We start from the raw sequence: 244,680 nt of genomic DNA on the forward strand, positions 1-244,680 counted from the left end.
ATATATTCCATTACATATATTTATATGTCACATCTTCTTAATCAACATCACCTATGCATTCTTCTGCATGTGGTGTGAAGTGGATGGGGTCAGAATGTTTGTTTGGCTGTGAGTAGGGATCATGGCACGTTGATCGCCAGGGCTTGAGCAGACTGCATTGCTGCCAGAGGTCTGGGCTGCCTCCTTTTGAGTAAGCACTAACAATGGCCACTGTTGCCTAACCTCGACCACTCCCTGGGCCCCCTGGCCATCTCTGCATTGCTAAATCAAGTCTTTTTCCCAGGACTTGGCTTCCCTAGGTCCTTTATGAAGCCATGGTGTGGAGTGAGCTTGGCTAGGGTGTTCACCCAGCTCAAACTGAGGAGTGTGGCCAGACAGCAGCCACTACTGCAGAGTTCTCTCCACCCTGTGTGTTGGCCATCCAGCACCCTCACATTCCTCATGAGTGGAATCTAGGCTTCTCCAGCCTTTCTATCTATCCCCAGTGTTTCTCGCAACAGCCAAGGGGGCTTGTCTCCTCCATATAGGAACCCAGGACTGGGACATTCAGTCTGTGGCTTTTAAGGGTGAGAGTCTACCTGTGTGGTCTTTCTTTTCCTTTTGGACCCCTGCCAAGAATACAAGTCCCTGTCCAGTACTTTTTTCCAGCCCTACCTGGTTGCATGGGAATCTTTCTTGCAGCTTTGGTTGCCTAGGAGTTCTGACAGTTTCCAGTTAGTTTTCTATGAGAATTGTTCCATACATAGATGTATTTTTGATGAGTTTGTGGGGAGAAGTGAGCTCCACATCCTGTCACTCCACCATCTTGATCCCCCACATCAGTAGATCTTAGTGGGCTAAGTTGGTCTGTACTTCTCATTACATTGTGGTAGTCCCCAGCATCTGATACAGGGCTTTATTCAGAGTGTTTGCTTGTTAAGTGTCCATAGGCCTCATTGTGATGTATTCCAGTGGGAAAAGAACAAAGTCGCAGTGGATTTCCAATTCTTCTGCAGGTTAAGTTATTGTGTGAACAGATTTGACCTCTCCTTGCTTTTACTAATCTGTATGATGAAGGCACATAATTTATGAGCATAATTCATGTACTCATGGACCACACAAATTTGACACTATAATAGGAAACCCAAAACTATAGCAAACCTATATTCTCTCTGTCTATGATCCCATCCATAGAGTTCAGAAACTCCAGCCACATTCAAATGACAGTTCCTAAATGTAACATATTAGGATGATGTTATTATGCTCAAGTGAGAACACCACTAGCCATTTCCATTAGTGCAGCTTATTATAAAGGAACGTTGCCTTGTGCTCCCTAGGACTCAACCATGGGGCTGTGGCAAAGGGAAGTCTGACTAGCGAATGCCATCCTGCTTTCAAAACTACTTTTCTCCTTTAACAATAACACCTTGTTCTGCACTCAAACTGTTGTATATTGACCCCTCTTACTTTTGGGATAACTCCTTTCCAATAAGCTCCTCACTCCTCCATGTAAATAGAAGCCCAGCTGGCCTGCCTCATGGGCGCTCCAAGCATGACCAGATTCTCTCAGTCCCCAGATTAGTTTAGACTTTGCTGATTTCATTGTTCATGCCAATTCCAGCTGATCAGGCATAGCTGACTGAAATAATCTAGAGGAGAGGAGAGGATCAGGGGAAAGAGTGCCTCGATCAGTGAATGTCATCTGCCAAAGGCACAGGGGAAAGGAATAATAGAAAGAAATCTCAGTGTTACAAAAGTGAAGCATGATCCAAGGGAAAAGGTGCAGCAGGACTCCTCGCCTGCTGGCTAAGAGGACTGAAGATGACAGGCTGAGAGGATGGACAAGACAGTTTGTATGGCAGCTAGGATCATAGTTTTGGAATAAGAAGACCGAAATAGAAAACACTGTGTGATCCATGAAAATAATAAAATGCTTTTCAAATAAATTATTTTTTCTGATTACAAAATTAGTATTATAAAAAGATAAAAGATTGAAAAAATATAAAGAAAATTATTATTACTTATTACCCCATTATTCCATTCATTGTCAACATTTACATGTACTTCTTTCCAGTCTTTTTCTATACATAAACATCATTTTACCTAAAGTGTATGAGTTAAATTTAAGCCAAAAAACCTAAGGTGTTACAACATTTGAAGTAGTTAGGAGTCCACACTCCAGGACTGGGGCTATGAAAAGACCTTCAGATATCAATATCTTAATCTTCACTAGAAGGTTCATGTAATATCACAAAGAACTTTGGAAGTAAGATTTCACTGGCAGAGCAAGTGCTATTCACGCTAAGTTTTTGGCTAGAAAAAAATTGTACAGGCACCTCTGTCTCTGCATAGATGAAGTCTAAAACTCTAGTGATCCCAGCAAGCCACCACTTTCAAAGTAACACCCATGGTCTCTAACTATATTTAATCCTGTGTTCATCCATTTAATGCTGATTTTGTTTCCTAATCCAACTGGGTTAGCTGATACTGCTGACAGAGTATTGTATTTTCACAAAATGAATGTTATATGTAAGGTCCTTGTTGGAGTTTCTAAAAGGACAAGAAGCAGAGGCTTTAGTGGGTTTATAGGAAAAAGGTGTTTCAATGTTTTGTGCCTGCTGGATAAAAAACAAGTATTTGGTTGGAGAAACTGATTTTCACTCTAACAGTTTGTGTGATAGCAGTCTTGTAGAGGAGGAAACATGTTTCCCAGCTCTCTGTAATTGTCAGAGACTTCCATTTTACCAGAGTAACCTGGCAATTGTTAGTAGTCAATTGGCCAAATCAGTTTACAAGTCAAATATGGTACAAGAATACTGATAAATATAATACAATACAGAATTTATCTATTTCTCTAAAAAAGCTGCTAATCAAGTGACAAGTTTGGCTAAATAGGAATCCCATTTATAATATTTAGAGATACTTAATGGCTTTGCTACAACTTCTTCCAAAGTAATGTTTCAGATGTTCTAGAGATTTACAATTCTCAAGTACCAGTACTTCTAAGATTTCAATTATCATAATTAAAAATGAACAGGAATACTATTCAGCCATAAAAAATGACAACATAACGCCATTTGCAGCAACATGGATGTCCCTGGAGAATGTCATTCTAAGTGAAGTAAGCCAGAAAGAGAAAGAAAAATACCATATGAGATCACTCATGTGGAATCTAAAAAAAAAAATAAATAAAAGAACATAAATACAAAACAAAAAGACTCAGACATAGAATACAAACTTGTGGTTGCCAAGGGGGAGGTGCGTGGGAAGAGACACTCTGGGAGTTCGAAATTTGTAGATACTGACAGGCATATGTAGAATAGATAAACAAGATTATACCATATAGCACAGGGAAATATATATAAGATATTGGGGTAGCTCACAGCAAAAAAGAATGTGACAATGAATCTATATATATTCATGTATGACTGAAAAATTGTGCTCTACGCTGGAAATTGACACAATATTGTAAACTGACTATAACTCAATAAAAAATGTTAAAAAAAAATGAACAGCTACACAAGAAAGATCTTTTTTTGCCCCTTTCTTTGCTTGCTGTGTAATCTTAAGCAAGATTGTTCAGCCTTCTAATAATCCTCAGTCTTTTCATGGTTGAAATGAGGAACTAAACTAAATGATTTCTAAGTTTCATACTAATTCTAGCCATTTATAAATCTATCCATTCTGGAACTATTTGCTGAAGACCCACCCACTTGAGCTACTACACTAGGCAGGAGGGGAGGAAGAGTGAAAGGAATATAAGATTAAAGACAAACAGACAAAATGTCAAAGTTTGTGACCTCCAGTCTATGATGTAGTATATGAAGTGTCATGAAAGCAATGTAACCAACATTGGGAAAACTAAGAGCATAGATTGCATTATCAGTTTTTCCCTTTATGTCTGTTAGTATTCTCTTTATATACTTAGGTGCTCCTGAAATGGGTGCATATGTTAACAAGTGTAATATTCTCTTCTTATATTGATCCCTTTATCATTATATAATGCCCTTCTAGGTCTTTTGTTACAGCCTTTGTTTTAAAGTCTACTTTGTCTGATATGAGTATTACTAAATTTAATGATAAAGCTTCTTATCATTTCTATTTGCATGAAATATCTTTTTCCATCCTCTCACTTACAGTCTCTGTGTGTCTTTAGCCCTGAAGTGAGTCTCTTGTAGGCAGCATATTGAAGGGTCTTGTTTTTTTTTTAAATCCCATCCACCACCTTATGTATTTTAATCGGGGAATTTAGTCTATTGATATTTTAAGTAATAGCATTATTGATAGGGATATAATTATTGCCTTTTATTGCTTGATTTCTGTTTGTTTTTATAGTTCTTCTTTGTTTATTTCTTCTTTTTGTTTCTTCCCTTGTGGTTTGATGATTTTCTTCAGTAGTATACTTGTGTTCATTTCTTTTTGGTTTTTGTGTATCTACTGTAGGTTTTTGATTTCTAGTTACCATGAGTTTTGTATATATTGACCCATAATTATATTTGCTTGTTTTAGTAGATCTACCCATTCTAATGGAGCTTTTCAAAGATTTCATGAAGCAAAGGACAGTTGGGTCAAACAATCTTAAAGGGAATATGGTATTTTGACACACACAAATGGAATCAGGAAAAAAATGTTTAAGTACATGCAGCCCACAGGTGAGGGCATATAACAAAGTAATATATTTCCTTCCCATTGAGTTCTCTGGCCATCTCTTGGTAATTTGAATGCATGTAACTATTCTGATATGTGAATAGTTACAGATTTATTTGTGGAAGTTTTGCAAAACTTGCTAAGGATTTGTAAAAGTCTTAATGTTAAAAAAAAAAAAAAGGAGAGGTAATCATGGCCTTAGACATCTTTATATCAGCTAATTATTGTATTCCTTTTTTTTCTTGAGATAGTTGCAGGTGAGACCTGGAACTGCCAGTATTTCTTGGCAATGACTTTAGAAAAAGGGAGGAAGGGAGGAAAGGCGTTGCTAGCAGTTTGTACAAAGTTCAGCATATGCTACTCAGATAGGAGGAAACTAAAAACAAACAAACAAAACCCAAAAAGCTTGTCTTTTTCTGGTTTAAAAGAATGCCCCAGTGGAACATCAAAATTTACTATATTATATTATGGGTAAGAAAGGTAGAGTGCTATGGGCTATCTCTGAATGTATAGTGAAATCAAGCAGATTCATTTTAAATTAACTCCTGTTAGAGTATTCCCTATAGACACACACACACACACATGCATGCACACAAAGACACAGACACACACACACAAATAACTATGTGTATATGCCTTAGTTTAAGCACTTTATATGTGTTAGCTAATTTAATCCTTCTACAACCCTGTAAGATAGTGATTACTATCACTCCCATTTTTTGATGATTATTTAACAATAAAGTTAAATAATCTTCCCAAAGCTACTACTAATAAACAGTAGATCCAGGTTCCAAATCCATGACTGTCTGGTTCTAGAATATGCTGTCAATCCCTCTACAAGTGACTGTCTCTATGAATTTCTCTAATTAACAGAAACAGATGCAAAGTTCAATACCTGTTATGCCACATGTATAAAAACAGTGTCAAGCAAACCAAAGGATGATATGGTCTCATCATACTTTCTTCTCCTGAGAGCCAGAAGCCCTGGTGAAAAGAATCAAAAAATATATTTAACATGCCGTGAGCTTTCAATGAAAAGCTGAATGGCAAGCTGCAGATAAAAAAATCAGATAAAACCTGAATCTTACAGGAGCCATATAGGTATTTCTAAACCTGAAGATATTAATGGTAGCAAAGTGAGACAAATAAGATGGTAATTTTAAACATATCCCAGGGAGACTAAAGTAAGAAAAAGGAAAGCTGGCATCTAGAAAAAATATACATAGTGATAATTTTAAAAGTCTGAGACTGTTAAATACAGTTTTCAGAAACTAAATCTTTACTAGAAAAGGGAAATAACAGGATTTGGCAGTCAGAAAGTAATAAAAATAACAAAAAGTGCCTGAAAAGTGTTACTGGTTGTGAAATCTTCCAAGAATTCAATAGTTGAAGTAAACTGATAAAGAAGACTGGAATATTAGAAAATGTCAGAATGAATAAAATTTTCTGACTAGTATTATAAAATCAGAAGAGTTGGTGAGGATGTTTACTGATTCTTTCAAATCATCCATAAAAGAAAGCTGAAAGATTAGCAATTTGATATTCAAATACTTAGAGGAAAAAAAGATAGAAATTTGTGGAAATATTAGATAATAAAAATATAATTACAGTTCAATGACTTTCTAGTCACGTTTAAATTATTTCCTGTGATAAATAAAAAGTGATGCTAATACAGAAAACATTCTCAGGGGATAGTATTTCTGGTCCTACTTACTAGAAGCATCCTTATAATAGTTGACAGCAATATTACATATATACTTATAACCACAACACTCCCAAAAGAAGTTGTATCAAGACTTCTGGGCATCTGATTGATAATATCATTATCTAATTATCATTTAATCTGAAATTAAAAGATAATTTATAGTAGCAATGAAGGCTAGCATTAAAATAGGAAAACAATCACCCATACTACATACTGAAAAGGGAGGACAGTATCTCTAGATAAACTGGACACTGGGCACACTTTTAGGGTATAGTGAGTCGGCTGCTTAATGCAGTGGTGGCAGATGAGATTGGTGTTTTGTAAGCCTGAAGAAAATCTCTTCATTCTTTGCACAATTCATGTGCTTTTCAGCTAGTTACTTAAACCTCAAAACCTCATTTTAATCATCTATAAATAGGAAGTAATACCACTCAGAAAAAAATTAAAGTAAGATCTCAAGGGCTTCTCACAGTACAAGGCACATAGCAGTGATTAATAAACATTGGTTCCCTTCCTCCCATTCTGTTCAAAGTTCTGTCCTCTGGAAAATAAAACTAATAAAATTGTAGCCTTAAGAAACTTGTAATATTGTTAGAACGATGATTCTTACACTCAGGGACCAGTTAAAGGATGTAAGCAACACATGTGCAAAAATGAGAAATTAAATACTTCGTGTTCGGAAAAGAAAGAAATCAATGAAGGCATAAATTCTGGTTACTGGTAAAGCTTCAAGGAGGAGATGGGGCCTTAGGAGGGTCCTGGTGTACAGGTAGAATTAGGTAAGTGGGTGGGTAGGAGGACTCTCTTCCAAACCAGTTGGAGTAATCAGACCTGGGAATTGGCCCTGCATCTCCATGGGACTGGGGGACTACCAGCCCAGCCAACCCAAAGCTTAACTTGGGGGAGCAGCAATTCCAGACACCATCTCCTTCTCAGTTACTTTCCTTCCGAGAACTATCACCTCGTCTCAGTCAGCTACCAAATTCCCTTTAACTCACCCTCAGCTGAAGTCCTTAGTCTCCAAAACTGTGTCCTGCCCTGATGAAATGTATGAACAGAAGCATCAAAATCAGTTATTCTAAATCAAGAAGTTGAGATGTATCAGAGCCCCTGGGGGACAGTAATGAGCATGTAGGGAGGGCCTGGTATAGGTGATTCTGATACCCTGCACTGTGACTGAGAATACTGAGCATAAATTAGCACTAAAGGAATCAGTGAGACAGACTAGCACAGCATCGACAGAAATCAGACATATGAACAGATCTAAACAGTAGGACATGTGGAAGAGCTGCATTCATCAATGTGTGGGTATCATAAAATGCTGAAGAAAACCTCAGGCCAAAGGCAGCCATGTATGATATTAAACAATTGATCCTTGAGCCCAAAATACTGAAAACTTATTGAGAATTCTTCCGCAGAATGTGGCCTATATGTCTGAAATTACCATATTTCTCTTTCCAAGTGAAAAAGCGAGGCATTCAATCTGTTCACTTTCTAAAACAGGAGTATAAATGGCAACAGATCTCTCAGAATCATGGCTTCAGTTTCACAAAGATTAGTCTTACGTACGATGTGGAATTGTCAGTTGGTACTGTATCAGAGATTCAGCAACAGCCACACAGAGTTATCAGACTACGAGGAATGCCAAAATGCTGATCACGACAGGTGTCTATGAAGTGAGGGTTCTCTCCCCCTGCAGGCAACTGCACAGCCGCATGCAAAGGTAAAGAGCAATGCAATCCATGGCTCCGGCTCGCTGATATGCATACCCAGTGTCATGTTTCAATCCTAAAACAAATCCAAATTGCTCCAAGTACTTTTTAGACTTAAAGTAGGTATAAAAATACGGTAATGGATGTGCCTTCTTTCATTTCTAAACATACCGCTGCTGACCCAGCATTAGAAGGGCCCACACTCAAGGTTAGTTCGCCTAGTGGAGGCGCTGTAGGCTGTCTGTGATCAATAGCACACATTTTTAATTTGACTGGCCGAGGAACAGGGCAGAGTGAATCAACCTAAATAGATTCGGAGCTTATGCCTTTGGCCTCTTCAGAGCTTGTACTGATACTTAGGGGTCACAGTGAGACTACCAACTCCTTCATCACCCTGACCTCACCCCCATCCCACTGCCACCTCCAAGACTTGGAAAGAAGGGAAATAACATTGCCTTTTGAGCATTCAGCTCTAACATTAACATATCGACGCCCTGAGTAGGGAGGTGCCAAGTTACTTTGAGGTAGAATGACCTCTGAGTCTGCTGGATCTGCCTGTGTGTTGGAATCAAAATATACTGACTTAGGAATGTTTTCAGCCTTCCAAACAAAAGCTTTTTAGTTTTCTAGCTCAGCTTCCCTATAGCTTCCTCCTCAACCCCCACTCACTGTCTAAGGAAGTTCTTGACTTCAGGAGATGACTCCTAGGCTTTTAGTTTTATAGAAAAAGGAGAATGGGAAGAGGGAACTGTCCTGGAAGGCCAGGAAGAAAGAGGGAAGGATTTTGCTTGCTGGATGAATGCCCAGGCTCCCAGGCTCCAGGCTCCCTTTATTGTGGAAAATCTGGTTAAAGGATTAAAGTGTTGGAAAACATGATTTTTGAGAAATTAATTAAAGATCTGAGAAGCATAGGGCCAAAAGTCAGATGAAGGAAAGCTTGTTTTGTGGATTTTTTTTTTTTTTTTGGAAGCCTCTGGATGAGTTTGGAAGCAGAGGTTTTGAGAAATATTATCTGAGTTTTGGTTTGAGTCACATTTATTCTGTGAGAGATGAAGAAAAAGAAGGGAATTCATTTTTTAATTACTTCTGGTAACTGAACATTGCTTCTTTAGAGGTGACTGTATGTGTAGGATGAGCCACCTAAAGCCAAAGCCTGTTTCATTCTGAGCACACCGGAAGCTGTGTGCAGCATCGTACACGTTGAGTGGAAGGGAGCATACTTCTGTCCTAGAATTCTGAAGGAACCCAAAGATACATCCAAAATGGACAGCTTAGATAAGAAAATCATATATATATATGTGCTATATTTTGTGTGTGTGTGATATAAGGAATATAAGGATATAAGGAATTGGTTTGTGTGGTTATGGAGGCTGGAAGCTGAGAAGTCCCAAGATCTTCAGTCAGCAAGCTGGAGACCCAAGGGAGCTAATAGGATAGTTTCCATCTGAGTTCAAAGTCCTGCGAACCAGTGGTATAAGTTCCAGTCTAGTGCAAGTTCAGTGACAGGAGAAGATGCTCTCCCAGCTTGAAGATAATCAGACAATGAATTCTCTCTTACTCAGCATTTTTACTCTCTTCAAGCCTTGAGGGCATTGGATAAGGCTCTTTCCCACTGGAGAAAGCAATCTGCTCTACTCAATCTACAAATTTAACAGTTAATCTCATCAAAAAACCTTCTTACAGACATACTCAGAATACTGTTTAACCACAAAGTTGAACATCCCATGGCCCAGTCAAGTTGACATAAAAAAAAATTAATGCTCACAGTTGCTATGTTAGCAATTAAAATTTTTCACTAGTTATGAATGATTACATTTCTGGTGGAAAATTAGAACATTGGACTTTTGTTTTATATATTAATTTCTGTTAACTTGATTAATGTAAAACAATACCTGAAGAATAAATTTGTTTTTAGCATGCTGATAATTTTATAAACTGAGCCTCAAAGACTGGTATTTACCACTAGTGCATTCATGATGATAATGAATGTTGCCTAGAAGGTAGCTGACCTTTCTCTAGAAAGTCTAACTTTGCTGTTGTACATTTTTTCCATTAATACATGTACTAGCTTAAAAAATGCTATTTAAAAGGAAACAAAGAATTAAGCAACTATCCAGTAAATTTCAAACAAAGGAGATATTCACTCTGAATACTTTAAGTGCTATAATCAAAAAGCAATTAATTTTTTGTGTAGGGAAAAAAATGAAATTCAATGTAACAGAAAGAATGCTACAAATACTTTGGTTCTTGTAAACCAAATGGCTCATTGATATTATCCTAAAAGAACAATCCATCCTGTTAAAATTATATGATAATTCTGTCAGAGGGGACAGGTGGATAAATTATGAATTATTTGGAGCCTTGAATACATTTTTTAATATTCCTTGATGTTGTGCTTTGCCACATACTTTTTTTCATCTATAAGACAAGAGATTTTCAAATTTGATGGTCAGATATAAATTATTACATGTTGGATTCAGAATAATTAGAAAAGGTACTAAACCTGAGTTTTCTCAGGACGAAAATGCGTGGATCCTGCGTCTCTTCATCACCTTTTTGGAATCCCTTAGTTCCATCACTAGGAGTTAGAAAGCTTCCTTTTTATTTCTTAGAGTTATACATTCATCAGCCTAACCTAGAAACAGAACCACACTGACTCTGTAAACCCCCTCTTTCCTATAAACTCATTCTTGGTTTATGAATTCCACCCTTTCCACGTTGTCCTCACTGGTCTGTGACCTGATCTTCATTTTCTGATGGCTTTGTCTATCCATGCAAAACTGCAGAAACCTAGGTTTTTCATTGAAGAGAGTTCTTGGAAGAACTTGAGATTTCTCTGGAGCCCAGGATTGTGCATGAACATAAAGACTGATAACAGCTTATCACGTAGAGAACACAAAAGGGTGGAGGTTGGCCAGTGTGGACTCTCAATGGAAAAACAAAGAGAGAGGACAGCACTAGGATGTCTTGAACTGTGATTATTAGTTGGTGTAGCAAGAATGTATGAGTTTTCTGTGGCCCAAGTAAAGGCCATAGAGAGTAGCTAGGCTCGAGCTATTCTGAAATTATTCTGCCCAAGAGGGCAGCTAACTGGAGCAAGAGAATTGTAGTGTGAGAGGTTATGAAATATGTCACCAAGGGCAATCAGAGAGGGGTTGTTGTAAGAGTTCCAAATGGCTTATATCAGGGAACTATAGAGCATGAGCATTTTTCAGAATAGCCAAAGGATCCATGCTTGTATCCAATTAAAGAGCCAGACTTTGGATGCCTGCCACACAGGCAGATGATAGCTAGTGACGTAAGACTGCTACTCTTGCCCCTCTAATGCCCATTCCTCTTGCTGTGTCCTAAAGGAGCCAGAAGAAGCAGGGACGGGACATGAGAAAGTGTGAAAAAATAAACCACACTCCCTGGGTGCGAACCTAAAGCTTTCATTTAGAATGTACAGGACCTCTGAATGCCTGAAAATGAATTATAATTATGGAGGCCATGCTCATAACAGAAAATATCAAAAAAGCTAAGATGTCTTTCCAAAATATCACAAAGGGCAGACAAGGGAGATTCAACAGATACAGTTGAAAGAAGAAGTTGTTTAAAAATAAAGCCATTTTCTGTTTGAACTCCATTAATTTCAGATTGTTCCATTAAAAAAATGAATCTGTATACACACACTCACATAAATACACATAACATATGGACTGTTTTTTGTTTTTTTAAATTTTTTAAACTTTTATTTATTGAGTTATAGTCATATGTGAGTTATAGACACAATGTTGTGTCAAATTCCAGTGTAGAGCACAAGTTTTCAGTTATGCATGAACATACGTATATTCATCGTCACATCTCTTTTTCGCTGTGAGCTACCACAAGATCTTGTATATATTTCCCTGTACTATACAATATAATCTTGTTTATCTATTCTACATATTAACATAAGGACTGGTTTTTTTCATTTAATACTATATAATGAATATTTCTCATGATATTAAATACTCTTCTACATCATTTCCTGGCTTTATAATATCCCTTTTTAATAAATGTACTATAATTTATTTAACTGATTCTCTATTATTAGACGCTTAGATTACTTCCTTAATTTTGCCATTAAAACCAATGCTGTAATAAATAGCTTTATATATAAAGTTTTTCCCATAACCATGATTAGTTTTTTGGGATAAATCTCTATTAGTAGAATTACTAGATCAATGATTGTACACATGCTTAAAGCTTTGGCCAAATTTCAAAATTGATAATTTATTAATGAGTACATCTTTAATTAATATTCATATCAATAATGGCTCAAAATCTTCTAGGATTTATACGAATTTTTATTTGCCAAAATTAAAAGTTGAAAATGGAATATTCTAGATGTCAAAATTATGTTGTGTATCACTTAGTTAATGAAGACATTCAATGCTAAATTAAAATTCAAACTTTTAATAAATGGTTAAAAAATTCAAATTAAACTACAGTTTACCATCTCATTTAAAATAAAAACCCACCACATAGTCATTTAATTTCTGGACTGTCAGGTAAAAGTGATTTAATGATACCTACACCAGGCATCTATTTGAAATGTTCTCCCCAAGAAACCTATGGAAAATGGTTTTTCTTCCATGGGCAGGTGCTTTTTGGGTAGTAGTTAGATTCCATGAATACTTGGGTTAAAAATCAGAGCTACATCCAAATAATCAAAATTAGAAAACTTCAGTATAGTCACCCTGTATTTCTTGGAGAAAGGAAAAAACAAAATTAACTGACATATGTCATGGTTAAACTAGCTAACTATCAAACATACAAAATGCTGTCATGTCTTCTGAGCTTAAAACAGGGCAGTTCAACAATCATAATTATTGGTCTGTGATTAATAATAACAAGTCCCTTTAAATTAATATGGTTTTATAAGGAGTATATAAAGCATTTGCACATATGCCGTCTCATTTGAATGTCATAACATCATTGCAACATAGATTTTTCTTATCCTTATTTTATATGTGAGGAAACTAAAGCCCAAAAAATTAGTTGGCTTACCCATACACATGCAGCTCTGGTACAAACATAGCCAGAAGTCAAAACTGTACCTTAATTTCAAATCCAGAGTTTTTCTACCATGCCACTTCTGCCTCTTGGTTTGTTTGTTGGTTTATTTATTTATTTGATACTTACTGAACATCAGTATATGCCAGGGACTGTTCTAAATACAACTACAGAACTGATAAAGATAGGGAAAAGCATCAGATCAAGTAAATTTCATTCACAATGTTGTAAGTACTTGTTAAAGACATTTACTAAGTGATAAGAAGGGAATTTAAAATTTTAGTCTTGTGTTTTATTAACTGTATTAACATGTTAAAAAGGATTTTAAGCATGTTCCACCAGCGCTGTTAAGTCCTCAGCCTCAAGTAATGAGGTATAGTGTTACTCACTTGCATCTTTATTGTAAGATATTAGCGATCTTGATCATCTCATTATTTAGAGAAATCAAATACATTAAGGAAGAGTTCTGATAACTTTGGAAAAGCCTTATAGAAATAACTGTTGCAGATCCTAAGTGAAGGAATGGTCAAGAGGTGCTTTTAATTTTGTTCCATGGATGACCTTATGACACAGAGTCTGTGGAAGTGCTGAAATCCACCCCTCCAATCATCGCCGTCGTTTGTGGAGCTCTTTCCGTGTGGCTGGCCATAGGCTAAGCCCTTCACATGCATCGTGGCAAAACCCTCTGAACATCTCATGCCATAACTACTATAATAATTCTCACTGTACTGATAAGGAGGGGTTAAATTAGCCCACCCAGGGCCACTTAACTGGTAAATGGCACAGACAGGATTTGAACTCACTGCAAGAGCCAAGGCTCTCAGGAACCCGCTACAGTGACCCCTGCCAGATTCCAGATTATATCTCTGGCCTCTCTGGTGGAGTTGTAACAACCTTGGTGTTGATTAAAGCAGCGTGAGATTTAACAGCCATGCACAGTCCATTCCCCTCAGCTCCAGAAACCTCAAAAATCCCAAGACATCTCGAGCTGTTCAGTGCATGAGAATCAGAAAGATTTAGAATCAGCTTCCTTTGGCAACAAATGAGATTTGTTGAGCTCCTCTTAAGTAGGACCTGCAAACCTGGGCAGATTTGTAAAAGGCACGGCCCTGCCCTCCTACCTGACGGTCAGCCGTGTGACAGCAGACCCTGACTTTGTCCTTCACCACAGTGTGACAATGGCTCACTCGACAGTCGGCACTGATCTGCTGACGAGGAAAGGAAGGGAGGGAGGACAGAAGCTCCTGTGGAGAAGACAGCCTGCACAGAGACAGAGACTTCAGATTGCTTGTGAAGGAAGCCATCACCCAGGGCAGACTGGCATAGGGAATCTCAGCCATCCTCAGGAGCTGACATCAAACTCAGGGGCAGGGATCAGCACCAGCAGGCCATCTCTGACAACTGAGAGGCCATCTCTGACAACTGAGAGTCAACCCAGAGCAGGCCTGGAACAGCTTTGCCAACTCCCTGCTCCGCCATCAGTGCCTGACCTGACGGCGTCTCCTCCAGGCTCTGGGGAAGTGTTCTGACATGTCTCCCTGAAGAGAAATATTTTTCTGACACGTTAAAAACCTCTCTCTGCAGTAAAATGCCTTCGGGCTTTCTGAGCCGTCCCTGCATTTGAAGAAATACCTTCTGGGAAGATGCTACGGTAGAATCTTCCAGTCATTTGTCAGGCTAGTATCTGTCCGTCAACCCGAAGCCGCAGTTGGTACTTAATGCTCAAAGTGGGATATAAGTGTAACCCTTGGCAACCATGCAGGAGTCTTAGTTTCTCCTGTCCTGGGTTCCTGGGCTGATAACGCACAATTCTAGGAGAGAAATCCCAGAAGAGAGAAGGGTCTCATGTGTATGTCTGTGTGTGTCTGTGTCTTGTTTGTGTGTCTACACCCCAGAACATTTTCCTCTACTTCACGTATACTGAAGAGAATGACCGCTATGTTATAAAGTGTGTACAGCCGTATTACCACGTACTAGAACAGGCCCAGAGCGATGTGAGTGATAAACACTGATGAAGACGCCCAGGGAGGAACAGAGACGAGAGAAAAGAAAGGCGCAGGACTGGAGGGGCAGAATATGGTCTGTTTTGTGAAGATAATGAACTCCATAGAGGGTCAGTTAAAAATGACTGTCATGAGCAGGGTGGGAAAGGACAGACTGGGAGTTTGAGATTTGTAGATACTGACAGGTAAAACAAACAGGCATAGTGGAAAAAAAAAAAAAAAAACAACCAGAAAACAAAGGGTCATACCAACTGAAAACAATGAGTGAAATTTAAGTGGATTCGAATAAAAGAAAAAAATCTTAAAATATATTTTGTGGACTACTGGTGAAATTTGAATTTTTTGAGAGTATCCCATAACAGTGCTAATCCAAAGAAAATGTTAGAGTTAAAATCCAATATAACTATTTATATAGGAAAAAAGTGAAAATGCTTTAGGAATTCCACTCAGCTTTAGTGTCTGTTCTGCTCTTAGAAACGACTTCTCAGAGCAACCCTGGACCTGTATTGCCCACCCCACCCCACCACACCTGAATCATAGCTCTTCAGAGAGTAGGCTGTTGAAGTGGGGGAGGGGAGGGGAAGCTGGTGATCAGTCAAATTGAGAGTAGGGCATAAAGACTAGAATGAGGCAGATGTAAATGACTAGACGTACAGTAAAAAATCATCCAGACAAGCCCAGAAGAAACAAAACAATGATTCAGTTCCCATCAGTGCAATACAAGGAGCCGTGGCTCCCTGAACAAGCCGTGGGGTGCATTGTTAGAGCCAGTTGCATCCATAAATAAATGGTGGTTGTAACACATCAAGTTACATGTAAATCCATGATTCATAATGATAACAGAGCAAGGCAAGGGGTGATTTTTTTAAAGGAGAAAATATGTATTGATCTAGAGATACTTTTCCCTCACCCAGCACTGACTCTGGTCAGGCTCGCCCTGGTTGAGGCTGAGTCTGCAGGTGAGAAGGAAATTGGGGGCACATTTGTGAGGAGGGAAGGAAAGTGAGGGCAGAGAACCTGGTAAGACCTGAAACACTGAAGAAGCATCATTCTTCTTCCCTGTCCTTCATCCTTCAACGCTTTTATTCCAGCAGTTACTAAGCAGTGGTGGCAGGCGAAGTGGAAAAAGGATCTTTGCTTTCTTTTCATTTTCAAGTCTGTGCCCACAGAGATGTATAAGGGAAAGTCCCCAGAAAACAAAGCATTGAACACGAATAGATAAAACCCCTACAATAAAGCCTATTGGAGGAGATCCTATTACCTGGGAGCTAGAAAAGCAAAACATTTCCTAAAGACTTCTGTGTATAGCACTAATTATCGTGATGTTAATGCTGCACACAGAAACGTCATTAAATCAGCAGGAGGGAGAGTTCCTCATGAGGCAGTGGGGAGAGATCAGCAGCAAATATTTCATTTTCCACTGAGGTTGGTATTACAGGCAGACTTGGTCTGGGCCAGAAGGAGATTTCTACCAGGAGTAGAAAAGCAACATCTGCGGCATATGTAAGACAAGGCTAAGACCTCACCAGCCAGCAAAGGGCCCAGATGTCTATGTGGTATCATAAGGTACTGTCTCACAGCTTAGAGAGTCTACTCGGTGACCATTAATTGGGCACCTCTCCTATTTGCCAAGCATGTGCTCCTTGCTGGGACACAACCTCTGTCCTCAGAAGCTCATGCAATTTGTCTTAAGTTCCTCATCACAAGGTCTCATTACCATACTGAGTGTCCCCTGGCGGGAAAGTATCTTGAACAAATGAACAGTTTTGGGGAGCCTGTATTAAGCTTCAGTGGTCTTTACATACAGACACACACACACACACATGCACACACACACACATGCACATGCACATACACATTATTTTTGGTTAACAGAGGCACTCTTTTTTCAAACCAAAATACATGTAACCCAGAAACAATAAGCCCCTCCAAAGTCTTTGCAAGAGACATAAGTTTAGTTTGAGCCCCTGAACCCCCCACCCGGTAGCAGTGCAAAGCCCCAGTGCAGACATCTGACTCCCTGGGAACTAGGTCAAACATGGCCTGCTTTACTTGAAGACTGCTTTCCCATACACGCTGCTCCTATTCTGTGCTCTATTGATGTGAAAACATTCTCATCAAGACTTTCAACACTCACCACATTCACACAAATTGTTTGGGGTTAAATTATTTTTTAATTATTTGGGAAACATAAAACTGTATATTTTTTAATTCCCCTCCTAGAAAGTTTTTTTCCCTGCTGCCCCTCCACAGGGGAATGCCCTGTTGGCCCTTCACCCCAACAGAATTTCCAATCTTGTACCATCTTGCTGATTTCTTTCTTTGCCCTATCCCTTTTCTCTTCTCCCCAACCCCCTTCTTACAACAAAAGAATAATAAACAAATAAAGGTTGTTCACATTTTCTCATGCAAAGCAGTTTTGGGGGGCTCCTGCCATCCTTAACCTTCTGGCTCCATGGAGTGTATCAAAGTGTCTCCCTGACACAGGCAGCTCCTTTATACTTCCCTTCTTGGGAGAACTTCTGCTTTCAGCTGTTGAGAATATAATTTTCATCACAGCTCATATAGAAAGATAAACAGTGAGATACTGAAGAATATATGGAAGGCCCAGAACCTGCCTGGTACCTCCAGCCTCAGTTCTACCCCCGAACCACCCTACCTCCAGCTGCTGAGACAGCTCAAACCTGGGAGTCCTGAGCAGGCCATCACATTAGACCTCTGTCACCCACCAGGCCCCTAAGGGATTGAGCCACTGAAGTAAAGACTGAATAAGGGTCTAAAAGAGATCAAGTTGCTGTAAAGTAAAGCAAGGGTGAGGCTGCTGGGAGAAACTGGGGAAGCAGAAACCCTCAAGTGGACCCCAGGTAGGGTGTGAGAATGGAAAAGGGGCCTCCAGCATTTGCCTGGTTCTGCTCCACATCCCAAGTGCTACATAGAGAAAGTGAAATAAAGTCTGGATCCTTAGCCTGTAGGCAGCCATTCCCATTGTGCAACCCAGTGCGCTGTCAACAGTGGGCGCGTATAGCAAAGTTTGGACTATAATGCAAGATATATCCATGTGTGGTAGGAAAAAAAAACACGGTGAAATATGAACAAAATATTTCTGTAATCTTTACATTTTGGTATTCTATTTTATGATAAAAATGATAAGAATAAGAATGGAATAAGAGAATATATTGAAAGAGGCCAGATGGTCTTAATTTCATTGGAAGTGTTTTGGGAGATTTGTTTGTTTTTGCGTTTACATTTTTCTTCTAACATTTGTCATAACCAAAGATACTGTAAACCCTCTTCCCTGGAATCTCATTTGAATTTAATCTGTAGACTATTACTATACTCACATAGATTACTAAAATCTTAATTTATTCTTCAAACATCTGGAGGCAGCCTAAAATAGTAGAGACAACATAGAGTATGATCTTGGAGCACGGATTCTGGAACCAGATGCCTGGGTTTGATTGCCAGCTCTATCACCTATAAGCTGTGTGACCTTAGACAAGTTACTTAATTTCTTTGTGCCTTAGTTGTCTCATCTTTAAAGATGCTACCTACCTTGGAAGATTATTTTGATAATTAAATGAGTTCATGATTATAAAGTGCTGAGATCAGTGTTTGTTTCATAGTAAATGGTACATTAGTGTTTATGTGCAAGGCATTATGTGGGCTGTTGAGAACATGGTACCTGTTTTCATGGAGCTAACATTCTAATGGCTTTCAAGGGTCTACAGGTAACTAACTACAGGAAAAGCTCATTTTCCCAGGATAATTGGGATCAGGTGAGACCTTTCAATGCCGGGAAGAAAAGTTCATAGTAAGTGCTGTTAAAAAAAAAAAATCTGGCCTGAATTTAGTGTTTAAAAAATGAAACTCAAAACTCAAAGTAATAAAAAAAAAAAAAAGCCCAGTCTATTTTATATTTAATAAAATACAGGTTATAATTGCAGCCAAGAGTAAATAATGTATTAGGTTTTCGTGTGTATTTTTTTTCTACAAAATGTACATTATGACAACCACCACTTCCCATTTGAATTTTTATAACATTATCATAAAGAGGACCTCTTTTATACAGATGTTAACCAGCTTCATCAATTTTCCTGTTGCTTGGGCATTAAAATTATTCCCCTTTGATGCTCTTGTTATCATCCTTGTCAATTTTCTCTCTGTCTTTTATCTTGTCAATAGTCTTGTGAGTGATTTTAGCATTTACCTGGACTTTGTGATTTCTTGAATTTTTTTGTAGTTCTTGAAATCTCACAGCTATTTATTCACATTGTATCTGAAGTGTATTATGAGATGTTTACAGCATTCAAGAATCAGAGGAAAAAATGAAAAGATACTTCAGTGATGGATAGCTATCACTTATGATGAATGAGGAGAAATATTAGAAGAGCTGAGATTAATATTATAAGTTGTCTGCGAGTTAGTGAATATTTCCATATTTTATTTTTGTTTTTTCATGTGGACTTATAACTTCAGAGATTAAGATGATTAATAATCATGCTTTCTATATTAATATAAGGCAGAAAAAAGTAAATATAACAACCACAGCACATGCCAAGTTCTGTATGAGTAAACAGGAAAGTGAGTTAGGAAATGGCAGGAGCCAAAGAAGAAAATAACTCTGGTTGCAGCATGAAGATTGAACTTGAAAGACTAAATATTAGAGGCAAGAAATCATATTAGGAAGCTACTTAAATCATCCTATGACATCTGAACCTAAGAACTCTGTTCTTTCTCTCTCTGTTTTGGACTCTTTGCTTCTCTCTCCCCAAATCTCTTTTCTTTTATTTCCCCCGGATGCCATGCCCCACTTTACTTCGGGATATAACTCGGAACCTTCAGCTCTGACTGCCCAGGAGGTACACAAGGCCCAGGCAATGGTAGGAAACAAGGAACAGAGGCTGCTAATGACCTCTGGCCACTATTTTAAGGGAAAAGAAAGCAATATTTTCAAGGGGCATATACATACAAAATTTGAAGCTGGCACCTAAAAAATCTGATTTCACTTAATCTTAAAATCCTACGAGTTAGGGACCTTAGACCTCACTTTGGTGGGTAAATAAACTGTGGCTTAGTTGGGAATCAGGAACTCACGTCCAGTCCACTTGACACCAACCCATGCTGTTTCTACTGTATCTGTACTAAGCAGTGAAAGTGGAATGGGCAAAAATGGGATCTCTGATGTGAAAATAATAGTTGGAAAGAGAGATACAAGCATTAAAAGATCCATTAATGTTCCAAGTCACAAGGTCCTTGCTAGCTTTTTTTCTATTGTTGTTACTGCTTTTGATTTTTGCCTTTTTGCCTTTTTCCCAAGCCACATGGGAGGGAATCATTCTGGGTCACGTATCTGAATCAAGTCCCTGCTGGAATTTTTCAAGAAACCACACCCAGAGTCTGTAGGTAGAAGGCATTACTGTTTGTTAGTTCCTTATTTATCCCAGGCTTACGTTGTTTTAAGAGCTCCTTCCTTTCCTCAAGGGGTGGAACATCCTGAAGTGTGTACCCAGAGTGAAAATTTTGGAGGGAGGTCAGAAGACTACAAAGGGAATATATTACATTTAAATCCATGAATTAAATCATTCAAGGAATGTTTTGAGTGCTGAAAATGGACCAGGCATGACATTAAGCTTTGGGGAAAGAATGATTATAAAATAGTCATGATTCCTTTGTTTGTGGTGTTTATGTCTTAGTAGAAGAAACACATCTCTAGGAAATATAGTAACTCCTTCCCACTATCATTTCATTGTAGCCAAGGAACTATAGCTGGAGAGGCTCTAAGAAATGTCAGTGGGAAGGAGTCAGGAGGGGCAGGTGGCCATCATAAAAAGAGAGCTTTACCAGACAGAATCTACTTCCCCTATTTCCATATTTTCATTTCAAAAATGTCCTCCCCAAGCATTAACATGTTATAGGAACTCCTTAAAAAGTCACCATCTATTTGATCTTCAGGTTAAATGAAGGATCTGGTCAAGGAGAATTGAGTCATCTCTACTCAGAATGGAATAAATCCCAGTCAATGCTATGTAATGTACGAGGGCTCACTGTGCAAGGGATCTCAGACATGGAACCGAGATTGAATCAGTCAAAACCATAATCTTTGAATCCCGGGCAGTTATTTGACGTTTCAATAGTACATCAAAAAAGATAACATAATGTAGGAATAGTAATAACCACTTCTTGTGTCATCATTCCAAGAAGGTAGAGTGGAAGGCTTTCTGCTCTGTGGACACGAAAGACGTACCAGAGGAGCAAATAAATTGTAACTACTCAAGAAGTAATCTCTATTAGGAAATTTAGACACAAACCCAGCAAGCATGAGTCTGTTTCCATTAAGAAAAGGAAAGCCAGGTATCTTACAGCGCTAATGGGAAGAAGTATGTCTTAGCTCCTGATACCCAGAAGATGTTCTTAGCATCTTCTGAAAGTACAAATTAAATTCCTTATTTGCCCTAGATGGTGTTTCTCTTAAACTGAAAAAAGAGTCTGAACCGTCACCTATAAGGCCCTACCTAATCTCCACCTGCCTCCACTTCCGTCGTTACTTAGTTTCAGTGCCCTGACCTCATCACCACTGTTACGCAGATACCCCAGTTCATGCTCCTGCCTTGGGTCTTCTTCACTCGCTGCTCCCTCTGTGAAATAATCCTTCCCTGTCTATCCAGATGGCTTATTCCTTACTTTTTTCAGGTCTTTGCAAAATTTACCTTCTCAGTAAGGCCGTCCTGGTCCCATTATATAAATTGCAACCCCTTTCCCAGCACTTCCCAGCTTTATTTTTCTCCTTAGCATCTGATCAATATTTAACATGCTATTTACCTTATTAATAATCTATCTCCCTCTGAAAAAATGGGCTCCAAATAGGGAAGGATTTTGCCTGTTTTGTTCCCTGCTGTATCATCAGGGACCAGAATAGAGTTTGGCCCATAGCAAACACTCAATAACTATTTGTTGAGTGAATGAATAAATGCCACAGCCAGCTACAGCTGGAGAAGCCACAAGGGAAGCCCTTCCAGTTTGGTGTGAAACCATCTGAAAATAATGGCTTTGGGAACTCTGAACACCTCCTTGAAAAAGGACCCCTGGCCTCCTCCCTGCTCTTCAAACATACCAGAAGGTAACATTTTTTTGAAACCAGCCTAGGATGTCAATATACTTAAAATGTCCGATTTGCACCACTAAGCAAAGTCATTATTAGGAAGCATGCCTCTGTGAGAACATGAATATTTGCCCAACCAGTTCAAAATAAAACTATACTACCCAGCCCTCAAATTATGACTGGCATGAAATACAAATCACTCAATGAGTTCTACCCTCATAAGATCCCAGTGAGCTCCAGACACCAGGGTTAGTATTCTTTATGAACAATCTCAGGCAGAAAAGTCCTGTTTACAGTGAAGCAGTAAATAAGCCATAAAGCACAGCCACTCGCAAAGATAGTTAGGGCACCTCTCAGTGAAATAGGACCATGTAGTTATCATGAACACAGCCTTTTGTCAAAAATGACAACCATTCTTATAAACGTTTTATTTACACTGTTGAGAGCAGACACATCAGTGGAAACATAAATATATATGTAGAATTGATTCATATATCTAAAAAAAAAAATGGTGGTGTTCAATATTCAATGTCTATAGAGGGCTGTGGCCTCCCTCATAGCTATTTTAAGAATCACAGCATAAGGTTACAAGACCTCTACCCTTAAGAAAGTGCAAACACAGTGGTATCTCCAGCCCTTAGTTACCTTTCCTCTGGGTTAGTATAAGTAGGGCAGAATGTAATCAATCCACTAGGTTGTCACCAAAATAACCACTTCATTTATTGTAATCTAAAGCCACTTATTGGGCAGAAATTCCATCTGTAGAGATAAATTCTTTCTTACACAATTAAGTAGAAAGTTTCTCAGCAAATGTCCTGAGAACGGTAACGTTGGCTTTCATTCGCAAAAGTAATGCCTGGTTTCAGATCTTGTCCTTAGAACATGTTTTGGTGATAAAGAGAATACAAGGAGTTCGTGATTCTCTCTTCTTACTCCCACTTCTTGTAATGTCCTGTTGTTGTTTTTGTTATTTTTGTTGTTGTTGTTGTTGTTAGAAAAGTAAGAATACTGGCTATGCTGTTGCTGAAAGAAATTGAAAAATAAAATCAACTCCTGTGAATATTCCAGATGTGTGATTCTGGCTGTTGGTAGGAGACAATTGATGAAAGATAAGACACAGGAGAAAAATCAAACAAAATAATAAATGTAAGATTATGTTATAAAGTATAAATACAAATTTAAGGAACTGTTATTTCAAACGTCAAAGAAGAGACTTGGAAAGCTAACAACATACTTCATCAATTTCACTTATTCTTAACATATGATTGTTTCTTTGTCTAAGTGCCTTAAAACTCTTTAGTTCCTCTGTGGTGAGTAGACTGTATCTGAAGTGATAAATTGGCTTTTCAGACATTCTTTCAGCTATGCTATCTCTTAAGATTTAATTTCTTGAAAAGATGTACAAACAAGCTGATCACATATAAGAAATACTCTATTCTTCAAATCACCCATCAGCAGAGTGAGGGGCTGAGTCATCTGAGAAGCTTACTAACATGGAAGGTAGCTCACATTTTCTCCCACTTCTCTTTCTGTCCCCTCCTCTGCTGTGTCTGTCCCTACATCATTTCACAACTCCAGAGTGGCCGTGTAGGAAGAGTACTGTGTGAGTCTGGTCCCAGCCTTACCCCTGTGTAATGGTGCGAGGATCCAGCAGGTTATTTGTCCCTCCCTGGTCTCGGTGTCTCATCCGTCAAGTAAAAGTTTTCCTTCCCATTGCCTATCAGAAAGAAAAATGATTGATTGTTCTATATTCACTGCTTGTTTGGAATAGGAAACTTTCAGCTTTACAGGAATGGGTATGGGATTTTAAGAAATCATTTTTCAAAAACTTGCCTCATTTTAAAATTTCCTAAGGCAACTCTAAGATGCGAAACAATACAAGAGACCTGAACATGTGAAAATAAAAATGAGCATGCCTCCATTTATATAGTTCAGAGACTTGGAGTATAAACTTCTAAGGGTTATCACTTTATTATTCCTTAATAGGACACTGTGACACAAATCAAGAAAGTGACTGAGATAAATTAATGCTTGGCAAATGAAAAAAAAAAAAAGCTGTTAAGTTTAAATCAGTGCCAACCAAATTCATGAGACATTTAATAGTTTTCAACTAGGGGCTGAAGAATGAGTGTGCAACTTCAAGGCATTTGGGAAAGATGGAGTTTTTGATGCACACCTCTGACTGTCTTCCTCCCACTCACACTAAGGTATAGCACAAGAACCAGAATAGTGAACCTGGTGGAGCCTGGATCTCCTGGGGCCAAAGGTAGTCGGTCATATTCTCTAGGGGAGAACAGGCATGGGAATTACTGAGAGGAGAGGAGCAGTAGAGAAAAATGATGAAGGATGAAAAAAGGATTTTGTTGTTCCTTTGGGCCATTCGGGTGTAGAAGGCCGTGAGTCCCAACAGATGGGAGCCGTGTGTCTACCTGCGGCTGCTCGTGTGTCTCTCTGGACCTGAAGGACGCCTGCAGTGGGGGTGGAACTGCTCTCTGGCTCAGGGTGGGGAGGGGGCTGGAGGCGCCCCCCCTCCACATATACCCCTCACTCAGATGTCCTTTTCCCAGCTCTGAGACCCCACCGGCCTGAACTACTTTCAGAAAACAATGGATGGGTAACGGAAATTAAGTCACTGAATCAGGAAACAAAATCGAATGGAGGAAGACTCCTGTGGTTTGAATGTTTGTGTCCCCCCAAAATTCATACATTGAAATTAACCCCAAAGGTGATGGTATAAGGAGGTGGGGCCTTTGGGAGGCGCTTAGGTTGTGAGCGTGGAATCTTCCTGAATGGGATTAACGCTCTTACAGAAGAAGACCCACAGGGATCCCTTGCCCCTTCTGCCATGTGAGGACACGCTGAGAAGGGTGTGGTTATGAACCCAGAAGAGGGCCCTCACCACAATGCGACCATGCTGGCACCCTGATCTCGAATTTCCAGCCTCCTAAACTGTGAGAAAGAAGTTTCTGTTGTTACAAGCCACCCAGTCTGTGGTGGTTTGTTATAGCTGCCTGAACAGACTAAAGCAAAGACCACGCTAAACAACTAGGAAAGGTGAATCCCTCTGAAGAATTGGTAGAAAAGACATTTGAGAGCTTTCCTTAAAAAACAAAAAATAAATAAGAACCTCAAAAAAGATCATTTAGAACACAAGAAGATTTTCAAAAAATTAAAATTACGCCTTTTTAAACTTGCAAAGTAAATAGGTAAACGAGAACATTTACTGGAAAGAACCAGATTTGTATTTAGGGGAACAAAATGGGAGGAAAAAACTCCCAATATATAATATGCACAAAAATATATAAATTATGAAGGAAAATTCATGGCACTGCAAGGTCAGTTGAAACAGTAATGGAAGATCCAGAAGGAAAAAAAAAAAAGGAAGAATAGATGGGGAAGTAATGACGAAGCAAATAAGCTGGAAAACCATCCAGAGCCTGAGAGGACTTGGTGATGGAAGATGCATCCCCTCTCCATGGTGAGAAGGCACTTGAATGGGAGATGCCCTTTCCAGGCAGGATGGAGTAAGCAGACTTTACCCTCTGCCTCCCACTGATTTCGCCCAAAAACTCTGAACATACTTGAGGACTCTGAAAAGTAAACAAGAACAATCAGTTTAGGGATGTCGACTGAAATAAATACATAGTGTAAAAGTTGAGAGTCATGTTTAATTTGGCAGACATTTCTGAGGACTCGAACCCCTTTGAGCCCAGGATGACAGCCTCTCAGATGGCTCTGAGGTACTGCTCCAAAGAGGCAGGGGAGGAGCTAGGATGTATAGGAGCTTTACAACAAAGACCAGGTATTTGGAACAAGAAAAAATTACTTGTTACCTAAAGAAAACCAGGCATCTCAAGTTAAAGAATTTAGTGCTTTTCTATGTATGGGAGGAAGCAAACATTTGGGCTCATTGAATCCATTCCTCTGACAAGCTTCTAGCTACCTAGGGTCAGTATCCTGTCCTTTCTTATTCTGAGTGCCCTCAGGGTGCACCATTGTGAGTGGCTGCAGAGGCTGGGCTGCAGGCTTGTCTTCTCTGGGGGGTGGCGGCAGCCGCTGATGACTTGATGATTTCAGCATTCTTTGTTTACTGATATGGTTTGCAGTATTTTTCATTTACAGGGAGAAAAATCAAAATACAAAGAATCCCAATATGGCAGAGATTTGGTGGGAGCTTTTTTCCCCTCTTCTATGCCTCCAGGCATAGACTCTAGAGTACCCAGAATTCTGGAACACAGCCGGCATGAATAGAAAAAAACTCCCAGAGAAACTCTTGCTCTGGCCCAAGGAGCACCTAGTAGGCTGAGAAGGGATCACTGCAGGACAGAGGCTCTGGGGCCTCCCTGGGTCGCCCCCCACATTTTTAACATCCATTCTCTGCCTCAGGCAAGCTACAGTCATGCCACACAGATACCTGAGTATCTGTGGGAAAGTCAGAACTGGGAAAAGGAGTCACTGTAATTCAGCGTGTGGGGAGGAAATCCTCATTATTTTTCTCACCCCCTTTACTCTCGCAGTGTGAAGGAAAAGCTGGGCTGGTCTAACAAGATTACTCACAAGTCTAGGAATGTGAAGGAGAGGCTGGGCTGGGCTGGCAGGATAACTCACAAATCTAGGTATTGGAATACTGATCTGAGTTCTGCTGGACTAACTAGGTTAATTAGTGTTGGTTTGCTGTTCATGTTTTTTTGCCAGCCAGCTGGGTTTTCAAAGATACATATCTGGCTTTGGAATGTTGGTTTGCTGCCTCCCCGCCTCCACTTTTGTGATGATAATGCTGCTAAAGCTGTTCCATGCCTATTGGCTGAATACCCCAAGCTTGTACTTTACCCTATAAAACCTCATGCGCATGTCTTGGAGGTGCTCAGAGCTTTGGAGCAGAAGCCCCTCTGAGCCCGCCGGCGTAATACAGCTGAGTACTCCAACCCTCCGAGTGGTGCTTGTTTCTTGGCTGGCCTGCCGTTTCCGTAACAGCAGCTTCACACTAAAGTGGAGCCAGTCCCAGGAAGTCCCTGTGCCTGGCAGCCTGTGAGACTAAACCCCAGCTTTTTAGCCAGAGGACAGGAAAAGGAGCTGTTGAGAGTTGGGGTGTAGGAGAATCACGGTGAGAAGCAGAGAAGGAAAACCCCTAGCATGTTATACAGTCCTGGGCCCCCCCCAGGAGCTCACATTTGAGGAATTGACCCATTTTACCACTAAAAATTATAAAGGCCAGGTAGTTTTGCAGCTGAATTCTAATTTTTAAATAACTGATAAGGAAAAGAAAAAAATGAATTAAGATTGAAAACAGAGAAGATGTGTGAGCTGGCCTTGAGATGAGTTAAGGCTGTGGGACCCAAGGCCACAACTACAGAGCATCTTTATAGTATGCAGTAAATAATTGCTCCACACATGCGTCAATTATACAAGATTTAGAACAAAGAAAATAGAAGCACGCATGTGCTAGAGATATTCTGTAAGCCTAATGAACAAAGAAATTCAGACCGCGCATGTGCTGACAAAAACAGATAAAAGCGGGACGGTGCATCATAGGCGCACCTCCCTGTGGCAACAAAGTGTTGTTAACCCTGTGGTGTCTCCAGCTGAAGTCTGTCCGGTGGTATGGCAACTCTTTGTGCATTTTTTCATTTGGGCCGCTCACCTCCTAGAACCCCACGTCAGCCTCCCTCGGCTGACAAGATGTGAGTGTAAAAGATCAAGAAATTTGACCAATTATTAGAATTAATGAGGTTCAACAAAGACTCTGGATATAAAAATCAGTAAAAAACACCACTTGCAGCCCTTTACACTAACCAAGAGCTGGAAAATGTAGTTTCTAAAACATGTAGCATTTGCAACAAATAGCAACAAATGTTATTCTTATTAATTCATGCATTCATTCATTTATTCAAATAATGGAATTAACAAGAGATCTAAAAGACATTTATGAAGAAATTTTTAAACTTTTTTAAAGAATATAAAAGATCCGTATAATTTGAAGGGCATATAACGTTTGGGAGGATTCACTGTGATAAAGACATCAGTTCCTCCTCGATTAACGTATGTATTCAATTCAGATTAGTTTAATCTAATTCCCACTGGGTTTTTTCATGAAATTTAATGATCTGATTCTAAAATATTTATGGAAGAGCAAAGAGCCAAGAATAGACCACACAGATTTGGAGAAGGATGAGATAGACCACTTGCATACCAGATATCAAAATGTATTATAAGAAATAGTAATTTTCTTATAAGTGTGGTATCAGTGCAGATTTAAACAAATTAATGGAACTAAATAGAATGACCAGAAACAGACCTACACATATATGAAAACTTGATATGTTTATATGTTTCAAAGAATTATAAATCAATGGGGGAAGAATGAACAAGTCAATAATGGTACCAAAACAAAGGGTTATCCAACCAGTGGCAACAACAATATTTTTTATTATTATTTCAACCACACACTAAGTGGATTAATGATTTAATTGTGAAAAGCACAACTTTAGCAACTTTTAAAGAATATAGATTACTACCTCAGAGTTTGAAACAAGACAGAAAAATCATAGACAACAAAGTAAAGGAATACTGCGTTGACCATACTAAAACTAAAACTTCTGCAAGGCAAAAGCAATTATAAATAAAATGAAAACACAAGTCAGTCCCCAGCAAAAGATGTCTGCAATCAACAAAAATGATTATCCAGAATAAAAAAATGACTTCTTCAAGTCAATGAGAGAAAGGAAGCAATACAATGGAAAAAGTAGGTATGAACAGAAAACTCCCAGAAGGGAAGATCTAAATGCAATTTCTCCAGTAGTCAGGAAAATGCAAGTTAAAACTGCAATGGGATGTTATTTCTGATTGATAAAAATTAAAGGAGCTGAACACACCAGATATGGAGCAACAAAAACCCTCATATACTGCTGTACTCCTAGTGAGAATATATATTTTTATGCCAACATCTATAGCCATTCCAGTAAAGCAGAAGAGGTACACCCTACAGCCTAGCAATTCTACTCCCAATAATGCACCCTAGAGAAATGCTCACACTTGTGCAAAAAGAAAAAGGCATGAGTGTTACTGAACTTTACAGCACTTTTTGTAACAGTGAAAAATTGGACGCCACATAAACATCCATCAAGCAGACATTGGAAACCCTGGGAATGATGTCATCAACATGGCAAAATAAGAGTTTTCTACCATCCTCCCCCAAAGAACATCAATTTTGACAATCATCTATGGACAGGAGGCACTTTGTGGAAATCTGGAAGTCTAGCAGAAGACCCAGCACACCATTAGAGGAAAAAAAGAAAAAAAAATTTGAGGCTGGATATATTGAGGAGGGTAAGAAGAACAGTCCCCGGTCCCCGTGGACAGCACAGCTTAGTGCTGGGAGCAGCCTTCTCCTGTAATTTCTCCCAAAGAAGAAAGTGTGAGGGAGCACCTGGTTTCTTCGGCTGTGTGGGACCCTGCCCATGAGGCCCATCTCTCTCTGGCCCCATCCAGAGTACTGAGTCAAGAGCTGCCTGACTTGGGGGACAGTAAGTGGCTGGTGTGGGATTTGGCGGGCCAGTGCACGGGCGATGAAAGAATTTTCCAGAGACAAAGGAGGAAGATGGCAAAGAAATTTATTAGATATGCTACTATAGGCAACGGCGGCCACAAGAGGTTTCTATGTGCCCCAAGGGTCGGTTGCTGAAGTTTTTTATAAGGGACAGTAACCTTTAACTCCTTGTGACATTGGGCACAAAGGGCTGCGCAGGGTATGTGATCAGCTCGTGCACAATTCTGATTGGTTGATGTTGAGGTAGCAGGGAAGGGAGGGAGTTGTGAAAGGGTAGGGCTAAAGATTTTGGTAGGGGGTTATAAGCAGTCCTGGTGGTCAGGCTTCCAGGCATTGAGATCATTATCTCAGCTAAGGCAGGTATGTATTAGGAAAGTATTGGTCTTTGTTATCTATAAAGGGCAGCAGCCAGGCACCTGAGGGGCCTTGGAGCAGGAATCTACCAGATGTCTGGAGACCCCACAGCTGGTAGAACAGTGGCTGGAACTCGGAACTGTACATACCAAGGGGATGCAGATCCTACAAACCACTTCATGGACTCCATCAGGAAGTTCATCCATGGGCCCCCGGGGACTCCAGCCTGTGAATCTCCCCACCTGGCCCACAGGCACCCCCAGCACTCTGGGTTCCTTACCTGCACACCCCCCACCCAGTGGCCAGCTCCCTGTGCTCACCCCTCAGGACAGCAAGACTGAGCCTCTGCAGACCGCTAGTGAGACCCGGCAGAAGCCAGACCAAGTCTTCAGGACTGAGAGCACACATCTCTGTGTGTACGGCACCACCTCAGGAGAGCCAGTGGGCGGCTGTCAGCACCCGGCCTGGCCCTGCAGGCATGTAATCCCAAGAATTCCCTCTCGGGGGAAGTAAGAAGTGTGGAACAGGCGTATCCACAGAAATGACCCGAGAAAGCCTCAGAATCCCTAACAAGGCTGAAAAAATGTACATTTGTTTTCCTCTTTCAGATGACTTAACTCAGCTGGAGACAGCTATTCAACTTGTGCCGCATCCACGCCAGGCACTGTACGTAGGCTTAGGATATAACAAGACCCAGTCCCTGCCTGTGAGGAGCTTGCAGTCCAGCGGAGAGCACCATCAGTGCTATGGGAGGGATCAAATAAGCCCCCCTTATCCATGGTTTTGCTTTCCATGCTTTCAGTTATGTGACGTCAACTTCATTTTGAAAATATTAAATGGGAAATTCTAGAAATAAACAATTCATAAGTTTAAAATTGCATGCCATTCTGAGTAGCATAATGAAATTTGGAGACATTCCACTCCGTCCAGCCCAGGATGTGAACCATCCCTTTGTCCACCACCTCCCGTTTGTTAGTCACTTAGTAGTCATCTTGGTTATCAGATCTGCTGCCTCAGTATTGATTCTTATGATCAGTAAACCGTTATTTTACTTAATAATGGCCCCAAAGCACTGGGGTAGTGATACTGGCAATTCAAATGTACCAAAGGGAGACCATACATTGTTTCCCTTACCTGAAAGAGCGAAAGATCTTGACTAAAGAAGGAAAGAAAAAAATCGTATGCTGGGCTTGGTAAGATCTATGGTTAGAACGAGTCTTTTATTCATGAAACTCTGAAGAAGGAAAAAGAAATGTGTGCAAGTGTTGCTCTTGTACCCCAGACTGCAAAAGTTATGGCCACAGGGCATGACTGCATGGTAAGTGCTTAGTTAAGATGGAAAAGGAATTAAATTTGTGCAGTCAGATACTTTGAGAGAGACCACATTCACACAACTTTGATTATAGTAGATTAGTATAGTTGTTCTATTTTATTATCAATTATTATTGTTAATCTTGTACTGTGCCTAATCTATAAATTGAACTATCATAACTGTATATATGTAGGAAAAAATATGGTATAAATAAGGTTTGGTACTGTCTGTGGTTTCAGGCATCCACTGGAAGTCTTGGGACATATCTTGGGACATAGTAGTCAGAGGTGGGAGAAGAGCCCTGGCAGGGAGTGGAGGTGGGGTTCTTAGGGAAGATCTCCCCTTAAGAAAGTAAAGTCCAATCTGAAACTCAGAAATAAAGAGCTGTTGAGCAAGTGTATTCTGGGGGCAGGGGTCAGAGGTTACAGAGCATACCCACTTCACAGAGCTCCCGTTCACAGTGTGATGGGCACGGAGTGTGCTGGAAGAAATGGCGAGTTTAGGCCAAAGAGTTAGCAGGACTTTGTTAACTGTGTTAAACATTCTAGACTTTATCTCAAAGGCAGCGTAAAACTTAAAATGATCTTAAATGTGGCAGTGACATAGTCATATTTTCCTTTTAGAAAATGACCCTTTTAACCATGTGGAGATAGATCAGCGGGAACAAGACAGTGAACAGTAATCCAGGAAAAAAGAAGATAATGCCGAAACTAAGAAGTAGGAGTGAGGACAGAAAATACTGGGTGAACTGGAGATAGGTTTGGGAAATAGAATTCATTTGATAATTGATTAAATGGGAGAATATGGGGGAAAAAGGCGTAAAGGTTAGGTTTCTGGCTTGGGCATCAGCACGGAGGGTGAAATCATTCACTAAGATGAGGAATACAGATGACAGTTTGGAGAGGAAGTAATCCATTTGGGGTGTGGTAAATTTGATTTGCCTATGAGACATGTAAGTGAAAATGCCTGATACAATAATTTATTAAATGAATGAACGAATGAATGAATGAATGAATTAGTAAAGTCATTTACATTAGAAAGAAAGAAAGAGAAAAAGAAAGAAAGAAAGAAAATGTCTTTGACTCATAAAGAAAACTAGACTACCAGTTCAGTTTAGAAATCATCCATATACAAAGGCCTAAACGATATTTGGTGCATGAGGTCAGAAAGCACAGGAAATATCCCCAAGGAACACCTGGGGAGGAAGGAGAGTTAGGGGACATAAAGAAGAGGTGCCAGGGAGGCCAGAGGAAAAGCAGAAAAGTATTGCACTGTGAAAACCAGAGAGGAAGTAGTCCAAGGAAGGGAAACATAGTCCACAGTACAGAGTGGTTCCAAGAGGTCACAGTAAGTAAGGATTGAATAGTGCTTATTGGGTTTAGCAATAAGGCACTGGCTAGGTGCCCTGGCAAGAGCAACTTTAGAGGAGCAGTGGGGATAGAAATCAGATTGCTGTGGGATGAGGAGTGAAAGGGAGGGAAACCAAGAAGCAGCAGGTTCAATTTTAACCAGGAGGAAGAGCAGTGAGCTGCTGATTGTAAGAGGCTAGGTAAGTTTGCAGTTTAGCCGGGAGATCCAGTTGGCAGCTGCCTTCATACATGAAGAGACCAAGTCACAGAGATGTGATAGGGAATATTCAGCTCCAGCAAGTACTATGTTGCACTGAAATATTAGCGTTCTCTTTATGTTGCTTAACATATTATTTTTGGACCAGTGAGTCAGTCAAGGAGTTGTGTATTAAGCACAAGAAAAAGTGCGTATTTTCCTTCAAGGAGTTTTGACTTTAGGGAAGGAAGGAAGGCAAAATGGTGAGAATTCAAAAGTGGCAGAAATAAGCTGACAAACTTTGTACAGGGAAGATTACAAAATACTAAACAGTGCATAAAATAAAAATAATGACAATAAAATGAGTGAAGATTATAAGGTTTCAATAACGGCTGGTGTCTGTTACTTGGGATCAAGTAGAAACAGTCTTCAACAATTTAAATTAATAGTTGTGAAAACACAACATAGTGCTTTCTGCCTTCAGAGGCTTTTGGGGGACAATATCCCAAAGTGCCAGCAGGTGGGGATAATAGTACAAAAAAGATGTTCGGACTGGTGGCTTGTCAGCATTGCCAACATACAGGAGTGACGTTATGAGATAAGCTATGTGGTGCTCTGTCGGTGTAAGTGTTCTTCAGAGAAAGGGTGACCCTCCTTATTTTCCATGGAAAAGAGATTTTCTTTTCTTTCTTTTGAAATATGTGATACTTTCATTTTGTTGAACTGTATAATTATGAATGTTTGGTTTTTTTTTAAATTCATCCCAAATTTTTGAAATGTGGTTGCACTATTTTTATAATTAATAATAAGTATGTACATTTTAAAAGGTGGAAATGCAATGAGGCAATCCTCCTCCAACACACTGTATTTCTAGAGATTGATTAAAAATTAAAATACCCTTAAGGGTGAGTCAACTCACAGAGAAAAAAATGTGACAATGAGTGTATATATGTCCATGAATAACTGAAAAATTGTGCTGAACACTGGAATTTGACACAACATTGTAAAATGATTATAAATCAATAAAAAATGTTAAAAAAAAATAAATAAAAAATAAAATACCCTTAAGGTAAATTCTGGGCATGTTGGTGTTTCTGATATGTGGTATTAAGATGTGTTTATACTGAAACTATAAAATTCCCAGAAGAAAACATAAGCAGTGAACTCCTTGACATTGGTCTTGGTGATGGTTTTTTTGGATTTGACTCCAAAAACAAGGACAGAAAAAGTGAAAGCAAACATGTGGGACTACATGAAACTAAAAAGCTTCTGCTCAGCAAAGAAAACCTTTAATAAAGTGAAAAAGCAACCTACTGAATGGGATATATATATCTCCTATTAGGGGTTTATATATAAAGAAGTCATACAGCTCAATAACAAAAAAACAAGCAATTTGATTAAAAAATGGGCAGAGGAGCTGAATAGACATTTTTCCAAAGAAGACACAGAGATGGCCAACAGGCACATGAAAAGATGCTCAACTTTACTATTCACTGGGGAATGCAAATCAAAACCACAATGAGATGTCACCTCACACCTGTCGGAATGGCTATCATCAAAAACAGAAGAAATAGTAAGTGTTGGCAAGGATGTAAGGAAAAGGAAACCCTTGTGCACTGTTGATGGGAATGTAAATTAATACAAAAACTATGGAAAACATAAAATTTCCTCAAAAACTAAAGACAGAACTACCATATGACTCAGCGATTCCATTTCTGGGTATTTATCTGAAGAAAATGAAAATGATAGTTTAAAATGACATAGGCACACCAGGTTCATTGCAGCATTATTCACAATAGCCAAGATATGGAAATAACCTAAGTGTCCATCAGTGGGTGAATGGATAAAGAAGATGTGGTATATGTATACACAGTGGAATACTGCTCAGCCATAAAAAAAGAATGAAATTTTGCCATTTGCAACAACATGGATGGACCTAGAGGGTATTATGCTAAATGAAATGTCAGACAGAGAAAGACAAAAATCGTGTGGTTTCACTTATATGTGCAATCTAGAAAACAAAACAAATGAACAAACAAAATAAAACTCATAGATACAGAGAACAGCATGGTGATTGCCAAACAGGAGGGGTGTTGGGGGGTGGTTTAGCAAAATGGGTGAAGGGGGGTCAAGAGATGCAAACTTCTAACCATAAAGTAAATGTCACAGGGATGTAGTGGACAGCAGAGTGACTAGTCAATGACATGACATTGCCTCTTTTGTAACTTTGTATGGTGACAGAAGGGAACTATACTTATTCTGATGATCATTTTGCAGGACATACAAATATCAAATAAATTATATTGTACACCTGAAACTGATATAATATATGTCAATGATACTCAAATAAAAGGTATAAAAATATAAAAATATATCAAGTGTCAAAAAAAGATGTGTTCACAGATGTATGGCATTTATAAATTTTTTAGATTCTTAACTCATATTTGTCAAACAATGAAAGATTTCTCTATGACGATTACTGGAACAATGAAGACACATACTCAAAGCAGTTTTGTTTTGTTTTGAATTTTTGCATAAAATTTAGTGTACTATTTAAAAACTTTCTTCTTTGATTTGACTTTTGGGGAAAAAAATAGAAACAAACTTCATTAAGGATATTTTTCCTGTCAGTCTCTGCCTTTTGTTTTTTTGGAGAAAACAAGAGACACAAACTTCTATAGGGGTATGTTTCCCATCTGTCTCAGCCAATCGAAAGTGAGGCCGTCATCAGCTAGTAAGGAATGTCTGGGACACTCACCAGCGCCTGTACCACTTGTGGCTGTGGAGAGGCCCCACGGACATGTTGTGGCTGAACCACCCCCCCTGGTTCTTATTATGATTGCAAGACGGACCTCAGCAGCAACCACCAGGAAACTTTGAAAAAAGATTTATTACTCATAGTTATTACTCACAGGCACTAGAAGATACACAGCACAACCGAGGACCACACAATGAGATCAAGGGGAGAGGGAGGGGAGTGTGCAAACCGGGGGCTCTGCCTTTATTGGGGGGTACGAAAGTGGGGTGTCTAGGGTTTTGTGGGTCCACCATTTGGGAACTGAAAACGTAAGAGTGGGAATTAAGGCACGGGAAGGGAGACGTAGGGTCACTCAAGCAGTCAGTTCCAGGTTACCCAGGGCTTTCTGCACAGGGGAACTTCCTGGGTGGGGGCAGCCGGGTTGTTTTACTGGTAGCTGTGTCACGTGGCTGGTGGTGTTTATTCCAGACAAATGTCTTTGAAATGGAGGCTTTGACAATAAAAAAAACTTCATGTCAGACCTTTATACTACACAGTATTTGTTCAAGAGGGTGTTTTTTGTCTGTTTAGTTTTGTTACTTGTTTACTGCTTTGTCTAAACAGCTCTTATACAATTTTGTGTTATGTAGGCACAGCTGCAGTTGGCCTTTTAAAAGTTTGAAAGGCTAATGGTTATAAACATACTTTTATTGGTGTGTTGGTTGGTTGGATGGGTGGGTATTTGAGGGCTGGTAGGTTGGTTTTTCCTGAAATCAAGTCTCTGGGGATACTTTAAATGAGCGAATTTTGTGTAGCATTTGAGGGAAGAATTTCAAAAACTATTCTAATTGAATGTTAAAAAAAAAGATCAGGCAGATTACTGCCTGAGTGATGTTATGTGTGGAAAAGCAACTTACCTGCAAAAGCACTCCAAAAGCAAGCAAACAAACAAAAGACCTAGGACTATTTAGTGAATATAAAAATGTATAGATAACAATATTTTTAAGCTAAAATTACTCTTTTGGATTAATTTTCCAGTATCCCCCTTCTATGGGGGGAAGCAATAAATATGTCTTGTTTACTGTTTCTGGACCTGGTCTTCCTGAGAATTGGATCTTTACATTCAGGTCTTCTCATTAGGAGTTTTCCCGTGAAAAGTAGTTCCAGGGAAGGTTTCAGAAAAGAGACAGATGATTTCATTCAACTCCTGGAATCTATTAGAAAAAAATATATATATACACACACACATATATATATATATTTTAATATATTTTTCCATTAGGAGCAATTCCAAGGACTGAAAGATACAATTGTGGAGAGTCTTGCTAACCTTGCCTCTTGAAAGTCTTTCATAGTATGATGGCATATCTGATGTGGTGTCTAAATTTAAAAGTTCTTTGACCACAGTGAAAGGAAAATCAAAATGGAGTCGATTTTGCCAAGACAGCTGTCTATTATGGAGGCAAGAGGCCATTGAGGAAGTGTGAATGATGCACATCTCAGCCCAGATGAAATCTGAATTTTGACCACTTATTATCAACCCAGGCCTCCAGAACATCTGCCCAATGCTCCAGAAATTCAAGATACTTATCAGATTCTCACTCTAAAATAACTCATAACAGTACCTACTTACTGGATCCTCACCTAAGTAACTTACGACAGCCTATCCCTTAAGGACAAATATTTCTTTCGTGCATCAGAGCTGATCATAATTTTTGCCAGACAACTTTAACAACATAATGGTTTTTGCCTTTATAAGCCCCTGACTCTTTCTCTTTCTTGGAACACTCTTCCAGTTTACCCGAATCTGTGTCTCTGGAATTGCAATTCCTAAAACTGCCAAAATAAAGCTCTTTGTTCTCTGCAGCTTCCCAAGATTGCAGTAATTGGTTACTGTTCAACACCATAAACAGAGTATGGAGTGCCCATGCTCCAGGCAGTGGAGGGGAAAAAAAGAATAAAGAATGTCTGTGCATCCTGCTTTTTTATCTTTTTTTTAAATCTAAAATGGGAGTACAGACTAATATCTGGGCCAGGTGTTAGCTCAGCTTTGTTTGATCAAACACAGCAATTATGCGGAATTAGGGTAATGAGGCTACTGCCAGCCAACTGGTGGACATTTTCTTGCATCTAGCTTTTAAAGGAAGTGGGCTTATTATACCAAAGCAAATTCAAATTATAAGGAGGCTTTATTTTTTGCTAATTTAATAAATTATTGTAGTCTCTCCTGATCGTTATTCTGAACTACTGTCTACTTTATAAGAATGTCTCAGGGCATGGGGGATGGAGGGAGGGCATAGCTCAGTGGTAGAGTGCGTAGCTAGCATGCACAGGGATCTGGGTTCAACTCCCAGTACCTCCATTAAAAAAAACTAACTAAATAAATATACCTAACTACTTAACCCCCACCAAAAAGAAAGAATGGGGATAGGATGCTTTCATCTTTGAAATCTCTATGAAAACAGCTAAGACCCAAGAAATGATGTTAAGCTCACTCTCACTATCCGTGATGGGTTGAAAACAGTCATCTTTAATTCTGTAATTTTACCATTTACGTTTCACTTACCAGTATCTGTTAGTGAATCTTTTATTCTGAAGCCATAGGGATAAAAAATAAAATTTCCTTTAAAAATAAATTACCCTGGTGTTCAATATTATCACCACCATAATGTTTGATTTCTGTTTGTCACTTGAATAAGGTAACTCTCTGGTATTTTCATCCTACCATTTAGCTGAAACGTTGGCATCTCTGCGTTCTGTAGATGAAGCAATTCCCTGAAGAATTCAGCAAAAGATCATTTTTGTTTGGTTTCATCAGATAAATGCTTTGGGTTATGGATTTTGAGGGTATTACTCCAAAACCGCTTTATGTTCTGTTTAAATGTGCTTTAAATGTTATATTCTGTGGAAGCTTATGATCTCTTGAGGGAAGGGAACAATCAAAGTAGTCTAATTCTATACTATTTGATCAAGGGATTAATTACTTGTATTTAAAATTCTAGATAATTAGATGGAAAGGAAAACTTGCAGCCATTTAGAAGTCAGCTGGCAGGGAAACCACAGATGGGGAATTTGCGGAGCGTCAAGAGGTTTCATGAGTAGAAACAGCTGCGGTGCCTTTTTAAAGAGCATAACTGAATAATACCAGGGAAGTCTCATCCTGTGCAATGTGAAGTATAACCCCTAACATTCTGAAATGTATTCCGTGGGTTAAATATTAATGCAGAACCACTAAAACTACATCAAATGAGTAGAGCATTGGAATACACCACAATTTGTTTCCCCATTTCCTTATTGATAGACATCTGTGTTATTTCCAGTTTTGAGCTATTATGAATATAGCTGCTGTCAATACTCTTGTACAAGTCTTTTTGTGAACATATGACTTCAGTTCTTTTGGACTAGGATTAGAATTGTCAGACCATAGGTTAGGTGTTTGTTTCAGTTTATAGGAACTGCCAGACGTTTTCCCAAAGTGACTGCATCATTTAACCTTCCCACCGACACTGTATTGTGCAGTTGTCCCACATGCTCACCAATATTTGTTGTTCCTACCCTTTTTAAATTTATCCATGCTTATGAGTATGCAGTGATATCATATTTCACTTTTAATTTGTATTTCCCTGCTAAATAATGATATTGAGCATATTTTCATTAGCTTACTGACCATTTGTATTCTTCCACTGTGAAATGTCTGTTGTTTGCCTATGTTTAATTGAGGCTGTTTTGTATTATTATTAATGAAAGGTAAGAATTATTTTACCATTATCCTCAGAGATATGTGATGTGTATATTTTCTTCCTGTGTGTGGTTTAACTATTCACTATGTTAATGGAGTGTTTTAATGAGTATAAGTTTTGAATTTTGATGAGGCCTAATTTTTTTTTCTTTCAGGGTGAATGCTTATGGTGTTCTATATAAGAAAACTTCCCTTACATCAAGGTAATGAAGATATTCTCCTATGTTTTATTCAAGAACCTTTATAGATTTAAATTTTGTTTTGGTTTATGATTCTCTTGACATTTTTCCTTTTTTAAGTGTCAGGTAGGTGTCAACGTTTTTTTTTTCATATAGCAATTCAGTGGCTCTATCATTATTTAGCAAAAAGGAAAAAAGACTTTCCTTTCCTCTACGGAATTGCTGTAATGCTTTTATTGAAACCTGACAGTTTAGCTGTGGTCTGGGTCTGTTTCAGGATCTTCTCTTCTGTTACATTGATCTGATCTATCTGATTCTATCTGTGTTGATATTTTTCTTTCAGGACTTGACCAGTGTAGTTCCAATGTCTTTTGGCTTGCGTTATTTCTGATGAAAATATGGATCATTTTTGTTGTTCTCTGATATATGTAAATTGCCTTTTTTTTTCCTAGTTTCTTTAAATATTTCACTTTCATTTTTGAATTTCAGCCATTTGACTACAATGTGCCTAAGTGTGGTTTTCCTTATGTTTAACCACTTTGGGATTTATTAAGTGCCTTGAATCTGTGGGTAGATAATTTTTATCAAATTTGGATAATTTTGATCATTAATTTTTTTCAAGTTTTTTTCAGCCTCACTCTCTTTCTCCTCTCTTTCTGGGACTCAAATTCCATGTGTGTAAGACCACCTAATATTGTCCCAAAGGTCTCTGAGTCTTTTTTCATTTTTTTGTGTGTCTTTTTTATTTTCTACTATGCTTCATTTTGAATAGTTTCTATTAACCTGCCTGCAAGTTTCATGAACCTTTCTTCTGTAGTATCTAATGTACCTTTGGAAGTACATTCAGGACATTTTCATTTCAGATTATTATATTCTTTTCTTTCAATAATGTTTCTTTGGTTTATTTTATAGTTTTCATTTCTCTGATGAGATTCCCCCAATATTAACATTATGACCATATTTTCTTTTAAATCCTTGGACATTTTTTAATAGCAGTTTTAAAGTCTTTGTGTACTAATTTCAACACATGTGTCATCTCTAGCTCTATCTCTATTGATAATTTATTCTCCTGGTTATAGATTAAATATTCTTGATTTCTATTGTGTGCCAAGCATTTTGAATGATGCATTTTTGAGAGCTGGAATTTATCTGACTTTACCTAGTGTCATGTGGTTCATATACGGATGGATCAGCTTGGTCCTCCTGAAACACTGCAGTGGGCTTTGGGGGAGCGTCTAGGGCATCCCTCACTCAAAGATGAGATTAGCCCTACTTCTAAGGTCTAGCTTTTCGGTGCTATCAATGGAATTCCAGGGTTTTCAGTGAAGTCTCTACACTAATTTCAATCCCAGTGTCTCCCAGAACAATGTAATATCTAGAATTTATGTTCAGCTCACAGTCCCCCAATAGCTACATTTTTCCAAGTCCCACGGAGTCTTGCTCTGACCTTACACAGCTGAGTATTTAGCCAAATATTCAAGATCCATGTGCAGATTTCTGTACCTTATTGTCTGCATAGCTCCTTCTAATCTTCTGCCCTCCAAATTCCATTCACCTCAGCAGTCCCAAATCCTATCTCTGTTTCTTTTGCACAGCTAAACTCTTAGTTTTTGTTTGGGTTCCACTTAGAAGTACCGCAGTTTGGAAAGTGCCCCCAAGAAGTAAACTGTTTTTCTTCACTCAAGAACCATAGCATTCTACTGTCTGTTACTGGGTCCTGTCCAATACCCAAAAGCAGATGCTTCACACATTTTTCTAGTATTATATTTGTTTACTGTGAGAGAAATTGTCTAATCCCAATTTTAGGTCATGTTTGAAATCAGAAATCTTTTCATTCTGTATTTTAAAGTTGAATAAACTGAGACAAAGAGAGGTTACATAATTTCCCAAAGTTCCCACAGGTTGTCAGAGCTGGAATCTGATGCATTCTATCTGGCTCTGGAGTGTGTGGTCTAATGGGGAGTCTGGCAATAGTGTTTTGAGACTTTTTTTCAGGACCTCAATTTCCTGAAGTTAAAAATGAAAAAAAAAATATATATATAATGTGGTAGGCCATGGGTAGGTACACCACATGCCTAGTGACTAAGAAATAGAGCATGCTGTTCTATAACCATGGTGACAGCAGGCAATAACTTATTTTAGTGTTTTCCCCAGCCAAAAAGTAAAAAGCAGCAATACATGGTTTCTCTGCTTTTCTGACCTTGTGGATTGCTCAGTCCATGCACCACTATGAGTACTGAACATCAGAATCACCTCCATGAAACCTCAGGCATGCTGTGCAGAGCTGCATCAATGCAATCATTTGTTTCCTAGTGTCATTTATCCAGTTTACTGGTCCAGAAGTAAACCACAGTGAGAGCAACTTCAGGCAAGCTGATGTTGTCAGTTTTGTCAGCCTTTTCTCCTAGACCAGTCATTTATGTTTTTGTCTAATATATTTAGGCTCAAAATTGTGTCATCAAGTCTTTTTGTAATCAATTTCTCCATAAACTTCAGATTAACTAGAATTCTGGAGCTTAAACAGTCTGAGTGATTCTTTTTGCAATATTACCAGGCTCATAAAAATTTGTAGTTGCATTGCTAACAATAACATTTATGTTCCTTTTAATGAAACAGCACAGATAAAATAGGACAAAGTTTCCTTGCAATAGGGACTTGGGTTTCTGCTTCAATGTTAAATTTTTAGACTCTGTGAACTCAGATTTTTATTGCTAAGGTGAGAGTACTTTCTTTAATGTACTAAGTATAAATCAATTTATATATGAAGGAGATATTATGTGTCCCAGAAACTATCCTCAGAAAGCAGGGGAATAATTTAACATAGTCGTCAAGATAGCCCAAGACAACATGCATTAATTACATCACTCCTTCATCAAGAAAAACCAAATAGACAACCTTGGTAAAATCCCAACTATGAAAAGATATTATTCCTAGTGTTAATGGAAATAACTGTAGAAAGTTTGTGATTATAAACTCACAAAGGACAAAAATTTTGTTACTTTCAACAATATTTGCAGCATATCTACTGGAGGTAGGATACTGTACTGACTTTATTCATTAGCTCTTATGAAAGGAGGCAATATATAATGCTTTGAAGTCAAATAGGGAGAAACCTTTGTCAAGGGTATCAACCTAACAGGAAATGGACTCATTCTTCAGGTACAAGGAACTAAAGCTTTAAGTGTGAGTAAATGTAAGAGGCATGTGTTGTGGTGTCTGCCTTCCCATACCCCTTCTCTCTGGGAGCTACCTGGTAGAAGTTGCGGGCCACCGCAGCCATATGTGTACCCCGTGACCTCAGCACCACAGCTCATTGAACTAGGAGTATGCACCAGACTTTAAGCATCCAGTTCTCTGACCATCTAGTAATCAACCATATTCTCTATGCTTAAATTAAACTAAGAAGTGATATGGGAAAATACAGTGCTATGTCAGTTGAACTCAATACCCATAGAGGCTGGCCTGGCATAGTCATTTTTAGCGACATGCATACAGACAACTAAGCAGAGAAAGGAGATCTGCAGTGAGAAGCAAAAAGGAAGCAGCAAGCACTTAGAAACAAGCAGAAGCAAAAGGCCAAAACTGCACAAAAAGTAGATGAAGAAGTCATTGTTTCTGGCTTCCCAGTTCCTTGTTTCACAAACCCCCAAGTATTTCCGTTTTTATACCCTTGAGGTTGCCTGTGCAACACTTAAAATTAATCTCTTTTCACCGAAACTAACTGGAATAGCTTCCTTGCAATAAATATTCCCTGACTATGATGCTCAACCATCTAGGTCTGTCTTTAAAAAAAAAAATCAGAACAAACTGGCCTATATTTTAAAAGTTTCTTTGGAAATAATTATCCCCCAAAGTGAAGAGGCGGCCTGTCCACCTTCCTAAGTAAGCTCTGTGGTCCCTTCCAAAATAAATGAGCCGGCATAATTAACCGTGTGCAAGAAATAAGCAGCTATTTTGCATTACTTTGCTGATTAAGAAATCAGGGCTAAGAGACTGGTAATACCAAGCAGCTCTTGATGCTTGAGGATCAGCATAACCAAATCAGACTCAATAAAGTAAAATGGAGTTGCAGGCAGCTATTTGGTTTTTAGGTATCATATGTTAATTAGCTTTTCATTCTATTAGGCCAAGAGCTTTATTAAAATAGCGATGGTTCAGTTCTATCTTCTACTCCTATTGTGACAAGTATATAATCTTTACTAACTGAGCTTTCTATGTTTACTCTCATGACTTCATTAGACTTAGATATTGTCAAATGTTAGGGAAGCAAAACAGACTTTTAAATAATGTATTTCCTTTACCTTATTGCATTTTCAAGCATTAGCAACAATCAGTGTAATTGCCTATTTGCACCAGCAAGACCTCTCCTGAGACTGCCACTTCAACTAGGTCTGTCTTCTAAATCTAATAATACCTATTGTTTGCCCAGCATTTTAAAGTTTTCCAGGCACTATCCCATGTGGCATCTCATTTTGTTCTCCGTAGGAAAGGAAACTCGTGTTGTTCCTAATTAGAAGAGGAGGTGATGAAGACCAGAAAAGTCCACTGTATTTGTTATCTGCAGACTACATTAACAAACAACCACAATCTTCATGGTTTAACAATACAGATTTATTATTTTACATTTCTGTAGGTCACACATCCAACATGGTCTCATCAGGCTAAAATCAAGGTGTTGCCAGAACTGCATTCCTTTCTGGAGGATCAAAGGCACATAGCCTTGTTTTTAAATTCTAGGGCTCTGCCCTATGATTTTCCTGGTGGGACTTTTCTCGTGGCCTCTTCTTCTACCACAGATACCTCTAATACCAACATGCAAATGACTCAGCCCATATCTGCTAGAATCTTTTCTTCTTCTGGACTCTGCTCAAAACTAGCAGACATTCACTTCCCCCTCAAAATGGTCATAGCTGTGATGATGCAAGAACGTGCCATCCTTGCATCCTTGTATTCCCAAGTGCTACCCCAAAACACCAAAAAAGATCACCAGACATTTTGCTTCTCTGTTAATGGTGGGAGGTACAGGGTGCAACATCTTGTCCTTTCCCTACTGAGAGGATATGTCCACATACTTCAGTTCACCAGCCCCCTAACATCTTCATCAGTGTGGCAGACCCCTGAATTTTTGTGGCGTGGATCTCTTCCCTCCTGGTATACCTATGTTTTACCGAGGCATTCTGAGGACTTATAGTTTCTTGACCATCAGGAGTGTTTAACATATTGCCATCAATATGTTGAATGAAGGTAGTGTCCCACAGAGTGTCCAGCCCGCCCTGTTCCCTTCAGATTATGTTGCACAGAGGGTGGAAGAATTAACATTCACCTGGAAATAGACTGTAGTGTACACTGTTGGCTGTTCAGTGTGAAGATAAATCACTTCTTATTCTTTCTGAAGGGTTTGGAAAGAATGCATTCAGAAGATCAACAGCTACAATATACCACAGACTTCTACAATCTACTAGAGACTTCAACCTAGGGCTACTCCTTGGTTAGGTGTGTAGTAATCCACTCACATACATCATGATCCATCCAGTTTTTGCAAATGTCAGACCAGTAATTTAAATGGAGATATGATTGCGATCACCATCCTTGCATCCTTTAAGTCTTTGAGTGCGGCGCTAATCTCTGTAATTTTTCCTGAGGTGAATTATAATTTGACTCACTATATTGGCAGGGGTAGGGTAGGGACAGCCTCGGAGTTTTTACTTGGCCTCTCATGCTAGTATAGCTTGGATTTAATGGGCCAAAGAACAAATGTGAAGGTTCCATTATGAATATATGTTTAGGAACTAAAGACATGACCACCAGGTGGGTCTGTGGGCCGAATGGACCCCCTGCAATATAGATGTGGATGAGAGTTCCGTTTATTACTGGGCCTTGATAGGTCCCTGTTCTAACAGGAGGTCGGTGATAGTTCTTTGAGTTCCCGAGTATCAGTGTTAATTTGGTCCCTGTGTCCAACAGCCTTCAAAAGGTATAGGTATCCTCTTTTCCCTGGTTTATTTTTACCCTGTAAGTGGTTCAAAGTGTTGTTTGGCAGAGGACCAGGAAGATCAAGTGTCTATATTCCTGTACACTTTTGTCATAGTGTCACAGGGTCCTTCCCTGTGGAAAGAGCCTCCCCTTTAGTTGATGGATTCTGGGTGCAGAAATGGGTTCAGGCACTGAAACTGGCTAAGGAGTCATGACTTACCGTTACACCGCTGGCCTCAGCCTTCTGCTCATCCAACACTGATTTCTTCAGGAAATAAATATGGTCTCAAGAAGAGTCTGGCTTCGGCCTGACCATACAACTATGGAGGCTCTAGACCAGTGTGACCCAACTGAAATATAATGTGAGCTATTTGTGTAAAAAGAAACAGATGGAACTATTCTTCATGTAGTTTACTTAACCCAAGATATATGACTAGCCCAAGAAGGGGAGGTGGGTGTGAAACTTCTTAGACATCTCTGAGAGAGGCAGCTGTTACTGGTCAAAGGCAATTCTCCAAAGACGGTCACAGCTGCAAGCCGTCACCCTCAGCACTTGCAGCTATTAGGGAAGAAGTTCACTGGCTGGAAAAGGGAATCTGGCTGGGAGCCCCATAGTATCTACTACACCAAGTTAGCTCAAATCATTTCTGTTACTTGCATCTAAAAACCTTAACTTAGAATACCTGAAGTGTGGCCCTTTTCCCCATGCCTTTATTTTTAAGAAGTCTTCAGAATGTGAGCTACAAGTGCTGAGCCATTCAAAATGAAGAAGGAAACAGGGCAAACCTAACAGATCCAACGGGCTAAGTCTGCCAAGTAAAAACAAAGCCTTAAATTAAAGCAGGGGCACTCAAAATCTGCTCCCAGCATCACCTGAGAGCTCATTAGAAATGCAAAATCAGAATTTCTGGGGTGGTGGTGGGCGTGGGGGTGCAGGAATCTCTGATAGAACCGTTCCTCTCAGTGATTCTGATGGGCACTCAAGATTGAGAACCATAGAGTCAAATGCTTGCTCCCTTTAGGAAGGAACCTCAGTCCTAGAACAGCAAAGGGAGACTCACTTAATACCTATGTTCCTGACCCCTTAAAAAAAAAAGCAGACCAGCTCCTTAGATGAACAACCCTAACACTATGTGCATTTTCCATGAGAGACCTGGATGGGGGAAAAGGCCTCCATATTTGATGCATTCATAATTAAGATACCACAACTCACTGCTTCTTTGCGGCAGAATGTTTGAGGCTAGTGCTCCATTTTCAGAGTTTATAGAACAGGAAATGATTCTGAATTTTTACCTAATGTATTTCTGTGGAAAAGTGCAGCCCAGTATGACACCTGCTGGTGCAACAGACCTAATACAATGTGACAGAGAAACAAAACGACACCCAGCCATGCCCAACCCTTCTGCCAAGCTGCCCTAGATTTGCTAAAGTTCATGGCCAGGTAAATCTGATTGGTTTCCTCCCTAGAGATGCAAGCCTCCCAGCCAAGTTGCAAAGAAAAAACTAATGATCAGGAGATAAAATAAGTTCAATTAGAGACCAGACACAGAAAAGTCATCAAAACAGAGCCAAGGGACCCAAACACTGAAGATTGGCCCTAACTTCAAATAAAGAACTTTTTTTAAAAATTTGGTTGGTAGTTTTAGTCACTTAAAGATTAATCATCAGAACTGATCTATAACAAATAGGACAGAATCGAGACAATGTCTAGGCATCAAATTAAATGAGTATAATGCAAAGTCCTGTTCTCACGGTTACCATCCACTACTATTTTGCTCTAATTCTAATCCATTGTCAAACTCTGCAAAAATTTTTTCAAAAATATTTCTACTCTAAATGTTTATTAAAGTGTTAATTAGGCAATACAATAATCAATACACTTGTCCATGTGCAATAGCTCTGTTATCCATCATGGTGACCCTTTCAGTACAGTGATTCACTGAGCACTGATAACATAAAGCTTGTCCTATGCATCTTGACTTTATGAACAATTTTTAAAGAACTAGAACGTTTTTCTTACTAAAATGCATAACATTTAAAAGCTGTAATGAGTAAGGCAGATGTGTATATATGTGTATATGTGTGTGAGAACTTTGTAGGCACCAGCTGTATTGCTGGATTATGATCATGACCATCTCCTGAGATTGCACTGTTTGTGTGGTGGTGCCTATTAGCAGAGATTACATTAGGGTAGGTTGGAATCCTTTTACCTCCATTTACAAGTTGCATTTGAGCAAGCCATTTAACTTCTTTGTGCCTTAGTTTTCTCCTCTGTGAAAGGGATAATAATAGTACCCACCCAAATAAAACAGTTTGAACAGTATCTGACACAGGATAAACACTGTATAAAAAGGTTAGATACCAGAAATATTTACACAGCATTGTAAATTGAGTATAGTTCAATAAAAGGTTAGATAATATTATTAATAAAATGCCAGGACATATTGTTTATTCTATATTTTTTCATAGAGATGTAGAAGAAAATTTGAAACTGTAAAATTATTTTATAGTCTCTCAAGATACCCTTTTGGATAAGATGAAAGAATTAGGCTAAATAACAGTTCAATAAAGTGAAACCATTTAAGAACCAAATCATAAGCATTTTGTCTAGTGGACTGATGTCAGTGATCAGGGAAATATCTCCTGTGATTTTCAGAATTCTCTATCTGCCTTTGGTCTGTTCAATGTACTATCAATGACCTGAATAAAGATGGAAGAGCATACTTATCAAATTTTCAAGTAAATTTGAAAGAGTTTATAAATACAATGTCTATGTATAGCAGAATGAGTAGTAACAGTAACAATGATAGTAGGAGCTACAGCTACTGAATATACAGTGATGGGCAGTTTCTGTGCATCATCTGTAACCAACAGGATGGTCCTTCGAGTCTGAGATTACAGCTCCCATACCAGGATATCTGTGATTACCTACTTTTCTTTTCTTAATAACAAAGTTCTGAGGGAAAACACCTGCCCAGTATGGGCTCCCAACCTCAACTCCAGGCCCAGGGGTGTATAATATTTGTTTCAGCCAGTGGCTTTTTACCTGTGGTCTCAACCAATGACATCTGGGAATTTGTTAGAAAAGGAAATGGTTGGGCCCCACATCAGACCTCCTGAGTCAGAAACTCTAGGGGGGGAGCCAAATCTGTGTTTTAACAAGCGCTATAGGTTATTCTGACACATACTTGGTTTGAGACCACTGGTCTGAGCCAATCTGATTATCCCATACTCCTTGCCAGGGACTGGTTTAAACATGGTCCTATGATAGACCCATGGACAATGAGACATGAGAGGAAATCTGAAGGACTTCCAGGAAACATTTTCTTCTTTCTTTGGAAGAACTTTCTGGGAAGATGAAGTCCCCCTTCTGCTGGTGGGCATTTTCGACTGTGATGCGTGGAACTGTGGCAGCCATCTTGAAGTCGTGAACGGAATTAGCCTGAGAAGACACTGAATGTAGCAAGATGGGAGGAAGGAGCCTGGGTCTCCATGACACCACTTAGCCACCAAATTTACCAAAACTAAAATTGTCTCACCTCCAGACTTCTTGCTATGGATAATATATCCTCATTAATTAGCCATTTTAATTTGGAGTTTCTAATATCTACAATCAAAAGCACCCTAAGAAATACTGCACAATTTTACAGTAAAGCAAACTGAACCTCTGAGAGACTGAGTTACTTTCTCAAGAGAAAATTCAAAACTGTTTCAATAGACCAGGTAAGTGGATATGTGTCTGTGTAGCTTGGGGAAGTGCTGGAAGTGAAGGTGAAGAGATGGAAAGGCGAGGCATACTCTAATTTAAGTTTGTGTGAAAAAGCCCTAAGAAATTGAGATGTTGTCTAAGCCAACAGGATGGCAAGCTACAAGAAAATGGAAGGAAAGAGGCTGAAGGCAATCGAGGCCTCAGTCAGTGAAAACTGACAAGGGAGGGCATAAACAGGAAGGAAAATGTTAGACTGTATTCCACACTAGTGCATTTTATTCTCATCTAAAGTATTATGCTCCGTTCTAAGTGCCCCATTTTCATGGAAACAATTGAGAGCACATATAGTATAGTATGACTCAGAGATGAAACTGTCTTGACAGTCAAGCCATAGAATTTTATAGAAAAGATAAGACCCACAAAAATATAATTGTATTATTCAAGACTCTTTGGGGGCAGGTAACAGAAACTCACCTCAAACTGTTTAAGCACAATTTTCTGGCTCATGTACCTAGAAGTTCAAGAAGTAGCATAGCTTAAGGTGTGGGCTGGCTCCAGGTGCTCTGACAGTGTGTATGCTCAGGGCTTTGCTTCCTTCCCTGCTTTCTTGGGTCACCCTCAGTCTCAGGAGGGCTCTCTCCACATGCCATGAGCTCATAGTCTAGCTGCAGCGCCAAAAGATGGAGAACTTCTCTTCTCCAGTAGTTTCCATAAAAGTCCCAGTGTAGAATTCTCCTGAACCAGTTTGGATAACCGGCCTAGGACTGAGATAATGACTGTGACCAGGGGAATGGAATATGCTGAGCGAGAGGGTCTCTATTACATGCACATCCTAAAGGGTGTGGAAAAGAAAGCTTTCACTCCATGGTAGACCCCATCAGTGGAGAACAGCATGAAGATGATTTCCCATTTGAAAATTGATTATTATGAGAAGAAAGGGAAATGGATCCTGGGCAGGCAAAAATAGAGATGTTTGCTTCAATAATACTTGTCTTCAAATATTTGAATGAATAACAAATAAATAGACCCAGCTTATTTTGTGAAGTCTCCCTTGATGTAACAAGAACTAATATATAGAAGTTACTGGGAAGTATGTTCCTATTCAACACAAAAGCATTTTATAATTTTTAAAGCTGTCAACAATGATTAGGCTGCACCAAAAAGCGAGGATGTCTATCATAAGAAGTTTTCAGGCCAAGGTCAGATGGCCACCTTCAAATGATATAATACAGGGTTTTCCCTGAATTGGTAGAAAGAGGGAGTAAATGAAATCTAAGGCCTTTTCCAACTCCAAGTCTGTGATGTATTCTATAAACATTCTAGTTGAAAAATCATCTATTGCTCTTGTCGTTCCTTGAAATGACTCCTTTAAAACTGTACTGGTATTTCTGGAAAGCCTCTGCCTGGCTTATAAAGAGACTGGATAATGAATTTTTGACCAGCTCTTCTGTTGTTATGGTAACTAGAGAAAGGGATATAGCAAAAAGGATTGGCTAGTGATTAGAGAATTCTTAAATAGCAATGGCTGCCAATGTAGAGAGAATTCACAGTATGTAGCAACGATAGCAGGGTGGTCGGCCCATCACTTGGAGAGGGAAATCAAGATGGGAGAATCTAACCACAAAGTATGACAGTCATGGCAAGCATGAAATGCTCACCTAAACAAAGGAAGGAAGATGAAAGCCCTATGAGTAGATGCTGGTGCAAGATTAGGGTTCAGGGTTTCAAAAGGAAGTTGCTTTGAATCAGTACGCGTAGTATCTTTTAACCTCTTGATTCATAGACAGCATTTATTTCCAATTAAAGGAATATTTAAAGGAGTGGAGGCTAACTTCAGAAACCATTCAGAAGTACAAGTGTGATGGCTTAGATGATACTGCATGATGTTGACTCCCTCCCATGTGCACAACCTCCCTGTCCAACTGGGGGTGGGGAGGGTGATCAGTCTGCCTCAGTCAAACACATATATTGACCAAGACAAAATACGGCTAGCTCCAATCAATTGTCTAAATGGTTCAAAAGTCATTGGATGAGAGAAAAAAGTACTTTTAATTTAAGGAAAACTGAGATTAAGCTCATTTCAACATAATTGTTAATAAGCTCCCCTTTGAATAAACCTTTTTCCATATGCTTAACTGTTTTCTAAACACAAAATAAGGAATTGGACTAGATTTGAAACTCTTTCACAACTGGGCAGAGGCATCTCTGAACTTTCTAAAATTGTATACAAAATTGATGTCTATTCACTTTTGCTCAGGGAAGATAGATGTTCCATAGTTCCCACCAGATTTTTAAAAGGAATTGTGACCCACCACGAGCCCTAAGTGAATCCCTCTGACATAAGATTAGCTTCAGAAATGTGTACCCTGGACCCTGTGAGAACACCAATGTGCCTATAAAACATGAGAAAAAGGAAAGATAATTAAAGCTCACTGCTGCAATGAACTCCAGGAGTACTGCATGGGTTATAATAGAAAGTTTTCACACATTTCCAGCTGTTGTGGACAAATTAGAGCAGCCTTCCATCTTAGAAGACAGAGAAGGTTTAAATTGTTACTGGACCAGCACTCACTATGGAGTCCACATAAATCTGGCAGATTCCTGCTCCAAGGCCCCGCAGGTGCCTGGCTGCTGCCCTTTAAAGATAACAAAGACCAGTCCTTTCCTAATGCATACTTGCCTTAGCTGAGATAATGATCATCTATACACTGCCCAGAAGCCTGACCACCAAGACTGGCTGTACACCCCTTACCAAAATCCCTAGCCCTACCCTTTCAGGACTCCCTCCCTTCCCTGTTACCTCAACATCAACCAATCAGAATTGTGCACTTGCTGATCACACACCCTGCAACGCCCTTTGTGCCCGATGTCACATAAGCACAAGGAGTTAAAAGTTACCCTGCTTTATAAAAGACCTCAGCAACTGACCCTTGGGACACATTAATTACCTCTCGTCTGTGGCTCGCTGTTGCCTATAGCAGCGTATCTAATAAATTCCTTTACTATCTCCCTCATTTGTCTCTGGTAAATTCTTTTACCACCTGCTTACTGGCCCTCCAAATCCCACACACTCACCATTAGGGGACACTCCAAGTATCTTAAAGTTTGAAAACTCATTTCTGAACTAACTCAAGAAGGCACAGAGGAAAGCAAACATGTTTTCATTATGCAACTTAATAGAAATAAAGTAGGGCATATCTCTGAATTGCCATTTTTCTACAGGTTTATTCAGCCCATAGGATTTCAGAAGATCAAGTAGATAACTATAATTAGAGTCAGGATTACCTACAATACTGAAAACCAGAAACCATTAAAAAATGTATAGATTCTGAAAATGTATAGACTTCTTATTAAGTTCTCTGAATCTGAAGTTATCTTTTAAAAAAATTACATGAATGCTTCTGGTTAGGAAAATGGCTAGGAATGAAAATAAATCTTTGTGTCACTAAACAAGGGGTTAAAAATATCACAGAAAACAATGTTGTTCCTGATGCATATGAATACTGAGCAAATGTGCTTCTGAAAATAAGGTATCCATTTCTGCATGGCTCAGCCATGCAGATGCCCTTTCAAAAGAGTAACCTGTGAACAGGCTTTCCTGGATGTCATGAGATTGTCTTCACCAAAATGTTTTCCAGTGAATTATAGACTATAGATTGCCCTTGTGCCTTCAGCCACAAGTGAACGTAATCTCATTCTAGATGGGTGTTTACTGCTGAAATCCTAAGCTCTGTTGCTCCATTAACAAGTTCTTTTCCTTTTTCCTGTGGCCATTTTTGTTCTCCTCTTGCTCCCCAGTCCCTGTAGTTCTGACACTCCACAGCTGCCTTGAGCCTCCTGCGCCCCACCCCAAACATGCGCCAGCCCACGGTTGCCACTGCCACCTGGGGGCCTTCAGTCCCAAAGCAGGTGAGGCTGTGCTCTCTCTCCCTTTCTGCTCCAAGACCACTTTACTTCTTCCTAGCCCCGATTTTCTAGGTATAGTGGGAAATCTGTCTGTCCCCACTCCAGACCCCCTGTGTAGTGACTCGATCACCATTTAACATTGTGTTTTCTGGACTAATATTCTCAACTACTTTCATTTTTATTATTCTTTCTTTCTACCTTTACCAAAACATCCATCCTAAAATGCTAATCATGAACACTGACTCCGCCTGATCAATAATCACATCACACTAGGGTGTGTTTTTCATATCCCTAAATCTGTACCATTGCTGATAGACTTGATATAGTAATAAATCACTAAAATGTTTAGAATTATCCAAGGCCATTGGTCTTTTTGTACCAGTATTAGTCCCAACAATTATTTCCCATCTTGTAACTAAGTATTCTATTTGTTTCTTCTTAGATTTAAAACATTTGTTTGTCTTTGAGGAATGTTTACTTAAGCTATTCATTTAGCTAGACATTTGGGGGAAGGACAAGAAGATAATGGATTTTTTTTTTTTTTTTTTTTTTTTTTGCCGTATATCCTGTCTTGTCTCTCTGTATGATCTCTGTGTTTGCTTTGTTTTTTCTATGCCCATTTCATAGTAATTGTATATCTAGGTACCAGGTTAGTGAGAATGCAGTGTGAGAATGTAACACAACTTCTTAAAATGCTTTTCTATACTTTGCCATAGACCAGTTTCAGTGGTGATTCTAGGACCCTCTTGTTCTGTTTGGACAAGACAAATTCTGTTTAGATGTGATGTTTGTCCACAGACTTCTAATGCTCTCATTCTGCCCAGGTGATGTTTCATGCCTCTTCTCAGATTTATGGGTGAAGGGCAGAATGAAGTGCACCCCTCCCAGCTGAGCTCTCAGCTTCCTGCAGGCTTTCCTTAGTTCCCTCTGTGCTCCGAAGGAGCAGCATTGCCTACACTCACTGTCTGGGCCTGGGTCACTCTGAACCTCAACCCCTAAATTAGCCCCACGTGTCTCAACTCTCACCCAAAGTACTTTACTTTTTAGTAACAGGTTGCCCAAGGGATACATGCCACCGCCAGTTTTTGACCACTTCCTCCCTCCCTCCCTCCCATTCCTGACCATTTTCTGTTGGAAATATCCTTGAAGGGAGTAGTAACTTGGTAAGAAGGAATAATATTTGAAGTTTGAGAGTGCAACAAAGTGATAGGCAATTTAGCACCTTTATGATAAAGAGATAGCTGCCTAATTTTCTGGGGCTCTGGGTCCAGGAACACAGTAGCAATGGGAGGAACGATCTTACAACTTATTTTTTAGGTGTACTCTGTCTCATAAATCAGAGCCCAGGTACGTCATGAAAAGAACTCTTAATATCACATCGCTTATTGGTCTCAGTTCTTAGAGGTGATGTGTTTACCTTTTATCTTGTTTCTTTCTTTTAGTGGAAAGTTGGGCAAAATGCAGGGAGGCTATAATTGAGGCTGCTAGACAGATGCTGCATTAAACAAGGAGTCTTTCCTTAGGAGCTTAGCTTCTCAAAGTGCCTTTGAATTTTAATCCCTTTTACTCAGGCACAAATAATTTTTCTGAATTTGATGTTATTCATGAACCTGATTAGTATGCATAGCATATTATACTTTCTAAAGAAGAATTCCATAGAAATATCTCGCATTTCACAGGCTCTTCTGCAATATGACCTTGATATTCCCTCACCAAGAGGTAGAATCAGTATCTCCACACCCTTGAATCTGGGTAAGACTTGCATTTCTTGACTGACAATAAAATATAGCAGAATGACTTTCCTGGCCTGGCACTTCCTCTTCTTGTTTCTGGAAAACTTTCTCTTGGGATGTTCACTCGGGGAACCTGGGTACCATCCTATGAGAAAGCCAAGCTACAAGGAGAGGCTACATGTAGGTGCCCCAGGAAGCAGGCTGGGATCAAAGCTCACCATAAGCGTGAGTCTGTAATATCCAGCCCGATAGGACTTTCAGAGCAGCCCTGTGATCTGAACTGATATGAGAGACCCAAAGTAAGAACCACTTGGCTGAGCTCAGTCAATCCACGGAACCATGAGAGAAAATAATAATTTTGTTTTAGGTTGCCAAGGTGTGGGGTGATTTGTCAAGCAGTAAGAGATAACCAGAATCCTGTGTTAAATGGAACCAGACCCTGTGAGTCATCTCTGTTATATTCTCCTCAAGCTGATCTGGAGTTATTTCAATGGGAACTTTTTGTAAAACATACAGTAGGCCCAACATAACTTTAAGGGTAAATTAAACTAATAGTTATAGCAGTGATCCAAATAGTGTGTAAAAGGGTGTGTGTGTGTTGGGGGGGGGTGTATTTAGTGGTATGTAAGTTCCATAGGGCTGCCATAACAAATCAGCACAAACCTGATGGCTTAAAACAACAGAAATTTATTCTCTCATAGTTCTGGAGTCCGTAAGTCTGAAATCAAGGCATCTTTCAACAGGGACATACTTCCTCTAAACCTTTTAGGGGAGTATCCTTCCTTGCCCCTTCCAGCTCCTGCTGGCTCTCGGCATTCCTTGGCTTCCTTAGGCGACATTATCCCAAACTCTGACTCTTGTCTTCACATCTTCTCTCTGTGTGTGGGTCTTCTCTGTAAGTCTGTATGTCTCTACTCAGATAATACAGGATTATTTCCTCTTCTCAAGATTTTAACTTACATACATCTGGAAAGACCATTTTTTGAAATAAGGTAGCATTCTCAGTTTCTGGGGATTTGACATGGATCTCTTTCGGGGCCATTTTTTTGGCTTATCACAGTTGGTATGGAAACAGGAGCAGCAGAAGGAATTCCCTATCACCCTAAGGTCACAGGATAGGTAAATAAAGCTGATAATTATCAAGCAAGTGAATCAGTTCATTGTAGAATTTCAAAAACAGATGGTGGTTTATGCTGCAGTGTGAGTTCTTTCCGTAAGATTGATGACCAAATGTGAGTTACTTCCTTATCTGCCTTCTGTTCAGTTGTTGTGATCACTAACTATATATATATATATATATTAGTGTGAAAGAAATGTAGGCAAAATAAGTATTTGTAAATGTCTTCAAATCAAGCTCAATTCAGGATAACATGGATATTAACAAGGTTAACTTTGTCTAACAGTGAAGGACGACTTTTTGTTATACCACTTTGGAATTTCCCTGGCAAACTGCTTACACTGACCACATAGTAATTGGTATTTTGGCATTATCTGACTTTTGATCATCTTCCTCATATAATTACTGTAAATGTATTGTTTATTTCCTTCACTTGAATTCTGATTTTTTTTCTCTGCACTGTTGTAGCAGTATCCTGGTACTCAGAACAATCTAAGCTTTTTATTTACCCTACAAGCCCTAAAGGAGAAGGTGCAGGGGAAAAGTTAATAGCTCATATTCTCATCCCAAGCATGAGAACTACTTAAGTGAGATGCCAACTAAATATGCCAGCAGTATTGGCAGTGGTATGATGTCTGCTCTCAAATGCACTGAAACACCTGAGTAGTGAGTGTTGGCAATTGTGCTGGTATCATGTTTATGACTTGTAAATTCAATCATCATTGATTGAAACTGTGCAATTTCTGAGCTAAGAACAAGCAGATAATTAACATCCTCTGTGGAGTCATCTATATAATTTATTAAATACTTCCATTGGTCAAGAAGTTGATTTTAAACTTCAGAGAATTCTAATGTTTAAACTCTTATCTCTATCTCTAGCACACACATCACTCACTCATACACACACACACACACACACACACACACAGAGTGGAAGAGAATGTCTATGAGTGAGAGACAGACAGACAACAGATATTTGTAACAGCCATAATGATGTCTGCTGGAAAATGCACCAAAACACCCATCAGTTAATGTTGGCAAGTGTGTTGTGATTAGATGCTTATGATGCAACTTGAATCACTGGTGGGGGAGGGGAGACAATAATCATTATTTTAATTTAGAGAATCCTGCCCTTCTCTAGTATTAGAGAAGAAAGGCAAAATGGAAATATAGACAATATTTGTTATACTATGTTCCTCTCCTAATCCACAAATCTGATTCCTGGGGACTCTATTCTGAATAAAATACTAGGCAGCTTTTAAAAAAATACCAATGCCATAAAATAAATCCACCACTTGTGTTAGAGCATATACAATGAGATTAGTGACACAAATGGATATTTGTAGTGTGGAGGGTCTCAGTTTTGCATGTGTAACCAGTTTAGTGAACAATCTGAACAATCCACCAACTACTCCTTTCAAACATGATCTCTGAAATCTACTTTCCATGCTCCCTAATGACATTCTCATTTTAGTGAGGACGGTTCAACTTTAGGTATTAAAAAAGTCAGTCAAACACAACCAACCTCAAATCGTGTCCCTAATTTCACATACCCTAACAAATCCTGGGGGATGAGATGTCAGTCTTACCTTCTTATTGTCATTCTCTATCCCTACAAGAAGTTTTCCTAGCATTGCTCTTGATTGGAACTCTCCATACTAGTTTTCCAGGACTGTTATAACAAAATACCATAGACTGGGCGACTTAAACATCCGACATTTATTTTCTCATAGTTTCAGAGGCTGGATGTCCAAAATCAAGGTGCTGGCAGAGTTGGTTTCTCCTCTCTCCTTGGCTCTCAGATAACCATTTTTTCACTGTGTTTTTACATGGCATTTCCTCTGTGCCCACACATCCCTGGTAACTATTTTTCTTTTCATAAAGACATTATTGGATTAAAGCCCCACCTTTATTACCTGACTTAACTTTAATTACCTCCTTTATGGTCCTGTCCCCAAATGTAGTCACATTGGGAGTTAAAGCTTCAATATATGAATTTTGGAGGAAGGCAGTTCAGTCCATAACACCATCCTTTCTCTTACTCTCAGTGAGGAAAGGGGAAATCCCACAGCATCCCTCATCACTTGATGGGGGGAGGTGAAGAGTCTCAGCTCCCATTTAGCTAACTTTTAGTCATTCACAGATGAAGCCTAGCAGCTCCTTAGCACTTAGCATTCCATTTAGGTATTTTATGTCTATTTTCTGCTTGAGGGGCCTTAGCTAAAATTCAGAGGGAACAAGGAAGTCCAATCTAACATCCAGTTGTCACGAAAAATTCTATCTTTTCTTCAAGACCTTGATCTTGCAGGTGAGTGCACTCCCTCCCTCCTCCGGATTAGCACAGCCTTTGGCTGGTGCCTTACATCTGACCCTTACCACTCTGTGTCATTTGAGAAAAGACTTGGCTTTTATTGGAAGCAGGAACCATATTTTATGTGGCTATATATATCCCCACAAAGTGTCTGACACAACACCCAAATGTAGTGGCCACTGAAGATGTGTCTCATCAACTGGTGGTTTGAAACTAGAGAAAATAAAATATAATATGGAGCTAGAAGGAGAAGCAGGATCAGGTGGCAGCCTGCAGCTCAAACAGGGAAAGGAGGTCAGGCTTCTTTGCCTTTAAAGTTCGTCTCAGTAATAATCTCTGTTACCCACAGAAGCAGCCACCAAGAAGTGAAACTCACTGTTTTTTGTTTGTTTGTTTGCTTTAATGAAGGAAAGTTCTATTGAGGATGACCTCAAAAAGGAGACCTATATGAGAGGAAAGACTGATTATCTATTTTCTCTGTAGAAAATGATACCACAAAATTGTTGTCATATGATAAAGCCATCACATAGTATGCAAATAGAAAAAAGAATTCTTGTAGTCAGTTAATAACAAATATTATTATTTTTTCTATACTTAGGGCATTTATAGTATTAGTCAGCTTTTAAAAATTTGTACTTTCTTACAGTTTCTTTTATCATTAGAGTAATATTCTCTTTTAAGCCTAAAAAAAATCACTTCCAAATAGCTCATCTATTGAGTGATAAGGATTTTCATATTTCATTTTATGTTTTAAAGAATTAAAACCTTACCCTTAAGGGTCTAAGACAGAAGTACTTACTATGGCTTACTTATCTAATGAAATTATGTCTTCAAATAATAAACAAGGAAAAGTCAAACATCAAAGAGGGAATAAAGGTCAAGTAGTAAGACATAATTTCATCCTTCAAAATGGATGCAATCTGATAAGAAGGAGCCACTCAAATAAACATCTCCCAGATTAATAGCAAGCTTTGCATTTGTGTTTTACATCAGATTCCTTCTTTCATCCAACAAATAATTATTGAGCCTCTTTACAGACAGATATGGGGCTAGAATGATTTTTTTAAATCAACTTTATTCTTTTAGAGCAGTTTCAGGTTCACAACAGAATTGAGCAGAAAATACAGAGTTTGCACATAGCCCTCCCTACCCACATATATACTCCCCTACCCTCAACATCCCTCATCAGTGTGGCATATTTGGTACAATCGATGAACCAACATGGGCACATTATTATCAACCAAAGTCCATAGTTTACTTTAGGGTTCACTCTTGATGTTGTACATTCTATGGGCTTTGACAAATGCATAATGACACATAGCCACAACTATAGGATCATACAGAATAATTTTCATTGCCCTAAAAATCCCTTCTGCTCCATCTGTACATTCCTCCCTCCCTCCCTCTCTCCAAACCCCTGGAAACCATGATCTTTTTATTGTTTCTGTAGTTTTGCCTTTTCCAGAATGTCATTGGGTTGGAATCATACAGTTTGTAGCCTTTCCAGACTGGCTTCTTTCATTTAGTAATAGAATAAATTTTTAAAGATAATGTATTTTATTGCTATTTTAGTCAGGGCTGTTTTGATTGCCACTGACAGAAACCCAATTCAAACTAGTCAATATTAAAAAACCCTTAGTTCACATATCTGAAGAAGCATGCAGCTTCGGTATAGATCTAGCTCCCTGTTATCAGCAATCTTCTCTCTTCAGTTTTTGAACGGGTCTTTATTTCTTTGCATTGACTTTATTCTTAGACAGGCGCTACCATTGCATTAGCTAAATGGCCACCAGAAGCTCCAAACTTACTGTCTGTCAACTTAGGACCTCTGTGGTGCTTTTCTAGTAGTTCCAACTAACGTCTCAGGGCTGGTGGGCCTTGATTTGCTCAGTTTGTGCCATGTGCCTGTCCTTAAACCAATCACTGTGGACAGAGAGAACCAATATACTGATTTATCAAGTTCATGTCTGCCTCTGGAACCTAGAGAGAATTAAAGCCCACCCAAATGACCAAGAATTTAATAGGGGACTAATGGTTCCCTGATTCAAAAGAAAAAATGGATACTAAGGAATAAAAATAACACCTGCCCACTACGTCTAAACTTAAGAAACTCCAGATTAGAATAAGACATAAGTACATAAATAGCTATTGTGTCTGTCTGTCTCCCTTTCTCTCTCTTTCTCTTTCTATCTTTGTCTCTCAATATTTAACTACCTGTCTATCTACAGACACAGGACAGACACACACAATAGTAATGTGATGGCAAATGTTTAACTGTATTTGTAGGGTAATAAAAAAAAAAGCCTTGATTTACAGTGTTTACTGACTTCAATGATGTAACTCCCACAGTAGCTGAGTTCAGACTACCAATACAATGTCACTGTGAGTGTGGAATTGGGAAGAGCTGCATGCTCACATTCAGCACTTATGAACCATATGAACTGCCTCCAGCACACCACTGTAATATAGAAGAGCTGGGAGAAGTCACTTCCACTTGAGGTAATCAGAGGTGGCTTAATTTACAAAGTGGTCTGTGAGTTGACCTTTAAAGAAAGAGTAGAATATTTGCAAGTTTATTGAATATGTGGTAGAATAAAACAGGGAATAATGGCTTACATTGATCTCTAAGAATCAGTTGGAAAATGAGACATTTCCTTAAAGTGAAAATAGTTTGTTTTTCAATGTCTAGGTTAAACCAGCTTGAGCCCCATACCAAGGTAACTTTGACATAACACTCCATGGGGGAGGAGTAGTTATAGTGGAGAAGAAGATTTCTTTATTCTCAGGATCCCATCAGTAGAATTTAGAATGCATTCTAATGCTCTGCTTTCTAAAGGTATCTTGTTTTAGTATTTCAACTCCTCTAATGTCAGACCTGATTCATGTATAAATGTGAATATAATTACTGTAACTTCAATTGAAAAAAACAGTCATGTTGCCTAAGAGGAATGCACTTGGAGAAATAATATAAAATAAAATTTGCATAAAGAAGACTTCCAGTTTCAGCTCTGATATAAAGAGCTTGAAAGTCATCACTCCCATCTTTACAGTAAGAAACAGTTAAACAGACTGAAAATCAATGACGTTTTTGAACCCTCATCAGAGAACAGAAGGTATAGGGCAAACCGCCACCCCAAAATACAGAGAGAAAATTGAATCCAGAAAGTAACAGTAAGATGTGCTTACCTGGAACAGAAGCTGCTAGATCCATAAACAGGTACAAACACTTAGGTGGTCATTTTGATGACTTGCTGGAGATTGAATGTGGACTAGCATGTGAATGAGAAACTCTCAGAGTGCACAGTTTTGGGGGGACCTACACTTACATGCGTTTACCTCCAGAAACTCCGCAGTGTTCTCATGGTAAAGATCTGAGAAAGAGCAATCCATGTGAATTAGGCCCAGTGTTCTCATCAAAGACCTACTTAGTAAGGCCTTTGATCCCAGCTGGGAGAAGGACATTTCTTACCCTCCTGCCCACTCCACTCTGCCTAAGGAGGGAGATAAAAGCTACACTGTGGGAAAATAATGGTGAAGGTTACAGACCTGAGTACAGGACCGCTAATCATATTATAGAATGCTCCACTTTCCTCACATTTTACCACCGCACCAAGAGGGCTCCAGTATAACCGCAGTGGATTATAGCTCAAAGATGTGCAAGACACAGACTGTCTCTGTGGAGGAATACTGAGGGAAGCCCAGAGTCAAGAGGGAAGACAAGCCAAGGGCACTAGAAGAATTTCAAGACACTGGCACCTGCAGCTACAGCAAACATTGAACAGTCTAATTCCTAACCAGATTATCATAAATCCTCATATTAAAGTTCTATTTACCTCTGTTTCCATTACCTATGCAAACACATCTGGCTTTCAACAAAAAAAGTTACATGGCATGCCAAAATGCAAGCAAAAGGCTCAATCTGAAGAGACAAAGCAGTCACAAAAACCTGACTCAGATATGATGCAAAAATTGGAATCATCAGAATGGTAAAGTAACTTTGGTTAATATGTCAAAGGCTCTAATGGAAAAAGTAGACAATATTCAAGAACAGATGGATAATATAAGCAGAGGGATGGAAACTTTAAGACAAAGTCAAAGGGAAATGCTAGAAATTAAAAATACAAATGAAAACTCAAGAACAGAAATGAATATTGCCTTGAATAGTATAACTAGTAGACTGGACAGGGCCAAGGAAAGAATTAGTGAGTTTTAAGATAGGTCAAGAAATAATATACTCAGAGCTAGTTCTAAGTAATGGATAGTTCAGCTCTTACTGAGTATCAGAGAAGGCATCCTTTCACTACCCAGTACCTTCAGGGACCACTACCACTTCTAATCAAAAGTGACAGTGGAAGGGAGTAAGCAAAGTCGAATTCGATGCTTGTCCTAACCCAGTTGTGCTCCACAGGTTCTTCATGCTCCCTTCCCTTCCAGTCATGAACTCTGGGTCTTATACTAGGCATTTATAATTTTTAAAAAATAAAGTAAGTTAAGTTGCTCTATTATCTCTCTTGAAATATATTTGCATTAAAATTTTGTAAAACTGTAGATTTAAGGCCTTGCCTTCTATGAAAGGAAGAGCAGGCTCCAGGGAGTAAAGAGGCAATGGTTAATCTTGAAATCACATCTCTGCTCCTACTCATCAGGTGGCCCTGCTAGGGATTGTTATGCGTGCTCCTCTCCAGACACAGGTGAGACTGGAGCTCTGAGAACAACAGTATGAGGAAGGTGAGCAGTGGGAGGCTGCAGGATAATGGGCAGGTTGACGCCTGGGGGCTAAAAAGCCCGAGGTCCTCTAGTATCAGGACAGCCTCATTAAGTTATTACATCCAAGGGTGGGAAGAATCTGGAGAGAGTTTCGGGGAAGTTGTTATGGTGAGTCCAGGAGTGAGAACATCAGGACCTATGTGAAAAGGTTACATAAATTTGGATTGATCAGCTGAGAAAAGAGATGGAAATAAAGATTTTTAACACCAATAAGTAAAAAGAAAATGATGACCAGCTGGCCCTTTTCCAGAGGACAGAACCCAGAAGAAGGCTTTAGAGCATAATGGGATAGATTCAGAGCTTATACTCTTGCATGTTGAAGTGGGCCACCTGGAGGACTCTGGAAACAGAATCAATTCTTACTAACTGTGAAAGATTTTATCCTTTTCTAAAGGACAGATTCCAGGCCTTGATTAGCTGTGTCCTAGCTTACCTTGTGCTAACAATTTAATTTTATTTCATCAAGAAATTCTGGCAACCAATCTTTTCCTCTGTTAAATGCAAATAGAATGAAATATCTTTCCAAAACCATTCAGTACGGAGTAATTTTCTTAAAGAAGCCAATCTGTCTTATATCCCATCCAAAGAGTGCTTGATTACTGTCAAATCAAAAGTATTGTGTTATAAGAGATTCTTATCTACAAAGCGATCTCCTGGTACACAAATCAAGGACGGTGCTACAATTCTCTTACTGGAAACATCTTACTGATGCAAACAGAATCACAACTAGGAAGTGCTGCCAAGATCTTTGACAGAGAAAGCCGTTCTTACCAGACAACCAGACCCTGTTTCACAGCATTCATCTCACTTTTTTGACAAGTTTCAACTGTAATATCTCCTTAATGCATTCAGAGGACCATCAAGCATTTATCCAGTAACCTTTAAGAATTATTCTGTTTCTTCCATGTATTTTTTAAAAATACTATAGCCATCTTTAGGTTTCAGTCAGTGACTTGATTTCATCAGAAATTGCTCATCTAGTTTTGTCAGTCTTCTAAACTTGTTGAAATTGGAAGGCCCATTTTAGTTAAACACGTGACTATTTCATGCAGAATCTAAGAATTTTTCAAACTTAAGGGTGTTTTTAGAATATCCTACCCAAACAAAAATGTTATTCATCTCAAATGAGTATCTGTTTCATAAATACATCTCTCTCAAGACTTCTAGCCAGATTTTTGAAGAGAAATTCTGATAAAAAAGGAAACTGCAAGTTTTAGAAATCTTCGACTTGGTTCAAAAAACTATTTTCAGCCCTTACCCTTCCATTCTAATGAGAGTAATATATCAAAGGGCCAGTAAAGAAGAAAGAGGCTTGTTAAACCTCAACATGAAGCAAAGGATATAAAGTACAAAATAGTTGTAAGAACAACACGAAGCACTGACTGATGGGGACAAAAGATGGTGAGGAGTGATGTCTGAAACAAATATTGCAGAAATAACCCAAGAAAATTAATTGAATGATTGCTATCTGTTGCCATCAGTGGGTGTAGAGTGGAAGGTGAAGGTAACCATAGATCTGTTTTGGTTTATCATCTTAAAGATACTCTCAAAGAGACACAAAGACATTCATTGTCCATAATAAACTGGTCATGCTTTGGAGCATACATGGGGACTGAGATCCATGTTACATTTGTTCAGAGTATTTAAATAGGAATGTTTCCCTTACTTGGCAGTATAAATCTGGCAGATGTAACCAACATAGCCAGTATCATCAGTTACTAGACACTGACTTAAAACCTACACTTAACCGGTGTAAAAGGAAACAAGCATGTTTATTCTTGTATATTTAAACCCTGTTTTAAATATATATATATCTCTCTATATATTTATTTTAAATATACATTATATATATTCAATATATATTTATATATATATATATATATATATATATATACACAAAAATAGGTATAATAGAAATAAATAAATTTAAAAAGTTAGTGAGACGTAACAAAAAGTAACCACATAAAGCATTTCTTCCAAAGGCTACACTTGACAAGCAAAACAGTTGGAAGAGCATGATGGATGGGACACTTAGTTCCCATCCTAACCTGCTGCTCTGGGCCTCAGTTCCTTGGTGCCCATTATCAGGGAGTTATTCTTAGACTAGACACCCATAAGGAAACTTTAGGCTCTAAAATCCTGTGACCACGGACACTGCTAAGATTTGTGCAGAGTTGTATTATTTCCACTGACTCTTTACAACAATGCTGTGTAATGAGAGGTATCCTCTCCAATATACTAATGAGGAAATGCAACTGAGTAAAACAAGTCAAGGAAGGTGACCAAGGTCCAGGTGTTCTTCAGGGCAGAGATGAGACTTGAATTCAAGTCAGCTGATGTCAAGTCCTGTGTTCTTCTCACTGCATCATTCTGTGTACCAGCCATCTCTGCTAACCAACAGAACAAGTGTTTGCAAGACCTTCAGAGTCAGCGTATTGATTGAGCCTTTAACTTTACTGGGAGATTTTAAGCTTTTGGGATGGGAACTCTCCCAACTTTTTGCTTACCAAACTTGCACACCTACCTTGGGCCATGTAGCAATAGAGGAGCCCTCTCAACCTTATCTTAAAGTTAATTCCTTCACTGAAGCTTTGGGCTCCATCACTTCCTGTTCTCTGGAGAAGCTTACAATCAATTATCTCTTCTCCTCTTTATATATTCATCCTTTCCCCCTCAGCAGGGTCTTTTTCATTTTCTAGTTTTTTAGATATGATCAGTCTGTGATATATACAAACCCTAATTTGTCTACACTCCCCATTTCAGCAGCCCCCTAGCATTCTCCTTCTTTCACATTCTCACTTCTCAAGACACATAATAAAATTTCCCGATTCTACTTCCTGACTTTCTGCTCATTACTCAATTCATTACCAACCAGCTTCCATCTTCACTAATCCAATAAAACCTGTCTCATAAAGGTCCCCTTTGAGCAGATGATCTCAAGTTTTATATTCATTCCTGACCTCCCTGTGAGTTTGACTACTGACCTTGACATTGCCTCAAATTCCTGATATCCATAAGCTCTCTCCCCAAACCCAGTCTTCTATCAGTATTCCCTAAATAAACGATTGTACACACTCCTTAGGCAAACTAAAAGCCTTGGTGTCATCCTTGACCGCCTTGTCTACTCACCCCTTTTATCTAGCCATCTCCAGGTCCTAGAACTCTCACGAATCCATTCTCCTCTCTCTGTTTCCACTACCAAAAATGTGAGAAACACTGGCACTGCTGCAGTGGTTACCTAAGTGGTGGCCCAACATCTGCTCTTGCTAGCTTCAGTGGCCAAATTGATCCTCTTAAAATGCAAATCTTATTACATTTACTCTTTTCTCAAAATGTAACCAAATTTTCCTAGGTCTTAGGATAAAAACAAATCTCCCTATCGCTTCCTACAGTGCTGTATGATTTGGCCCCTACCCATATCTGCAACCTCACTTTGTACCACTCTGCTCCCTCTCATTGTCTTCACTGAAACCACAAAGGCCCTCTTTCAGTTCCTTGTTTGTACCGTGCTCACAACCAGCACAGGACCTTTGCACAAGCTGTTCTCTTATCCTGGGAAGCTCTCTTGTCCCTCTTCAACCAGTTAAAAACCTATATATTTTCATCTCTCAGAGAAGTAAGAATATTATGATGAAAACAATAGAGGATACATTGGACCTATCTAGGGAGGAAGCCAGGGAAGACTTCCTGGAAGTCGTGGACCTCTAGACCCCAGGACCTCCTTCACCTGATTTCACTTCTTTATGTCAAGTCAGGTGAAGGAGGAAGAAAGAATATTCTTGGCAGAGAAACAACAGGTGCAATGGAGCAGAGATTTTGATAGTGCTGGAGCCGAAGGTTGAGGGAGCAGTGGAAAGGAGCATTGGAAAGTTGTAGAAGTAGAAGGGATCTGTTTACACAGAGATGAAAAGTTTCAGCTGTGTTCTGTAGCTTGTAGGGGAGCATTAGAGGGTTTTAGGAAAGTGAAAAATAATAATAGATTTGCTTTAAGTTAAGTGAGTTGCCAGTAGTGACCAGTTAGTTACAGAATCTTGACTAAGACCTCAGTTTCCTAACACTCACACTAAATGTCATTCCACAACCCTAGCACATCAGAATAACCTGAGGGCTTGTTAAAACACAGGTGGCCAGACCCTACCACCAGAGTCAGACTCTCCAGGTCTTGCGTGGGCCTGTGAATGTGCATTTCTGTTAAGTTGCCAGGTGCTAGGGATGCTGCTGGCCCAGGGACTGCACTTTGAGCATCACTGAACTAGATCATATCACTCTAAATTAAAAAGCCATTCAAAGAGATTTAGTTCTAAAAAGAATAAGAAAGAAAACTTGAGGCACAGAAGCACCAAAAAGATAGATAAACTAAGAATCTATACATTTAGTTTGGAAGCATTTTTTTCCCCTTAGCAGCAACATAACCTTGAGCCGCAAATTAATAAATTCCCTTGTGTCTTACCTGTAAAATAAGGTCACTGAACCAGGTGAGCTCTAACATTTCCTCCAGTTCTAAGCTTTTACAAACCTACGATTTAGTTTCTTAATTATATTTTGCTAAGATTTTTATTAAATCACCTTTTACACCATAAATATATATTTGGGTACCAATAAGGAGAGAACAGTCTAAAAGATTCCTGGAAAGTGGGTAAAAGTTAAGACAGGAATCCTCTTGAGAGCTTAAAAAAAGAGGCTAGACCAACATGTTGAACATACTTACCTATAAAAGAGAGTCATCAATAAAATATCATCAAGACAAAAGTGTGTCATTTGCTGACATTTCTGAACTTTGAAACGTTTAACAGCTCAGTTTTTGAGGCATTGCTTCTAAGTGGTTGTCTATTCGAAATATTATCCAAATGCTATTGTCTCTTACCAAACATCCCAAACCATCCTTCTTTACCAGAAATGCTGTCCTATTAGCTGAGATTCCCATGGTGAGACAAAATTTAAAGCACCATACAAATAGTATGCAGTGTCCAGAGCCTATGTAATATTTATGAATAGGTTATTTTCTTTCCAAAAGCAACATCAAAAAATGTTTTAATAAGATTTCACATAATTCCAATTTTCTTACCTTCTTTTGTTTAAGTTTTACTCTTTTTAAGTTGGTTCTTTAAGACCACCAGGTTATTTCTTTGTTATATATTCAATACCTGATTAGGTATTGCCAATTAAGTAGTCAATGCTTTCACTGTGGGTATTGATTTTCGGTCCTATTAATGCCTTCTACATAATCATCTGTTTTTCACATTAAATATTTCAGCTAGATACTAAACAAATGATATTAACTATGTCACAGCCCTAAAATTATACATAATTAATACAGGGCTGGGGGCATGTTTTGGGGGGTGGCAAAGGACGGGTAGCCATGACTCAGGAAATACAGCATTATATTTGAGACTAAACCCAACTTCAGGAGGAATTTACTTTTCCATCAGTGAGATAGATTTGTTAATTAGGTAATGTCTTCTATCTGTCATGAGCACCTGTCTTTGATGCCTTTATCTAACAAGAATTAATTCTTCAGTATTTTAAATGCTTCCCCTTCATGTCCTCTTGTTATTTTCCCTTTGGCCCAAAATGGCTGCCTTTAAAAAAAAAAAATCACACCCTCTGAAGGGTCTCTGATGCTGAGGGTAAAATTCAGACTCTTTGTGAAGGCTCTTACAGATTACAAGTGACAGAAACCTAGCTCAAACTAGGTTATGCAAAATAATTTATTGAAAGGATATCAGGAGAGCTCTCCAAAATGAAGGAAGAGCTGCAGGACCAGGCAGACTCAGATTAACCTGGTGACGGGACCTAGCCGCCCAGGTGGTATCAGTTCTCTCTCCTCCCCCCTCCTCTCTGGGCTCTTTTCTGTGCAGTGTAATTCTCCCCTACCACAGGGAAGCTTTCTCCATACCATGGGAACATGGCCACAGGCTACTTGCTACTTACAAGCTGATCATATTTTCCTAACCCCAGATTAGGAGACATGATGTATTTCCAGAAGAGTACATTAGAAATTAATGTCATCTTGGAAACTCTTGGATATTTTTAAACATTGTATATTCCTTAATGTGCAAACAGCTTTAATAAAGACTATGGGTAGCAGTGTATGTGCAAATTTGATGCTTTAGTTTATAGCCAAAGTTTTGTCTTTAAATCAAAACTGCAAAAGATATCTGGCTTCTGTTAATAAAAAATAATAACAAAGAAAGACAGAGAGGGGAACACCGAGGGAACGATGACTACCTTAGGAGGCGTTGACAGACTTTGCTGACCCCAAGGACAATGAAGGCCAACTATGCATTCATTTCTTTGACATATTCAGCAATGAGGTCAGATAGTCAGTTATTAATGGTAGTGTTGAGAACAAAGTCTGTAAAACATCTTTATGGTTATACATAGCTTTATTTGATGTTGTTATCTCAGATCACTTTTGTATTAATAGTTTATGATTATTCCCTATTACTATTCTGGGTATGCTAAATATCCACACATTTCTAAAGAAGTATTCATTTCTTTTTTTTATTGAGGTATAGTCAGTTTACAATATTGTGTCAACTTCTGGTGTACAGCACTTCAGTCATACATGAACATACATATATTCATCCTCATATTCTTCTTCACCGTAAGCTACTACAAGACATTGAATGTATTTCCCTGTGCTATACAGTATAAACTTGTTTATCTATTTTATATATACCACTCAGTATCTGCAAATCTCAAAACTCTCAGTTCATCCGTTCTCCTACCTCCCCTCTAAAGAAGTATTTCTTGATTAACAGAATGGAGGAAATTTTATCCAAGTTCCTCAATGAACATAATTTTCTTTCTAGTTTGCATAATTGATTTTAAGTTAGATCATTGTACAAAAATACAAATCATTCCAATCTACCTTTTAATGATTCAATATGAAGAACTACATGTTAGCCTCCCAAAGACTTGCTCTCATTTCACCAGTATTTTATTGATAGCAATCAGATAATGTCATTGATGCTCTATCATATTTAAAATAGTTCACTGTTACGAAGTTACCAGGTTAATTTTGAATGGCTCATCTTCATTCTTAGTATGCATTTAGTGTACTGCATACCTTAATAAAGTCTCAAACAATGCTTGATTTTTACCCTTACTGTCATTGGGTGCTATTTCATTAAGAAGGAACAATATTGGAGCAGTGGAAAGCACACTGGACCATTCCTTATTTCCTTTAGGTTTCAAGGAGACCATCCCTGGCCTTATCTGAAATTTAAATGCCCTCCCTCTCTCCATCTCCCTTCTGAGCTTTATTTTTTGTGTGAGTAATTCCTGATGTATCACACGTTTTGCTTGTTTATATATTTCTTGTTGGTCTCCCCACGACTGTTCCATGAGGGCACAGATTTATGTCTGCTTCATTCACTGCTGTATCTTCAGTGTCCAGTATCTCTAGCACACAGAAGCCAATCAATAAATAGTATTTAAGTTTAAAAATTATGCAGCTTTTTATTACATGCTGCATTTGGCAAGATGTGTAATTAGAACACATTTCCAGAATTTATTAAACAAATATTTAGTGAGCATTTCAACCAGAAGGGGGCAGCAAAGCTTCACTAGCTCAGCAAATAGCACACTGGGTCAGCAATTCAGACCAGACAACTAATGGAAGATTAAGCTGGAATCAGGAGAATAGGCCGAAGAGGATGAGGGCTGGAGAGCTGGTTAGGACTTCACCCAGAAGCAGGGAGAGAGGCAAGAAGAGAGGAGACAAGGCTTGTCCAGGAGAATGAGACCCACACAGGTGCCTCAGGGAATGAACAGATGGGTTGTTAGCAAACCTAATCAAAGAATTAGGCAAATCATCCCAGCCACGTCAGGCAAACCTGTCGGTAGTGGACACAGAGGGGTACCCCTTTTTATCTTTGTAGCCAGAGCTGGGAGTCAAAATGTACCTACCTCTGAGACTGGTGGGGGATTGGGCAGGTCCCAATTGTGGTACCTCTTCCCTGAGGATCACGTGTGTTTTAAATCACTGAAATATTCTACATCTAATACTTGGTTAAGTAAAAACAAGGATGGCAAGTGCTTAGATCCAGGTTGCTGCTGCAAAAAAACCACATATTGTGCCTTCGAATTATCAAAACTGGTTTAATTCTAGCCGCAAATGGTCAAGGACAGGGGCTTTTTCCATTATTCACTCAGACTCTGTCATGTATTCCCCAAGAAATCGTCATTCTTTATATGTTTTTTTTTAAGTATACTCCCTTCAAATTCCAATTTTTAATCTCTTCAAGCCACTTCCCAAGTTCCTCTCTCCTCTCACCCCAGTCAGCATACCTCGCGTCTTTCTTACATCACGTGCAGCTACTCTGTTTAATGTGGTAGTGATTGGCCACACGTGGTTCTTAAGCATTTAAAATGTGACTAGTGCAACTGAGAAACTGATTTTTACATATTCATTCAATTTTAATTAATTTACATTTAAAAGCTCAAAGTTGATTCAGTCATTGGGAAGTTTTAAGTATTTCTAAAATAATTTGAGTTTATGAATCTGCTTTCAACTGTAAATGTTACAAAATACAAATATATATGTTTCTGATGAAAATTAAGCATCTAAATTAAGATATTTACAGTATAAAATATACACTGGGTTTTGAAGACAGTATAAAAAGTATATAAAATAGATTAATAATTTTTTATAGATTATATGTTGAAAGAATAGTATTTTGAATATATTGGGTCAATTGAACTATATTATAAAATTAACTCATTAATGTTATGTAAGTTAGAGCAGAATGAGACAGCCAGACAGCCAAAGTTTTAAACACCAAAACTTTTTGGTGAAAACAATTTTATAATGAATTATATACATATTGGAGCAGCAAAATAACTGAAAAGTTTCCCCTCGCATAAATTCACAGACATGTTAAAGTCATACACATGATCCTCGACATAATTTTTTTTGCATTTAAATATTGCTGCTTGCAGCTTTAAAACAATCATAAAGGTCTACTTAGAAGGGGGTGTTGTGCTACGGGGATTTGGGGAAAGGATAACATTCAAGTACAACCATTTTTGTTCTTATGAAAAGCACAAACCTTAATGTTTTTTGCTTTCTTCTTCTTAAAAGTATCTAAATTAAAGTCTACAAGTTCAGAATATTTTTAAGAAAGCCTGTAAGTTTTAAATTCCCCGCCTTCTCACTAGTGATGTTCTCTATAATACATTTACTGTTATAAGACAGGGAGGCTTTGGTTTTTTTAATTTAAAAATTCTTTAAATAGGTCTTATTCTGTGTCATAGTATTTTTTACTAAAAGACTAATACCTTTTATAAAAATAAAAAAGACTATTAAATTGTCCTTTTAAAATGGCCTTTGGGTGTCAACTTGCTATTTTGGAAGTCACTAGAGGAAGACAGAGAAAAATACAGTTTATTTTTATAGAATGGCTAATTTCACTTGACAATTTGAGCCCTTTAGGATCTTAACATTTCTAGTTTGATATTTGACATCAAAGTAAGAAGTAAAATGGCTGTCTATTTTTAATAGATTGCATGGATTTGGGGCATGGTTGTGGTTTCAAAATGGTGATTTGAGGCCCAGGAACAATGGCTCTAGTTCTGGAATTTGAAATAATAAACTTTACCTATCAAAAAATGCTGTGCACACATACTTACATAGTATAGTTACACGCATATTATACATACATTCTCTACTCTATTTTCTGTTGTTTTTTATACCTCAGCACTCAGTGAAAAGTGCTTGTGTTTCAAGCTTGTGGCTGGCTGAGTTTTCACACTGTGAGTTTACCTGGTACCCCATACAACTCAATTACAAAAAACTAACAACCCAATAAAAAAAATAGGCAGAAGACTAAACAAATATTTAGCCAAGGAAGACATAAAAATGGCCAATAGGCACATGGGAAAAAAGCTCAATATTGCTAATTGTCAGAGAAATGCAAATCAAAACCATGGTGACGTATCACTTCACACCAGTCAGAATGGCCATGATTAAAAAGTCTACAAATGATAAATGTTGGAGAGGGTATGGAGAAAGGGGAACTCTCCTACACTGTTGGTAAGCATGTAGTTCGATGCTGCTATTATGGAAAGCTGTATGGAGATTCCTCAAAAGACTAAAAATAGACTTACCATATGGTCCAGCAATCCCACTCCCAGGCATATATCTGGAGGAAACTCTAATTCAAAAAGAAACACGTACTCCAGTGTTCATAGCAGCACTGTTTACAATGGCCAAGACATGGAATCAACCTAAATGTGCATCAACAGATGACTGAATAAAGAAGATGTGGTGTATACAATGGAGTACTACTCAGCCATAATAGAATAATGCCATTTGCTGCAACATGGATGGACCTGGAGATTATCATACTAAGTGAAGTAAGCCAGAAAGAGAAAGACAAATACTATATATCACTTGTATGTGGAATCTTAAAAAAAAAAATGACACAAATGAACTTATTTACAAAACAGAGACAGACTCAGAGATATAGAAAATGAACTCTCAGTTACCAGAGGGGAGAGAGGATGGGGAGGGACACATTGGAAGTTTGGGATTTGCAGATACTAGCTACTATATATAAAATAGATAAACAACAAAGTCCTACTGTATAGCACAGGGAACTATAGTCAATAACTTACAATAGCATATAGTGAAAAAGAATATGAAAAGAAATATACAAATATGTATAACTGAAACACTATGCTGTACATAAGAAAGTAACACAACAATGTAATTCGACTACACTTAAATAAAAAAAAGATTCTTATATCCAATTCCTGTGTGAGAAGAGGGGGGTCTTCCACACCACCAAGCAATTATCAGACACAGGCTGGCTGTCTTAACAATTCAACTTAATATTGGCACTATCTACCCTGAAATAGTATCAGATTTCATAGGTTAAGGGCTCAATCTCACTGCCCTCTACTTCAGATGCCAACAGCAAGTCAAAATTGTTACCTGTACTTCTTATAAATAGGCTACAAATTGAAGGTCCCATGCACCCTTCCTTGGCTATAATTAATTTGCTAGAGCTGCTCACAGAACTCAGGAAATCAGTTTACTTGCTAAATTACTGGTTAATTATAAACATTATTAAAGAGCACAATTCAACAGCCAGATGAAGGGATATATAGTGCAATCCCCCAAACAAAGGGGCTTCTGCCCTCAAGAAGCTTAGAGCCTGACATAGTGGCACATAGAATCAGTTCTTTCAACAACATGGAAGCTCTCCAAACCTCCTCCTTTTTGGATTTTATGAATATTTTATTACATAGACCCAATAGATTAAATCATTGGCCACTAGAGATTGGGTCAACCTTCAACCCTTAGCTCCTTTAATTTTGCCATTGCAGATGCCCACGTGTGTAATACGGTAGAGGCTCTATTTTTGTTAGTGCATTGTGGAAGTAACCTAAACCACAGGCCTGTCCTGCTGGAGGGAGCTCCTTGGAGACTAACCTTCATACTACCTAGTTTTACAACAAGTACGTAGCAATGTATTTAAGTGGTTTTCCACCAGTTACCTCTACCTGGTGGGCAGACAGGCACAGAACACTAAGAAATAAGGACAAGTGTTCATGCTGGAGGAATCCTTACTCTGCACCAGTGGCAGCATCCACAGGTAAAATCCCTGTGGGAAACTCTGGTATTGTGGGAAGCTGTAGCCTCACCCAGAAGGGCTCTGTGTTGTCTCTCTCTCTCTTTCTATATCCTTTTCCACTTAAGAAAATGTACAGCCTCTAAATGTGCCCATTTCATATTTCCACCATTCATACCACCATCCCACTATGAACCTGCAAGAATAATAACCAAGTTATACTTTCCTAATATCAAGCTGAACAGTGAAGAGTTGAAAAATAAGGTACTATTTGTTGAGAGGACCTAGAGCATGGTAACACTTAATAAATATAAGTTATTTTATCTTCTATCAGGGAAAAGCATTAATTTTTTGATACCAGAAAACAATTAAAATTATTTAATTTACAGCTTCAGAATTATGATTTTATTACACACAGACCCAAGATAAAGACTTTTTTGTAGGCACTAATTTATTTCATCAGTCTGATCTAGATCATTTATTTTGTCTCCATCATGTTTGATTCCTCTGAGCAAAATTTTCTATTTGCTTTCTCTTAATTCAGTTTCTTTGTTCTTAACTCCTCCTTGGGCTCTTTCTCAATTGTAATAAAAATTCAGGAATGAAAGGTTACTGTCCTAGGAACACACACAGCATTTGTAAGTGGATTTCTCCTTTGTATTCCGTGCTTTAAGCTATGAGAACACCTGCAAAAAAATTAATGTGAAACCAAAAAATCTTTGCCAGTCAGATTTCTGCAAGACTGAACCTGAACTTTGACTCCATTTAGAAATCAAAGTTCAAGGTCTAGAGAATTACTTAGAATTACCTCATTTGTTAAAAAACCTTCAAATGAATGACTAAAACCAATAATCAAATAAGTTAATAATTTTTATTGCTAAAATTTTTCCTACTTTAACATAAAACTCCTGTTCACTAAATATGGCTATATTTTTTCTGAGAATTGGTGTATAATCCTGATATTTAATAAGTAAGCACTAAAAGATGTTGATAAAAAGATTATAAACTAAACGTTGAGATGCACCCTAAGCCAATTTTATCATTCCTAATTATTAGGTACTTTTGGTAAGTAATGATAGTCTGATTCAAAGATATGTAAGGAGTAAAGTTCTCTTCCCCCAAAGTCTTGCTACCAGATGGATTACAATGAAAGTAAATCACAGACCAAACTCTGCCACAGCTCCAAATACTAGAAAACAGGTAGGCAAGGAAAAGAAAAAAGAAAAGTGACAATGGAGTATCAGCCTTAAAAAGGAAGGAAATTCTAACACATGACTGAACATGGATGAACCTTGAGAACATTATGCTAAGTGAAATAAGCCAGCCACAAAAAGACAAATATTGTATGATTCCATTTAAATGAGATACTTGGAGTAGTCAAGGTCATAGAGACAGAAAGTAGAATGGTGATTACTAGAGGCTAAGGGGAGGAGATAGTAGAGAGTTACTATTTAATGGATACAGAGTTTCAATTTTATAAAGATGGAAAGAGTTCTGGGAATGTATGTTGATGGTGGTAGCACATAATGAATGTATTTAATACCACTGAATTGTACATTTTAAAATGATTTAAGTGGTAAATTTAATTTTGTGTGTATTTTACCATAATACAAAAAAAAGTGGGGAAAAATATGATTAACTTTTTCTGTCAATTCAGTGACATCCTGACCTTTGTTCCTTCAAGCACTTTGCAAGAGTCACTCAAGGCCAATGCAACAATGTTCTAATTGTAAGGTTTGCCAATGTCCTAGAAAGATCAGATAACAGATGCCTCCAAAAATATCTAGACACTGTGACCCAGTGGAGTCTTTAGGCATAGGGTCAAGCTATTCTCAACAGCATGGCTTCTTAGAATTGCTAGATTCTTATTTCCTATTCATGCAAGTGTGGAGGTAATTGTGAAGTTCTTTTTGACAATCTATATACATTGTACACAACTGACGACATGAATCACTTCTAACATCCATATACTAATTACCAAATCTTTTGGTGTGGATCACTGATAAAGCTAGCCATTCTGGTTAGGCTTTCAAATACTAGCTAAACACTTCTGTCCATATTAATGATTTCAATCATTAACAAATTATCCTAGATTATAGATTAGAACAAATATACATATTTATCACACTATTTCTCTATCTGCAGATTAATAGCCTTTATTAGTAACTGGATTGCCCTTCATTAACTCTTTTCAAATAACATATAGATTATTATGTAAGCACTTTCAGGGCAGAAAATGTCTATCTTCTTTACAATCTCTCCAACTAAATCACCCCCTCTACCCCTCTTATTTTCCCAGCTTTCTTGTTTTCCCCTCCAGCCTGATCTTTGAGTGTTTCAGGGAATAACCTCTATGCTAAATCTAATTTTACGTCCATCCTATTACTGTGTTATTCCCTGAGGTGTCACTGAGACACTGAGAAAATAGGCTGATTTTCCTTTTATGTGGAAAGAATGAGAAAATGTTGTAAATATCCCACAGTAAAATATTTCATTATAAATTTCATTATAAATTCATTACAAATTTACAATCCCCCACTGCCCGAGGAGAATGGACCCTAGCACCTGGAGGGTGCTTTGTTGGTGAGCTCTGTGATGTATGGAAGTTTAGAAGGAGAAACCAGAAAAACACTAAATCACTCTGCCTAAGGAAAAGAGAGAAAGAGAGACAGAGACAGAAAGAGACAGAGAGATTGAAATACCTGAGGGGAAAAAACCTAGGAGGACAGAAATCAGGGGGGTTGAGCTGAGACCTGTGAATTGAAGAGAGCAGAAAGAGGAATCCAGTAATTGTGCAGCCAGGAGCAAAGACTCAGGAAGTGACAGCCAAGTGAGATTTTAAAAGTGGTACACTGTGTGAGGTACAATGTAATCCTTCTGGGATCCACAAAACTGCGAAGATCACAATGAGGTTGGTATGGTTGAATTTCTTGTGGAAAGAGAGAAGAGCTGACTGAGAAGAAGAGGGACAGCTGAACTGCAGGTTCTGTAAAGATGCATAAGATGCCTTAGAATCTGGCTCTGAGTATGAGGGACTGAGATCTGGAACCTTGTGTAAGATAATGGAGGAGATGGAGCCATGTTCTGCATATACCAGGGATATTGCAGCTACCTATTCTTGCTACCTTTCCAACAGGTACCAGAGTGGACACACTATAAATCAATAATACGAGTTGCCTAGATTTGACAAAGAGCAGTAAACACCATTGGTGCACAGCATTCTTCCCTTAGTCATTTTGCAAGTTAACATTGAAAGCATTTGATGCCTTAAAGTTTTGTTATTTATTTTTACCTACTTTTTTCAGCTACCCAATTCCATCTTCTAGGTCTATCACACTAAAAGTACACAGCAGAAATAGGAAAGACATATATGCCAAGAAGAAAGAAAACAGGAAGGCACAACAGGGGCAGTCAGAGATATAAAATATATGCTAGTAGCCAGAGAACAGGCACAGCCCGGGCTGTAGATGTCCTTTAGCAGGTTGAGAGGATTCTCTTTCACTCCTTGTTTGTTGAGTGTTTTTAATCATGAAAATTGCTAGATTTGTCAAGTGGTTTTTCTTCATCTATTGAGACAATCCTGTGGGTTTTATCCTTTATTTTATTGAGAGTATATTACATTAATTTTTAAAATGTTAAACCAACCTTGCATTTCTTAGCTAAATCCCTCTTGGTCATGTTGTAAAATGCTTTTTTATGTTGCTGGATTTGGTCTGCTAGTATTTTGTTGTGGATTTTTGTATTAATTGTCACAAGGTCTGTAGTTTTCCTTTCCTGTGATGTCTTTCTATGGTTGTGTTATTGTGTTATTGTTACTGATTTCATAGAATTTTCGGGTGGGAAATCATTGCATACAGCTTTAAGCTTGGGACAAGACTTCAAGTAAGCCACTTCAGGCAAGTAGAAATTTCTGTATATAACAGAGAAAGCTGTACAGTCTTTTGAGATCTCTCACCCAGCTTCCTTTCCCTTTCTCAAGCCAATTAATAAAACGTGCTTTTTAAATACTCCTGACCTTATTTACAGCATTTTGATCACCTGTTTTCATTGCTGTGAGCCCAGCAGCGTACTGACAAGTCCACATTTACTTGGATCTGCCTCCCAGCTCCCTGAATAAGCACTTTAGATTTACCTCTGGTTTTCAACTCACCTACCAACTATAATTTGTCAACAGTGCGCTCCAGAACCCCTTAGTGGTTAACTCAGTTGCACTTAGATGGAACCTTAGGAACAAGAAGATAAGCAACAAGGACAGTGACATCAAAAGGGAAAAGTAAACTCAGGCACTGGTGCTGCCTTAGAAGAGTCTAGGCTTGGAGGTGGGTCATGGGACGCCAATTGATTTGAGCAGGTAATGAGCCCAGCAGGTGGGTTAGGAGCTCAGAACTACCGGAGGGGCTGGGTGAGGCCACGGGAGGAAGATGAAGGGACTGACAAGCTCTGCTTCTCCAGTAAAGGGACGACCAGCGAACAACTTTCCCACGGTCCGGCCGGGCCTGCGCGCCGGGCGCCCCGTGCGGGGCTGCTCGGGGGCGGGGCGGGGCGGGGCGCCGCCCACGCGCGGCTCGGGCCGGAACCGCAGCGGTGGGTGAGCGGAGCGGAGGCGGTGGGGAGCGCCCGGGCGCGGAGACCCAGGCCGCCGGCTCCGGGCTGCCGGCGCGGCTCGAGCGCTTTCCGCGGGGTTTGGCTCCTGTCGCTTCCCGTCTCGCCGAACCGGCATCGCCGCCGCCGCCGCCGCCGCCGCCGCGAGTCCTCAGAGCCGCGGGCTGCGGGCGGCCGGGCGCCCCGGCACGGGGCACGGAGCGGGAGGCTCCCGGACGCGGTCGCAGGTGAGTGCCGGCGGCGGCTCGGGGCCCGGCGGGGCGCGGCCGTCCGAGGGCTCTGGCGTGGGGCCGGCCCTGCCCGGCCGCGGCGGCTCGGCCCCAGGCTTACGCGACGGAGGGCGCGCCGCGGGCTGGCCCGGCCGCTCCCCGCCCCGGCCTCAGGTGCTGCAGCGCCGGTTTAACTTTCGCACCTGAGGCCGGCGGCGGCGGCGGCCGCCGGCCTCGGGGCGCGACCCGGGCGAGGGTGGAATTACACTGGGCGGCGCCGGGGGCCTGGGGGCGTGCGGCGGGCGGCGCCGGCGGGGGCGCCGCGTGGCCGGGGCTGGCGGCCCTCAGTCTGGGAGTTGAGGAGGTGCGTCCGGTCTCTCTCAGAGCTTGTGGGGAGGGCCGCACACACCCCGGTCCGCCGCCGGTTCCCACACTTTCTTTTGTCTGGTCCATTTCGGTATCGGCGTTTCAGCTGCTTTTGTTGCAGCTCTGGGTCCGGAGTTTCGGACTTGCTGGTTGTTATGCAGAAGTCACGGGTAAGGTCTGAAAAGCCGGGTGGGAGTGGGGAGAGGGTCCTTAGGGTCGGAGGAGGGGGGTTATTATTACTGCCGTAATGAGCACTGACACATGTATTACCGTGTGCTTTTCGAGATCGTACTCAGTATATTTGTAGCATTTAATAGTTTTAAGTGCACCTGGGAAAGCATCCATTAGTGAACTTCAAAGGAGCATTGTGTAGGCAGGTTACTATTGAACTACCCATTTTATAGACCAGACAGCCAAGGTACACACGGGGAAGAGTGATTCTGTCACAAGTAGTCAGCCCTTGTAGCAGCTATGATTAGAACTTGTCTAAGAGTTGTCCTCAGTGCAGTCACTCACCTCGAACAAAATCTAGCACCCAGAGTGCCCATGTAATACGCGTGTTTTTATTTACTCAGTTACTGAAACGTGTCTTTGAAAAGAGTCGAGTCCTTTCGTACTCCTGGAATAGAACCCCTAAAAATGATACTTAAAGGAGCAGAATCATTCCATTTGTTGAATGGGATCACTGGAATCATAGTAAGGGCTAATTTTTATTTCGTCTTTCATCTGTCAAATCTTTAATCTCCTATATAAATATGGTGCCACTGGGAGCCCAGATATACTTAGTGATTATCATACCAGGGACCCTAAATGTTTATTTAATGAGTAAGTGGAATGGTGGTGGTATGCCTGAGCAACAAGTTCCATTTTTCTCATACAAAAGAATTAAAAATTTAGCAGAATAATCATTTTAATAATTTCAGTGAAAATTAACTTGTAATCATGTGCATATTATGTTGTGCTTTCTCTCCAGAGCCATCAACAATTTACCAGTTTCCCTAGGATGTGCTCTTAAATGATTTTGCCAATAGCTCTTTTATTGCCTGATTTTTCTTCCTCTGTTTTATTTATGTATTTGGTTTTTCAAAGTGAAGATTTTTTTCTTCCTTCTAAAGTTCAAGGAAAAGAGTCTTTAAAAAATAGGCTTTTTTTTCCTTTGGTAAAATAGACTTTTAAATAGAACTTTTATGAGTGTGTCTGAGAATAGACACCAGCTTCTTTAATAAATTAAGTCCCATACATCAAGCAAGAATTCTTCCAGGCAAGTATGCAGTGAATTAATAATCATTTTAATAGACCTCTGTAGTGTTTTATGACACAGTTGCCTCATATAATGCCTTTTTATCAAGCAGAATAAAGCTAAAAAATTAGGTTAAATTTTGCTGACTATATAGCATGCATTTTAGGGCACAGTATGCCTAAGACTTAATTACTGACTCATGGAATAAACACTTGTAATTCTCTTTCCCTTACACCATCTCCACTCAGCCCACTAGGGGGTGGAAAAAAATGATAATCTGTCCTTTCTTTCTTAAGGGATATTTGGAGAATTAATGAAGTCATGTCTGGAAAATATTTTTGGAAGAAAGCTACTTAGTGACTTCAAAGTGTATAGGAGCATGAAACACTGCCTCTTCCCCCAAACATGTTACTGTTACTTTGTTTTTAGAGTGGTCACTCCAGGTAGTCACTTTAGGAGGCTAAATAATTATTCCAGAAGTGCTCCTGCTATTCATAATTATTTTGAATCTTTAAAAAATTTAGTCAATTTACAAGCAACTTAAAAACATGATTTTAGAATCACTTTTATAAGCATTTGGTTTTTAGTTTGTATTTTTGTAATCAAAAACTGTAACTCAGTTTGAACACTTATTTGCTAAACTTGGCAGAATGATTTCTGCATGGTTGCAAAACTCAGCTCTACCTTCAAGATCTTATTACTATTAACGATATTTAGATGATTATCATGAAGGCTATTTCAAAAGGGTGTTTTAAAAATAGTTTTAAGTAATGATGACATGAGAATAAGTTTGCAACCTTCTCAGAGTGACTACTCTGAAATGGGCACTGCATACTTGTAGGCTTGTAGATATTTGTACACATATTTATATCTATGTGTACATTTGTATCCTGTTAAAATTTTGAAACTAATAATTTGTGTTGTAACCTATCAGGTATTTATTTCGAGTAGAATACATTAAATAAATCACATAATTATACTGGAACAGTATTAAGTTGGGGCTATATTTCATATAAAAATTTGAACTTCGCATAAATGCGAGTATAAATCTTTATAATAATTTAGAATCATAAAATTCGGCTCCACATTGTGTGGTTTGAATGTAATACAGCTGGATCAGGAATGGCTTCATCACAAAATGAAACTGCTATTTAAAAAAAAAAACATTGGCAAGTTGTGTGTGCGATAGGTTTTCTTGATCACACCAATTAACCAGATACATTCATTTTCTTCATTTCTGGGTTGTTTGAAAATGTTACAACTATTATATGTATTATATATCATGTAAGTGTCAGAAGTCTGTTATAACTGTTTTATGAGTTTTATGATAAACATATGAAATCATTTTCTGAGGAAACAGAAGTAGGGAATTTTATGTGCAGAGTCAGTAGCTTCAGAACAGGAATAATATTGTGGTTGCAACTATACTCCATTCCACTGCATAATAAATACATAGTAAGGAGCATATAAAAAGAAGGGATAATATCCTTTTGATATTTAAATGGAAAAAAGTTCCATTATTTAGCAACCGGGTCTCACTTTTTAACTGGGAGTAAATGGTAACTTTGAGAGAAATCACACATTTTCAGATGCAGATTATTGAAGTGACAAGTAAATTATCAGCTGACAAGCAGAAGTTTTCCCCTAGCATGGCCCTTTCTAAGATGTGCAAGTGTGATAGTAAACATTATCTTCTAGTTATATACAGGATTTGTCTCCCAGATAATGGTCCATGCCCATATCATCCCATCCATGAATTGTACCTTGCCTTTGATCCTCACTCTAAATCTCTGACCTTCATTCTTGATTGCCATCTTTGGGCAGAGAGTAGTTGGTTCAGATTGGAAGAAGGGACAGGGAAGGGATGGGTATAACTGTTTCATGTGTAACATTATTTTTTTTCCATTTGGAAGGTTAATAGTTCATTTTTAAGGTCTTGTCAAAATTCCTTGCATCAAAACAGCCCCAGTAAGTAGGCAGTCCCCAATAAAATGGGGATATAAAAATGCTCACATTAAAATATCTTCTTTTGGCCCTAGTATGCAAGAATGTTACAAAAATAATATGTTAACCAGAACTAAGTATCTTTGATACAGTAAACATTAAACACATAATTAACAAGATGTTTTATTGCTTTTCTTGAGTTAAGAAAATATTTGCGGAAATAACTTGAATGGTGAGTCTTTTACAAAAATCTATCTGAGGACATTGGAGCTGTTTTTCTTCCCGATACATTTCTCTGTAGTAAGCAGAAATATTAGAGGTTATTCTGTTAATAATAGAACTGCCTTCACCATCTGTAGTATCTTTACCTGATTAGTTCACTGATGGTTTGACAGTTGGAAAACCTTAGAAATAAGCCAGTAGATCATTTGCACAGATTTTAAAACCAACTTAAAAACATCCTTCATGAAATTGCTGAGATAAACGTGTGGCTTATTCTGATTGACAATCACCTGACCTATTCAGAAACCTATTGAAAAAATTTATCCAAGGGGCCAGAATTGAAGTATAAGCATCAATTTAGGCAGCATGGAATAAGTAGTATAGACATGTGGACCCATGATATAATGAGTAAACTGGTGACTGTCTTCTTAAAGTTTATTTAATAGAGATAAAAGTTAAAACTAAGGTGTATTTTTCTAGCCATATTCTGCTCACATTTTTGGTTTTATTCCTTCTCAGACCATGAGTCTCCTGGAAGATACATAAACTGTGTAATTAACATTTGTATAGCTTCAGCTATCTGACTTAGTAGCTAAGGCTGTAGAGTTCTTAATAAAACTTGCTCTGCTCTAGTCTGGCGTTACACTTTTTGCTCAGCCAACAACCATACCCTTTCACAACTTAGTATGTTGGTTTATATCATTTTCCTTGCTCAAGATGCTCATTACTTTCTGCTTGCTAATGCTATCAGAATTCTCTCTGTCCTTTAAGAACCAGCTGAAATACCACTTTTTTTTTTTTTCTGGAAAGCCTTCCCTGACTCCTTAGTTCTTGTTTTTAGTTTACTGTATTGTTCTATTAATTACCCTCTGTTTTTGATTATTTCTTTTATTTTGGCCTTGAACTTGTTTTCCATCCAGATTTTTTTTTCCCCTCAAAGGTACAGGTCAGACTTTAAATATATATTTTTCTGAATTATATACGGCACTTGTAACTCTGGATACTACCTGGACATATTCAGCTTGTAAGGTTAGATCTGTAAAAGAAATTCTACTTAGAGACTAGAGTAAAATGTCTTCATGCTTCATAATTATATGTCAGCATTTTAGTAGAAAATAAATAGCAGGCTCAAATGGGGTAATTGAGTGTATTTTTAAAAGTGCCTGGGTTAAAATAAACCACCAGTGGTGAAACATCTCAGAACTGACAATAGTGGGAACCATTATCATACGTAGGCCTGAAGGGTGAGAGAATGCGATCATGACTGAAACCCAGAGAGGGTGGCTGTGGGGAAGGCTGCCTGGCTAGAGCTCTGGCCTTTCTGTGACTGGCAGGAATGGCAGTTTTACCCTCTTCTAGCCCTCTGATTCCCTCCTGGTGTTTCCCATTGGCAAACCCACTGGAATCCAGAAGGTTAGGGGGCCCTCTTGTCTCAGGTCAAAAGTCAGTATCCTGGGAATTAGGGCAAGATAGAGAAGGTGAAAAGTACATCTGGAGAGGGGGCGGGGGAGGACAAAGAATACCCAATGCTGTAATCATATCAGCTAGAGAGTGTTTCAATTACAGTATGTAAGTCTTTTGTAATGTTTTTATTTTCATAAAAGGCAGGCCTATTTCTTTCTAGTTTAATTCAGTTAGTAACATCCAAGGACACTTTATTTTATGATTGACATGTTTCATAAGAACCACTATCCCTCTTTTGTGGTGTTAGCTGTTGTGGTATTGTTAAGCATATCTTCTCAATGATTTCTTTTTTTTTTTTTATTTTATGTGTATATGTAGAACTGTTTGTGTGGCTGTTCAGAAAACTGTCCTTTCACCATTCCAACAACATGATTTATCTGAATCATTCATGCTTCCTCATTTTTCTCTTTGTGCCTTTTTCATAGATCAGTGGTTTTCAGTCTTGGTGTATATGGTTCTCATTGCAGGTATTTTGATTCAAGCAGGTTTAAGATAAATCTTGAGCATCTGTTCTTTTAAAAAGCTTTCAGGTTATTTCAGATGCGCAAATGTGAGAACCACCACCACAGGTAATAATTTTGTTGTAGTCCCTCCTCCATGTATATATAGCACTTTTAGTAATTAAGCTCAAATGGAAATCTAATGCTGCTTTATGTACTCTTTTACTCTCTTAAATATTTTAGATTGTTCACATTGAGAAGTGCTTATGATACAGGATCCAAAGTGTGTGGTTTCCATATTATTAAGGTGAAAACATTTAAAATTTTAAAGTATATATAAAACATTTCAAGTATACAATATAGAAAATAATAAAATGAATACCCATGTTCCCACCATGTAACCTTATAAAATATTAACATTTTACTTTTTTTCTGATTTTTAAAGAAAAAGACACATTACAGATAAAATTTAAGTCTCCTTAGACCCCTTGCTAGAGGTTACCATTATCCTAAATTTGGTGTCTATCATTCCCATTCATGTTTTTGTACTTTTGCTACATATGCATGTATCAGAAAACAAACTATAACATCGTTGCACAGCTGTAAATTTTTTTGTAACTATTACTATGCTGTGTGTTTCATTTCCTTAACATGTATATTTCTGCAGCTTTTTTTCCCTTGTTTAACATACTTTGGGATTTTTTCTATACACATGTAGCTTTAGTTTATGAACTATTATAGCTATATAGTATTCCATTGTATCAATGAGCAAAATTTTATTTGTCAAAAATCTACTGATGAAACTTGGGTTGTTTCCAGCTTTATGCTGCTGCTGCAAAATGTTGCTAAAATGAACATTCCTGTATGACACAATATTTCCTTATGCACATACAAACCTAGAAGTAGAATTGCAGATCCGCAGAGACATGTTCTGTCTCACTAGATCTTGCCAAATTGCTTTCCAAGATAGTTGTGCCTAGTTACACTTCCCAATAGTGGTTTATGAGATTCTTGTTGTTGCTCCATGTTTTATACTTGGTATTGTCAGACTTTAAACTTTTTCCCAATATGATGGGTGCAAAATGGTATCTTATTTTAATTTTAATTTTCCTGATTTCTGGTGAAGTTAAGTACTTTCATATGATTATTGGACATTCAGGTTTTCTCTTCTGGGAATTGTGCTTTTATATTCATTGTTAAGTTTTCTGTTGGAGATTTATCTTTTAAAAATTTGTATTTTAGAATTAATTATAGATATTAACCATTTACTTATATTTATAAATTTATTTTTTCTTGTCTGTGGGCTGTCCCATAATTTTGTTTGTATTTTTAGTACCAAAGTTTTAAAAGATATCAGTATTTTAATCTATCAGTATTTTTCTCTGTATATTGACACAATTTTATGATTCAACATGTCCTCACAACCTTGGTCTTCCTAAGATTTGCAGCTTTCTGTCTTAACTTTCATAAATTCCTTCTAGATAAGGTAGGGTACAAATAAATGAAGAAATAAACATGCCACACAGTTTATGACTGGAATATACATGAAATTATTAATCTTTAATAATTTAGGTAAAAAGGTTTCCCGGTTCAAAAAAGCATCTAAATAGCAGCTTCTTGTGTAACTTTTTCTCATTTTTCTTTAAGTTCCTATGAAAGTGTAGAATAAACCAAAAACTCATCGCAAAACCAAAAACCAGAAAACTCTTAAAATGCCAAAACTGGGAGGAAGTGACTTTAATTAAGAAACACATTGTCCTTGGTTGAAATTTCTCTACATCAGCCCCTGCATATCCCTCCCCAACCCTTGCCTTTTGATACAGACTGCCTGATAAATTCAGGGAACTCACTTTCTGTTTTCCCAGCAAATTCCAAGAAGCCACTAGGCAGAATGTAGGGGTTTTGTGGTGGATGCTGTAGAGCACCTGGAGATGGAGACACAGAGAACCCTGGTGATAATACATAGCCACAATTGCAGGCACAGTTGTTTTCATGGGTCATGTCAGTTCCTCTCCCAGGGAAACAGGACAATAAAGGGTAGCGCCACGTGTCCCCTCTGAAGAACAGAGTATAGAACAGAACCAGGTGGTGAAGCCTTGTTAGAGGTAGGGAAACCGGACTGAGTGCTTTGTGTATCAGCAAGCTCTGCTACCGTAGATCTGAGCAGGTGGGCAGAAAAGTGACCATGAGTAATTTCTTTACCTCATCTATTTAACACCAAGTCAAGGCAGATTCCCCTATGATGGAATGTATAGAAAGAAAAAGAAAGAAAGGAATCTATACTGAAACCTCTGAAATACTGGAACAAAGGAAGACTACTGAAAGGAATTATAATATAACAAATTTCAAAGACTTGATATGTATTAGTCACATGAATATGGTGTTTTACATCCCTTGTGCTCAATTTGTGCCTCCAGAGTTCTGCAAATAGTGAAATATTTAACCCCTTCATTGCTTTTATCAGGTTGATATTTTGCTTTTTCTTGTAAGATGTATGAAGGGCAAAATGCAATGGCTGCTTTCTTAAAATAATGTTATTCTAAAAAAAAATTGAACTTTAAAGAAATTTCACTAATTGAATCAATTTGATTAGGGGATCTTACTAATCACCATTAAGAGTTTTGTTGTGAAAGTATGGATATTGCATTTACTGAGAGTCATGAGTAGCTGTTCAGAATGTAGGAAGGTAACTGTCAGATATCTGGAAAATTTAAAGAAGGCAAGCTAACCCGTGCATATTTCAGGTGCCTCTAAGAACCTCACTCAATGGGAAGACAGAAGAAACAACTAGTACAGCATGGCTGTTTTAGGATCATAAACCAAATCTTCATCTTAGTTCACCATCTAAGCATCACTGAATTCCAGGGAGATCCATGCTGAAGGGCTGTTTAGAACAGCTGCCTGCAGAAACATTTGCTGCCAGACAGTGGTAAACTTATAAGAACAGGAGAATAAATGACAGCAAATTGGGTACATCATGATTTGGATTCCATAATTCCAAAAAAGAGGCAGTAAGCAAAGGTAAAGCAGATGTTAAAAGGAAAACACATTAAAACCCGTATGGTAAGAGAGGAGTGTGTGCAGTTTTTATGGACTCTGTTAACTTACTGGGTTCTGATTTATTTTCTAGGATGGCTAAAGAAGAATATTATTGATGTCACCCAAAAGCTGGTCAAGATAGTGTAGGTCTTGATGCTTAGAGCTAGTTACTGCTTCCATGCCTTACCTTCTGCTTTTCTTAGTCAGCTGAGCTGCCAACAGGTAGAGGAGGGCAGCCTATGATGTTTGTTACCTCCTCTGTTCCAGTAAATGACTTTCCCCCATCCCAACTTTGAAATCTCTGTAAGGACTTCAGTCCACTTCACTCCTCTTGTCCTTAGAAATCTCAAGACTCTAGAAAATAGGAACTTCCTCTTCAGAAAATGATGGGAATAGTTTGAGAAGTTACTTTGTTTCTCTAGGTCACAGTTTCCTCATTTATAAAATGGAGTTAATAATCCCTACTTCACAGGAATGTCCTGATGATTGAAGGCCATTTAAGAAGTATTATATTCAAAAATAGTAGTTAGTGTTTAAAGTAATTACAACCCCTTGAATTCATGTTTTATATGTAGAGGTTTTAGTTTAAAAAATATGGAGCGTATACCACTTTCTGTCACATTGCTAATTTTAAAAAAGTACTGTTTTCTGATGGATAGCTTCATAAAGAGAATTATAATTAATGTGGATACACCCAGTGACATACACTCATCAAACCACGTACAATATCATGAAATTCAGTCATATTCTAAAGTGGATGAAAAGTCAGTCTCTGTAACATCTTACAAAGACCGGCTTCCTTTGGTGGTGGTTGCTGAATTTACCCTGGTGATGCCACGAAGTTGTACCCTAACTTGAGCAGAGTAAGGGAAGAACGACTTATTTTTTTATCTTGCCTGTGCTTGCTTACTTATTCACTCATTGAACTGCTAAGTGCCTAACACTGTGCTAAGACTATGGTAGATTAAACTGTCAGGGAGTTTGCAGCTAGCAAGGAGCACCGACATGGAACACATAATTGAAAGCATGATGAATGTTCTGGAGGAAAACTGGAAATGTCATTGGGGGAAATAATAGGTTAAGGAAGCCGCCCCTCCCCTCCTCCGCATCTAGGAAGGGACATTTAAGCTGAGACTTCAAGGATATGGCTATATTCCCTGGAGGCTAGAGGCGCGCTTCCCAGGGACCCAGGGCGGGGAGTAGGAGGAGTGAGCCAGTGGAGTGGAGGAGATGAAAGAAGCCTGGTCTTCTGGGCTGTGGAGCGGGCTGGGGCTGGGCCTGGGCAGCAGTCTGGTCAGCACCTAAAGGGAGCAGGAGAGTAATGATTTATTTTGCGTTTTTACAAGGACTCTTCTTTTGATGTGGAAGATAAATGCTTCAGATTTTCAAAAAGTAAAACTTTTGTGAGTAGAACCGTAATTTCTGGCCTAGAATTTTTGAGGTCAAACATTTGCTTTTTGTTTATAGAGTATATGGGATGAAATATCTTCCTCTTCCCATATGTTTTCCATGGTCTATCAGAGAGATTCTGTCCCATTCTACCTTTTTTAAAGAGCTTGCAAGGAATCTTTTGTCCTCGATCCACTTTAATACATCCTCCTCCCTTGGCCCTTTCCCTTCAGGATTCTGAAGTTTTCAGAATGAATCCTAAGGATCCTGACTATGACTCTTAGTGACACGGCTAAATAATTGCAATTAGGAGTTTTTCTTGCAGTAGTTAACAGAAGGGGAGGCTTCTTGTTATGATAAAACTATGCTACAAATACTAGAACTTCTCTAGAAGTATTTCATTACCTGACCACATAAGTGCATAGGAGAGCTTGTAATAAATTAAAAGAAAGCCTAGGAGCTACAGAGAAGAAGGGTGGGGAGAGCTTGGCAAGTAGACACATGACATTAAAAACTACCCTTGTTGTTAGGGTGAGGTTGCTAGGCTCATTAATACAGGAGTTTGGGTTTTAATACTCGTAATTATACAGAAGACCAAGGCCTTGGGTACACATGAGGCAGGGAGTTGGAAACTGAGACCCCCCAAGTAAATGTAGGACTTGTGAAGGGCAGCGTTTCCAGTAGAACAGTGGATGAGAAAAAACATGGTCCACTGACAGAGATTAGAAGGAAGTCTGTATTGGCTTAGTCTCTGACTAGAAGGTGGAGAAGAGTCTCATCTGAAAATTATTCAGTTTTTTTTTTTAAACTTTTGAAAAATTTTAAATATACACAAAAATAGAGGAATGGTATAATGTATTCTCATGTATCCTTCAGTCAATTTCAATAGTTATTATTCTTTCACTCTTGTTTCTTTTTTCTGCATTATATATAATTTGCTTCTACATTATATAATTTTGCTTGTAAATACGCAAAATTACAATATCTCTGGCCTAAGGACCTTTAAAAAACATGTTTTTAAAAAACTTTTTTATTGAAGTATAGTCAGTTTGCAATGTACCAATTTCTGGTGTACAGCATAATGTTTCTTATACATATATTCATTTTCATATTCTTTTTCATTATAGATTACTACAAGGTATTGAATATAGTTTCCTGTGCTATACAGTATAAACTTGTTTATCTATTTTATATATAGTAATTAGTATCTGCAAATCTCGAACTCCTGATTTATCCCATTCCATCCTCTTCCCTCCCCAACTTTCCCGTAACCATAAGTTTGTTTTCTTATCTGTGAGTCTGTTTCTGTTTTGTAAATAAGTTCATTTGTCTCATTTTTAAAAATTCCACATATAAGTGATATCATATGGTATTTTTCTTTGTCCTTCTGGCTTACTTCTCTTAGAATGACAATCTCCAGGTCCATTCATGTTGCAGCAAATGGCATTATTTTATTTTATTTTTTATGGCTGAGTAGTAGTCCATTGTGTGTGTGTGTGTATACTTATACATACACACACACACACACACACACACATCATATCTTCTTTATCCATTCATCTGTCAGTGGACATTTAGGTTGTTTCCATGTCTTGGCTATTGTATACAGTGCTGCTGTGAACATTGGGGTGCATGTATCTTTTTGAATTAGAGTTCCCTTCAGATACATGCCCAGGAGTGGTATTGCTGGATCATACAGTAAGTCTATCTTTAGTTTTTTAAGGAATCTCCATATTGTTTTCCATGATGACTGCACCAAACTGCATTCCCACCAACAGCGTAGGAGGGTTGTCTTTTCTCCACACCTCCAGCATTTATCCTTTGTGGACTTTTTAATGATGGTCATTCTGACTGGTGTGAGGTGGTACCTCATGATAGTTTTGATTTGCATTTCTCTGATAATTAGTGATATTGAGCATTTTTTCATGTACCTTTTGGCCATTTGTATGTCTTCATTGGAGAATTGCTTGTTTAGGTCCCCTGCCCATTTTTGGATAGGGTTGTTTGTTTTTCTTTTAATATATAGTTGTATGAGCTGTTTATATATTTTGGAAATTAAGCCCATGTCAGTCTCAACTTCTGCAGATACTTTCTCCCATTCTGTAGGTTGTCATTTTGTTTTGCTTAGTTTCCTTTGCTCTGCAAAACCTTAGAAGTTTAATTAGGTCCTGTTTATTTATTTTTGCTTTTATTTCTATTACTTGGGTAGACTGCCCTAGGAGAACATTGCTGAGATTTATGTCAGATAATGTTTTGCCTATGTTTTCTTCTAAGAGGCTTACAGTGTCCTGTCTTATGTTTAAGTCTTTAAGCTATTTTGAGTTTATTTTTGTGTATGGTGTGAGGGAGTGTTCTAACTTCATTAATTTACATGCGGCTGTCCAGTTATCCCAACACCGTTTGCTGAAGAGGCTGTCTTTACTCCATTGTATGATCTTGCCTCCTTTGTCAAAGATTAATTGACCAAAAGTTTGTGGGTTTATTTATGGACTATCTATACTGTTTCATTGACCCATATGGCTGTTTTTGTACTAATACCAGGCTGTTTTGATTACTGTAGCTCTGTAGTATTGTCTGAAGTCTGGGAGGGTTATTCCTCCAGCTTCATTCTTTTTCTTCAATATTGCTTTGGCAGTTCTGGGTCTTTTGTGAGTCCATATAAATTTTAGGATTATTTGTTCTAGTTCTGTGAAAAATGTCCTGGGTAATTTCATAGGGATCATATTAATATGTCCCAAACTGAACCTCTGATCTGCCCTTCTAATTCACCTACATCTGTCCCCCTGTCAGTCAATGGCAGTCCATCCTTACAGTTGCTTGTGCCAAAAAAATTGGAGCTATCCTTGATTCCTGCTTCTCACAGACCCTCATATTCAATCTGTCTGGAAATTCTGTTTATTCTATCTTCAATATATATCCAGAATTTGACTATTATTTACCATTACCACTGCTGTCACCCCAATCTGAGCCTTATCTTTTGGCTGGATTACTGTAGCAGTGTTTTTCCATCATAATAGAGTTTATCTGGTAGAAGAGTTAAATTGATAGCTTCATAACCATATTTCTGCTTTATACTCAAAAGAATCTTATTTAAAATTAAATCTAGTAAGCTGTTTAAAAAGTCTCCTTAATCCAATTTTTCTTTTCTAACTTTAAGTAATTATGTATAAGAGTTTAGTAGCGTAGGGGCAGAATCTTGTGCAAGCACCTTGTATACTAGGACAAGATTTTAATTCAGAATCATATGAGAATGTTAATTATATTTTGGTCTCTGAATCGGGCTTTTTCTCCTTGTAATGCAGTATAAGGTAGTCAGTCATGGCTTTGGTTCTTTAGGTGAATTTAAGTGAAATGAAGAATGTGATTTATACCTTATCTATTAGAGTTTCCTTTTAGTACCCAAGGTGAGAAACAGTTGCCTCTAATTCAAATCAGCAACATACGTAGTCATGTAAAAGCATCATGAGGTATTGTAAAGGACTATGAAGATTTGAGGTACTGCTTATGCCCTTTCTGTGGGAGCTTGCAACTCAGGAAGAAACAGATGTACACGTTAGTGTAATACCTGGTGGTGCAGTGACATGAGTACTAAGCAGAGGCTTAGGGAACAGATGAACTCTTCAGAGGTAAAGGCTATTCAGGAAAGACAGAAGCAAACAGTGCAAGTGCCAAGAGCTATAGACCCTTTGGTGGGGGAAGATGGTGCGATAAATAAGTAAAACAAAGTCTCTGAGCTTCCAGGTCAGTGCTTTATCTGCTAGGAAATAATACCTACTTCTTTTTTGTCTCCATTACCTAGCAGCCTTTTGCAGTAACCTAGTATAGCTGCCTCTGTATTGAACAAAAAGCATCTCTGTGTAACTACTCCTTTTGCCCAAAAGAAAATAGGATTTTGAAGCCAGATCAGTGTGCTTATTTTTGTTACCACTTTCTCATCTGAAACCTTTCTTGATAATTGATATTTGACCCACCAGAAAGAATATAGCCATCCAATAAAAGCATGGCAAGTTAGACAACTACTTATTATCAACTTTGGCTTAAGACCATGCTTCATGTCATATTAATATATTTCACGTAAAGTGAATAGTACGTTTTAGCCCTTAAGATATCAGCGTGAGAAGCACTTGGGGAAGCAAGGCTCCATTTGACCTCAGGATCCATTCTTTAATTAGATGATTCCCTGTGAGAACCCTGGCAGTTTCGCCTGCTCTCTCTCACGCATCTGGCTTAGCATCCCTCTTACCCTCGCGTATGCTTTTGCAGTACATGTTTTCATTATTATTGTTATTATTATTTGTGTTCCCTGACGAAGTAGAAGGTGCTCAGCAAATATTCATTGAATGGGTGAATACTTGTAGCCTCCAAACACGACTTAAAATTAATTTTTAAAAATCTCCTGGTTTTATTTTCTTCTTGCCACTTTCTCTTCTTGGTCCAATCAGAAACATTATTGGCACTTTTATTTAAAATATGTTTAGATGTACCTTAGTTTGCTCAGAAATCTCCCTAAATTACTAGACCTATTCCTTGGAACAAAAATTTATGGACTTACCGTATGGTGATTTCTAAGATTTACATATAAGAACAAAGACACACACCATTTTGAAAATATATTTCACTTTTCCTCACAACTCTGTTAATAATACTCTGTGTGTAATTTCTACCTTTTCTTATATTTTCTCCCTAAGAAAGTAGCCTGAGAGAAATAAGTGAATGTATGGGTCCTGCATATACTACTACCTTCATCCATCTTTCAGTTCATTCCTTATTTTGGCAGTGGTAGCAGTTAAAATGGGCAAAATTAGTCAAAATACAGAAGTTACAAAATATCTGCATTTCTTCAATGATATTTTTACAATTCTTAAAGTTTTCACCTGGATTCAGAGACTGCAGTGAGCATTCAGGACTGAGTGAGGTTGTGTTTGTAAGAGAAAGAAAAGGGAAAAGGAGAAATTTAAAAGAATAAAGGGGTGGTATTCAACTGCAATTGTAGCGTGTGTTTTAAGAAGCTGTGTGAGACTGTAGAAGAACCTGGTAGCTACTACAGTGTCAAATGTATATTACCTTTTCTCCTTAAGGTGGAATATGCATTGTGTCATGTCTAAGAGTTCAGCAAGCCCAGGGGAGGCAGGAGAGAAATAAAGGGAAGGTGAGTGAGAGGTGACTAGTTGCTAATAAGGTAGCTTGAACTATTGCATAATTCTTTATCAACAAAAGTTGGGTGCTTCCCAAGAAAAAGGTTTCTGTCTGTGAATGCCAAAGTGTATGCAGAATCATTTAAACAGTTTAAGTTGTTGAAGTTGACTTCATCATGTTTAAACCCCGAAGTATGTAGTGTTAACAATTATTGAAGAAAATTGAGGCGTCTCTCTGTAATTCCTGATGTAGGCAGTTGTAGAGTTAATAAATCAGAGGCTTTAATTACCATTTTAGTCACTGCAATGACCAAGTCTAGAATTATAGAACTGACAGTTTAGGAGTCACCTGATCCAGTCTCGTATTTGTGCATGTTAAATATCTGATATGCTTTACAAAGATTGAAAGCTAATGTGAGAGGGATCCTGAATTACATGCCAGGTTTCACTAAATAATACATTTAAAAATATCTATTGAGCCACATAAGGCATATAAATTCCACAGGAATCTAGTTACATCTGTAAAACACTGTTTTTATTTCTGCCTATTGTTAAGATTAATTTGGGGGTCCTGCTGTGTTCTTATAGAATTTACAAACAAGTGTAGTGATTGCTGCTTTGAAAACTCAGTCATTAATATTTTTGTAATTTTACACAGACCATTGACTGCAGTGTTATTCATGCTCCTTTTCTGTGACCTGCTTGGAGTTGAGCACATTTTATTCCACTTCTTTTGTGTTCACAACACACTTACATTAAGAAGATTTAGGTGATACTTCGGACGTGGAGTAGATTCTGGAATGGGTTAAGACCTTTGAGACTGTTAGGATAGGATGAATGTATTTTGTATGGGAGAAGGACGTGTGTTTTGGGGCCAGAGGGAGGAATGTTATAGACTGAATTGTGTCCTCCCCAAAATCCATATATTGAAGGCCTTACCCCCAATATGATAATATTTGGATGTAGTGCCTTTAAGGAGGTAAGTAAGGTTAAGTGAGCTTATTGAAGTGAGGCCCTAATCCAACAGGATTGTTATCCTTAGAAGAAGAAGAGACACCAGAAGTGCACATGCACAGAAGAAAGGTCATGTGAGGACACAGCAAGAAGGTAGCTTTCTGCAAGCTAGAAAGAGAGCCCTCACTAGAACCCCACATTTCTGGCACCCTGATCTCAGATTTCCAGCTTTGAGAACTGTGAGAAAATAAGTTTCTGTTGTTTAAGCCATCCAGTCTGTGGTATCCTGTCGTGACATTCCAGGCAAACTAATACAGGTATCACATTGACAAGGTAGAAATTTTCTTACATTTAGAAAACCAATGTTGATGTCAGATTTCAAAGGAGAAACTATTTTTGGATTATTTGAATAACCAAGACAAAGTATACTTTCCATTTTTTGTTAATGAATATTAATAATTTTGAGTAGATAATGCTGTTATATATCAAAATAACGATATTTTAAATTAACACTATTTTAGAGCAGTTTTAGCTTACAGAAATATTGAGCAGAAAGTATGGTAAGCGCTCATATACTCCCTCTCCTACAGTTTCTCCTATTATTAACCTCCTGTGTTCGTGTGATACACTTGTTACAATTAATAGAATGAGTATTGATGTATTGCTTTTAACTCAAGTCCATAGTTTACATTTGAGTTCACTCTATGTATAGTTCTATAGGTTTTAACAAATGTATACTGTCATGTACCCACCATTATAATATTATAAACTATTGTTTCACTGCCCTCAAATTCTCCTGTGTTCTACCTATTCATTCTTCCCTCTCTCCATCCAAGTAATGACATGTTAATATGTAACGATGATGAAACTGCTGGGAAACACTGACTTAAGATTGCCTTCCTTTACTATTATAGGAAAGTTGGAATACTTCACATTCAAAGTTCTATGCGTGAAATACAAAAGTACAAAACTATTGTGAGAGATCTTTACATTGGATTTTTGTATCTTGATGCATTTCAACTGTGTAGGATTTGGATTCCCAAAGCCCTCTTTAGCATTTAACCAACTCTTTGGTCATGAAAGGAGCTGGGACTGTTCATACACATATAAACTGATCTTTGACATATGTCACTTTCATAATGAGAGAACAGCAGGAACGCTTTCCTGCATCTTCCCCATTCTCCAGTTTTTTCTTGATGATGGGTAAGTAATCCTCCTGGCAAAGGTAGGAACATACATCTTTGATTCCTTCTTCCATTGGAATTTCTTGACTCCCACCCATCATAAAACACTGGCAGTGTAACCAGGACCAAATGATGGAAGTCGTTATTATAGACTTTGCTCCATACTGAGAATCCTTTATCCACTCTTCTCAAACAGAGGAAAGCATGGGGTTATATTGATGAAAGAAGATACACGTAGAAAAATAAACAGATTGCAGGTGTACAGCTTGTTGAATTTTCACCAAGTGAGCGACCTATCTAATGAGTACCCAGAATGAGAAACTGTACATTAGAAATCAGTATATTAGTAGTACCACAGAAGCTTACTAAGTACTGCATTGGCCCATTTTTTAAATTTAACATTGGGTCCCCACAAGTTACTTTGAGCAGCACCATATCTCCTTTAGATAAGGATAACATTGTGGGAAAATATTTTTCATAGTTTTATTCTTACCATGTAAACTAGTGAGAAATGTAAATATTGGGGGTACATTTTTGCTCATTAGTAATACTGGAAGTATTGACTGTAAGTCCAAAAGTTGAATTTAAAAATTTAAAACCAAATGCGTGTCACTTAAAACCAAATACCTATACCATTATACAAAAGTTTTATCTGCCAAGTAAATGAAAGTGAGGTACTTGAGGTGAAATCAATAGAATGATTTGTTTTTTTTTGTTTTTTGGTTTTTTTCCATTTTGAATCATCCTTGAATTCCTGAAAATAATCTTGTTTGGCCAAAGTGTATTATTCTTTTAAGTCACTGATGGATTCTGTTGACTAGGATTTTATTTAGAATTTTAGCATATGTGTTCATAATTAGTTTGGTATGTAATTTTATTTTCTTATACTCTCTTTGTCTAGTTTTATATCTCCTTGTCTAGTTAATATGTCAAGGTTATATTATATTTGCAGAATTCATCTTATGTTTGCTGACTCGCACAATTATATAAGTTACAAAGATTATCCATTTCTTAAAGAATTGGTAAAATTTGCCAGTTAGCTCATTTTTGCCTGGGCCCCCCCTCCCTATTGTTTTTTTTTTTTTTTAAATGAGTTTTGGAGGAGATATTTGAGGTCTATTTCAACTTTTAAGGTTGTTTTTGGTTTATTCTTATTTTCTAATTTTAGATTAATTTTAATAATTTATAACTCTGTCCACTTCATCTCAAGTTTAAATCCATGAATAAAATGAAGAGGGTGAGCAAACCTTGGTGACCCAAGAGTGTAGAATTTGGCCAAATGCTGATATTTACCGTAAAAAGTGGTAAATAGCAAAAGGTAGATGAAGAAATAAAACTTTTTTTATGGAGGTTCTAATTCCAGTAGTTGGTTTATAGAAAATTTTAAGCAAATTTGTTATAAATATATTTCTCCATAGGGACTCATCTGTACTTCTTAAATATTTTAAAAGATATTGGTGGAAAATAAGATTTTCATAGGCAGCATTTTTGGGACAGCTGTTTTGCATAAAGTAGCAGTTCTGAAAATGTGGTCCATAACCTTTGGTGTCTCTAAGACCTTTCAGAGAGTCAAGTCATACTGTTTTCTTGGTAATACTAAGATGTTATTTGGCCTTTTTTTTTTTTTTTTAACTTTGTTAACATTTTCATTAATCACGGAAAAGCAATAGTGAGAAAAACTGGTTCCTTAGCAGAATCAAGGCAGTTGTGACAAACAGTACTAGTAGCCATTTTATTCTTCACTGCTATACACATGCAATATTAAGATGCTGTTGATTGAAGCACTAAATAGACTTGATTTTTATTAAATCTTTACTCTTCAATAGATATACTTTTAATATTCCATGTGAAAAAAAATGGGAAGAATGCATAAAGCACTTCTGTAGTATACTGAAGGCTGATTGAAGGCTTATTGAAGCCTTGAAGAAAAGCCTTTGTTCTGTTGTATTAGTTGAGAGCTAAACTATTCACCTTTCCATGGCACACCATTTTTACTTGAATGACAAACTATGGTTATTCAGAAATGGGTATTTGGCAGTATTTGTTGCAAATGACAAAATTTAACTTTTAAGCAAAAATTAGCACTTTAGAAAACTTGTATCCACTGCTGTGAGTTTGACTACTGCCCAATAATTAAAGTTTTTGCTGAGGTTGGTGGTAATATTAACAAATGTGACTTTTTAAATATCCTGTAATATGTCAGTATTTGGGAGATATGCATAACTCGGTGAAACATTACTTTGCAAATGCCCATGCATTGAGGAAATACCAGAAAGTGACAGGAATGTCAGGGTAGGTAGTGAAGTACAGCAAGAGGAAATCCATGAGCAGGCAATGTGGAGAAAATCAAGTAGGTATCAGTAGCTGCCTTGGTCCAAGAGATCAAGCTTGGGCAGGTGACAAGAAAGTTACCTTGACAAAGACTATGATATAGGTGGGAAGAACTATGGTCCAAGGGGAGCACTCCATTTTAGAAAAAAACACATGTATCTTATCTGATAGAACTGGAGTAAGGTGTGAGGAACAGGATTTGAAAGAAAATCAGATTACCTGAATTCCCTAGATCTTATGAGCCATTAAGTTCTACCGCCGTCACGTGAACAATAATACCAGAATTTTATTGTTAACTGTTAACTCAGAACCCAGCACTCTGTAGAGTCCCTCCAAGTATTTCTGAGCATCGTGAGACATTCATATGTATTCAGCAGGAAGTTAGTTCGTTTTCATGTTACGTTTCACTGTTTCCCAAGATCACCTTGTCTCTGCTCCTTCTCTGTTTGCTTCGATAGTTCTCTGATTGCTGCCCCCAAGTCCTCAGAGTGTTAAAGCTATGTGGTGTGTGCTGCTCCAAATTATTTAGACCCCAACAGAAAACAGAATGTTCAGTTGATAACTTATACAGCTTCTTCTTTTATCAGAACTCATACTAGTGTCTAGGGAGCTGGAATTAGGGATGGATTTGAGTTAGCAGCTAACAACCAGGCTGTATTTGAATCAGTTCAAAGAGTATCATTTTGTTAATAGATTCATTTACCATGTTTGACCTCTTAGCATAAATTCTTTGGAAGAAACCACCTCTGCTGTCTTAGAAATACATCCCTTGGATAGCCTCCAGTTCTCCTTTCAAGTTAGGTATGTGTAAACACAGCTTTAGTTACTCCCTTGGGCTCCGTACATCCCTTGCTAAAGGACTTCTAGTTGGTTTGTCCGTAGTTGTGTATCTGGTTGGCCCAATATACTTAATACTTGATACTGGAAAAAGACTTTTTGTAAGCTGAGCTCTCTGCCAGATCTTGTTGATTTGATTTCAGCGAACAATTGTTGACCATCTTTTTTGGTGCCAGGTACAATATTTGATTGTAAAAATACCCGTTTGAATAGAATATGGTGCTTTTTAAGACCTCACCATTAAATTAATATGCATAAAAAATGTAATACAAGATGACTAGTGCTACTGTAGACGTATATGCAAAGTTCCATGGGAACACAAAAGAGGGAGGAATTGTAGTTTTCTGGGGAGCATTTGTAAAAGAAAAATTTGAGCTCAGTCTCAAAGGCTGAAAAATATTTCTTAAATAAAGTCAAAGGAAAAGGAAATGATATTACAGGAAGAGAAAACAGCAAATTTGAAAATGGGAAAGCAGAAAAAGACATTTTTAGAGAACTGCACAAAGATCTGTATAGTATTGGTGTAGAGTGTTCAAGGAAGGGACAACAAGGCTTGAGAGTTAGATTGGAGTCAGATTTTCAAGGGTGTGAAGGGCTTTTTTTTTTTGAGAATAAAGACAAAATGGTCTTTTTATTCTCTTTGTAGAAAATACTGCAAAATTGTTGTCATATGAAGAGACAATCAAAAATGATGCAGTCACAAATATAGGGAAAAGATATAGGTGATTATACAAGTGTATCAGGACAGTTAATTGGTAAACGTGTGACTTTTTAAAAATTTTGAGTTTTTAATGTATAGTAAAATTTTTAAACTTTTTACTTTGAAATAATTGTAGATTCAATTGCCAGTTGTGAATTATAGATTCAGAGAGATGCTGTATAACCTTCAAACAATCTACTTTATTCACATTTTACCAGCTACATGCACTTGTATGTGTGTATGTATATGTAGTTCTGTGCAGTTTTATTACATATGTAGATTCATGTGAGCAACAGCAAAATCAGACACAAAACTGTTCCATCACAAGAATCCCTTGTGCTACCTAAAGGACCTATTTTTGTATCTTAAGGAGTTTAGACTGTATTTTTTTTAATTGAAGTATAATTGATTTACAATATTATTTTAATTTCAGGTGTACAACATAGTGATTCAATATTTTTACAGATTGTATTCCATTTAAAGTTACTATAGAATAATAGCTTTATTTCCCTGTGCTTATCTATTTTATACATAGTATTTTTTAATCTCTTAATCACATACGCTATTTTATCCCTCCCCTTTTCCCTCTCCCTATTGATGACCACTAGTCTGTTCTCTATATCTGAGTCTGTTTCTATTTTGTTGTGTACATTTACTTGTTTTATTTTTTAGATTCCGCATGTAGGTGATAGCATTAAGTATTTGTCTTTCTCTGTCTAACTTATTCCAGTAAGCTTAATACTCTCAAGGTCTATCCATGTTGTTGCAAATAGAGCTTAGACTGTATTCTGTCTCTGAAAGTCTGATCTCCAATCACCTGTAACAGAATCACCTAGTGTGCTTGTTAAATATGCAGAGCCCTACCCTATAAACATTGAATCCCTGGGACTGTGGCCCTGTGACCTACATTTAAATAAACTCCCGAAGTGTTTCTTATAGCATACCTATGAGGTCACGACTGAGCTGAGATCTGAATGATGAGAAAAGAGATAGCCACGCAAAGACCTGGGGTGAGGAGGTCTAGACAAGTGCTTTCCCGGGAGTACAAGTCAGATACGTAGTTAAAAGAATTCTAGTAGCCACATTGAAAAGTGAAAAGAAACACGAAAATTAATTTTACAAGATATTTTACTTGGTATATTAAAAATTTCATTTCAATATGAAATAAATACGAAAACTATTGAAATGTTTAGTATTTTTTCCCCACAAAGTATTCAAAATTCAGTGTGTATTTTACACTTACTTTGCATCTCAGTTCAGATTAGCAACACTTCCAGTGCTAAATAACATGTCTAACGAGTGGCTACCATGTAGGTAGCACAGATCTAGACAGAGCAAACAGCCAGTGCAAAGGTCCTGAAGGAGAGTCGTGTAAAGATAGCATTTGACATTTGGAAGTTGAAAATATTGGCCTAGATCTTTGGGATAAGATCAAAACTGGATATATAGATTTTAAAATCATTGACATGAAAGAGTTGTCACAAAGAGCATAATTCTCAGTGATTTTCTCAGTGAAAACTTAATAATCACCCATAGAGCTTTTTCTAACTACATGCTTAGAAGAGCGCATGGGACAGTCTTGAGGGGAGAAAAGGGGAGCTGTGTATGTATCTCAGGGAGGAAGAGAGCATAGGCAGATAGGAATTTTCTCATTGATGATTCTGATATGACCCTTTCCCTACAGTCCCCACTCCGGGTTGGGAACCACTGGTGGTTAAAAGGGAGGTGAGGATAGAAGATGCTAAGAAGACCACTGAGAGGTGAAAGGAGTGGAAGTGAAGCTAAGTAAAGGAGAGGGGCATCAACAAAGACAAAAGCGTGGGAAGGCCGGGGCATTTGCAAATTAAAATACTACTGGTGGTGATTGAGGGCAAAGTTTAAATGGAGTGGTCAACTGAGCTAAGATGGGTTCTGAAGATGTCAGTGAAGACAGAACTGCTGCCTAGGACCTGAAGGTCAAAGCTAGATTTGATGCAAGAGGGGCATGCTGTGTCCTTCCAGGCACAGTTCCTCAAGTCCTTTCTTTAAATTTGCCTAAGGTCCATCTGTGTTCCCTCTCTTAGGGGATTCAGCTATTACATTTTCATTAATTGTCTGAGTATTAACACAGCCTGTCCTTACCCTGATCACACTAGAGAATCACCTTGAGAACTTATCAACAAAAAGTTTCCCTTCCTAACTCTTTCCCCATCTCAGAATAAGTCAAAATTTCTAGGAGTAGGGCCAAGACGTGACTATTTTTTAAAGCTTCAAAGTGAATCTAATGAGCGAGAGTGGAAAACTGTTGATCTATAGTATGTGTAGTGAGCACCTCTGTCACAGAAAATAAGTTTTCCACATCTTTGTGCCCCAAGAGTTTGACTCATTGTGTGGCATGTGGTCAGCTCTCAGTAAATGTCTGTTGAATAAATGAAAGATAAAAGAGCTAACAAATGAGGAAATGTGTGAGCTAGGCTGGCCCTTATGGATAGCTTAATAAATTAACATTTCCTTTCTTATTTTAGTTACTAGGCAGGTTATTAAATACACTGCACCATTTTGGAATCCTGATTAGTGTGAAACTATTTTCCCAAATTGGTCTAAATCACAGTATTGATGTAAATTCTCAGGTATAAAAATAGACTAAAACATTGATAGGTTTACTATCTAAGTCTTTTTGTTTGACAGCAGAAACCCCAAGATGTAACATAGTTAACTCTTCCACTGAGTACAATATACAAGAGAAATTATTGCATTTAGAATACAGGATTTTTGCCATCAGTTTGAAATAATTACTTCCAATTTTCACAGAATTAGTTATAACTCAGTAAATCCTATTATATTTAAGATTTAATGCTGTGGCTATTTGAAACATTGTATTTACAAGAATATAGTTCCTTGTTATGCCTCTGAAGTAATTTATTTAATGAACTGTTCAGAGCAGTTGCCTTTTACCACTTTTAGTGAGAACAAATGGAAATAGACATAAAATGTTCTGCAAAAATAGAATAAGCTGCTAATCACTAATATAATGCATCATTATCATAATTAAATGGACGTTTCAATCCTGTATCTAGTTTCTAGGTCCCTAGCCTAAGACCTGATAACTAGTAGGTACCTCAATAAATAGTTCTCTTCCTTCTGGTCCACATGTAGATAATGCTGTTCAAAAGATTTAGAAAATCAAGTTTAATCTGATACAGTTTAACCTTCTAAAAATGCATTGATTTTCCCACAGATGAAGAGAAGTAAAGAATTGATAACTAAAAATCATAATCAAGAAGGAGTAAGTATCCTTCGTTGTTGGAAATGTAGAAAATGTATAGGAAGTTCTGGTTGTTTCATGAAATATCTTGAGAATCAAGTGATTAAGGTGAATACTGCTAACTCTGATCTTCAAACACAATTTCCTAGTATAGGAATGCTGAGAGCACACCTACCCATGCACACGTATCCCTCTGCACCTGACTTAGCTTTTTCCTTATTTTACCTGATCCACTGAAAACATTTCAAAGTGGTATTCAAAAGGCATCCTACCTTCCACAGTTGTAATTAATTTTACCTTTAGCTGCTAACATTAACATGACCTTAAAATTTCAAGTGCAGCATCATAGGCATAAGTTGAAAATAATAATCCGTCCTTTTATCCGCCCATGAATGAACACAATTCTGGAGCCTGTTAAAAATAGAAAACCTATTTATTTGTTTAGTATTCAATATGGGCATAGAAGAGAGAGTTAGTATAATTTGAAAGTCAATAGGAAAACCTGAATAATATTTAAAAGCACTTAATTGATTGTCCTGGTAAAAATAAATGCTTAAAAAAAATGATATCCCTACGCTTCTATAAGAGCAATATGCAAGAGGTCCAAACTAGATAGTAATTCATGGACTTTACAGGGAATTTTCAATTCAGGGGAGAGAGTGGATATAATTACCTGTCATTGTTTTCTTCCCCTTCTTTTGTTTATTTTATTTTGTCTTTTGCCTCAGCCACATTTGATCATGATTATCTCCTATCCAACTCTAACAGTTTAGCCATCTTGAACTGATAATAGTAGCTAACCTTGGTTGCATACTTACTACATGTCAGATACTTTTAAAAAACTGACAAAACATTTTAATTGCGGGGGAAAAACTTTTCATGCTGAATAGTTTATTGGGTACAATTTACATAGAATAAGAAAAAATTAAGTATACAGATGATAAAATTTTTCAGCTCTTCTACGAATCAGATCGAGATATACAAGATTTTCATCATCCCAGAAAGTTATCTTGCCCTTTTCCAGGCAATACTCCCACTCTCACAATATAACCACTGTATTGATGTCTGTCACTGTAGACTAGTTTTGCCGGTTCTTGATCTTCATTCAGATGGAATCAATCACATAGCATATACTTTTTTGACCTGACTTATTTTGCTTAGTATAATGTTTTCATTTATGTTTTGTATTTATATGTAGTTTGCTCCTTTTTTCCTGAGTAGTATACCATTTGAATATACCACCATTTATCTGTTTTTTCTGCTGATGGGCATTTGAATTTCTAGTTTCGGGTTATGAATAAAACTGCTATCAATATTCTTGTAAAAGACTTTATGTGTTTGTGTGTTATTCCTTTTTTTCTATATACATAGGAATGAATTGGGGAGTTCATAGAGTAGGTGTATTTTTGCAGAGACTACTAATAGTTTTCCAAAGTGAATGTTCACTTGCAATAGCAATGATGAGAATTCCAGTTGCTCTACATCTTTGTCAACACTTGGTATTTTCAGACTTGATATTTTAGCCATTCTGGTAGATGTATAGTGATGTATCGTTACAGTTTTTTTTTAATTGAAGTATAGTCGATTTACAATGTTGTATTAATTTCTGGTGTACAGCATAGTGATTCGGTTATACATATATATTCCTTTTCATATTCTTTTTCATTATAACCTATTTTAAGATATTGAATATAGTTCACTGTACTATACAGTAGGACCTTATTGTTTATTTATTTTATGTACAGTAGTTATTATCTGCAAATCCCAAACTCCCAATTTATCCCTCCACCCTCCCCTTCCCCCACTGGTAACTGTAAGTTTGTTTTCTATGTCTGTGAGTCTGTTTCTGTTTTGTAAATAACTTCATTTATGTCATTTTGTTAGATACCACATGTAAGTGATACCATATTGTACTTTTCTTTCTCCTTCTGATGTACTTCACTTAGTATAACAATCTCCAGGTCCATCTGTAATTGCTGCAAATGGCATTATTTTATTCTTTTTTATGGCTGAGTGGTATTCCATTGTGTGTGCATATGTGTGTGTACACACACACACACCACAACTTCTTTATCCAGTCATTTATCAGTAGATACTTATTTCCCTAGTGGTAATGCTGTGGAGGACCTTTTTTTATGCTTGTTGGTTAGTCACTGCTTTAAATGTTTTATATTATTCATTCCTTATAGTATAAGGAAAGAAAGATACATTATCGTCTCCATTTTATAGATAATGGAACTGAGGCACAGGAGATTAAATTAATTGCCTCAGGGTACACTTTTACTGAGCAGTTTAGCTACAATTGAACCTGACAGTGAAGGTCCTGAGCCTGTGCTCTTAACCTCCACACTGCCTTTGCTCCTCCCCCAGTGTATCATGCAGTTTCACATCTTCTCAATGATCAGGAGAGTTTCAAACACTGCTCTGGTGTGTAATAGGATGGGTTGTGGAAGAGACTGACACAGAATTGAAGAAACATCCTGGTCCTCTAGGAGCTTTAAATTCTAGTTGAAAACAGGCCAAGCTGTGTAGCCTGATTTGATAAGTACTATAGCAGAGGAATGCAAACAAACTGTTGCCTGGGCTAGTCATGGCTGAAGGTTTCCCAGAAGAGATTATAAGAAATATTGTTTATAGAGTTTTAAGTATAATTTTTAAACCATAAAATTTATCCATTGTAAGAATACAATACAATGATACAGTTTTAAAACCTTTCCATTATCCCAGAAAGTTTCCTTACGCCAGTTTGTCCTGCTCCCAAGCCTAGCCTCAGGCAACCACTGATCTGCTTTCTGTCACTGTAACTTTATATATAAAATACAATGTGTATGTATACACATAGTACAAAATATATAAACTAATGAAACTAACTTGTAGAATAAAAATATATTTATTAAAATAATATATCAAATATATTTATATAAATATACATATTAAATATTTATATGTATATAAACTAATACATATTAAAATATATCTTATGTACATATAAAGTAAAACATACATATATAAAATCTATTGACATCTAGTTGAGGAATAATTCAATATCATTGTAAGTCTAGGGGGAAGGAGGAGTGTGTAATTAGAGATCCTAAGGGTCTTCTAAAATAGTAATAATGTACTTATTAAACTGGGTAGTGGGTATATTGGCATTTGCTTCTCTTTAAGTATTTCTTTAAACTATACAAACATATTTTACAAATACATACATTTTATATAAATACTGAAGGTGAAAGTAAAAGGATTTCTTTAAGCTATACAAACATTTTATAAATACATACATTTGGTATAAATACTGAAGACAAATGTAAAAGGATCTGTTGTAATTAAAGGAAACAATAAAACTGGAATCTAAAAGTAATTTATCAGATGCTTTACTGAAAGAATGCTAAATTTATCACCTATCAGATTATGCTAATTTATTACCTATTTAATAATATAATTAAAATGTGTATGTGTATAAAATAAGTGTTTTGATTGTTTCTGGAAGTATTTTATTTGTCTACTTTCTGTAAATGAAATCACACTGTAGATAGGTATTCTGGGAATTGCTGCCTTATAGTGTAGCTCCAGTTTTTCACTTTTGTATAGTATTCTAGTGTATTAATATATTACATTGATAATTTATTCTACCATTGAGTTATATGCAGTTGTTTTGCTGATACAAAGCATGAGTTTTCTTGTCCATTTCTTGGCAAACATGGGCAAGAATTATTACTAGAAGTGGAGTTACATGTCATAGAATATGTGCCTCTTCAACTTCACTGGGCAATGCTGAATTGTTTTCAAATGACAGGTTCCCATGAGCAGTGGTTAAATATTTCTGTGAATTCCACATATTCACCTGCAATTTACATCTTCTCATTGTTTGGGGCTGTTTGTGTTTTCCGTGAAATGTCTTTTTTTTTCTTGCTTGTTTTTTATTACATAGTTTTGTTTTGATTTTTGAAAGCTCTTTATGTATTCTACATACCAATAATCTGTTGACTATTGTATTTCTGATAACTTTTGCCAGTTTATATAACTTGTATTTCAGTCTTTGTGGTATCTTTTGATCAAGAGAGTTCATAATATATCATAGATGAATTTATTAATCATCTCCTTAATGTTTTATACCTTTTGTTTAAAAAATTCTTTAGTACCCTGAGGGGAGGATTTTTTTCCTTTCCTTCTGCTGAATACCAAAGTTGAGACAGGCAACTTTTCTTCTTTGTCCCTCTGAGCAACAAGTTTGTTTCTCATTTACCCTTAGACTGATACTGCACCCCAGCTCTATGTCAGGGACTCCCCTTAAGAGTCTTCCTACCCTGAACAAACTCTGGACTTTGCCTCCTGTCTTCCACATCCTATGCAGGTATAAAGTGGCCCTCAGAGAACATGGAGGGTCAGGAACCTGCGGAAGTGGTGTACACAGCTGTTGGCTCCAGAGCCATATTTATTCAGCCCTGACCACTGCCAGGAAGTGGGAGTCTCACTCTCTGCCTCAACCCCCACAAAACTAAGAAGTGGACACTGGAATCACTGACTTTTGCTACAGAATAACCAAGTACCTTCAAAACCACTCTTGCTAGAGGAAACACGCAGATACACTCATCACTTCTTTCATAATATTGAACAATGTATCAGCTTGGTGGAAACTAGGTTATGTGCAGAACATGAGCTGTAAAGGAATCTGGGACATCTGAGCTTCAGTTTGCCAGCCACTGGCATGTAGAAAGGTGTATGACTGGGAATCTAGAATGGAATTTTGAGACAGTCTACGATGTCCACAGGGTCAAAAGGGGACTCCTGCTCTACTTTTCAGACCTGAGAAACATGAGATGTGGGCAAGTACCAAAACCAAAAGCAAATAATAACAACAATAGAGACCCTAAAAACATAAATAACAGGATTGGTCCCCATTTGTGAAGTATGGTGTGGTGGAGGTTGTGGGCAGTGATAGTGTCCTCAGCTTTAGTTTTTAAGTCAATTTTGATACGATTTTGGACAAGTCAAGTTTATATGACTTACAGGACATTTAAATAGACATTTCAATAGACATTTCTCAGAGGCTGCTGGTTCTATGGATATGGGATTCAGAATAGAGATATGAACTAAGAGTATGGATTTGGTAGTCATCAGCATGTAAGTGGTGAGTGAAGCTATGAAAGTAGGTGAGGTCACCATGCAGAGTGTGAATGGACTGAGAAAGAATACAGCCCAGGAACGTTTAAGGGATGGACTGGAAAAAAAGAGTAGTGTGAAAGGTAGGATTGAAAATCAGGATATAGTGTTATGGAAGTCAAGGGACAAACATCTTCCAGAAGGAGGGATTGGTTAGTGGTAGTGAATGTTGTAGGGAGATGTAGAAAGCCAGATACTGCCATTAATGTGCAGGTTGTGTGCTGCATAATTCTAGAGGGTGCTAGCCTGTGAAAGGGGTCCCGATATTTGTACAGAAATGTCATACAGGCTGTATGGCCATATGGAGAGACTCTGAGAATTAAAAGTGTGTGTTGGTTTTCACAAACAGATCATTGGTAGTGTTCATTGTAGCTGTGAGAGTTGTAGGGGCAGATACCAGATCCCACTGAGTTGAGGAGAATGAGAACTGAGGAATGGTCCAACCCTTACTACAAAGCATCATAATTATTGGGTTATGATTCTTTTCATCATGTGGCTGTGAAGCGTTTCCTCTTTATAACACTATTGCCAATACAGTGGTGGCCATAAGTGTGATTAATGAATGCTGAATTGATGATGATTGGATTATAGGCCTCTTCATTCACCTTTTTTGGTTAGATATTTTGCTCACTTTATCTCTGGCTTTAGTATCCTGATGGTATCCTTTCAATGGCTATAATACTGAAATAATACTGAAATAAATCACATTTTATTGCTTAATACATTTTAAGTATTTTGGTTTTCTTAGTGTCAGTACATATTTAATACATACTTAGTTTTACTACATGTGTATCTGTGTATATCCCAGATTCATGTGTTAAAGTCCTAACCCCCAAAGTTACCCCAAACCCCCAAAGTATTTGGAGATAGGTCTGTAGGGGGTTATTAAGGTTAATTTAAGGTCATAAGGATGAGGCTCAATCCAGTAAGACTGTGGCTTATAAGAAGATAGAGAGATCTCATTCTCCTTCCACCATGTGAGGACACAGGAAAAAGGCAGCTATCTGCAAACTAAGAAGAGAGTTCTCATCAGCACCTGAACATGCTGGCACTTTGATCTTAGGCTTCTAGCCTCCAGGGTTGTGAGGAATAAATGTCTGTGTTCTAAGCCACCCAGCCTGTAGTATTTTGTTATGGCAGCTCAAACCAGCTAAGACATGGCAGGTCCTGTAATAGGCACTGGAGATTCAACGAAGAGCAGAAGAGAAATGTTCTGTCCTCGTGAAGCTTTCAGGATAGTGCTCAAACGTAAATATTAAACTACTAGCTGTGTAAGTGGGAAAAAGGAAACATGCAGGAAGCCATAAGGGTAGAATGTAGACAGAGGACTGTTGTTCTAAGGAGAAAGCTTTTCTGAGGAGGTCACTTGTGCAGAGATACGGTGGATGAGTAGTGAGGGCAGTATAGGAGGGAGGAGTTCCAAGCTTTGGAACCAGCATATTCAAAGGCCCTGTGTGGAGAGGATGTGATATATTTGTGGAACTAGAAGATTTCTATGATTGGGGTGCAGAGATCAAGAGGGAGTGTGGCAAGATTTGAGGCTAGAAAGATGGTTGTTGGTTAGATCACTTACGGTCTTGTAAGATTAATTAAGGACTTTCATCTTTATCCTGAGAGCTAGGAAGTCAGTGAAAAGGAGCAACATGACTATTGAATTTTTAAACAAATCATTCTGGTGATTGTGAAAGAGTGAAATTAGAAAGATAGCAAGAATGGATGCAGGGGACAGCCTGCTCTTAAGTGAGGCCTTCAATTCCTTTATCATTCTGACCTTTTGAGTAAAAGAAGTTTTCACCTTTGAAGTACCTTCTCAAACTACAAATAGAAGAAACAGACAGTCCAATAGAATTTTGATCTTTTCCCTGTTGTGTCCATAGTTAAATAATACAGTTAGCTCATTTTTAGTGAGTTAGCTAAGGGAATGTAATTACTAACATTGGAAATATGTTAGTGTTAAACATCTTTTAAAATATTATAAATAATATTGTATTTATGTCAACTTTTTACATTTAACCTTAACAATCATTAAATAATAAAAACTTAATTATTAAATAATAAAAAGATAATACATACAATTTATAATTTTAAAATTAAAGAAGTTCTCTGAAAACATTCCCTACTCATAAAGAAAAAACAAAATAACAATGCATTAGCTCCCCCTGCTGCTTGAACAAATGATTTCATTTACAAAATATTTTGTCAACATTTTTCTGACAGCATTAAGTAAAATTGGCTTACTTTCTCTTCCTTCCTGTCCTCCTTCGCTCACATGATAAATCTGAGACATGAAAAATCTGTCTAGTAAGGTTTGAAAAATCCTAATAATACAGTTTTTCTAATTTTCAGTGTATTTTTACCTCAAGGAGATAACCTGACATGCCCCTACTACAGGCTTTAAATTCCTCAAATGGGGTTACTTCCAGTTTAATCATTCATCTTAAAATACATACATTAAAACTTGTTTTATCACATGTATTTTAAAGTTTTTTTTTAATTAATTGACAGTAGACTTTATAAACTTCATAGTTTGATGTCTTATTTTACTTTAAAGTTATATTGGAAGTATCATGAATATCATATATATATATATATATATATATATATATATATATATATATATATATATATATGACAATGTGTATAATTACAGTTGAAGTAGGTGGCAGTCTCATTTATAATTGAAGCTCTGTTTATCCTGGTGGTCTCCATTTGCCATATCTAATTTTCAGAAAAGGAAATACTGTATACTCTTAACCCAACCTTTTATGCTTCTCCCACTGGTATCAATTTCTGTAACTGATTTTCGTCTTTTTTGTTGGTATGCGAGTATGTTTTAACTTTTAAATATATAGAGAAAATATGCTTGCTTTATGTTAATAGTACTCAAGGAGATTGGTTTGGAGGTCACAGATCAGAATCGGCTGTGGAATTTTTTCTAAACTGACTTTTCTTCTGTATAAGTTAGTGTATTTTTTTGGTTAATTTAAAAGTAAGTTATGCTTCCAGTTTTTGATTTGTTTTGCTTTTTGTTGTAAGCCTCAGGAAGAATAGCAGTATCATGCCTTAAAACTTACTCCAGGTAAAGATGTAAGAAAGACGATTGCCCTGTAAAAGACACTGTTTATTTGGTCTAGGAAGTAACAATGGAAGCTTAGTGACTCAGTTTTGAAGGCAGGTTGCCTGAATGGAAGTCCTTGCTGTGCTGCTTGCTTTGTGACCTTGCAAGTTATGTAAAAGTTACTTAATTTCTCTTATCTCAATTTTCTTATCTGTAAATTAATCAAACCCTTAAAACAGTGCTTGGGCATAGAGAGCACAATACAAATGCTTGTTACCTGGTAGAAATAAGAGTAAGTACATTGTATAACTTCCTTTACCTACCTAGAACTATGACTCTGTTCTCAGGAATGTTCATAAAACATCTCTAGAATTTATAATAGACAGTGGTTTCTTAGTATCATGATCAATCTTATGTGATTAAATATTATGATCACTTTATATGATTAAATGAAATAATAGAATATGCACAATAAAATAGTAAAATGAGATAGTAAATGTAAGATAAAACACCGTCCTTGGCATATAAAGAAGTTTCTTTATTCCCTTTATAAGGTCAACACTGTGTTTAGTAATGACCAATAAATATTGATAGGTTGATTGTCACTAACTTACTTTAATATAATATTCTATTCTTTGTTTCAGTGAAGAAATATTTATATAGCTCTTAGTTGAACAGAACCTTGAAAAATCAGAAAAAAAATTGGATCTAATAATGAAGTAGAGGTGACTGTATATGTCAGTCCCAGTTTACATTCTCTTTGAGAGCCTTTAAAAAAATTCATTAGTTACTACAAATCTGCCTAATTATCAGCTCCTAGTAGAAGGGGCTAATGTATATGAGTATGGATGTTTGTAAGATTAATTCTCTCCTTCAAAAATTAAATTAGGTAAAGTATTTAGGTAAAGGTACACTGCTTATTTTTACTGAGTCACTTCCTGTCACTTTCCCAAGGTTCCTTAAAAAACAGTTTTATATGGTCCATTTAAATTTATTATAATGGACTTTGGCTAATACGTCACCATTTGTTAAGAATTCAGATTTTTAAATGAATTTCCTCTAAGAATACAGAAAGTAAAAATGAGAACACTGTTATCAAAGCACATTTTTGGCAGTCTTCAGTCGTTTGAAGATACTGCTTAAAAATAAGGGGCTAGAGAAGGTAAATGATAAATTTTTCTATATAGTGTTTTGTAGTTTTTAGTAAACAGGTCTTGTATATACTGTGTCAAATTTATACCTAAGTAATGTTTTTTTTTAGCGCTACTGTTAAGTGGTATTTTGAAAGTGTTTATTTCTCATTGTTTGTTGTTAATGTACAGAAAGGTGGTACACAGAAATTTGTATGTTGACATTGTATACTGAAATTGTGCTGATTTATTAATTTAGCAGCTTTTATGATGAATTCCTTAGTATTTTCTTTATATTATGTTGTCTGTAAATAAAAAAGTTATTTTGTTATTTTTTTAAAATTAGGCTGAAATATACATAACAAAATTTACCACTACTGATATTTAATACATTTATAGTGTGGTGCAGGCATCATCACTGTCTAGTTCCAGAACATATTCATCATTCATTTCCCAAGAGGAAAGCCCATGCTCATCAAGCAGTCACTCCCCATTGATACCTCTTCCAAACCCCTGGCAACTACTAATATGGTTTTTGTTTGTGAATTTACTGACTCTGGATATTTCATACAAATGGAATCATATAATGTGTAGCCTTTTAGTCTGGCTTCTTTCACCTAGCATGTTTTCAAGGTTTATCCATGTTATAATACATATCAGTATTTTATCCCTTTTTATGAATGAACAATGTATCATTGCAGGGATATAGCATATTTGTATATTCATAAGTTGTGGACATTTGGGTTGTTTCCACCTTTTGACTATTGTCAGTAGTGCTGCTATGAACATTTGTATACAAGTTTTGGTTTGAACACTCATTTCTTACTATTTTGGTTATGTACCCAGGAATGGAATTTTAGGCCACTTGGTAATTCAACATTCAACTTATTGAGGAAACACAAAGTTATTTTCCACAGTGGCTGCATCATAAATGTACAGTGGTTCCAATTTCTGTATATCCTCACTGACACTTATTTTCTGTTTATTATTTTAGTTTTTTATTATAGCCATCCTAGTGGGTGTGAAGATGTATCTCATTGATGTTTTGTTTATTTTTCATCTGTACATCTTTTATTTCTTTTTCTTGTCATACTGTACTGACCTTGACCATCAATGCAATGTGGAGTGGAAAGGGTGAGAAAGAAGACATTCTATTCTCAATCTTAGGGCAAAAGAATTGTCTTTCACCATTGAGTGTGAGTTTAGCTATAGGTTTTTCATAGATAGCCTTTATCAGGTTGAAAAAGTTGTCTTCCATTTTTAGTTTCTAAGTTTTTATCATGAATGAATGTTGACTTTTATCTAATGATTTTTCCATGTATATCAAAATATTTTTATATCTGTTCTCTATTATATTAATATGTTGAATTGTACTGAATGATTTTTGAATGCTCTACTGATCTTTTATTCCTGAGATACACACTACTGTGTATTCCTTAATTGTTTCAAGAATGTTTTCTAGTTTATAATGGACATATCTTGTACATATTGTATTAAATTTATTCCTAAATTTTTCGTGTTTTTTTGCTGCTGTTACAATTGATATTTTACAAGTAGCCCATTACAATTTATTGTGGCTGGTCTAAAGAAATAGAGTTGAATCTGTGTATTGACTTTATATCCTGCAAACGTCACTTTTTAGTTGCTTTTCTTGGATTCCTTTGTATTTTCTACCTATATATAGTAATATATTGTTAAATTTTACTTATTAATACTTTATCAAGGATTTTTGATTCTTTGTTTAAGAGAGGTGTGTGGTTGTCTTTTTTCCTTTTCTTTTTTATTTGAAATATAGTTGACTTACAATATTACATTAATTTCTGATGTCCAACATAGTAATTTGATATTTTTGTAGAGTATACTTTATGTAAAGTTATTATAAAGTATTTGCTATTTTCCATGTTCTGTATATTATATCGTTGTAACTTATGTATCATATACCTGGTTGTTTGTACCTCTTAATTCTTTTCACTGATTTTATCCCTCTCCCCTCTGGCAGCCACCAGTCTTTTCTCTCTATCTGTGAGTCTGTTACTGTTTTATTATGTTTGTTTTATTTTTTAGATTCCACATGTAAGTGAAAACACAGTATTTGTCTTCCTCTGTCTAACTTATTTCACTAAACATGATGCCATCCAGGTCCATCCATGCTGTCAAAAATTGCAAGATTTCATTCTTTTTTTGTGACTGAGTGACATTCCATTGTGTGTGTATGTATGTGTGTGTGTATGTATACACACATGTATGTCACGTCTTTCTTTATCTGTTGATGGGCAACACATTGTTTCCATATTTTGACTATTGTAAGTGATGCTACCATAAACATTAGGATGCGTATACCTTTTTGAAGTAGTATTTTTGTTTTCTTCAGATAAATGCCCAGGAGAGGAATTGCTGGATCATATGGTAGCACTAGTTTTTATTTTTTTGAGAAACTGGCATACTACTTTTAACAGTGGCTGTATCAGTTTACATTCCCACTAACAGTGTGTGAGGGATTCCTTTTTGCCTCAATATTGTCAACATTTATTATTTCTTGTCTTTGTGAAAATAATCATTCTGACAGGTATGAGGTGATATCTCACTGTTTTTATGTGCATTTCCCTGATGACTAGAGATGTTGAGCATTTTTTCATGTGTGTGGTCCATCTGTATGTCTTTTTGGAAAGTGCCTATTCAGGTCCTCTGCTCACTTTTAATTGGGTTGTTTGGGTTTCTTGATATTTAGTTGTATGAGTTCTTCATCTATTTTAGATATAAACCCCTTATCAGATAGATCACTTTCATTCATTAGGTTTCCTTTCCATTTTTCTGATGGCTTTCTTCACTGTGCAAAAACTTTAAGTTTGGTTAGGTCCCATTTGTTTATTTTTGCTTTTATTTCTGTTGCGTTGGGAGACTGACCTAGGGAAACATTGCTACACTTTATGTCAGAGAATGTTTTGCCTATGTTCTCTTCTAGGAGTTTTATGGTGTCCTGTCTTACATTTAAGTCTTTAAGCCATTTTGAGTTTATTTTTCTGTATGGTGTGAGGGAGTGTTCTAATTTCATTGATTTACATGTGGCTGTCCAGTTTTCCCAACACCACTTGCCAAAGAGACTGTCTTTTCTCTTTTGTATATTCTTGCCTGCTTTGCCAAAGATTAATTGACTGTAGGTGTGTGGGTTTATTTTGAGGCTCTGTATTCTGTTCCATTGGTCTATATGGCTGTGTTAATTCCACACTGTTTTGATTACTATAGCTTTGCAGTATTGTCTGAAGTCTGGGAGGGTTATGCCTTCAGCTTTGTTCTTTTTCTTCAGTATTGCTTTTGCAATTCTGGGTCTGTTATGATTCCATGTAAATTTTAAGACTATTTGTTCTAGTTCTGTGAAAAATTTCCTGAGTAATTTGATAGGGATTGTGTTAAATCTGTAGATTGCTTTGGGTAGTATGGCCATTTTAACAATATTAATTCTTCTGTTTCATGTAACAGGATAGACATGATTCAGCTGATGATCAAAATATTTGTCATGTGTGGCACATAAATGTAGAAGCTCTTCCAGAATGGATAAACTGCCTAATACAAAAAGTAAGTTCCTTAGTTGCTGAGTAAAATTAGAAATATGCTATCTTTGAAATATTTTTGTTTTCATTTTAGAGCTATTTTTCTTGGACAGATTGTTTCAAGAGACATGAAAGGGTGTGTAACTCTTGATTATGCTTACTGGCTTCTTCATTGTTACTAAAATACTCTTGAGTATTTTCATAACTCAGACTTTGCACTTGATATTCCCCCTTCCATGAATTCTATTCCCACAGCTACTCACCTGTTTCCTCATTTCCCTCATTTCTTAATGAGGCATAGCCTTGCCGGGCTATCAAGTGCCTCTCCCTACTATTACCACTCCTAACACTTCCTTTCTCCCTTCTCTACTGTATATACCTGTCTGTTTTACACTTATGCTGTAAGTGATTTTTAGGACTTATAAATATGCTTAAGTATATGTGACATATATTAATTGTTGTACACATCCATACACACATCCACATATACACCTACACACACTAATGGCTTACTGATCTTGTTAATTACCTAAGTCCTCTACTAGAATATAAACTCCAGGAAGTCAGAGGTTTTTTATATTTTGTTCATTATGTACTGTATCCCCAGCACCTGGAATAGTACCTACTGAGTGAATGAAATACCCTGTGTGTATCATTCATATTTGCACACACATGTGAAATAAACTGGACAATTAAAGACTCTCATTGGCACAATCAGAATGAAATTATAACACTTTAAAGATCCTTAATGAAATACTGTAAGAGCAAGAACTCACCTGTTCACTATGGCATCATTATTTCTCACAGTTCAAAACACCGAAGTATTAGAAAAGTATAACTACTGTGATTTTGAGAAAAATATAGTTCCATTTCCCCACTGACTAGCTTACTTCTTTTGTTAAAAAATAACATTAGCTAGATATCCCTTGTACCCATTCTCATGTTATAATGATTTCCTGGGAAAATGCCAGTGTGCTGCTTATAAGTGTCCTGAACTTTACAGAATGTTTTAGGACACTGCAGATGTTCCACTATCTCTGTTGAAAATATGATTTTAAGCTAGTTCATTATTAATTTGTAATCTGAGTCTAGAAAATGAACTAGCTGATGTATGCAACCAGTATCTTTTGGTTGTATGTAAAAAGGCAGGAAGAGCTTTATTCTGTTGGTTGGGTAAAGTTCCTTCCCACAGTGCTTGGTATGCAAGAAGTGTATCAAAACAGACACTTTTCTGTGAGATTTTACTTGCAAATTAAGCTCTGTACACTGATTTGCTTCCTGGTTCCATAGTGTATTTTTCTTTTCATTAGTTCACACTGTATCCATATTCAGCCAATTGTCTAAGAGACTCTTTCAGAATTCTCAGGAGTATTGTTTAGATGGGCACGATGTGCAATTCGTTACCATCCTAGACCTTCGGGGATTCTTATCTCTATTTATTGTTTCCATTTACTGCTCTGTCTACTAATCAGAAAACAGAAAGCTGGCCTTTTCTGTGACATAGAAAACTTTCATGTGCTCGGCTTAAAAAAAAAAAAAAAAAGCTCACACTCTTTTTGGTTACTTTGCAATGAAAGCATTGTTTTTATTTTCCTTTATTACCTGTAGGCCCAGTGGACAGTTGGAAAACTGAATTGCCCTTTCTGTGGGGCCCGTTTAGGGGGCTTTAATTTTGTCAGCACTCCAAAATGTTCCTGTGGCCAGCTTGCAGCTGTACATCTCTCCAAGAGCCGGACCGATTATCAGCCCACGTGGGCAGGCCGACTAATGAGACCATCGCTGAAATACTTGTCACATCCTAGAGTTCAGTCAGGTTGTGACAAGGAAACTCTGCTGACAGGTGGTGCCTCCAAAAACAGAAATCACGGGCTTTTAAACATGGCCCAAAGTAATAATGGTCCTGGAAGATTAACAGAAGCACTCTGCCTAGAGGCACCATCAACGTATTTTGAGATGAAGAACGAAAAACTGCTCTTCAAAGCGTCAGATCCAAAATACCAGCTTTTTGTTCCACAGCTTGTGACTGGCGGATGCACTACGAGAGCTTTTCATAGAAAATCACATAGTTTGGATCTGAACATCAATGAGAAACTGACTTTATTACCCTCCTTATATGGAATACATAGTAAGACTACTGCCTGTTCCAGGCTAAATGAAACACAGCCTACTGACCTTTCGGGCTTGCCTTTAGAATCTAGCAAAAATAACTGTTCCTTTCAAATTTCATCCAGTTTTGATCCTAATATGCTGCTGCAAAGATTTTCAGTGGCTCCCCGTGAGACCCAGACACAAAGAGGAGGAGAATTTCAGTGTGGTCTAGAAGCTTCTGCAGTGTACTCTGACCATGCTAGTTCCAACAACCTGACTTTCCTGATGGACCTGCCCTCAGCTGGCAGGAGCATGCTGGAGGCCCCAGAGCAGGAAGAGCACCTCTCTCCTCTGGACTTCCTGCACTCGGGCAATTTTTCTTTGGGTGCCATTAATCAGAGGCTCAGTAAGAGAGAAAGGAGCAAGCTGAAGAATCTGAGGCGGAAACAACGAAGGCATGAGAGATGGCTGCAGAAGCAGGTAATTTTTTTAAAAGTTTACTAAAAATTCAGTATTATAAATGTTGGGCTTTGGGGAGAGCAGCAAACTTTGAATACCTGTATCATAAAATCATGGTTTGAATGATTTTGAAATGACACTGCTCCCGAGGTGAACCTAATAATCATGTAGCTCTATTATAATTGACATGTATCACCATGTCTCTGTGCTTCCACGTGTTTAGAAACTGCCCTTTTGTGAAGTTTTTCCCAGTTTTGCTAATATTTTATAGGAACATTAATCATATGATATTGAGACTTGATTGTCATACACATTTCCAATTTATTCATGTTAGGATTGTTTTTCAGTGATTTTTTTTTCAGGTTAAATCAAAACAAAATTTCTCTAAGTAAATACAATCTCGTGACAGATTCTTTCATTTCCATTACCTTAAGTTTAAACTGATACTTTCAAGGAGCCTTGTTTAATTATGTGCCCACCATGATGTAGATATGATTAACTGTGCTAAATTGTGAAAATTGTCTAAAAGATAATTGACCCTTAACTGTAATTTTGTAGGAGAGGTTGCTTCTCTGTGGTTTAAACTCCTGTACCCATAATGATATGTTAAGAGTGGGTGAGTGAAGGAAGTGAGAGTAAATGTTAGGCACTGAGGAAACCCATAAAGCCAGTGAAGGTGCTCATGACAGTTTGGAAGTTTGAGGACTGGCATATTTGTATGTAAACTTTTTTTTTGCAAATTGCCTTTATTATTTACTTGTTCATGATAGATAGCAGTCCTTATTAATTAGTATGTTGAATATTAACAATGTCCTCAGAGCTAAAATTTAGAAAACCACAACTTGACATAATACTTTCTTAGTTAAGCAAACTCATTATTGTTTATGATCCTAATCATGGACTGGCTAAAATTAAAAAACAAAAAAACAAAAAAAACCCTACTTTAAGGGCTTCAGTCCGGTTAGGTTTTTTTTTTTTTAATCTTTTGGTTAGTATTATTACAAGTAAATGTTTATTATATTTTTGACTGGTTGCTGACAGGAGCATTTCAGTTTGGTTTATTTGCAAGTGATGGTGTAATGTGGCATCAAAGCATAATTGTAGGATGTAAAAAAATATATTTTATCACCATTATAATACACCTTACAGTTTATTGAAGCTATAAAGTTCAAAATTTTTATTTAAAATTTGACTTAAATGTAGATAAACTGGAAATGATCTCATATGTTAAGTGAATATTCAGAAAGAATACTTGAAAAACAATGTGGAAGGCTCTAAAATAATTCTCTAACAAATAGACATTTAAAAGAAGTTTGAAAATTATACTTGCTCTGTACTTTAAACATATGCAAATAACATCTTTACAATTTTCAAAATGTGTTTAGTTCTTCGGCTAGGTAATTCTGAAAACCTTAGCTCTATTTTTAATCATTTTCTAGCATAGAAACACTCTTTTTTACACAGTTGAGAGCAAAGTAAGACCAAAATTAATTTTTTTAAATGAAGTTGCTTTTGTTTGGTCACACATAAGTGATTTAACCAATCTGCTTAACTAATTGACTAGAGTAAATGAATCTTAGTCACACCTGTGACAGGTCCGTACGGAATGACACGATGGGATCCTAATAGGTTTGGCTGGTTGCATGGGAGTTAGAGGCAAATGCTCAGTGTCTCCCTAGAGAAGAAAACCTAAAACTATGTAGCAGCACAGAAATAACATGATTTAGCGATATGAGTACACACCATGATTTGAGTCTGATGGAAGAATTCTTAATATTCAGTCTTGCTAATTCAAGGAAAAGGATAAATCCTAGAAAGAGTTGATATTTAAGGTAAATTAATAGCTATTCAGCTCATTTCATGCTTAATAGAGATTAGCCGATTATATAAACATTTATCAAATATCTGTTTTGTATACCATGCCTTTGGGTAACGACTTCAAAATAGATCCTGCACCTTTTTTTAATGAGACAGATAAGCATATAAATATAAAGTTACCCATTATTAATGATAATCTTTTTAAAGTTTAAAATAATTGGTTGAGGTATCTAGATTTCTGACTTACATTGGCATTTTTAATGATTTTGTGTGTGTGTGTGTAAACTAGATGTCTTTCTGTGGCAGATACCATGATAGAAAATGTTAATCATGCTACAAAATTTTGAAACTTAGTGATATAAATGAGATTGCTGTTGAAGCAGAAACTGCAGCCAGTTTTTCAATGTTCTTGTTCAGCAAATGTGAATTGAGCACCTACTTTGGGGAAAGACAGTGCTGAGTAAACCTCATTTTTATTCAACATAGTCTTTTTGATTTTGGTTTTTAATTTTTTAATTACCATGCAATAAAATTGATTTATTCTTGGCATACAGTTCTATGATTTAAACGTGTGTAGAGAACGTGTAACAATCACCACAGTGGGGATTAGAACAGTTCTAACACTCCAAAAATCGCCCTTGTGCCTTTATAATTGTGCCATGATTATATCTTTATGATCACACCCTTGTCTAATCCCTAATCCCTAAAAACCACTGCCCTTTTCTCCATTACTTTAGTTTGTCTTTTTGATAATTTAATAAAATATTAATGTAATATTATAAAATTAGAATCATATAGTATATAACTTTTTTAGACTGGCTTCTTTTACTCTGCATAATTACCTGTGAAATTCATCCAAGTTGTTGTGCATATCTATAGTTTGTTCTTTTTTATTGCTCAATAGTATTCCATTGTATGAGTGAACCAGTTTATCCATTTACCTCTTGAGGACAGTTAAGTTATTCCAGGTTTTGGCAATTATGAATAGAGCTGTTATAAATATTCGTGTATAGGTTTTTGTGTGAACGTAACTTTCATTTCTCTAGGGTAAATACCCAGGAGTGGGATTGCTGGATAATATGGTTAAGTGTATATTTAACTGTATAAGTAACTGTCAAATTGTTTTTCTGAATAACTCTACCATTTTTCATTCCAAACAGCAATGTTTGAGAATTTCTTTTGCTGTGCATTCTCATAAACACCTGGTAGTCTCCATTTTAAAAATATTGTCATTAATAGATGTGTAGTGGTATCACATTGTGGTTTTAATTTGCATTTCTCTAATGGTATTTTCTTAATGATGCTGAGCATTTTTCATGTGCTTATTTCGCCATTTGTATATGTTGTTTAGTGAAGTATCTTTTCAAATCTTAGTCATTTTCTTAATTGGGTTGTGCTCTTCATGTTGAATTGTGAAAGTTCTCTATATACTTTGGATATAAGTCATCCATTGAATATGTGGTTTATGAAGGTTTGTCCTTTTCTTCTCTTCACAATATTTTTTTCCTGTAGAGGAAACATTTAATTTTGATGAAATCCAGTTACTTCGTTTGTTTTTTTTAAATGGATTGTGCTTTTGGTGTCCTAAGAACTCTTTGCCTAACCCTAGGTTATGAAGATTTTTTTCTTACGGTTTCTTCTAAATGCTATATAGTTTTACATTTTGTATTGAGAATTGTGATTCATTTTGAGTTGTTTTTTTTTAAGTATGAGATTTAGTTCGAGGTCCCTTATTTTGAATAGAGATGCTTGATTGTTCTAACACCATTTATTGAAAACACTGCCCTTTCTCCATTGAAGCTTTTGCAGCTTTGTCAAAAATCAACTGGCTGTATATGTGTGGGTCTATTTCTGGACTCTCTGTTCTTTCTTTTCAGTTTATTTTTGTGTGTGTCTCCCTTTGCCAGTAGCCCTTTTTGTTCTTTATTGTAGCTTTATAGGAAGTCATTAAAGTAGGATATTGTGGTTTCTCCAACTTTATTTTTCTTTTTCAAAATTGTTTTATTCTAATTCCTTTGCCTTTCCATATAAAATCTAGAATCAACCTGTTTATCTTTACAAAAAATAAATCAACTTGGGGAGGACTGAAATATTTACTGTGTTGGTTTTTTCCAGTCCATGAACATGATATATCTCTCCTTTTATTTAGGTCCTTGATTTCCTTTAGCAATATTTTGCAATTTTCAACATTCATAACTTGTGAATGTTTTGTTAGATTTATACCTAAGTATTTACTTTTTGTGTTATTGTTAATTCAAAAATTATTTTGATTTGCAATTGTATATTGCTAGTTTACAGAAACGGAATTGACTTTTGTTTTGACTTTGTATCATGTGATGTTGATAACTACAGATCTTTGACATCTTTTTTCAGATTTATCCCTAGTATTCATATTTTTATACTATTGGTGAATGGTATTAATTTTTATTAAATTTTAATTTCCAATTGTTCACTAATAATATATAGAAATACAATTGAGTTTTGTACGTTAATCTTATGTCTTACTACCTTTCTAATCTCACCTATCAAGTATAGCAGATTTTTGGAGATTCTACTGCATTTTCTCTTTAGATGATTATGTTGTCTGCAAATAAAGACAGCCTTACTTTTTCCTTTCCAATATGATTTTTTTCTTATTTGTGTTATTGAATGAGCTAGAGCATCCAGTACAATGTTGAGTAGGAGTGTAAGAGCAGACAAATTGTCTTTTTCCTGATTTTAGGAAGAAAGCATTGAGTCTTTTACCAATAAGTATGATGTTAGGTGTGGGTTTTTTGTAGATGTCTTTTATCAGGTTGAGGAAGTTGTTTTCTATTGCTAGCTTGCTGAAAGTTTTACCTTGAATGGATGTAAATTTTGTCAGATACTTTATTGGTTAATATGATTATGTATTTTAAATGTGAATATTGAGTGATTATCAAATATTGAGCCAGTCTTTCATACCCGCAGTAAACACTTTGTTATGTTGTATTTTTCTTTCTATATATTACTGGATACTATTTACCAATATTTTTGAGAATTTTTTTATTTGTTTGTTTTCCTCTGTACATGAAGGCTGTTATCCTAAAGTTGACTCTGTTTTTGTACCGTCTTTGTTTTTTATATCGCAGTACTGCTGGCCTTTTAAAATTAGTTAAGAATTGTCCTTTACTCTTCTGTTTTGTGGAAAATATTAAAATATTAATATTGTTTTTTCTTAAATATTTGATAATGAAACTATCTGGGACTGGAGGTGAATTTAACTATGAATTCAGTTTCTTTAATAGGTATAGGACAATTCAGGTTATCTATTAATGTTGGGTAATTTTGGTAGTTGTTTTCAATAAGTTATCTAAATTGTGAAAATATGTAGCATGTTTACAGTATTCCTTTATTATCCTTTTAATATCTGTTGGGTCTGTAATGATATCCCATTTTCAGTCCTGATAGTAACAATTTCTTTCTTCTCTCTCTTTCTTTTAGTTTTGCTAGAGGTTTATTAATTTTATTGATCTTTTCGAAGAAACACCTTTTGGTTTCAATTATCTTTCTCTATTATTTTCTGTTTTCAAAGTCATTGTTTTCTGCTCTTTTATTATTTACTTCCTTCTGCTTAACTTTATTTTCCTTACTCTTATAAAATATTTTTCATAGGAGAAACTTAAGTTATGGATTGGAAATCCTTTTTTTCTGTCATCTAATAGGCATTTACTTCTATACATTTCCCTTTAGTTATGGCATTAGCTACACCCTATGACTTTTACATTATATTTTTAATTCAGTTCAAACTATTTTCTACTTTCCTTTTAGAATTCCTTTGGCCCACCGAGTTTGCCTAAGAGGCTAGTATAATCATGAAAAGGCTGAAATAACAGCATTTTAAGGAAATTTAAAAATTTTATCCTGGGAAAAATATTTATTCCTCTGAATTGAGAAAGTAAAGCTGCCACGATAGCTGTATGAAATTTTTAAACAATACTATTCAAATATTTTATTCTACTGTGTTTGCATTTCTTAACTTTGGGCTTATTTAATATGAATAAAAGAAAATGTCTCTTTAAAGTCTACAGGAACCTATTATGAAAAGAGTTTGCCATATGTTTCTGTGGGACGTTATGCATGAAAATATAAAATAATTGACTAAGTATTATGGTTTGTAATAAATCACTGAAACATCTACAATGATTACATTACATTGTTCTGAGTAAACTAAATGAGTTAAGACTACTTGTATTATTACAAGGGTGTGATTTAGGCACTGGGGAGAATAGATCTTCTTTAAAGATCTACTTACTCAAGCTTACCTACAAAAATTACACATTTTCCACAAAGGTGCTAACTTTCATGTTCATGGATGTGCACATAGGGATCATTTTGAATTTTTCACAGATTTTGAAGGTGTCCACTTAATATTTTATCACTTGATTCATCATGTTCAAATAATACACAGATCATATTCTAAATGTATATTTGGTTATCTTTTTAAAAGAAAAATTTTTATGCTTCTGAATTATAATAGTAACCCACATATTGAACAGTTATTCCCTATTTGTTCCCTTTCTCAAGGAGAAAATCAGTGGTTTATTGAAATGAAAAGTTTCAGTTATGAAAATATCACAGTTTTAATTAGATGACACAGATTTTACTGGTTGTATTACTCACAGAAACATAGTCATAAAATAGTCTTAGGAAAAAAGACTAGAATGAAAGAAGCACATGACCTTCAATCATGTATCAAAATAGATCAGTGTTTTATTTCTCACTCTAGTATGTGTCAAATTACTGTTTCAGTTTCAGTTTGCTGCTGTCTTCATTTTATTAATGCAGATATATTTTAGGCAGCTGAAAAGGTTGATACTTCTAATTTGCTTCTAACTTCTAGAATGTCAGCATTCAGTAGGATAATAGGATATAAATATTCAGTCAACTTATATAAACATAACTAAGTATTGGAACTTTGTGTTCCTGTCATTTCAGGTGATTTCCAAATAGAATAAAATAGAAAAATGAGTAAGTGTGAAGTAAAATTATACAAAATTGACAATGCCTTTACCTTAAGTAATTACACAGATCTAAATGTTCTTTTTTTCTTGTCTGATGGCTATGGCTAGAACTTCCAATACTGTGTTAAACAGAAGTGGTGAAAGTGAGCATCCTTGTCTTGTTCCTGATTTTGGAAGAAAAGCTTTAAGATTTTTACCATTGAGTATAATTTTAACTGTGGGTTTGTAATAAATGACCTTTATTAGGTTGAGGTATGTTACTTCTGTAGCTGTTTTGATGAATGAATGGATATTGAATTTTGTCAAATGCTTTTTCTGCATTTATTGAGATGATCATGTGATTTTCATCCTTCATTTTGGTAATGTGATGTATCACATTAATTGATCTGTGGATATTGAACCACCCTTGCATTCCTGGAATAAATTCCGCTTGGTCATGGTGTATGATCCTTTTTGTGTATTGTTGAATTTGATTTATTAATATTTTTTGAGGATTTTACATCTATATTCATCAGAGGTACTGGCCTTTGATGAATTTTATTTTTAGTAATGTTTTTCTCTGGTTTTGGTATCAGGGTAATTGTGGCCTTGTAGAATGAATTTGAGAGTGTTCCCTCCTCTTCAAAATTTTTGTAATAGTTTGAGAAAGATAAGTATTAGCTCTTACTAATGTGTTTGTTAGAATTTTCCTGTGAAGCTATTCGGTTCTGGAATTTTGTTTTCCGGGAGTTTTTTTTGTTTTGGTTTGGTTTTTTTGCTACAAATTCAAGTTTACTGCTAGTGATTGGTCTGTTCATATTGTCTGTTTCTTCCTGATTCAGTCTTTCGACGGTTGTGTTTCTAGAATTTTGTCCATTTCTTCTAGTTGTCCAATTTGTTAGCATATAATTGTAGTATTCTCTTATGATTTTTTTCTGTTTCTGTGATATTGGATATTATTGATCCTCTTTCATTTTTTATTCTATTTATTTGGGTCCTCTTTTTTTTTTTTTCTTGATGAGACTAACGGCTTATTAGTTTTGTTTATGTTTAAAAAAATAGCTCTTGGTTTCATTGATTTTTTCCATTTTTTGCCTTTGTTTCGTTTATTTTCTTATTGATCTTTATTATTTCCTTCTTTCTGCTGACTCTGTACTTTACTTATACTTCTTTTTCTAAGTATTTTAGATGGTAGAGTAGGTTGTTTATATAAGAGTTTTCTTATTTCTTGAAGTAGGCCTGTATCGCTGTAAGCTTCCCTCTTAGAACTTATTTTGCTGAATGCTATGGATTTTGTAAAGTTATGTTCTTTTTTTTTTTTCAGTTGTCTTGAGATATTTTCTGATTTCCTCTTTGATTTCATTAATTGACTCATTGATTTTTAATAGCATATTGTTTAGTCTTCATGAGTTGGTGGGTTTTTTTTTTTATCATTTTTCCTTCATGCAGTTAATTTATGGTTTCATATTGTGTGATCATAAAAAAAATTGCTTGATATAATTTCTGTCCTCATGAATTTGTTGAGACTGTTTTGTAGTCTAGCACATGATATATCCAGGAGAATGTTCCATGTGCACTTAAATTAAAAGAATGTGTATTCTGCTGTTTTTGGTTGGAAAGTCCTGTAGATATCTGTTAAGTCCAAATAGTCTAATATGTCTTTAGGACTGCTTTATCCTTACTGATTTTCTGCTTGAATGATATTTCCAGTTATGTAAGTGGAGTCTTAAAGTCCCCTACTAATATTGTATTATTGTCACTTTCTCTATGTCTGTTAATATTTGTTTTATATATTTAGATGCTTCTGTATTAGGTGTATATATGTTAATGAGTTTTATATCCTCTTCTTGTTTTAATATCTTTATCATTATATAAAGCCTTTCTTTGTTTTTTGTTATAGAATTCGTTTTAAAGTCTGCTTTGTCTGACAAGAGTATTGCTACCTCTGCTTCCTTGTTTCCATTTGAATGAAATATCTTTCTCCATCCTCTTAGTTTCAGTCTGTATGTATCTTTAGCTCTGAAGTCTCTTGTAGTCAAAATATAGGTGGCTCTTGTTATTTTTATCCAATCATCCCCTTGATTGGAGCATTTAGTCTGTTGACATTTAAAGTGGTTTTTGTTAAGTATGTACTTATTGCCATTTTGTTACTTGTTTTTTGGTTGTTTTTGTAGTTCTGTGTTATTCTTTTAGTCTCTTCCTTTGTGGTTTAATTTTTTTTTTAGTGGTATGCTTATGTTCCTTTCTGTCTGGCTTTTGTGTTTTTATTGTAGGTTTTTGATTTGTGGTTACCAGAGGGTTCATATATGTTGAGTAAGAACTGTATCTACTTGTTTTAAACTGGTTGTCATTTAAGGTAAAACACATTTTAAAATATCTACATTTATTTTACCTCCCTCCCCTACATTTTGTGTTTTTGATGTCATATTTTACATCTTCATGTTTATCCCTTCACTGTTTATCATATTTGTAGTCAGTTTTACAATTTTTTGTTTTAACTTTTATACTAGTTTATTTAAGTGGTTGCCCTATAGTCTTTACTATACATTTGCCTTTACTTGTCAGATCTTTCTTTTTCTATAGCTTCTTCTCATTTTAGTCCTTTTCTACTTATGTAAGACCCTTTAACATTTCTTTTAGGGTAGGTTTACTGTTGATGAACTCTTAATTTTTGCTTGTCTGGAAAATCTTTTATCTCTTTCAATTCTAAATGATAATCTTGCTGGGTAGTGTATTCTAGATTTCAGTTTTTTCCTTTTCAGCACTTTGAATACATCATGCCTCTCACTTCTGGTCTGTAAAATTTCTTCTGAAAAATCAGCTAATAGCTTTATGTGGGTTCCATTTATATGGCTTTGTTTTTCTGTTTTGTCTTTACAATTCTCTCCTTAATTTAAAATTTTGTCATTTTAATTATGATATGTTTTGCTGTTATTCTGTTTGGATTCATCTTGTTTGGGAGCCTCTGTGCTTCTTGTATCTTAATATATTTTTCCTTCTTCAAGTTTGTGAAGTTTTCAGCCATAATTCATTAAATACTTTTTTTTTTTTTACCTGCTTCTCTCTCTTCTCCTTCAGGTTCCCACATATTGCAAACATTGGTGTGCTTGATATTGCTGTGGAGGTACCTTAAACTGTTCTCATTTTCTAAATATGTTTTTCTTTTTGCTGTTCTGATTGAGTGAATTCTATTATTCTGCCTTGCAGATTACTTGCATGTTCTTCTTTTTCACCTAGTCTGCTGTTTGTTCATGCTAGTGTGTCTTTCATTTCATTTATTGTATTTTTCAGTTATGATTGGTTCTTTTTCATATTTTCTAGTTCTTTATTAAAATTCTCACTGTGTTCATCTGTTAATTGCCCTAATTCAGGTAGCATTATTCTTACTAATGCTTTGAGCTCTTTATCTGGTAAATTATTTATTTTTGTTTCATTAGTTTTTTCAGGGATTTTCTCTTGTTCTTTCATTTGAAACAGATTCATCTGTCTTCTCATTTTACTTAACTGTCTCTGTCTCAATGAAATTTAGTGGAACAGTTACCTATTTCAGTCTTGAAGGGTGTCCTTGTGTGGGAGTTTGTCTGTATAATCCGTGAGTGCCTATGGCTTTGGTGGTAGAGCTGGATCTCACGTGAACACAGGTCACATCTTCCCTCAGGATGTGCTGGAAGCTATCACTGTGGTAGGAGGTAAGGCTGGAGATGGAAAAGCTAGAGCCAGAACAGGTTGTGAACAGGGGCTTCTCCTCTGCCTAGTGGCCAACACTACCTAGTTGGTCCCACATTGCTGGTGCAGAAGCCCAGAGGATTGGGTCTGAGATGGTTCTGTTTTTTCTAAGTGTGTATTCTCCTCACTTCTAGCTCCAGGACCCTTGCCCCAGGGTTATGGTGCTTCCAGCCCCAATCAGTATTTTGGAGTGCTCCCAAGGCACTGCCTCTATGAATGCCAGCAGTGGCCATTCTCCTTTGGTTCAGATGCCAATCCAGTTTGAGCTGGCTCCATTACTCACAACTGCACATTGCCTTCTGTTGTTGCAACCATTGCCCTAGTGTCCAAGTGTGGCACGGAGCTCACTCCCCATGGCAGATCTCTGATCTCACAAAATCCTGCTCCTCTTTTGTGTTCCCTCTAGGGGCACAGAAACTGACCTGGTCACTTTTCCCTTCCTACCCAATTCTTTGTGGATCTTTTTTACAGTCTTGGTTGTACAAAAGTCTTTCTGCCGTCTTCAGTTTATTTTCAGTGAGAATTTCTATATTTGTAGATGTATTTTTGATGTGTTCATGGGGGGAAGTGAGCTCTGTGTTCTCCTAGTCTACCATATTGATCTCCCTTAGATCTAAATTCTCTAATGCTTTTCTCATCATTAAACTGGGGTCATGAGTTGTGTCGTGGGTCCCCAAGACCTGCACCCATGTTTGATGATTCTCTAAGAGGACTCATAGGACTCAGCCTATAGTTGTACTTACGAATGTGTTTATTTCAGTGTAAGGATACAAACCAAAATCAGCTAAGCAAATACATGCATGAGGCAAAGTCGGAAGAAACCAGGTGCAAGCTTCCAGGAGTCCTCTCCATACTGAGTTACATAGAATGAACTTAATTCTTCTATTAACAAGCTGTGACAACACCTGTGTACCAGGGACTTTCCTTATAGACTCAGTGTCCAAGGTTTTTACTGGGGGCTTGTCAGTGGACATCTTCAGGGTGGCACATACCAAAATTCCAGCCTCCAGAAGGAAAGCATATGTTCAACATAAACCATACTGTTTGTGCAAATATTCTAGGCACAGAGAGCCACTCTTATCAGTTAGGATAATGGGAGCTCTCCAGAAATTCGAGGTCTCAGATGCCAGCCAAGGGCCAGCCCTTAAGGTACAGACAGGACCTCTATATTAACACTTTTCTGTACTTTGGTTTTTGGAGACCACAGAAGTGAAGTGCAATTTTTCATCATGTTAAACATTATATTAAGGATCTGTACTATCAACATGACTTATCACTATTAATGTTAACTCAGAAATGTTTTGAAACATGGAAAAAAATTATCATACTTACATATCCCTTATGTATTAGTTTTCTATTACTGCTATAATAAATTAGCACAAATGTAATAGCTTAAAACAATATTGTTTAACATCTTATATTTCTAGGCTAAAAATGAAGGTGTTGGCAGGGCTGCATTCCTTTAGAAGGCTCAAGGATAGAATCTGTTCTTTACTTTTTCTAGCTTCCAGGGTCTGTCCATATTCCTTGGCTTGTGGCCTCCTTCCTTTGTCACATTTTCTCTTTGACCTATTTAAGGGTCCTTGTGATTATATTAGGCCCACCTAGATAATCCAGAGTAATCTTCCCATTTTAAGATCCTTAATCACAACTGCAAAGTCCCTTTGCCAGGTCCCTTGGATTAGGACATGGACTTCTTTGGGGAGCCATTAATCTGCCTATCACATCTTACATATGCTGGGAATTTTTCTGATTTCTTTTTTTTTTAAATAACATTTTTTATTGATTTATAATCATTTTACAATGTTGTGTCAAATTCCAGTGTAGAGCACAGTTTTTCAGTTATACATAAACATATATATTCATTGTCACATTTTTTCTCTGTGAGCTACCATAAGATCTTGTGTATATTTCCCTGTGCTTTACAGTATAATCTAGTTTATCTATTTTACAATTTTAAAATCCCGTCTATCCCTTCCCACCCCCCACCCCCTTGGCAACCACAAGTTTGTATTTTATGTCTATGAGTCTATTTCTGTTTTGTATTTATGCTTTGGTTTTTTGTTTTTGTTTTTTAGATTCCACATATGAGCAATCTCATATGGTATTTTTCTTTCTCTTTCTGGCTTACTTCACTTAGAATGACTTTCTCCAAGGACATCCATGTTGCTACAAATGGCGTTATGTTGTCATTTTTTATGGCTGAATAGTATTCCATTGTATAAATATACCACATCTTCTTTATCCAGTCATCCGTTGTTGGACATTTAGGCTGTTTCCATGTCTTGGCTATTGTAATTAGTGCTGCTATGAACATTGGGGTGCAGGTGTCATTTTGAAGTAGGGTTCCTTCTGGATATAAGCCCAGGAGCAGGATTCCTGGGTCATACCTGATTTCTTTATTTGATTTAACCCTACACCATTTTATGAGATAAGTTTTATTATTATCACCATTTTATGGATGGAGAAACTGAAGATTCCAGAAGTAAAATGACTATTCTAGGCCCATAAACCTAGTAGGAGGCAGACCTAGATCCCAAAGTTCATGTTCTTAATCATTATACCATGGCCTTTCAAGAAAGGATTCTTTTCTCAATTATTTTATCATTCTTTGATGATTCAGAAGACATTTTGTTATTGTATACCTTTATTCCTCATTCATCCTTTTCTGCATGTAACTAATGCCTATTGGGTAGTTTACTCTTTGCCAGAACCTGTGCTAAGTATTGAAGATACAACAGTAAATGAAATATGATCCCTCCCTTCAAGGACCTTTGAGTGAATGGAGAGGGCATGTGTGAACATCAGTGATCTTTTGCTTACGCATTTGCAGAAATGCCATATCATAGTGAATTTTGGCCAACAATTTACTTAATCCAGGATTGCTTTGGCCAAGACCTTGAGATGCAACTGAGAATCTCAGAGCAGTCACAAAGAAGCTTGATTTGAAGAGAGTAGGAAGATTGGTGACAGAAAAGTGGAGAAATGGTCAGCTGTTGAAGAACTATGATGTATTAGTCAGAAACTTATGTTTGATTCTGAGGTTGCTATGTAGCTGCTGGAGAGTACTGAGTAGATCCAGGCTGAGTCCACAGTAGTAGTTCAGTAAATGGTTGCTGAGTAGATGAATTGGACACATGAATACATGTATCCAGTGCTTCAGGCATGGAAGTGATTTAAGTGTGGAGGCTAGCAGTGGTTCCTAACTCTGGCTGCAGGTTAGAATCCTCTCAGGAGCTTTTAAAAATACCAGTGCCTTTTCTATCAGATTATGTTCCAGTTGGTCTAGACTGGGCATCATTTTGTGTGTTTGTGTGTATTAAATAGATATATATATATTTTTTTACATTTTCAGTAATTCCAGTGTAGCCAGAGTTGAGAACTATTAGAAGAGATATCAACAAAAGTAATTAAAAGTAGTTTAGAAGTGAGTTGATATAGTCCTTGACAAAGCATTTATTAACAAGAGCAAAGAGAATTCGTTCTAACGTATGGTACAGAGGAAGAGAAGCTGGCTAGAGCTAGGCGTAGATGAAAAATCATACTGGAGAAGACAAGATGTTTTGATCTGTGCTTTCTAACATCTCATATAGCTCCTTACATGTAGTAAAAGACAGTATGAATACTTATGTCCAAGTAACACTTTGTATATTTAGATCACTTTTCTTAACCTAGTATTAAAAGTATGAGAATTTTGACTAGGAGCAAGAGGAGGGAAGGAATTATTTGGAGAAGTTGGGGTGATAAGAATAATGCTAGCAGCAGTTAACATTTATTGAGCTTTTCTGTATGTTAGGTACAGTGCAAGATGCTTTATTTGTATCACCTGATTTCCATGAACTATTAGGTTGTGGATCATGGTCAAGCATTGAGGGGGCAGGCTTTGGACATCTAGAGAGGAGCATGAAGGCACTGGCTTCCTCAGGCACTGGGAAGGGAAAGGCAGTTGCAAAATAGGAGAACAGCAAAGATGCATTTTATCCTTTCCCAAATTTTATGTAAGGCCAATTTTGTGTAAGGAAGGGAGGAAACATTATCATCAGTCATGTAGTCCCAGAGTGATACTTTCAGGAAACTGGAGCTTATCACACAGGACTGAGCTTAGTCTAGCTGTGTTGGAAGAGTAGAACTAGGCTCTGCCATCAGCTCTTTTGGCCTAGTGTGCACTGGGAATACTATGCCAGATTTATGTTCTAAACCTCCATTTTTTAGTTCATTTATCACATCAACCAAGGTATTCACTGTCCACATGTTGGTCTCCCTCATCACTCCATTTCTGCCCTTACACATTATAAAAATCATAGTCACTTGCTGGCACTGCCTCCTTGTCCTGTTCAAACCTCCTTAAAACATGTGTGATGCTGAGATGTCTCACCTGCTCTTCTCACAGATGGGAACCTCACAATATCAGCTTCTGTGTGACCACAAATGGGAGAGGAAGCTGAAGACCTCCCCCGGCTCTGCATGACCAATTGCTACCTCATGGGCTTTCTTTTACAAAGTAGTATTTTTAAAGTTAATGTTTAATTTTAGAAGCAGTATTTTCGGGAAAGTGTAGAAAACTGAAAAATACATTTACCAATCAATCAAGCAGTTACAAATGAGGGGGGGCGGAATGTGACCTGGGGAACTATAAGGCAACCTTTTCTTAGTTATGTCTTACATCTTACGCTGAGTAGTAATTTTACAAGTGTTATCTTATGATTTATTCTGTTTTGTATATCCTCAATATTTCACAATACGTTGAAGAACTTACTACCTTAATAATGCCATCTCCTTTTTATTCATTATTTTTGCTGCAAAATCTTAGATTATTCACTTTTGCTCTCCTTGTTGTAAAGTCAAGGCTCTAACAGATAATATAGGCAAGTATTCTTTTATGTAAGAAGTTCAGTTTTTTATAATGCTTTTCTAATATTCCATTAGAATAAAATTGAACATTTAATAATCCATGAGAAAAACTTTCCACTAAAAAAATAATTACATGTCAGTGCTGTGCGGGGATATGCTATCTCAGCTTTAAAATGCTGTGCTTTTATGACCCTCCCTGGTGTGCTCATCTGGAAAGGTGACATGGATCATCTTGTTTTCTAACACCAGAGGGCACCAAATTTCCTTTTGCAGCAAACAGATGAAAATTATTTCTTTCCATCAAAGAATTTCATATATTGGGGTATAATATGGAATGGTATATTTTTAGTCTCTTGACAGATTAAAACAGTAAGAGAATTTGTGCTTTATGAGAATTTACAAGTCATGGTAAGGTTCTCTCATGTTGCCATTAGCTAGCAATCTGTCATTGCTTTTACCAAGCGGCTTTTCAGGGGTATTCTATGTTTGTTAGAGGGAATGAAACAGATGCTCTGGGATAATCTTGGGGTAAGTTATTTTGAAGCAGCTATAGATAATCCATCTATTCTGGCTTTAAGTTTCAGGTGGCATGTGCAGTCTTCTGGAAATAAGCGTGTCCCCTAAATTCAGGATAAAATCAATGGCAAGTTTGTGCTACAGTGTGGAATAGGGTGCTGGCAGAGGGGAGTGAAATGATGTCAGCCAGTAAGTCGCAGGGAACCTTTCACACCTTGATGTTTCATAGAGTTTTGTTAATTTGCTTTTGACCATCCTTCTCTCATTTTTGAATTAAAGAATGTTTGGAACTGGGCCACACTAGCCAATGACTTCTTTTGCTGATTGTACTTTTTTTGTCCAGTTGAACATTTAAAGATAGTTTTGCAGGGTATATATGTGTTAAGTTATTTCCAGTTATTGGGCCATTTTTCCCCTTTTATCTCCAGGTACAGCAGTTGATTATCTATTTTGATTTTCTAATCACCAGCAAATACAAGTGAGGCAACTGCTATAAAGTAGTAGCATAATCCTATAGAAAAAAATACAAGCAGGTATTTTAAGGAAATCAAGGTGCTAGCTCTCTATGTACTTGGTGGTATGTTACAAATTACCTTATATTTAGCTGCTTAATACAGCCCAAATATATTATAGTTCTGGATAACAGAAGTCTGAAATGGGTCTCACTGGGCTAAAATCAAGGTAGTATTGTCATTCCTTTCTGGAGACTCTAAGGGAGAATTCATTTTCTTGCCTTTTCTAGCTTCTAGCCTCTGTCTGCTTTTCTTGGCTCATGGCCACCTTCCATCTTCAAAGCCAGCAGTGGCTGATCAGATCTTTTTTATGATGCCATCTTTCTGTAATGACTCTTCTGTCTCCCTTCTCTCCATTCAACAATGCTTGTATTTACATTGGCCCCATTCCATTTAATCCAGAGTGATCTCCTTATGTTAAGGTCAGCTGATTAGCAGCCTCAGTTCCATTTACAGTCTTGCCATTTAATACAATGTATTCACAGGTTCCAGGGATTAGAATGTAGGTATCTTTGGGGGAAGGGGGATTGTTTTACCTACCGCACAGTTTTACTGTAATCTCTGAGTCAGGCCAGCCTTGAGAGAAAAGAGGTAGCTACTTACAGATCTTGAAAGCTTAGGGGAGAATGAGTGTTTTCTCTAACCTTCCCTGGAATTTCTACATTACTCACATCTGTGGTTTTTCTTGGGGTTCTGAAAATGAATGTGTGTTCTAGTAGGCATAATTCATTAATTCTGTGTCAGTCATCAGCATAATTTGACAGAAATGATTGGATTAGTCCATTGGGTCTTCCCTAAGTATAGTAAAGGGAATTTAAGTTCAGAATTAATTTTGATTTAATTTGAGAATTAAGTTTGGGTGGGAGAGCTGGGTGAAAAGATAAGAGGCACAAGGCATTGTTTGAAAAGGTTTAGTGGGCTCAGGACAGAGGAAACAGCTTGAGGGCAAAGGGCTGCTTGGGTAAAAAGTATGGTCCTAAAGGTAATATTGACCTACCTTAAGGTGTTGCCTAGAGCCAGGACTCTAAGTAAAGGAACATTAGACAATAAACCACATCTTCTTGGTGCCTAAATGACTCCCAAGTAGTACAAAGCAATACTAAGATCTTTAGACTGTTAGAATTCATTTCATTCCGTAGGAATAATAGTCACAGACCACAGGTGTATTAATGATAAAAATGACCACTTTCATTTAGAGTGTCTAAGTTAGTTTTTTGTACATAATGAGCTGTGTACCCAAAAAGTCCAGTTTTCCTAATGTTACTTTTATATTATTTTAAAGCAACTCTATGCTATATGAAAGAAAGACACTCCTAATTTTTTTTCTCAGATAGTGTAATTTATATGATAAATGAATACCACAAATTTAATGAGTTTGATAAAGAAGAGTTCTCTTTCAGTGAACTCATTAGTTATCTAGGTCCCTCATCTTAATGCTAACTATCAAAGCTACAGCTCTGAGTTAGAGACTAAACTAATTAGTAATCGTTCGGGTAATAGTGTATGTTGAGATGTGTTAGAGTTCCTGCCTCCTCGTAAGTGAGCCGCTCACTCCTGCTCTTTCAGCAGGCTCTGGAACATTCAGCTCATTTCCTGACTTTCATGCGGTGCCACCATCTAAACTAGATTAGATGAATGTGTTTACTATTAAGGTTAAACCTAAAGAGGAAAGAAAAGAAAACAGTTCTCTAATTCATCTAAGAGAGCAAAAAGCCTTTGTATCCACCATAGTTATGTGTGAGCCAAAAAGAGCACTCATTTCAGCCCACTTGAAACTATAGGAACACATCTCTTTATTTTGAAGCAGCTAGTCTCTGTTTTAGGACATTTTGTCTTCTAATAACATTTAGGAGTTAGCAAAGTTTATGGCTCCATACTTGAGAAGTCAAAAATCATTGTCCATATTGCTTGCCTAGCAATCACCTAGTAGGTGATTGTTACCATACTGAGTGCCACAATTTTCGTTTCCATTGCTCAGTAATAAATACCTAGAATATAATGACTTCCCCTTCACGAGGGTCACAAAGCATGGAGGTTTATATTTCTAGACTTCTGATAGAACTCGATCTCAGAAACACATTTAGGGAAGAAATTTTAATCTCCCTGGATTGGTTTTCCTTACGCCTAAAAGAATTATATAGTGCCTTGGTTCTCAAATGCTCATCTGTGGACCAGCTGCATCAGAATCACCAGGTGATTTCCCCAGAGATTCTTGTGTTATAAGTCTGGAACTGGCCCTAGACAGTTTTCAAAAGCACCCTAGTTAATGCTGATATGCAACCTGACTTGGTAACTCTTAGATGCTTGTTCTAAAGTCAGCTGGAGTTAAAGCTTGGAGATCATTCTCTCCTTGATATTACTATACTACATCTGTCAAAAGTCATAAGATCACTGTCAATGAGAAAAAACTAGTAAATGGTATGTCATGTTTAAAGGATTGACTTCAGATGTAACAGTCTTACTTTGGAGTCAAAAAATGGTAATAATGATACCATTATAAACAACGGCAGCAACAAAAACAGTAAACACTTACATAGCACTCGCTGTGTGACAAGTCCTGCTCTGGTCCCTTTAGGCATTCTGTATTAGTCGCTTAATCTTCATAGCAATTTTATGGGGTAGTTACCTTATTATTGCTATTTTATAAATGAAAGTTACATATCTTGTCCAGGATCACCCAGCTAGTAAGTGCTGGGGCTGGAATTCAAACCCAGGCCTTGAGGCTTAAGAATCTGTGCTCTATCCACTGCTTTTCATTTTATCTCATGATTCTGTTATGCTGTGGAGCCCATATATATGTTGGGAAGCAGTGCAGTCAGTGGTTTAAAACTATGGACTTGTGGGAAGACTCTGTAAATAATCACTTAAGTGAATTACTTACCCTCTCTGGGCCTTGGTTTCCTCACCCAAAAAAAAGAAGTTTAAGATACATTCCTTATAAGGTGTCGGTAAGACTAAATGAGGAAATGTTTGCAAAATGTTGAACACATGCAGTTTACATAGTAAACACCTCAAAATTGGTAAATTTTGTTATTATTAATCATTGTGTTATCATTATGTTATTGTATTATAAGTTTTGAGGCATTAAACAGTCAAGAAGCCTAAAAACTGAAAACTTTTGGCAAACATGCTATCTAGAATACATTGGCAGGTTAGATTTTAGCAATTATAGGGCTATATGGATAATCTAGCAAAGATCCTTAAGGGGGATGATGGAAGTCTGTAGTGGTATGCAGAAGTAATTTTGCTGGACGAATTTAAAGCATCAGTATTTTTAAAGTCTTGTGGTTTGGATAATAGTCACAGATGGTATTATGTCATGAAGGCTGGGACCACAGGTCCAAGCACCAGGGTACAAGTAGTCCATTCTAGGGACTATTTGTTGCAGAGGGTCACTGAAAGGCCCTGGGAGAATTCAACAGTGTTGCACTACCCCAGGAAGATTTTAGTGACCAATGGTAAGAACACCCAAGGAGCAAAGATCAGATCTGAGGAATGTATAGCCTTTGGGCAGTTCTTGGTGATAAGCTGAATAAGTCCCTTCTGAGCTGTAAGGAGGAAAAAGAGCCACCAGGGTTTAACATCTTACTTACAAGTAGTTATTTTTCTGAGTGCTGGTACAGCTGAGGAGTTGTGCACAGCGTCTTCAGGTCAGTACCCATGGATAGGCTTACTATCCTTACGATTTTCCTTTGCTTCTACTTATGTCCCTTCTTAGTTCTACTTCTTTCTCTTGTTACTCCCAGGATTGTTTATTACAGCAATAGATAATATTCTTCTCATTTGGAATTTGCAGTAGCCTCCCAGCTGACCTCCCTAATTTTCAGTGTACATCAGCATGTCCACAGCTCCATTTGTTCCTTTTACTGCTATCTTCCCAAACCTCTTTGACTATAATTGCCTACTGAATAATTAATACCTGGGTTGCCATTCTGTGCCTTTGCTGATCTAGTGTTAGTTGTATCCCAAAGTTTCTGTACCTGTATCCTATATTCCAGCCAAGTTGGACAGCTTACTGTACTCTGAACATTTTTCACCTCTTAGCTTTATATTGTGATTTTACTTCCCTGGATTGTCCTCCTGGACCCAGAGCATACTTTTGAAATGATGATCATTCTTAAGGCACAATGAAAAGAACAGCTTCTTCTTGGAAGACTTCCATACTTTTTTAGGCAGAAATTATTATTCCTTTGGCTATAACTCCCCAGATTTGCCTTACTTCCTCTGTTCTGCTGTATGTCCCTAAGAGTCAGTGGAAATGACTAAAGCAGACATCTTTGAGAATGTAGACACTCAATAAACAGTTATTAAATTAATAGATTAATGTAAGAGCCATTTAGTAAAATTTTGTGAAAAAGCAGTGTATAATGAAAACTTGATACAATTTTGAGTAATTTCATACATTTATCCAAAAAGTGTATACTTTGTGTTAGAGTGATTTTTTAAAGTTTTGAGACTTCATATAGGAAGTGAGAAATACATTTTTAAATATAAATGAAATGATTATATAGAATTATTTTTACAATAGCTTATTATATGGTATAAAAGATCTTTTCTTGTGTTTTGATCCTGCATTTCAAGGTCTAACCTAAAAATATGTTACTAAATTATTCTCAGAGAAAACAGAAAGACTGTGTTTGCTAAATTATACTTCTGGCTTTTTTCGTTGTCTTTTAAAAATACATGAGCAAATATTTCAAGCACATAAATATTATTTTTGGCAAAGTAAGGAAGATGTATTACTTTGTCTTTAATATTTACCATAGTCATTAAGACTACTATATTAGTTATCTTTTGCTATAATGCTGCCTCAAAATGTACTGGCTTAAAGAAAAACATCTATTTTATTTGTTCCCAGTTCTGTGGTTAGCACTTGGGGCTAGTATCAGCTGGTCAGGTCTTCTGCTGGTTTTGCCCACATCATCTAGCACACGGCTGGGCCTGGAAGGTCCAAGATGGCCTCACTCGTACATCAGGAGGTTGATGCTGGTCTCAGTTTGTCCTGTTTCACCATGTGGTCTTTTATCATGAAGGATCTTCACGTGGCAGCATTGCCTTTCAAGACAGCTGGAGTGGAAGCTGCAGACTGCTTGAAGCGCAGGCTTGAAAGTCACAAAACATCACTTCTACTACATATTGTTGGTCAAAGCGGATTAGGAGGCTAGATCAAATTTATTAGTGGAGAAATGAATTCTTCCTTTTGACAAGAGGAGCAACAAAGTCATATTGAGAAGAAACATGCATACAGACATAGCAGGAATTCTTAGGCCCGTCTTTGCAGACCATTTATATCACAAGTATTGTGAACTTCAGAATATTAAGGGTTAATTCTCAGTTGTCTTTTGTTCTCTGGAAAACTGGTTGTTTCGACAGTATTTTGCTCTCTTACGATTATACTGCCCTTTGGCTTAAAAAGAGTTTGTTGGGGAGATTTTAAAATAATGCCTCTGTTCTCCCTAACCGCTCCCCCCAGCAGAAAGTCCTGTTAGCTCATGGGAGTGGGCCTAGTCACTAGCATTTTTAAAAAGCTTTCTGTATCATTCTAATAATGTGCAGCCAGGATTTTGAACCATTACATTAGACAGTGCTCTCTTTACACTGTGCATTATCTGAATTTTAAAAAGTGGGCAATGCCTATCATATATCAGGAGTTAGACGATTGCCAAAGGGCAGTTTGTTGCCTTTTTCATTTTCAAATTATGTCCCTTACTTCAAGCAAAATGAAGTACTAAAATAATAAATGAAATAGCCAATGCAAATAATTTTTAAAAGAAACCAAAAATAAAAGAAATTCAAAAATTAATGTAATGCAAAATTAATAATAATTACCATTGAAAAGAATAACAGTTATAAGTGACACAGTGGGCTCTTGTGCACACTTTTCACTAATAATTGATATGGGAATTGTGTTCAAGCCTTGGAGAAGAGACTTTAGACCAATATATATTGGGTAACATACACCAAAACTCTGTGAAGGAAAATTGTACTGGGAGCTTAAAGAAAGAAGTTCAGCAACCCTGCTGAAGAGCACAGTCACAGGATGTTAAAACTGTAAAGGCCCACAGAAATTATCTGGTTTATCACTCTACATGGTTCTTCTTCACCACCACTAGGAGTTGAGACTCACTGCCCTAGATAATCACCTTGCATTCCACATGAGTGCCCTGGGCGATTTCAGAACACTTGTTAATTCTGCATGGCCTGTAATTGAGAGGAGGCAGCAGAGCATACTGGAAAGAGAACCGGAAGTCCCAGCAGGTTTGAATCCTGGCTCCACTGACAGTTTAGCTGTGTGATCTTGTGCACATTAGTTAGTTCGCCTGAGCCTTGGTCACTTACACATGTTGAGTGCCTCATCCACAGAAAGTAAGATTTAGATGGTTAAGTGCTACTGACATGTCTTTTCCTTCCATTTGTTATTCAATTAGTAAAGAAATTTTCCTTTTAATTAAAGACTCATAGCATGGTCAGTGCCTTTCTAACTCATGGTCTTATGTGGTTGAGCTTTCTAGATGGCAGTTACCCTTTCTTATTTTACCTTAATCCTAAGAGTATATTTAAGATGCTTCTTTAAAATGCCGTGTCATAATGTTAAATGAAAAACAAAGCAAACGTGTATTTTACAGATAACATGAGAAAAATTGGAAGAAAACATCAAAATTTTACAAAGATTTACAAAGATTTATTTTTCTCATCCAGATATGTAAAATAAGCATACATTGCTTCTATAACAAGAAGTAACAACACGTTTTCCCCCTTAAGTTTAATATATGCATTTATCAAAGGTAGCCACACTTCAAGAAGGTGTATGCACTCATTTTGTGAAAAATAGCTACTTTCATGGTGACATTGAATCCACTTGCAATTCTAAAATTTTCTAAGATAGCCAACTCCTTTTCCTTAATTTTCTGTTCAAATTTATAGTATCATATAACCTAAGTTGCCAAAGTTAGAAGCATGGGAGTCTTTCATGACTCCATTTTCTTCATTACGCACATATTACTGGTTATCACACTCATATAACTGATTATTAAACTGAATTTCTTCTATGTTTAAACTGTCTCTTTTCTTCTACTCCCACTGTTTGAGCCTCTGTTTCAAACTCTTATTATCTTATTCTTGAATTGCATCTAAAATCTGGTCACCACAGTCTCTTACCTAAAAACCTGTGAATCCCCATTTGTGAGGGATATGTCTAAACCTTTGCAGGACATTTGGTCCTGTCCAAAATGTCCATTGAGACATTTGGTTCATGATTTGTTAGTTAAATAATAAAAACACTTAACTTTTTTAAATTGTATTTATATTATTTTTATTGTGATTCATGATGAATTTTGGAGTTCACATTTATTTGTTTTCTTCCTTTTCATCAGGTTTGGTTAGTTGCTCTTAAGTTGAAGAGCAGTTACTCTCAAGTATGTATCAACTTGATTATTGGCTTTATATTCATTAAATCTGTTAATTTCATATATACAAATTTTATTTTGTCAGTATATTGTGAAGTTGGTGGCCATATTTGAGTGTGATCACCAAGAACTTGGGTGATAACTTGTTCGTTGCTTTGCTGTTTGTCTTTTAACACTTCAGGAAATTTCCAATTTGAAGGATGATGCTCTACCATCAGCTTTTGGAATTTTCTATGCTAGCCTTTCACCGCATTATTCATCTTGTGATTGCTGTTCAGTATGAATGTATAAACATTCCAAATGTCTGGTTGAAATCTTAGAGCTTCTGGTCTTCTTTTGCCTTTGCCACACCTTCCATGGACATACACTCTCTCAACATAATTCACTAAGTCTTCTAAATTGTCTTCCGCACTCTTCTTAATGTACTCAGCAGTTTCATTTACATCTTGCAAAGGCACAAATGGAAGTCGAAATGACATGGGTACCTTCTTATGGGTATCACTTTCCATTACCATATACTTATATAGTTAGACACAAGGAAGATTTTTTTTTGCCACAGTGGTTGTGAAAAGTGAAACAAGCATTCTTTGACTTGTGCTTTGGGTAGAAGTAGTTTGAATTACATTCGTATCTGCAATCTCCAAATCCATCATGCACACTAGATGGTTAATATTGAGATTTCTTTTCCATGCAAATGCAAGTACTTTGTCATATAGATAGATAGATCAATCAATCAATCAATCAATCAATCGATATGTAAGTGTCCTCTCACCTTTTCATTGTTAGTACATAAATCACTGGTATAGTATAACTTGATATTATGCGGTGTATAGTAAGTAACTCAGTGAACTGTGTTGTTGGTGTCTTGAAGCTGTTGTCATTGAATAATAGGGTACTGGCACTTAAGTATCAAATTGTCCAAGTTGTGTAAATAAGAAATCTTTTCTCATCTGGGACACCAGAATTATGCACAAGAAATGGTTTTCCACATCTGGTCACCTTATACTCTTCTGGAATTTCAATTCCATGCAGTGAAGTTGGGTTTGGAGGTCAGTCCGTTTTGAATTCTATTTACAGATGACTCTAGAACGACATGGGAATTAGGGGTGCCAACCCTTGCACAATCATTATGCTCTACACCAGAAACTGACACAAAATTGTAAACTGACTATACTTCAATAAAAAAAAAATCCAATTATAACTTTATAGTCGGCCCTCAATATCCACAGTTTGGCATCCATGGATTCAACCAACTGTAGATGGTGTGGTGCTGTAGAATATATTTATTGAAAAATAAATCCATATATAAGTATACTCACACAAATCAAAGCCGTGTTGATCAAGGACCCACTGTACTTGCCTCTTTAATGAGTTTCTTTCTGGTAGTATTAACAGGACCACTTTGTTCAGAAATATCATGGAGAGTTCTTTGGAGGAGCCTGTGATGCTATTGCATTTGGTTCTTCTGCATGTCATTTTAATCCATTCAGAGTTTTCCCTCCTATTCAACATCAATGTTGTGCTGATATTCCACATCCCATCTTGAATGATTGTCATGTTATCCAAATCTTGACTAGTTGTACATTGGGCATTGCTGATTCTCCTCTCATCATGGGGCCAGTACCTTTTACTCTTATCCCTTTAAAGAAGTGAAAATGGTAACAAAAATCATTATAATGTAGCATTGGCTCTTCTTTTTGTGAGTATACTATTTCTGCCATGTTCTGCCGAGAATCTTCAATTAAAGGTGTCATATTGCCAAAAAATAGGAGAAGGGTTATTTATTCCCACTTTACATTTCTTTTTTTATCTTCCTCCATTTCATCCCTGTCAACTCTCCCTATTGCCTCTCTTTGGTCCAAGTTTCAGTTCCTTGAAAGTGGTAACTTACTCTGGTGTATCTGTTCTTGGTTTTGATTCTCTACTCTACATTCTCCATTGAGGAACTTATTCATTCTTTAGACTCATTTTATTTTTTTAACATTTTTTGTTGATTTATAATCATTTTACAATGTTGTGTCAAATTCCAGTGTAGAGCACAATTTTTCAATTATACATGAACATATATATATTCATTGTCACATTCCTTTCTCTGTGAGCTACTGTAAGATCTTGTATATATTTCCCTGTGCTATACAGTATAATCTTGTTTATCTATTCTACAATTTTGAAATCCCAGTCTATCCCTTCACTCCCTCCACTCCCCTGGAGTGGAGTTTGTATTCTATGTCTATGAGTCTATTTCTGTTTTGTATTTATGCTTTGTTTTTTTTTGTTTGTTTTTTTAGATTTCACATATGAGCAATCTCATATGGTATTTTTCTTTCTCTTTCTGGCTTACTTCACTTAGAATGACATTCTCCAGGAGCATCCATGTTGCTGCAAATGACATTATGTTGTCGGTTTTTATGGCTGAATAATATTCCACTGTATAAATATACCACATCTTCTTTATCCAGTCACCTATTGATGGACATTTAGGCTGTTTCCATGTCTTGGCTATTGTAAATAATGCTGCTATGAACATTGGGGTGCAGGTGTCATCCTGAAGTAGATTTCCTTCTGGATATAAGCCCAGGAGTGGGATTCCTGGGTCATATGGTAAGTCTATTCCTAGTCTTTTTGAGGAATCTCCATACAATTTTCCACAGTGGCTGCACCAAACTGCATTCCCACCAGCAGTGTAGGAGGGTTCCCTTTTGTCCAGAGCCTCTCCAGCATTTGTCGTTTGTGGACTTTTGAATGATGGCCATTCTGACTGGTGTGAGGTGATACCTCATTGTAGTTTTGATTTGCATTTCTCTGATAATTAGTGATAATGAGCATTTTTTCATGTGCCTATTGGTCATTTGTATGTCTTCCTTGGAGAATTGCTTGTTTAGGTCTTCTGCCCATTTTTGGATTGGGTTTATTTTCTTCTTATTGAGTCGTATGAGCTGCTTATATATTCTGGAGATCAAGCCTTTGTCGGTTTCATTTGCAAAAATTCTTTCCCATTCCGTAGGTTGTCTTTAGACTCATTTTAAATATTAACCTTTGATCAACTCACCCAGCATATTTAGCTGCTTCCCTATCTCCTAAGCTCTTACAAGCTCCTGGATAATAACATGTAACTCATTTTAAGATTTGTGTGCATGCTCTGACTAGACTGTAAGCCTCTAAAGGACAGGGCCTGTGTGTCTTTCATCTTAATACTTCATAAGTCAAAACATTATAGGCAGTTAAAAGTTGTTTGTTGAATATGGTATGAAGTTGTTTCTAATTTCTTCCCCCTTTTCTTTCATGACTGAATTTGGAATAGTTTGTTAAAGATCACTCATGAAGTGCTCAAATAATGAAAAATAAAATAGCAATTGAGAACAAGTATAGCTGAATGTATCTATGTTGGAGTGGGAGGGCAAGCCTCCTCAAATGGAATATTTACTTAGTTTTATTGTAAAATTTTTTACATTATAAAGTTAGTTATTTTAAAGCCAGTGTTAAAACTTAGAATAGTACTTGTAGTACTACTACTAATTTTGTCTTTTATTGCATTCAAACCCTAAATTCTCAAACTACTGCTTATTAGCTGTGTGATTAAAGAAAGAATGCTAAGTGCTTTACATATATTATTTCTAATTTTCATAATAACCTTATCACATAGGTATGCTTATTTTATAGACGAGAAAACTGAGGTTCAGAGAGGTGTTATTTTAATCCAAGTCGTGAAGCAAGTCGTAATGTTGAGATGAAGAAAACTTTTGTGAATGTTTTCAAGTAGGTAATGACAAAAAGGATAATTTAATAACATGTTGCAATCAAATAATACTTTTTAACTATAACATGTAAAAAGGATTGTCATTGACATAATATACAAATGAGTCATCAAAATAATAACCTTTAAAAGAAAATATTTATCTGTAAATTGATTATCAATTTCTTTTTTAGTTGAGCCACCACTCCCCCATAGGCACAGGTTGGCATTTATCAGTGCAGTTCTGTTTAGGTTAGTGCCGGTCTCATTTAGCAGGGATCTGTCTTTCATCTGCTGACTAGTACAGTATGTCTTTCTTTGCGTCAGTCATATTTGGACTCAGAAGAAGATGTTTACGTGTTGTTTTTAGTTTTCCTTTTTAAAGGTACTGTCTTACATCTGCATTTCTTTATCTGTGGATCAGTACATATATATAAGAGTTCCTGACAATCCGCCCACATGTTTCTGATGTGAGGCCTTAAATAGTTACTACTACTGTTGGAAAGAAAAGTAAAAATTGAAATTCAGCAAATCCTTGAGAGTTTAAAGGGGTGTAGAATACTGGGGATTGAGGTTGAAAGACAAGATATCATCAGTTCTCTTTTATTTCTCATCCCACACTTTCCATCTCCAAGTAACACCTAATAGCATAATCCTTTGCGTCTGGACAGATTGACAGAATTTTATCTCCTGTGACTAAGAAGACTATGGAAACATATTGGATCTAAGTTACCAGACCCAAAGGGGAAAATTCACAGATCTTTTTGAGTTGATTTGCTCAAAAATATCACTAAATGTATATGGAAGAATCCCTGAATAAACAAGAACAGTCCTTGTGCAATTGATGTTAGGTGTTTTATGCACCAAAATATTGGTAGTATATTTAATTGGCAGGAATGTTGATGATAACTGGTAACATCTACTGAGCACTTTTGTGCAGGCCGTGTTCTGAGTGTTTTATACATACAAAATCATTTAAATCATACCGAATCATTACCAAGTCATACGTACCAAATCATTTAAATGGATCTGCCGCTGGGTCCCTTAGCTCATACAAGATTGGTAATAGACACTGTGGAAACTGCAGTGGGTAGTGGGCTGCTGGCTCTCTAAAACTCAGTGTTTGGCCCCAGGAAAGGACTTGATGATTCTACTTCATTCGCAGCAGATCGAGGCTGCACTTTGTTCAGTACATTTTAGTTTTCCTAATAATTCATTTATTCAATAACTATTCATTCAACTAAATGTTGTAAGTTTACATTTTTTAGCTCTTTAGGGTTCCATATGCTTGTTATCCTCTAAGTACATTAATCCAGTCAGGCCTCAATTTATGTCTTTCAGATTTTAAAGAATGACCTCTGCTTCTAGTTTTTAGGAGTCAAAATAAAGTAATGGTCATAAGCATAGGGTCTGGCTGCAGATTGTAGGTTTTAATTCTGTCTGTCTTCTGTATTTAAGTAGCTTCAGATACATTTAAAATCTCTGTGCCTCAATAACTTTGCTAAAATCAGGCTAATAGTACTACCTACCTTAGATGGTGGCTTGTGAGGATTTGATGAGCTAATAAATAAAGCACTCAGTAAACATATAACAAAAAAACACTTAATGCAAATAAGCTAAAATAACAACAGATATCCAATATTATAAAATCAGTAATTATAATAATAATAGAAAACCATGATTGATTCTTAACAAAAAGTAGCTTTCAGTATTGTTTCTCTGAGGCATTTTACTTTTCAAGTAAATGTTTGCTTTTGATGGTCTGAGAGAAAGCAGTAAGAAGTCTGCCCTTAACCCCTTTCTTTAACAATATGATAGTACTTCTGAAGGAGTCTAACCAAGAGAGGGACTTTTAAAGGGGGAATATCCCTAAATATATTTCTCCTCTGTATGAAAATAAATCAAGTCAAATATATAATTTAGAGGAATTATATCAAGATAATAAAGCCTACTATTCAAATTTAATGTATTTTAACATATATTTGCTCTGTGTTTTGCTGTTTCAATGCAGGAAGTAAACTTAATTTGTGTCATTGTAGAGTGTACATAAAAAGTTTTGGTTTTGTTTTATAAAAACAAATTGAAATGTCACTTAGCATTTTCTCCTTTGTCCATGAATAAATTCCTGGTCTGAGCCACCAAAGGAAGATGTCATTTATTACTTGGTGGCAGCTTTCACTACAGCTCCTTGAAGGCATTGACTGTCTTTCATTCATATTTTCACCTGGCCCCTTTTAGAAACTCAATAAATATTTATTAAGCAGATCTGGTGAAGAGGAAATACTTGAAAGGTATTCAAATGCCACTTTCCAGAAAAGTAAACTGCATTATTACTTTTAAGGGATAGAAAATAGTACAGCATGCATTATTGTTAAGAAAATTTAACAACTTGATTTGTAGATGTGTTTTTATAGTTGCTGTACATATCTTGAATGAGCTCTCTGAATAAAAACCCAAATAAATAAATTCTATTTTATTTATATTCTTTCAAGGGGTATAAACTATGTCTCCTGAATACCCAGATACAGGAAATATATCTGACAGGTGATTCTCTTTTAAATATTAAATCTTTATTTTTCTTTTAAAATATTGATTTCCTATAAACCCTCCTATGTATCTTATATTCAAAACCTTTAAAAGAAATACTCAATTTCTATTCTATCTCCAGATCTGTATTTAACTTTTAAAAGTTTAACATTCTAGAGCATTTCCTGTCGTTAAATATTCTCCAAAAAAATGTTAATACATAAGTATGTTAGGTATGTTTTCAGCCGTATCGCGCTGTTAAACAGATTGTTTCCAATTTTTGTTTATTATAAACTGATATCCTTAAATCTCAGCTTTTGTGTTCTGAATATCACATACATTTTGCTTAAGCTAAATTTCTAGGAGTAGAATTGTTAGGATCTTGATTTGGTATGTGTTACCAAATTGTATCCTAGAAAGATTGAATCAGTTTATTCTCTTAACAGCAGTTTACAAATAGTCATTTTACTGCATGTTTAAAAATACTGAGTAACTGTGTGGAGTTCTGCCTTGCCTACTGTTTGGTTACTTCAGGGCATTCTTGCTCTAATTTAGATTCTAACATCTGCTAGTTATCTCCAGAGGTCCTAGAGCTAATAGGTAGACTCAGGATTTCAAAGTTGTAGAATAGATAAACAAGATTATACTGTATAGCACAGGGAAATATACACAAGATCTTATGGTAGCTCACAGAGAAAAAAATGTGACAATGAATATATATATGTTCATGTATAACTGAAAAATTGTTTTCTACACTGGAATTTGACACAACATTGTAAAATGATTATTAATCAATAAAAAATGTTAAAAAAAAAATAGGTAGACTCAGGATCCAAAGCAGAATTATGTGACAACATCATCTCAGATGTGGCATCAGCAGGAGACCAGTTTAATCATTTAAAAAAGAGAAAGAAACACACAGCTCTTCCTTAGCACTTACTATATGCCAGGCTCTTTTTTAAGCACTTTACATTTATTAACACATATTAATTCTTGCAGATGCTCTATAGAGTTTTTTTTGTTATTATGCCCTCTTTTTAGATGAGGAAACTGATTCACATACAAAGAGGTTAAGTAGCTTACTCAAGATCTAAATTGGGGGATATAACTCTAAAAGCAATATATTTGTACTCAGGAAAAATGTATTTATTCATTTGCTTTTGTTAAAGCAGCCTTTGTTTATTTTAGGCAGAATAGAACATTCAGATAGCAAAAAGAAAGAAGAAAAAGAAAAAAAAACCCTCCCAAATTATTCATAATAAAAAAATTATTCATAACCTACTATTCCTATGCTTGTATATATTTAAGTGGAATAATTTTGCACATCTATATCAATGTTTTACTGGTCACCTAGTATTTCATTTTATGGATGAAATAAAATAGATTAATACATTTTATTGATAAACCATTAGATTTATTTAACCAATTCCCTTTGGACACTTTGATTAAAAATATACACTTTTTGGCTGATACAACCTATTCTGTACATATACCTCGCATATACCTCTAAAGTTGTCATTTCCTCTGGATTAATTCCTAGAAGTGACTGTTGGTTCATACATGTTGTTTAACTCCACATCCTTTCTCCTGTCCATTTGTTATGCTGTCATTATCCCCTCAGAGATTCACAGATCTTTTAGGTAGACATTTCAGTTTTCATCCAGGGAGACTGGCATCTCCTCAGTAAGCGATCTCAAAAGTTTTTAGTATTCAAATTAGTCCTTTTTTCCCATTCTCAAATATCAGTTGAAATTTTTATAATTTTCAAGATTATAATGGTGATTGGTGCTTTCTAGGTATTTTATTTGTTTGATTTTGATTTTGGAGCACTTACCACTGCTTCTCATACCAGTTAAGCATAACAATATTTTTTAAAGAAGGGATTTGGGCATTGTTGTAACTCATGTAGTGGAGGTATGTCAACAGCATCCCGGATATAGGGACTTTACAGATAGTATACTTCAGATCTGGCTACTCAGAGTCAGGTCCCTGGACAAGTACCATTAGCATCACCTGAGAATGAGTTAGAAATACACTATCCTAGGCCCCACTCTACCTGCTGGATCAGAATCTGTATTTTAGTAAGTGCCCCCAGGTGATTTATGTGCTTTTTAATGTTTGAGAATCTTTGCTTTAGGCTGTTTTTTCCCAGGTCTCATTTGTCGTTTATAGACAGCTAACTTAGCTCCTGATAGTAATTGCTTTTGCTATATGTTGCATTTTCCTGTCTGCTAGTAAATATTGCTCTTTTTTAGAATAGCTTGCTATTTTTTTATGTGTCTGGTTCAAAACAAAAGAGGAATATATTTTATAAGGTAATTGTCTTCTAAAGTATTGTTCCTCAGAGTTGAGTTAGAAGCTGTTGTATTGATTGTGGCATTTTAGTGCACGTTGAATTATTAATTTGACTTCATTTGGCAGATAAAAACATTTTAAAATCAGAGATTTTATGAAACATAGTGCCCTCTGTCATGGAGCTGTTATCTTTCTCTTAAAGATATGCTAGTGCCAATGAATATTTTATAGTGTATCTGCCTGGATATAAATAAATAACTATCATCTCAAAAATAAGCGCTATATTCATCCGCAAATGCTTACTTTGCAAATTCGTTGTTTCAGTTAGAACAAATGTGCATTTAAAATGAGAAACATGATAAAAGTTCTACTTGAGATTATAGTTGTTTGCTGACTGTAACAAAATATTTTTTTGGATGTTACCTTTCCAAATCTTGGATGAAATTGCTCAAGTACTGCTTTTCAAAATATACAGTGATCCCTTACTCTTTAAATTCAGGAGCCAAATAGATTTGAACATGTTTTTGGAGAGACATGTTTTCTCTATAGGTTCTTATTCCTCACTCTCTGAATTCAGGAACCAAATAGATTTGAATAGCAAGTGATGACTCTGCCCTTCTTCTGCATTAACCATCAGCATAATAAATAACACCTAGGACTATAATATATAGCAGCATTTCAGTTAGCTTTTTGCAAAAATGTTAACATGTTTTCATAGTATACTAAATATAAAAATATTCTGTAAACTATGTCTTCTTTTTGGACAGTCAAAATACAGCTCATTATAATAAAGGCTCTGGGTGAATCCTCTATGAAATAAATCTGAATAATGTTGCTTAATCCAGCATTCTAGCACAACTGTATGACAAGGACCAGCAGGCCATATGCCAAAATGCTGAGGGCATAGTATGTTTATAATAGAGACCATGGGAGCCTTAACCTGTATGAGCCTTGGATATCCCATCTGTAAACTGGGTTTTAGAGTTTCACACACTAACATGTGTCAGAGTACCTGGCACAAAGTTACTGGTTTTACCTTCCCTGTGGAAACTTGATGACAGGCTACTGCAGATCTTTCATCCAGTGATTATACACTAAAAGTGGGATTTACTATAAAACCTGCCCTGATCCTCTGCCCTCTCCCTGATGGCATCACTCATCTCTTGACCACATTCTCTCTGCTGTAGCCACACTGGTTCTTCATTGTCTCTTGCCCACACCACACACTTTTACTGTTCCTTCTATCCAGAAGAATCTGCAGCTCTACAGGAAAAAGTTCTTTTTAGTTTGTGCACATAGGAATTCAGTAAGAATGAATGAAAGATTGGATGATGAACATTTTATTAAGTATATAGAAACTAGACTTCCATTTTGGCCCCCCCCCCCGTTGTATTTTTATCATCAGATACATAATTTTGGAGATAAGCAAATGCAACTGTGGCAGACATTGTTAGTTCACTAATTTAGTACTTGTTTCCAGCCTCCTCCTTCCCTGCCTGCCTTTACTATGGAGGGCTCCTCCCAAAAACATCAAACAAAACAAACAAACTCTAAAAGCAAACTTTTCTATCTCTCTTGTAGCTGACTAAACAGTATAATTCAAATCAGTGAAAAATAGGCAGAAATCTCCGAGGACCTTCCAGAAAAGCTTTTTCTTGTGTGCAAAAGGGACAGAGGTGGCTGGTCCAAACACTTCCCCTTTTTCCTGCCTTAAACAACACAATGCCTCAAGCTGTGGGAGCTGTCTTGCAGCCTGTAATTTTAGACTTTTAGTGCATGAGAAAATAAACCATAATTTGTTTAAGCTATATATAATCAGTTACTCTGTTTATTGTATTTGAAAGCTTTCTTGACACATACAGAGGTCTGTGTGAGGAAGATGAGCTCAGCACCTGGCACCCAGTAGGTGATTCTTACATTGCAGTAACTATTATTACATTAATTTATGCCTTCGAATGTTAAGGAATGAGAAATAGTCACATTTGGAATACTTTTAACAACCCAAGCAACCAAATGAGTTTGCTGTTCTTAGTTTTTAGTGTTATACTACACTCTAAATTAAAGATATAAAAAATTAATTTAACTTTCCTAGACCTGCGGTTGTCAGTGATATAACTGACCTTTGGGAGTCTCAGTGCAGTGGGTAGTCTTCTGAGCTTTTAACTGAGGTCCTTCTTGTGTGTACCCCTTCCTGTTTTCCCTCTGCGATTCAGCTGGCTGCTGGCTACATGTGCCTTGTCTACAAGCAGAGGGCAAACGCAGTTCAGAGAAGACTTCAGTGACGTAGAGCTTTTGGGTTTTCGTTTGCTTGCTTGCTTGCTTGTTTTGTGTTGTTGATGATGATGACGTTTTTAATTCTCTGCAAAAACAATAGTCTTGAAAGCAAATAATTTTGATTTGTAAAAACTGGACTTTTTGACAGAAAAGTTTTGAGAGATCCCAAAGACAAAAAAAGAGTTAAACATGAACTTTATGGCATAAACAATTGACTGAGAAGGAAAGAAGGGTGGATATAGAAGCTCATTTTTCTTGCACTTGGAGAGCATATAAAAACCTCTCTTACACTAGGAGAAGGAGACCTGCCTCCCCACCCACAGCCCCCAGAGTCTGTGTTGACAGAGGATGCCCATGGGCCATTTACCCTCCTCTCTCCCATCTCAGATGCCCTGAGTCAGGTAAGCTCTGTGCTCCCCAAGTCCTCTCAGGGATCAAGGATGGCAGAAGGGAAGGATAGGGTACTAAGGGAAAATCCTATTTACCACAAAGAAACCAAGCTTTGAACTGGAAGCGAATAATTTGCCCTGAAGATTGTTGTCCTAGTTTACACAGAGCAAGTGAGAGCTGAATATACTAGATTCACTTGCTGAGAAACCATTACATTTTTGCACATCTGAGTTTGGTGACTTTGATATTTGTACTTGCTAGACTATAAACATTTATGAAGCTGTAGACTTCCATTCTACAAGTTGTTTTTTCTTAATACCATGAGTTTAAGGTTTGTCAGTAGAGTTTATGTCTCCTGTAAAATATTTTATGAGAAATTTGTCAGTTGAGTTTTTAATTTCTATGAGTTTTTTTTTTGCATCCTTTTCAACCCTCTTGTCATTTAAGCATCACAACTGAAATAATGTTCTCTGTAAATTAGTGGACTACTAATATTCCTTTTTCTTAAAAGACAGAAAAAGATAAAAACTCAGAAATTTTACAGGAAACTCTTACAGTTTTGAAGAAATAACTAGGTTAAAATTTGATCCTCTGGAGTTTAACAGTTTGTTAAAAATATTAATAATAAAATTAAACTTAATGTTATATTTGTTAAAAAATATTACTCAGGTTACAATTTTTCAGTCTGTAAAAATGATCTCTAACTGGAGACTCCGATGTGTTGTATTTATTCCATGAACCTGGTAGATTCAGTGGAGTGCTGGGAGTTTTATGGACAGGGAAAATTGAAGACCTATGAGAAATTAGAGTAAAAGATATAGTTAGTATTGGAGTAGCTTTCACTTTTCTCCCAAATCTTTATCCTAGAAGTGCTCTTAGTAAGTGAAGTTCACTCATTATAACTCCTGTGTTCACCTTTAAAGGTAGGAAAAACCCTGAATTAAATAAAATAATACAGACGTATTGTGCTTTTAAACAAGCCTAATGTGTCAAAGTCTGAATTTATGTTATGGCTGATTTAAAGATAAATTCTTTCATTTGTAAAAATATTTGCTTTAGGTTTCCTTGAAATAGCAAACTCCTGTAATCTAATGAAAATAGACATTTTCTGTCAACCAGGTATAGTTGGTTATATCTTCAAAATGTGTTCTGAATCCATTTGTTTTTCTTCATCTTCCACCAGTAGTCAAATCACCATTGTCACGTGCCTAGACCGCTGTACCAGCTCAATTTATCTTCCTGGTACTATTTTTGCCCCGTGGAGTCTACCCCACAACCCCATAGCAGTCACGTAAATCAGAGCATGCTGTTCTGTATCAGGATGTCTTATGGCTTCCCATTGCCATGTAATGAGTATGCCACACAATAAAATATAAACTCCTTACTAGCTCCTCAAGATCCTCATGATCTGCTGCCCCCACAAGAAAAGCCTGTGTTCTTGACTGTTCCTCCACCACTCTCCTTCTCACTCACTGGGACTACACTAGTCTCTTTGCTGTTTCCTAGTTATATTCACATGTTGTCCTGCCTTCAGATCTTTGCCTCTGCCGTTCCCAGTCTCTGCGTGACTAGCTGTTTTTGTTTTTGACCAAACTCTATTCTATTCTCAGAGAGGCCTTTTCTGACCACTCATAGCTTTCAACCTATTGCTATTTTATTTTCTTGGTAGCACTTATCTTTACTTGCAATTATCTTATTTTTTTCAATTGTTTACTTGTATATTATCCTTCACTTCCATTAGAGGGCAAGCTTCATGGGAAAGTTTTGTCTTTTTTTATTCCTGTAACCACAGTATTTAGAACTCTGCCTGGCACATTACAGTGCCTGGCTTAATAAATATTAATTGAATAAGTAAGTTGTACATACATAGCTGAAAAAAGCAAAAATTATGTAAATGTAAATCACTTCTTATAAGTCAAATCATTATAAAAGCATTAAGCAAAATTCCTTTGGTTATTTAAAAAAGCTATTTATCAGCTTTATAAATCTCAGGGGTTTTTTTTTTACATTGCCTAGCACATTACTGAGCATGGAATGATCACATGGGAAACCTCTTATCTGCCAGTCTTTTCTCCATACTGCAGCCAGAGTGATTTTTACATAACATAGACATCAACTCCCTCCTTAGAAACCTGCTATAGATTCCTTGCTCTTAGGATAAATATCTCAATTCTAACTTGGCCTGAGAAAACCAGCCTGGTCAACCCATGTCTGCCTCTCTAGCCTCATGTTGCTGCCCTCTTCCCCTAGCTCTCTGTTCTCTCCAGGGAGGCTTTTCAACCTCCCCCACCATTTTGCTGTTTTAATCCTGCTCATCCTTCATGTGTAACCTAAAGGATTTCTTCCTTGGAAGTCTTCCTGCATCCACAAAATTATATCAGATTCCTTTGTCGTTTGCCTCTGTGAGCTTATTTCTTTCTTTCAGAGCAGTTATCTCAATATTTAATTAATCCTTCATCAGAAGGATTATTTACTTAAGGTCTTCTCTACTAGGCTGTAAGCTACATGAGAGAAGTGGCTGTGTCTGGTTTTGCTCAAAGTCATTATCTCCAGCAACTGTCCCAGTGCTAACATATATTAAGGGTTCAACAAATATCTACTAAATGAATGAATGAATGAACACTTAAATGCCTAAATGTGCCATGCCCTATACTCAATCCTGGGAATGCAAAGATAATTAAGACTGAATCTTTATCCTCAAGGAGTTTATTAATCAGAGGGCAAAGACATAAACAATTATTGTAGGGTAGTTAGTATGGGGATTCATTTTTTAATTGGGATGTAACTGACATATAATATACTAGTTTCAAGTGTACAACATAATTTGATATTTGTATGTATTTTGAAATGATCATCACAAGTCTCGTTAACATCCATCAGCATACATACTTAACAGTTTTTTTTCTTGTGATGAGAACTTTGAAGATCTACTCTCTTAGCAACTTTCAAACATACAGTACTGTAATATTAACTGCAGTCCCATGCTGTACATTACATTCCCAGGACTGACTTATTTTATAACTGGAAATTTGTACCTTTTTACCACATTCAGCCATTGTTCTGTTGTTTTTTTTTTTTTCAATTAGATATCACATAGGAATCTAAGAGGTTAAGAAGCTTAGCATATAGCCAGCCAAGAACTTGGGATCTGGAATCAGACCAGTTTTGTTTAGTCCTGCCTGTTTCTTCCAGTTTCTAGCTGTCAGTGTCTCTGGGTTTCTGTGTCCCTGTCTGTAAATTGAAGATAATAGTGCCCACCTCCTAAGGTTATTGTCAGGATTAAATGAGGTGATATATTTTAATTTGGGGACAGGACCTTGCATATACTAAGCATTTGATAAATACAAGGTATTATCATTGAAGTTAAAATTATTTTTGTATGAAATTTGCCTTTACCAGTAGTAGATCTTCTTCCTGAACCTTTACATATTCTTAATACTTACACTAATGTTATCTTAAAAAGTAAAAATGAATATTTGAGTGTTCTGAGCCTGAAAACTAGGCCCAGAGTTCACCACTTCACCTTTAATAAATGGAAGATACTTTAAAATTGTATTCAGGTACATGAAAGGTTGAAAAATAAAGATTGTGAAGAGTGGTCACTTTAAAGCTTAGAGATAGCTAACACCATTAGACAGCTAAAACCTTTGGAGAGCTGAAGTTATTCGAAGTCCACCTTTAACTGTTTTCTAGGAAGTTGCTGTTTAAGAAGCAGTGCCAGAGTGGTGATAAATAGGGCCTGGTGACAAGGGGAAGGTGAAAACTGTGGAGGTGGTATTTCATCTAGTGATTCCGTCTCCTTAGAGCCTGACAGAAACATACTAGTGCCTTGCGCCTGGTAATGTATGGATATTCAACAGGAATTATTTACTTTATTTCTTCTTTTACTTAAATAGCAATAAAGTATTTTATGCCTTGGGGACATCAGAAAACCTCTGGCATTTTGCAGCATGCTTTTTGTACTATGTTATGTTACAAAAAAGATTTAGGAGAGTTTGAGCTGGAGGAAAATGAATTTATAAATGGACTCATCAAGTAAAACTAGCTTTTGTAATGATTCGATCACAAAGCAAGCCATAGTGAAAATACAGGCCAGTCTCCTAAGATTATCCATTCTTTTTATATAGTCTTTTTGTTTGGCTGTTGTATACTATAATGGACTTAGCTAATTACAGTTGATGGCAAGCTTTAAGCAAATCGCATAAAACAAAATGCCTAAGAAAATGTACAGAGCAATAGTGTAGAAAACTTTAATTCCCATGTTTTTCTCTAGCCATTAGTGTATGTCCTATCCTGGATTCATGGGTTCTTAAGGGATCTTGGAAAGTCATTGGTAAATAAATCTGAGTTATTTGAAATGATAGCTGGTACCCTGGCCTTCACGGAAGGAGAACCCACTCTCAGAAGTCATCTTCAACAGTTGTTCTGTATTACATTTTTTTCTATGAATAAACCATACTTCCTGTATTTCTAAAGAAAGGTCACATTGCTTTGAACTGAATTTTTTTTAAACATTTCTCAAAAAAATTAATCAGCCATTAGATGAATTTTGGATCCTTATTTCTTAAAAAATTCTTAAATTATTCATCTAAAAAGTAAAAAATGTTGACAATTAGTAAAGCTTCCAAATTCTTTGTGTGTTTCATATATTTAAGCACTCTGTTCAGGGTGAGGGAAATAAAGAAAAAGACACAGTATTTGCCCTTACAAGCTCACAGTCTAATAACTGAAATGGATTGTGACAAGTGCCATAAAAGAAGTATGCACAAGATGTCAGAGGAACAGCCAACTCTATACGGGAAAGGTGAGGGCTCAGAAGAGCTTTCCTCCTGAGAATCCTTAAATGAAGTCTTGTGGGACATTCAGTCAGGAGTTGACTAGGAGGTGAGGCAGAGAAGAGTGGAAGAAGAGCCCATGGCCTATTCAGGGAGTAACCATAAGAAAGTGGTAACATTGGTAGAAGGATGAGTACGGGGACATTTCTGACTGGGAGTCAAGATGGTAAGAAATATAGAGGCCAGAACTAAGAAACAATTTTATGCCTTGCTAGGAAATTTAAAACAAGATTAAGAGTGACCTGATGAGATCGTGTTTTTGAAGTCAGTATAGCCAAAATGTAGAGGATAAATAGGAGAAACAAATCAGTAAGATCTAGAGGAGAGTCAGAAGACTAGTTAGGAAGTTATTTTAGAAATTCTGACGGGAGGTTGAAATGACATTGGAGATAAACAAATTTGAGAAAAACTGAGTCCTGAGAGCACTTGAGAACTAATTCGATGCGATGGTGAAAGACAGAAAGGTAGAATCACTATTTTCTGGTCAGTGAATTGATGTTCTTCCCTTGAATCAAATACAGGTTGAGAAACAGTTTGGGAAGGGAACAAGGTAAGGAGTGGGCGGACACGTTGAGACTGACATAATTGTAGGACATACAGGCAGATACGTTCAACAGTTGATGTTTGGTTATTTATTTGGTTGTATATGTTAAAGTTTAGACAATATCTTGGGCTAAGGTACAGTTACTTTAACACAGACATTATTGTTTTCATAATTAAACTAGCTTTCTATTTTTTTTCCAGGGGGTGGGTAATTTTATTTGGTTTACTTATTTATTTAATGGAGGTACTGGGGATTGAACCCAGGACCTCGTGCATGCTAAGCGTGTGCTTTACCACGGAGCTTATATACCCTCCCCCTGTTTTGTTTTGATTATAAAGATATATGCCCATTGTAAAAATTCAAACAGTATGAAAAGAATCAAAGCCTCTGATAATCCTATTTCTAGCACCAAAAAAGAATTATTGTTAACATTTTGGGATAAATCCTTAACTTTTATAGATTTTACACATGTACAATTTTTTAAACACAAATTTAAGAACATAGTGTGTGTATCTATATGCACATATTATGTAATGCACAAATTTATTCTTGTAGACTTTATAGACATTTTGCCAAATGGCATAATTCTGCATAGTCTTATAAACTGCTTTCTCCCCAACTTAACTTCATGGCAGTTTTTTCCAAGTCTATGACCTACATCATCATTTTTAGTGGCAACGAAATACTCCATTGTACGATTATTCCATAATTTCTTTAATCATTCCCATATTATTGAATTTTTCATTGTTTTCTAATACTTTATTATGACTGATTTCAAAGAGTTATTTATTTTAAAAGTCTTTTTTAATGAATTAATTCATATTTAAGTAAGAAAAAAATTAATTTCTGCAATGTTTGATTAGGTCTTGGGTTCCACTACTGATGTTGTCTGAGTAGGTCACATCACTTCTCTGGCTCCAGTTTCCCCATTTGTAAAGTTATCTATTCATTTAGAATAACCAATCCTCCAGTTCCTTTCAGTGTTGATACTTGACTTATTATATGGACTCCTGTTTCCCTCTGTTGATGACTTCTTCTAGGGAGATAGTTGAACATACATAGTACAGAGCAAAGGCTTTGGAATGAGATCAATTTAGGAATGAGCCATAGTTCCACAACTACCTAGCTGGATGACTAGGTCAGGTTTATTTAATATCTCATCTCTGAGCCTCAGTTTCTTCATATGTAAAATGGGAATGGTAGCATATATCTTAAAAGGAAAATCATATACAGTTTTCCTAGCACAGTGCCTTCCACGTAGCAAGTGCTATTGTTTGCATTATTGTATGTTCCTTTCTTCCCTAATTATTAAATCATCCAGAGTATTGGCTCAGCCTCCTCTCTTCTTTATCATGGGTCAGATTTAATCCAGCAGTCATACTCATTCTGAATGCATACTGAATACAAACGAGTATTCCAAAGCTCCAAATAGGAGAGAGCATAAAGAAGATATATTTCATTGATGTCATACAGATTTATTTCAGTACATGCAGAAATAGAAGATTTAACAGTTTTAGCTTTCTAGTGGTTCTGTTGTAAGCTCAGAAATAATTTCACTAATCACTTAACATATCATGCTTCTGCCTACAACACAACCTTGGATTGAAGTGACTTCATTTGTCAATTGTGTCCTTTTACATACCTCTAATACCAATATATTTTATTCATTGGTTCTCAGAATATTATAGTTTCTGTGATGTTACAGAATGTTTCTCAATTTTATCTGAAAAAAAGAAAAAGACCTTTAGACACAATAAACTCATTGGCTCCCCCTTCCCTCAGTTCTGTTTCTTTCTAAGAATGCCATTATCTGATGAAATGTTATAAAATACACTTAAAATAGCCATTTTTTTCTTTAGGGGGGGTCTCTTGTAACCATGTGAAAATAAATGAAGCCCATCCAAATGAGAATATGCAGTAGCTACTTAGTCCAAACTTGCTGTATAGCCAGAGAGCCAGCCACCATCACTTGCATTTGGCAGACTCCAAAGGCAGGTGGATGAGCGGAAAATCTTTACAGTAGCAAAATGGGAAGGCTTCGGGAGTAGCCTGACTGGAGGCTGTTGGCATGGAGACGCTGTAGGTGGACTAACTAGATGCAGGGCATCCTATGTGATTGGTGAGGGGTTCCTTTTTGGCTTTCTTCAGTTGGTCCTAGGTTAAAATGGGGACATATATTAGAGAAGCTGTCCATTATTCATCAAGCCCTAGCCATTTGGGGCTGATTGTTTCAGGGGTTATGTCTTGACTTGCTGGACTAGTTGCTGGAAATAATAGTCTGACTTCTTAGACCGATTAGATAATGAGTGGGTTGGCTTCAGGCTGGTTGCTGCAGATTATGGATCAGAGTTCTGTTTTTTTGTGTGGTCTGATCATTGTCTGTATGTATCATTCCATCTGTCAACCACCTTTTTAGCCAAGATAGCAGTACTTATCTCACAGCAACGTATTTAAGGAAAAGAAGTCTTCTCAAGTCATGCATTATAGTTAATAAGTTTTTGTTATTTTATACTATAAGTAGTACTTTTAGAAATATTTTAATATCATTTAATGTAAAATATAAATCAGCAAAATATGTATTCAATTATTGATAATTATATATTAAAACAACTTTTTCATATTTTGAAAAAGATTGGTGGCTATGTATATATAGTGAATGATAAAAAAATTAAAGGATATTTTGGTCAAACATCATGATTAACATTTATTTATATTCTTGAAAAATTTAAGGTAGTATCCATAAATATGAAAATTCTAATATGCTTAAGAAGTAATAAAAATACATTTAGCTTTTACTGATTTGTATGCATTAATCTAAGCACCATATGAATATTAGTTAATTTGTCCTCTCATGAATCCTATGAAGAAAACTTCTATTTTTCTTCTTTTGTAAATGAGAAAACATGACTTAACGAAGAAGTTAAGTCATTGACCAGGGTTACTTAGCTGGTAGTGATGGAACCAAAATTGGAAGCCTGGAAGCTTGGTTCTTTTTATCTTGGTGTCTTCATACTGTTTGACAACTGGATTACATTACTTAGTTGCTGCAGTTAGAGTCTTATTGGCCAGAAAACAAAACTATGTTGTTACTGACCTCATGGCCAATTTCATTCCTATTCTCAGGAACTCCTTTTGAACTGCTGTTTTATTTTTATACTTACAAAAATTTTTCTACATTTTGGTTGTCTTTAGCAGATTTTATATCTCAGATAGTATTCCCCCTGTGATCTTCCTTTACTTTAAGTGGTAACTTACTAAAGGATACGTACTACTTTAATCAAATAAATAAAAAAAATTGAAAAGAGAAAATGATATATGTATTTTAGAGGTAAGTATAAGGCTATTGAATTAACCATTCTTTAAATTGGCTTCCTTCCCTTTGCTTTACACATAAATAAGTAAAAGCAGCCTGGGAGAATTAGGAGAGTGACAAGACCATCATTTACTGAGTGTTACCTATGTTTTGGGTGCTGTGCTGCATGCTCTGAATGTGCCAACTTACTTGTATATTGCTTTTTCCATGTGTCAAAATTGAACAGCAGAATTAATACCCCCATCCTGCCAAGGGATTTGTAGATATTGAAGACTCATTCCTATTACCATGGCATGGAGTCCAACCAGTGAATGTGAATTTTAGATATGGAGTTTACTAGTAACACTTTGTTTAATCGTGAACAAAGTCTCAGTTAATTGCTTCACATTTCTTAAAAAGGGAAATATTTAGGTAGCATTAATTTTCAGAAACAAAATGACCTTGATGAATGAGAAATGTGCTCATTAAGAGACCTTTCCATGAGTAGCAGAGGATTTTTGTTTATTTCATACTTGTCATGTAAAAAGTTCACTTTAGCCTCCTTGAGTGATTTATTTTGAGCATTAAAGCCCTTAAAATGCATTCTCCAACATTTTTGTGAGCAAACAGTACTTTTTATTTTCTCTCTAACCTTCTCCAGGTTCTCCAAAAGAATGTTTTTGTTATACTGACAGTGATGTCTGCCCAACCAAAAACTCCCACTGCAAGATAAGTGCTTCTGTAGAAGCTGTTAATTTATATAATCTGTGCTATGGGAATCCCAACAAGATATAAAACTGATGACAGTGAAATAAATATGATGACAATGAAAATGGCATTGTATAAGAGCCTTATAGATAAGTCCTGGCTCTGAAACCTACTATCTTTGTGATTTTGAATGAGCCACCTGTCTGCGAATCAGTTTTTTGAGAGGGAGCATGAAAGGGATCTCCAGGCTGTCAGTAAGGTTCTATTTCTTAAGCCGGATAGTGGGGGATAGTGGTTACACAGGTGTTTTCAGTTTGTTAGAGTTCATTGTGCATTTGTGAATTTTTTTCTATGTAAGTTATACTTCAATAAAATCAGTGCTATGCTGATAAATATTTCTCCAGGGGAAAAAGCTCTGACTTGTAGTACTTGCTGATTGCCATGGTATAAACACGTGGTATAAATCACCATGGTTGGTTTCAAGCAACCAATATGAAATCACTGAATGGAGAATTGGGAAGAGATGTGCACATTTGGCTCTTTAAGCTGATTCTAGCACATCACTAGATAAAATGTTCTTAAAAGTTGACTAGGAAAAGAGGCTTTTTACTACTGACATTTCTTAATTTATCCTCCCTCATATTTTGATTAGCAGCTATGAAGTGAAAAATCAGTTGACAAAATGGCTTCATGAAGACCTGTAAACTTTTTTTTTAAGTGTAAAACATTTCTTGTTTCCTCGGCTGCCCAAAATTGAATTTTTCATAATCCATGGTTTATGACAAAATATCATAATTGATTTATGCACTTTTACTTATTTTATTTCATTTTACTTATTTGTTTTGTTTGTTTGCTTTTATTAATGATTTGATGAATCCTCATAAACCCACTGCTCAACCCAGGAACTAGAATATCCTCAGTTAAATATATTTCTTGCCTTGTGTTAGTTTCATGTCTCATACACACTACACATATGTGTGATCAATATATTACTTAGTTTTAGTTTATATTTTATGTGAAGAGCTTATTTTTCTGAGATTACTGTTTTGATTTAACTTTGTGTTACTGAGTAGAGTCATCTATATTGTTTCTTTCAAACACAGTTTGTTCATTTTTGTGGTATGATTGTGCAGACCTTTTACCCAGTGCTTGCCATTGTTTGGTTTATGTCAGTCTTGTTTGCTAGTCTGATTTCCCAGCAGAGCAGGTTTATTGTGCTTTGTTTACTTTATGTGCCTTTTCTTTTTTTTAAACAATTTGATGGTTTATAAAATATATGTCTTCCCTTTTCTCTTCTTGCTTTTTCTTTCCAATATCTATTTTCTTTGGCAAATTAACATGTTTTTCCCCAAATCGGTCATAAGTCAGTGGACTATCTTAATATGTGTCAGTGCCACACAGGAAAAAAAATGTGCTGGAGGATTCTATGATGATTACCAAAGAAGCTCTATTAATAGCTAAACTGAGAATGAGCCAAGAATATTGTAGGTGACTACAGCCAGAAACATCAGAGTCCTCTGTAAAAGGGATCTTTCTCACTCAGAACGATGACCTATTATCAAAATTTCATCACCTGAATTCCGTGATTTGTAAATAAAAGACTTCAGATGACATTCTGCTGCAAATCTAATTGCTTTGACCAAACTTTTAAGAAAACATGCTACTAACAAAATTTAAATAATGCAGAGTAAAAAAAAGTTATTAATTCAGAATTATGGGGGGAAGTAGATATAAATAGGGAAGATGACAGAACTGATGAATATTTATTCATGTATATAAAAGTAAGACCACAGTCTGTATCACAGTTCTAAAATTCAAAAACCCCTGAAAAAGCCAAAGTTTTTTGTTTTCATAATTCATTTGATCACCAAACTTGTCCTGATCTAAATGTGTTTAGCAGTAAACCCTGAATTGAAGTAAAGGGAAACTATGTATTGCTTTTATTTGTTCCATGTAGTGTATATTTTTATATATTTTATTGAGGAAATATTTTATGTTTGATTTCAGAGCACTGCCCAGACTGTGCTAGAGCATTCCATTTTATGCACTTTCTTTACTTACCTGAAATTTTTAAAAATCTGATTTCTGAAACGTATCTTTCCCTACAGGTTCTATTAACAGATTGTGAACTATAGTAAACAAATTGCACTTAATTTATACTTAGACTGTAGGTTCTTAACCTTTTTGTGCCACAGACCTCTTTAGCAAACTTTTAAAAAATATTTTAAATGCATAAGAGAAAATACATGGACAAAAAAGTAATTAAATCAAAAAGTTATCAAAATAATAAAAAAATTGATATAGTCAAAATATGTGCTTCTTTTTAAAGGCAGGATCTGGTAGTGGATCTAATTCTTACTGTAAAGTCATCAAAGTGATGAGTGTAAATGATATATGGGAATATCTACAGTAATTGTAATGTCATTTCTATTGGTCTCAAAGTCACAGACACTGCTAATACTGCTGAGGTTTGTCTCCTACATTCATCATTTGAAGGAAATGATAGATTTCAAATGGAGGTTAGAAAAAATTGATACACAATTTATTTTCCCATCCTGGTTCATAGACACCACTCCCTCCCCATTCTATCCATGGATCACAGATTAAGAAACCTTGGTTACAAATACTGTTCATTGTAAATTTATCTATATTCCTTATTAGTTTCCAGTGTTGATTCATTTAGATTCACAAGGTGATGAAGTTGGTGTTCAAATCTTGCCTTTCCTTTCAGCTAGCATTATTTTAAACAATTCTCTACCTTATTTTGAGTTTAATTACACAATAGACAAAACATCTAAGTGTTTGTTATTTATAGGTTGAATTCTAACTATAGTACTAGTCTTTAGAGTTTATCGTATTCCAGCCACATTCTAAATTAGAAATGAAATGTTTGCATTCAAGTCCATGCACCTTTTTTTAGTATGCATGGCATTCCACTTATTTTTCCCACTTTTATTTTCCTTTTGTGTTACAAATTTCCAGATGTCTTAGGTGGAGAGAATTTGTGTGAAGGGGATGAAAACCTATCTGTATATCCTCTGCTGACACTTGCTGCCAACCCACATTTATTTATTGTTACTTCCTCTACTATTTGTCACACACCTACATCCAGATTGTTAATTCTCATGTTTATAGCCTCGCTTGCACCATTCTTATCTCTCGTGTGCCCTTTCTCTCCTTTCTTTATTGATGCCTTTCACTTCTTTTAAAGGATGATTTCACACAATTCATCTAGTGACACATTGTTAAATTAACTATATCCTACTCTGTTCGCTTTTTGGGCATGCCTTTACTATTTTCATGCTGTCTTCATTTATATATTCTCCCCTGTGAAAATTATCACACCTCTCTGTCATAGTTTTTAAGAGGAAATGCCCGACAGTTTTGTTTTCCTTGAAATTTCCCTTGTGCTGGGTTTCCATTGCCAGCAGCAGCCCATGAGTTGCATATTTGAGGTACCTCTTCTGTGTTCCCTTGTGCCTCGTGCAGCACTGCAATCTCTTTTTAGTATTCCTGCATGCTCAGGTAAAAGCCTGAAAATTATTTGTTTGCTCCTTCCTTAGCAGAAGTAAAAGTGATTTTCAAAAAAAACCTTACTGAGGGCCCTGATGTGTTCATCTGAGATAAATTGCTCTTCAAATAAGCTGCTGTTCAGCTAAACTGTAGGACATCAGAGTAAATCACATGTGCCTTTGGAAATTGTGGTCAGTGCCACAATTGTCCACCTCTAACTTTATTTTCTAGCTTCAAAGTTTATTTTTGAAATAAAGCTGATTTTTCAATGGAGCATGAATGGTTTGGGCATATATGTGAAGTAATGGCCTACTTTTAAAACTTTAGTTTGGAACTTAGAGGTACCCATCAATTTTTAGTTATTGCAGGCATTCACTGCCTGACTGAAATCCATGGGCCAGAAAAATAAACCATGGCCACCATAATGGCATGCTTCTTCCCAGTACAGCTGCAAAAATAGAAAAACTTCTTTAATGCTCTTTAAAAAAAAGAAGAAGAAGAAGTAGTATATTTCACAGAAAGGCATAAAAGATGTCTTTGGAATAGATGGGTACACACTTATTTGTTTTGTCTGTATTTATCACACTTTAGAGGGGAGTACTGTTATTGATAACCAGCCTTGCCCAACTGAAGAGAAGTTAAATGGTAGGCTTCAGCAGGTTTATACCACTGAAGTAGTGTTGGTATCCTCCTCTGTTCAATTTGACAGTAATAGCTGGGCAAGGAATAGGGAACTTAACTATGTAAATACACTATTCATTTCCTTGTACATCTAACCAGTAACAAATTACAGCAAAATAGTCTTATGTTTCTTTCCTAGGTATCTGAGGTCAGATTCTGAATTATATTAGCAGAATATGCTATGGCCTTAAGGGTTATTTATTTAACGTGCTCTTGCATCAGGGTCTTTATTTATTGTTATGTGTATGATCTCATTTAATTCTTACAACAAACCTATGAGGTAAGTGGTATTAGTCTCATCACATAGACGAGTAAACCAAGACTCAGAGAGGTTAAATAATTTATCTAAGTTCACAAAATACATTAAGTGGCAAAATTGTGAATTCAACTTATGCCTTTCTGAAGCATAAATTTTTAAGGATTTGAAAATCTGCAGTCAGATTTTTAGCTCTTTGTCTATTTTGCTTCTTCTAATTAGATTTGAGTTACTGAGGAAAGGATTGATTTAGAAATGTCACACATACTGAAAATTTATCTGAAGGTAAATGTATAGATTTTGATGGACATAAGGAGGAGCTTAAGATGTGACCACAAAATCACTGACATATTTTTTGTTCATCTTGTACCACTGAGATGTTTGTTTTTAGCTGACTTCTTTAAATGTAATCCCTACTAGAGTTAAAAGAGACAAAACAATATTGGGCAATAGAACACTTGATTTGAAGGTATCAGATATTTAACATGGTTGGTCTTCTACATCTGTGTATTAATCTGAAATAAAGAGTAAATAGATGAATTAGTGAATATAGAAATCAGACAAACAAAAACTACTACTGGGTGAACCAGATTATTGTTAGTCATTCATGAAAAAAAATCACAAAGCGTAATGTGTATGACTACATGTTGGTAGTTTTTCCTCTGCCATTTTAACTATGATGAACCCTACTTTTAGTGTTGAATGTTTGATATAATGTGTATATTACTTTTCACTATTAATTGAAATTAATATACATCACTTTGATTTTATTTATATTTATGTTTTCTTTGGTTTTTGTGACAAAAGTATAAAAAGTAATTCCTTCATTGCATTAGCTGCTACTGTAACTCATTTAACAAACATTTAAGTACTTAGTATGTGCAAGGCCTTATGCTAGGGAACATTATGGTAAGAAAAAACACATGGTCCTTGCCTCTGTGGTAGTTATAATTTAGTGGAAGAAACACACAAATCGATGTAAAATTACATTGTGATAAATTCTAGGAAAAAGAGTTACAAAGTGCTCTGAAAATTGTATAATGCTGAGTTTAAGAATTGTATTTTCACAACTGGATGTTTAGGGATTGGATGCCAGGATTTTTCTTGGCTTTTCAAAAGCTATCCAAAGAGATTACATCATAAAGAATTTTAGAAGTATTAAAATGGACTTTATGCATCCCTACAGAAAAAATGCAGTAAAGTACTATAACTTTAGAATTTATTGACAATGCAGTATGTAATTTGATTTAATCCTCCATTGATTGCAGCATTTAAAATGTGCTCTGCACTAAAACAGAATTTCTCAACCTTGTCGCTGTTGACATTTTGGACTGGGTCATTTTGTTGGAGGGCTGTCTGTGCCTTATAGGATGGTTAGCAGCATCCCTGGCCCCTACACATGAGATGCACAGGCAATAGTAGCACTCGTACATCCCCAGTCACAACAATGAAAAATGTCCCCAGCCACTGCCCAGTGTCCCCTTTTGACAAAATCATCCCAGTTAAGAACCACTGCTCTAGAATATTTTGCATCCATTATAAAAAGACAGAAAAGAATACAGGTTTGCAAAATGTTCACAGTGGGAAAATATGTATCTACCATGATCTTATTTTTGTGAAAAATCATGCACATACATACCAAGAACAAAGTTTGAATAACAAAATATTAACAATGATTATCTTGGTTGTCACACTGGAGGTTAGGATTTCAGCATATGAACTTTGGAGAGACATAAATATTCAGTCAATAACATAATAATTTCCACAGGTAAGGCAACATTTGAAAATTTAATTTAGAACATTATACACAGCATTATGTTTGAAAAGCCAAAGTAAATATTATGTATATGAACTGAATTTTTATGGATGTCTATGAAACTGGAATAAAGCTATGCCTAATATTATCTTTTTTATATATATAACCATCAGTATAAAGAACATAATATCTCCTAAACTTGAAGCACTATTTTAGAGAGCTGGATTGTTCTACTTTCTGCTTGTTATAGTTACTTATCAAAAAAGCTTCTTATTCCCAGAGGGAAGGTTAAAACTAGGACACCACACAGTAGATACAACACAATGAATAAAATGTGACTTTCCTTAGTCACATGTTGCTGACTAGCCTAAAGAGGTATGATGTGTCTCATGATTATTTCTGTTCTTGTTCGAACTTTGTTTTATTTTTTAAAAAATAATAATCTGTTAGTTGGCAATCTAGAGCAGCAATTCTCAGGTGTCTTTTTTTCTTTTTTCCTCATTGTGACACAAATGAAGGAGGATTTCACTCACATTGTCAGGAAAATCTCCAGGTTTACAAAGAGTTTCCAACTCCTCAGCTATAACCATTACCCTTTTCCTCCAATCGAGAAAGAAAATCAGAATGCAAATAGATTTAGAGTATAGGGAGAATAAAATAGAATAAATTAGGAATAAAGAATTTAAAAACTGAAGCATTTACAAACATTAGAAATCTATTAAACACATTATTATAATGTCTCATTCATTCAATAGATATTAACTAAATGGCTGCCACATAGCAGTCAGTGTATTAGGCACAAAGCTTAAAGTCTAGTGGGAATAGCACACATTAATCAAGCTCTCGTACGCAAATATGTAAATTCAAACTCTGATAAATGCTGTAAGGGAGAAGTACATGTTGCTATGAGAGCTTATTAAGTGGGGTCCTCTTTTAGATTAAGGAATCAGAAAAGGCTTCCCTGCAAAAATGTCTTTTAGTCAAGATATAATAAATGAGTAGGAGTTAACTAGATAAAGAGATCTGAAGACCCAACATTCCAGATAAACAACCTGGTGTGTGCCAAGATCTGTATCCTGCAGGAGGATGGTACATTTAAGGAAGTGGAAAGAAAGAGAGAAAGAGAAATGAAGGAAGGAAGGAAAGAGAGGAGAGGAGAGGAGAAGAGAAGAGAAGAAGGACTGACTACAGCTCAGAGGGCAGTGGCATAGCTGGTGAGGGATGAAGGTGGTGAGGTTGGAGTGGAATAGGAGGGACCATATTGTATAGATGCTGGTTCTTTAGCCTGAGAGCAAAAGGAAGGCATTGGAGGTTCTTAAATCCTGGAGTGGCAATGATAGGAATGGCAGTTTGAGAACCTTATTTTGGCAAAATGTGTAAAAATTGTTAGATGCAAGAAAGGATGTAGGGACCAGTTAGTAGTTTAATGAGGTAGTCCAGGCGAAGAGAGTGGTAGTTGTAAAGATAGGAGGGGAGGAATGGATTCAAGAGAAATTTGAGGACTAAGATAAATGGATTTACTAATAAATTGGGAAGAAATGTTAAGAATAACACCTAGAATATTAGCTTGTAGAGCTGGGTTGGATTCAGTAGATTAAAGGAAGTTAGAAGTGATTCGGTTATGTAGAGGAGATTATGAGTTCAGTTTGAGGCATATTGAATTCAGGGCTTTTAAGACATCACAACAGAAGTATCAAATAGACATATAGGTATATAGTTTAAAAGAAAGGCTAGGGCTGGAATTACAAATCTGAAAGTCATCTGCGTACCATTACTAGCAAAAGCTGTAGGTCCATTGCCTAGGGAAATTGTATAGATTGATAAGAAAAAATGTGAGAAGGCAACTTAAGACTAAGGATCAAAGAAGTCCAATTCTGGGGGATGGATAATGAAGATGCACCTGAGAAACAAGCAGGAAAGTAGAAGCAAAAAAGAGTGGTGTATTATAAAAATTAAGGTACATGACAAACATTTCAAGATGTTTAAAATTTTTTAAGAAGAGAATAATCAACACTGTCAAATGCAACCAAGAGATCAAGAAAGATGAAAATGGAAGAATATCTAGTAACAGCTTAGAATGTGTTGAAGAATATTTGCAGAAGTGAAAAAGTTTAGAAAACAAGTAGAGACAGTTCTCTTGAGAAGTTTTGCTGTGACAGGAAGGAGAGGGAAGGTAGTAGCTGGAACAAAATACAAGACTAAGGGAATTTGGTGTTTTTTTGTGTTTTGGGTTTTTTAATGTGAGAAGCCATTAGAAAAAGAGAGGTGGTAGATCCAGGAAGAATTTGAAAGCAATGACAGATGGCAGAGGTTTTAGAATAGTCATATCAGAGAACCAGTCAGTGACTTTAAGTCCAAGAAAAAAATTTAAAAACGTATTAAAATTGTTCCCATTTTAGTGATTTGGCACTAAAGTTAGGAACTGCAAATCTGAAGTGTAAGACAGTTTAATTATTAGAGAAACATGTACAGTATTATTTGAAAGAGATTTTGGGGGGATTCTTTCCTTGATTTTAGTGCTGAATTAGATGACTTTCTAAAACCCCTTATAGCTCTACTCTGTGCTTGGAAGGAGTCAAGGAAGTTTTATCTTTTTTTTTTTTTTTTTTTTTTTGGTCATTTTTTTTCCTTCCAGTTTTATTGAGATATAATTGGCATACAGCACTGTGTAAGTCTAAGGTGTACAGCATAATGATTTGACCTACATACATCATCAGATGATTACCCCAAGAGGTTTAGTGAACATCTGTCAACTCATATGGGTACCAAATTAAAGAAATAGAAAAAAATACTTTTTCCTTGTGATGAGAACTCTTAGGATTTATTCTCTTAACACGTTTCATATATAATAAATAGTAGTATTATATTTATCATACTGTACATTACATCCGTAGTACTTAATTTATCTTATAACTGGGGGTTTCTACCTTATGACCACATTCATCCAATTGCACCCCACCACACTGCCTCTGGCAACCACAAAATGATCTCTTTTTTTACGAGTTTGTTTTGTTTTTGGAAGGAAGTCTCTATCTTGCCTCTAAAATAACCTGAGAGTCTTACAGATTAATTGTTCTGTTTGTTACCTTTAGCAGTTTTTTCAATTTGCTAATTCTGTCTTCTTTAACCTTACTTTTTTCATATTTACAATCTCCATTTGGATTCTTATTCAAATTCTCTATTTGTTTTATTAGATAGATATTTTAAATTGAATTATAGTTGACTTACAGTATTACTTGGTTTCACGTGTGCAACATAGTGATTCAGTATTTTTATACATTGTATACCAAAGTTATTACATTATTACATTTTTATTATATCCTGTTCTTATTAACTATATTCCTTTTAAAATCTCTTTTAACACATTTATTTTAAAGTTTCTTACATCCTTTTCAGTTACATGTAGTTCTTTAAAAGTGAATTCTTCCTATCAATGGATCTACTTGTACTTTTTCATTGACAGTTTGTTTTCTGACATACTTTGTAATTTTTGACTCTGAGCTTATCTTCAGCGTGAGTTGTTTCTGTGTTGGTCTCAGGTGACCTGAATTATGAAAGAAACCCGTAGGAGCCAGTTTTGTTTAACTTTGCTGTGGTCTTGTGGCTTTCACTAGTATAGGACTTATTTTATTTTCTCTATCCAAGGTTTCCAAACTCTTGGGAAGTGCTAATTCAGTCCTCACACCTACAAATAGTGCAGGTTTGCTGTGCTGGTATCCTTCTGCCAACTCTTTGTCTAAAGCAGTTGGCTTCTGTACCATATTCTCAGACCAAACAGCCTTTCTACCTTACTGCTATATACAGAGCCTAGAATTTTGACTCCCAAACTATATCCTCAACATATATATTAGCTTTTTGAACATTTTATCTTTTTTATTTAGTTAGCACTGGAGGGGGGCTTACTACATTCACTTGGCTTTCCATATTGACCAAAAATATTTTTTGGTGATATAAAAAACTTTTCCAGTTGTTTTTTAAAATATATTTTTGGTGACTGATATGGAAGCTAGCATATGTTAGAAATCCCAAACTGTCAAATTTGAAATATGTATTTATGCAAATTTGAAGTCATATTCTGAGACTAGAAATACAGATTCTTATGACACAACAATGACATTTATAAAAGCTTACTTTTTTTAAGAATCAGAAATGAAAAGAATTCTGTAACATGTATGTCTGTATATTTAAAGTAACTTCCATATGCTGTTTCTTAATCACTGCTATTTTCTGATAACTTTAATATCTAAGCTTTTTCCACGACATAGCATGGACTTTGTGTCAGGTATGAGAAAAATGCAATAGAATAAGATTTAGAGAAAGATAGGTATACTTCAAATTTATGTAAAGAGGTTAAATGTTATAAGGAAAATATGAGAAAGGGAAGAATATGTTCTAGGAGTGAATCATAAGCCACAAATTCAGATATTCAGGGTATGTAAGTTTATTTTAAATTAAGATTTATTTTTGTATGTACATACACAATAGATACTTGTTGAATGAATGAGTGAATTTAATTTCTGTTTTGAACCCTCTTCCTGTTGGAGGCTGCAAACTAAATTTTAATCAATACAAGGCTTTCTCCTCTTTTTACCTCTAGGTCTTTGTTCTAAGTTTCTAGAGCCTTCCAAATGTCAGCATGTTGAAGACGGGGTGGAATTTGGTCTGACTGATAGCTACTGAGCGTATACTCAGAAATACTTAGAAAGAAAGGTATTTATTTTCTTTCTTGTACTGACTGAAAGATCTTCACAGTCTACTTGGTGCCAGATCAGTGCTGTCCTCTGCTACCCCCCGACCATGCTAAGTATGAGAGAATTCTGAGACCTTGCTTCCTCCTTACACTATATTCTAGAGGTTGGGAGTTACAGGCTTCCTGCTATCCAGACCCCAAACCTGATGGAATTTTTATTCTGTCCATCATACTCCCCCGAGTTTTGAGCTAAAGTGAAAATGGTGCAGATTACTTTCTCTGAGATCCACTAGATTCTTATTCCAATCCCGTAGAATCTTTATCTAGTATGTGTTGAGTGTAAGGGGATAGGGGTGGGAGAATAGGAAAAAGGTCTTCCAAATCTATCATTTATACTCAGGTCCTAGGCTTTTGGAAATCAAATGCCAAATATTTAATTCCTTTTTTATCTACAGACTGCTTGTCATACATTCTTTGAGGCAGTAAAACATTATCTGTTTCTGCCTGAATGGAGAAAAAGGGTTATGGATAATCAAAATTTGGAACAAAAAACACATTAGGTAATATATAAGTTTTTTTGCAACAAAGTAGCAAAATAAAGGAGAAGGGAATAAGGCAAGAAAAGAGGCCCAAGAGGTTTAGTTAAGAAGAGAGAAGACTGAAAAAAACCGCTTTGCTCTTTAAAGTAGTGTGTGATGTGCTGTAGCTTAGAAGTAACTGGATTTAGTGGATCTGGAACTGATTGACAGGTGTAAGAATTGTCACTGGAGGCTTAAAAATGGCTTTTGATATAGAGCTATGCTCTCTCTAGTGGCCCAGTGGGACTTCTCACCTGCCTGGAAGTCAGAAACTAAGATCTTTCACTTCTTTTAAAAATCTTCAAAAGAAATAGAGAAATGCAAATCACAATGAAATTGTGAACTCAAGAGATTTTTAAGATTTATGAGGGAAAAAAATCAAAATTATTCATTATGAAATCAATGTATCCTCCTCCACTCAAATGAGAATTAACTTCTGCTGATTTTGGTTTCAGAATGCCTTAAATTCCCAACACAACCACTCTGGTTCAGGCCCTTGGTACCCCGATGCCTTAATTATTGCCTCTTTCTGCCACTTAGCACTCAAATTCTTGAAACAATCTCTTCATATTTTTTTCTTTTTTAAAGAATTAGTTCATTGGACTTAATTGCTTGATATGTTCACCACAATATCCCTAGTTCTTGTACATCCCTGCTATGGAATGAATTGTATCCTCCCACAATTCATTCCTTAAAGCCCCAATCCCCAGTGTTGACTGTATTTGAAGGTAGGGTTTTTAGGAGGTATTAAGGTTAAATGTGGTCATAAGGGTAGGATCCTAATCTGATAGGACTGGCAACCTTATAAGAAAAGGAAGAAAGATCTCTTTCCACACACACAGAGTAAAGGCCATGTGAGCACACAATGAGAAGACCACCATGTGCAAGGCAGGAAGATAGTTTTCACCAGAACCCAACCGTGCTGGCACCCTTATCTTGGATTCCCAGCCTTTAGAACTGTAAGAAATAAATGACTATTACTGAAGCTACTCAGTCTGGTATTTTGTTATCACAGCCCAAGCAGACTAAGAATGCTTAGCTCACTAGATAAATATTTGCTGACTATGGTGGAAGTTAGCAGTGCTATATTATATTCAGGAATATAATGAGACATCTTGGCCTGGCAAGTAATGGCCTATACTGTAGGCTTTGCTGACTGTCATCTCTGTCACAACTACTTAGTTCTACTGTGGTGACACAAAAGCAGTCTCACGCAGTCCATAGACAAATAAGCACAGCTGTGTTCCATTGAAATTTTATTTCCAAAAAATACAGACAGCAGGTTGTATTTGGCACATAAGTGATGGTTTGCCCATTCCTGACCAATAGCAAATGACCCATGTTAGCTCTCAGGGAATATTTCCTACTTCTTGTTGGAAAAGCTCTTGTCTAGTCAAACTGACAGGTGCCCCATTCACACACTCCATGATTTGCCCGAGTTGTCCCCTTACCTCACATTTCCTCTCCACTTCTCTCCTTAATTCCAATTTCTATTCTTCCCTCCAGGTCCAAGAATTAAGGAAACATAAATAAAACATAGTCCATGCCCACAAGGGTATTCTCAATGTAATAGAGGGGGACATGGGTAGACAGTCAAGATAGATATTGTGGGAGGTTTAAAAAGAAGAGTAGGGGCATAAAGGAAGAGATGGAACATTTACAGAGGGAAGAGTAGTAAAAGGAGCATACTCAGGCCTTGCAGAGGAAATGATAAGGTGTAAGATGGAACACTACAAGAAATAAGGCAGGGCAGCCTGGGAGGAGGAGTCTACAGAGAGCAGGGAAGGGAAGACAAGCAAAAAAGAGAGAAAAACTGAAATATAGAAAGCAGATAAGAGATCATTCTGTTTATGTAAAATATGTGTGTGCATAGGTTAAAGAAAGAATAAAAGATCAATGTCGACTAACTATGGACTTGGTGATTTCCACTCATGTTTCAGCTTGGACTGGAGCTATGATTTACATAATTCCTGCCTTAGTAACTTTGTAGCCACCTTATGTCCCTTTCTTTTGGGTTCTGGACCTTTCACCTTGCCCCTGCCTTGTCTAGAGACTTACATCAAACACACAGAATCCCTGAAATGCCCTGACTGTCATCACTGCCATGGAACTTTTGCTGCCCCATTTTTCATACCTAGCCCTTTGAATATTGATACCAGCTTGGATTAAAGGCATTATGACCCCCAGGTATTGTGATTTTGATAACTAGCATCCGTCCTTTGGGGATGTTCAACAATTAAGATCCTGCCCCACTTGCTGTCTCCAGCTGAGTGAAGCATTATATCCCACCTCCCAGCTAGCTCTCAAGTGAGAAAATAAAATTTAAGCATTGTTTTCATGAATAATATCTGTGATCTTTGTTTCATAATTTTATTTTTCAAATTAATTTTAACAGCATAAAAAGGGAGCCAGTTTATAAAACTGGTGGATAGAGATCTAGCTCACTTCTATTCAGAGCTCATAAAATAAGTTCAGTGTTTTGCAAGTAACTATTATCATCACTGAGTTGACTTTATTGATTACTTTTTTGAGGCAAATTAAATCTTTCAAACACTCAGAGTTCTGAGAACATCCATCTTTTTCATTTAAGCTATATTTTGCTCATTCATTCAGTAAACTCCCAATTCCTACTATTGCAAAGCACTCAGCTTATAATGATATGGAAGTAAGAAAGGCATGGTTGCCTCCCAGTTTATAACCTAGTGAAGGAACTAACTATGTATGTGAGAAGCTGATTATGAACTTCACAAGAGGTACAGCAAAGGGCTGGTACAAGTAAAGAAAGCTACAGAAGCTTGGAAATAGGCGTATGTTGCTTTTTTTCCCTGGAAAGTGAATATATTAGAAAGTTGAAGTATAATATGGCTACTAAAGAATAATCAGTACATCCTTCAAAAAAACCTGGATATTATGAAAAGTCACTCATTTATGACACATATATTTAAAACATAAGATTGTAGCTATGTATGCATGATATATGCACCTACATACTCCAAAACCACCTGCAGGCAGGTATTAAGTAGTAAGAGTTCCAGAGATTGTAGACCTTTCTTCTAAATACCTGCCAACAGTTTTAGGATTTTTTTCCTTGTTTTTCACAAGTGACATTTTTTAATTCTGTTTCAGACAAAGAAGTAAAAATAGTTTGGGATACAAACTGCCACATACTAATTGAATTTGAATCTATTTACACCTTAATGTAATTTAAAAATATCTATAGCAAGTGTGCATTGCTTTTATTTTTCATGTATTTAAATGATTAATATAAATACTGCATTGATACATTTTTCACTCAAAAGTCAGAATATTATTTTAAAACTTTTAAAATGTTAAAGACCTTTTAACCAATAATTCTGATCTAGATCTTTTCCCACTGCCCACAGAAGGAATCAGCATTAGAAGATTGTTACATGCATCTTCTAGCCTTTTAAGGAAAAAAAGTATTTATTTTATTATATATGTGCATGTAGATATCCATAGAAATGTATTTATCCATAGAAAATATATAGCATTGTTCTGCCTGTGTTGTTTTTGTAAAAATTGTGCCAGCATAGTTCACTCCTGTTGAATCATATTCAATCTCATTAATATGCCATATTTTTGTTTTTCTTTTCTTTTGATATGAATTTTACATACAATGAAATGTACAAATCTTAGATGTTCATTCCTTATTTCCCTTTCCAGCCAAATTCTGTCCCATTCCCCATAAGCAACCACTATTCTGATTGTTTTTACCTATGGATTAATCTCACTTGTTCTAGAATCTTACAGAAATAGAATTATATGCTATGTACTCTTTTATGTAAGGCTTCTTTCATTAAGCATTATGTTTTTGAGGTATGATGTTTGGTATATAAGTAATTCATTTTTATTGCTGAATAGTGTTTCATTGTATGAATATACTAAAATATGATTATTTGTGCCTCCAGAAATCCTATTAGCCTCACTTTTGTCTCTAGGTCTTTGGTCACTTGTTCTGGCCCAGCTACCACCTCAGAGAACAGTTCAGCTTGGGATCTGCCCAGCAACCACTCTAGCAAGCGGATCAATAGTAATTGCCTCTTTGGGCTTCTTTAATGTAACTGAAGCATGAGATGCAGTGAGAACCTCTTGGTTCTCATGTGTGTGTAACCTGAGAGTGAGGAGGTGTTAATAATGCTCTCTTGGGCAAATGTTGGACCAATAGGAGACGGGCAGCGGCAGATAAATTCTTCTCCCTTTATTCTTCAACAGACTATAGCTGATACTACAAGCAGTTGGGCATAATAGTTCATAGAGCCTTTCCAAAGACTGTACTTGATACCAACTAAAGGCCTACTCAGAAGTTCGTCTCCACATATTTGCTCTTCTTTTTCCCCTCTCTGACTCATTTTTTGTTCTCACCCCTGCACTCCCTAATAAAATAGTGGCATAGAAACTTTTGCCTTAGGCTCTGCATCCTAGAGAACCCCAGCTAATGCATCCAAATACAGACTTTTAGGTTAATTTTAGTAGTCTTCCTTATGTTCATCTGAATTGTTTCTCTAGAACCCTACCAGTATGGGAAGTATGTTTTTTTTCTCCTTTACTAAACTTAGTATTCTCCAAATTTAGTCATATTTACTGAGTATCTTCTATGTGCCAAGCACTGTCCTGAGTAATAGGAATATCATGTTTAAACATAATATTCATGATTCCTCCTTGATGGAAAGAAGTTATATAGAAATGGTATGAGGGCTGTGGATTAGCCATTTATAGTCACATCTATTACCTCGCTTCCATTGCTTTATTCTGCCAATAGCAAAAATATGAGTATTTTCAGAAACATGAATATTGGTACATTTGTAATATCTTTAGATTCGAAAACCTTGTCTCCTAATGTGACCATAGGCTATATCAGACTACAGTTACAGGGACTTGAAAGTGGACAGTAAACATCTTACAGAGAAGATCTGGAGAGCACTTAGTTTTACACAAAGTACAGTTTCTCAGACAGGGCTACTGACATGTCAGGATTAGCCTCCTGGTATTCATCCCGTATCATTTCCCTTGAAGTTTTGTTGCTTAATGAAAAAATAGATGACAAGGGGTAGAAAACAGGTTTAGTTCAAAATATGGTGTGGTTGAGTATGGCTGCCAATGGTATATATATTCTTAAAGATTGAACATTAGTAGCTTTAGATAGTTGAATGCTACAAATTTTGTTGACTTACGACTAAAATTCTATCCAGGTGATAAATGAGAAGTTTTTAATTCAGTCATTGGTTTCAGTCATTGGTCAAGCTTTTTAAGATGTCTGTGAATCCCCTGAAACTTTATGCAAAACAGCATACATAGCAAGTGTCAGTTTTTCTGAGAAGAAGAGTCATAGCTTGCTTTCATGAGAATCTCAGGACATACAGATGTTAAAAAAAAAAAAAGAGAGAGCAAGGAAAAGAAGTAAGAATGAATGAGTTAAACAAGCTACTTCATCTGTGTTTTTGCAGCCAGTGCTCTCCTGTCCCAGGCTCTTGGGGAAATGTATAGTTGGAGCTGCTGCCACCCTCCCCCAAGATAGCCACAAGAGATAGCATTTTCTGTACTTCTTTTGAAGTAGAGGTTTGATTATGTATGGGAAAGGTCTATCCATTATTTGTGGAATTCTCACATACCACTTGTTTGGTTTTTCAGTAAGAAAAAGCTAACTTTTCTAACTGTATCTTGTAAACTTATACAAAGATAAGCCAGATGTTATAAAGATAGTAATATTTATATAAAATAAATACATTAGAAGTACATTTCAGTCAACACAACTATTTAGAAATAATAGTTCAAGACTGAAACAACTAAAAATAAAATAATGAATTGTAAGTTATTGTGCTTATTACTTTCATCAGATGGTCCAGGCACGTATATGTTATTATTTTACTACTTTGTACATGGGTTAAGATGGTTTGGTTTCACTGCGTAGTTGTTTTTGGTTTTGTTTCATAAAGAAGTATTCTGGGAAATTTCTCACAAAAGGCCTTGTTATTTTTACTTCTTATGTTTTTCAGTGCATTACAGAAAATACCAAGCTTTATGTGTCCAGTCTGTACTCTCTATAGACTAGGAGTTTTATATTTGACTGTGTTCAATTTGATTTCTGATTTTCTTAAATCCCTCCAAGTTTGGCTAGAGTTTCTATTTCTTAAGAGAGTTTCTTAAAACCGTTCGAGAGTAATGAAAAACAAACAAAAAACAAAGAAAAAATTCTAGTTTTCGCCCATAGCACAGGAAAATAGACTTGACTTCAGAGTTGAGTTTCTTATTTGGTTTCTAAGGGTCTTTGGAAGAAACTTTACCAACTTGATTACTTGAAATGAAAAGAAAATTAAAAATCTGTAAAAATAACTATATCAGTTTATAGTAATGAAATATTTATTTAGGCCATGTCGAAAGTTTTATTATATAGAAGAATATTTTCTTATAACTAAGCCTCAACCCTTTTAAACAGTGAAATTTTTTTTATTGAGGATCATCATTCTAAAAATAGAATATATAATACCTGCATATGCACTAGCATAAATTAATTTTTCCTGGTAACTCAGGGTCATGATTTTTCAAAACTGTCATTATCCTTTGCCTAAACAGCAATGACCTCAGTAGGTACTGGGTTACTATCACATGCATACACACATACAAACACACAAACACATGAGTTAAGCATCCATCTAGTTGTCTTTCTTTAATCCTTATTATTTAATTATAGAAAATGTTTTAAAATGCCAAGTGTTTTTGTTTATGGTTTGGCATTCTATTATATTATAAAAATTACTTAATTTAAGTATCTAAAACTAGCCTCCATGCCTGAAGATTCTTAACCAGAGGTGTATATTAAGATCATCTTTTAACAGTATACTTTCCCAACCTTAGCCCAGAATGTTTTGATATAGTAGATCTGTTTTGGAACTTGAGCATCATTTCTCTCAAGCACCAAAGTGAATTTTCAAGAGTAGTCATATTTGAGGAACCACTGATATAAGGAAATGCATTGTTCAGATATCTGTAGATTAACCCTTTAGGGGCTAGATCTTGAACATTTAAATACTACTGAATGTGGCACAAACACTGAATTCTCTCATTAATTCCTATGCTCCCCACCCTTGCATACATAGGGAAGAGATGCTGTAAGTTCTTAGTAGTTGCAGAAAGGTTCAGCCTTTTATAGGCAGTAACAACCAATCAAAGTATGATTTTACATTATAGTAGTAGCTCTATCAAATGCAGGGATTCAGGTATTAAAACTTGACTCTTCTAGGGTGATTTTAATAAAGCCTCTGGCTAATAATGAAATAAGACATTATTAAATATGTATGGCCCAAATCACTCAAGAATAAAGGGACAGAAACAGAATTATAGTAAGAACTATTAATTTACTTTTATTCATGGTAAATTTTACACATAAAAACAAAATTAAAATATATAAACAATATTTTAAACCAACATTTACCAACTTCTATACCCCATACACCTTGTTTCTCATTCTTTTCAAGCATTGCCAGTATTTTTACGAAAATTACTATTGGATGTCCAGGAGCTACTGCTTCATTCTCAGAGAACTACCAAACCCTGAGAGTTCCAGAAAGCTAAATTCCAGGTTGCTTAGGGTCTCTCTGTTTGTTCATGTGTTTCTTACGAAACAATCCTCTCAGGGTGTTGTATGTGCGTTGTAATACAGTAAAGATTCAGTGGTGACTGGAAAAAAACAATGTAATTTTGGAGTGTACTGTTTCTCCTATCCCTCCCTACTGCACAACAGCAACAACAAAAACAAACCCAGTTTATTTAAATACATTTAGTATGTTATGAATACAATTATAACTGCAAGTCTCAGACAATTGTTGAATCCTAGTAGGCATTATGAACCTTAGTCTCAAAGAATTTGACCTGCAACAATCAAAATTTCAGGTTTGAGTTAGATTACTGAGTCTTATTATATTTACTCTCAATGATTTTGTATTTAGTTCTGAAAATTAGCCAAATAACTAAAGAGGTGATTTTTAAATTTTATTTTGTGAAATTGCAGATGGTTAACTTTTATTTTTTATTCCATAATTTATTAAAGAAAGAACAGTTAGATCTGAAAAATACATTTAAGAAATATTTCTGTTTAAGGACTTTCTGGCCATTTCTTCCTTTAGTTTAATGTTCAGACATATGGCTTCATATTCAACAGTGAGTATGATTATTTTTTAAATATCCAAATCAATTGGAAATTAGAACTACTTTTAACCAAATTCTAGTCAGTTATTTGCTGTTTACCTTGTATGCCACATAAAAAAAAGTGTATTATATTTTTCAAATTACCTTTTTCTTGATACTTTAATTGGTTTTGATCAGGTTGTTCTGGGAAATGCAATTTTCATGGCAGAGAAAAAAAGAGCTATGGCAGAACCAAGTGCTGAGTCATAAAGCTTCTGATCAGCAATGACACATATTACTTCCACTTACATTCCATTGGCCAAAACATCAGATGACCAACCCTGAAGTTATTGGAACAGCAAAATATGATTTTATCTTTTTGCAGAGAGTAGGAACAAATAGTCGAGAGCTATAATACAACTTACCACAATGCAGCCTACTGTATTTGTGACCCTCCCTGTCAGTAATATTTGTTTTTCCCTGTTACACTGCAAAATATTTACCCACACCCAAGTGGGCACTCATAAGTCCTACCCCAGACTCAAATGTAGGATTTTATAGCAGTTTTTTTTTTAATATAATAGATTTTATATCAGGTCTGGATCTTGCCCTTCTCGATTCACTGAGCTAGAAACTAAAGTGGCAAGTTATCTGCCCCACACATAACGGTGTACAGTTCTGGAATGGAGACAGGATAATCTCAATAGCTCCAATTCAGAAAGGGATAAATGGGAAGCATGCAAGAATCAGTGGTCAGTTGCAGTTTTGAAACCACACTGGACATATGTGGCAAAGCATTACTACACTGGGGTAGGAGATAATTTTTTATTTAGTTACGATTCATTCTCTAGCATTAGCTCCATATTTCATTGTCTCCATGGTTTTTGACTCTGATTTTTGGGTGGTCCATCCTTTCCCAGTATCTCCCTTGGCCATATCAGAGGAAGGTATTTACAAATATATGTCTTTTTAAGGCTGAGTGACTTCTGTCAGCCTGCTTCTTTCCCAAGAATATTGGGGCCCAAACATCATTTTAATTCCAAAAGTTCTAGTCTCTCTTAGTTCATGCTAGATGCAGTCTTGGCAGTATGACTGTCTGAAATGTAGCATTTTATCTCACTTGTCTAAATGTCATACCCACAGTTATTTTCAAGACATACCTAACTCTCTTTAGACTTAATTGCTAACACCTTAGTCTTACCAGACTTCCGTGAGAAAACACAGTCTGATTTCTCTGATCCACTTTGTAAAAGGATTTATTAGGGCCATATTTAATCTAGAAAGCATTGTTGGGTGCCACTTTTAATTTATTGAGACGTAACAGGTCTATAGGGACCTGACAGCTCCGTACTTGGTTTAATTTTGACCTTAGGCCAGCCTTTGTTTCTTAGAGCGTTTGTTAACTTTATCTTTCACTGGATGGGTATGAGAAACAATTGTATCTTTCAACCTGCTGAGTCATAGAATTTCTGGATTCTCTTGTCCTTCCATTGATGTTTGAAACCAGATCAATTCTTTCTGAGCTCACCTTTCTTGTAGCATGTTAAATGGAGCCATTAGCAACAAAGGTGTTATTTTCTGTAAGCTTACTTTGCTCAACATATGCCTTCCAGTTTACCACAAGTGACAGTTTTACCTGCATCACCACTGCATAACATGGGTTGTCATTTTCCCAGCCCCTAATAACGGTTTTCCTCACTAAGTTTCACCACTCTGTATTACAGAAATATCTCTACTCCTGATTCCAATTTTGGTATTAGTCACCATGTTAGTGAAATAACAAACCACCACTAAATCCCAGTGGCTTACAAGCAACAGATACTTATTTCTTTTTCATATTACATGTTTGCTTTGCTCTACTTTAGTGACTTCTTAATCCTGAGTACGAGAATGATGGAGCAGCCACCATCTGGGACATGACATTATTAAGACCAGATAAAAGTCCATGGCAAACCCTTGCAGTGACTTTAAAAATCTGCTTAGACAAGGTTTTCATCACTTCCATTCATATTCCTTTGGCTAAAACAAGTTATGTCGCTAAGCTTGATGTTGATGGGGTAGGCAAATTTTATCCCCTTATAGGGACTGGAAGTAGATAATTGGGTATAAAGAAATCTGATATAATTGGGTATGGAGAAGTAGCCATACTATATTTCCATAGTTTTTTAATAAAGTAACTTACAGTTATTGGATTTGAAAAGAGCTAACCTAAATCCTCAGATACATTTATTGAGGCCAATTAAATAAGAATCATCATCTGTTTTCTGATAGGTTATTTTGTTTATTCACAAAATAGTAACATGCTTATTATTCAGTTTGAGAATCTAAAAATAATATTTGAAAGAATATTTTACTGATAATATCACAGTGGGAAGGCAGGTTCAGTAGAGAAAATCATGAATGTTGGAAAAGTTTAGGTTCTAATTTTTAAGATAAGATAAAAATACTGTTGAAGTGTAAAAAACAATAGAAATTTTAAAAGTTTATTTATTTATTTAAATATTTTTTATTGAGTTATAGGCATTTTACAGTGTTGTGTCAAATTCCAGTGTAGAGCACAATTTTTCAGTTATACATGAACATACATATTAAAATGTTTATTTTTTTAATGGAAGGAAAATACAGAAAGTCTAGTGAGCATAGTGGTAAAGATATTTTGGAAAGGGAGGTTAATATAAACTAATGAGGATAAAAGAAAAAAGAAAGACCATATGACCTATATGTAGGAAGAAAATATACATTTCCCAGTTTCCTAAAACAGTGAGTGACCATTAACTGGGTAAAGTAATCCAAAATATCCCTAAATCTTTCTTTAAAGAATTACAGTGAGTCAAAGGATAGCAAATGCCTCACATGCTTCCTGTCATTTCTCCTTCTCTACCCTTTGCAGCCATTACACCTTTCCCATCTAGCATAGAACAAGCTCAGAACTTAAACACAGCACTCCAAGTACTTCAGGCAGTCGGTATTCACTTAAGTTGTCTTAAGATTTGCAACTTATCTGGCATTTCTGACACAGTCTCATTTTAATGAGACTTGGTTAATCTGCATTTGAAAATTAGTGTTAATATTTAGACATCTGTTCTTTGATTCCACATGTATCTTTTTCAATTAGTGTTTTTGTTTCCTTTGGGAAAATACCCAAAATTGGAATTGCTAGGTTATAGCTCTATTTTTAATTTTTGAGTCACCTTCATACAGTTTTTCATAGTGTCTGCACCAAGTTACAGTCCTGCCAGTAGTGCACAAGGATTCTGTTTTCTCCACATCCTCACCAACACTTGTTATTTGCTGTCCTTTTGATAATAGCCATTCTGACAGGCATGAGGTGATATCTCATTGAGTTTTGATTTGCATTTCATGGGTGATTAGTGATGATCATTGTCTTTTCATGTATGTGTTGTCCATCTTTATGTCTTCTTTGGAAAAATGTCTATTCAGGCCCTCTTCCCATTTTTAATTGAGTTGCTGTTTTAAATTTTTGATGTTGAGTTGTATGAGTTCTTTGTGTATTTTGGATATTAACCACTTATCCGATATATTGTTTGCAAATATCTTTTCCCATTTGGTAGGCTGCCTTTCTGTTTTCTTGACAGTTTCCATCACTGTGCAAAACCTTTTTAGTTTGATGAGGTCCCATTGTTTATTTTTGCTTTTGTTTTCCTTGTCTGAAGAGATATATCCAAAAAATATATATAATGGTAAGACTGTAAAAGAGCATACTGCCTTTACTTTCCTCTTGGAGTTTTATAGTTTCAGGTTTTACATGCACGTCTTTAATCCATTTTGAGTTTATTTTTGTATATGATGTGAGAAAGTAGTCCAGTTTAATTATTTTTGCATACAGCTGTCTGGTTTTTCCAACACCACTTATTGAAAGAAGCTGTCTTTTTCCCATTATATATTCTTGCCTCTTGTCATGGATTAATTGACCATATAAGTGAGAGTTTACTTCTGGGCTCTCTTTTCTGTTTCATTGATCTATGTGTCTATTTTTGTGCCAGTATCATACTGTTTTGACTACTGTAGCTTTGTAGTGTAGTTTGAAATCAGAAAGCATGATGTCTCCAGCTTTCTTCTTCTCAAGATTCCTTTGGCTTTTCAGGGTCTTTTAAAATCTGATACAAATTTTAGAATTATTTGTTCTAGTTCTGTAAAAAATGCCATTGGTATTTTGATAGAGAATTGCCTTCAACCTGTAGATTTCCTTGGGCACTATGGTCATTTTAACAATATTAGTTCTTCCAACCCATGAACATTATATATCCTTCCTTTGTTTGTGTCAGTTTCTTTCATCAGTATCTTACAGTTTTCTAGGTACAGATCTTTTGCTTCCTTAGTTAGATTTATTCCTAGGTATATGCAGTTGTAAATAGGATTGTTTTATCAGTTTCTTTTTCTGATAGATTATTGTTAGTGTAGAAAAATGCACCAGATTTCTGTATATTAATTTTGTATCCTGTAACTTTACTAAATTCATTTATTTGTTTTAATAGTTTCTGATGACATATTTAGGATTTTCTGTGTATAGTATCATGTCATCTGCAAACAGTGACAGTTTTAATTCTTCGTGTTCAATTTGGATTCCTTTTATTCCTTTTTCTTATCTGATTGCTATGGCTAGAACTTCTGACACTATGTTGAGTAAAAGTAGAGACAGTGGGCATCCTTGTCTTCTTCCTGATATTAGAGGAAATGCTTTCACATTTTCATTGTTGACTGTGATGTTAGCTGAATTTTGTCAAAATAGTTCTCTGCATCTCTTGAGATTGTCATTTTTTTTATTCTTCAATTTGTTAATGTGGTGTATCACATTGATTGATTGGTGAATATTAAACTATCCTTGCATCCCTGGGATGAATCCCACTCAGTCATGGTGTATGATCCTCTTAACGTACTGTTGAATTTGGGTTGCTAATATTTTGTTGAGGACTTTTGCATCTGTGTTCATCAGTGATGTTGGCCTGTAATTTCCTTTTTTTGTGGAATCTTTGTCTGATTTTTATACCAGAATGATGGGTTCATAAGTGTTCCTTCCTTTTCAGTTTTTTTTTGGAATAATTTGAGAAGGACAGGCATTAACTCTTCCTTAAATGTTAGGTAGAACTCAGCTGTGAAGCCATCTGGCCCTGCACTTTTGTTTTGAGGGAGTTTTTTGTTTGTTTGTTTGTTTTGCTGATTAAACTTCATTACTGATAATGGATCTGTTCATATTTTGTATTTTTTATTGATTCAGTTTTATAAATTGTACATTTCTAGGAATTTCTATTTCTTCTAGGTTGTCCATTTTATTGGCATGTAACTTTGTCATAGTAATCTCTTATGAACCTTTGTGTTTCTGTAGTGTTGATTGTAACTTCTTCCTTTTCATTTCTGATTTTATTTGGGTCTTACTGTTTCTTTTTGGCTATGAGTCTGGCTAGACGTTTATCAGTTATTGTTATCTTTTCAAAGAACTAGCTCTTAGTTTCATTGATCTTTCCTATTGTTTGTTCAGTCTCTATGTCATTTATTTCTATTCTAATCTTTATTATTTCTCTCCTTTTTTTTTAACTTTATGTTTTGTTTGTTCATTTTCTAGACCCTTTAGGCATAAGGTTAGGTCAGTTTTTTAACATTTTCTCTTTCCTGGGGTAGGTTTGCATTCCTATAAACTTCCCTCTTAGAACTGATTTGCTGTGTCCCATAGATTGTGGACCATTCTGTATTTTTTTTCATTTGTCTCCAGGTATTTTTTAAATTTCATCTTTGATTTCATTCGTGACTCATTGGCTATTTAGTAACTTTAAGCAATTATTAACATTTTAGAAATAAAATTCAGATGTTTTCAATACAATATGAGCCATTTTTTGTTCTGAGTGGGGAGTCAGTTTAAATGCATTCTAAAGCTTGTTCAGAAGGGGGAGAATATAGATATTAAACTTCAACTGTTTTTGTTCAAAGTTAAGAATAATAGGAAAAAAGGAATAGGATATAATAGCAGCAAACACTTAGATAGCAATTTTTATGAATGCGTTGTATATATTAACTCTTTCAATCTTTTCAACTTTATGAACTAGGTACTTTTAGTATCTCCACCTTAGGAGATACTAAAAAGTGAGACCCCAGGGAGTTAAATATCTTGCGTAACGTAATACAGGCAATAGTGGCAAAGTCCAGCAAGATTGGCTCTAGAAATACCAGTTAAGTCTAACAATTTTGTTGTGTCATTTAGGATCCCTGTTACCTTATTGATTTTCTTTCTGGAAGATCTGTTCAGTGATGTTAGTAGGGTGTTAAAGTCTCCTACTATTATTGTGTCCCCATCAATTTCTCCCTTTATGTCTGTTAGTATTTGTTTTATGTGTTTAGGCACTCCTATATTGGGTGCATGTATGTTAACAACTATAATTTCCTCTTTTTGTATTGATCCTTTTATCATTATATAGTGTCCGTCTTTCTTTATCTTTATCTGGAGAAAACTATAATTCGAAAAGATACATGCACCCCATCGTTTATAGCAGCACTGTTTATAATAGCCAAGACATGAAAGCAACCTAAACATCCATCGATATTTGAATGGATTTTCACCTACAGAGAAATAGATAAAGAAGATTGGTACACACGCACACACACACACACACAGTGGAATACTGCTCAGCCATAAAAGGAATGAAGTAATGCCATTTGCAGCAACATGGATGGACCTAGAGATTATCATACTAAGTGAAGTCAAACAGAGAAAGACAAATTTACAATATTACTTATATATAGAATCTAAAAAGTGATACAAATGAACTTCTTTACAAAACAGAAACAGACTCACAGACATAGAAAACAAACTTTTGCTTACCAAAGGGGAAACAGGGAGGGAGGGATGAATTAGGAGTTTAGTAGCAGATACAAATTACTGTATATAAAATAGATAAACAACGAGGTCCTACTGTATAGCACAGGGAGCTATATTCAATATCTTTTAATAACTTACAATGATAAAGGATTCATTCTGAATCACTGTGCTATACACCAGAACTAACACAACTTTGTAAATCAACTATACTTCAAGAAAAAAATAAACACTTCCAGTGGTGGGAGGGTGGAGATTAGCTCTGGAGTCTTGCTCTTAACCACTGCCCTACTGTCACTTCTTGAAAAAAAAATAAGTAAAGAAATAAGGCCAAATACATCAGCATTCACAATAATTTTAAATAAACTGTCACTGCTGCTTTGTTTTCCTTATTATTAATAAAAATTTTTGACCTATTAATTTCTATACTAATTTTTATTGACTTTTTAAACATTGTTTGTATTATTTATCAGCTTATTATCTCCTTTTCTTACACTGAAGCCTCTAGAAAGTAACTTGAGTATGTCTGGTTGACTTTGTAGGATAATTTCCATGGGGCCAAAAACAATTGGACATTTGGGCACTTATTATATTAATTTGCTAGTTATGATGATGATACCTTGATATTTCTAACTTCCCTATAGAGCGTATCTAAATTTTCATTTTTGTTTTTACCTCCATCATTATCATTATCATTATCAGTTAACATTTATTATCTGCTAGGACTATTCAGAGTATATTAACTCACTTAAGAATGTGGTGATGAAGAGTGTTACTTCAGACCCAGATTAGCTGGGTTGAAATTCTGACTTCACCACTAGTTTCAGTAAGTGAGCTGTCTATATTTGTTCCCCTTGCTCTAGAAAATGATGATAATAATAGTACCTACTTCATAGGAATATTGTGTTGAGGAAATTAGTTAATATGTACAGCTTTCATCTTATTTCTAAGTCTGAAAGAATTTGGTAGGAAACATCAGATAAATGTTTACCTCTGTGGTAGATGCACTGTTTAAGAGCGAACATGTTTTGCTTGTGTTCATATTACTTTGGTTGATGAATAGGTATTTCTTTTAGAATCGATTTTAGTCTAGCTTCTCATAACATTCCTTCATTTTTAGTTCTAATCACGGGAATTATACAGAGGAAAATTACAATCTCTCACACAAATCTTGAATATCTTGTCTCCTCTTAATATTTTTCTGAGTGAATATCCTCAGTCTTATAGTACTCCATATGAGGTATGTAATTGGGGTGCTGCCCTGAGCTTCAGTATATTTCTATGGATAACTCTAATTTGTGTCCCTCAGAATATGATATGATCATATACAACATTAGGCACATAACCTCACGCTATACTGCAGTTCACGTTTCACTTGCTTTTTGAGTAACCACATCTAGTCAGTTAAGTCTCTATCTCTTCTTTACATTAATTGTTTTCAGCTAAGTTTCATTCATCTTCTATGTATGCAGTCCATTTTAGAGTTTTATTTCAGTCAGGAACTTACTAAGTTTTTTTTTTTAATCTTGACTCTGCTGTCTAGTTTAGCCTAGTTTACATTTTTATATTATTTGCTAATGGCATACCTCGTTCCAGAGAGGATTTTAATTGTTTTTAACTAGCCAGCCATCTTTCACGTTCCCTCCCCATTTCTGATAAGCATTTTTGAGGTCTCCATCTATGGTAATTGAAATGTTGTGGAGATGAAGATGAGTTCATAAGCATACCTATTAAAAACTTCCTTCAAAAAAAACCAGAAAACCTCCTTCCAGGTTGACATTTTATCTTTTAATGAGCAATTTTTAAAATAGAACCATTCTATCCAACAGTAAATTTATTATTATACAACCATACGTTTCTCCAATTTGGAGAAAAAGCCAGTGGAGTTCTATCCCTGAGGTAGTTGGGGGTTTTTTTGTTTTTGTTTTTGGCTCCTTGCAGAACAGTTTTTATTACCAGATATGTGCGATTCTCTGGATGGTGAAAACTCTTAACCCTCTTCAGTCCCTTTAAATAATCCTAGATGATGATGATCCTCGATGACTTTGTGTTATATCTATTTTGGGGATTAAGTCACTTAGCTCGATTAATAGATGAATAGTTTTTAACCTCATTTTCTATTTTCAAACTTCTGCCTTCAAGTTTATTTCCAGAATAATGTTGTGTTTTAAATAGCAAGTAGTTTGTTTCTTTATGTATATTTTAATGAAATCTAGTCACTTTTGTTATATGTGTAGGGTTAAACTATTTCATAGAAATAAAATTCTGTACAAATATTTGGGCTATAATTTGATCTAAGAGGTTCTTCAAATTATGATTTTTTTATGCCGTGAGTTTCTTTGAGGTTAATTATTTCAAATCTCAAGACATAATACTGAGAGTGTATATAAACAAAATAAGCTTTCACTATGAAATAAAATTTAGGTAAGTAAGCATCTAGGTCCAAAGATGTTTTTATTATCTGGGGTGCCCAAATCAGTACTAATTGTCCATTTACCACTTTCCTTTTTCAAGTTTCTTTTAAGTTCAAGACAGAATAGTCATATGACAATAATTATGAGAAAAATTGGGGATTTTGCTGCCTTTCCAGGAGGTTTTTTTATATTATTGTTCAAATCATAGCTACAAGCTTTCTGTTGGTGAGGGACACTTACTTCATATTCCCTCTGTGTTAACCTTTACGTATGTTATATGGGATTTCACAGAATGCTTGTTTCCTAGCTGGAGATAACCAAAAGGCCTGTAAGAATACCTAAGAACACTCAACAGAAATACCCACAGGAAGATACAAATCAATACAATATTTAACAAGCTGAACCTATGAGCATTTTGAGAATGTGATCACCCATAAGCAGGACCTACTCTTATTTCATTGGGGAAAAAAACTGTGTGCTTGTGTGTGTGTGTACACATACATACATACATATTTTTTCATTCCCCATTATTATCTTAACATTCTTTTGTGAGAAATAGAAAAGAATGGGCAAATAAAATTTATTATGAGGAAACAGTCAAGTAGTAGTGACAGCGAACAACTTTAGATAGAATAGCAGTGAAATCCTTTGGGGAAGTTGATATTTAAACTAAGATTTTAAAAATGAGGTAAAATTAGCCATATTAGACAAGGCCATGCCAACTAATTTTTGTTATGTAACAAATCACCCTAAAATTTAGTTGTTTAGAACAACCACCTATATATTCACTCACAGTTTTCTGAGTTGGCAGTTGGATCTGGGCTCAGCTGTGATGGCTTATTTCTGTTCCACATGGTGTCATCTGGGCTCACTTGTACATTTGCAGTTAGGTGATAATCCTTGGCTCTGCCCACACTTGTCTGGTGGATGGCTTGTTTCCAGCAGTCACAGTGGTGGTAGCTGGACCATATGTCACTTACTATTCAGCAGGCCAGCCTAGGCTTGTTCATATGGTAATAGACTCAGGGTTTCCAAGATCAGCAAGAAAGGATCATTCCAATGCACAAGCTTTTGTTAAGCCTTTATTTGCATCATGTTTGCTAATGATCCATTGGCCAAAGCAAGTCACATGGCAGAGCCCAAATCCAGAGGGTGGAAAAATAATCTCCGCATCTTAATGAAATGCCTGTGGGTGCACATAGAGAGATGGGAAGAATGTTACCTGTTTCATAGTCAACCACATAGAGTAGGGGCCTTTTGGAAGAGGAAAGCATCATGTCTTAAGGCCTTAAGACAGGAAAGTGATGTGTTTGTTAAGCTAGAAGACCAGTGAATTGGAGAGTAGCTCAGTATGGAGGATAAAAATGAAGGCTGGAACTGAACCATGCAGAGTCCAGTGGGGCACTGAAAGGAGTCTTATCTTATTACAAATGTAAGAAGGCACCATTAAGTAGGTGGCAAGAAAGAAAGAGATCCTAGTCTACTTAGGAAATGCTGCTGAAAGACTGATGAAGGTAAGTCAGGAAAGCATCGTAGATTTGGCTGAAAGCATTAAGATGAAAAGACTTCCTTTACCAGATATTGAGGTTTATTATAAGGCTACAGTACGAGATTGTATTATGGCATAGGAATAGACAGTAAAGTATGGAACAAAATAGAAGCTGACTCATGCCTCTTTGGCCTCTTAATAACAACATGGCACTTTAGAACAGTGGAGGAAACCAAGTCTTTGCAATAAATGAGCTGTACCAATTAATAACTACATAAAAAATAAAAATGAAATTTACCCCTAATTTACACTATACATGAAAATCAATTTCAGTTAGATTATAGGATGATGAATATTATTAAATGCAATATACTTCTATCTTAATGACCTTGGGAAAGGGTAAGAGATCTTAAATAAGATACAAAAAATATTAACCATAAAGGAAAAATGTTCTTTAAAATTATGAACTTCATTTCATCAAAAGACACTGTGAAAAGAGTGAAAAAGCAAACCAGAGAAAAGGAAAAATATTTGCAACACATCTAACCAGTGAACACAAATAACTAAATGAAATAAAAATGCTTACAAGTTTATAAGAAAAATTAGACAACCAATAAAGAATCAGCTAAAGACTGAAATGTGTCCTTCATAAAAACAGAAATTACCAACAGGTGGCAGAATGAGCCTGGCAGAAAGAAAGCAAAGCCATCTGGATAAATCAAATAATAGCTTATCCAGTAGAAAGGTTTTTATGTATTCTCAAGGTTCTGTTTGGCTCATTTATATAACTTTTACATCTCATGTAACTTAAAAATATTTATTCAACCCGAGGCCCACTCAAATTCGTCATTGATCTCCATATTTCACAACCATCAAAGCGAGGAGAAAAGCTTCTCCTCCACAGAGATTCCCATTGTGCCTCAGTGGACTGAGGTCAGGCCGGGTGTGAGGAAAATTTCTGTAGGCTCTACAGAGCCTGTGAAAAAGGAAGAGGAGAAGGTTAGCTGTGGTTAATAGTTTTGAGTATTTGTTATGTATCAGGCACTGTGCTAAACACTTTACATGGATTACCTCATTTACTTCTCACAGCATCCTCAGAGATGAGGAAATTGTAATGTTAAGTAACAGGAATTCTGCTACCAGACTTGTGCTGCCAACTTGAATGCCTCTTTTCCTAACTACTTAGTAGTTTCTTTCCATTTGGAAAGGAGGATGGGCTTATCATATTTCCCAGCTGCAAGGCTTATCCCAAAATTACTGCAAGTTTCCTTGGCTTATCTACTTCCTGACATAGCTTTGGCTTTGGCCTTTTCTTGGCTTTGAAGTCCAGGAAGGTGCAAAATAGAATAAAGAATGTTCCGTGCATGATATGAAGATGAAGTTTGATATCCTTGCCCTCACCTCTCTTCATGTGGGTGCCCATGCGAGGCTCTGTAACCTTGGGACAGTCAGCTTAGTTGTTGTGGTGGGAGAGGGATAAATGGGGAATCTGTACTCCTGGGACCTGACGCTTACTTAACAAGTGCTGGTTAAATAGAGATACAGGTATACTTAATGTGTTTAGGTACTGTATTTTAATATTTAGCATTATATAAAAATACTAAAAAGAATAAGAAAGACTTCTGGGTTTTTCATCTATGTTTCCAGTTTCTTCTTACTTTCTAAGGTAGCATTTCTGTCACTTTAATTACACCTCAGAAACAAATATACATGCTTCTCATAAATATTTTTATTCATTTTAACCAAATGTAAAGTCAGTCTCTCTTTCTCAAGGAAACCAATCAAATACTGAACTAAGAAAAATTGTTTTTGCTCATGTTTTGCAGACTTTGAATAATGAGATGAGCACAGATGATGACAATGAATATGCAGAGGAAAAGGAAGGCTACATCTGTGCAGTGTGTCTGGATGTTTATTTCAACCCCTACATGTGTTACCCTTGCCACCACATCTTCTGTGAACCCTGCTTACGGACTCTTGCCAAAGACAATCCTGCAAACACTCCCTGCCCATTGTGTCGGACAATTATTTCCAGAGTCTTTCTCCAGACAGGTAACTCTTATCTTTCATTAACACAATTGCCTGATTATTCTGTCTCTTTGTTCCAGTTCTAAAGGTACTTTATGAATTATTATGAGAAAGTTATTGAAAATCATGCACAGCATAATTTGTTACTCCAGTTTATAGAAAGGTGCTTCCCCAATTCATTAGAACTTTGTAAAAATCATAGAATCATAGATGAGAATAGTTTATCTCGACCACTCTACTGCTGAGATCTTTTCTAAAACATCCTAACTAGTTGTTGTTCAGCCTTTACGTGGACATCTCCAGTGTCATGGACATTCCATTAAAATTTGAAGCAGCGCTTTGGATTATTTATTCCTTATATCTGCCTTCCACTACTCCTCATTCTTGGGCCCTTTTCCCCCTCTGGGATCTCAAAGAGTAAATCTGTAAATACTTGAGGATAACTATTACGCCTTTCCCTCAAACTTTGGAAGTGAACCTTCTTACTGTTCTTAAGGTCTTTCTTCTTAAACTGGAAAGTAAAAAAGGAACAAGAATTTGTTTACCTAATTATCATGTAAAGATGAAATGTAACACAATATTTAAAGTATACTAATGGAGAGAGGAAAAATTTAGGGAGGAAATTTCTATATCTACATTGTCACCTCAACCATAGTGGAGCCAAATGAGGATTAAAGTGTGTACTTTATTAATAGTAAAACTGAAGATAACACATGGTACATTTTTCTTCCCCAAATGAAAATCCAAGGACGCATCTGCAAGGAAAACTCAGTTTATGAAAATAAGCTTTGCAAACCTTAACGTATCCAGCTACATGAAGGCTTGTAAACCTGTCTTACAGGCTCAGTAATCATACAATAAAGAGAAAGTAAAGCTTTGCCTCTCTGATCTGCCTAGTGCTTGTAGACTGGAGCAGAACATCACTACCCTGAACTTAGACCTGGAGACACAAGGACATGCCAAGCACAGTGACTCTACCCAGTAAAGAAATGTGGTGAGGGATGCCAAGCTGTCATCAGTGTCACCAGGCAGATCACTCTTCCTTTCATGAGGGAGAGAGAGGAAGGGGTGGAGAGAGGGAAGGAAGCAATTCCATGGAAGGACAGAAGCTTGCTGGAAGCTTCTCTTTTCTGGTTTACATTGAACTGGGAGAAAAGGGGGTTCTTTTCTTATACCAGATCCCTTGCTAGGTAGGTGCATTGGAGTGAATGAAAGGCTAACAATAACACCCCTTTCTCAGTGATATCTCTGATCATCTTTGCAAGAAAGCATTTACTAAAAGCCTGTTTTGATGGAAAGTATGTACATAGTGATTTAGACAGATGTCCCTGCCTTCCATGATCCATTTTAACATTGATAGGGATTTTAAAATTGCTTTCCTTGAGGTCTTAAAACAACAGTGACTCATGTCACTCTTGGTTCATTTATCAAAACAACAACGTCATACTTCCCTTTATTTCTAAAATTGGTTCTTATATAATAAATCTATTGGGAATATTTATTCCAATGGAGACTAAATTTGCTTGCGTAGTGTCATTTAGAAGCTGATAATAATAATGGGAACAAATCACTTAGTTACTTATACCTACCTCAAAAAGATTTAAGGTGTTTTAAGGTATATATTTAATGAAATAGCGAGACAAGGGAATTTATTAATTGAAATGGAATGTAAAGACCAGGTGAGGGTGGATGGGCCAGATGCATAAGCCATATGGCCCTACATGGTAACTACAATTAAATGAAATATTTGGTTTTAATATTCTGGCTGCCTTAGGAAAAATAAAGTAAGCATACAATTAAATGGTTCTCATGATCCTTGAAAAGAAACACACCAATCCCTAAGGATAAGCAAAGGGTTTTCCAGCACTTTAAAGGAAAATTTTTATGTGATTTCTAGGCATATTGACAGACAGAGTAAGCAGTGTCCTCAAAGCAAATGCAATACCAGGTTTTCTAAAATTGTATCTTATGATATTCTTTGATAAGAGCTGAGGGCGTATCAGAGTATAAATGAGGGAAAGCAACATCACTAGTAGCCAAAAAAATACGGTCGGTTTTCCTATAAAAATAATTTTTAAAATTATATAATTAGTGCAATTTCATTATAGAAAAATCAGAACATATAAATAAATTTATAGGCTCACAATCTTCCATAGTCCTACCATTTAAAGACCACATTTAGTGAGTATTCTTCCAGAACAGTTTATGTACATACACTTAATCATTTTTTACCAAAAAAAAAAATGAGTTTTGTATGTAAAGCTTTTGCCCTGCTTTTATTTTACTTTAAATTCTTGTGATCATGGTCTACTTAAGCTGTCTACTATTTAGATGTGTATTTATCATTCATTTCTTTGCTGATATATTTGGATAAATATTTGCACACATCTCTGAACACTTCCTTGTAATTGATTTCCAGGAGTAGAATTGGTAGTTAAAGCCTATGTGTGTTTTAAGGCTATGTATATATTACAAAATTATGCTCCAAAATTATTGCAAGCAGTAGAATACAAGGGCTTATTTTCTTGATACTCTGGACTACCCTTCTTAGTCCTTTTAAATCCCTTACCATGCCCTTTGCTGATTTTTCTTTTGATCTGTTCATCTTTTTCTTCTTTATTGCAAGAGGATTTTTTAAAATAGTATCAGCTTTTGCCATGTGCGGCCACTTTCCTGTTTTCTCATATGTCCCTGAATTATGTTTATTGTGTTTTATGAATGTGCAAAACTTCTATATTTCATGTAGTCTTATGTAGCAACTTTTGTCTTTATTATTTCCAATTTCAGCGTTAGGTATTAGAAGGCCTTATCCACTACAGAATTATATAAACAGTCTCTTTACCTATGTTTATTTTTGGTTTTCATTTTGTCCTCATTTCCCCACACTTAACTCCAGTCTATGTGTTATGATGTGTGGTTTGGTTAAGAATAGAGTACTTTTATTCCATATCATTAAGCATTTATTCCAGTAACATTTGTTGAACAATCCATTTTTCCTATGCTGACTGAATTGCACTTTTTAAAGTAATAATAATTACTAAAATGTATGTGTGTTCCTTGGCAGCTGTTCTTTTTCATTCATATTTTATCTTGTCCTATACCATATACTTCAGTCTTAAAATTATTCTAGTTTGTCTACTTTAATAACTCACAAATGAATTAATCTTATAAACTATTTGGGGGATAATTCACATCTTTAATTGACATTATTACAATATTGAGTGATTGTTATGGCATATTGCCTCTCAACACATTTCTGTAATTTCCTTCCTAATAAGGCACAGTTCTTATTAGCTTTATGCCTGTATATTTTGTTGCTGCCATTGTAAGTGAGATTTTTTTTTCCTCTTCTGGTTTCAGCTGCTTTTGTTGATATTTTGAAAAAGTCAGTTTCTAATCTTAGACTATTCTGTGAACCTTACTGAACCCTGAGAGTTATTTATTAAGTGAATGAATTATCTCAGCTACCTCATGTCACCATCCAATTGTGTACAAACCAGGGGACAGTTATTGTCAAAGGTTAAAGTGGGAAAGTTGTCATTTTCTAAAGGAACTCAAGACATTTGGCCAATGAATAAGGGGTTATGTTGTAACATAATTTTATTAGAGTAGCTCAATGGATAGAGATACAATTAAATTCCTCTCAGATTTATTCCACAGAATGTGCTTTAGCAAAATAATTTTAAACCTGAATTGTAACATTCACTAGTTATGTGACTTTGCTTAAGTTACTTAACAATGTTAGAAGTGATCTTGGTAAAAAAAGAACTTGACACATTAGGAAAACAAAAAAATTGTAGTATATAACCATTGGTCACTAATTAGTATCCATTACATCCTTCTTCCTTCCTAACATAAGACCCTAATAGTAGATCTGTTCAGGGAGGTGCTACATGCTGCATAACAGGATCTCTGGCCAAGGAACAGAAAAAGCTGTGGCTTACAAGCTTTAAATGGAGTGGGGGTCATCCAAGTGAGGGGGAAGGAATCCTTCCGCTAAGGAGATGATGGTTTTGTTGTGAGGGAAGGCATCATATTTTCCTGAATTGACTTTCTGATTGAAGCCTTCAAACCAAGCATGTCTTTTCCTCTCTTGTGGACTGACCCTGGAGGCAATCCTCATGTAGGCAGTCCTACTACAGACTCAGTGTTCCTTGTTCAGGAGTCCCAGTCCATGGTCATATGGAAGATGTAAGTATCCCAGGTGTTGCATAGGGAGCCACAGGGTCAGTGCAGCTTAACACACAACTCTGTAGTCTCAGCCCATTCAGATCACCCAAGACTCAGTGAGGAAGATTTCTACCCTTGTTCCACTCTTTTCCTTCATTCAACCTCTATCTCCCTTTTGACCACCCACCCCAGGCCACTACTCTTGTGCCTTTATGTGGTGGGAACGAGGTGCTGATAAGCAGATGTGCTGGTGACATCCACTGGAAAAAGGAAAAGAAAATGGCTAAGTCTTCACCTTGTGTATTGAAGTCCCTAACTAAGTAAGGAAATGGCATTTAAGCTAATCTAGGATTTTAAGCATGAAGCAGGCCTATGATTTTTCACCAGGGATATTTTGGCCGTCACAGTAATAGGAGGATGCTACTGACATCTGGTCAGCAAGGACAGGAATGAGAGATATCCTGCAGTGTTTGGTCCAAGGAAGAATTATCTTGTATTCTGTCTGACTTTTAGATGTCCTGCTGGGCTTTATCCAGGACATTACAGCTCATCCTAAAGAACATCATATTTCCTCTTTTTATCCACTGTGACACTGTGGTCTTGGTCTATTGTCCCTATTCCCATTAAGAACATTTCATACTTTCTTGTATTCTATACCTTGAAGTCTGTCTTTTAATTCTTACGCTAATAATAGTTTTGTTCTTACATCCATCCATGCCTCAACTCCTTCACTTTTCTGTTCATCTTGTACAGAATAGTCACTGCCTCTAAAATTCGAACTCATTCTTTATCAGGACTATCTACTTCATGATGTCTTTTAGTATCATCAGTCTTAAGCTTTAATATATGAGGATAAATCTTATTTTATTATTAAAAAAAGAAATAGAAAAATAGGCATAATGTTTACAGCAGTGTTTCTCAAATTTCTGTCATTTTCATACCACCTTTACAATTTTTACTGTATCCACATACCACCTGAACTATTTTTTTACTTAAGGGTTTTCTTCATATGAACGCACTTTTAAAAAGATACTTATTTTAGCCTCATCCTTAATAATGTATTTGTGAGTTTATGTATTTGATGTATTACTTTATACATCTCTTCTAATATACACTAAAATTAAATTGGTAACTATAAAAAATTTTTAATTTTTCATTCAGTTTCACCTCAAATCATTTCACATATGTCTAATGCTTTGCAAGCCAGGTCTTGAAAAACATTGCCTTTCATGTACGGAGGTTAATATCTAGGGGAAAAAACCTGAAAACAGGAATATTTAAAACAGTCCCTGGGGATCAGGAGTGGAGGTAGAGATAGGAGGGAGTGGAACAGATCATTTCTTGTTTTCGTTTTGGTTTTGGTTTTGAAGCCCTTTTATATCATTGGATTTTTTTTTAAAACATAGACATGTATTACTTTGACAGTTTTTAAAAATAAATAAGCAGACTGAGCTGCAGCATTGAATATGGCATGGGCAGGGAAGATAGAGTCCTTTTTCTTTTCACACAGAAAACAGACAGAATCATGGATTCTTTGAGGCCACGGATGGATGCTGGGATAAGCTTTTCAGGATCCTAGTATATCTCTATCCATAGGCTTTCAAAAGCCTTTTTCCTAAATCGTGAAGTGTAACTTTAAATACAAAATAATAATAGTATACATCATAGCAGCACAAAATGCTTAGCATTTTGTCTTAATCATAGTAAGAGCTCAATAAATGTTATGGTTGAATTAGGCTTAATTTAATAGATCTCTTCTTTGCTTTATTATCCCTCTAACAGAGGGTAAACTATTTATTCTCGGGTAATGAAACAGTTATTTGAAATGATTCTTCATTCTTCAAAGTCATTAAAGGACATCAATAAGCACAAAGTAAACACAGCTACCTGAGGTGAAAGCTTGAACAAATGCTCTAACCTGAGAAGATCTCACTTACAGTACTAGCAAATTTCTCCCTGGCCAGAGGGTTAAAAAATGATTGAAACAACTCTTTCCTTATTCTGGTACAAAAATTATGGGTATAAAATATTGCATTACCAAATATTAAGTAGAATTATTACATTAAAATGGATAAATCTTTAACTATAGCCTATCTAGCGAATAAAATAGGAACTCCCAAATGTTAATATCAGTTAAGCATAAATTATATTCTGTAATGACTCATATATTGTAAAGTCCATAACTCCACTTTGACAAAGCATCAAATACATAATTTTGGCTTGGGTTTGGTTTGGTCCCTGTGCACATGCCTGTCATCAGGCTACATATTTAGTTGGAGAATGGGACTTCCTAAGCTAGATTTTAACTCTGGACAGTTCACTATGGAAGGGTATGAAAATCTGGTTAAAATTTATCTTTAGAGGATACATAGGTAAATATTCATCTGTACTGAATGAGATAATCCTGGTTGGCCTCTTTCTAACACGCTGAGTTCCTACTGATCCCAAATAACATAGGACATGCAGTTACTGGGAGACCTTGCAGCCGCCCCAGGATGAGAAACTGTCAGGTCTGAAGAGTTGGTTCTGAGACTTCCATTACTGGCATCTTTGAGTCAGCCTAGTCATATTCTGTTTAATATAAGCTGTAATAGCAGACTCAAGTTTTCTCTAACTGGTGTTATTCCCCTTACAGGTGAGGATTTTTGGGTGCTCACATGGGAACAAAATGAGCTGCGCAGGAGAGTTAGGGTCCCTTCCAAGTGGGGCTATCTTGCCCTTCTTTCAGAAGTGCAAAATAAGCATTGCCCTTGAAGCCCTGAACACAGTTTTAAGACAGTTTGTAGATTTTCATTGATACACAGTAAAGTGGACTCAAATGTCAATCTATCAGCTCTTTTCCATTCCTGTGTAAGCGGAGGATCTAAGATCCTCTTGAAAGAGCACTCTAACTCCACTTTATCCTTGCTACTGTCCAACAACACAGACAGCTGTCTTAGATTGTATAACCTTGAAAAATAGTGACATCAACATATTAAAGAACAAGAGTGAGATGAGACTAATCTAAAAATTCTAAAGATTATCTCACAAGAGTTTGTTAAACTAAAAGCTCTGTTTAAAAATGAGGGTTAAGCGTCAGCTGGTAAAGATTGTTTTGTTAGAAGTCTTCATTTTGATATAAATGCTCACTGACTGGGACTCTGATTCCCAATCTCGTCTGTTCCTTGCAAATGTTCGGGGGTTGGCTGCCACCATTCCTCCTGGAACCAAATAGTACCTGTGAACAAGCATGCCCAGTGCCTACTGAAATGAAGGGAAGTTAGATTTTCACTCAGAATAAGATCCATCCTATGTGTATAATTCAAAACTCTTAGAGAAGTAGTCTTTTTTTACTTCTATTATAACATGCTACAAATTTCCTTTTTGTCGAATCTTTTTTTTTTTTTTGCAACTTGCATCTTTGGAAAAAGTGAAATATTATCTATTAACATACAACTCAGAAGGGAATTGTGGGGGGAAAAAGCTTTTTATAATAATGAGAAGTAATTTTAAGTGAGTAAAGAGGCCTTTAATAATCTAAATGAGGTGGCTGGACACATATATCCTAGCCTTTTAAATTAGAACATAATATTACTGGGTCCACCTAAATGACTGTGCCCTGTATTTATAATAATACTTGTATCACATTTCCTTCATTCATAAGACCCTAAGACCTGAATTAATCCGGTCATGGTACTCACCTTATAACTTAATGGTTACCTTTTTACTAGATAGGATTTAATGTAGGTACTATGCCTATTTCATGCCTATTTCAGTTTTTAACTCTTGTACTTAGCAGAATGCTTAAAAGTATTATTAACAAATATTTGATTAATCGTAATTAGTTATTTAAATGTAAAATTACCCTATTTAAGCATAAAGCAGAAATCAAAGTTGCACCACCCTGTTGGCACTGCCTGTAGTTCAAAATTATCCTGTCTTTATTTTATTGTTTGCAATATAATACAGTGAAACACATGGTGCGAGACCCTGTAATGATGTGAATTATGTTATGCAGTTGGTGACAGACTCTTAGCCAAATCAAAAAGACTAGAACTCCTTTATCTTAACAGTAATCTGCTATTTTTATGACAGTGTAACACAAAGATGCGGCTGTTTCCACTGGTACTGCCACCACATTTATCTAAATGTGCCATCTGAATAGACTTCAGAATCTTCCCAGGATATTCATGGTTTTGTCTTCTTCTGTCATATTCAATGATATGCAATATTGATTACGTCCAATACATTATAATATATATTGTAACAAGAAGCTTCTTCTCCCTAATAGGTAGGGAGGGATTGGCAAAGGAGGGAATAAAGGCAGTGTCTGTCCTTTTTTACTCCGAGCCCTGCATCTTCATCTGCTTTCAGATTTTATTCAGTGCTTTTTCCAAATAATTCTAATAAATGTAATGCTGAATATTTTATGTGTTGTCAAATCCTGCACTTCCAAGTTCAAATGCCACTAGAATAAGGCAGCACGGTTCTACAGAAAGAACAACATCCTTGGGTAAGGTCTGTACAGTTTATAGCAGAGTAAGATAAGGTTTAACCCATTTAAATAAATTCAAATAATTTAAGAATAGAGGATTTAAGATCATTTAATCCATTGGTTATCAAATCCAACTGTGCATAAGAATCACCCAAGAAGCTTGTAGAAAGCAAAGACTACTTAGGTCACATCCACAGCAGTTCTGCTTCAAGATATCCAGACAAGTTCCTAGAATTTGTCTTTTAACAAGTTCCCTCAGTGATTTTGTTGCATAGCCAGGCTCCAGACAGGCATTTTGGAATCACTGATCTAAGTACAATGCCCTGCAGACAGGAATTATATTTAATTCATTTCTATATTCCTAGCTAGACCAGCAAAGGCACACAGCAGTTGCAAAATGAATGTTTGCAGGAGATAGGGCAGAGAGCGAGTACAAAGGGAAATTCAGCACCTTATGACAGGTGCTGCAGTCACCCGCACGTGGTTGGTTCTGGATCCTCTCTTCTCCAAAGGCCTTTCAGATCAAGTATAGTAAATAAAATCTTCCAACATCTCGTAAGAGTACTTTATGGACACAGGTATTTATGTTCCACAGAATACTGTAGATACAACTCCCATCTCATTTTTCACATTTTAATAAAGTAATTTCTTTGGTCATCATTTTCTTAGGTATTACAGATATATTTATGAACCCTTTCTTGCTTTGGTGCATTAATTATATGGGTTTGTTCTACAGGTAAAAAGTACATTGTGCAACAAGTTCCTTGAAGCTAGGAAACAGAAATATCACAAGCGTCGTTATTACTCTTACTTTTCTCATCTTCCCTCTAAGACAAGTTTGATTTGTGGACAGTTATCAAAACCACAGTTATTGGAAGACTGTTACAAGAATGCCTTTGATCTGGTACACTGAATTCAGTTACACTTCAAAAGAAGTTTTCAGTTTAAGACAGGGCAGTACCAAGGCATCCTCTGGTTATTGCATCAACATTTTAGAACATGACTACAGGCTCTCCAGAAGAAGGAAGAGGTGGAGGGAGAGAAAGGAGAGGAATATGAATTCTTGAGTTGCAGACTCTTCACTTTGGTTTATCTTACCTCCCACACGAAATCTTCATTTACCCACCACACTGATTTTACTTTAAGGGCATTTAGAAAGTTGCCTCCCTTGCCTGGAGAAGTCTATTTTTTTTACATTGTTTCTTTTGTTGTTAAATGTAAATTTTATGAATCTGTTTTCCCTGTGAATTTCTTAGGTAAGAATCAATCCAAGGGAGTAATTAGGAACAATAGAGAAAATTTGATGTAACTGGTTTGAGCAGAAACTCAAAGCCTGAAGTAGAATGGAAACTGAGAAAATAGTATAGGAGTAATTGTGGGATGAAAATTGATGGAAAGACTAGTTTACTTCAGTTAGTAACCAACTCTACACTGGCCTCCCTGAGAACAGCTTCTCCATCAGACAGTTCGGACTCAGATTGTGCCTTGCTTTCCATGGCTCATATATAGAGACTTTCTACTATTTGAAGTGAATGTCATCAGGCATGTCCTTTGATGTGTGATTACTTCAAATGAATGTTTCCCTTTTCTCTGTAACTCATTAACAAGGCTCTAAAAGGTTGAGAATTTATTTCTACATTTTTTAAACTTCCTCACGTCGGCAGCAGTAGACTCTAAATGGTCCGCCCAACACATACAGGATGAAATAAAGAAACTATGAAGTAAAAATTTCTAAGGGTTTTTCCTTTTCAGTGTCACTCCTGAATCATGATTGCACTCTAGCTATTTATTGCTACACCCTTAACACATCCCCCTTTTTTTGGTCTACCTGTTTATTTCCATCTTAGACCACAGTCGTCTTGAGAGCAGGGACCATGTCTCATCCGTCACTGTACCCTCCGTGTCTGGTGTAGTATCTGACATAGGAGATGTGTATGCTGTGTGTGTAGGTGCAGCAGAGTTGCATCAAATTTGGAGGAGTTATGTTTGCTTGGGTTAAAGAAATAGTTGTCTCTACTTTTGTCTTCACTATCTTAAAGAGTTCTGAATTTATTAAAATACTGTAACAATCATTTGACAAGTTCTTGCCATTCTATTCAAATTAATATTTTAAAATGCTATGTTTTTTGCTTTATTCTAGAACTAAACAATGCCACAAAGACATTCTTTACTGAAGAATATTTGAAAATAAAACAAAGCTTTCAGAAATCCAGCTCTGCAAAGTGGCCGCTACCAAGCTGCAGAAAAGCATTCCGTCTTTTTGGAGGTAAGGAAGCTAATGCAAAAAAGGAAAGGAAAGAAAAAAGTCTGGTAACTCTTTTAAAGCTATTTTGTTTCTGCATTAGAAATGTTAGTAGGAGTATATTTCTGCACTGGTCCATTTTAAGTAAGGATTTTGCTAAGTATCTTCTTACTGAAAGCTGCTGGTGTACTCATGAAGAAAATAGAAGCCATACAGTAAGAGCGAAAACTGAGAGAAATTCATGATTAAATTTACTTTGTCTTGCTGCTGGCAACATTTAATATGTAGATAATGAACTTCATCTCAAAAGTAAGAGAGTTAACAAAAGCTATATTTGACAAAAGCACTAGTGTATTCCTTATAAAGATTCTGAACAACTCATTATCATGATTTTAGTTTATTTCATTTTAACATTGTACAGTTGTCCTGCAAGTTTAGGACAAGTGAAAAGTGTCAGAGCCTTGGTGTAGAGTGTCTCAGACGTGTGCAACAGACAAGGAATGTTAATTTCTGAGTTCACATCTGTGACCTCAGGGTCTGTCATAGAAATCTCTTACTTTGTTTCTGTTTCTGATTGTAAGATGGGAATAATTATTATATGCCCCACCTAATTAATATAGTTGTTTTAAGGATGAAATAAGCTGATGTGAAAACATTCTAAATTATAACTAATTGTGCTATACAGATACAAGGAATTATCAAATTAAGGGCAGGGCAATCTCTAATACCTTCTTCACGTTTGAGAATTTGTTACATGTAATGATGATCATACAATATAATTTTGTCTTTTATAAAACCATGGTAGTCAGAGCATGACCTGCTGTGCAGTTTTAGTATTTAGCCGTTACAGTGTTACAGGGTCTGGTTGGAAATGTTCAGACATGGGGAACTCTTGATCTTTGGGGAGCAAGGGGACTTGTACGAAGAAGACCAATAAGATCAGCATAGCAGTGACATAGAACAAAAGGAAACAGGAACAGAACCTGAATTGTTGAAGCAAAAGATAAATTGAATTACAAAATCCCCAAGGTTTGAAGAAAGTAGTTTAAGGGCAGATATAACTTTACACCGTAGTTTGAATAAAGTACCTTAAAAACATTTTATAAGCACATCCCTATTTTATATTTATACCCACTATTTTATAAAGTGGTAAGTAACTGTAGAAACTTACTCTCCATAGATTTGGCATAGACATATTTTAAAATATATCACATTTAGCCCAAAATATAATACGAAATTAAATATAAGAAAATCCATCTTAAAGGATTTCATACCAAAGAAGAGAAAATTTACTATATGAATTATGCATTTTAAAAGTTTCATTTGTATCCTGCCTTCCACCATACACCCAGATTTTAAAAAGAATGAAGCACCTTTCTGATAACTCCACAATTTCCTTCGTCTTTTTGTATTCTAGGATACCGAGGCTGTAAATTAGATATTTGTTTCTTTCTGATTTCATCTTGTCTTCCCCATAGAAGTACCACAGAACTTAACTTTTCATAAATTTTTATGGAGGAGGTTCAAAGTAGCTTTATTACACAACCTAACTTAAGAAATATATTCCTATCAGGACCTCAGCTGAGCTAAGCAAGAGCGGAGCTGTTCGGCTCAGGCAAAACTGAAAGCACAAAGCCTTTAATCACTTGGTGTGGTGGTATAAGCAAGAGTCTAAAACCAGAGGAAATGCCAGCTCCCTCCCACTCCTGCTATTCTGTTTTCCCCATGGAGCAGCACACTGGTCCAGGGACAGGTTGATCAGCACAAACATGGGGGTCATCTCATTGTTGAGGAAACCCTGAAGGCCTTGGCAGTTTTATGGGCCCTGAGGGGTGTATTTTTGTGTATGTTATGTTTTTTGTTTTTTGTTTTTTGTTTTTTTTGAAGGAGGAGGGATGGCAAAAAGGAAGGCTAGTAGTGAAAAGTATGAGGTACTGATTCAGAGTAAGGAAAAAGGTCTTAAATGTTCCCCCTTCTACCTCTCTAAAGAGGCCTCACAGGGGTCCAGAAGAAGCCCTCTCCCCAAGGCCTCAGATAAAGGACCAGGGATGCAGCCGCTGGGACGAGGGATATAAATCTGAGCAAGAGCATCACCAGCTGCAGGCCTGGACCTTGGCTGCAGCTCTTTCAGAGACTGTGATGCACAGGCTGCGCCCCAAGTCTGGGGTGGGGCGGGCAGCGCTCTCCTGTGCGGCCTGCCAGGCAGTGTCTGTGACTGCCCCTGGTCCAGTCTGAAAAGCCCCACAGATTGTAATCACAAACCAGACTCAGTTACCTTCTGCACTTCTTCTTTGTTTTCTTTCTGTTCCCCCTGAATTTTGTATTTATCATTTCTTTATACAAGTATATATACGCATACTTAATCAATGTCGTTTGATTTTGCTTCTTTGAACTTTTGCGGTGCTAATAGTATATGTCTTCTATACTTGCTCTCTCTCTCTCAGCATTATGTTTCTTGGATTTGTCCATTACAGTGACTGCAGCCACACTAATATATTTTTACTGCTATACTATAGTCCATTGTGTGAATATGGCACAATTTATCTGTTCTTCTGTTGATGAACAATTGAGTTATCCAGTTTTTTGTTGTTATAAACAACACTGCTATAAATAATATTTTCATGTCTCCTGGAGCGTAAGAGTTCCTCTAGAATAAATGCCAGCAGAAAATTGCTGGGTTGTAAGAAAAACACATACTTCAACTTGATTACCTAAACCAAACCATCTTCTTAAATGACTATTGATTTATCACCAGCTTTATCTATCACATTTGGTGTTTTCAGTCCTTTAGATTTTGCCAGTCTGATAGGTATAAAATGGTATCTCATTGGGGATTTAATTCCAATTTCTCTAATTACTAATGGGGACTTGTAAAATAACTTTACATGTGTATTGTCATTGAATTTTTTTATCTGTGAAATTCCTTTACGAATTTTGCCCATTTTCCTATTGATTGCATTTTCTTGTTGATTTCTAAGAGTTTTAAAATATTTTCTGATGATTCTTTCTCTGTAATTATATGAATGCCAGGTATCTTCTCCTAGTTGTGGTCTGTCTTTTCACTTTATGGTATCTTTCAGTGAACCGTAGTTCTTCATCTTCCTCATCATCTTTCTGGCATATATTATCTGCCTTAAGGAATTCTACTCTATCCCGTGTCATAAAGATATTTTCCTGTGCATTTTTCAAATAGTTTAGAGGTTTCTGGAATTGATTTCTGACGGTATTTTCAGGGTTTTGTGGGGTTTTGTTGTTGTTGTGTTACGGGGTAGGGATCCATTACTTCGGGTATTTTTTCCTGTTTAATTTTTCTGACCATCATTTACTGAAAATAATTCATTATTTCCCCACCAATCCACAGTGCTGATCTGTCATATTTTAAATTTCCATTTGTGTGAGTCTATTTCTGAGGTCTTTATTTGGTTCCTTTCGTCTACATGTATGATCCTATACCAGTACCATGCTGTCTCAGCTTCTAAAGCCTTATAACAAGGCTTGATATCTTCCTTCAAACTTGTTTTGCTGCAAGTGTCTTGACTTTTTGAGGGGGTATGGGGAGAGCTCTTTGAATTTTAGAATCATCTTGTCAAGTTCCAATAACTATGTTGGATTGAGGGAGGGAGGTCCTTTCAGTGCGTGAGTCAATGTGGGGAGAATTGACACCTTAATAACTTTCCCTATCCACTAACTGGTTTTTCTCTTTTTTTATTTAGATCTCCTGAGTCTTTAATGTCTTATAATAAAATGTGATAATATTCTTTGCAGGTGTTTTGTACATCTTTTGGCTAGCTTTATTCCCATGTATTAGCTATGCTGTCGTCTTCTTTTTTCTTCTCTGAGATTTGAGTGCAGAAAGTTGCACCAGTCCTTCTTAATTTACAGCATACCATCATCACTAGTCTACGCATCCATTTATTTCCTTTTATCCCCATAGCCTACTTTCCATAGATGTTGGGTTTATATAATGTGTATCTTTTTGCTTGTATTCTTAAATAATGTTTATTATTGTTTTCTGTGCATATATTTTTAATTTATAGAATGGTGTCATATACTGCATTTTGTTTATCTTTTTCATCTAGCACTAGGCTTTTAGAACCGTCCAGGTGGCTATGTGTACTTATAATCTGTGGGTTCTAATTAATGTTCTACTAAGGTGTGCATCTACCACACTTTATCAACTATTCTCTGACTGGAATACAGAATACCTCCACCTCCCTATCACTACATGTAACACTAATGAATATCCTAGTGTGGACCTTGTGAATATTTATCTGGTGTACAGTCTCAGGAGCAAAATGTCTGGGTCATAGAATGTGAATATACTTGGCTAAATAATGCCAGCAGTTCTCCCTAATAACAAGTATAGAGACCCATTAACAGTTTGAGGACTGGGAAGAATTAGAACTATGGAAAATGACAGGTACTGACAAAGAATGGGAATTAGGAACTCTCATCATTATTATTCTAATTTACATTTATCTAATTTCTAATAGTTTGAGATCCCTTCAAATGCTCATTAGTCTTGTGGATTCACCTTTTGTAACTGCTTTCCTTATTTTTCTAAGGGGGTTTCTGCCCTTGCCACCTTTCCAGAATTTCTTGTATAGTCTAGATACTAATCCTTGGTCTGCTTTAGTAGACATTACAAGTCTCTTATCCCATTTTATTATCTGTATATTAAGTTTGTCCATGATGTATGTCCTTCACTAAAAGAAATTCTTAACTTTGATACAATTAACTCCACCTTAATTTTTTAATTGTCATTGTGTTTCGAAGTTTTGTTGAAGTTCTTCCCCATCCCCAAGTCATGAAGGTTCCTGCTTAGGTGAAAGTATGAAGTTAATATGAAAAATCTTTCTCATTTAGGTCTTCATCCAGAATCCACCTCTTCTCATGTGTTGCAGAAGGTTCACATCTATCTTTCTTCAAATATTAGCCCACTTTTCTGAATTTTGCACAGCGATGCTGGGTTTTTTTAAACTATTCCTTAACTTGTTGTGTAGAAATGTACTTGTGGGATATTGATCCCATATTCAGCAAACTTACTAATTTTTATCCTTTTAATTTTTAAAAATTTATTATTTAAGGCTATAAATTTCCCTTTCAGTAATCTTATACATTTATGCAGGATTTTTTTATTCTTCATTTCTGATTATTTATCATAACAATAAGCCACTTAATTTGATACTTATTAAATCATCTTAGTGAAAATAGCAAAATTAGGATCATATCTGAAAATTAGGACCTGTGATATCCATAGTATACCACACAATTCAGCAAACCATGCCATCCGTGGCATATTAATTGTTTCTCTCAGAATAGTTTTTTTTTTCAGCTTAATTTTTTGAAGTTGGTAGAAGGAGGCAAGGTGGGAAGGGGGATCTAACAGGAAAAAATAGACATTCACATAGACACCGTCGGCTCCACACAATTAGTGTTCTTTCCACAAAAACAAAACATTTTAATACAGTTTTAGATTTCCTAATCAATGAAGTTCATTTAAAACTCCTTTTGAATCCATTCAGCCATAAAGCTAACTCATACTTACCTACAATAGACCCATCCCTTTTCTCCCTATCAAGTAGTGTCTTAGAGATACTGATGAGTAAGCAAACATGTTTTAAATTTTTTTCTTCTTACAAATATGTATTTTGTGTATCTATACAGAAAGTGAGTAATGTGAAAAGGAATAGAAATATTCTAGGTAAATGTGAACTAGCACTTTACATCTCTTATCAGGACCAGCTGCACTGCTGGCTCTGCCAGTCTTAGTTCTTTCCCATGAAGTATCTGCTGTTTCCAGACATTGCATCCTCAGTTTGTCAGTATCTAACTGACATGATTTTCAGCCATGCCATCCATGTTAGGTGATTTCTTAAGAAGCCAATTTTACATATATATGTGTAAAATTAATGTATATACATATTTTTATATATCTATATCTATATAAAACATATATATAAAGTTAACCAGCTAAGAAATTTTACTAAGATCTTTTTGCCCAAAAAAGAAAAAATTTCCACACTGTATAAGTTTTTCCTAAACATACTCAAGTCAAAGAAATGGGAAAAAAAAAGTCATGATTTAAAATCCCATGTCCTAATTTTTTCTGGCAGTAACAAAAACGTGCAGCTAAAATGCGGTGTCTGAGATACATTTATGACAAATCCATTCCTTTCTTGTAACAATCTGGGGGGTTGTTTTATTTGGTCTTTGGTTTGTCTGAAGGTGTTAGATTGATTCTGCAAGTTTAAGCATGCTTGGTATAAATGAAGGAATATCCACATGGAAAAGAATGCTTGTCTCTAATAGAGAACAGAACAGTACATGATCAAACAGCAGGAGTTTGAACATAACCCAGAAATCTACCTTCTCAGAAAGTTGGAGATAAATCAGCGAGATTTTAAAATATGTAGATATGTAGATATGGAGCTGTCTTTTAGCAGAAAGTTCATTAACCTTTACATTTCTTCTGAAACGACAGTGATTTTGTTCACAAGATAATATTTTTTGAAAGGGCCTGTGAATTCCAGAGTTTCTTTTTCTTTTGATTTATTTTCCAGTGGCAGAACCGGGCCCTGCTTTTGATACAGGGTTTACTAATGAGTTTAAAGTTTATTTCAGAAGCCAGCCCAGGAACAAGCTTCTGGATTGGCTTCTGAAGTACAATATCAGAAACTGCTTTAAAAACAAGTAATTACAAGCAACCCCACTAAAATGTAAAATCATAGGTTCTAGAGAGTTAGAAAAGATACATCATAATGTGACTTCTCCAACCAGTACAAAAACAGCCTCAACAGTCATCTCAGAGATGGACTTCTAGATTCTTCTTTTCACTTGCAGGGAGCTTACTACCTGAAAAAGTAAGTTTTTTCATTTTAACAACTCTTTCAGGTAAATTTCTATATAAATGAAATCTGCCTTCTAACAATTTCCTTTTATTCGTTCAAGTCTGTTTTAATCTTCCTCCATATGATTGTTCTTCAAATAGACAAAGACACATTTGATATTCTCTGCAAGTCTTTATTCCACACAGAAAATGTCCACATTCCTTCAACTGCTCCTCATAGGTTTCTGGTCCTGGGTGCCTGTTTCAGAGATACTAATGAGACTGGAAACCATGTCAACTGGATACTGATAAAATAAACTGAGGTTGCAATGCCTGGAAATGGTAGATATTTCAGAGGAAAGAACTAAGACTGACAGAGTCATCAGTATAACAAACACCTGATAAAAGATATGAAGTGCTAGCTCACATTTATCTAGAATACTTCCATTCCTTTTCACATACCCAGTGTTACTGTGGTGTTGGGTCATGGAATTCGTGATCTCTGTCTAAGGCTGAATGAGTAGCTCAGTTAGGTAATAGACTCACAATTAAAACACCCTTTTCTTCTGTATTAAGTTTATAATCCAAATGAATTATATATATTTTGTTCAAATAGCACCATTTTCTGTTATTTTTTAAATTATCAGAAGTTTTTTCCCCCCACAAACACACAAATTCCTTCCCCTTCACTGTTTCATATATGTAGAAGCTGCTTTATTAATTCCACATGAAGTAGGATGTTGGTAGGAAGTGCTGTCATTTACAAACACTTGCATATATGACATAAGTGGATACATATGCACGTACATTTAAAACCCACCCACTAACCGCAAGACCTCTGAAATTAGCACTGGAAGCATATTCTTGTGGTGGGAGAGGGTGGCTGCACCTGGCCTTGGCCCTGAGCTCACAGTTTGAGTAGTGTGCTTTCCCATTACTAATGATTTCCCTATCTACCCTGCAGAATAGATGACACAGCATTAAAATGTTGAAACATCTAATAGAGTGACTCTGGTACTTGACATTGAATTTTTTGAACCTTTGATGAAGAAAGGCCAGACAGGAAGTGAAGGAACTCAGCACAGCCAAATTCAAACTGGACTGTCGATGTCTATTAAATGGTGCTATTTAATTTTTTTTTAAAGACTTCAGAAATGTTCACGTGTTCTAATGTCTGACCACTGTGTGAGATTGTTAGGGCAATGGGCCATATGTGTATTCACTGTGAATTATTGTGGAAAATTGTGGTCAGTCTTGAAATAAAAATGAGGATGGAGGAGATGGGCCTTAAGAGAGGTAATGGAAAACTTAGTCTGTCTCTTGAGAGACTCTGTGGTCACTTTATCCTATTTTATAATCACAGTGAGTGGTGTGCCCTTATGGGTGATAGTGGATACCCACCCCTGGAGTACAGAGGAGGGCACAGAGTGTAAAGGTACTCTGAGGATGATTCTGGGTTTGTGCAATGGCTACAGGCCAACAACAAATACACAGTAAGAATCCTCCTTAAGACATTTACCATATTTTAAACCTATGTTGATAGGAGGCCAAAGAGTTATTTTTCACAATCTCTGAAAAGTAGAACTTTCAGATTAGAGACAGAGACCTGCTAAACTTAACCAAAAAATCCAGAGGACCATGCTCAAGGAGAGGTCAAGACTTGAAAACAGATTACAAAAATGCAGTCCCATAGTGGATTCACAGTTTTTAGGAGATAAAGTACCATTAAAGGAGTCTTCGACAAACACAGCATAGGTCATGTCCTTAAGCCAGTTGAAATCAGAGACTGACGAGTCTAATGAGAGCTGCAACCTAACTTCAACTTCAATCCAGCTTATTAATTATTGAGTTGAGACAGCCTCTAGCTATCTGTCTGACAAAAGGACCAACCCTCTTTGGAGGGAAATAATAACTACTTCAATCTTCATGGTCATTTATACAATAAAAAGTTGAGACATAATTTAGACAAGGTAAGGTTAGTAAAATGTGACCAGTAATCAAGTTTTGATCTAAAGTAATAAAACAACCAGTTATCTTACCAGAAAGAGCAAAAAAATTACAATTTGGAATATCTAATCTATGGCAAACCACAGGCAAGTCCAGAAAACAAAAGAGAGAAATGTTCTTTTACAGAGGAGAAGGGGGATTTGGAAGAGGCTATTATAAACAAAGAATCCATTGGAGGAAACTGGAAATTCAGAGTGTGTAGTGGCTTTTCATTGGCTGAGTCGTGACAAGTCTTTCATTGGCTGGGCTGTTGCTGGACAATTAGAAATTTTTCCTTCCTCCTGCTGGGTAGTAAAGTAGGAACTTTCTTCTTGTTGGAGATGCAAAGGTACATCTCTTCCTCTTGGGTCTATAATTAACATGGAGTGTAGGGCATAAGAATAGAGCTCTCCCTTCTGACCTCCCAATTCCATTTGAAATGAGGTTCTGTATTACTTTTTACGCAAGAGGAAGCAGAAAATGGAAGCAGATCCCTAGATGATCTAGATGTTGGAATGAACTGACTAGGATTTTTAACTAACTATTAGAAAAAAATGTTAATGAAAAATGAAAAAAGATGGGCAAAATACGTAAAGGAGTAGGCAATGTCAAAAGAAAATGGAAGCTATAAAAAAGACTAAAATGGACACTGAGGCTTGACATTCACTGAGCCATATGTTGTTAGTGGCTTGGGTCACTGTGTTCAGAGTCACTGTCTTGGAGTGACATGCCCTGTTTCATCCCACTGCTGCTTCCTTTATTCAGGCACAGTGGGTGCCCTTGCACTTCCTCTAAACTCAGAACTCAGGCAGTGCCTTTTTTTAGCCAGTCTACTGTTCTCATTCTCTTCTGCCTTTTATAGGTTGAACGATATAAATCTGTCATACTTCTCTAGGTTCTACTTCTTTCGTGCAGCTAGGCTGTTTGAGTAAGTGGACTGAGAGTTCAGCCTGTAAGCTGAGTTCTACCTCTTTCTCTGTACGTGCATCCCAAGATGAAGACTAGAGGTGGGAACAAGAAGCCCCTATTCCTTAAGCCAGTTTACTATAAGCCTTAGATTTTCTAAATTACCAGTGATTGTATTAATTAAGCAATGTTTTACTTCTCATTTGGCTATTGATCCATTTGCCAGAATCTAGATAATATAGTTTGCAAAGTGTAGTTTACTCATCCTCAGCTTACAGCCCTCTAAGGGGCTTCTAGCCTACTTCATCACAGAGGATTATCCACCTGGGTTTAGCAACTAGACTCTTCCAAATTAGAAAAGCAGTGAGAGCTTTAAAGTCAGGGATGCCACACTGCACAACTCTAGGAAGCACCTTTCCATATAGTTGCCTTTGTGAAGGGTGCTCTCTGTAGGTCGGCAGTGCATTGCATAAGTGAGCATATATGACACATGGTCTCTCCACATCTTTTCTCTTTTCCTGATCAACAGGGCTTACACTTATTGGCTGTTTGACCCTTGACCCTAAGACTGACCCTAAGGACAATCTCTCTATTGGGAAAGATAACTATCCACAAGAGTATTTCATGCCTTTTGTTTATGTACACCTCTATGTATAACTTTATCAGAAAGCAATATAATAACCCTGACATTTATGCATGGAAAAAATGAAGTAACAGGGAAGTGCTCATTAAAAGATAAATTTAAAATTTGTTCAAACTTAGAGGTGAATTGAAAAAAATGCAATCTGTAGTCTTAGCAATGTCTTAATGAAATTTTCCTTAATGTTCACATATAAATTATTTGAAAGCTAGAAATTCTCTTTAAAGTCTAGGTCACTTCCAACCAAGAACACTCATAACGTCATGACAGATGCAAAAAGGAACAATCTATAAACAACTTGCTTTTCTGCATGTAAGATTGGCTAATCATCCTGCATTACTCATATTACTAACCAAAAGCCCTCCATTGTTCATAAGCTGTTATTTTAAATGTACAATTTTTAATTTTATAAATTTATTTTTGACTCAAAAAGATCCTGAAGTTATGGAAGGAATTTGGGGTGGGGGGTTTGCAGAGTATGATTATATTTGCAGTTAAAATATTTTTCAAAAATTACTAGCTTCTAGGGAAATTACACTTTCCTCTTTATTTCTTAGGGAAAGTAAAATGTACATTACTCAATCTCATTTCAGTCAGTCAGGAATTTAGGTTGATGATACTAGTAAAGAGATAAAGAACTTCCAAGAGAAATAACCATCAGCATTCATCTAGAATTTCAGAAATTGTATATCCTAAATTGGATTAACTACAACATAAGACCATTCATTATTGTGAAACAGAACTATTCATCTCATCTTGGAAAATTCCAAGGTCCTCAACTAATTTTAACAGATGAAAAAACAAATTTTTTTGCTTGAGAGAAGAGATCAGGTTTTGTTTTTCTGAAGCAAGACATTTCTGGTTTATTAGTTTCTGTTATTTCACACTATAACCTTGAATCAATCTCAGTGCCCTGGTCATATCCCAGACCAACTAAATTATAATCTCTGGAGATGGGTCTCAAACATCAGTAGTATTTAAAGCTCCCCAGGAGAGTCCAGTGTGCGCAACCAAAGTACCAGCATTGAGACACATTGCTCTAGAAGCCGCTAGGACTTGTGACTATATAACAGGACAGAATGGGGACTCAGAATGGAAAGTTACCTTGAAAGGTCCTTTTATTTCTTCTCTGACTTCCAGGTAGTAACGTATCCAAACTATTATGAAGAATGAATTAATTAGACCGAATACAGTATTATAAAGGAGATGATTGGTGTTTGTCTTACACTGAAATGAACTCTGACATAGTACAATGAGTTTAATAGTGCATGGCAGTCATCCATTTATTTTAGATAGTAAATTGAAACTACAGTGCAAATTTAAGAAATCCAAGTAATTGCACAAATTAGAGTTTAGCCAATATGCTGAGAACACCTCCTCTCTGGGGAAAATGCCATGGGATTTGGGAGACAACAAAGTGTTCATTACTTCCATATTGTATCCAAGGCACCAAATCTATTTGCCTATTTCTTCATCTGTTAAAAAAATTTTTTTAACTGTTAAAAAAAAAAAAGGAATGTGGGTTGAAATGGTTATCAAGGTAGTCTCATGACAGGAAAAGAAGTTGCAAAAAAAGATAAGTATGTAGGGAAGAGGAGGAGGCAATTCCAACTTCTTTCCTTTGAGGACATGAGGAGTATGCTAGTGATCTGAAGATATGCTTGAGAATTCCAGGCATTTTTGCCAACTGGTAGAGCTACTGCTATGATTCACATCTTTCATTTATACGGTGCACATGAACTAGAAGTGCTTATTTATTATGGCTTCAAAAAGATGAATATTATTAAATGAGATGTATACCCATAAATTTCAACAGCTATTATAGTATTAGTTCATTAAAATTAATAATACAAAAATGTTTTAAGGTTTCCACGTCTATAATTTGCTGCTGAAAACATGCAAACAACTGAACAGATGTAAAGTTTGAATCTTTAATTTTGCCAGTATCAGGCTTGTGCTATGATTAACCAATGCAGCTTAAAAGATTCAAAACAAGAACTTCATAACTGTACTGACAATGAAATGGCTTTTATTAGCAAAATCCTATTCTACATACATGTTTTAGCTTTTCTAAGAAAGTTGAGACAGTTGAGAAATGTTAGATACTATTGTTTTGTGAACAGTTCTATTATTTTGGTAACACAATAGAGATCTGTATTATATTATCACTTAAAATATATTCTCTACTGCATTTCTGAGAGGCTGAAATATATTGAATATATGCAAGGGTGTATATAAATTATATATTTTATAGTAGAATCTGAAAATATAATCTGTCTGGAAACAGTTTCTATCCCATTAAATTTTTTCAATACTACATTTAAATATTATTTTTCCTAAAATAGCAAGGAGAGAAAATAATATATGGCACAGGAACTGATTTTTCTTTTGTTACTTTTTTATGGTCTGAGAAAAATGAAAGGCCATAAGGCTTGTTTCTCAAAATATTCAAAGATAATTCAAAAAGAGACAATTTAAATGACTAGAAACTTTGAGTTCGCTCTGAAATATGTATTATGCTTTCAAGTTATTCTACATTGCTCATGTGGTATGTCCTAAGAGTTCACACAAAACAAAGAATAAGGTTACTAGTTCATTTTTAAAGAGTTTATACAAATAACTGGTGGCCAAATATGAGACTTTCCAAGCTGATTTGATAATATGACTTCCTGTAAAGTGGATACTGATTTCTCAGCAGTATTAGCAGAGCTTTGAAAAGATAAAATGAAAGAAACTAAAGCAGTGGTGCTTTTTTTTTTAACTCTCATAAGGGAAAATAATCTCTCAAGCAGATAAAATGCTTTTTTCTTAAATTGAGTTGTCATTAAATTAATGGAGTCTAAGTTTTCTAAATAGTATTTCCCATCAAGGTGATCCTCAAAACATATAACAGCTAGTAACATGTTTCTTTATACATAAATCAAAAATTAGAAAATACATTCCTTTTCATTCACTTAAGTGATATAAATATTTATAAAACTGATAACCACGTGATGTAACTCATAGCATAAATTATTCACCAAATCACTCCAATAATTTATATTTGTAAATTTAGAAATGTTAGGAATACTTTTTTGTTTGATACAGATATTTCTACTTCAATGATACCCTGTCTGAGCAATAATCTGACAAGGTAAGGTTCATCTAATAACAAGTGTTAGTTATGAAATTAACTACCAATGGGTCATTTTCTTACTTTCTTATTTTGTTTCAAATAAGGGACCCCTACTGTGTTTCTCAAAAGGATTCCTATTGGTCTTTTGGTCAGGACAGTTCTTCATTGTATGAGACTAACCCAGCATTGTTGAACATGTAGCACACCTGACCAGAAGTAGACCCTCCATTTACTGTAGCAAACAGCAACTACCCAGATACGTCCAAATATCTCCCAGTATCACCCCAGTATTTATTACTCATTCTTTTCTTTTTTTTCCCCTAGCTTTATTGACAGTATCAGTGACCAAAAAAACTGTAAGGACCTAAAGTATACAGTGTGATAATTTGATACGTGTATACATTGTGAAGGGAACCCCCCATAGCAAGTTAATTAACACACCATCATCTCATGTTTCTTTTTTATTTTTGTTTTTGCTTTTGGTTTTTTGGTGAGAACATTTAAGTTCTACTCTCAGCAAATTTCAATTATACAGTACAGCGTTATCAACTATAATCACATTAGATCCTCAGACTATTCATAACTGAAAGATTGTACCCTTTTACCAACCTCTCCGTCACTTTCCCCCACTCCTCAGCCCCAAGCAACTATTTTTCTACTCTATTTCTATGAGGTTTTTCTGGTTTGGTTTGCTGGTTTTTTTAGATTCCGTGTATAACTGATAGCATACAGTATTTCTTTCTCTGTCCAGCTTATTTTACTTAACATAATGCTCTCCAGGTTTATCCATGTCAAAATGGCACGATGGGATTTCCTTTTTTAAGGCCAAAAAAATTCCACGATATGTATATGCACATAATATATACATATATACACACACACATATATATACACACACACACACACCTTTTCTTTATCTATTTATCCATCAGTGGACACAGGTAGTTTCCATACCTTGGCATATATCTCTTCCAGATAATGATTCTGTTTCCTTTGCATATGTACCCAGAATTAGGATTACTGGATCATATGGTAGTTATATTAATTTTCTGAGGAACCTCTATAGTTTTCCATAGTAGCTGTACCAGTGTATATTCCCACCAACAGTGTGCATGTGTTCCCTTTTCTCCACATCTTCTTCAGTATTCTCTCTTGTATTTTCGATAATAATAATGCTAACAGGTATGAGTTGGTATCTCATTGTGGTTTTGATTTGCATTTCCCTGATAATTGGTGATCTTAATTTAAGCACCTTTCATGAACCTGTTGTCCATTTCAATATCTTCTTTGGAAAAATGTCTCTTCTGGTCCTTTGCCTGTTTTTGAGCTGGGTCATTTGTCTTTTTGCTATTGAGTTGTATGTGTTCTTTGTCTATTTTGATATTAACTTTTTATCAGATATGTGGTGTGCAAGTATTTTATCCCAAGTCATAGGTTGCCTTTTCATTTTTTTGATGATTTCTTTTGATGAGCAGTAGCTTTTTATTTTTTATTTTTTAACACTTTTCTATTGAGTTATAGTCATTTTACAATGTTGTGTCAAATTCCAGTGTAGAGCACAATTTTTCAGTTATACATGAACATACATAGATTCATTGTCACATTTTTTTTCTCTGTGAACTACCACAAAATCTTGTATATATTTCCCTGTGCTATACAGTATAATCCTGTTTATCTATTCTGCATATGCCTATCAGTATCTACAGATTTTGAAATCCCAGTCTATCCCTTCCACCCCTCTCCCCCTTGGCAACCACAAATTTGTATTCTATGTCTATGAGTCTGTTTCTGTTTTGTATTTATGCTTTTTATTTTTTTTTTAGATTCCACATATGAGCAATCTCATATGGTATTTTTCTTTCTCTTTCTGGCTTACTTCACTTACTTCATTCTCCAGGGATATCCATGTTGCTGCAAATGGCATTATGTTGTTGGTTTTTATGGCTGAATAGTATTCCATTGTGTAAATATACCACATCTTCTTTATCCAGTCATCTGTTGATGGACATTTAGGCTGTTTCCATGTCTTGGCTATTTTATACAGTGCTGCTATGAACATTGGGGTGCAGGTGTCATCCTGAAGTAGGGTTCCTTCTGGATATAAGCCCAGGAGTGGGATTCCTGGGTCATATGGTAAGTCTATTCCTAGTCTTTTGAGGAATCTCCAGACTGTTTTCCACAGCGGCTGCACCAAACTGCATTCCCACCAGCAGTGTAGGAGGGTTCCCTTTTCTCCACAGCCTCTCCAGCATTTGTCATTTGTGGACTTTTGAATGATGGCCATTCTGACTGGTGTGAGGTGATACCTCATTGTAGTTTTGATTTGCCTTTCTCTGATAATTAGTGATATTGAGCATTTTTTCATGTGCCTGTTGATCATTTGTATTTCTTCCTTGGAGAATTGCTTGTTTAGGTCTTCTGCCCATTTTTGGATGGGGTTGTTTGTTTTTTCTTATTAAGTTGTATGAGCAGTAGCTTTTAAGTTTGATGTCATCCCACTTGTTTCTTTTGGCTTTTGGTGTCAAATCTGAAAAAAAATCTCTAAGACCAGTGTCAAGGAGTGTACCCACTATGTTTTCCTCTAGCATTTACAGTTTTAGGTCTTACATTCAAATCTTAAATCCATTTTGAGTTGACTTTTTTTGTGTATGGTGAAAGATGAGGGTCCAGTTTCATTTTTTTGCAGGTGGGAATCCCATTTTTCCTAGCACTGTTTATTAAAGAGACTATCCTTTTCCCATTGTATATTCTTGGCCCCTTTATCAAAAGGTAATTGGCCATATATTCATGGGTTTATTACAAGGCTGTCTATTCTGTGCCACTGATCTGTGTCCATTTTTATAACAGAACTGTATGGTTTTGATTGTATCTTTGTACTGTAGTCTGAAATCAGGAATTGTGATGCCTCCAGCTTTGTTGTTCTTTTGCAAGATTGCTTTGGCTTTTGGGGGTCTTTTGTGGTTCCATACAAATTTTAGAATTGCTTTTTCTATTTCTCTGAAAGGTGTCATTGGAATTTTGATAAGGATTGCATTGAACCTGTAGGCCACTTTGGGTAGGATAGACATTTTAACAATATTAACAATATTAATGGTTCCTACCCATGAAAATGGAATATTTTTCCATTTGTGTCTTCTTTAATTTCTTTCTTAACAGTTTTCCATATACAGATCTTTTACCTCCTTAAGTTCAATGTTTCCTTGTTGATTTTTTGCCTAGATCACCTATCCATTCTTGAAAGTGGGTTTTTAAAGTTCCCTGCTATTATTGCATTGCTGACGGTTTTTCCCTTCAGATCTCATGATGTTTGTTTTACTTATTTAGGTATTCCTATGTTGGATGCATAAATGTTTACAAATGTTGTAAAGTCATTCTTTGTATCCATCAGAGATCTGTTCCAGGAGCCCTCACTGTTACTAAAATCAGCACATACTCAAGTCCCTTAATAAAATGGCATAGTTCAGGTGAATCTCTGTGTCTGTAGATATGAAACCCGTGGATACAGAGGGCTGGATGCATCCTTTTTGATGAATTGACTCCTTTATTATTATATAGTGAATTTCTTTGTCTTATTACAGTCTTTGACTTAAAGTCTATTTTGTCCAATACAAGTATAGCTACCTCAGCTTTTTTTTTTTTAATTTGCGTGAAATATCTTTTTCCACCTCTGTATTTTCAGACTGTGTGTGTCATTAAAGCTGAAGTAAGTCTCTTGTAGGCAACATATGGTTGGATCTGTTTTTTGTTTTTTTTTTAATGCATGCTCTCTGTCCATTCACTTTCTTTTTGCCTTTGAAAAATATTTTATTTTTAATTTCTTGCCTTCCAGTTTTATTGAGATATAATTGGCATAAAGCACTGTATACGTTTAAGGCATAAGCATAATGATTTGACTTACATAGAGTAAGTTTAGTGAAATCCATCATCACATATAGATAGAAAATAAGAGAAAAAAATTTTTTTCCTTGTGATGAAAACTCTTAGAATTTACTCTTTTAACAGTTTTCACATACAACATAGAGCAATGTTAAATATATAAACTATATTATACATTATGTCCCTAGTACTTATTTAACTCATAACTGGATGTTTCTACCCTTTGACTGCCTTCAACCAGTTCCTCCTTCCCTCATCCACTCTCTCTGGTATTCACAACTCTGATCTCTTCATGTAAGTTTATTTCTTTCTTTCTTTTTGAATTATAATTGACCTGCAACACTATGTTAGTTCCTGGTGCACAACACAGTGATTAGATATGTCTGTACATTACAAAATGATCACTATGGTAAATCTAGTTAGTATCTATTACCATGCAAAGACATTATATCATTATTGACTGTATTTCTCATGTTGGCCATTTCATCCCCACTACCTGCTTATTTTGTGACTGGAAGTTTGTACCTCTTCATTTCCCTCACCTATTTCACTCCTCACCCCACCCTCCTACCCTCTGGCAAACACCTGTTTGTTCTCTGTATCTATGACTGTTTCTTTTTGGTTATGTTTGTTTGTTTTATTTTTTAGATTCCATGTGTAAGTATAATCACATGGTTTTTTACTTTCTCTGCTGACTATTTCACTTAGCATAATACCCTCCACATTCATCCATGTTGTCAAAAAAGATTCCATTCTTTTTATGGCTGAATAATATTCGTGTGTGTGTGTGTGTGTGTGTGTGTGTGTGTCTGTCTGTCTGTCTGTCTGTCTGTCTGTCTGTCTTTATACATACTACATCTTCTTTTTCCATTCATCTATCCACAGGCACATAGGTTGCCTCCCTATCTTGGGTATTGTGAATTATGCTGCAAAGTAACATAAGGGTGCATATATCCTTTTGATTGTGCTTTTGTTTTCTTTAGAAAAGTACTCAGAACTGGAATTGCTGTATCATGTGGTAGTTCTGTATATAATTTTTGAGGAATGTCCATACTATTTTCCCTTTGATACTGTTTCCCATAGTGGCGGCACCAATTTACATTTGCAACCAACAGTGCATGAGTGTTCCCTTCATTCATCCTTGCCAACCCATGTTACTTATTATCTTTTTGATAATAGCCATTCTGACAGGTGTGAGGTGATATCTCATTATGTCCTTTATTATTATGAGATATGTTCCCTCTCTGCCCATTTCATTTTTTTTTCAATAAATGAATGTTGAATTTTGTCAAAAGCTTTTTCTATATCTTTTGAAATGATAATATGATTTCATCAGTTTGTTAATGTGGCATATCACAGTGACTAATTTGAGAATAGTAAACCATCCTTGTATTTCTGGGATAATACCTAGTTAATCATGTTCTTTCATCCTTTTAACATATTATTGGATATGGTTTGCTGATATTTTGTTGAGGATTTTTGCATCTTTAATCATCAGTGATACCCATAATTTTATTTTCTTATAGTGTCTTTGTCTCGTTTTCATATCAGGGTAATATTGGCCTGGTAAAATGAATTTGGAAGAGTTTGAGAAGGATAGGCATTAATTCCTCTTTAATGTTTGGTAGAATTCACCTGGGAAACTTTCTGGTCCTAGACTTTTATTCATTGGGAGTGTTAAAATTACTGATTCAATTTCATGACTGGTAATTGAACTATTTATGTTTTGTTTCATCTTGACCTAGTCTTGGGAGATTATATGTTTCTAGAAATGTATCCATTTCTTATAGGTTATTCATTTTTTTGGCATGTGAATGTTGTCATAATCTCTTATGATTCTCTGTATTTCTGTGGTATTGGTTTTAACTTCTCTTTCATTTCTGATTCTACTTATGGGGGACCTTTCTGTCTTTTTCTTAATGAGTCTGGCTAAATATGATTTTTGTTCCTTTTGAGAGAACCAACTTTTAGTTTCATTGATCTTTTCTACTGTTGTTTTAGTCTCTATGTCATTTATTTTTGCTCTGATCTTTCTTTCCTTCCACTAACTTTGTTTTTAGTTTGTTCTTTTTCTAGTTTAAGTGTAAGTTTAGGTTGAGGGTTTTTTTTTTATTATTATTCCTAAGGTAGGCTTGTATTGCTATAAACTACCCTCTTAGAACTGTTTCTGCTGTGTCTCACAGATTGAGAATCATGTTTTTGTTTTCATTTGTGTCCAGATTTTTATTTCCTCTTTGATTTCTTCAGTGACTCATTGGTTGTTAGTGTCATATTGTTTAACCTACAGGTGTTTGTGGGGGTTTTCATAGTTTTTTTTTTTTTTTTACAAATAATTGACTTTTAGTTTCATATTATTGTGGTTGGAAAAGATACTTGATATGATTCTTAAATGTATTGAGACTTGTTTTTTGGCCTAGCATGTGATATATTCTAGAGAAAGTTCCATGTGTACTTGTGCTGTTTTGGGATGGAATGTTCTCTTGGTACCTATTAAGTCCCTCTAGTCTAATATGTCATTAAAGGCTAGTGTTTCTTCATTGAGTTTGTATCTGGAGAACCTGTCCATTGATGTAAGCAGGATGGTAAACTTCCCTACAATTAATATTTGCTTTATGTATTTAGGTGCTGCTATGTTGGGTGCATATGTATTTATATTTGTTTTATCTTCCTCTTGGATCGATCCCTTTTTCATTATGCAGTGTCCTTTTCTGCCTCTTGTGACAGTCTTTGTTTTAAAGTCTATTTTGTCTGATATCAAAGCTTTCCTAGCTTTCTTTTCTATTTTCATTAAATAACTTTCTCTCCTTTCACCTTCAACCTGTGTCTTTAGATCTGAAATGTCTCTCTTGTAGGCAGATATGTATATGTGGGCCTCATTTTTTTTTAATCCAATTACCCAATCTGTGTCTTTTGATTGAAGCATTTACTCCATTTACATTTAAAGTATTGCCATTTTGTTAGTTTTCTGGTTGTTTTGTAGTTCTTTTTTTATTTCTATCTTCTTATTTTGCTCCCTTCCTTTGTTATTTGGTTACCATGATTGGATTTCTTTTTCTTTTGTGTGTATCTATCACAGGTTTTTGGTTTGTGTTTACCATGAAGTTCATATATATATATATATCATATACTTATTATATATGTAACTATCTATGATTATATTAAGTTGATCTCTTATTTTTGGAATCATTCTAATAACCTTTTTTAGTCTTTCTCTCAGCATTTGCTGTTTTTTCACTCATGTCTAATTGTATATCCCTTAACTACTTATTAGGGAATATAGATGATTTTTGCTATTTTTCTCCTTGTTTTAACTTTCCTATTAGTTTTGTAAGTGGTTAGTTTACTACCATTATTGTATATTTGCCTTTACTGATGACCTTTTTCCCTTCATAATGTTCATATTTTTAGTTGTGGTCTTTTCTGCTTAGAGAGGTCCATTTAGCATTTCTCATTAAGCCAGTTAGTGGTGCTGAACTTTTAGCTTTTGCTTGTCTGCAAAATTTCTCTCTCATACAAATCTGAATAGCCTTTTGGGGTAGACTGTTATTCTTCTAGGTTTTCCCTTGCCTCACTTTGAATATATCACTCTGGCCTGCAAAGTTTCTGCTGAAAGTCAGGGGACAGTCTTATGGGATTTCCATTATACATAACTAATTGATTTCCCTTGCTGCTTTTAATTTCTTCCATTTTAATTACAGTGTTCTTGGCATAGACCTCTTTGGGTTAATCTTGTTTGGGACCTAAATGTCTCTTTCCTTTCCCACCATATGGGAGTTTTTAGCTATTATTGCTTCAAGTAAGTTCTTTGCCTCTCTCTCTCTTCTCCTTATGGGACTCTTCTAATGCATACATTGGTCCATTTGATGGTGTCCCCTAAGTACTTTAAGTTTTTTTTTCCTTTTTGCTCCTCAGATGCATTCCATTGCTCTTGTGGTCTGCTGATCCTTTCTTCCATTTGATAGTCTGAACTCCATCTACTGAATTTTTAGTTCAGTTATTCTGTAAAAAGTATTTTTGCTCTTTGTTGAAATTCTTATTTTTCATACATTGCTCTCCTATGTTGGCGAGCATCTTTATGTCCTATTTTAAACCATGATGTAAAGTCCTTATCTCTATTTCATTAAGATAGGTTTTTGTAAATTTATTTTGTCCTTTTATTTGGAACATATTCCTTGCTTCTTTATTTTCCTAGACTTTCTATGTCAGTTTTTGTGAATTAGATAAACTACCTCTCCCAATCTTGACAGTGTCATCTCATGTAGGAGATGAACCTTTATCAGCCCAGTCCGGGCACCTAGTCGTCTCCTAAATTTTTGTGATTATCCACATCTCTTTCATTCTTAGTGGCACCCAGTAGCTGAGTGTGTATCAAGATGCGCCAGTTTCTCAAAGAGGAGAATCACAGTCAGCATCTAGATACAGGCTGATTAGAAGGTGGTCCCTCAAGCAGCAGGTGGGAAAGTAAGTAGCTAAGCCCCTTCCAGGAAAAAACAGTAAAGTGGGCATTTTTCCTGCTCTATGTTGGGCCCAGGTTTATAGTTATGAGGGGAGGGGAAGTGCTCCTGTGCCCTTAACTGTTTCTTTATTTTCTGCTGTCCTGTGGGACTTGTGAATGAAAGTCCCATTGGCTATTAGAGCCAAGCAATCTGGAGACCCACATTTCAGTGACAGTCACAAAAGCTGGGGCACCAGATTTGTGTACAAGCTCCTTCTAGGGAGATACTGGCAACTTGGTTTCATTATTGGAGCGGGATAGAGGGAGAAGGTAGAAGGGGTAGCCTCTAATTTCCCTGGTCTCTGGAGAGGATCTCAGCTGCCCCTAGATACCTACCAAATTAGAAGCCTGGCCCTCAAATGGCAGCTTTTAAAGCATGCAGATAAACTGCTTTCAGGAAAAGACTGAAGATGGGCTATTTTGCCTGCTCCACCTGCACTGAGCCCTGTTGGAATAGCCAGCTAAGAGTTGCTTTTTTGTTTGCTGCAGTCCTGTGGGACCTGCGAATGGAAGCCCTTTGGCCATTAAAGTCAGGTGATCTGGGGATCCATACCTTGGGTGGCAGTCATAAAATCTGGGGTGCAGATGTGTGTACGTGCTCCTTCCAAGTAATGGTGACTTGGAAAAAGCTGGACAGAGAAGGCAGGAGATGGATCCACTGTCTTCCCCAGTCTCTTGGAAGGATCATAGCCAGCCTCTAGTGCTTTCTAAATTAGAAGCCTGGACCTGAGGCAGCAACTTTTAAAGTATGCAGATAAGTATCTTTCAGGGAAAGCTTGGGATATGGGTGATTTTGCCTGATCCCTCATCTCTGAGCCCTGGGGAGATAGCCATGTCAATGCTAGCGTGCCCATTAATAATTGCTTCATTGTTTGCTATTGTCTTGTGGGTCTGATGGACTCAAGCCCAGATGGATTTCTGAGTTAGATGTTTTGAAATTCCCTCTGTTGGGAGTCTTAAACATTGGAATACTAGATGTAGTGTCCATACCCTTTGCTCCTCAAGGAAAAGGTGGAAGCTGAGGGTTCATTCCCTGTTATACTGCACTGTGTGAGAGGTGCAGTTTATGGCAAGAGTGTGCCTCAGCCTTTCCCACCCATTTCAATGTGGGTATTTTCTCATTCATCTGATGTATAGGAATCACTCAGCTAATTTCTGGATCTCTTTCAGAGGGAATTTCATCCTATTGTAGCTGTACATTCATTGTGTATGTGAGAGGAGGGGAGCTCAGGAACTCCTTATATTGCCATTTTGGTTGATTCCTACCTCAGTGTCTTCTAACTAATCAGGCTGCTCAGTATTCTAGTGTCAAAGAAAAGATTTTAAAATAAGGTGAGATATATTTATAATAGATAAAATGATTTTTAAAATAGCTATCTTCTCAAAAGGCAGTTTGAAATATTTTCAATATAAAATGCCAAGATAATGCAAGAATTTTGCATCATCTTAAAGCTTTGATAGTGCATTAAATTTTGATATTTCAAACAGACACTGGCTTTATGGCCCAGCTCAATCACTTATGATGTGACCCTTAGTAAATCAATCAATAAACTGTCAAGGTTTCAAGTCTTTTCCTGTAGTTTTAATCTGTAAATTAGAGAACGTATCTATCCTCAAGGACTTACTGATAATTACAGTGATCCAATACACTGTTTCACGACCTAAATGAGGCTCTTTGAATTATTTCCTCACAAGAAATACTTTTGTAATCTGTTAGAGATTAGGTTAAGACTTAAGATCTCCAGACTACATTTACTGCAAAAATTTTTACATTAAATCTAAATTTTTAGTATTAGAGTTAGTATTAGAGCTATAACTTACTCTATGATTACAAATAGACTCATTGATTAGTTTATTCTATATTTCATGGTACCAGAAATGAAGAAAAAGAAAGCATTTTATATTTTTTAGGAAAAAACCATTAAACCTTATTTCATGGAAAAAATTCTCAATTTTGAATATAAAATTATTACATTATAACATCTAATTGAACATAAATTTTATATGATACTTTTTATTTTAAATAAATTTGTTTGACTCTTAAACAACCGCTCAGTCAAAACTATCACTAAATGATTGCATAATGGCTGTTTGCTTACCTTTTTTCATAGAAAAATGATATTCTGGTGTTTAGTTATTCTGGAGCCATGAATAAAAATAAATCACATTTAGCCCAATTGTGGCCAATTAGAAATTGGATAATATAAATATAATATCATAAGTTACATAATTTAATGGCAAGTTATTATATATAGTCCCCCAAAATTAAGGGAAAAAACAAGTAAATCATTTTTTTGTACTTAAATTTATAATTAAGTTATAAAAGTTAAAAAGACAGGGTATTGCCACAAGTCTTGATAAACTTTAAAAGACTGAAATCATGCGAAGTATCTTTTCAACCACAATTAAAATAAAGCTAGAAATCAATAAAGGAGGAAAATTGAATAAAATCACAAATATATGGAAATTAAATAACACACTTTAAACAAACAGTGGGTCAAAGAATAAAGCATAAGGGAAATTAGAAGATACCTCCAAGTGGAGTGACATCATCATGGCAGCATGAGTCGTTCCTCTTTTAAAAAAAACTCCCCTTCAATTTAGAACTCTTTGGACATCCAAACTGAGCAAAAATGCGTCTGCACAGCACACCAGGACACCCATGAGATCCATTCAGCAGTGCATCTGAAAGTGGGTGGATTGGACCTTTGAGGATGCTTCGGAGCCAACAGGAGACAGTGACAGCAGAAACACCTAGAAGGAGCAACCTAACAGGAAAATTGTTGCTATTTGCTCGTAAGATAGATGATTTCTAATATATTATATATAGAAATTCCCAAAGAGTCAATCAAAAACTGTAGAAACTAATTTCAGTAAAATAGCAGGACACAAAATCAACATACAGAAATCAGAATTGCATTCCTTTACACTAATGATGAAAGTCCCATTTACAACAGCATCAAAAACAAGAAAATACTTAGGAATAAATTTAACCAAGGAAATGAAAGAGCTGTACAATGAAAACCACAAGACTTATGAAAGAAATTGAAGAAGGCTCAAACAAATGGAAAGACATCCTATTTTCATAGATTGGAAGAATTAATATTGTTAAAATGTCCATACTACCTAATGCCATCTACAGATTCAATGCAATACTCATCAAAATACCAAAGGCATTCTTAACAGAAATAGAAGAAATAATCCTAAAATTTGTGTGGAACCACAAAGCAATCCAGAGGGAAAAAAAGAACAAAAGCTGGAGGTATCACACTTCTGGATTTCAAAATTTATACTATAAAGCCATAGTATTTTAAAAAGTATGGTACCAGTGCAAAAATAGAAGACCAATGGAAAGGAAAACAGAGCCCAGAATTAAATCCTGGCATATAGAGTGAACTAATAATGTTCAACAAGGGAATCAAGAACACCCAATAGGAAAAGGATACTCTCTTCAACAAATGGTGCTGGGAAAACTGGATGAACACATGCAGAATAAGGAAATTGGACCATTGTCTAACTCAAAATGGATCAAAGACTTAAAGATAAATCTGATACCATAAAAACTAGAAGAAAACATAGGGAAGAAGCTCCTCAACATTGCTCTAGGTAATGATTTTTTGATACTATGCCAAAAGCACAAACAGCAAAAGCAAACGTCAACATATGGGATTACATCGAACTTAAAAGCTTCTTCACAGCAATAGAAACAACAAAATTAAAAGACAACATACAGAATGGGAGAAAAATATTGCAAACCATATTATAAGAGGTTAATATCCAAAATATATTAAGAATTCATACAACTTAATAAAAGATAAATAAGACAAAAATGGGCAGAGAAACAAAATAGACATTGTTCCAAAGACGTCATCAAAATCGCCCACAGGCACATGGAGAGCTGCTTAACATCACTGATCATGGAAATGCAAATCAAAACAACAAGGTATCAGTTCATACCTTTTAGAATGACTATCATCAAGAGAACGAGAGACAACATATACGGTGAGGCTATGGTGCAAAGGGAACCTTTACACACTGTTGGTGGGAATGTAAATTGATCCAGCCACTATGGAAAATGGTACGGAGGTTCCTCGAAGCATTAAGAATCTACCATACAATCCAGCAATTCCACTTACCGGTATATACTCAAAGGAAGTAAAAACAGGATTTTGAAGATATACATGTACCCCATGTTTACTGCAGCATTATTAATAACAGTGAAGATATGGAAACCTAGCTATCTATTAGTGGATGAATTGATTTACATATATATACACAATGGAATAGTATCCAGCCATGAGAAAAGAGAATATCCTGTCACTTGTGACAACATGGATGATCTTGAACAAATTATGCTAAGTGAGCTAAATCTGAGAAAGATAAATACTGTATGTGATATCTAAAAAAGTAAAACTCATAAGCAGAGTAAAACAGTGGTTACCAGGGGATGGAGGTGGTGGGGGGGATGTGGAGGAATAAGATTGTACTGAGGTTATTGGTACAAATTTGCTAAGAGTAGTAAACAAGCCACAGAGAATCTAATGCACAGTATAATGAATATAGACAACAGTATTGTACCACAATCATTAAACTTGCTAAGAGACTAAAAATTATCCCAACCACTAAAAAGAAAGGATAATTATGCAGTGTGATAGAGGCCCTAAGTATTGCTACAGTGGCAATCATATTACATTATTTAAATGAATCAAGTTGACACACTATAACAGCTTAAAATTTATACAATGTTATATGTCAAATATATTCCATTTTTAAAACTAGGGAAAAAAGGAAATATAAGAACAAATACAGCATACCAAAACTTAGAAGATACAGCAAAAGCAATGCTCGGGGAAATTTATAGCTATAAACACCTACGTTAGAAAGACAAAGATGTCAACCAATAACATAATTTTACCCCTTCAGGAACTAGAAAAAGAAGAGCAATCTAAACCCAAAACCAGCAGAAAGAAGAAAATAATAAAGATTAGAATGAAGGTAAAATACAGAACAGAGAAACAATATATAGAATCAACAAAACCTGAAGTTGGTTCTTTTAAAAGATTGAAAGAGTTGGAAAGTCTTTGGCTAGACAACAGAAAAAGAAGATGCAAATAACTAAAATTAGAAATGAAATTAGGCACATCACTACCAACGTTACAGAAATGTTTTTAAAAAGACGAGAATTCTATGCCAACAAATTAGATTACCCAAATGAAATAGACACATTTCTTGAAACACAAATTGTCTAAACTTAAGAATAAACAGAATATCTCAACAGACTTATAACAAGTAAAGAACTTCAATCAGTAATGAAACACCTCCCAACAAAGTCCATGACCAAATGACATCACTGGTGAATTATAACAAAATTTAAAGAAGTAACACCAATCTTTCTCAAACTCTTGCAAAAAAAAAAAATTGAAGAATACATCCCAACTTATTCTATAAGGCCATTACCCCAGTATGAAAGCCAGATAATTACAGACCAGTGTCCCTCATAAATATAGATGCAAAATCCTCCAAAAAATCCCAGCAAACTGATTGGTACAATAGGACCAAATGGTATTTATCCCAGAAAGGTTCAACATAAGAAAATCAATGTAATATATCACAGTAATAAAATGGAGGAGAAAAAATGATCCTCTTGACTGATGCATAAAAGGCATTTGACAAAATCTGGTGCCTTTTTTAAAAAAACATTCAGAATACTAGGAATAAAAGGAACTGCCTTAACATGACAAAGGACATTCATGAAAAACCCACAGCTAACATCAAATTCAGTGTGAAAGACTGAGAGCTTTCCCGCTAAGATTAAGAACAAGACAAGAATGCCTGCTTTCTCCACTGCTTGTTCAATACTGTGCTAGAAGTTCTAGCCAGAACAGTAAGAATTAAAAAGCATCTAAATTGGAAATGTAGAAGTAAACTTATCCACAGATGACATAATCCTATATATAGAAAATCCAAAAGAGGCTAACAGAAAGCTCCTAAAGGTGATTTTTTAAAATCCAGCAAAGTTGCTGGTTACAAGATCAACACACAAAACTCAGTTGTGTTCACCAACAGAGAAGAAAGCAGTTTCATTTACAATAGCATTTAAAAGAAAAAAATAACTAGGAAAAATTTTAACCAAGGACGTGAGACTTGCACACTGGAAACTATAAAACATAGCTGAAAAAAATGAAGGAAGTTCTTGTTAAAAAAAAAAAATGAAAGAAGTTCTAAAAAAACTGGAAAGATATCCTGTGTTCATGGATTAAAAGGCTTCATGTTAAGATACCAGTACCACTATCTACAGGTTTAGTGCAATCCCTAGCAAAATTGCAAAATCTTGTAGAAATGGACAATGTGATCCTTAAAATCATGGGGCCATGAGTAACAACAACAACAAAAATCTTAACGAAAGCACAATGTTGTAGGACTCACATTTTAAATTTCAAAACTTACTTCAAAGCTACAGTAGTCAAAATAGTATGATATTGGCAAAAGGATATGGAATAAAAATGGAATAGAAAGTCTAGAAATAAACCCGTATGTCTATGGCCACTTGACTTTTGACAGGGGTGCTAAGTCCATTCAATGGGAAAAGAATAGTCTCTTCATCAAATGCTAGAACAACTGGATTTCCACATACATAAGAATAAAGTTGGACCCCTTACCTCATACCATGTACAAAAATTAACTCAAAATGGATCAACAGCCTAAATATAAGAGTTAAAACCATAAAACTCATAAAATAGATAAATCTTCATGACCAATGAATTCTTAGGTGTGACACCAAAAAGCATGAGCATATGAATAAATTGAGCTTTAGCGGAATTAAGTATTTTGTGCATCAAAAGGACATTTCAAGAAGTTGACAACCTACATAATGGGAGAAAATATTTGCAAATTATATATCTGACAAGGGCTTAATACCCAGAATATACCAAGAACTCAAGAAGACACACAACCCAGTTAAAAAATGAGCAGTAGACGTCAGTAAATTTTTCTCCAAAGATATACAACTATCCAGTAAGCACATGAAAAGATACACAGCATCATTAGTCATTAGGGGAATTAATGCAAATCAAAACCACAGTGAGATTCATACCTACTATAATGGGTATAGTAATTTAAAAAAACCAGATGATAACAAGTATTGGCAAGGACGTGGAGAAATTGGACCCCTATGCATTGCTGGCAGGGATGCAAAATAATATATCCCACTTTAAAAACAGTTCAGAGTTTCCTCAAAATGCTAAACATAGAATTACAGTATTATATAACAATTCTACTCCTGGGTATATACCCAAAAGAATTGAGAACAGGGACTCAAGCAGATACTTGCCAGTGTTCATTGCAGCATCGTTCATCATAGCCAACAGATGGAAACAACTCAGGTATCCAAGAACGAATTAATCTATAAACAAAATGTGTGTGTGTGTGTATACACACACACACATACACACACACACACACAATGGAATATTCTTCAGCCATAAAAAGGATTTTTTTTTTGAGAAATGAAGTTTTGATACATTATGCAGTATCAGTGAACTTTGAAAACATTAAGTGAAATAAGCCAGACACAAAAGGATGAATATTGTATGATCCCACTTCTATGAGATACCTAGAATAGGCAAATTCATAGACACAGAAAGTAGATTAGAGGTTACCAAGAGAAGAGGAGAGTGGGGAATTGGAGAATTATTGCTTAATGGCGACAGAGTATCTCTTTGTGGTGATGAAAAAAATTGGCAGAAATAAATAATGGCGATGGTTGCACAACTTTGTGAATATAATGCCACTGAATTATATACTAAAAATGCTTAAAATGCCAAATTTCATGTTATTTGTATTTTACCACAATAAAATAAGACTTTAAAAAAAAATTACTCACTTCTTACCTGGTTACAGAAACAAAACTTTTAAAAATCATGTAATTTTGCCTGATAGCTTCATAAACTATATTGAAAGTTACTTGGGTGATATAGACTATGTTGCAGTTTGCAACATAATTTATTCAATATAAAACGTTAACTTTGCAGGATTAATAAATATATTTGGCTCTGAGATCCTGAAGATATGAAAGATAAAGATGAAATTTAAAATCCAATTTACATTAACTTTTCATGTCTATTATCAGTAACTCTATACCTGCTTGTGACTAAAAATATCACTCTACTTTAGCTGCTAAGGCCTACTTAAATCAATCAAATTTTGACACAACAAAATTCTTATGTAATATGAAGAATAAAGAGCAATAAAACGCCAAGCCTTTTGTCTGTCCCATCACACATAAAGGATAGGACATACCTCCTTTATAATACTGATTTCAGGGTTTTCTAATTAACCTCTAGAGAAATGTAAGAACTACAAAATATACCTCAAATATATTGATAATATTCAATACATGCTGAAATTACAGTTGAGAAGCTTGATTTGGGACATTCTCAAAAATGTGCTAATTATTCATTCTATTCTCTGAAGTCTGTCCTTATGTACAGGCACTCATCCATCCATTCAACAAACACATTTAGTACCCACTGTAAGCACTGTGCAAGTTGCTAAAATTACAAAATGAATAACAATTTTTGACAGTCTTTCTGCCTCTGAAAGAATCTTCAAAATATAGAAACTACTTTGTGGTCTTTGATGGTGAAAATACATTTGAACCATATTTTGGGAGGAAAAAAATCATAGCCTTATTTTCCAGAACACATGAGAGAAATCCTTCTGAGGTAAAATTGTTTTTACAAAATAGAATTTATGAAGAGGCAGAAGTACCTGTATGAGATTCTGGAATCCTGGTTCTTCTTTCTAAACCAGATAGTGACATGGAGATTTTCTTCACAGTTTTCTCACTGTCTGATTTCACATTATGCATTTCTCTGAGCTTTTTCTTTCTTCCTTTCTTTTTTCTACATTGAAAAACAAGTCAGATACAACTTTTGGGATTATCACCCTTTTCTTCAGTAGTTTTAAAAGTCACTTCATTATTTTCAGTCAGAATTAGTTTTTCCTTTAACTCCTAGGTGCTCTGCTCCACATTATCCTAAGCTTCAGGACCCAGGAAGACAGAGCAGCCTTTGTCTGGTACATTGCTGGCTGTTGTAGAGGAGCAAAAGAGACTTCCACAGCATCTTAAACTGCAAAATGTTCTACTTAGAAGTAACACACAGGCTTTTCATTGGACAGGCATTGTCATTTGTCAAGTGTCATGGCCATACCTAACTTACAAGGGGCAGGGAAGGGCAAATAAACCAAGTTCTCGGGAGACTAGAATATTTGTGAAAAGCCCTAAATGTATCACAACTATTAAAATTTTAGTCTAATTTATTTAAAAACTTGGATAGAATGGATAGTGCTAAATAAAAAGTTACCTAAAGGGACTCAAGAAGACATAAATGTACCAATAAGTATTAAAGAAACTGACTGGTATTTAAAAACCTACCCTACACCTGAAAAGACAACAGGCCAGAATGGTTTTATAGGTTAGCTATGTCAAGCCATCAAGGATTCTAATTTTATGCAAACCATTTCAGAGAGTAAAAAGAGAGCACAAGATTGGCAATGTCAGAACAAAGGCAGTCGGTGCTTCTGCTTGCAAGATATGCAGACACACAGAGATCCATGGAGAATTGTCACTTAACTTTCAATGTGTTTTATGAAGTCAATAAAATCATGATATACAAACTAGGCAAAAATCCCATAAAACAGGAAATTATAGACCAATCTTCCTTACAAATATAGGCATAAAAATGCCACATAAAATATATAAAGCTGAATCCATTAATGTATAAAAACCAGTATCATGAATACATGAAATTTATCCTGGGTATGAAGAAATGATAAACATTGGAAAAATCTATCACTTTAATTCACCACTTTAACAGATTTTTTAAAAATTATTCAACATTTAAGAAATCTGCTGTTTGAATTCATCACACTAACAGATTAAAAAATACTATATGAACATCTTGATAGATACACAAGAACTATTTTGACTTGACCAAATAATGAGTATGTTTAAGATTGGCACATTTTCTGACTCCTGGTAGAGTATGATTTTCACTGCACTATGCTTTTTTTCATTATAGTTTTTGACAAAAAAAAATGTGTCTTTACTGTATTCTTTAGTTTAAAATAGCATAATTAAAATGTACTAATACTATTGGATATTCTTTAAACCATGTCTTAATACCAAACTAATTATTAGGCTATCTCCAGTAGTAGGTTGTGCTTAAGTCTTTGTAAAAGTGAATTTCTTGTGCAGAAGCTTCTCCACTGACTTCAATACAAATACTTTTTTTTGGAATGAAGTGTTTGTATGTATTAAAATATATATATTTACCCTTACCATAATGGTTTTAATAAGTATACTGTCTCCTAGGACATGCATTTTAAATAGGGGAAAAAATTGGTTCTTCGGGGCCAAAATATCTTAGGTATTACAGTGGTTGGTGGCTCTCAAGAGCTCAACCCCACCTGGTAAAACTTTATTCCTTATTTTAAATTTCTCTTATTAGGGAGAAATTAAGCTTAATTTATTGATTAGAATATTTAATTTAAAATAAATTTAACTTATTTTTTCCTCCTTACATGGATGATAAGGAAAAAAAAAAGATTGAGAAACAAGTTCTAGACTACAAGTTTCTTAAGACAGGAACCATGTCTTAAAATATCTTTAAAATCCTCAGCCACTGAGAGATAGTACATATACTGTCCATAAATGTCTAATAAATTCCATAGTTTCAGTAACTGATACTCTTATCTATGTAAAGTTAGCAACTGCCTTAGAGAAATCAACTCATACTTGAAACAGTTTCTCAGCCATTTGTTTGCCCCAACAATGGTAAGCGTACTGATTTATTCAGAAAAGGTAGACACAGTGTGAAGAACAAGCACTGACAATAAAAGCATCTTCATCCTCATGTTGAAACTAGTGGTGACTATAGTAATAAAAATATAAGAAAAAGAATCTAACATCTATTTACCTGTGGGCCAGGAATGTGCTTTTTCTGTATTAATTCATCTAATCCTCACATTAGCCCAATGAATTAGGTACTTTCATTATCATCATTTTACAGTGGAATTTGCAGTTAATCTCTGTGATTAGTATTCTGGCAATTTTTCTAATGTCATAATCGATCTAAAACTTACCAAGTAACAATGTCTGTAAGGTGATTTCCTTTTAGTCTGATTTTGATTTAGAAATGACGATCATCTCCAATGTACGGTTCTGGAAATGCCAAAATTATTACAAACACCTACTCAATCCTTCCTCACTTAAAAAAAATTAAGAAATTAACATTAACCAAATAATAATCATTATCTACCTTACCTATAAAAACATATTGAATTAGCCGTCCTGGGTCAACACTGCCTTCCGGTGTTCAGAGTTGCAAATGTTACAGTTCACTGTCTTCCTAACAGTGCCTTCTTCCTCATTCCACCAGTAAAGATCTTACCATTAATGAGGACACTTTTAGGGTGAAAGGGGCACTATCAGTAATTATACCAGGACATCAGGAGTAACTGAGACTGTCCTGTGGGAAACAGTACTATGATCTCCATACTCAGAATTCTTCATCTTTTGTGCCTTGTCTATTCTTGGCTCTACTGTTTTCTACAACTATGCCATTAAAATCTTTGACCCAGATAACTGAAACTTTTGAATCTCAAGAACCTAAGACCTCTAAATAATCCTTTTGGACAGAAGAACAACATACTTCAAAATATAATAGTAATGGTAATAATTTCCAATAACAATACTACCTGTTCTGCAGCCTGTATTTGTAAAGAAGTTTTTGAAAAGGTATATAAACTACTTTGGGAATATTTGTGTTTATGTATTAGGATAATCTTTGACTGTGATAAAAAAAAAAAAAAAAAAGCTTCCCACCTCCACTCTCCTATGCAAACAGGCCCCTTTCCTCTTAAAATACTGACTACACTTTAGAGAATGGTAATTAGTCTTAAAAAGCTGTGAGGATTGAAATCCCCTAAATATGCTCTCCAAAATAGCATGCCTACAGGTTGGCTGCAAGGCAATCCACTGGAATGTAGGAAAATAACATTAAAAGTTCTGTTATATTTATCTAAGAAAGAAAAGCTAAGCTTTGCTAATACTTAGTGAGGCCTGACACTGGCATTCTTACTGATGTGTTATGATGATACGTAATGTTACTGAGGAAAACTGCGGGCTTCCTCAGTATGAAGGAATATGAAGGGCTGTCGTCATTAGTTTGTTAGTTTTGCAGGTGTTGCAATGTATTGAAGTTTGCATATGCCCAGTTAAATGAATTTTGCATTATATTATTTAGTTTTAGCTACACTACCAGCACAAAGTGGACAAAAAAATTAAATAGAATCCTATAAAGGAATCAGATTGAAAATAATACTAATGAGGCAAACAAAAAATTAGAAGAGCAGACACATCATTCTAGTATAAGGTTTTTGTATGCTATAAAAATCAATAATTAAAAACAATATTTGATAGGAAGCCAGCTGAAAACATTAGGAAATATTAAAAACCTATTTGAAATATGACTATATAATTTGTTCTGAAATATCACTTATTTCATCTGTCTCATCCTTTTTAATTTCAAGTTTTTAACTATATAAGTAAATGTAATTTATAAATAAACACTTTAAATGGAATATAATCTATAAAAATACTGCATCACTATGTTATTCACCTGAAACTAATACTGTAAATCAATTGTACTTTAAGTTAAAAAAAAAAAGATAGTCTCTTGACTTCATATTCCATGCTGTTTGCTATTCTTACCATTCCTAACCTTAAAACCCTCAACTAAAAAAGACTTCTTGATGGTTGCTTCTCATTAAAAAAAAAAAAAAAAAAACAAACTGTCAGGAATACAACATACCACTCAGTGGTCATGGTCCCTCTGTTCATAATGCAGCTTCTGTTCTGAGCACTTATCTGAATTTAATAAGCTTTATATAATATGTTCCTCTATCTTCTAGGTTTCCACAGACATGCAGCTCCAGTTACAAGAAGGCAGTTTCCACATGGCGCACATAGGATGGATTATCTGCACTTTGAGGATGACAGCCGTGGATGGTGGTTTGACATGGATATGGTGATCATCTACATTTATTCTGTGAACTGGGTCATTGGATTCATTGTTTTCTGCTTTCTTTGCTATTTTTTCTTTCCGTTTTAGGAATTTTCATACCTTACTACAACTGAACAATCAAATGATGTAGAGAACAATTACTTAAACATTTTTAAATGTGCTTTGAAGTTTTTATAATGTTGCATTATATAAACTGTTGGTGTTTATAGAAAGTCTGAGAATAATGGACTTATTTATTAATGTTTTTCATGTAACAAACTAAACTTTATTCAAGAGCTAATCTGTCTAGGACTTAGCAACAATGCACTATTAATTTCATAGTTCTTGGTTTGTGATTTTTGGCTAATTTTACAATGTCAGTTTTACATTTATCTTGATTGTAAAGACTGTGATTTTTCCCTCCACTTAAAAATGAAATGATAATCTGAGTAGTTAGTATCCTTAATGATAAAATATTTAGTCAATCATCACATATTCCCAGGCCGATTATATGCTTTAATGATAACCATATTCTCTGGGAACCAGTCTAGCAGGGTATATTCAGTTTTGGTGTCCAATTATTTCTACTTACGTCCCTTTCTAGTACCAATAAACTTGACTATCCTTTTTATTTTCTTTTTTAACAGACCTAATAGTAGCATTAGTGCAAAATTTTAAATTATTACAAGAACAGAAGAGTAGACACAAAAGAACAAAACAGACTAATTCCCACCAAAAGACACTTAGAAAAATATATTAATTTTCAAATCACAAGATTACTCACCTGAATAAATAAAAAGTTTACTTTCAGTGGCCTAAAAGAGCAATGCATGTCATGTCCAAAATTAACTGATTTAGTGATTCTTCTACCTTGGAGGTTGTCAAGTATATTGTAAATGTGCAATAGAGAGGGTGGCTTTTAAATTTTTTCATTGTTATTAACTAATTTAATGTCTAGAATAAAGAATTGTTGGAAACAGGTTTATGGATTTATAGGAAAAACCTGGTATTTATATTTATTATTACAGTAATCTTTAGAATTAGTTTGCCCTAATTTTTTTTTTTTTAGAGATCTGAATTATCCCAGTACAAAAAGGAATTGAGGCAGGCATTCCAGTTTTCAGAGTGAGAAAACTAAAGCACAGAGAAGTGAGCTTATTTGTTTCAGTCACTCAGATGGTCTCTGAGTAATGTAAGATGAAAGTTTTGATTATCAACTACTAACTCAATATTCCTACACTATCATGTCATAAGTCTGATAACGTATTATGCATTTTTTTACATAAGGTAGGTGAACCTCTCATGGTACTAAAAATATAACCACCATCCAAACAAATTGGGATTGATCAGGCCTCAACAGTTCAGTCTATGAAAAATCCAGATTTGTCCTAGTTACTACTGACTATATTTGAATAAAACCTTTTCACTGACAGTATGTGATGTTCTAAGAAGTATGAAAGAATGATACAGATTTTTATTCTAATACTGCTCTTACTGTGTTTAAAATTATATCTGTGCAAGAAAATAGCATGCATTAGACATCATTAAATCCAGAAAGCTAAAAATTAAATATAGTTTAGAAACACAAATCAATTTTTGCTCATATATTAAAAAACATAAATAAATTATGCTTGCAGTCTAGTGACATATAACTAGTATCTTGGTGAAACAGCATTGTCGGCAAAGCTCAGTGTTACTTTACAGACATAAAAGTGGATATTTACAATCACTAAGTTATTGTTCAAAGTAACGATATTATGGTATAAGGGGAAAATATCATCTCCTTAAAATACAAGGGAGGAAAAATTAACAGAACACATATGGGGGAGCAATATTTTAAGAACTTTAAAATAAACTGCAGCTATTTCCCAAGCAACTTGTGACTTATAAGCTCTAGCAAATATGCCCTCATTCATTCCTAAATTATTCAAAAATTGTTAATTATACATGAAGTAAAATAGTATTATAAAAACAGATTTCTCAGAGAAACAAAATTGATTCCCCATATGTACTTATTATGTCAGTTGATACATTATCAGTTACAGGTCTGGATCTATAAGCTAAATATACTTAATGCCCTTAAATATAATACCCTTTAAAAAAGAAAGCACGGGCTACAGGAGCATTCTCAAGTCACACAGCCACCAAGTGATATAGCCAGGAATCAAACTCACATATGCCTAGTTCTTGAGCCTGTATTTCTTCCACAACACCTTCTAAGAAGTCCAGTTCTTAATTCAGGGACTTCTCTAACAGCAATAAAAAATTCAGAGGCATCCCTTCTGTGTGAAATTTCTGGAAGTCCATTGGTCCATACTATGTCAAGATATCCCTTCCAAGATGAAGGATAAGGGGTGACAGCTGACCCCCCATCACTCAAAAAGAGAAACAATGTTCACAGGTCTTCTTTGAATTTTGGCAGTAACACATGCCTTATCTGGGTGTGCTACTCTGACCCATTTACCAAATGACTCAAAAAGCTCCCTGTATTGAGTGGGACCAGAACAAGAGAAGGCCCTGACAGGTCCATGCTGCCATGCAAACTGCTCTCTCATTTGGGCCATATGATCCAGCACATCCACTGGCCTTTGAATAGTCAGAGGTAGATGGTGTTGCTGTTTGACAACTTTGGCGAGCTTCAAGAGGTACACCACAGCACAGACCATTACGATTTTAGAGGAA

The 244,680-nt window shown here is 36.1% G+C and overlaps 1 protein-coding gene across 1 annotated transcript; it reads left to right on the top strand.

Annotated features, from left to right (window-relative positions):
• Nucleotides 1-79,046: 79,046 nt before the first annotated feature.
• On the top strand, nt 79,047-243,587 carry RNF180 (ring finger protein 180). Its single transcript, XM_032468350.1, has 7 exons — nt 79,047-79,176; nt 79,286-79,521; nt 116,821-116,916; nt 118,500-119,459; nt 195,997-196,222; nt 206,983-207,108; nt 241,907-243,587. Exons 1-7 carry the CDS (start codon nt 79,047-79,049, stop codon nt 242,104-242,106), a joined length of 1,974 nt encoding a protein of 657 aa, XP_032324241.1. The 3' UTR covers nt 242,107-243,587.
• The last annotated feature ends 1,093 nt before the right edge of the window (nt 243,588-244,680 follow it).

Source organism: Camelus ferus, chromosome 3, assembly GCF_009834535.1.
Source record: "Camelus ferus isolate YT-003-E chromosome 3, BCGSAC_Cfer_1.0, whole genome shotgun sequence".
Classification (NCBI taxonomy): Eukaryota; Metazoa; Chordata; class Mammalia; order Artiodactyla; family Camelidae; genus Camelus; species Camelus ferus.

Bases quoted from the DNA above. Each gene is read 5' to 3' on its own strand.
- RNF180 (XM_032468350.1), top strand. From the start codon at position 79,047: ATGAGCCCAGCAGGTGGGTTAGGAGCTCAGAACTACCGGAGGGGCTGG. The intron at 119,460-195,996 runs GTAATTTTTTTA...CATGTTTTGCAG, and splicing joins AGAGATGGCTGCAGAAGCAG to ACTTTGAATAATGAGATGAG. The intron at 207,109-241,906 runs GTAAGGAAGCTA...TCTATCTTCTAG, and splicing joins AGCATTCCGTCTTTTTGGAG to GTTTCCACAGACATGCAGCT.